At 29.3% G+C, this 288,358-nt stretch overlaps 1 protein-coding gene across 1 annotated transcript; it reads right to left on the reverse strand.

Annotated features, from left to right (window-relative positions):
- Window positions 1-56,581: 56,581 nt before the first annotated feature.
- On the reverse strand, window positions 56,582-197,697 carry LOC107442276 (5-hydroxytryptamine receptor). The gene is made up of 3 exons (XM_016055800.4): window positions 197,541-197,697; window positions 85,532-87,740; window positions 56,582-57,189 (listed from the first exon to the last, which is right to left on the reverse strand). Exon 2 carries the CDS (start codon window positions 87,280-87,282, stop codon window positions 86,026-86,028), a length of 1,257 nt encoding a protein of 418 aa, XP_015911286.1. The 5' UTR covers window positions 87,283-87,740; window positions 197,541-197,697; the 3' UTR covers window positions 56,582-57,189; window positions 85,532-86,025.
- Window positions 197,698-288,358: the final 90,661 nt, after the last annotated feature.

The raw sequence follows: 288,358 nt of genomic DNA on the forward strand, positions 1-288,358 counted from the left end.
ACCAACCACAGTGCTAATGTAAACTATCTTCAACAACAGACGAAACATTGCTTAGAGTCCCCTTGTTACTGAACTAGCCGTGGTAGATTTTCGTATTTCTGCTCTTCATGTAAGTCAAATGCGGCTTAATTTCACAATGTAGATGACTGATTTTTCAATACTTGATTCAGAGATTTTCCTGTCTTCTAGGTAATTCGTATATTGCACCTAACTCGCACCAACCACAGTGCTAATGTAAACTATCTTCAACAGCAGACGGAACATTGTTTAGAGTCCCCTTGTTACTGAACTAGCCGTGGTAGATTTTCGTATTTCTGCTCTTCATGTAAGTCAAATGCGGCTTAATTTCACAATGTAGATGACTGATTTTCCAATACTTGATTCAGAGATTTACCTGTCTTCTAGGTAATTCGTATATTGCACCTAACTCGCACCAACCACAGTGCTAATGTAAACTATCTTCAACAGCAGACGGAACATTGTTTAGAGTCCCCTTGTTACTGAACTAGCCGTGGTAGATTTTCGTATTTCTGCTCTTCATGTAAGTCAAATGCGGCTTAATTTCACAATGTAGATGACTGATTTTCCAATACTTGATTCAGAGATTTACCTGTCTTCTAGGTAATTCGTATATTGCACCTAACTCGCACCAACCACAGTGCTAATGTAAACTATCTTCAACAGCAGACGGAACATTGCTTAGAGTCCCCTTGTTACTGAACTAGCCGTGGTAGATTTTCGTATTTCTGCTCTTCATGTAAGTCAAATGCGGCTTAATTTCACAATGTAGATGACTGATTTTCCAATACTTGATTCAGAGATTTTCCTATCTTCTAGGTAATTCGTATATTGCACCTAACTCGCACCATCCACAGTGCTAATGTAAACTATCTTCAACAGCAGACGGAACATTGTTTAGAGTCCCCTTGTTACTGAACTAGCCGAGGTAGATTTTCGTATTTCTGCTCTTCATGTAAGTCAAATGCGGCTTAATTTCACAATGTAGATGACTGATTTTCCAATACTTGATTCAGAGATTTTCCTGTCTTCTAGGTAGTTCGTATATTGCACCTAACTCGCACCATCCACAGTGCTAATGTAAACTATCTTCAACAGCAGACGGAACATTGTTTAGAGTCCCCTTGTTACTGAACTAGCCGTGGTAGATTTTCGTATTTCTGCTCTTCATGTAAGTCAAATGCGGCTTAATTTCACAATGTAGATGACTGATTTTCCAATACTTGATTCAGAGATTTTCCTATCTTCTAGGTAATTCGTATATTGCACCTAACTCGCACCAACCACAGTGCTAATGTAAACTATCTTCAACAGCAGACGGAACATTGTTTAGAGTCCCCTTGTTACTGAACTAGCCGAGGTAGATTTTCGTATTTCTGCTCTTCATGTAAGTCAAATGCGGCTTAATTTCACAATGTAGATGACTGATTTTTCAATACTTGATTCAGAGATTTTCCTGTCTTCTAGGTAATTCGTATATTGCACCTAACTCGCACCAACCACAGTGCTAATGTAAACTATCTTCAACAGCAGACGGAACATTGCTTAGAGTCCCCTTGTTACTGAACTAGCCGTGGTAGATTTTCGTATTTCTGCTCTTCATGTAAGTCAAATGCGGCTTAATTTCACAATGTAGATGACTGATTTTCCAATACTTGATTCAGAGATTTTCCTATCTTCTAGGTAATTCGTATATTGCACCTAACTCGCACCAACCACAGTGCTAATGTAAACTATCTTCAACAGCAGACGGAACATTGTTTAGAGTCCCCTTGTTACTGAACTAGCCGAGGTAGATTTTCGTATTTCTGCTCTTCATGTAAGTCAAATGCGGCTTAATTTCACAATGTAGATGACTGATTTTTCAATACTTGATTCAGAGATTTTCCTGTCTTCTAGGTAATTCGTATATTGCACCTAACTCGCACCAACCACAGTGCTAATGTAAACTATCTTCAACAGCAGACGGAACATTGTTTAGAGTCCCCTTGTTACTGAACTAGCCGTGGTAGATTTTCGTATTTCTGCTCTTCATGTAAGTCAAATGCGGCTTAATTTCACAATGTAGATGACTGATTTTCCAATACTTGATTCAGAGATTTACCTGTCTTCTAGGTAATTCGTATATTGCACCTAACTCGCACCAACCACAGTGCTAATGTAAACTATCTTCAACAGCAGACGGAACATTGTTTAGAGTCCCCTTGTTACTGAACTAGCCGTGGTAGATTTTCGTATTTCTGCTCTTCATGTAAGTCAAATGCGGCTTAATTTCACAATGTAGATGACTGATTTTCCAATACTTGATTCAGAGATTTACCTGTCTTCTAGGTAATTCGTATATTGCACCTAACTCGCACCAACCACAGTGCTAATGTAAACTATCTTCAACAGCAGACGGAACATTGCTTAGAGTCCCCTTGTTACTGAACTAGCCGTGGTAGATTTTCGTATTTCTGCTCTTCATGTAAGTCAAATGCGGCTTAATTTCACAATGTAGATGACTGATTTTCCAATACTTGATTCAGAGATTTTCCTATCTTCTAGGTAATTCGTATATTGCACCTAACTCGCACCATCCACAGTGCTAATGTAAACTATCTTCAACAGCAGACGGAACATTGTTTAGAGTCCCCTTGTTACTGAACTAGCCGAGGTAGATTTTCGTATTTCTGCTCTTCATGTAAGTCAAATGCGGCTTAATTTCACAATGTAGATGACTGATTTTCCAATACTTGATTCAGAGATTTTCCTGCCTTCTAGGTAGTTCGTATATTGCACCTAACTCGCACCATCCACAGTGCTAATGTAAACTATCTTCAACAGCAGACGGAACATTGTTTAGAGTCCCCTTGTTACTGAACTAGCCGTGGTAGATTTTCGTATTTCTGCTCTTCATGTAAGTCAAATGCGGCTTAATTTCACAATGTAGATGACTGATTTTCCAATACTTGATTCAGAGATTTTCCTATCTTCTAGGTAATTCGTATATTGCACCTAACTCGCACCAACCACAGTGCTAATGTAAACTATCTTCAACAGCAGACGGAACATTGTTTAGAGTCCCCTTGTTACTGAACTAGCCGAGGTAGATTTTCGTATTTCTGCTCTTCATGTAAGTCAAATGCGGCTTAATTTCACAATGTAGATGACTGATTTTTCAATACTTGATTCAGAGATTTTCCTGTCTTCTAGGTAATTCGTATATTGCACCTAACTCGCACCAACCACAGTGCTAATGTAAACTATCTTCAACAGCAGACGGAACATTGTTTAGAGTCCCCTTGTTACTGAACTAGCCGTGGTAGATTTTCGTATTTCTGCTCTTCATGTAAGTCAAATGCGGCTTAATTTCACAATGTAGATGACTGATTTTTCAATACTTGATTCAGAGATTTTCCTGTCTTCTAGGTAATTCGTATATTGCACCTAACTCGCACCAACCACAGTGCTAATGTAAACTATCTTCAACAGCAGACGGAACATTGCTTAGAGTCCCCTTGTTACTGAACTAGCCGTGGTAGATTTTCGTATTTCTGCTCTTCATGTAAGTCAAATGCGGCTTAATTTCACAATGTAGATGACTGATTTTTCAATACTTGATTCAGAGATTTTCCTGTCTTCTAGGTAATTCGTATATTGCACCTAACTCGCACCATCCACAGTGCTAATGTAAACTATCTTCAACAGCAGACGGAACATTGCTTAGAGTCCCCTTGTTACTGAACTAGCCGTGGTAGATTTTCGTATTTCTGCTCTTCATGTAAGTCAAATGCGGCTTAATTTCACAATGTAGATGACTGATTTTTCAATACTTGATTCAGAGATTTTCCTGTCTTCTAGGTAATTCGTATATTGCACCTAACTCGCACCAACCACAGTGTTAATGTAAACTATCTTCAACAGCAGACGGAACATTGTTTAGAGTCCCCTTGTTACTGAACTAGCCGTGGTAGATTTTCGTATTTCTGCTCTTCATGTAAGTCAAATGCGGCTTAATTTCACAATGTAGATGACTGATTTTTCAATACTTGATTCAGAGATTTTCCTGTCTTCTAGGTAATTCGTATATTGCACCTAACTCGCACCAACCACAGTGCTAATGTAAACTATCTTCAACAGCAGACGGAACATTGCTTAGAGTCCCCTTGTTACTGAACTAGCCGTGGTAGATTTTCGTATTTCTGCTCTTCATGTAAGTCAAATGCGGCTTAATTTCACAATGTAGATGACTGATTTTTCAATACTTGATTCAGAGATTTTCCTGTCTTCTAGGTAATTCGTATATTGCACCTAACTCGCACCAACCACAGTGCTAATGTAAACTATCTTCAACAGCAGACGGAACATTGCTTAGAGTCCCCTTGTTACTGAACTAGCCGTGGTAGATTTTCGTATTTCTGCTCTTCATGTAAGTCAAATGCGGCTTAATTTCACAATGTAGATGACTGATTTTTCAATACTTGATTCAGAGATTTTCCTGTCTTCTAGGTAATTCGTATATTGCACCTAACTCGCACCATCCACAGTGCTAATGTAAACTATCTTCAACAGCAGACGGAACATTGCTTAGAGTCCCCATGTTACTGAACTAGCCGTGGTAGATTTTCGTATTTCTGCTCTTCATGTAAGTCAAATGCGGCTTAATTTCACAATGTAGATGACTGATTTTTCAATACTTGATTCAGATATTTACCTGTCTTCTAGGTAATTCGTATATTGCACCTAACTCGCACCAACCACAGTGCTAATGTAAACTATCTTCAACAGCAGACGGAACATTGTTTAGAGTCCCCTTGTTACAGAACTAGCCGTGGTAGATTTTCGTATTTCTGCTCTTCATGTAAGTCAAATGCGGCATAATTTCACAATGTAGATGACTGATTTTTCAATACTTGATTCAGAGATTTTCCTGTCTTCTAGGTAATTCGTATATTGCACCTAACTCGCACCAACCACAGTGCTAATGTAAACTATCTTCAACAGCAGACGGAACATTGCTTAGAGTCCCCTTGTTACTGAACTAGCCGTGGTAGATTTTCGTATTTCTGCTCTTCATGTAAGTCAAATGCGGCTTAATTTCACAATGTAGATGACTGATTTTTCAATACTTGATTCAGAGATTTTCCTGTCTTCTAGGTAATTCGTATATTGCACCTAACTCGCACCAACCACAGTGCTAATGTAAACTATCTTCAACAGCAGACGGAACATTGTTTAGAGTCCCCTTGTTACTGAACTAGCCGTGGTAGATTTTCGTATTTCTGCTCTTCATGTAAGTCAAATGCGGCTTAATTTCACAATGTAGATGACTGATTTTTCAATACTTGATTCAGAGATTTTCCTGTCTTCTAGGTAATTCGTATATTGCACCTAACTCGCACCAACCACAGTGCTAATGTAAACTATCTTCAACAGCAGACGAAACATTGCTTAGAGTCCCCTTGTTACTGAACTAGCCGTGGTAGATTTTCGTATTTCTGCTCTTCATGTAAGTCAAATGCGGCTTAATTTCACAATGTAGATGACTGATTTTTCAATACTTGATTCAGAGATTTTCCTGTCTTCTAGGTAATTCGTATATTGCACCTAACTCGCACCAACCACAGTGCTAATGTAAACTATCTTCAACAGCAGACGGAACATTGCTTAGAGTCCCCTTGTTACTGAACTAGCCGTGGTAGATTTTCGTATTTCTGCTCTTCATGTAAGTCAAATGCGGCTTAATTTCACAATGTAGATGACTGATTTTTCAATACTTGATTCAGAGATTTTCCTGTCTTCTAGGTAATTCGTATATTGCACCTAACTCGCACCATCCACAGTGCTAATGTAAACTATCTTCAACAGCAGACGGAACATTGCTTAGAGTCCCCTTGTTACTGAACTAGCCGTGGTAGATTTTCGTATTTCTGCTCTTCATGTAAGTCAAATGCGGCTTAATTTCACAATGTAGATGACTGATTTTTCAATACTTGATTCAGAGATTTTCCTGTCTTCTAGGTAATTCGTATATTGCACCTAACTCGCACCAACCACAGTGTTAATGTAAACTATCTTCAACAGCAGACGGAACATTGTTTAGAGTCCCCTTGTTACTGAACTAGCCGTGGTAGATTTTCTTATTTCTGCTCTTCATGTAAGTCAAATGCGGCTTAATTTCACAATGTAGATGACTGATTTTTCAATACTTGATTCAGAGATTTTCCTGTCTTCTAGGTAATTCGTATATTGCACCTAACTCGCACCAACCACAGTGCTAATGTAAACTATCTTCAACAGCAGACGGAACATTGCTTAGAGTCCCCTTGTTACTGAACTAGCCGTGGTAGATTTTCGTATTTCTGCTCTTCATGTAAGTCAAATGCGGCTTAATTTCACAATGTAGATGACTGATTTTTCAATACTTGATTCAGAGATTTTCCTGTCTTCTAGGCAATTCGTATATTGCACCTAACTCGCACCAACCACAGTGCTAATGTAAACTATCTTCAACAGCAGACGGAACATTGCTTAGAGTCCCCTTGTTACTGAACTAGCCGTGGTAGATTTTCGTATTTCTGCTCTTCATGTAAGTCAAATGCGGCTTAATTTCACAATGTAGATGACTGATTTTTCAATACTTGATTCAGAGATTTTCCTGTCTTCTAGGTAATTCGTATATTGCACCTAACTCGCACCATCCACAGTGCTAATGTAAACTATCTTCAACAGCAGACGGAACATTGCTTAGAGTCCCCTTGTTACTGAACTAGCCGTGGTAGATTTTCGTATTTCTGCTCTTCATGTAAGTCAAATGCGGCTTAATTTCACAATGTAGATGACTGATTTTTCAATACTTGATTCAGAGATTTACCTGTCTTCTAGGTAATTCGTATATTGCACCTAACTCGCACCAACCACAGTGCTAATGTAAACTATCTTCAACAGCAGACGGAACATTGTTTAGAGTCCCCTTGTTACAGAACTAGCCGTGGTAGATTTTCGTATTTCTGCTCTTCATGTAAGTCAAATGCGGCATAATTTCACAATGTAGATGACTGATTTTTCAATACTTGATTCAGAGATTTTCCTGTCTTCTAGGTAATTCGTATATTGCACCTAACTCGCACCAACCACAGTGCTAATGTAAACTATCTTCAACAGCAGACGGAACATTGCTTAGAGTCCCCTTGTTACTGAACTAGCCGTGGTAGATTTTCGTATTTCTGCTCTTCATGTAAGTCAAATGCGGCTTAATTTCACAATGTAGATGACTGATTTTTCAATACTTGATTCAGAGATTTTCCTGTCTTCTAGGTAATTCGTATATTGCACCTAACTCGCACCAACCACAGTGCTAATGTAAACTATCTTCAACAGCAGACGGAACATTGTTTAGAGTCCCCTTGTTACTGAACTAGCCGTGGTAGATTTTCGTATTTCTGCTCTTCATGTAAGTCAAATGCGGCTTAATTTCACAATGTAGATGACTGATTTTTCAATACTTGATTCAGAGATTTTCCTGTCTTCTAGGTAATTCGTATATTGCACCTAACTCGCACCAACCACAGTGCTAATGTAAACTATCTTCAACAGCAGACGAAACATTGCTTAGAGTCCCCTTGTTACTGAACTAGCCGTGGTAGATTTTCGTATTTCTGCTCTTCATGTAAGTCAAATGCGGCTTAATTTCACAATGTAGATGACTGATTTTTCAATACTTGATTCAGAGATTTTCCTGTCTTCTAGGTAATTCGTATATTGCACCTAACTCGCACCAACCACAGTGCTAATGTAAACTATCTTCAACAGCAGACGGAACATTGCTTAGAGTCCTCTTGTTACTGAACTAGCCGTGGTAGATTTTCGCATTTCTGCTCTTCATGTAAGTCAAATGCGGCTTAATTTCACAATGTAGATGACTGATTTTTCAATACTTGATTCAGAGATTTTCCTGTCTTCTAGGTAATTCGTATATTGCACCTAACTCGCACCATCCACAGTGCTAATGTAAACTATCTTCAACAGCAGACGGAACATTGCTTAGAGTCCCCTTGTTACTGAACTAGCCGTGGTAGATTTTCGTATTTCTGCTCTTCATGTAAGTCAAATGCGGCTTACTTTCACAATGTAGATGACTGATTTTTCAATACTTGATTCAGAGATTTACCTGTCTTCTAGGTAATTCGTATATTGCACCTAACTCGCACCAACCACAGTGCTAATGTAAACTATCTTCAACAGCAGACGGAACATTGCTTAGAGTCCCCTTGTTACTGAACTAGCCGTGGTAGATTTTCGTATTTCTGCTCTTCATGTAAGTCAAATGCGGCTTAATTTCACAATGTAGATGACTGATTTTTCAATACTTGATTCAGAGATTTTCCTGTCTTCTAGGTAATTCGTATATTGCACCTAACTCGCACCATCCACAGTGCTAATGTAAACTATCTTCAACAGCAGACGGAACATTGCTTAGAGTCCCCTTGTTACTGAACTAGCCGTGGTAGATTTTCGTATTTCTGCTCTTCATGTAAGTCAAATGCGGCTTAATTTCACAATGTAGATGACTGATTTTTCAATACTTGATTCAGAGATTTTCCTGTCTTCTAGGTAATTCGTATATTGCACCTAACTCGCACCAACCACAGTGTTAATGTAAACTATCTTCAACAGCAGACGGAACATTGTTTAGAGTCCCCTTGTTACTGAACTAGCCGTGGTAGATTTTCGTATTTCTGCTCTTCATGTAAGTCAAATGCGGCTTAATTTCACAATGTAGATGACTGATTTTTCAATACTTGATTCAGAGATTTTCCTGTCTTCTAGGTAATTCGTATATTGCACCTAACTCGCACCAACCACAGTGCTAATGTAAACTATCTTCAACAGCAGACGGAACATTGCTTAGAGTCCCCTTGTTACTGAACTAGCCGTGGTAGATTTTCGTATTTCTGCTCTTCATGTAAGTCAAATGCGGCTTAATTTCACAATGTAGATGACTGATTTTTCAATACTTGATTCAGAGATTTTCCTGTCTTCTAGGTAATTCGTATATTGCACCTAACTCGCACCAACCACAGTGCTAATGTAAACTATCTTCAACAGCAGACGGAACATTGCTTAGAGTCCCCTTGTTACTGAACTAGCCGTGGTAGATTTTCGTATTTCTGCTCTTCATGTAAGTCAAATGCGGCTTAATTTCACAATGTAGATGACTGATTTTTCAATACTTGATTCAGAGATTTTCCTGTCTTCTAGGTAATTCGTATATTGCACCTAACTCGCACCATCCACAGTGCTAATGTAAACTATCTTCAACAGCAGACGGAACATTGCTTAGAGTCCCCTTGTTACTGAACTAGCCGTGGTAGATTTTCGTATTTCTGCTCTTCATGTAAGTCAAATGCGGCTTAATTTCACAATGTAGATGACTGATTTTTCAATACTTGATTCAGAGATTTACCTGTCTTCTAGGTAATTCGTATATTGCACCTAACTCGCACCAACCACAGTGCTAATGTAAACTATCTTCAACAGCAGACGGAACATTGTTTAGAGTCCCCTTGTTACAGAACTAGCCGTGGTAGATTTTCGTATTTCTGCTCTTCATGTAAGTCAAATGCGGCATAATTTCACAATGTAGATGACTGATTTTTCAATACTTGATTCAGAGATTTTCCTGTCTTCTAGGTAATTCGTATATTGCACCTAACTCGCACCAACCACAGTGCTAATGTAAACTATCTTCAACAGCAGACGGAACATTGCTTAGAGTCCCCTTGTTACTGAACTAGCCGTGGTAGATTTTCGTATTTCTGCTCTTCATGTAAGTCAAATGCGGCTTAATTTCACAATGTAGATGACTGATTTTTCAATACTTGATTCAGAGATTTTCCTGTCTTCTAGGTAATTCGTATATTGCACCTAACTCGCACCAACCACAGTGCTAATGTAAACTATCTTCAACAGCAGACGGAACATTGTTTAGAGTCCCCTTGTTACTGAACTAGCCGTGGTAGATTTTCGTATTTCTGCTCTTCATGTAAGTCAAATGCGGCTTAATTTCACAATGTAGATGACTGATTTTTCAATACTTGATTCAGAGATTTTCCTGTCTTCTAGGTAATTCGTATATTGCACCTAACTCGCACCAACCACAGTGCTAATGTAAACTATCTTCAACAGCAGACGGAACATTGTTTAGAGTCCCCTTGTTACTGAACTAGCCGTGGTAGATTTTCGTATTTCTGCTCTTCATGTAAGTCAAATGCGGCTTAATTTCACAATGTAGATGACTGATTTTCCAATACTTGATTCAGAGATTTACCTGTCTTCTAGGTAATTCGTATATTGCACCTAACTCGCACCAACCACAGTGCTAATGTAAACTATCTTCAACAGCAGACGGAACATTGTTTAGAGTCCCCTTGTTACTGAACTAGCCGTGGTAGATTTTCGTATTTCTGCTCTTCATGTAAGTCAAATGCGGCTTAATTTCACAATGTAGATGACTGATTTTCCAATACTTGATTCAGAGATTTACCTGTCTTCTAGGTAATTCGTATATTGCACCTAACTCGCACCAACCACAGTGCTAATGTAAACTATCTTCAACAGCAGACGGAACATTGCTTAGAGTCCCCTTGTTACTGAACTTGCCGTGGTAGATTTTCGTATTTCTGCTCTTCATGTAAGTCAAATGCGGCTTAATTTCACAATGTAGATGACTGATTTTCCAATACTTGATTCAGAGATTTTCCTATCTTCTAGGTAATTCGTATATTGCACCTAACTCGCACCATCCACAGTGCTAATGTAAACTATCTTCAACAGCAGACGGAACATTGTTTAGAGTCCCCTTGTTACTGAACTAGCCGAGGTAGATTTTCGTATTTCTGCTCTTCATGTAAGTCAAATGCGGCTTAATTTCACAATGTAGATGACTGATTTTCCAATACTTGATTCAGAGATTTTCCTGTCTTCTAGGTAGTTCGTATATTGCACCTAACTCGCACCATCCACAGTGCTAATGTAAACTATCTTCAACAGCAGACGGAACATTGCTTAGAGTCCCCTTGTTACTGAACTAGCCGTGGTAGATTTTCGTATTTCTGCTCTTCATGTAAGTCAAATGCGGCTTAATTTCACAATGTAGATGACTGATTTTTCAATACTTGATTCAGAGATTTTCCTGTCTTCTAGGTAATTCGTATATTGCACCTAACTCGCACCAACCACAGTGTTAATGTAAACTATCTTCAACAGCAGACGGAACATTGTTTAGAGTCCCCTTGTTACTGAACTAGCCGTGGTAGATTTTCGTATTTCTGCTCTTCATGTAAGTCAAATGCGGCTTAATTTCACAATGTAGATGACTGATTTTTCAATACTTGATTCAGAGATTTTCCTGTCTTCTAGGTAATTCGTATATTGCACCTAACTCGCACCAACCACAGTGCTAATGTAAACTATCTTCAACAGCAGACGGAACATTGCTTAGAGTCCCCTTGTTACTGAACTAGCCGTGGTAGATTTTCGTATTTCTGCTCTTCATGTAAGTCAAATGCGGCTTAATTTCACAATGTAGATGACTGATTTTTCAATACTTGATTCAGAGATTTTCCTGTCTTCTAGGTAATTCGTATATTGCACCTAACTCGCACCAACCACAGTGCTAATGTAAACTATCTTCAACAGCAGACGGAACATTGCTTAGAGTCCCCTTGTTACTGAACTAGCCGTGGTAGATTTTCGTATTTCTGCTCTTCATGTAAGTCAAATGCGGCTTAATTTCACAATGTAGATGACTGATTTTTCAATACTTGATTCAGAGATTTTCCTGTCTTCTAGGTAATTCGTATATTGCACCTAACTCGCACCATCCACAGTGCTAATGTAAACTATCTTCAACAGCAGACGGAACATTGCTTAGAGTCCCCTTGTTACTGAACTAGCCGTGGTAGATTTTCGTATTTCTGCTCTTCATGTAAGTCAAATGCGGCTTAATTTCACAATGTAGATGACTGATTTTTCAATACTTGATTCAGAGATTTACCTGTCTTCTAGGTAATTCGTATATTGCACCTAACTCGCACCAACCACAGTGCTAATGTAAACTATCTTCAACAGCAGACGGAACATTGTTTAGAGTCCCCTTGTTACAGAACTAGCCGTGGTAGATTTTCGTATTTCTGCTCTTCATGTAAGTCAAATGCGGCATAATTTCACAATGTAGATGACTGATTTTTCAATACTTGATTCAGAGATTTTCCTGTCTTCTAGGTAATTCGTATATTGCACCTAACTCGCACCAACCACAGTGCTAATGTAAACTATCTTCAACAGCAGACGGAACATTGCTTAGAGTCCCCTTGTTACTGAACTAGCCGTGGTAGATTTTCGTATTTCTGCTCTTCATGTAAGTCAAATGCGGCTTAATTTCACAATGTAGATGACTGATTTTTCAATACTTGATTCAGAGATTTTCCTGTCTTCTAGGTAATTCGTATATTGCACCTAACTCGCACCAACCACAGTGCTAATGTAAACTATCTTCAACAGCAGACGGAACATTGTTTAGAGTCCCCTTGTTACTGAACTAGCCGTGGTAGATTTTCGTATTTCTGCTCTTCATGTAAGTCAAATGCGGCTTAATTTCACAATGTAGATGACTGATTTTTCAATACTTGATTCAGAGATTTTCCTGTCTTCTAGGTAATTCGTATATTGCACCTAACTCGCACCAACCACAGTGCTAATGTAAACTATCTTCAACAGCAGACGAAACATTGCTTAGAGTCCCCTTGTTACTGAACTAGCCGTGGTAGATTTTCGTATTTCTGCTCTTCATGTAAGTCAAATGCGGCTTAATTTCACAATGTAGATGACTGATTTTTCAATACTTGATTCAGAGATTTTCCTGTCTTCTAGGTAATTCGTATATTGCACCTAACTCGCACCAACCACAGTGCTAATGTAAACTATCTTCAACAGCAGACGGAACATTGCTTAGAGTCCCCTTGTTACTGAACTAGCCGTGGTAGATTTTCGTATTTCTGCTCTTCATGTAAGTCAAATGCGGCTTAATTTCACAATGTAGATGACTGATTTTTCAATACTTGATTCAGAGATTTTCCTGTCTTCTAGGTAATTCGTATATTGCACCTAACTCGCACCATCCACAGTGCTAATGTAAACTATCTTCAACAGCAGACGGAACATTGCTTAGAGTCCCCTTGTTACTGAACTAGCCGTGGTAGATTTTCGTATTTCTGCTCTTCATGTAAGTCAAATGCGGCTTAATTTCACAATGTAGATGACTGATTTTTCAATACTTGATTCAGAGATTTTCCTGTCTTCTAGGTAATTCGTATATTGCACCTAACTCGCACCAACCACAGTGTTAATGTAAACTATCTTCAACAGCAGACGGAACATTGTTTAGAGTCCCCTTGTTACTGAACTAGCCGTGGTAGATTTTCGTATTTCTGCTCTTCATGTAAGTCAAATGCGGCTTAATTTCACAATGTAGATGACTGATTTTTCAATACTTGATTCAGAGATTTTCCTGTCTTCTAGGTAATTCGTATATTGCACCTAACTCGCACCAACCACAGTGCTAATGTAAACTATCTTCAACAGCAGACGGAACATTGCTTAGAGTCCCCTTGTTACTGAACTAGCCGTGGTAGATTTTCGTATTTCTGCTCTTCATGTAAGTCAAATGCGGCTTAATTTCACAATGTAGATGACTGATTTTTCAATACTTGATTCAGAGATTTTCCTGTCTTCTAGGTAATTCGTATATTGCACCTAACTCGCACCAACCACAGTGCTAATGTAAACTATCTTCAACAGCAGACGGAACATTGCTTAGAGTCCCCTTGTTACTGAACTAGCCGTGGTAGATTTTCGTATTTCTGCTCTTCATGTAAGTCAAATGCGGCTTAATTTCACAATGTAGATGACTGATTTTTCAATACTTGATTCAGAGATTTTCCTGTCTTCTAGGTAATTCGTATATTGCACCTAACTCGCACCATCCACAGTGCTAATGTAAACTATCTTCAACAGCAGACGGAACATTGCTTAGAGTCCCCTTGTTACTGAACTAGCCGTGGTAGATTTTCGTATTTCTGCTCTTCATGTAAGTCAAATGCGGCTTAATTTCACAATGTAGATGACTGATTTTTCAATACTTGATTCAGAGATTTACCTGTCTTCTAGGTAATTCGTATATTGCACCTAACTCGCACCAACCACAGTGCTAATGTAAACTATCTTCAACAGCAGACGGAACATTGTTTAGAGTCCCCTTGTTACAGAACTAGCCGTGGTAGATTTTCGTATTTCTGCTCTTCATGTAAGTCAAATGCGGCATAATTTCACAATGTAGATGACTGATTTTTCAATACTTGATTCAGAGATTTTCCTGTCTTCTAGGTAATTCGTATATTGCACCTAACTCGCACCAACCACAGTGCTAATGTAAACTATCTTCAACAGCAGACGGAACATTGCTTAGAGTCCCCTTGTTACTGAACTAGCCGTGGTAGATTTTCGTATTTCTGCTCTTCATGTAAGTCAAATGCGGCTTAATTTCACAATGTAGATGACTGATTTTTCAATACTTGATTCAGAGATTTTCCTGTCTTCTAGGTAATTCGTATATTGCACCTAACTCGCACCAACCACAGTGCTAATGTAAACTATCTTCAACAGCAGACGGAACATTGTTTAGAGTCCCCTTGTTACTGAACTAGCCGTGGTAGATTTTCGTATTTCTGCTCTTCATGTAAGTCAAATGCGGCTTAATTTCACAATGTAGATGACTGATTTTTCAATACTTGATTCAGAGATTTTCCTGTCTTCTAGGTAATTCGTATATTGCACCTAACTCGCACCAACCACAGTGCTAATGTAAACTATCTTCAACAGCAGACGAAACATTGCTTAGAGTCCCCTTGTTACTGAACTAGCCGTGGTAGATTTTCGTATTTCTGCTCTTCATGTAAGTCAAATGCGGCTTAATTTCACAATGTAGATGACTGATTTTTCAATACTTGATTCAGAGATTTTCCTGTCTTCTAGGTAATTCGTATATTGCACCTAACTCGCACCAACCACAGTGCTAATGTAAACTATCTTCAACAGCAGACGGAACATTGTTTAGAGTCCCCTTGTTACTGAACTAGCCGTGGTAGATTTTCGTATTTCTGCTCTTCATGTAAGTCAAATGCGGCTTAATTTCACAATGTAGATGACTGATTTTTCAATACTTGATTCAGAGATTTTCCTGTCTTCTAGGTAATTCGTATATTGCACCTAACTCGCACCAACCACAGTGCTAATGTAAACTATCTTCAACAGCAGACGGAACATTGCTTCGAGTCCCCTTGTTACTGAACTAGCCGTGGTAGATTTTCGTATTTCTGCTCTTCATGTAAGTCAAATGCGGCTTAATTTCACAATGTAGATGACTGATTTTTCAATACTTGATTCAGAGATTTTCCTGTCTTCTAGGTAATTCGTATATTGCACCTAACTCGCACCAACCACAGTGCTAATGTAAACTATCTTCAACAGCAGACGGGACATTGCTTAGAGTCCCCTTGTTACTGAACTAGCCGTGGTAGATTTTCGTATTTCTGCTCTTCATGTAAGTCAAATGCGGCTTAATTTCACAATGTAGATGACTGATTTTTCAATACTTGATTCAGAGATTTTCCTGTCTTCTAGGTAATTCGTATATTGCACCTAACTCGCACCAACCACAGTGCTAATGTAAACTATCTTCAACAGCAGACGGAACATTGCTTAGAGTCCCCTTGTTACTGAACTAGCCGTGGTAGATTTTCGTATTTCTGCTCTTCATGTAAGTCAAATGCGGCTTAATTTCACAATGTAGATGACTGATTTTTCAATACTTGATTCAGAGATTTTCCTGTCTTCTAGGTAATTCGTATATTGCACCTAACTCGCACCAACCACAGTGCTAATGTAAACTATCTTCAACAGCAGACGGAACATTGTTTAGAGTCCCCTTGTTACTGAACTAGCCGTGGTAGATTTTCGTATTTCTGCTCTTCATGTAAGTCAAATGCGGCTTAATTTCACAATGTAGATGACTGATTTTTCAATACTTGATTCAGAGATTTTCCTGTCTTCTAGGTAATTCGTATATTGCACCTAACTCGCACCAACCACAGTGCTAATGTAAACTATCTTCAACAGCAGACGGAACATTGCTTAGAGTCCCCTTGTTACTGAACTAGCCGTGGAAGTAATACGTAATACGTAATAAGTAATACGCAATAAGTTGTAATAAGTTGTTCAAAGCGAAGTAATAAGTTGTTCAAAGCGAAGTAATAAGTTGTTCAAAGCGAAGTAATAAGTTTTTCAAAGCTAGCTATGGAATAAAAATAAGTGCAATTAAATAAATTCACTTGATTTTTTAAAGCAACTTACATAAAAAGATTTTTTTTCGTTAGTAAGCTTTTCCAATTTTTTTTAGAGATCGATGGAGATAAAGTAAATAAGCTAAATAAAGAAGTACATGTTTCATAAAGTTTGATATCGTATCATGTCTCTTTCAAAACGCAATTGCATCATTAAGCACAATCTAATTACGAAGTTCAAAAACATATTACACTAAATATAAAAATGTATCAGAAATTTATGTTTTTTTATGATAAATAGAAAGGATAAGTATGATTTACTTTTGAAATTAAACTTCTTTTTAACTTAATTTCTTTTTTAATTGTGACGTTTAAGAAAAACATATTTTTTTCAAGATTACTTAATTTAAACACATTTCCTATTTTTTAAAAAGTATATTAAATAATATATACATTCTATTTTTTAAGGTTTAATTTGAATATCTAATAAGTTGAACAAATAAAAAAAAGGTCAAACATTGAACAAAAACTTATTGTACAATTTTTCTTTAGATTTTCTATTTTAATTACTGTATATTAAGTAACAAAAATGTACAAAAAATAATTAAATAATAAATGGGGATGTTTAAGAATATTTTTCTAGAATAAAAAAAATGAGAAAGTTGAAAATAAAAGTTCGAAAGGTATTACAAAATGCATTTTTCTTTTAATAAATTTCACAGTTGAATTTTATGTTTCAAATAAGAAAACTCATAATGACATTTAAAATGATTTGTTTTGAATATCTGAACGTTTGCACAAAGTCAAAAAAATATTAAAAAAAAACTGCATCACTATTTTAGTTATTTTACACTTAATAATAAAATCAATGATGAACTGTTATTGTTTATAAATAATAAATAAATAAATAAGTAAAAATAATCACTAATATCATAACGAAATAAATCACTAATATGTGGAAAATAATTTCTAATATGTGAAAATGCAAAAAAGTCAAACATTTATAGAAAAGAAGGCACTAGCACTATTTTAATACTTTTTCATTTTAATCATTGCATAATATACTAATGGATAAAAATCATCACGAGTTTTGATGATTGATTTGGAATTTTTTCAAAAAATAAAAAATATGACAAACATAAAAATGAAAATCTTGAAGATTAATTTTACTTTTTAATCATTGAATACTAAATTAAAACACTCATGATAAAATTTAACGATTTATTTCCAGCTTCTAACTGCACGAACAAGCCTGAATTTTATAAGAGTTTGTGCCACTCTTTTGACTCTTAGACAGAATTTTTATTAAAACCCTTTTCATACTTTTTCAAGATTTTGTGTTTTTTTTAATAACCGTCGTTGAACAGCCGACCCAATTGGATGGGTTTACGACTACTAATGTTCAACTCCGTAGCCTTGTAATTTTGAACCCAATTCAGAAGACAAAAGAACTCCTGGATCGAGTATTGGGAGAAATTTGCCTTCGTGGAGGACTTTTTGATGGAGCTAACCCACATTTGCTTTACATGGAGAGGAACAGCACGAGAACCTCTCACTGTTAGCCTGACGGCAAGAGGACTCTAACCCATGATCCGTCTACCACCGAGGATAATTCACGTCAGCAGTGTGGTCGGTGCAAGCTGGATGCGGAATTCGTATCGACTGGGATTCGAACCCAGTTCGCCTAAATGGAAGGCGAACGCTCTATCCCCTGAGCCATTGCAGCTCTTGTATTAAGTTTAAAATAAGTGAAAAGTATTATGCGAATATATCGCATGAAAAATCGGTGCCTTTTTCTGGATTTAGAGTAAAATCGTCCAAACTCGTCTCTATCAAACAATAATTTTTCAAATTTGAAGTTATATAGAGCTATTAGAACTGTCATTCATCATCGAAATTTCTTTAATTTAATAAATCATTTATTGATAAAGTTTGGAAAATAATCAAAAACAATTTCTTTTTTTATAATTTATTTCAAAATTTAGTACGAATGTAATTCGGATATTCCAACAGATATTTTAGTAGCTATTAGACTGCTTTTATATAATTAAAAAATACTAAAATGCATTTTTATTTGTAATTAGAGCGTCAGAAAAAAAATATATAAAAGGTACACCGATGTCCCATTTGCTTCAAAGGGTAAATGAATTTCACATGTTAATCTTTGTATACTAAGTAATGTTATATAGCAATAAACTTAGATTTATTTGGAAAATCTAAGAACATCATCAGGTTAAAATAAATGTCATAATTTAAATACATTTTGTCTGTATCTAAATAAAACGGATCTTGAATTTTAATGATTTGTTACAAACTTCTAAAAATCTTAAGCAAAATATATTTGAAGAGCTATATCAGTTTTGCAATAAATTTTTTAAATTTTAATCTCGTACTAAACAATAAAGCTCATGATAATATTTAATGAGTAATTTAAAATTTTCAATCTAACTGTGATATTCTACATTCATTTGTTTCATTTCGAGATACAATTGAAAGTTTGTCGAGGAGTAGAAACTTCTCTACACATCAAGTAACATCGGCAATTCTTACAAAAGGTAGGACAAAATTAGACTCATTTCCGGTTCTACTTCCGAACTGTCGTTTGCCCGAAGATAGAACTTTTCTACCGACTTTGATGCGTGCCTTATTGGTTTCCGTTGCCATCCCCGTTGTCAAAACTCTTAATGGTCTTGAAGTCTTTTCATTTTTCTGGTATCGCTTAGAAACTGTGACGTCATCATTTCGAAACGTCTTTCTTTGAGCAATTTTCTGCACCGTTTTGGCACTGACATTAGGAAAAATAATTATACTTCAGAGCGGTCCCACGTCAGAAAGACAATCAGAAAAGATAATTTTATGCATGTTTTTATTTTCTGAATAGGAATAAAATTATTCTTCTTTATTCATGTTTGGCCATTAGATATTTCAGGTATAGATATACATTGAAAGATATTTTTCCGACAAAAACAAATACTTGTTTCAAAAATTATGTGCCAAATAAAGCCATGGATTCATGCTCCTGATAGCATATTAAATTTCTTAGATTTGTAAAATAATTTTTTTATTCAGCTTTATGTAGATTAAACTTTTTTAAAAGGTTTTGTTTTTTGTTTTGGTTGCTAACATTGCATTAGAGTTGCACTAATGGGCTATTGGTGACGGTTTTGGATTCATCTTTAAAGATAAATCGAGGACTTTAATAGAGCATACACACTTCACAGATGGTGGTAGTAGCCCTCCGATCTTCACGCCACGCTTCCCTACTGCCCAGTCCCGCAGTGGACTGATCGTTAAGACACGGATCCCTGCAGATCACCGAAGTCAAGTATCACAGGCTGCTATCAGTGTGCTAGCGGATGACCACTTGGATCAGTCTGCGTAGGGACCGAGGGTGTGCGGTATTGGTCCTTTTTAAACTGCTCTGCCGTAAAGTGCTCGACTTCGCTTGCGGGTCGTTGGGCTACCGAAGCGGGGTGCCATCCCCTCTGCAGGATCAAAATTGTGATGGTATGTCTTCGGATTATCCTCAGGGATGTTTCCCAGACCGTCGCCAATTGCCCATTGTGCAGTTCTAGGGCGACGTAAATGAACAACAACAACAATCAATCCCTACTGCCCAACCACCAGGAAAGTTTAGAGCCACAAAACTACCGTGAACATTACATTAGTCAAAACTACTGAAACATAATCTGAGGAGAAAGTGATCCAGAGTATAGCATTGAGAGGTCAGATATCCAGTCTATAGCATTGAAAATTGAACCCCTGCCCTTACCATGGTAAGCGAGAGCTAGACACACCTCACACTCTGGGCCAGACAGCTTGGGAAAGTACCATTAAAGTGGATTCCTAATCATCAACACATTAATCGGAGAAGGTGCAGTCTAAATAGATATCCCTCTTTTATTACACGGAGTCGAACGCTAGTCCAAGCTGTGGGTGTGTCGAATTGTAAACCTACCTCATCGACAGGGAGGTTACTTTTGAAAGGAATCGATAATCGGCTTCAAGTATTCTGAATTTAAATCTTAAGACAAATAATTGTTTTTATTAACACAGACGGTAGTAGAATCGTTGTTACATTTAACGTACTTATTATGCAATTTTAATTAATTTATATATTGGTACACATACGTGCAAGCTTGTAGGCTCAATTACATAAGTACGGCTAATGAGTCTGTCAAGTAGAAACACAGATAATATAATTCAGAGGACAGCATGAAGATACATTCAAGAAGGATTATGGCGGGATTTGAACCCTCTACATCCAAGTTACAGACCGTGTGGTGGGAAATACCACTCAGCCCGGGAAGTCCCACAATTTCAAATGCACTTTATGCAAAATATAAACGTCCCTCAGTGGACTGATAATTAAGACACGGCTCTCAGTAGATCACCGAAGTCAAACATCACTGGCTGCGGTCAGTGTGCGGGTGGGTGACCACTTGGATCAGTCTGCGAAGGATTCGACGGTGTGTGGTATTGGTCGTCGTTAAACTGTTCTACCGTAGAGTGCTCGACTTCACGTGCGGGTCGTCGGGCTACCGAAGCGGGGGTGCCATCGCCTCTGCAGAGGATTAAAATTGCGATGGTATGTCTTCGGATCATCCTCAGGGGTGTTTCCCAGACCGTCACCAATAGTCCATCGTGCAACTCTAGCGCGACGTAAATTAACTACAACAACAAACACAACAACAAAATATAAATGCCCCGCAGTAGACTGATCATTAAGACATGGTTCTCAGTAGATCATCGAAGTCAAAGATTACTGGCTGTGGCCAGTGTGAGGGTGGGTGAATACATGGATCAGTCTGCGAAGGGTCCGAGGTCGTGCGGTATTGGTCCTCGCTAAACTGCTCTACTGTAAAGTGCTCTATTTCGCACGCAGGACGTCGGGCTACCGAAGCGGTGGTGCCATCCCCTCTGAAAATGATCAAAATTGTGATGGCAGGTCTTCGGATCATCCTCGGGAATGTTTCCCAGGCCATCACCGATAGCTTATTGTGCTGCTCCAGTGTGCAGTAAATGAACTATAACAACAAAATATAAATATGTTAATTACTATCAAGTTTATGGGTAATCTCTACAACCTGCAATGAAATTTGGAGAATTAAGGGAATAAATAAAGAAAAACAATGAAGTTCACACTTCAGAAAATTAAAGTTTTGTAAACTAAAACATAGTAACCAAAAATCGAGTAATTTAAGCAACAAATATTCTGAGTGTTGTGATCCAAGCCCTAAATATGTTACAACGTTATACGAAGAACATATCTTGCCAAAGTTAACAAACATAATGAGTCTTAATCTGAAATGTTTTTAGGCATAGATTGATATAATTAAATATAAATTTAATCAAAAGTAGGGATAAGGAGTTGGTAATAGCTAGTGATTACATAGAGATTAAAAAAAAGCAAATTTAAAATTTGTCTCAAAGTATACAGCAGCGAGAGAATAAAGTTGCGGTTTGGTACGAAGGAAATCGCAGAAATCTCTGCATCGTGGAGATAGCGGGCTCGAATCCCACCATCACCCTGGTTGTATCTCTGAAAAGCCCTTTTCTAACTTGTGCTTTTCTTCTTATTATTATTGCCTTGGCTTTACAAGTCGTACTTCATAATGACAATCTTGCTTATGTAAGTGTAAAAATAGATAAACGAATAAGTGATTTCATGCTTTTCATATCGAAGTAATGATGTACTTTAATAATTCCAGGTCACGGTTTGCTGCCAGGACTTCAAACTCTCTGACACTTCTGTTTGAAACTGAAGCCGTAAAAATACGCACAGGGAATCTTTTAAACTTTTGAGTTGAAACCGTTCCTCCATATCCATTTGATTCCAAAACTTCCCGCCAATTTATTAAGACAACTAAAATAACCAGTTGAATTTTTTCAACATTTTATGTTGTTGTTGTTACTTTACGTCGCACTAGAGCTGCACAATGGGCTATTGGTGACGGTCTGGGAAACATCCCGGAAGATGATCCGAAGACATGCCATCACAATTTTGATCCTCTGCGGAAGGGATGGCACCCCCGCTTCGGTAGCCCGACGACCTGCGCGCGAAGTCGAGCACTTTACGGTAGCACAGTTTAACGAGGACCAATACCGCACACCCTCGGTCCCTACGCAGGCTGATCCAAGTGGTCACCCACCCGCACACTGACCGTAGCCAGTGATGCTTGACTTCGGTGATCTGCTGGGAACCGTGTCTTAACGATCAGTCCACTGCGGGACCAACATTTTATGAATCGCAACTTGTTTAATTTTTTTAGTGAGCTAAGTTTACCCTATGGATTTTTAAACACTCCAGAGAATGTTATGATAACAATGTTAGTGCATCAACTGAAAGTTTTTGTTTAGGTAAAAAGTTTGATAACTTTTCAAGACTATAAGCTATGAATTGCCATATAGTAAATGACTTAATTAAATATTTTCAACAATTGAACTAGAATGATGGTAATTAAAACTGACTGAAAAAATGTTTCTAAGTTCGAATGATTTAATTTCTTATTAGGAAAAAGATAAAGATGCGGTAAATCTCATACAGTCGAAAATAATTTTGTGTGCTTTGACGGAGAACTTAAGAAAAAAAAGATAAATGCATTTCCTATCCCCTTGAATAGAACTTCTTGCATGAACTGACAATATTTTTGAACTAAGTAAACTGATATTTAATTTCGGGAAAATCTAAATTTTTGATTTCTTTTCGACAGATCGGTAAGTTTTTATTTATATATTTTATTTCCCGTCAAAGAATTTTTTATTTATTTAGGATGTATGGTAGATAACACATAATCACAAGACAATTTAATAATTAGCTATGATGTAATAATGAATATTAATTTGATTCGACAGTCGATTTCTACGGTTCATATATTTCTGAGTTTTTGATAGTCAGAAGATAAACGCAATGAATTTTTTGATAATCACAATGCAAATTATTCATTAGTTGTGATGTAATAATTAGTAATAATTTGATCCGATGTTCGATTTCTACTGCTTAAATATTTCTGCATTTTTTGATAATCACAATGCAAATTAATCATCAATTTGTGATGTAATAATGAGTATTAAGTTGATCCCATGTTTGATTTCTACGGCTTATATATTTCTGCATTTTTTGATGATCATAAGATAATTACAGTGCATTTTGTGATAATCACAATGCAAGATAATTATTAGTTGTGATGTAACAATGGATATTAATTTCATTCGATGTTCGATTTTTACAGTTTATATATTTCTGCATTTCCTGATGATCACAATGCATTTTTTGATAGCCCCACAATAATCCCAATGCAAGATAATCACAATGCAAATTAATCATTAGTTGTGATGTAACAATAAATATTAATTTGATCCGATGTTCAATTTCTACGGTTTATATATTTTTGCATTTTTTTGGGTTTAAAAAGGATTTTCAGGAAATAACCGTTTGCATTGCAAGCATTAAATTTGACACACGAAATAGTAATTTGGGCTTTCTCCATTGATTAAAAGATATTTCTCTGCGCTCCGCTTTTATGTGTGAGACATCGTATCTTTTCTAATTATAAAGAAAGCAGGGAGCAGAAATGAATATTTTAATTATTCTTTGCATGAAACATAAATCAATAATGGAAAACTTATTCAAAAATGCATGCTACTATGATACAGTTTATTATTTTTTTCTTCCATCTATTGCAACCTACATACATTCAATGCCTAAAAGCAAAACATGCGAAAAAGTTTACATATCGAAGAATATCATTCTAAGTATATAAAACAAATGTATTCCATAATAGAGTATGAAGGCTGAAGTTTCTAGATGGTACTCTTTTATTCTTACTTAATTTTTAAAGTCGGTTTTATTTATAGCTCGAAGTTATTTCCATTCCTGGATCGAAGCATGCAAGCAAATAATTCACTCTATCAAACGTAAACATTAAGACGAAAACAGTGGAATTTTGTTTATTAAAACACGTCAAAAAACGTTGATAAAATCTTGCGTTCGTGATTCGTCTGAGTGCAACCGTTGGAATTACATCTCAGAAATTTCAAGGAAGTAAATAAGAAATGCCTGCTTGTTGCAAACAGCATCTTCCAATGTTGAATTTAAAACGAATAATGAAATTAACATCGATCGAAAAAAAATGAATTCCGGGAATAATTCCGATCGTTGCTTTCGGCGGAATTTGATTTTTCGGTGCAAAGTAAAGAGAAATTCCTTTGGGAATAAAAGTGCGTATTAATTAAATTTCGAAAACTTAATCTTTTCCATTTAAAGCATTTTTTGTAAGTACTCATTTCAAATAGATGCTTGTAAAAGATCTTTATTTAGAAGTATGTCAGATTAATACAGCTCATTTAAAATCAGATTAACAAAAGTTTTAATGTTTTATTGTCTTATTACAACTGTAGATTTTCAGCAACAACTCAGAACTTCACAAAAGAATTTCCAAAAATAACACACTGTTTTCTGCATCTGAAAATGATATTTAATTTGAACATCATTTTTTTTTTAATAGAAACTGCATTTAAATACGACTTTCTGAAACTTTAGAGTGATTGTGCACGTAGAAAAAATCCTGGTTAGTTTTTCGTATTGTATGGAAATGAAATTTCTATTATGACGTTTTTGGTTATTAAAACTAAAATATACATTATTTAAACTATTAATTCGGTAATTTTTTTGTTCATATGGTAACAAATAACTGGAAATTTTGTTTTTCCAAATTGTAGTTATAATTACAAAACATTTAGTAAAATATACAGAAAAGTATATTTAACCAAATAAATAGATTTTATACCACGCTCTATGTTGTTGTTGTTAATTTACGTCGCACTAGAGCTGCACAATGGGCTATTGGCGACGTATACCACGCTCTAAGATATCATAAAATTACCAAATAGTACTATTTTCCAGTGTATTTGCGGTCGTTATCTGGTGTTTTGACACCCAGTTGGCATAGCGGATAAACCAATTTTACCCACTTTACTTTACAACTTACTACTTTATAGCTTTACTACTTTTACAACTTACTTTCTTACTACTTTATAACTTTACCCAGTTGGCATAGTGGTTAGAATCAACGCCAGCCGGACTTTGGCAGTGGTTTGATTGCCTGCGGGGATTGCACTTTTCTCGATCCGTTTTAGTGGTTTGGCATCAGATCTAAAGCAATTTTTTAAAGGCTCGATAGCCGTAACGCAATTTTGCAAATATTATACTATTTGTATACCTGCTGTGAGTTTGATGTGTAGTGTATATTAAATTGAATTAAATGTATGGAAATCGAAGGTTTAACGGAATACACATGTTGCATATCTTAGAATTATTCTTTTTAAAGAAAAAGTTTTAACATACACACAAAGCTAGACTAATATACTTAAGTATTCAATGAAGCATGTTCGAATTGCGTAGCAATCTGATAGGAATTGCAGTAACAGTATCATGGTTAGGTGAGGACAGGAAGCAGGAATTTTAGTATTATCGTAACTATCCCTTAGTATTATCTAAACTAAAATAATTCTATAGAACGTTTAATTAATTAATTCTTATGAGCAAGTATTGAACAATATATAAAATCAGTGTTGATCAATAATAAAAAGTATCATACGATACTTTTTAGTTTGAAAAGCAGATTTCTTCTTTTTATTTCCTTTCAACACAATTACAGTGCGCAGGAAAAAAAACGGATCACCCTGAATAACTTTTAATCTAATGATCGGATCTTAATGTTCGGATGAACTCAAACAGGCTAATTAATTAGTGCAGAATATATTTTAAGTTACAGAATCAGACACAAAAACATATTTCCTCCGAATAAATATACAATTTTTTCCTCAACGGACTCGGATTTCTGATACCCAATATATAGGGGGGTAGCTTCAATTTAATAAATATGTTTCCCATAGTTTGGTCAGAAAGGCGATCCAAAGGTAGGATTCATTAAAATTTAATTTACTTTTTGCGTACTTCATCATATATCGAGAACGTTTTTAAGCTAATTAAGAAACTTTTTGTTCAAAATTATAAAATTCGTGTCTTCAAAAATAATTTCATGCAAAAAATTTAGTAAACATCGATTATTTTTTTATTATTTCATATGATACTAGCTGAAACAAATTTGAATTGTGAATTATACAAATTTTTCCATCATTTTAGAAAATGTAATTTTACATGACAAAAAACAAAATTTGAGCTAAATCAGTCTAATAGTTCCCAAGAAATAAAATTTTAAAATAGTTGCATACCTAAAAATTCCATTTCTAAGGATTAATTCGAAAGATTTCGCCCATAATCTTTTTGCTCATAATCAGTTTCTTTTCTTCATTTTTTTAATTCAACATTTTTTCGACTAATGTTAAATAAAATTATAAAAAATAATAAATTTTTTATAAAAGTTATTTTTTGTTTGAAATTATCTTTGGATAAGAGAATTTTATAATTTTGTTACAAAATTTTTTCAATTTACTTAAATTCTTGTGGTATGGTGAAAAGCAAACAGTAAAATTAACATTAAGGGAACCAAACTTTTGACCACTTTCCTAAAAAAATAAAATAAAAACTAGACCACATTTCTCTGATTGCTGCTACCCCCTATATCTTGGGGGTCAGAAATCCGATTCCGGCGATAAAAAAAGCATTTTGTTCAGAGAAAGTACGTTTTTGTGTCTGATTTTGTAACTTAAAATATTGTCTGCACTTATTAATTAGCATAATTACGGTCCCCCCTTCGAACCTTTAAGATTGAGTTAATATGAAGATCCGATCATCAAAGTTTTTCGAAGATCTGTTACCAAGGAAAATAAAAAGTCACAGTTTAAGTGCCTTGCACTTGAAGCAATGAGATGATTTTAAACTATATATACATCGAAGAGCCATTACATTATGACCATTCTGCTAATAACGTGTAGGACCACCTTTAGCCCTCAGAACTGCTAGCACCCGCCGTGGCGTTATTTCCACAAGGTGCTGATAGGTAGTCTGAGGTATCTGGTACCAAGCGCTCACCAACTGGTCCTGCAATTCCCTCACATTGCAAGGGGGTAGCGTGGCAGCACGAATGTGGTTTTCCAAGTAGAACCACAAATGGTTCATTGGATTAAGGTCAGGTGAATTTGGGGGCCAAGACATGACTTGAATGTCACTGGAATGTTCCTCGACGATACGACCCTTATGACATGGTGCATTATCCTGTTGGTAAACACCATCCCCCGCAGGAAAAACTGTTGCCATGAATGGGTGAACCTGGACTGCAACTACGTTCAAGTAACTTACAAAAATACATAGAAATTGTTCTATGAGGATTATGGGTCCTAATGTGCCCCATGAAAACATTGTTCCAGGGCGAGAAACCATGAAAACCTGGGAGAGCCCATTGTTATAGATGGAGGGTGGTCATAATGTAATGGCATTCGGTGTATATAATCTTCCCGTGAAGAATTATCTGTTCTCTAGAGCAGACAAATAAGAGTTTTAATAGTTATTAAAATTTTTTTTAAATTCCCCATTTTTACTAAGACAAGTTACAAATGTGTAAGTCATAAATTCTATCTTCTATAAATTAAATATAATACAAGACTTATATTTATACAGTAAACTAAGCAATTACTGCGAATGAAATGTTTTCTCTCTTAAATTTAAAAAAAAAATATACGAATTAAGGAACAGTTTCACTTATGGTCTGTTTAAAAATATATCAGTCATCATTAATGGCGCCATTAATATATCTTTTTACGCAAAATTCTTTCATCAAGTATTTTACCGATCCTCTTAATGGTAACTCAAATAGAAATTTTTAAAAAAAGTCCATTTTCTCCGAAATATCCTTCGGTAATTTTTTGAAATGAAGGAAGAAATATGCTTTTAACTCTCTAAAAATAACATAATGTTCTAAAAATGTGATAGTATGCAGAGAAACTTTTAATTCATCATACCTTAATGAATGGATAATGACAAATTTCGACAGAAAAGTACATTTGCTTTTCTTTTTAGGTTATGTCTAACGAGTATTTTTCAAAGATGTAGAAAACTTTTAGGTATTTTTTTTCTTCTTTGAAACAGTGAAATATTCGACTCTTTCTTTCTTTTGAAAACTCATACATATTGAGTTTGTGTTATTCTCTTGTGATTTTGTGTTGTTCTCTTGATTGCAAACTTATCTTTTTATAAAATGTAAATTAAACGCTTATTTCAACAATGATTTTTTGTAAGCATTTCGTCAGGTACTTAGTAATCTTTCGTTCGCATTTAATTCTGTTATTTTAAATTTAGGAACTTTATTTTAGAAAAAAAATATTTATAACGTATCTAATTCTGTAATGAACAGAGTATAGTATCAACATAGTTATTTTTAACTATATTTTATAGTCTTTATGCTAAGATTTCAACAGCTCTAATAATAGGTGAAACAATTGGTTATGGTTACTTTTCGGCATAATTACCACGAAGATTTGGGTATTTTTGCATATGGTCAGAAGGGCTATGGCACTTCGTCAAAACGCTGTCCAATTGATATTATGTGACTGATTTTTATTAATTTAAAAGTTTATTAGTGCTTAAGAGCTTTCATCTTTACATGAGACAATAATAAAAAAGGCTCTCCTTTGTATCTTGAACATTATTTTTGACTGGGATCAACTGTTACAGTAACAAATGACACTATAAAATTTAAACAGTTATAAGCTATGAGATTTATATATAATATTTATGGGAAGCAAGTTGTCACGATTACTTATTTATAAAATTGTTTCGAAAATCTAGGAAATTTTGGTTTAAGGAAAAAGGGGGCCTGGCCATTGTTTTCGTAAAAACTTAGCTCCACTAATATAAAATGGATATGATTCCTATTAGTCTTTAAGTTTTTTTTATTAGAATTTAAATTTTTGATTTCATTTCAGATCATCGGTGAAAAGTCACCCTTGCGTATTTTGAATATGATTTTAACAGCATTGTAAAACAAATGTATTGTAAATGTTTTTATTAAGTGGGTTTATTTAACGTTGATTTTAAGCTAATCGTTAATCAAAAAACGTTCAGACAGATTTCACATTGATAATCTTTACGACAAAGAATGATGATTTTTCATTGGTCTAGCATAGATATCAAAGCTTTGCAGACCAATAAGAAGTTCAATGCTCAAAATGATCATTTAACATCATTGACAGAAAAAGATCTTAATAACATTTTAAAGTTTCTTTATTCATATGTTGAAAGAGATCCATGAAGCTACGCGATACTTATGTCTCTAAAATAACTCATTTTGTTCTACTGTTTGGAGAAGAAAATAACTTAAAAACATAAAATCTAGATCAATTACGAGACGTCAATTTATACATTCATAGCAGTAAACGATATATATATCTTTAAATTCGCTAGTGACACGTAATACACAAATTGACAGGCATCTAGACATAAAATGAATGTTATATTTTTTAGAAATGTATATAAATCCCTCTCAGTAATTCTAAGTAAAACAATTTTCAGATTCAAATTTCACTAAAGTTAAAAAGGTAAATTTTCCATTATTTTGACTGCAGTTTATTTCTACATTTTAGAAACTAATGCTTAGAGGACATAATACAGTATGACACTAATACAAAGACAAATATTGCTTCCTGAAACAAACGCATTGTTAAAAATTTTAAGAATGTATGTAAATTTCCCAAGTGAGCACAGCACAGTAAATTCAGCGTTCCTTTATATTTGCAAACTTTGTAGAATATTCACCACTCACGAAGAAGTATTTTAATGGAAAAAGAAGGATGAAATTTCTCTTAGGAGTACGATTACATTTCCATGCTAACAGGCATATTTTACTTTGATCTATATATGTTGCCTTGAAGAAATAAGATTCTTATGAATACTGAATTGAGTGGGTTTATTTGCCTAAATTTTCTTAAACATTTCTACCAATAAAAAAATAATAGAGTTGAAATAGCTGCTGGATATTCTGCTTTGAAAACATTTAAATTAAAAGCGATTATTTTATAAAAAATCAATATTTTTTATCTAAAAACATATATTTATGTGTAAGGAAATGGAAGTGCTTCAAAGCTTTCGATCGTTTTTGTAATTTTTTTTACATTACTGTTTTTTGTGCTATTTAGGAAAAAAAAATATTATACGCCTTTTAAATCAGATTATTCTTAGGGAGGAAAGAATATAGATTTAAGTTATTATCATTTCATAGCAATTGTCGTTCAAGTGTCCACTTCAGGCTGCAAAAGGATTTTAATCCCTCCGTGTTAATCTATGGAAAATAATGCGTCTGGAATTTTCTTATTTATTCAGTAACTAATAAAAATGCAGGAGTAGTTCATTTTTTGATCCAAGCTTGCTTCTAATTTTTTTAAAAACAGTAATGCTTAAGAAGTATTATATAGTACGATATTTATACAAATATTTGTTGTATAGTCAATTCTGGCTCTGGATTATAAAACTCTACTTGTAATCCAAATAAATTCTTAAACTTTTTTTTTTGGTTTGAATATGTATTTTTTTAAAGTAGCATGGTAAAGTTGCTCAGTAGAATTGTGGCCTTATTTCTCACTTCCCGTTAGGGAAAATTCGTTTAAAAGTTTGACAATTACTTGAATTTACACTACTAACTGAAGAAAAATGCAATTTATTATTATTTTTTTAAATTTCGTTTATTCGAAATTATTTGTTAATCATAAAAACAAATGATTCTCATAAAAAATAATATGTTTTATTTTTGAAAAAAAAAAGCAATAAAAAGAGAATATATATATATATATATATATATATATATATATATATATATATATATATATATATATATATATATATATATATATATAAAATAATAATCCTTTAAATCTTTTAATTTCTTTTTTTATTTTTATTATTTGGGGCAAAATGCTATTAAAAATATTTCTAAATATATGAAGAACACAAATGAAGTTCTCTGTATAAACTAGCAAGAAAATTAAATACCTCTTATCAGTATGGAAGGATATTTTAATGTTTCAATTTAATATTCCATTGCTTGATTTTAATCAGCTATACAGTAAAATTGAAATTAAAAGATTTACTCTTCAACAAGCGAATTGTGTTATAGAAATTATTTCTTGATTTATTATTTTATTTTTTTAAATGAAGCTTAATAAAAGCTGTTTCCGTAAAAGTTCAAAAATACTAAAGTACCTGTAAGAGAAACTATAAAAGCAAAAATCTGTTGTTTAGTAACTGAATTAGAACAAACAGCTATTCAAAATACATGCAGAAATCGAACATATTCGCTGGAGAAAAACGAGAGAATTAAAACCTCCATTCAGCAATAGAATACTTTTATTAAATCGTAGGATTATAGCGTTAGATTTAGTTGCACTTGAACTAAATTAGACCATGTATGAGCAAAATCGAATATAGTCCTAATTCACTGAGACGTTAAGGAGATCGAATTTGCTTTGGGATGTTAATTTTTATTTTTAAACTCATGCTATCAATCAATCTTAAATTATATCAGGACAAACTACATCGTTTAAGTGGACTAATGGTCCACGTAATTCAAATAAATATGTATTTTCAACATCTAAATGAATCTAATATCAAGAAAAATGGCAATAAAGTGAAATGCTTAAAATAATACTTAATATACTTCTCAAAGCGTATTATTGACTTAATCGCTTCCCTGATTATCCCGAGTTAACTCGGCTATGTATGTATTGAAAATATTTATCATCCCGAGAAAACTCGGGCGTTCCAGAATTTGTCAGTACGTTTTGTATTATCACGTCTTTTCTCGGCCAGAAGCAAAAAGAAAAAAAAATCTTCTGTTATTGGAAGTTTGCTAAGTTTTGTTTGGGAGTTTTATTGTTGGTTTGTGGGACTGCACACGTGTTTGTGTGATTGTATCGATGGTTGCTGAATTTACATAGGAAAAAAAAGAGTAAAAAACGTAGCGTATCTTTTCACTGGTGTTTGGAAAGTTTCACTTTGTGTTATCCTTTGTTTTAAAAGTTATCATACTGTGGGTGGCGGAGTTATCGACAATGCCAACCTTCATCTACCAAAAGGTACCTCATGATTGAAACAAGTTAGCACGTCTTATATACCAGTGAATTGATGTTTAATTTTCGTAGTGGTAGTTACACACAATACTCCCCCACCAGAATTTTTTCAGGGATGAACGGATACCACTAGTTGCTGTATTTGTGAAAGACCAGGAGAGCTGATTTTAAGATCACCGGGTTTTTGAGTGCTGAATGTGAGAGGTGTATTAACTTCACAGTCGTAGTCGCTCCTGTGTTGCCATTTGCAGTCGAGTGTATGTAGGCAGATGTTGTGTTTAATCGAGACGAGACTGAGTAGCAACAGCGTTAGTAGGTGGATAATGTCGCAGTTACAAGTAGCAAGTGAACTGTTCATGTGGACCACCCAATGAAGTAGGCGTTACCAGATTGAAGTGGGCGTTACTGTGTGTTCAAATCTCGTCCGGAGGTCGCCAATGTGGGGGGCGGAGTTATCGACAGTGCCAAACTTCATCTACCAAAAGGTACCTCATAATTGAATCAAGTTAGCATGTCTTATATACCAGTGAATTGATGCTTAATTTTTGTAGTGGTAGTTACGCCACAATACAAAGACTAATATTTAACTTTTTTCATTTTTGCCCCTGAGATAAATTGGGATAGTAAACTTATGGCAAATTAAATGTTTTTTACACATAAAAAAATTAAAATTATGACTTAAAACTTGCGTATTACATTTTGTTTCAGTTTCTTGTATTTATTAGTAAAATAAAAAAATATTTTGATTTTTCGCATTTTTTTCCAAAACAAATTGGAAGGGATGCGGTTAATTTACAAACGGAATTTTTAACGCCTGAGCATCTTAGCATTTCTTAGAACTAAAATGAAATAAATTACCATAAAGAACTATATAAATTCAATGAAAAATAATAAAAGAAAACGATAAACTCGTAAATTCATCAATGTGACTGATAGTAAAGCTTTTTGCCGTAAGGTGACAATGAAACTTTCGGCTTGACTGCTGCCATTGCAGTGCCTATCGATGAAAAAAAAGAGTCTTCTTCTTCTATGCTCTAGCATTAGAGTGGAAACTCTTTATGTAATTCTTTGCACTTCAGATTAAAGACCAACTTCTGATATTCATGATACACCTAGACAAAATATCACTATTATTTCTAAACTGAGCTTCTCCTTAATGCAGGTTATTTTAATGCTATAATTTATTGTTAATTTTAGGGGTATTCTGTAACTCATGAAGCTAAGTCGAGTGCTGAAAGGTTGTTTTATAATCAACTTTTGCAATTGCTCCCTGGGGAAACCGTATTTTGCCAGAGAGCTTCTTTTACTCTGGACATAGCTCAAATTGCGTTTTTGAGATAGTAAACACATCCCAAAAAGCGTATTTAAGAAGATAGACATGGTTAAAAATGTGAGTTTAAGAGAAAAGAGAACTGCTCTGAAAGCATATTAAATAGAATAGTTAGAAATTTCATATGTTAGAAAATAAAATGCAGCCTAAAAATAGTCTATTTTCTTAAATTTGTATATTGAACTATGCTCATTTTCTCAAATAAATATTTTGAGCCATGACCCCTTTCTTAAATCGAGTTTAGAACTGTATCCATTTCCTTAAATACGAATTTAGAGCTATGTCCATTTTCTAAAATACGTATTTTCAACTATGTTTATTTTCTTAAACACGAATTTAAAGTCAAGTCCATTTCTTAAATTACATATTTTCAGCTATGTTTATTTTCTTAAGGAAGAATTTAGAGCTATGCCCTTTTTCTAAAATACATATTTTCAGCTAAGTTTATTTTCTTAAGTACGAATTCAAAGCTAAGACCATTTTCTGAAATACGCAATTTGAGCTATATTCAGAGTGAGAAATTAACCGACGATTTGCTTTTTCAAACAGCCTAAAAAAGCTGAATTGATTTGAGTTGACCATGAAAATTAAAATTTTCTAATCATGTTCACAATTTTCAGTAGGATTGAAAATAATAGCTTCTTGTGTTCTAACAAAACATAAAACGAAAAAGTGCTTTTTAAAACTTAAAAGAAATATCATATACAGCGAATTTTATTTATCGAAATATAAAGTTCGAAACAATAACTAAGAAAATAAATCAAGCACACAAAAGCTGTAAGAAAACCCTTCGACTTCAGTGATAAGAAGAGAAAAAACGTTCAAGGATATAATCTATCAAATGGATCCCTTTTCGTTATCATAACAATTCTTCCGCTTATCTTTTAGAATATTGTATCAAAAGAATATCTATATTTTCGAATATTAGCACATTCATCAATCTCTCTTTGGAACCTAATTTTTAGTTGTTTTCATCAGAATTATTTTTCCATGGAAGCTTATGACGAAAAAATGTAGTTTTAGGCAACTTTGATTTGTGGTTTTTAACATTGTATCTTTCCTGATATACATTTTTTAAAAATTTCTTTAACATTTCTAAACAGAAAAATTGTTTTTGTGATATTGTTTGCGTTTCGTGTAGTGAAAAAAAACTAGTTTTAATATCTGCAATACAACGCACCATTAGAAATAATCATAGTCAATTAATACAAATAAGTTATAATCTCATATTTATCTCTGATGACGATTATCTCATGTCCATCTCTAATTTCATTAACGTTTTTATTTTTAACATGGGAAGTATATCTTGTGATTGGGTGGTTAATTTTAAGAGATTTTTGTTGTTTCTCGTCTTTTCATCCGGCAAGCATGTTTTATCTTGCAACTTAATTTAAATAAATTATACTAGGTAAATGCAAACTTTCTTAATCGTAATTAGAAACAGAAATGATTGTTAGCGTTTATATTTTTAACATGGGAAGTATATCTTGTGATTGGGTGGTAAATTTTAAGAGATTTTTGTTGTTTCTCGTGTTTTCATCCGGCAAGCATGTTTTATCGTACAACTTAATTCAAATAAATTATACTAGGTAAATGCAAACTTTCTTAATCGTAATTAGAAACAGAAATGATTGTTAACGTTTTTATTTTTAACATGGGAAGTATATCTTGTGATTGGGTGGTTAATTTTAAGAGATTTTTGTTGTTTCTCGTCTTTTCATCCGGCAAGCATGTTTTATCTTGCAACTTAATTTAAATAAATTATACTAGGTAAATGCAAACTTTCTTAATCGTAATTAGAAACAGAAATGATTGTTAGCGTTTATATTTTTAACATGGGAAGTATATCTTGTGATTGGGTGGTAAATTTTAAGAGATTTTTGTTGTTTCTCGTGTTTTCATCCGGCAAGCATGTTTTATCGTACAACTTAATTCAAATAAATTATACTAGGTAAATGCAAACTTTCTTAATCGTAATTAGAAACAGAAATGATTGTTAACGTTTTTATTTTTAACATGGGAAGTATATCTTGTGATTGGGTGGTTAATTTTAAGAGATTTTTGTTGTTTCTCGTCTTTTCATCCGGCAAGCATGTTTTATCTTGCAACTTAATTTAAATAAATTATACTAGGTAAATGCAAACTTTCTTAATCGTAATTAGAAACAGAAATGATTGTTAGCGTTTATATTTTTAACATGGGAAGTATATCTTGTGATTGGGTGGTAAATTTTAAGAGATTTTTGTTGTTTCTCGTGTTTTCATCCGGCAAGCATGTTTTATCGTACAACTTAATTCAAATAAATTATACTAGGTAAATGCAAACTTTCTTAATCGTAATTAGAAACAGAAATGATTGTTAACGTTTTTATTTTTAACATGGGAAGTATATCTTGTGATTGGGTGGTTAATTTTAAGAGATTTTTGTTGTTTCTCGTCTTTTCATCCGGCAAGCATGTTTTATCTTGCAACTTAATTTAAATAAATTATACTAGGTAAATGCAAACTTTCTTAATCGTAATTAGAAACAGAAATGATTGTTTTATAAACATAATGCATATTATTAAGAGATTTGCTTTTAAAAAATTGTTAATAAAGGAAATGTATTTCCCTGAAAGCTGCCAATATCAGGAATTTATTACGATCACTTATTGAACATCAAAATACGTATCATATTTAGTAGGCTCAGAATATGTTTTAGAGAATATTCTGAAAAAAAAATTGACCGTTACGGAAAGGGATTGTGACAGAAATTAGTCTTAAATTAAGTTGATAGACAATGCTGATCAAAGGTTGGTTAAATTACTCACGCTACAGCTCAGTAGCATGATACAGAAGCTGCTCATGCTATTGATTCAGACAACTATATAGGCCGAGACTTAATGTCAAAATGCGTTAATATGTAATCATAGCAATAAAATAAAACAACAGACAATGTAAAACGATGTAAAACATTTCCAGAAAAAGGAGAAAAGGGCACAAATATTTGGCAGGATCATTTAAACTATATTTTTGTAAAAGTAAATCGTTTTGAATGGCTGAATTGCAAAGTGAGCAACATTTGAATGAAAAAAGAACTTGAACGTTGAAGAACCAATGTCAAAATATGCCTTTTAAAGCTGCTTCATTTTATTACTGGTAACGAAATACGAATAATTTTTAAGGATCTTAAGCATCACCTTCTAAAGATGAGCCCAGAGGAAGTGGACTCTAGTGAAAAAGAACCATAATTTATAGGTATTTATCTATGCAATTAAATAACTGGTTTGTAATAGTAAATAAATATTCCAATCAAATCTGAAATATCGAAAAAGAATGGAAAAGTTTTATCTATTAAAATCATCCACCTCTACAACAGGAATTTAACTGGAGCATTTTTTTAAAGAACCTTTTAACTGAAAATTTCCTGACTGAGAGAATTGAGACATCAAGCTAATCTTACAACATGGGAAAGCTTCCACACCTTGCTCGATCATAAAAAATATTACCTGGATGGATCATATTATAGAATAACACCACATGTCGTATTTAGACAAATTACCAACTGTTCTAAAAGATGTAATTAGCCATTTTGCAAAAACAGCTCAATTCATTCGAAGGCTTGATGATTGGATCACATCAAGACGACAATTGAATCACTAAACGTTCTTTCTTTGAAGAATGTAGTTACTGAATTTGAAATGGGAGAATGGTATAGCTGCAATACTTTGAATACAAAATAATATATACCTCAAATAAATTCTTGTAAAATAAATTTAGACTGCTAATGAATTTCAACTTATAGTGCACTTATACTTATTTGTACATAAGAAAATTAAAATAAACATTAACTGATCATTTAATTACTAATTGTTTTAATAACAATTCATCAGGGATTGTTGGCAATTTTAAAAAAATCATAATATGAAATTTCATAATGCATTTTGAAGAAGCATAGCCTACTTTCCAAGAAACAATTTTATTTCAATAAAAATATACTTTTGGTAGAAGTGGCGAATAAGGTTAAAAATATTTAGAATAGAATATAAATCTTTTGGCTTATGGAGAAAATCCATCAGTTTAGAAAGCAGTCGTTCAATGAAAATAATTTTGAGCGCCGTTGAAAAGAAATTTTTCATTTTGATCCCTTTTACATATGTATAAGCAAAATTTATGATTGAATTCGAAATGCGAAAGAGACAAAACAGTCATTATTCACCATTTTATACACAATTTTGGCATCATTTGATTTATGTGGATTTTTATGGCTATTTAATATTAATGTCAAAACAGGATTTTATAGCATTGCTTGCACAAAAAACGTTGTGTTGTATATTTATAAATACAATTGCGTCCATTTTTATTACGCTATTCCAATAATAAAAACGGATGAATGATCTGTATCAAGTTTTTCATGTTACAAGAGAAAAAATAGAAAGATTCTATAAAAATCTTTTTATCCCAATAAATAACAGTAAACGTCTACATTGCTCTTTCATCTTTATAGATCATTGTAATTTATTTTTTGGATAAGCTTATGAAATCAACGAATTCTGTGTATTAAAAGCTTCAAAGTGCATTTACGCTTTTGGAAGAAAAAGCATCATTAAGAATTTAAAACCATAGTTTTAGGAAGTTCAGTCGTCTCTTTAACCTACTAACGGTTCTGCGCGTAAAAAGTCACATTTTTACTTGCAGTCTTCACGTCTTAGAAAACCGGTTATATTCATGTTATTAGATATTTAATTAGATTGATAAATATTCTTTCAATTTTGCCAATTTGCTAAACCATCAGTATGTTAAATTATATTCTCTTCCGAATAATATGCTATTTTCACAACTGCAGTAAGTTTGCAGCTAATAGATTTATCACTAACAGATTATCACTATCTCTAACAGGTATATCAGTAACAGTTCACTCTATCTATAGTCAGCTCTCTCTATGATAATTCTGAAAAAGGCCCAAAACTTGAATATACATTAAAAAATCACACGGGTTTGCTAAAAGTAAAAGTGTTTGATATCTAATTTTTTAATATTTCATTAATTCTTCCTAACGCTGCTTTATCTGGGTTCATATAAAATTGAGATGAATCGATTGATTGAAATCGAGGTGATAAAATCTCGCCACGTTGGTGATATTATTTTTTCAAAATTTTTTAATGAATTATAAAATATTTAAATTTGTTTGCTCTAAATCTAGGATAATCTTCACAGAAAAATGGTATAAATATCTTAAAGTTATAGCTTACAGTACCTTCCTTTAATTTTCTTGACAAAATGACTTCTAACATTACTGTTAATGTAATAACATAGTAATTTTAAAGAAGAAAAATCTAATCAATTTACTACCATTTTCCCTTGGTCAGTTTGCTAGTAAGATCATTTAAAAAGTTTATATTTGAACCATCAATACAGGTTAACATTAACTACTTTGGTTAACTCAACATATTATATACAAAAAATACGAGAACTTCAAAATGTCATTCGCATTGCGCAACGCTGACTTTTGAATGCCTATATAACATCAAACCACTGTTCGTTTCCCCTTCTTTTATCCGTATGTATCATGTTGTTTTAATGTTCTGTAAAATATTAGTTTAATAATGTACTTGCTTAAAAAAAATATTGTTTATTTTTTGTACTTTATCAAACGTACTCATAATTTTAATTATTGTTGAATAAAATTAATAATACAGCTAATTTTTTTTTAAAGTTAGTTTTTTGCAAAATTAATTTGTGAGGACGTTGATTGTGTTAAGCCTTATTTATGTACAAACTATTAATCTTTTCACGAATATTAAAGTAATCAATAAATTAGATGAAACAAATCATGTTTTTATTATAGTATAGTATAGTAGTATGCATACATTTCTATTAGCATTTAAAGGTTAAATTTCTACTTAACATCTAAGAGTTAAATTCCTTTTTGACATCCAATAGTTAACTGTATTTAGTGCGTGATATTTAAGTTTCTGTTTATTTTTTGATAGTTTCCTTCTAAACTTCGAAAACTTTTTTTAAATTCTCGTTATACTTCAGCAAAATCCATCCTAATATTTAAATTTCCAAGAAGTATAATGTAAAATTATGCTACTCTACTAAACATAGGAAAGACGCATTTTTTAAAGATTAAAAGAAACACCTTTAAAAACTTCGAAAATTTAAGTCAACTGCAACCTATGTAGTGGTTATAAAGAAACATCTGACGTTATATCTTTTCTTGATAAATGATAATATCTGGTGGATTTTTTTTTCGATGTTACATCGAGTTTTTGTATAAAAATCTTCAAACGATCCATATATTTTATTCATGAGTTTAGAATTTATATTTCTATTCAAATGATGGAGTTCTTCCACATACGTCTAGAAAAAACCCATAGGCAGTTTAATTTTATTTTTACAATAACTGTTTGCTTTACAAATTGATTTCTTCTCTTATAAATGATAAAAAAAATGTATTACACAAAAAGTATGCTGTGTAAGTATGTGTAAAAAAAGTGTAATAGTAATATATATGAAAAGTGTAATAGTAAAATATATATTACACATATATTAAAAAATGCACTACACAAATAATATAAACATATAGAAGCCTTAAGGTACTAAACAGATATCAGCAATTCGTGAAATAGTATGTAGCTAAATTCTAATGAAATTTTAACTATTTCAAAGCTTACAAAATACTGTCTCATTGCTAAAGAGTATAAACTACGTTAGAGCCTATAGTCTCTAGATGTCTTTACTTTTTATAACCAAAGAAGATAAGTATTAAATAAATTTTGCTGCACATTGTTGGAATTTTGGGCATAAATTCAACTTCGTACATGCCAAAATTATTTTTACCCCATTCATCTTGATATCCAGAAACCTTATTTTATTCATATAAATGTTGAAACGCTTGTTAACACCATACGTTCCTCCCTACTTCTCCATATTGCTTGGAAATGCATTTTACCGTGATTTGTTATTCAACCACGTTGAATTATTTTATATTCTGTTTTTTAATTGTTTTTCTATCTCGGCTACAGTGGTTTCGCTAGTTTTGATTTTCGCTTTTATTTCCATTTTTTGATGGCAACCTAACGTTTTATACTTTCAATAATTTTTATTTCTTCTCATTCATGCCTAGAAAATAGGCACCTGATTTTGAACACTTGAAACATGTCAATTGATATTGTATATATTTGAAATGAATGAAGTTATTAACCAAGATAATCAGAAGTTTTTTTGAGACCTAATTTTAGAGCGAATATTTAAGTTAGTGTTGAGTAAATCTTTCAGTCATCAAAAAATAAATAAATGAATAAAAATGGCAATTTAAGAATTAAATGAGAATAAAAAGTAGTTAATTCATCAAGTTTTGCATGCCCTTTTAAACTATTTTGCGGAATTTTTATTTTTTTTTACATTCATAAAAAAATAGGCTGCCGAATTGGTAACACAAGATTTTTGTAAAGTAAGTGAGAAGAAAGTCATCATTTTCAAGATCCTCCGTCATCTTTTTTTTTTTTTTTTTTTTTTTTTAACGGCTGGCACTGAACTTTCGTTCTTCGCCTAGGAAGGTGCCGGAGTTATGCCAACAGGAAGATGCCAACATTACTCACGCCACACTGCCACATACCCGTTTATAGGGTGGGCCACATTCACATATCACACAATAGAGAACACACACAGAGAGAAACATCCATGCCCTGAGCGGGATTCGAGCCCGCAACCATTGGCCTCACAGTCAGGCACGCTGACCGCTCGGCCACCTGGCCGGCTCTTATTAGGAAATCAGACCTAATAAATAATGTAGGCAATCATTCAGTCGATAAGAAATAATTGAATTGTTTAACACTAATGAGATAGATGTTTGGCCCCTCTCGTTTTTCGTTCCTCAAAAATAACTTAAAAATAAGTGTTGAGTATTTCAGACTTTTCTCAAGTTGATCCAATTTAAGTGCTTATTTAATGATTCATATGTTAGCTTAATAGAAACGTAAATATAAAACCCTTATACTCAGAATAACGAGAGGTATTATGTACTTACATCTTCTAGTATGTATTTCTTTACTCAAGGTAATTTTGGGTCTAAAATACCCTTTGGAATAAAAATATTGCTGACCTTCCGATCTATTTCAAAAGTCTATGGTGGCTCTGCACTCTGTTTAGTGTAATTTTGTGCTTAAGTTAGCCTTTTAAAATATGTTGTTTCTGAATTTTTAAACAATGCTTTAATGGTTTTAACTATTTTCTGCCTTTTTGCTTGTCCTCTGATTACCCATGGGCACTGCAATGGGCACCTATGGACAATTAAAAAAATATCCCCCAATCGATTATTGTCTTTGTCAATAGATCTAACATCTTCCCATATATTTGTTCCAAAAAGCTTAAAGTTCAACAAGAATCATGCGTTGAGTATAACAATTTCTTACGTGGATACACATAAATTTTCCGTTACCTTACCGTATGGTACTGTACATTGCGTCACGGTAACACTTTAATTTTCCCGTAAAGGAGTCTCCACAATACTTCTGGAAATTAACTCTTGAACTGTTGTAAAAATGTCATATTTGCGAAACTTCCAATAGAGTCTCACGTATCTCTCTCGGCTCTGCACTTATTTTGTTTTGCAGTTAGCCTTTAATTTATGTTGTTTGTGATTTTTTTATAAGATACTTTAATGCTTGTAACTATTTTCTGCATATTTGCTTACCTTCTGATTACCTCTGGACGCTGCAGGCTTCAAAAATATATCTCCATTGACTCCTGTTCTTGTGAATAGACCTTTACTCTTTCCCCTACATTTGTGCCAAAAAAGCTGAAGCAACTATTCCTACCAAATATTTTTAATATTATTATTAAGTATTATTAATTATTAAGTACAGCAGGGCTAGATAACACAAAACTGCACAATTCTGAGGCAATGATCAGGTGTTAAATTAAAAATGAAAGTTACAGTTAGAAAATTGAGTTGTGAAAGAGTTAAACAATAGGAACAGCGAACAGATGACGAGGGAAGAAATAATGGATTAAAACAAAGAAGTAACTTAATAGGGGGAATAAAAGAGAAAAAGAAAGAGGAAAATGTAATGAAAAAAAACAGAACAAGCATAAAATGAAAATAAAATAAATTTAACAAATCTTTCCGAACAGCTAAAAAAATTAGATCTTTTTTTTCATTTTTATGATTTATGTTATCGAATGTGAGTTATTACAATAGAATTGTCTGGTATATTTCGATAATCTATTTTTGTTAAACCAATCGCCAATAAACGAAAATTGATTCTAACAATTGTAGTTGTTTGCGGATACATTAGCATAAATTTATATTTTTTCTACAATTTTTTAAAAACAAATTTTCTGAGGCAACATGAATCTGATAACTTAATGATATAATTTATTTCTTTTTGATTGAAGTAAAAATAAAATTTAGGTGCTGCAAATTTTGCTTCTTAAAAAAACAATTGATAAATTATACGCTTCTTTTCATTTTTTATTTGCTCGACAAAATTTAACTTTATCTAAAATTTTCTGAGGTTCATAGTTTTCTCTTCTGTGTTTTTACAGATTTAAAATTTTATTAAAATAGAATGTTCTTAAATTTAAAAAAAATATTATTTTGAGTTTTATTTTGTTTTAAGAAAAATATTTAGAATTTAAACTTTTTTACTGTTTCATACTCTTCCTATAAAAGAACAAACTTTTAATGATACAGAACGTCCTGAAAAATAGTTTTTAAAGAAATTATTTTGAGTTTGACTTACCCTTAAAAAATATTTCGATATTTCCTAAACCATTTTCTCAAGAAAGTAATTATATAGCGAGTTAATAAATGTATATGATAAGACACATTAATATTAATTAAATGTCAGAAAGTCCGAGGTAACATTTCCTTAAAAAGTATTATTTTACATCCTGCTTGCCATAGCCTGTGATTTACGTAGAATTTTAATTGGCCATAGCGTGTTCTGGAACACGGCTAAAAATACTGCAAAAAGATTTTTATCATTAGAATCTTTTAGAGATTTTAGTGTGGTCACTAAGTAATGTTTTAGTCTCTCCTTATAGGTTCCGCTCTTCTTGCTTTAGTTTCTCTAATGCTTACTAATTTTTTGCTTTGCTTCACGCACGTTACATTAATGGTTCATACTTTTCGAGGTCGGGAAATTAAAAGTTGCGCTAAGCTCTTGAATTATGAGATGAGTTTTAGAAGTGTCGAGATAAAAAATGATGTGTTAAAATAAACTAGCAGCTAACATTTCATTTTATGGAAAAAAGTTCCATTCACAAAACTTTTAAGAGTATTATGAACTAGTTTTAATAGCTTTACATCTTTTTAGAAAAAAAAGTATGTTCAAAACTACCAGAATGTGGTAAAATGTATGGTATTTTTTGCTCTATGAAAACATCAGAGTGATGTTGAAAAGGATGGATTTTTTGATGGATGATTTTTGTAAAATTAAGAATTAAATATTGATTTGTCTGTCCTCTTGTTATGATACTATCATGCAACATGATAGTTAATGAGGAGTATTAATAAAGCCTGCATAGCTTTGGAGCTTGATCATGGTGCTTTAATTTACACACATCATGATTATGGAGGAACTAAATTTCTGAAACTTATTTTAAAGTTTGCCTAAAATGCTTGGACTCAATAGATTTAATTTTTTATTTTTATTTATCTTAATAATTGCTAATATTTACTAGCAGGTAGTGGTTTTGAAATACTCAAAAATTATTCTTCCGAAATTAATCAAATTATTCTTTCAAAATTACAATGCGGAATACAATGGACTGCTTTAAAAAAATTTTATCTAATGATCGGATCTTTATGTTCTAGGACTCAATCTTAATGATTCCAGGGAGCGACTTCAAACATGCTAATTAGTTAGTGCAGACGATACGCCAAATCATACTTCTGTGAAATTCGATTTTTCAGAAACTATTTAACCGATATAGCTATTAATTTTGTATTTTGCCATGTAAAATTGCTTACTTTGAAATGATGTATTAAATGCGTACTTTACAATTCAAAATTTATTCGACTATTATTTAATAAAGTAATCAAAAATAATAAATATTTACAAACATTTATTTTTTGCGTGGAATTATCTTTGGATAAACGAATTTTATGACTGTGAGCAAAGTTTTTTCAATTCACCTTAAAAATTCTCGAGATATGACAAAATACGCATAAATTATCATTAAAAAATACAAACTTTTGATCACCCTCCTGTCCAAACTATGGGGGCCAAATTTCCCAGATTGCTACTGCTCCCTATATTTTGGGAGTGTAAAATCTGAATTCGTTGGAAAAAAAGCATGTTTATTCAGAGAATGTACGTTTTTTTTTGTCTGATTTCGTAACTTAAAACATCGTTTGCACTAATTAATTAGCATATTTGAGGTCATCATCTTGAATCATTAAGAATGAATCCTAGAACGTGAAGATCTGATCATTAGATCAAAAGTTATTCAGGGTGGTCCATTTTTTGGGGGAGGGGCAATGTGCATGTCACAAGAGTGCATCCCATTGTTTATGTTTTAGGATGAATTGCATATCATTAACAAAATTTGAAATTTTAATTTTCATTGCTAATTTTCTTATTTTACTCACGTTTCAAATTTTAAAAATATATTTAAAATAAACTGCGGTTGGTCAGATTCTTGGCGTATCTTCTTTGTTCTCGTAGGGCATATTGGTAAAAATGACGGGTCAAAGTTTGGATATTTACTCACGTTTCAAATTTAAAAATCCCCCTCGACACCCCTGGTTTAAGGCTACGCAATTTATTTTCTATGCTGTCATCTACACAAGTATTTATGTAATTTGAACACAACTACAGATGAAACTTCGGAGTTTAGGAATGCGTCTTTGTGCAAAGTAAATAAAAATATATCTAAAGAATAAAATAACTTTGGATTTCCATAGGATGTGGCTAGACACCTAAAAGAAAATTTATTGAAGTTTCGTATCAAAAATAGTGCTTACAGAATATTTAATATAATATTTAACATATTGTAAACAGATATACTATATTTTTATATTACTCACTATTTAGTGTTATTATTCCAATATAAAATAACATTATTTCTTAAATTAATGTATAAATCTGATTTACATGTGACAAAAATAATATGTTTAACGCAGTCTTGAGAAATTTTCAAATAGTGTAAATACGTTTTTTTAGTAATCTTATCATGTCTGGTGTCTTTAAATACCTATATTATTAATTTGGTATCTGTAAATTTCAAAATTCATGTGCTATCAACTTTTTAATTTAAATTTTCGAAACTACGAAATTTTTGACGAAAGTTAATTTAGCAATTAATTTTCCTATCACTTATATTAAGTTTATTCGTCTAAACACAGATATGTATAAACAAGAGCACTTACAGTTATTTTAACCATCACGCTATGAAACGTATAATTATCCGTTCCTTTAAATCTATCCAGAGAGCCCTTCGGTTATCCTCTATTCAAATTGATATTTGAGATGGCACGCAAAATCGATAATGCGTAATATATATCTCAGAAATCAGAGTTGGCCAAAAATGTAATCGATTACATTTTTTGATTACAGTAATCAATTACTTGTAATCATGATTACAATTTTCAAAAATTTTGATTACAGCTGTAATCATGATTACAATATTGATTACAGTAATCAATTACTTGTAATCGTGATTACAAAGTTTGATTACAGCTGTAATCATGATTACATAGTCGATTACAGTAATCAATTACTTGTAATCATGATTACAATTTTCAAAAAATTTTGATTACAGCTGTAATCATGATTACAATTTTGATTACAGTAATCAATTACTTGTAATCATGATTCCAAGTAATTGCGATTACAAGTAATCACAAGAAAAATGATTACAAGTAATTATGATTACAAGTAATCAAAATATATGATTACATGTAATTTGATTACATGTAATTTGATTACATGTAATCATGATTACATGTAATCTAATTACACGATTACAAGACTATTGTATTCTTATAAATGATTATATTTTACAGTAGATAGTAGAATGCATTTTATAATGATACATTTTGCACGTATTAACATGTACTGCATTTTGTACGTATTTGTATACGTACAAATGAATGTAACTGAAATGTATGTACATATGATTTTATCTAGTGCATATGTTCAGACATTTTAGTATCACACACATGTACATACACTGTACATGTATACATGTACATTTATAAACAATGAATATATGCATTTTATGCAAATATTTGTGTATGTAAAATGTATATCTATGTTCATGTACGCATGTATATACAAGTACTTGTGTTTGTACGAACATACATACATTGTCTGTACAATGCATGTCCCATGCATGTATGTGCAATTTATTTATGAACAGTACAATATATGTATGCATGTACAATATAGGTATATCTGTAGGATGTACAATATATGTATGTATACATGTACATGATATGCATGTCCAGTGTATTTATGTACATGTGCATAATATGTTCATGCTCAATGTAAGTATCCAAATATGCATAATACATTTGTGAACTATTGTACGTACATTGGGCGTATTTATACTTCACATATATTCATACATGCATTCGACATGCATAACGTACGTACACACATTTGAGATGCATATATTGTACAGATGTATATACATATAGCGTACAGATGTATATACATATAGCGTACAGATGTATATTCATATAATGTACATATGATGAAATGAACATATAATGTTCATATAATGTACATATGTGTGTACATATACAGTACGTATGTGCATAAATATATTGGGCATAATTCTTTCGTACAAATTTTACATGTGTACATGCATGCTATCCCTATCTATGCATATGGTGCAATGTATATATGTACAATGAATGTATCCACACATGTACAATACACGTATGTTTCATGTATGCATATCCATATGTACTATATATGCACGTACAATACATGAATGTATGTACATACATTGTACATGCGTACATACATTACACGTATACATATGCACATTACATTTATGTCTAAATATGTGTACAATGCAATAAATAAAATGCATGTAAGTTAACTTTTAATGACTCAAGCAAGTTAAATGACAAAATCAAACGATATTTAAATTTAGTTTTCAGCTTTAATTGTTCTATATCATTTTGAAATTCTCTGAATAAAAAATTATTTTCAGGTATTTTCATGAAATGTTTGACAATACAGATCTATTTTTTTTATAACATAATGCATGATTCATAGAAATTTTTTAAATGGTAAGAAAAACGGTAAATTTTATGTGTGGAATTAATATTTAGAAATTCCAAATAAAATTATCGTTTGCTTTCTAAAAAATATGAGGTCGAGTTTCATATGCCTTAGAATAAATTTTAAAACAAATTTTGATAACTTTACTCACATAAATTTTTTTAATGTATGCACAATGTATGTGTATATTGTAATTACATATATTTAAATGTACGCATGTATTTGTACATAACTTGTAATTATGTACATGTATACGTTGTATGCACATGCATACATTGTGCATATAACTATTTTTTTGTACATCCATGCATTACATGCGCATAAGTATTAACAAAGTATGTAGTTATACAAGTACATACGTAAGTTGTACATAAGTACATACTTTGCGTGCACATATATCGATGTACATATAAATATGCATGTATACATGTACGCCTTTTTTTTACGCAACTATGTGCATATATTGTACCTTTAAATAACATTTTTACATATTGTACGCAAATACGTAGAATTTTATATACAAACGTACATTGTATATACGTGCTATTATCGTAAATTTATACAATATATGCACTTAAGTGCATAAAAGCATGCAAACGCATAAACATTATTTTCATATACGTTCATACATACATTGTCTATGTATACAAAGATACAAAACATTGCCTTTTTGTACAAACTAACATACATGCGTACATGTATCATAAATGCATAATTATATGTACTAAGCATATGCGCATTGCATTAAGTATATTACAATATAATTATGAATATTGTACGTACAAACAACGTTTGTGCATACATTGTATGTATAGGAATCGCAAATTGTACGTTCATGCGTGCGTACATTCTATGTACATAAAAATATGTAAACACATGAATACTTACATAAAAAATTTGACTATAGTATACAATCGTAATAACTTGTAATCGTATAGTTTGATTACAAGTAATCAAAATTACATGTAATCAAATTACATGTAATCATGATTACATGTAATCATATATTTTGATTACTTGTAATCATAATTACTTGTAATCGTTTATGTTGTGATTACTTGTAATCGCAATTACTTGTAATCATGATTACAAGTAATTGATTACTGTAATCAAAATTGTAATCATGATTACAGCTGTAATCAAAATTTTTTGAAAGTTGTAATCACGATTACAAGTAATTGATTACTTGTAATCGTGATTACAAGTAATTGATTACTGTAATCAAAATTGTAATCATGATTACAGCTGTAATCAAAATTTTTTGAAAGTTGTAATCACGATTACAAGTAATTGATTACTTGTAATCGTGATTACAAGTAATTGATTACATAGCTGTAATTATCTGTAATCAATTACAGTTGTAATCGATTACTGTAATCAACGGCCAACTCTGTCAGAAATGAGTCTAATGTATACTGCACATTATTGTTTTGCGTAATAAGTCCATTTTAGACGCATAATGATAAATTTGAAAATAATTTAAGCAGTAAAATGGAAGCTGTTCTAAAATAGCGAATTTTCACTGGCATTTTTAAAAATTATTTATCTAAAAACATTTAATGATGCAGTTTTGCTATTGATTGTTAATTATTAATGGTCTTTTAATAAAGTTTCTTTCAATCAAATTTATTTTGAATAAATATCTATCACTGACTTTGTATTCTAATCTTCTTCACTAATTTATGAGTTTTTATTCGATTTAAAAAAATCGGACTAATGCTGAAATATTTTTTTCTTAATTTTTGTTTTCAAATAATTTCAACTCCTTAAATTTAGTACAGGTTCCACTGCTCTGAGGTTGCCTAGCATATATTTCTCAATTTTATTTTTGACATTGTTTGTAAATTTGATTTTTAACTGTTTGTGAACTTTGCTACTTTGAAATTAGTGGATTATTTTGTTGAAAGTTCTGTACATTAAACACAGAAATAATTAATTCAGTCAGTAAAAAAAATAAGTGAAAAAACTTATAAAGATGTATACGTGCCCCCAAAATCTTTTTTCCAAATGCAAATCGATAACAGAATTTTATTTATACTTAGAAACAAAATTATGTATAGCTATGTCTAACATATAATTCTTCTGTACATAGTACAAAATGTAAAATTGATCACCTTGAAAAACTTTTAATGTTATGATTGGATTTTCACGTTCTAGGTCTCAATCTTAAAGGTTCAAAGCGATGGCCTCAAATTTGCTAATTAATTAGTACAGACTATATTTCAAGCAATGAAATCAGACACGTACTTTGTCTGAGTAAGAATTCAATATTTCGACATATCCGGACTTCTGGGGTATTGGAGGTAGTAGTAATCAGGGAAATATGCTCAGAATAGTTTGGTCAGGAGAGGGATACCAACGTTATGGCCCCTTAATTTTAATTTTACTTTTTGTGCAATTTACCATATATCGAAAACTTTTTACTCGAATTGAAAAATTTTTTGCACAAAATTATAAAATTGGATTATCTAAAGATAATTTCATGCAAAATGTAACTTTCAGTAAAAATGTATTATGTTTTTTTATTTTATTTAATAATAGTCGAAAAATTTTTCACTTATAAGGTATAAAATTTTTACTTCATTTTAAAAAAATACAATTTTAAATGGCAGAATATAAAATTTTAGCGAAATTGTTCGAATAGTTTCTGAGAAATCGAATTTAAAACATATGACGATTTCAGAAAGGGGATCCAAAATAAAGGTATGTTTATTTAAAGAAAGTATAGGTATTTGTGTCTGCTCTCGTAACTTAAATTATCTTCTGTACTTATTAATTTGCATATTTGTGATCACCCCTTCGAATCATAAAGTTTGAGTTCTAGAACGCAGCGATCCAATCATTAGATCAAAAGTTATTCAGGGTGTTTCGTTCATTTTTTGCACACGGTGCATGGCGTTGAATTTTACTTGTAATAAATTTTGTTTTTTGAGCAAAATAGTCATTTATAGCTATTATGTTATTAAAATCAACATTTAATCAATAACTATCTAAATAAAAATACGACTCAAAATAAATATTTATTTCTTAACTACATTAATTGAAAGCAGGTCTCATTAAATTAAATGAATTTTATGAATTATTATTACGTTTCGCTTCTAAAATTCTCTCAGTGACATTTGAATTTCAATAGTTTTTTCAAACAATTGAATCATTGTTAGTTTCTTCTTAATTTAATTTTGTTAAATTTGCTTTGAGTTTTCATGGATTTCATGTTATAAAAATTGGCTTTTATTATGAATAATAAAATGTTTTTGCTAAGAATATACAAATATATATATTTCTTTGAATTTGAAAAGAATTGCATGAAAAAAATACACACCTTGAATGAATTTAAACCAATTTTATTTAAAAGCTAACAACAATAGATAAGTAGAATACAATAAGCCAAAAAAAAGACAAAATTTTACAAACAGATTTTTCCACCAATAAACTGAACAAACATTATCTTATTAAAATATATGTATTCAGAAACAGAATAGAATTTTTCTATTATGATATGCCATGTACTGCACTTCTGATATATGTATTCAAGTAGTTACAGCTAACAGTCTTATTTATTTTCTCAAGCATAGAAAAGCTTGAAAATTATTTACATGTTTCGAGGAAGCTGTATTTGGAAGTTGTCAAGACGATGTTTAGTGAAATAAGAAATATATATGTTACGAGAGCTGTGTAAGCAAATTTAATTTATAAAACACATGACCACATATAATATTGATAAATGATCTAATATGAAAAGTAATGTTTTTTTTAAAAAAAAATGTGCAAATGACCAATTAGCTTGAGCCCCACAGCTTATAGGCCATTTTTAAAAGAAGTTTATAGGGAAAAAAAGAAAGAAAGATTTTGACTCAGTGTTCCTGGAAAGTAATTTATGAAGTTTGACACCCAGTAAAGAATTTTAAGTTAATATAAAGAAAGCAATAATGAATTTTCTTAGAATGACTATAAAAAAAATAAAGCAATTCTCATTAGCGTTAATTAGACAAAGAAATTAATTTACATAATTAGATTAACAAAGAAATTATTTAGTAAATAATTTTGGCAACGGATTTACCCGAAATGGATTTGCCCATGGGAAAATTATGTAAATTAACTAAGAAAATTTTTAGTAAATATATCCACAAAAATACACTATTAATTCAATGATTTTATATAGAATTTTATTACTTTATTTGGGTATTCATTGTTTTTTTTATCAAATTTTGAAACAGTTTTCTTTTTATAATATATATATATATATATATATATATACTATATATATATATATATATATATATATATATATATATATATATATATATATATATATATATATATATATATATATATATATATATATATATATATACATATATATAGATATATATATATATATATATATATATATATATATATATAGATAGATATATATATAGATATATATAATAGATAGCATACATAATAATTTTAAATACATGACGCAACTGCGAGATTATTTTTAAGAAAACAGTCATTTTGTAAGAATAGATGCAACAGTATTTGTTCATCGCAAGTTTATTATTCAAGCATTGCTATGCTTACCCTGAGGCAGATGTTGGACACTGAGCTTGGTGATTTATGTTTACAACCACGATCAGGAAAAGTCACACTATTTTGCTTGTCACGCTGTTACTTATCAGGGACTTTTGTTGGTAATTGATTGCAACTTTTTTTTTTCATTATGTAACTGAACGCAACGAAAAGGAAAAATTTAAATATTTTGATTGGTTTGCTAAGTGGATCTATATTTCTCAAATGTAACTTTTTTTAAGATTACTACTTGCAAGAAAGGTTACCCATTAACTTTAAAAATAGTATTTTTATTAGAAACTGAATTCTGACCTTTATTTAAAATCAAAGCATGTCTTCACTTTGGAATATTTAAAAACTGCCTATTTTTAACTATGACTGTTTATATAAAGACTCGCATGAAACAAATTTATATTGCAGACATAAAAAGAACAGAAAAAAGAAAAAGAAAAGGAAATTATCCTCGCAACGGCCAATTTGTCGACACTGAGGTTCATTGGTATAAGCCCTCAATTTTGAGACCAATGAGAATTGGGAGAATTTTGCCAGCATTGTGCATCAGCCATTTTTACTTCACAACTGGTATCCATCTATTTGAAGTTAGTCAAGTAGACTTCAAGCTGTCTTCAGAGACCTTCGAAAAGGACATCTGAGTGACTTTGCAATTGCGTGTCAATTTACTTGAAGTGGTTTCCTTTAGATAAAAATGGATATTTTGAAAAGTATGACTACTTAACAATTGCAGTTGTTATAAACAGTTACAGTTAAGGGATTTGAACATAATTAATGTGAAAATTTTCTAACAAAATAACGATATTTTTGCAATTTAGCAAAATATAATTGCATTCAATAAAAAAAGATACAATGCAATAACTTGTATCGTTTTTTTTTAAAGGTCATCAAATTATGCATATGAAAAGAAATCCTTATTCGATTTAATAAATAATTTCTTTTGTTCAGTAAATAAAGAATAAAATATCTAAATTAACTAAAAGAACATGGAAATTGCCAACTGAAGAGCAGTAATTTGCCAATTTTTGAAACAATTAGAAATGCTAACGATCATTTCAAAAATTGGCATATTTTAGTAAAAAATTTATCAAATACCTGTTTATTAAATTTATCAATCGTTATTTGAATCGAATAAAAAAAAACATTGGGTTTCAAGTTTCACACTAAGAGCAGAACGTGAAGAAAATGAAATGTTTTTGTAATTGATTTATAGCCTGGACACAAACCATTTTCGATTCTACATTTCTTTAACATTATAAACTGAATCAAAATGATCTCACTACTTATTTCATGATATAATTGTACTTAGCAGAGTTAACACTATGCATTTAGGTTTAAATGTTTAACTAAACCTTTCAACGGAAAGGGATGCTGCTAAACGAAAAATATTTATTTGAAAAACCGAATAGAAATTTGATTATTCAAGTGATGCTCGATTCGGGTTCCGAAATCTAAAGTACACCCGTATTTAAATTAAGAATTTAATAGTTAAAATATGCAATAAAATATTTGTTTAATATATCGGCTTTGTTTGTAATTTATTACTGATATGATATTTGTAATTTTTTGTTGACTTGAATTGAAAAAGTGCAAGTTTTACAAAGCGTTTTACAGGATTTAATAAAGCGGATTGTCATCGACAAAAAGTGACGTTTCATTTGTATATTACTTGCAATAAATATTATCTCCATTAATTTAAGAGCATTAAATTAATTGTATTCGTTAATTAAATCAATAACCTCACATGAACTTGAATGTTTTCTGAATAAACTATTTAAAAAACTTTCATACTTAAAACTAACTTTTATACTTAATTAAATTCTTAACTTTTGTATTAAAAATTCTTATTTAAAAATGAAAATAAAGTAAAAAATGAAAAAAAGTCTCAGTTAAGTATCTTTTTTTTAAAAATGACTTAAAACAAATTAAATTTTAAACAAAATATGTTTATGCCTCTGGATATAAAAATATCAATTCTTAAATGGCTTCGTTAACAGTGGAGGGTAAAAGACAAACTTGATAAATGTCTTAGAAACCTAAGCAATGTTTACAAGGAATGGAGTATTTAATATTTGAAAACTATTTGATTTCATTTAATTTTTCAAGCAGAGCTATTACCCATGTTGTAAAATTACTAGTTAAAGTTTTGATTAAGTGTAATTTTTCTGTGAAAGTTGCACAGACACATGAAAGAATGAGATTTTATATGAATATTTATTAATGTGTAAGTATCGATGCAACTTTTACGTATATGAATAAACATGAAAGTTGGGTAGTTTTTTATTTAATAAAATTATTAAAGTTGTTAAATAAGCATCATTCCTCAACTATTCGTATACGTAAAAGAATTTTCACTCTATGAGTAAAAAAATGGGGTTAAAAGGTTTATAAAAAATTATGATGCAAAAAAAAAACACTTTTAATATTTTAATAAGTGGTAGATGGACTTTAAATAAGTAATATTTTCAAGATTGTTTAACTATTTGTTTAGAAGAAATCATTAAAAAAAAAAAAAATTTAAGTATCAATTTAATATGTATTTAATTAATATTATTTAAGCTTACCTAACTTCTTTCTACACTATTTAGAAAGAAGTTTAAAATGTAAAATAGTTTTTTACTGTGTCAACTTTATTATAGAGTAGTCCTCTTTAAACCAGAGTTATCTGAATAGTTTGAATATGAAAAATCAATAAAGGGAAATAAGCATCATTCCTTAACAAATTTATATTTGTCCACAAGCCATATATTGTCTTATTTATTTATTTACTTTTGTGTACTAAAATAGGTATATCAATTGTGAATGCTAAGGTCTATTATATTGCCTTATTCACCTAGGTTTGAAAAATATTTGCAAAAAATTACGCTGTTTGTTTACAAATAGCGACGCGTAGACAGGTTGTGTCACAATTTTCTCCGGGGTATGGAGAGTTCATAACAAACAAAATACTACCAGTACACCAACAAATTTTATTTTATCCGATAAGGAAATATTAAAATTTTTTCCTCACAAATGGTCAATGTGTTAACTTTTGGTGATACGACCAACTTCAAGTAAATTTTTTGCCGTACTTGTTGCAACATACCGCGATCAATGAAAGCGAATGCTGAACTGTTCCTTCGACAATATGTTGCACCTGTAGTTACTTTCCTAAATAAAGAACTTGTTGATGGATTGCACGCGGGTTGCACGACGACAAGCGACATCTACCATAATGGACACTTCACTCTCCAGACTAATCTCTATGTGATGCTTTTAGCATCTTTCATGAAGATGGGACCCCCCCCCCTTCAGACACATGCTCATGATTTCCTATATAACAAATTCTTGTTGTTGGATATGGCGAGGGTCCGACAACGGCAATCGACTTCTTTTGTGATTGATACCTCGCTCTCCACACGCAAATTCCATGTTATTCTTTTATGGCGTTACAAAGATAATATGTTCGTGTCCCTTGTGCCTAGTGGTTTAATAGAATTACGACGAAGAATCTCCACGGCATTTGTTACCATTAACTGAAACGTGCAACAACGAGTACGGCAAGAATTTGACTCTGGACGCGTAGTCTTCCGCAGTACCATATTCAGCATTTGTGGAAAAAAACTGTAATATATCTTGATCAGGTGAAATAAAATTTGTTAATGCATTGGCAATATTTTATTTCCTCTAGGGCTTTCAAACCTCGGAGGGAAATGTGACAGCCACACTCCATGAGGTTATGTGGTGAGTAAAGGCGCAATTTTTAGATTTACATTTAAAAAAAAAAAAGAAAATAAACGTTTTGGGTCAGTTCTTATGAGTATGAAATCTGATTACAAGGTAAATAATGTATGACCATAGTTTGGAACTCCTAAGCCGTTTGTAGCCGTTAATATACGGAATTTCTCAGCCATTTCTGAGTTTTAATGCTCCAAATAATTGAAGTAATTGATGTTCATATTAATAACTAAATATATTTGCGATATATTGGTAAACGTATTGAAGTTTTTTTAAAAAAAAGTTTATTGTTTTTAAGCATTCACCTGAGAAATTCTATTTTTTTTTTATTTACTGTTCATATTTAAAGTGAGGGAGGTAAACTCTTTTTTAGTTGAACTGTACATCAAAAAACAACAAGAAATAAATAAAAATATATTCTGATCATTATTTGTTCAAAAATAGTATTTATATCTTTTTTAAGATAATGTAAAAATTTAGTATCTAGTTTTAGTCAAAAATGCAATTTAATTTAATTAAAAAAATATATGTATTTTAAAAAATAATAAAGAATATTCAAGAGTTCGAAAGAGAAATAAATAAAACCTAGATGACTATTAACAATACTATATTCGTTTCTTAAAAAGCTGATTTTAATTTAAATATTCATTAGTAGGACCAAAAATACTTCATTTATTAAATTCTATCAATACCCACTTCTTCTAGATACACTGAGTCATAAAACCAATAAAAAAAACAATATGTTATCAGCATAGAAATCGTATAACTAACACTGTCAACAACCACATAAAAGTCAATCACTGAATTGCTTTGATATTTATAGCGACATCTGATTTGATGATATTTACTTTCATTGTCTGCATCGTTTTTCAAGGTTCATATCTGTGATGTTTCTGCCAAATCCTTGTTTTTCTCCAGTTTCCAGCCTATAAAATAAAAGACCAGACATATATTAGAAAACTGAAAAATAATCATGAAATTAATTTATGTCTATTAATAATTTGTGCAGTTGTGTCAATTTATTTCCCTTCAAAAACGATGTGGCTTTGTTTGTGAATTGTTTTAAATAATTATATAATATTGAATTAATTATCAAGTATATTAAACCAATTCTGATAATTTCGCAAAATTGCGATTGATTTTTACAGTAAAGCATAATTACGCATTAAAGTCATCTGATAAATTCTGTCAAAGTAGCTCGAGACAATATTCATATTTTTATTTACAAAAATAAGTTAAATAAATATGAATTTAAAAAAAAAGTGCTTTCATTGTTAGCGAAAATAAATTGAGATTTTATCTATAGCAATTCAAACAATGAATCGAATGATGCTGAATTAATTACGTTCTTCGAAAGGGGGATTTCATGTATTATGACAAGGACAGTTTTCTTTAAAATGCATAAAATACGACAAAGGCGTTTAATCTAGGCTTGGAAAAGCAATTGATTACGTCTTCTTTCCATTCAAAGGGAAAAAAATCATAGGAGTCAAGACCGCTGTTTAGTGCGTTCAACTTTACGATGTTAAATTTTGTTTAACAGAGCAATAACGATATGAACGTCTAGAACTCTAGAAACGTCTAGCAATAACGATATGAACGTCTAGAATTCTAGAAACGTTCAACAATAACGTCTAGAAACGTGAAAAAATATACAGGAATTACGAAAGAATTAAAAAAATTCCCATGTAGCTATCAATTTGATAATTAATAATGACTATTATATAATAACTATTATAAAATAATATAATAATAACTGTTAAAATTATTCTAAAAAATATACCACACTTGTTTCTTTATACACTGTAATAAATTTCATATCAAATTACTGTAAAATTCATTTTTATTGGAACATACCATAATTTATTTTTTCTATAATAATTATCAAAAAATCACTGCATCACTCTAATTAAATAAATATTGCTGTAAAAATTATGGTACATTGCAAAACTGAATTTTACGGATGATGCATCCAAAGTGCCGGTACTTTATACCGTAATTTGATTCGTTTTTTTTTTTAATGTGGCCCAGAAAATATGGTTACAGAATTAGAAGCAAGCATGTCGAATGAACTATATTCGCTAGTCAATTTTATATTAAAGATTTTTTTAATGTCCAGTTTGTTCTTTCTTTTCCGTTAAATTCTTCTTATGCTTTTAAAAAAATACCATTTTATAATTGTTAGAATTTTAAGGAAAATGTAAGTGCCACAAATTTACTTTTAGAATAAATTGTTTATGAAACCACTGAGCATGTTACATATTATAAAAACTACTAAGTAAGATTTGTTTTCGACAGAAAAATTTGATTTGCGACGAAAGACAAAAATTGTTGCAAAGCAAAGCCTTAAAAACTGTGGCAAGTACTAACACTATGTTTCTCTGTGTATATCCCAATGCTGGCTAGAATTATCGTCAGGGATAATTGGATCAAAGATTAGAGTCCTGTCGTTTTTGGGAGAAATTAAGAGGTTCTTTTTCCTACATAATTAACTTAAAGGCTTGTCAATATCACTCGAAAAGTGCTCTTCGAAGACGAGTTTGTTTCTCTGCCATTTGTTGTTATCAAAGGCAAGTTATAAATTGCATATTATAAGGAATTGAACGTTAATTTGCCATGGACAAAAATAGAATAAATTGTAGAAAAGGAATAAGGTTGCCCAATAAGAAATAAAGATAACTGCAAAGCCATCATAGAGCTTGTAAAAGTGAGAAAAAAAAGCGCAAGTAAAATACACCATTAAGAGACAGTGCAGAATGAAAGAAAATTAAAAAAAAAAAAAAAGAAAGTAAAATAGAAAAATTAAAAATTTATGTTTTTTAAGTTTTATTAACTGTCAATGAGCTGCAAGTACATAGGACCCATAAGAAGAAACTAGAAAAAAGCACAAAGTTAGAAATAGAAAAAAAGTATTTTTTTAGAGAAGAAGAAAAAGTTAAAGTTAGAAAATAAAACAGCGAAAAATATAATGCCGATTACATTCTTAAAAGCAGTGCATTCTAATATTGTATTAATATAGCGAAAGCAAAATATATCGATTTAATAGTGTTAGGAGCACAAAAAAGAACGAAAGAAAAAGATTCAAAAATATAAAAAAAAATCATAAAAAAGCAAGAAATATGCAAAATAAGATGCAAATAGAAACATATAAAGCGAGAAATGAAAATGGACATCATGTACTTAATAACTTTCAGGAATGATTTAAAACTATTTTCGTAACTAGGTTGTTAGATTGCAAGATATGAAATTAGGGAAGAAATCGAGTACAGAGAAATATATTAAGGCGCATTTTTACTGAAATCCAGAACTACATTCTATTTTCCCGCTACCTTGAATTGGCCCAAAATCTGGATTTGCGCAAAGTTAAAACGCATTATGTTGAATAATTCAAAATTTATAATTAATGAAAGGGATTAATTTGATGATTTTTTTAGAGAAATTATAAGAAAAAAATATTGGGGTGACCGGAAAGTAATGTCGTTTTGGCACATTAAATATTCGTTAGTCTTAAAAACCAATTTTTTTCCGATTTATTTCGATTCATTTTCGATCCGGCATTGAAAAATTGTTGCTTACGAGGTTGAATACATTATTAATTAAAAATAAAATCTTGATAACAAATATCAAATGCACTGGAACGACATTACTTTCCGGTCCCCCTCTAATATTACTAGCCAACAACCTCCTCCAATATTCAATTGATTTTTTTCAATAAATGTTAAAATCTCTAAAAATCATCAGATTAAAATACTGTATTTTAGTAATCGCATTTTCTAATCTGTTAATTTTAAGCACTTCGGCCAAAACAAATCAGACAACATTTACGGCACTTCGATGCAATGTATATCAAAAAAAACAAATAAATAAATACTTGAAATCGCAAAACACAAACCGAAAACAATAAAAATATAGTATTTTATTACTATTTTCCCCCAAAGCGACCCAAACGTCCATTCTGCGGTCTCCTATGCCGTTTTTCAAAGGACTATTATCTCAGTACACAAACACTTTATAGAGCCAACAATGCTATCATTTTCCTTAAAGACCCAAACAGATACTGCCTAGAAACCATGAATCTTGAAAAAGCGTCGAAGGAAAGGAAATTCCATACTAAATATATTATGAATGAGATGTGGTTGCCTTGACAACACTTCCTCTGGAACTGGTCTTATCTCAAAGACTGGACTACTGGTCTTCCGCCTCTAGAATCCCTATTACTCTTTACCTTTAACGATAGAGCTCTCTTGAAAAAGTGATTGATGAAACACTATCAATATATTCTGGCACTGATGCTGCAGCTTCAAGTAGAGTTTAAGGAAATGTTGCATTTGAACTTTAGTAAGTCTAGGTTTCGAGACGTTTTATTTAAACTTCTCTACTGGGTTTTAGGCATTTTGTTTCTAGTGCCGAGCCCGTAAGTAGAGGCGGATTTTGAGAGTCAAGTTTAAGTTTTGAATTTTGATAGAACTTTTTTTATATAAAACGTTCTTTTGATTTGAAGAGGGAATTCTCCTTTAAATTTAGTCAGTTGAATTTTGATACCAGTATAGATTGAACATTATTTTAATACTACTAAAATATAAACTATAATAGTGATGTCTAGATGTTGAGCTAAGTTATATAAATATGGAATATTCTGCTAAAAAACAGAGAAAACTATAAAATCTCCAGTTCCTTGCCCCAGTCTGTTGGAGTTGCTTATTTTCGTTTACTTACTGGACATGACTACTCGCAAAAGCACTTATTTTGAATTGGAGGGAAGGATTCTCTTTATTTCCCTCTGTCAACAGGGTGATATGAATACTGACCACCTCAAGAACTGTCCATTAGTTTTTGAATTTTTGAATGACAACTATACGGTAACTTTCCTGACTTGTATTCTTTCTCGTCATTTTACTGGGCTGTTCGTCAACTAGTCTCACAGACGCCGAAGACGGGTATAGCATAAAAAAATATTTAAAATTTATATTGTTAAAAAAATGGATTTACTTAATTATTTTGTTAAAAAAGACACAACTGTATGATTACTACAGTACTAATAAACTTTTTTTAGGTATGTGAGTAGCAATTTCTGTTTTTAAATTTATTTCTATTTATTGTCTAAATAGTTTTTTTTTAACGTAACTGCTCTAAAACGTAAACCGGAGATGTTATTTTCTTAGAGAAAAATGTCTGAGGGGGACATTAAGCAAACATTTTTTGTTTGGCGCCATAAAATACATGGTTGTGTTTAATGATGCTCTACATTATTGCGAGAATATTCTAAGATCAAGGTAAATGTAAGAAATTATAAGTTTCTGTAATTTATCCAAGAAAGTATAAAATGTGATCAAAATGGATAGGCAACTACCGCCTTGGAGAATTTGTATCGATTTTCAATCAAATTTTTTTTTAAAGATTATCAGGATGATGAGTTTTTTCGTTATTTTTTTCTGATGCTTCTATTTTATGTGGGAAGAAAGAAAAAAAAAGTGCTGTTAGAGACAGAATCACTCTTAAACATCGATTTTAAAAACACATTATTAACTTTTTCTTAAATCTGAAATCAGTTCTTTTTGTCTATTAACTGTTTTATTGAGATATTAGAAATTGTAATACATTCCCAAATGTTTTTGTAATTGTTTTTATCGATTTAAACATTATTCACAATAATTTAATTTAGATTCGAAATAAGTCATGCTGAAGCTGTTTTAGTTAATTTCCTAGAATTTTTTTTAAATAGGAGTAAAATAGGTAATATTATGGATAAGCTCCTTATTTCACTTTTTGTAACAAATGTGTGCTTTAATAGAAATTGAGTGCTACATTTAATGCATATGAAAAAAATAAGTAGGTACTTAAAACATTTGGTTCAATTAATTGGAGTTTCACTTCCGCAACCATTTTTTTCAGAAACTATTGAATCGTGGCTTATACATTATGGTAATAAACCCTATCATATAGGTTGTTTTAATGAAATGATTAGCATAAAACTAAAATGGAAAAAAAAACTGCCAAAAATATCGTGATGAATGAATGTTTTTTTTTTTAAAAATATTGTAATATTTCACATGTTAAGAAATTCACATCCTGAATGATACACTATTGTGTTATCTAAAGCAGGGGTCTCCTAAAATTCCGGCCTCATGGCCGTTCTGATCACTCAAATAGGTTCAAAGGCCCAAAACCGTTTTAATTTTCTGAACATTTGGAGGTCAAAAGCGGAAATAGGTAGTACCATCTATATGCTTTCAGCACTCTCGTAGTAGTCCGCTTCGTAGTAGTCCTTGCATAAGTCATTTAAGGATTCTAGGAAAGGAGAAGGAAGCGAAACTGTTTATTGTGAATTTAAGTAGTGCGCAATCCCATTCAAAAGACATATTCGAACCACCATTGCTGTTTTTTTGTCGGGGTTCACTAATAGGGAATAGAAGCGAAAAATAGGCAGTAAGTGCAGATCAATTGAACTCTCAATAATACGTGATTCAGGTTAGAAATAAGGCGCTATTTTTGATTAAGTAACAACATTTGCCAAAGAATCTGACATTAAACGTCATTATAAAATAAGACATTTTCAAAATCACACAATATATACTGGAATTTACCGTACCGAAAAATTTGAAGCATTGAAAAGCGGATTGCATTCGTAGCAGTATTTGTTTACGAAAGTCGATACTGAACAAAAGGTTACAACTCCTTCCAGCTTTCGTGTGGCTCTTGAAATCGCAAAACCATACACCAATGTCGAAACGATCACAGAATGCGTAATTGCAATACCTGAAGAAAGGGGATATTTCAGTATCGTGATCTGTCGTGCCAACTGCAATCTCCAAGGTGCCAAATTGATTTTAAGCTTGCAATTTTTTTAAAAAAAAGCATGTAGATGTTTTCCTGGGGGTGGCTACGAGTTATACCTTTCGAGTATGTCCCTTTCTGTGGTGTTTTTTTTTTAGTTTCTCGCGGGCCTCTAGCCGGAAGTTTCCAAAACTTGGCGATTATTCCGCCACAGATCACGATACGGAAATCTCCTCCGAAGAAATGTGCCCCTAACAAAACTGTCAGTTAGTCAGCAAGTACCGTGACTCACCGGATAAAAGTAATCGCAGAAAATGTATCTCAAATGTCTGATAAAAATAGCATCTTGAGTAGTTTTCTGGCTATGGATGGCTTTAGCCAACTGATGTGTCAGGTACAGCTCAACTATTGATTTTAGATTCGAGAAGTTGACAAAGCTATGAAGAAGTTTGTGATACTGATAGTATTCAAGGCTCAACTACCCAAGTTAAAATTCCTGATGGTTCCATCAAAAAGTTTTGATGGTTTATTTTGGTGCAATTCATGATGGTTCAACATCATTCGAGGGTCACCATCCAACTTTTTCCATCACGTGTTCATGGTTTTTGATATGCCAACAAACTTCCATCATTCCATGACGGAAAATACTACTTTAATACTATGATGGTTAATTATCAAGACAAGTTTCACTCTCATGGACCAACAATCTGAGATGGTTCATGATGGATTTAACTATACATTTCCATAATGGTTAAATGAATGGGAATTCTTGTTTGTTCTCAGGAATATACCATCAAAACAATTTGGTTTTTTTATGTTGTACCATCATAAATCAGTCAAAATTCCTACATTGGGATGATGGTTGTTCATAATTGTTCCAACATTTATTTTTAAGATACTAAGATGGAAATTCGTGATGGTTCAACGTGAACTAACTATTAAAAGAAGTTGCTATTCTTATTTTGGACCATCATAAATCAGTCTGAATTCCTACATTGAAGTGATGGCAACTTATGTTGGTTACTATCAAATATAATGGTTTATGAGGGGATTATTGATAATTACCATCTAGATTATGTTGGTCCATCAATGGAAAACCATCAGAAACGTTGACATTTTTAAAGGATTTGGAAATTCAATTGATAAAAAAAATTCGATGGAAGAACTTGAAATCTATTACAACTGATGGAAGCTGAAACTTGTGTGGTAAAAATAAAGGAGTGGCTGCTCTTGCTTCAGAGGCTATAGAAAAAAGCTGGCTTAAAGCATTAGTCTTACAATATATCTTTCCTCAGCAATCCTTGAGCGGGAAATGTTTAGATACGTCTGAAGTCCTAAATCCAGTCATATGTGTTATTGATTTCCTCAGATCCAATGGGCTGAATCACCGACAATTCTGCGAGTCTTTTTAAAGAGATTTGTGAAAATGACTTTCCATATCATACTGTCGTTTGGTGACATAGTTTTAAAAATGTCGTTCAGTGATTTTTTGAACTTCGAGTATTGATCGAAATTTTTTTTGGAAAAAAAGCATCACTTTCTTACCGAATTAGAAAATATCGAATGACTTAAGTTAGCCTTCTATGCCGATTCCATAAAATATATGAATGAAAAAATTTTTAATATTGCAAGGGGAAAGAACCAGCTTGTTCTTTATTTATACTCTAATATCAAAACTGTCCAGCAGAAAATAATATTGTTTCAATTGCAGTTAGGTGGAAAAAAAAATGTTTCATACAATTTAAACATGTGAAATATTCCGTCATATTGCTGAGACTGAATTTCATGTCGATTTTGCAATTACAGCTTTGAATGCTTTGAATATAAATTTTGATGCTCTTTTCTGTGACATTGGGAATGAAATTAAGATTTTTCACAATCCGTTACATTGAATGCCTAGCCTCGGAATTTCAATGGAAATTACTGATTTAAAGTATAATGATTTAATTAAGAAAAAAATATCTAAATTCATCATTGTTAGATATTTATATGAGTCTTCAACTGGTACGATTTGATAATGTGCATAAATTTGCATCTTAGCTGTTTTATGTTTTTGATACTACTTACTTGCTCGAGTAAACTCTCTCCAAAATGAAGAACACAAAGAATGTTTGCAGATCTAAGTTACCTGATGAGCATCTTTAATCTCTTTTAATAATTATAACGAGTAAAATTAATCCAAAAATACAAACTAGTGTCAGTGGAAAATCACAAGTATATAAATCCCATTGGTATTTCTTTTTGAAATGGGCACTTATCATTAAGCTTTACCTAGCATGTAAATAAAACCGAATTATTTTTTTAATATGATGTCACACACAAAATTTGCATTTATGTAGAGCGCCTACTTTAACACAATGCAGGCTCGGGCCAAAATAGCTGACAAAAATACAACAACACAAAAATTATCAAAAATTACAAATAGCAACACAAAAATTATCGACAGAATAATCTTTCTCTCTCTCTCTTTTTTTTTTAAGTTTAAGTTCTTTTTTCATTAAACAGAGTAGCAATTCTGCTACAGATTCTGTTAAGTTAAAAGTGATGCAAACATTATCCTGCATTCCCGGAAACATGCTGGACAGTAAAATATATCTGTCTGGAATATTTTAGAAGTATTTGAAATATTTAAGAAACATTATATAAATAGAAATATTTCGAGAGTGTGGTCGCGGAAAAAGACATTTCTACGGTTTAAAAACGAAGGAAAGAAACGTTTTAGTTACGTTTTGCAACATTAAATAATATGTATAAAGAAAAATATGTGTTTTTACTGTTTTGTTACTGTATTATTTCTACTATCTTCTTTTTCGATAAAACACTGGTACCAAATAATTAGTGACAAATGGTTTAAAAGTACTTCTTATTACTTGAATAGTAGGTTTGCGAAACAAAGTTGATGATTTAAAGTCACATTTATGGTATTTTATTTGTGAATAGTAGCCCTTTTTAGGTCAAGCATCGAAATTTTATAAAATATAAAATAAGGAATTATTTTCGTTGAAATATACATTCATTAAGGCATGAAAAAATCATGCACAAAAAATATTTTATTTAAGAAAATAAAATGATGCCTATATGCAACATTGGAAAAATCAGTGGACAAACTATATAGTAGAACTCAAGATCATTATGAAATTTGTTTTATTTTTTTCATTGAAAGAACTTGAAATTTTAATCCATCATATAAATATATGATTAATCTCAAATGGAATAATTATACGTTTTCCAAAGGCAGAATATGTCAATAACCATATTAAGTTAAGAAACTGGCGTTGTTCAAAAAGTTCCTAACTTAAAGTGTTTACTCCAATTGAATTGTCTCCTATTGCTATACTCCAATTGAATACTTTAGAGATATCTTCAGAACCATTTACAATAGCAGAAAAATTAATGAAAAATGTTTGTCACAGCGTAAATAAAACGATATTTATTGAAATGAAGCGTTTACTCACTTATGGCTGAAAACGCGTTAAAGACTGCAATAAAATAAAGAAATGATTGGTTGGTTGGTTCTAATGTCACTTGCCACACGGGCAAGCCTGCTTGGTGAAACTGAACAAATTTAATGCAGAGTGTGCGATTCTTGTTTTTCAGTGGCGCCATCTATGGCCACGAATTCGACTTCTGCCTCATCATACGTCATACCCGTTTATAAATAAAGAAATTGTTTCGTTAACATCAATTTCCCTTATTTTGCGTCTACGCACAATTTTATATGTTATTTATACTGTCAATTTGTTTTCGCAAAATATAAAGTTCCTTTTGTAAAATTTTATTACTTTAAATACTCATCAAATGGATTTCTATTTGCCATTCTTTGTCCAAATCAAAATTCCAAAACATAATTCTATAATTACTAAAAACGTTTTTAAAACTTCTATTTTACATTAAAAAATAGTTTAAAATTTAAACAACTAAGCTTAATCCCCAGAGTATTGTTCCGAAATACTTGAAAAGAGGCATTTTGCATAAATTTAAATAACAATACTAATTAAGCTTGTGTATAGCAAACTCAACTGACTAGGCACTAAGTATTTGACTGGAAGTGTGAAAAAAAATGAAAATTGGTTCACTAATTGATTCTCATTATTTTGAAATAAGAACCGAAGAGAAATTCTGTAATAGTTGTCCTTCAAATTGAATTACAAATAACTTCATTTAAGGGATGAGAAAGTAAATTTTTTAAAACGGAATTGAGACCTAATGGAAATTTACTTAATGTATTTATTTAAGTTATGTTTTCTAGAGACCTATTACTTTTGCTTATTTACTGATTATATTTCCTTAACATTTTTTGTGAGCTTATTCCAAAACTACCATTTGCTGATTTAAAAACGCTTAAAAGGCATTAGTCTTAGCCATGAGCGTTATTTCTCTGATTTCATGACCGTTTCTGAATAGCTGATCTGTTTTGAATTTGATGAGCAATCATCAACTCCGTAGCGCATTAATTTGAAACCAAACTTGACTGACAAAGGCAATTATCTGGTTTCAGCTTAAGGCTTAAACTAAATTTCCTTGAGAACTTAGTCATGGAGTTAACCTGTTTTTTCACCTATGACTCCGCTATGAATGGAAAATTTCATGTCAGTATTGTGAATTCGTTAAAAAGTAGACTGTTTAATTAATTTGTTAATTAATTAATTTGTAGACTGTTTGGTTAATTATTGGGGTAATTAGGGGTAACTAGCCTTATTGATAGTAGTTAAATAACGGCTGTTTACCAAGATGGCAGTCTCAAATTTGGATCGTGTGTTTTGTTATGAGAAAATGAAAAATGCATTTATTCATTTCGATGTTTTTTACTTATCGGGGTAGTTGGGATAACTAACCCGATAAGTAAATAACGTGTCTTTACCAAGATAGTCTCGAATGTAGACCGTGTATTTTTTATGGGCAAAAGAAAAAAATAAATATGTAATTATTTCAGCGTGTTGTAATTATTGGGGTAATTAGGGGTAACTAGTTAGGGGTAACTTATTGATGGTAGTTAAATAACGGCTGTTTACCAAGAGAAAAGTCTTACATTTGGATCGTGTGTGTTTTTATGAGAAAACGAAAAATGCATTTATTTATTTCGATGTTTCTTACTTATCGGGGTAGTTGGGGTAACTAGCCTAATTAAAATTAATACTAAATACCGCTTCTTTACTAAGAAATAAGTCTTAAATTTTGACAGTAGTTCTTTATTGGATAAATAAATAAACAAAGTAAGATTCATTTCAATGTTTTGCAATTGTTGGGGGGTAATTAGCTTAATTGACAGTAATGCTAAACAACTCGTCGTCGAGCCTATGTTTTTATGAGATAGATCAAAACACTGAAAAAATCTTTTTTTCAATATTTTGCAGTTATCAGTATAACTAGGGGTTAATTATAGGAAACTATATAGAACCGGGAGGCAGGTGAACTGAATACCATGTGAGTTAGTTTGAATTGGTCAACTGGATCTCGCAGGTGATTCCGAGAAAGTTTTCTATATTTTCCCAAGTTATATTTAAAATACAATCCAGTCACTTTAGAATAATGCTGTCGAAGGCATTATAAAGTAGTGGGGAGCCGCGAAGCGCTGAGTTCGTGCATTTGAATGGCATTGAGGAATCCGAGGCGATGAGTTCACATAGGCATTCAGTTGGTCACCTCAAGTGGCTAGTTAATGCACAAAAAATAACTAATAATTTTAACTATTAAAATGTATATAATGGATTTAAATAATGTTATTTTGAAGAAAAGGAAAACAAAAAGTTTCAATCATAATTTATGAACATGAAAAGAGAGCGCCATATTATGATAATTATGAAATCTTGGGAATTTTTCATTGACTTTTCTAAGTCAAAAGAATACATCTCGTATCCAGGCCATTTCTTTAAGGCCTATTCTTTGAGAAAAAAAAAGTTTTAAAGTTTTTTGTTTGTACAATATTGCTAACTCTGCAAAAATCATGCGAATTAAAATCAGAGTTTAGAAACATTCTCGATGTTTATTGCTCTTTAAGTACTATTACTTTTCAGTGACGCACTAATTAATAATTTTTTTATTTTTCATTTGCATTAAGAAAGGTGAAAGCTTATTTTATCTTTACAGTAATTTTAATTTCAAGACACTTATTTCAAAGTTTCTAAGATTCATAACTTCTTTGTAACAATTTTTATCTAAATGTTTGTAAAATAGCTAATGAATTGAAAAGTAATTCAGTGATATCAATTTACCTTAGCTCATCTTGAATGTAAAACAATACATGTAATGTTACTGTTCTTACCAAGTGTGTTCATTAAACTTTAAAAGATTACAATTTAAAATAAATTTTGATATAAAAATCTATACTACTTAAAGATATGATATTGGTTGTAATCACATTGGAGAATTCGAATATCAGTAGCAATGGCTCATAAACAGGAGTTGTTAAATAGTTTTCATATTGATTTGTTTTCTGGCACGTTGCTTCGCAGTTTAAGTCAATGCAAATGACTAGATCTAAAAATTATTGAATAACTAAAAATTATTAATTTTAAAAATAATAAACTAAAAATTGTAAAAATTATTTCAGAACATTGCGCAAAAGTGTATCAACAAGTATATTGCTCAAATGACATAGATTTATCAGACAATTTTCAATCCAGACTCCTGCGGCATTCATTTGCATTGAAACGCGTAGGTGTCAAAATACAACTTTCGAACGATGTAAACTATATACAAAATGGCAGTAGAATTAGTGTTAAAATCATACACAAACTCTTACTATTCTGAAAAAATAAGACAACAGAAGAGTTTAAAGATTCTGCAACTTACAGATTGATTGATTAGGTCACTTTATCATACTGCCAATTATGGCTGCATAACCTACTAATAGAAATAAAAAAATCCCTAAAATTTGAATTAAGAAGCACACTATTTTTACGTTCTTTTAATATTAAACTTTTGTTTTTGAATAAAAAATATACATAAATTGCACATGATTTGAAAATTACACTTTTCCTATAGATGTAGTTATTATCCATATTTGATAAAATTATCAATCATGGGAAATTTAAAGCATCTCGATTTCATAAGTTTTGATACCGAACAAAAACACTGAAAAATTGCTTGCATCAAATAACTGATTGTTTAGAGACGAAACTCGCACTTAATATTAATTCAAAAGAAAATTCTCTTAAAAAATTACTGTTAAATTAAGAAGAACACGATTTCTACTGCCTGCACATTAATTTTAAAAATAAATTAGCTTTGAAATAAATTTTTAGTTTTTAATTTGAAACTTGTTTTTGAATAAAGAAGAAAGTACTTCAAGTTGTTGATGGCTTGAAAAACTAACTTTTATTACTTATTATTATTACTTTTATTAACTAACTTACTAACTATTACCGATATTTGAGAACATTACGAATGTCATAAGTTTTAAAACAGAAAAATAACGCAAAAAAAACTTTTCAGCAAATAACTGATTATTTCTAAGAAACTTGCAATTAAAATTATTTTCCGAATTTATTTTCTATAAAATTGCTGTCAAATTAAGAAGAACCCAATTTCATTAGCAAATAAAACTAAAAATAAATTGACTTATAATACCGTTTTCAGATTTTAATTTAAATAAAGAAGTAATTTAAAGCATAGTGTATTGTTCGAAAACTATATACTATCGGAACTTTTATTCTAAAATTACGGTAAAATGGCCGGCAGCAGTCTGTCCATCCAATTAGCTACCAATTAAATGTTCCTACCAGTAAACTTAATTGGTTTAATGCCAGGAACATTTCCTACCTTTACGGTTTTTAAACCATTAGCAACTGGTATAGTTAAAAAACTGTATGAATGAAATTTGATTAGACATTAAAGTTAAGTTATGTCAGACTTTTCGTTAGGTAATAAACATTAGAGTTAAGTTGTGGATGAGTTGTGTTTCATTAAATGATCCGTGGAATGTGGCTTAATTAGTTTTTCTGGTGGTGTCCTCTATCATGAGAGTTATGAAATGATAGACTTTGCGTTAAGCAATTCTGCAGTGCTGCCAAGAATGCGTAAATGTGAGTTTCCTTTTCAAATGGTTCAGCTCCAGGGTCACCAATTGGGAAAACAAGACATTTGAAACTCTTTATAACTTGAAGGAATGAAAGTGATGACAACGTTGGGATTTGGATCCCTGTACAGTTAGTAATGAGATTGACAGATTTGTGCTCTCGGCTGCTGTAAGTACCAGATGCAAGGCATCAAGTAGCTTCATATATAGTGGGATTAGTTAGCGCTACTGAAATTCTGGTTGTTTAACCATGTTAGATGAAAACAATCAATAAATTATTTTTCTAGTTTGAATACTATCTTTTTTAACAGTTATTTTACTGATTTGGTTTAATATGGTTAAATAAAAATTGAATAAATTGTTAATTTACCATTTTTTCCAAACAAATTTCTAGCAGTGTATTTTAAACATTTCCTATGTGTATAATGTTTACCGATATTTGATAATATTATCGACCGCGTGAAATTAAAACGCAGCAAAAAAGCTGTAAAATTACTTACGCAAATAAATTTCTCTTTGAAAAAAACTCGTAGTTAATGTTATTTTTAAAGAAATATATTTTCTAAAGCTATGGTTTAATTATAGTTATAATTTCTTTTCCAAATAAACTTAAAAATGAATAATATTTTTTTAGTTTTCAATTTTAACCTTTTGCTTTTTTTAAAACTAAGAATGACCTATAAGTTTTGTATGTTCTGAGATTTTACTTTTTAATATTCTTTTATGTATAGCGTTTACTGGTATTTGATAATATTATGGATCGCATGAGTTTTAAAGCACAATAATAACGTAAAATTATTCTTCGTATCAAATAATTGGTCATTTCGAAGAAACTCGAAATTATTAATAGTATGTTTAAAGAAAATTCTTTACCGAAGTTACTATTAAATTGCACAATGTCTCCTGGAAATAAATTAAAAAAATAAATTGACTTTAAATTTTGTTTTTAATTTTAAACTTTTGCTTTAGAATAATGTATTTTAAATTGCGCCAAATTTGAAAACCTAATTTTGAAAAATTTACTATGATAAACACATCAATAGGGTTTAAAAAGCGCTTTCAAATAACTGAATATTTTAAAGGGACTCGTAACTTTGGAAAGTATTATTTTCAAAGAAAATTCTTCAATAGTCAAATGAAGAATCGAAACTTTTTTCCAAGTTAATTTAAATGCAAATCGTCTTCGAATTTCATTTTTAGTTTTTAAATTTTAAAATTTTGTTTTAAAATTGGAGAATGAAGAAAAATTTCCTTCAATTTGCGTATTATTTGAAAACTAATGTATTTACCGATGTTTGATACCGTAGATCTCTTGAGTTTTAAAACACAGCAATGATGCTTGAATAATTAATTTTATTAATTTATTGATTACTTCAAAGAAACTCGTAAGCATCATTATTCTCAAAGAAAATTATTTTCTAAGGCTGCTTTTAAATTAAGAAGAACACAATTTCTTCTACAAATAAATCTAAAAATAAATTGGCATTGAGTTTCATTGTTAGTTTTTAATTTTAAACTTTTGTTTTTGGATAACAAAGAATGTCCTATAAATTGAGCATGATTTTTAAATATTTCTTGTATTCATAGTGTCTACCAATATTTGATAATTTGTCATAATAAACACATGACTTTTAAAACAACAAAAACACAAAAAAATTGTTTGCTTCAAACAACTGGTTGCTTATGTTATTTTCAAACCAAATTCTTTTTAGAAATACTGTTAAGTTCAGAAAAGAAATTTTCTCAAAATAAATTAAAAAATAAATCGACACCAAAGTTCGTTCGTAATTTTTTTTTAAACTTTTGCTTCTGAATAAACAAGAATAATATTTACGTTGCTATAATGTAAAACCACATTTTTAAATATTTCCTATATGCCTAGTGTGAAAATATTTGGTATTATTATGAACCATTTCAAAACACAACCATACAGCTAAGAAATTGCTTGAATCAAACATATGATATTTTTTTAAGAAACTCGTAATTAATATTATGTTCAAAAAGAAAATTCTTTTCGAAAGTTACTGCCAGAAAGATTTGCTGACCAACCGCCACTTATCTGACTTCGATAACTAATCACGGTTAGCACCAGAAAAAGGGAAAGAATTCCTCAATGAGGTGCTTTGTGGGGAAAAGTAATAAAAAAGGGGAAAATGATGTATTCGTTATAGTTCTTTTTGCAAGTAAAAAATGATTGATGGGGAAAACGTGCAATTTCCCAAATCGAAACTTTCCCAACAATCTCCGGTTCTTTCTTATTGGTCCTTACAACTACCTTCTTCAAGGAAATATCTCGTTTCCTACTTCTTTTCATATTTCCAAGTATATATCATGTCGACAGTGAATGTATGTCGGCCTATTTTGTTACCCCAGATGGAATGAGAGCCAACAAAATATTCCATTACGCGAAATCATGCACTTGAATGCCGGCTTCGTGGATATTAATTGGACTAGTACGCTGTCGATAGAATATTGGATAAAATTTTAATTTTTCATTAACCAATTAAATATTCCATTACGCGAAATCATGCAATTGAATGTCGGCTCCGTGGATATTAATTGGACTAGTACGCTGTCGATTGAATATTGGATAAAATTTTAATTTTTCATTAACCAATTAAATATTCCATTACGCGAAATCGTGTACTTGAATGTCAGTTCCGTGGATAGTAATTGGACTAGTACGCTGTCAATAGAATATTGGATAAAATTTTAATTTTTCAGTAACTAATTAAATATTCCATTGCACGAAATCATGCACTTGAATGTCGGCTCCGTGGATATTAATTGGACTAGTACGCTGTCGATAGAATATTGGATAAAATTTTAATTTTTCATTAACCAATTAAATTATTTAATAAGCAGTTGCAGTTTTAGAAGTAATTGAAATAAAATCATTTTGAGGTTGAATGATTTTAAAATTTATAACATTGTTTGAAGAAATGGCAGAAAGAAAAGCTACGGCAAACTATTATTAGATATAAAATTGCAGAAGAACTCATATTGATTTAAAATTATTTATTTAAAAAATGCTATCATTTAGAGAAACTAGAGATTCCGCTCATGATCCCAACTGGGATGACGGTAAAAGAGACAGCAGCCCTAGATATTCACACATAGGGTAGACAGTAATAACCCATTCCACAACTAAGGACTCAAAATCTTTAAAACTATTCCTATTATTTTGATTTAAAAATTAATTTTTTAACAAATAAATTGAGAAAATAAATCGTGATCTTTAAACAAATTCAATATTCACGGAAAAAATCTGGTAAAATTACAGTAATGACATTTCTGGTGAAAGAAAAATAACAATTCTGGTTAATAATACCAAAGTATACGGTATTTAAATTATTCACTAGGAAATTTTTCGTTTGTATGGAAATGGTTTACTGGAAATTTTAGTTTTTAAAATTATAGTTATAATTACCATTCATTTAGCAAAAATACCTAACTTGAAAGTAAATTTAACCATACAAACGGTTTTTTATGCCTTTTCTCTCGGGTATGAAAAAATTACCGAATTCTACAATGTTTATCAAATATCACATTTTATTACATATTAAAACACTATATTTAATTGTTAATTTTGCAAAAATCATTAACTAAGCACTTCGGTAAAAATTACCAAGCATTTTATTGTTTGCAAGCATTGTTGGCCCGAATCGTGGTAAATTTAACCATATCATGGTAAATTTGATCATATTTTTTCTCAGTGTTGAAGTTTCCACTCCTTAAAATTTAATTGTTCTTTTTAAAAAAACCAAACCATTTTTAAAAAATCTTACATTTTTCGAAAAAAATAAAATTTTTTACTCGAGATTAAACTTTGTACACATTTATGTAAAAATTAATTTGAGCATTGGAATTAGATTTATTTAAATATGTACTTTCCATTGTTTCTTTTTTTCTTTTAAAAGTTTATTTAAGTTTTCTTCATTATGTCGTCTCTAGTGTCGTCTCTTTTTAGAGGTATCTATTTGAAAATTTAGCTTAATTTATTTAGATAACACCTTACACCTTTACACTTAACACTTACTCTTAGCACCTTTAAGTCACCCATTACCTTCTGATCAAGCCTTGGTAATTGATTCATAATTCTACTCCTTTAGTTAATCTTCTAGTGTTATTATCTCTTTCATACATTCAGAATGCAATATAATATAAGTATACACCGAATAAGGAGTGCCATACTCTACGGTATCATGATAAATTTACTAAAATTTATCATATTGACCAAATTTTATAGCTTATTATAAAACTGTATTTCATTGTTAATTTTACCAAAATCACTACCAAAGCGCTTGGTAAAAATTACCGAACTTTTTGGTGTTCCCATACACCTTATATTTTATCATATTCTGCTAGTTTGGCCATACATGCGATAATTTTTTTTCTATGGAAACTTTGGACTTATTGACATGTTTAAAAATGTTAACAGATTAAAAATAAATAAATAAATAACAAAGTAAGAAGTCGTACATCCACTTGTGCAAATCTAAAATTATATTAAAGAAATGTCATCATAATAATCAAGTAAATATGTCAAATCCATAGGTGACTTGTCTAATTCCACTTGCGCACTTCTAGAAGTACTATCTAAGTAAAGTTCATAATTCTTTAATTTTTATTTATTTATTTTTTTTGTATTTGCATATGTTAAAAATTTACATGCATTCCGTATGAAGTTCTTTTCATATTTAAATATAAAATTTATCTTGCTGTCATATTTTGCTTATTTATTTCTATTTTGTGCTGCAAATTTGAATAATTTTTTATCAGAATACCATTCACGAATAGTTTATTACTTCTTAGCTGGAGCTATTTTCTTGACCTAATGGAACGGTGAATGTAATCTTAAAGTTGAATACAAACTTTAATTATCTGTTGTCCAATGATCAAGTTCTTTTTTTTTAAAATAAAGTTTTCAAAATAAGTTCAAAATGCTAATGTTATTTATGCAGCATAAATAAGATATTTATTAAAAAATGCCTTTCTCCATCATGATGCAAATATCGAAACTCTCGAATGTGTTTGCTTTCGATAAAATCTGACATTTATAGATATGTTTCTGTTACTTTTCTAATTGGCGGTCTATGGGTTCTTCTCGATGTAAACATTAAACTTATGTCAAATACCGTAATAAACCCTTCAATGTTCTTATGAGGAGCTTCGAAGGGTAGACTAATGACTAAATTTTTTTAAATGGAAAAATTTTACAAGAAGCTTAACCTTAATATTTTTTCTAGGTAGATAGTTTAAAAGTTCCTGAATTTCCACTAGATTCTCATGAACTAGATTCTCACTCATGAACTGTGATTCGTAAGCCCCTAGGAATCAGTTTTGTTTTTACCGAATTTAATTATTTAGTTTTGACATAAACTATCATAAAAAGGCGGCAATCGCTATTGCATTGGATTTTTGTGTAATTCTGCGTGTATAACTGAAGAATTAGAATAAAACAGATGTAAAAGTGAAACCCAGAATAAAAAATTCCAACACAAAGTTCATCATTACAGTTTTAGATTAATTAATAAAAAGTAGACCCATAAAATCGTTTACAAAAAAAATTATCACAAGATTTAGTTAGACACTATCTAAGAATAAAAAAACTAAACTATCTAAAGAATAAAAATAAAATAAAACTAAGCTAGCTAAATAAAAATAAAAGGAATGTAGAAGGGAACCACAGAACAAAGAAATCAATCATAGTATTTGGCATCACAATTCTGGTTCCTTTAAAAATAGCTTGACCTATAAAAAGATACTATTTTAACTTTTAAAACTGTTCATTACATTTTTTTAATAGCGATACTCTTTTTACCAATATTTAACATAAGGTCTCTAACGCATTGATCTAGAAAGTAGGATTCAAAAAACCATATTAACAATATTAATCTTATAAAATTAAAACTATTTTCTGATGTACTTTAAAAAACATTTCAACATATAAAATTTCAACTAAATTACGTAAATTAAATTTTAACTTGCCTAAGTGTTAAATTCATCTTTAACATAAAAATTGAATTAAAACAGAAACTTTAAAAAAGAAAATACTCATGCAAATTTTATTTAACCTTTATCTAGATAAGTGGGCAATTGAATTATATAATTCTACCTTAAAGCAATACCTCCTTTTAACTAGTAATAATAACATTCATTGGAATATTTCTTACCGAAGATTATAAACCTGATATTTTGAAAAAAAATCTAACATAACTACATTTTCTTTATTAAATATAAAACACAAAATAATGTGTATAAATGATATCTCATAAAATTGAAAATAGCTATAATTTGTTACCATGCACTGGTATTATCCCAAATCAGCCTTGAAGTAAGTGACAAAAAATTGTTCTAAAAGTAATACTGGTTTGGACGCAAGCCATTTATCGAAGAGAAGAGTTCCATTAAAAAAGCTTAAGATTTTGAGTTATTTCGATTTCAATAATGTATTTGGATGTCCATTAATGAATGGAAATGGAAATTTACTGAAAAAAAAATGCATTTTCGTTTCATTTTGGATTACTGATAAATTCGAAGTAATTCAAAGAGATGAGTTATGCTACTGCTAGAATCGATTTTAAATAATCAGAAACAATAATGATATGTCAGATTTTTCAGGTTTTTAATATGATGCATAATATATGCTTGAAATAGAGAGAGTTCTGTACCTAATGGAATGTGAAATCTTAACAATTCTAATTATTCTCTTTTCTTATTTGTATTTCCAATTTTTCCAGACTTTATAAAAGAAGAGTGAGAAGGATATTTTTCATTCGAAGTCTATCTTTTACTAAAGCAGATAAAAAGAAGAAAAAAAGAAAAACGAAGAAAATTAAGACAATTAATAAGTTTTATTCACTGCGCATAGGCTGCAAGTATATAGAACTCATAAAATAAGTTCAAAAAATAGTGAAAACATGGAATAAATTACAGAATAATGAAAAGAGGAGAAGAAAATTATTGAAATAAAATAAAATAACACAATAAAAAAATTCAATAAAAATCCTAGAAAAAAAAGAAATAATCTCTTCTTTAACTCACACGATTATATTCACGAGAGGAAGTGCATTCTAAGAGTGCACTCTTTTTTGCGGATATAATCGTGTAAGCTGATGAAGAAATTATATCTCTTTTCCATTGGATTTTTATTGAAATTTATTTTACACTTTTTTATTATGTTATTTTATTTTATTTTAATAATGTTATTCTTTTCTTTTCTAAAGCAAACATGAATATTTATTTTATTAATAGTAGCACATTATTAATAGGATTCAGTTAACAAGTATGCAAAACCTGAACTTATTTGTTTAAATAGTATTTTAACTAAATACTATTATTATAAACAAATATATTTACCCAATTCTTACTTTGATGTATGAAAGGTACTTAACTCTAAAATATACTAATCATTTAATACCTAACAGATATAAAAATTGCTTTTGATTTAAAAAGACTTTTTAAAGCTCTAAATTAGGTTTCTTGTTAATAAATATGCTGAGCAAGTTTCGAAATAGAATTATACATTATTTTACTACATTTTGCATCAACAATCTATAGTATTGAGCTCGATCAAAGACTTTTGCACGCTAATGTAGTTAAAAGTAATATTTTTTATTTCGACGTAAGTAACGACGTAACACGACAAAAATCACCGTAGCTATTGATGTTGCAAGTCGGCCATTAAGGCAGAGAGGGTGTGGTTGCTTATGTTTTCTAGTGGCGCCATCTATAAACAGGAATTCGACTTCCGCGGTGCACCCATACGTCACACCAGTTTATAGCGGGACCCATTCATACACCTATTCATTCGTCCACAGATCGCAATTTTGATCCGAACCAGAGAACTATCATATGGCGGAGGTTTGGTCTCCGTCAGTAGTCGCCAATATTCGTATAGTGGAAAATAACTTTATACAGTCTCCAGGAAAGAATATAAAAATTGTTCAGTGAAATTTAGATTTTATTAAGCATAATTGGTGATATAGAGAATGGCCATTTCTTCATCCGAAAAAAGGAAATCCCTTAAAGGGATGAAATCAGAATACCCTCTTATTATTGAGAGATCATGCAGCCAGAATATCATTTCTGACTGTCGGAAATTGAGACTGGGGAGGCCCATAAGGGCACTCCCAGTCTCCACAAATTTGAAATTAAAAGTGGATATATTTATTCCTAACGGACATAGAAAGTATGGGTAGGAGATCCAAAATTGGCGATTTATCATAATATATCATAGCCAAAACAAAGTCAAACAGCATATCAATATTCGGTTTAAAAGAATACCTTGGCGATCACGAGTCGCCAACAAATTTATGAGAATTATTACAACCATGCAACCGAAACATTTAGCAGTTAGAAATTTAGAAAAAAAAAGTTACAAATAGATTTTTGTTTTCGATTAGAGGCGACAGTGAATTAATAAGTCTGCCTAGTAATGAAATAAAAAGTATCCTTTACATTGATGTATAAGTGAAGAATAAATATTTTCTGTTCGTTTTAAAAGGTTAAGTCTTTGATTTATTTTAAATGTAATTCTATTAATAAAAAAGACTTAAGTAATGAAAGATATTTTAAAAGGATAAAAAATAAATATGTAATGCCAATTGTGGCATCACGCATCAATCTCCAATTCAGTACCCTCAGAGGTATTGATTTGCTATGGGAACATGGAGGACTTTCTGACCCGACATATTTAACGTGCACCAGCAACTATTTACTACACGGGGAGTCTTCGGCCGACAGGATTCGATCTCCTGTTCTCGCAAACGTGAGTCCAGCGCCCTACCAACCAGGCTATCCCGGCCAGTCACTAATAATAAAAATATTAAATGACACACCTTACGTCATAATGGTTTAAAAAGCATATTTAAAAAAAAACGAAAAGGAAAACTATCAACAGAAAACCTAAAGGTTTCCCACAGTAATCCTCTTTAAATAAATTAATTCTTATATTAAAATATAGATACAAGCTATTTAACCAGAGCAATGAAAAACACCAAAGTTCATTCAGCAACTTTTGTTGTAACGAATATCTTATTCTAAATTGTGGTTATTTAAGGAAAACTTACTTAAATTGGATCTAAAGAGTGAATGGGGAATAAGTTTTGGAGTTAAGAAGAGTGGAGTTAGTAATTTGGATGAAGGAAGAATTCCACTAAATCCTGGAAGCAAAAGGGAAAGAAGAAGGCTGTATCCATGGTAGCAGATTGACTGACATAGAATTAGAAGCATAACAACCGTACTTTGACTCTGGAATCTCGGAATGTTAGGCTGTCAAGACTTTTCCAAATCTGACTTTTCGTCTCTTGCAGGAAATAAGAGGGACAAATATTTCCCCGTCAAGTATAAGAGTTGAAAATAAAATGACAATAATGTCAAAAAATAATAGGCAACAATTAGACAAATGGGAAGGAGTTTCGGTTTTTGGTTATAAATTCAAAGTAAATTTGTTTTTTATTTTATTTATTTTTTAAAAATTAAATATTTGATTAAATAAAAAATATAGGTTTTTGAGGTAAGTTATAAACGGTTGCTGTGGAATAACTGGTTATTTATAACGCAGTTTAATGCACCGTGTTTTAACAAATGTATACCTTATTTTAACAAGGGTATGTTTTATGATATGCCTTATTTTAACAAGAATATGTCCTATGATATGCCTTATTTTAACAAGAATATGCCCTATGATATGCCGTTTTTTAACAGGCGTATGTCTGATGATATGTCTAAATAAAAAAAAATCTAAAGGCTCTTGAAGGACGTCAAAAAGAAGCGTATATGAAATTATGGCTTAATATTTTTATAAATAAGTACACCGTATTTCAATAAACGTATGACTTGTTTTAACTAGAGTATGCTTTATGATATGCCTTTTTTTTAAACAAGAATATGTCTTATGACATGTCTTTCTTTAACAAGCGTATATCTGATGATACGGCTTATTTTAAAAAGATTATGTTTCGTGATATTCCGTATTTTAACAAGCGTATGCTTTTTGGTATATTTTATTTTCACAAGATACGACTTATATGCCTCAGTTTAAAAATAGTATGGCTTATATGCTTTATTTTAACATTAAAGGTACAGAGAGAGAAAGAGCGATTGTTCGATGAAATTACTCTATAAATTGTCATTTGCTTATGAAATGAATTTTTAATTTTCAAGAGCAGTTATTTTTTTTTATTTTTTTAACAAGTTAAAAGAATTATCTAACATGTTATTCTTCTCAGTTATTCTAACCAGTTATTCTTTGTTCTAACTTGTAACGCAATCGCCTTGAAAAATATTTCAAAAGGATCTTTGAAATTGAATTTGAATTATTTTCGAAACTAAATATATCTTTGAACATTTTAAATTATAGATATTTCAGTATAACAAACATTATAACTGAAGATATACATGGTTGATACTCATTATTGTCCAATATAACGGGTTTCAAAAATAAATTAATACATAAATCAATAAGCTAATAAATTTATAATATTCTATAGATAATGTTAAAATTTTCTGAAAGGTATTTAATTCAGAATGGAAACCAAATTTCATTCCATATAAAAATTGGCAGCAACACGAATTCATATAATTACTATGGAAACATTTAATTAAAAACTAAATGTATCTTTGACACATATAAAATTACCAATCTTAAATTTTAATTTTATTTAATCTGAAATAAGATTATAAGAGAGTGAACAGTGATGTCTACTCTTAAATCGAATTCCATCTCTGATACATAAAATAAAAATTAATTATCAAAAGTAATTATCATTTACTGTTGTTTAAAATGTAACTATTATGCTAGAAAGGGTTAAATTTGAGAATATTATTTGCGAATTTGACTTAATCTAATTATTTGAAAAATGATACTATTTAGAACTCGTTTTATTTTTAAAAATTCTTACAATCCACATTAATCCCTTCAATTCCAGCGGAGTATAGTTTAATATCCCCTTTCTTTTTGGTATATTTAAGTCATTAGCATATTTAAGTGTAAATGTTGGATACTTGTGCGCGGAATGTAGTCAAGAATTTAAAAATAAAATCTAAGCATAATATTAAATTAGCGTAAACTCAACTAGCATTAACACAAATTTGTATTCGAATTAGGAGTTTCCAATATTTATTCATTTGTCTGTCTTTAGTTTGGTTCAAAATTAAAAGGTTATAGTGTTTAAGGTTATAGGCACCTATCAGTTATTTGAACAAATGGCTGATGACAATTTTAGATTGTTTACTTTTGAGCACGAGAAGATGTAAGTTCGATGTTATCTTGCACATTTCATGAAATTCACGGTTAGAAAAGCCATATATGGCTTTAGATGTTTCAAACAATATCCTATTCTCATGTGGTAATTTACATATGGGAATCAATTATATAAAACAATTTCATAATATTACAATTGTATTCACTTTTGTTGTATTAGGCCCATTTCGAATCTGTTTATATTTCTTCTTGGTGCAGCGTGTATGGTTGATTACAACAACCTAATATGCAACGAACATGCTTCGATTAATGTGAAAAATTAATCTACAAACTAATTTTACTTCCAGAGTAGTGATTTGTTATCGTCCTCAATTTTTTTTCCTTTAAATTGTATCATTAAAATAACTTTACTAACTCGTGTGTATTTTAAATCTTATTATCTTTACAATTTTGACGATACTGAACACTAAAACTGGTGGACAATCTTCACACTTAAAGAAATGTAATGGAACATTCTAGTTGTTTGGTGTATGATTACACCAAGAACTATCGCTGGTGTTTCATTACACCATTTTTGAGATAAAGTAGTTGCCAGTATTTTTTCATTTTCAGAAACTTAATACTTTTTATGTGGTGTAGTGCATCAGATAAGTTTAAGAACTAATTATATTAAATTTTTTTAGTAATTATATTAAATTTATTTGATAGAGATAATTAAGTGTGAAATTGTAAAAAATGAAACAAAATAAAGAATGGTAAAAAAATACTTTTAATAAATATGTTTTATTCTCCAAACAATATCCACTACCGGTTTTATTATCGTAAATGCTTAAAATACATAGGGACTATTTATAATATATAAGGACTTTACCGATTCAACAAATTTTGAGGATAAAAACATAGAGTATTCTGTTTTATAAATATATATGCACTATCAAAACTCGCAAAATTAATGAAACAAAAATAAAAAAAATGTATAAATAGCTTTAAAAAAAGGTGATAAGAATTGTATATGAATTTTGTAAAAAAGAACAAACAATTTTCAGTGTACTTACGTTTGTTTACATTTTAAATACGATGCCTCTTTTAAAGGAAAAATGTTTCTTGCAAAACTAAAATAAGTACCATCCAAAAGCTATCATATGCTATCAACACGAATACAGTAAATGTTTTTCTAGTGATAAAAAATATTAATGTTTAAAATGCATCAGCGTTTTTCGGTTTAACATTTTTATGCCAAGGGATCACTAACAAAAGGCAATTTTATTTTTTTTCATCTCAAAAGAGCTCCATTTTATATGAAGAAATATATAATCATGCTACAACCTTTCCAAAAATATATATTTACTTCTGTTCCTTTCATTTCGCAAAAATATCTTATTCAAGCAATTTATTTAAAAAAAACAATATTTAGGAAAATCGATTGTTTTATTTTTGATAACAAATATCAGTAGTTCATCAATAAATTAATTATCATAAACTAACACCCAATATAATAAATATTTGGCCTTACAAATAATTAATAATAATCGATAATCTAAAAGTGTTCTAATAAATCATGGTAATAGTTAAAAACTCTTTTCAGTTCTGTTCTGAGCGGTTTCAAATCTTATATTTACAAGTGTTTTTCATCATCTAGTTATTAATCAACCAACACACGTTGATTGTTTTATGTAGATAATTTTTACATGCTCATAAAAATTCTCTATTCTTGTATCACTGTCAACTTTAAGGTTAATTTGAATAAAATATATAAGAGTAATAGATAAAAAGTTTTTGGTATTTCGCCGTGTAAGAATGCTGAATTGTCAATTAACATATAGTTTGGAAAATACTTATGTATTTATTGAAGTTATTGAATTGCAAATGTCTGATAATTTATTTCCTTAAACTAAATTTTTTCCCTCATATTTATTGAAATTTATCACAGATGAGTTTGCTCCTTTAGATAAAAAGGATTTATTATATTTTAATGTCTATTCAAAACATTTCTTTTGCATTTCTGGTTATTTGAATAAAAATAACATGTACGATATTATTAAACATGTGCGATCATTGCTTATTAAAATTTCCTTACATATTAAAAATTTCCAAAAAATTTTCCGTTCGAAAATAGATATAAACTCGTTATTTAAAGCAAAAAAGTGAAAACAAAAGAGAATTTTTGAGAAAAACAGAATAAATTTCAAATATGTTTAAAAGACCAGTTAATTTCCTGCAAAATTGGAAAATAAAAGTAAAGCAATATATACTTTTTTCATCAAATTTATAATAATATTTATTTTATTGGTTCGAGAAAGTGATGTTATGTAAGCTTGGTGTAGTTTAGCCGCTTCAGGATTTTTGACAATAAACTTTCAATTTGACCAATAAGTGCTATAACTAGCTTTGTTAGATGTAGCATTACTTACTTAAATATTTAAATTGAAACATCTCAAAACATTGTTTTCTGTTTATTGGACTTCAAAATGCTGGAAAAATCTCCTTTCAAACTTGGTTTTGATTTTACGGCTTATTAAAAGATTTAAATTAGATTAGATTATTAAGACCTGTAAGAACAAAAAGAGTTTTTATGCTAAATGTTAATAACTGACTTAGGTTGGCGTTTTTTTTTAATTATCTTGTCTTAAAATAGATATTATTCATTGATAGGTTTTGTTCACTTTTATGTTGTCTTATTTTGGTAAAATATAGTAAAATGTTTTTTTTCCTACTAGAAATTTTTAGTTTCCTCGAAAAACATTTTAAAAAAACTTTTGAAATCCAAAACAAATTGAGTAACATTCAAACTGACGTTTTAATAAAAAATAGCAATTAAACATTATTTAATATTATTTTGAAGTTAGTTGTTGTCTATTTAATTAAAAAAATCAGTCAATTATTATTGTTATATACATTAGTTGGCTTGAAAACGAAAAGAATAATCGCTAGGGTGAATGATTAATTTAAGGATTTAAGGACTAAATATTTTTAAATGTTCCCCACTTATTACAATTTAGAAATTATTTTACTATTTATCAACAAAATAGAAAGAAATAAGCTATTTTGTACTATTCACGTTTCTGTGAGTTTTACGATTTTATGGATTTAAAGGCCTTTTCCTTTCTTTTTTTCGTTAATTTGTTATATTCACTATTTGTTCTTGCTGTTTCTATAGGCCACATCACTTCTTGGTGTTTCTGGACACGCAACTTCTGATTTTTTAGGTATAAATAAAAAGCATCAAATCAAAAAATAGAATAAAAAATATATTATACTCTATACTTACCAATTCTTTACTCTTCTGGGATTAAAATGAAGTAGAAGTAATATTCTTGACGACAATCTTCATATGTATGAAAAAATAAGATTATCCAAATAAGTTTTCGTTGGGATATTGAAAGTTTACATACTTTTTTCAACAATCATCATGCATACATATGTTTTTTTTTTTTTTGCACTTTGAATTATAGTTTAGTAATTCAACTAAAAATAGAGATTATTGTTTCTTAATCATGTCCCACCGGTAGAGTAAGATTTTTCAAACTATTGTTTCATTAAACACGCTAAATATCAAATTAAAAACTGTACATGCTTCTTATCACAGCATTTGTGACGCTTTCCATGCAAACACAGAAGAAACTGTAGAGCAAGCATAGAATTAGAGCAAACAACAAGCACTTTACTTAGTAATATGGATTGAATAATTTGGTACATTTATGAAACATTCAAAACACTGTGCGATAACATCGTGTGCAGTTAGAGGAAACAACAAGAGTTAAGTCACAGTGGTCGCTGACTGGTGTGGATTGTACACAACAGCTTTCGAAACGCACTTCGAAAGTCTGGGCTGAATATTGTATAAATGATAGGATTGAGCATAGAATTCGCATAACCCAGCCATAGGAAGACACTAAAAATTGGAAAAGAAGGCTCACATTCGTTGCACAGAGGTAGTAGTAGGGCCATGACGAAGAAAGGCATCCAGCACATTACAAAAACTCCAGTGATTATAGCTAGGGTTTTAGCAGCTTTCTTTTCGCGTTTAGCTAAATTGTTCTCTGACTTCTTTTCACCGCGTTTTCCTATGTGCAGTAACCTACCGACAGCCCCACCACTTCCGGAAGAAGAGTTTTGTGGAGTTAGAATCGATTGCTTAGAGTTCTGTACGCCATTTGCATTTTGAGATGGAGTTCCGCTTGCATTCATGATATTGCAAGAAAGAGTTGTATCTACAACGGAAGATGGTGGATCGAAGCTTGATGACGGCGAACTGCTGCTTCGCTTGGAGTCTGTAAAAGCCGGTGGGGGACGCTGAACTAGCAGCATAGCCTGACTGGCGGCTCCTGGTCTACGTCGGATTCTTCTTCGAGCCTCTTGGAATATTCGTGAATACAGAATTAGAATCATTACCAATGGAACATAAAAACTTGAGCAAGTAGCAAACACTTGGTAGCCTAAATCTTGGCTCACTAAGCAGCGTTTTTCGATTTCGATACGTGTGGTAAAATCTGGATCTTTCCATCCAAATATTGGGGCAATTGATATGATAAATGATATGCCCCAAACTAAAAATATAGCTGTGTAAATACGCTTTTTGCATCGGTTTCTAGCGTAGTCAACATTAGTAACGGCCCAATAGCGATCTACGGCTATGGCTAGTAGATGAAGTATTGAAGCCGTGCAGCAAAGCACGTCACAAGAAGTCCATAAATCACATAAAACTGGACCCATCGTCCATTCTTTTCGAACTTCATAAACTGCGCCAATTGGCATGACTAGTAAAGCTACTAGCAAATCGGCAAGCGCCAATGAGAACACTAAATAGTTGCTTAAATTATTAAGATTTCTGTCCTTGACGATGGCAATCATGACAAAAATATTCCCCACAATGGTCGCAATAATCAGTATGCTTAAGAATATGCAAATAAATATCAACCATATTATTTCCGAAGTGATAGCTAGATCTGCTTCTTCCACTGTAAAATTATCATGAGATGCCACAAAATTAATGCGAGATTCCAGAGAATTATTCTTCATGCTTCTCAGTTTCTCAGCTTGTGTCTAGTGCTTGGAAATCGTTGAGAAAGTAACATTGAAACAATGTCATCGTATATAGTTATACTTTAATAAACGTGCATGTCAATAAAAGTTTGAATTTTAGAAATTTGATTTTTTACACTGTGGTTAAAATAATTTTGTTCCTAACAATTCACGACACCATTTGTCTTTTTTTGATAACTTTCAAAAATTAAAAACTGTTTATATCATTCTTTTTTTCTTCAAATTCTTAATTATTTTTTTAACTCCGGATAAATTAAATAAGCGTATTGCGGAATCTTATTTTTAGAGCAGTGTTTTCCATCATTTCATCTTTAAGTAGCAGGATTCCACTTAATAAGAACATCGATCTTCAAAATTTGAAAAATAGTATCATTTTATCAGAGATGAAGTGCTGTTGTATACTTTGCTCCATCTGCAGATCTTGGTACATTATTCTGGAAGACAATAAAATTAAAAATTAATTAAAATAATTTCAATCTGAAAAATAATATCAAAAACATTTACCAAAAATCTAACGAAAAATATATTTTATAGCTTACAAAATAATGTAATAAAAATCAATGCAATATTAATGATAACTAAATAATTTCAGCACCCTGTCTAGTTACCCGACTCACTAAATAAACTGAGAAAATACTAAACTCATCTTTTCCTTCAGGCAATTCTGCACATTAACAAAATTATCTTTTAATCAGAGTTTCATCATTGTTATTCAACAATGACAATGAATGCTGATTTTCTTAAATTTCTCCATTTAAATTATCTCATTTTGAATTTTTCAGTAGTTTAATATTGTCACTCAAAGGAACGGTGATATTTTTATTGTTATTAGTAGTAGCTATTTTAAAAGATGAAAAATTTCCTTAATTGAAACATTTTGTTCCATTTTTGACAATTTATTAAACGTTTTTTTAAAAGTTTTCATAAAATATTCTATTTCATGTCACTAACATGTCGTCGTTGTATCTATATTGAGTTCAAACGCAAATTAAACTTAAAAATTTATTTTTTTTCTGAAATGAGATTTCAAACTGAAAATATTTTAAATATTATTAAAACTAGTTAAAAATATACAAAAATGTTCTGTATTGAAAAATGCTCTTGACAATATAAATTTAACATTACAAGCTTAGACCTTTTTTGCATGATTCATATAATTATTAATCATACAATTATATCGATATTTTCCTATAACGACGAAATAAAGAAGATTCTTCTCTTAAAAGTAGTCGCTTAAAATATTTTCAGTATTGACTACATCTTGCTCAAGATATGTATCGTTTTAAACACAGATATGGCTTACAACTTCAACGTAAAGCATTATACTATATCCACTTTGGTTTAAACTTTTCATTGCATGATTTATGTAATTATAAATTATGCAATTATATAGATGTACAGTTATCTGCCAAATTATTAGGGACACTTAAAATTTCCAAACAATTGTCCTTTTTCAAAGAATCATAACTTTTTCAAAAATGAATCAATTTTCTTAAAGATTTCAGGATATCATGTACAGGTCTTCTACTTTTACCTAAAAATTACTAATTTTAATTTATCTCAATGTTTTGCAAAAATTTGCGCATTTGAACCAAGCAATTTTTTTTTTGAAAAAAAATGTCAAGTCTGACAAGTTGCTACTTTGTGACAAAATTTTTTGCATAAAAATTATTATTTACACATTAAAGTACAAGTCGTTAACTTTAAAACGCGCTAAAGTAAATGACTTTACGAAATTTTTTTGACCGAGATATTAAATTTTGAAACTTTTTTGTCATTTATAGTGAAAAGTGAGTTGTGGCAGTATTTTTGGTGAAAATGAGATTTCAAGTGGATTGAATGAAATCGATATCAAAATTTTATAATAAATTTGAATTGTTTATTCAAATTATATAATAAATTACATATACAATAAAATGTTTATATTTATACTCGAAAGTATAAATAATTGGTTTTATTTATAAACATCTACATTTTCACTATTTAATGTTGTGAATTCGAAAATTATTTAGTATTTAGTATTATTTTTTTGCAACTTTCTTAGTCGGATTAATTAATTTTTTTATTTAAAACATTATTACAAAAAAGAACATTATTTGTAAATTTGCAATAGCAATTTTAAAAAACGACTCAAGAAATTGTAGATGTTCATAAATAAAACCAATTATTTATTCTTTCGAGTATAAATATATAATTTTATTATATATGTAATTTATTATATAATTTGAAAAAACAATTCTAATTTATTCTAAAATTTTGATACCGATTTCATTTAATTCAATTGAAATATCATTTTCACCAAAAATACTGCCGCAACTCACTATAAATGACAAAAATTTTTCAAAATCTCATACCTAAGTCAAAAAGAATCGTTAAGTCATTTACTTTAGCACGTTTTAAAGTTAACGACTTGTACTTTAAAGTGTAAATAATAATTTTTATGCAAAAACATTTATACCACAAACTTGACATTTTTAAAAACAAAAAAAAAATATATTTGTTCAAATGTGCAAATGTTTGCAAAAAATTGAGATTAGTAAATTAAATTAGTAATTTTTAGGAGAAAGTAGAAGACCTGAACATGACATCCTGAAACTTTTATGAAAATTGATTCATTTTTGAAAAAGTTATGACACTTTGAAAACTGACAATTTTTTAGAAATTTCAAGTGTCCCTAATAATTTGGCAGGGTACTTTATTCCTATTTCAGGGCGAAAAACAATAATATTTCTTAAAAGCAGTCGCTTAGAAACATTTCCATTATTGTCAATAACTTGCTCAGTATCAATATCGCTTTAAATACAGATAAGGTATACAACTTCAATGTAAAGCTTTAGACTTTATCCATGTACCTTTTAGGTTTAAATTCCAGATTGTAAAATGCAATTTTAATTTTTTTTGAAAAACGTGTAATGCAAAACTTCAAAGCAATCACTTTCTATTTCGAGCTTTCTCGAAAAACAGCATTGAATTGTACGTGCAACTAGTTTTCTTACAAGATAGGGTTTATTTAATATGTTTAAATCACAGCTTTTGTTATTGAAATTCTTTCGGATATATAACTCCTACGAAGCGGATTCTTTTGCTGTAAGAGAATGTTACATTCCATTCAGTGAATAGGGAATGAAAGATGTGTTTTTATTTGAATAATGTTTCCTTATAAATAAAAAAAATAGAGCTATATAAGTTCTTTTGTAAAATCGCAAAGGGACGTTTTTCAATTTTTGCATGTTTAGATGAAAAAAATATATAAATAATATATAAGAATTTTTCTAGTTTCAAAACAGTGTCCTATAAAAATGTTTAAGAAAAAGAAATTTTTTTTTCAACAGACTATTTTTCACTTAAGCCACACATGACAATCAAGTTTACAGAGAAAACTAATAGCAATGATATTAAAAGTAACTACAAATTATAGCGTATATAAATATCTTAATAATCCATTCTACTACGACAGTTTCACTTTCACAACAATACTTACTTAGCAAAGTTGAAATAAAGTAATTATTAAATATTTATCATATCTGTGCTTCATTTATTGACAATGAAATTATAACAATGATATTAAAAGTAACTACAAATTATAGCGTATATAAATATCTTAATAATCCATTCTACTACTACAGTTTTACTTCCACAACAATACTTACTTAGCAAAGTTGAAATAAAGTAATTATAAAATATTTATCATATCTATAATTTATTTATTCATACCGCATTTTCATGAATAATTAAAGATATATTTTACTTAATTAAATACTTCAGTATAGTGCTTTGCATGTAATGACTCAAAGAAAGCATCTTTTCAATTTAAAGAAATTGGATTTATTTATTTGCAGAAACTGGAAATGAAATAATGGCTGTAAGCAAAAATATTAAAATATCATAAATATCTATAGCTAAAGTGAGTAGCAAAAAGTTAAACATATCTTAGTGGTGGTACTTAAATAATTTCTGAGCATCGGTTAAAGTTACAAAAGTGTTATTGCAATAAAATTAAAGTGTTTGCTTACAAAAATGTAACTAAAATTTGCTTTAGTAAGAATATATTATTATATATTAATTGAGGAGTAAAGATTACAACATTGAGATTAAAAGATTATAATCGTTGGGAACATCAATTACACACTGTGCAATTTTTCTCTAAGTTTTGCCCTCAAATAGAAAGTTTTGAATGAAAAAATCACATAATTAAAAGTTTCCCTAATTTTAACTTATCGTTTAATAAAGATCATATATAAAAAATAATTAAATTGAACGAAGATCATGTATTAATTAAGAATATATTGAGGATTCTGATCGCATTACAGATCGCAAATCAACTTTAAACTTAGGCGCTGAAAAAAAACAAAAAAAAGTATCAAAAACTATGAAGTAACTTGTGAGGTGCGTGGAATAAAAAACTTTGAAACCAGTTTTGTTGTCTGATAAAACTTGAGGTGTTCTTATCAACTTCCATTAAAATCATCGGTCGCCAATCAAAATTATTTTTTATTCTTAGCTCCACTTTCCTAAGTGTTCTAACAAATAGCTATAGAATAATAGTTTAAAGGAACCCCGAACGATTACTCAATTTACTTCAATTTTGACAGAAATTCTGAAAATAAATAGTAATGGCGGTCATTGCAAGGAATATAAACAATCCCCCATCAGCTTGTTCATTAGAATAATAATTCTAGTTACATAAGTTTCAAGCATTCAAGACCATGATGCCCAAGTCAGCAGGTCCCGCAGTGGACTAATATCTAAATAATATCTAATAATTAATATCTAAAATTTTCAGAACTTTCATTAGCTTAATACATAAAACATCTGGTTTACAAAATAAATAAATAAATGATTACTAACATTAAAAAGAGCTAATTTCTAAGATTCATTGTCCCGCAGTAGACTGATCGTAAAGACACGGTTCCCAGCAGATCTCCGAAGTCAAGCATCACTGGATGCGGTCTGTGTGCGGGTGGGTGACCACTTGGATCAGTTTGCGCAGGGACCGAGGGTATGCGGTATTGATCCTCCTAAAACTGTTCTACCGTAATAGGTCGTTGGGCTACCGAAGCTGGGGTGCCATCCCCTCTGCAGATGATCAAAATTGTGATGGCTTGTCTTTGGATCATCCTCAGGGATGCTTCCCAGACCGTCGCCAATAGCCCATTGTGCAGCTCTAGTGCGACGTAAAGTAACTACAACAACAACCCAAGTCAGCAGATTTCCCTTTAGTTAAAAATTGCTAAGAGTTACAGTTTTAACATAACGTATGTCTTAAAATTTAAACTTATTGAATATTAAAAAAACACTCAGTCCCATTATTTTAAAACATATTCTGATAAGTTTGCACTTTTAAGTGTTAGAGATTGTAAGGGGCTATTTTCATTACTACAAAATCATTAATAATTTGTTTCCATAGTTACCAAAAGCTTTCGACTTTCAATTGACACGAAAGACCATTGAAATATTAAAAAAATAAATAAAAAAGTGGTCATGTTTAACAAGCGTGACAGTATCCATAATCATTTTTCAAGCTAACTGAAAATGAGCCATTACACCACACCTTACTAAATTTCTTAATTTGGGTTTGGCCATTGTTCAAAAGTTGAGAATTAAAAAAAGTTGCTACAAAGGTCATTAACTAAATATATTTTTCTTTCTCAATGACTGCATATACATCAGGTTCTGTTGATTTCGAAAAAGAAAAGTACAGAAGGAAAGGAACTAAAAAACTTTATAAAAAGAGAAACTGTGATGAAGCAAAATGAAAAAGTTAACTTTTTTGCTGGAAAAGCCATATGTATACAATTTCGCTGAATTTTATGAATTGTTGAGAAATGTATTCTTTTATTCTTGATTTTTAATAATTTAATCAAAATGTCAAAATTCAGATAAAATAATGAGATTTTTTTTTCGAATATTTTGATACTCTGTTAAAGATTTTTGTTCAATTTTGGAAGAAGGAATTTTTAGTTAGGCCATTTGGTTCTGGTCATGGAATCTTCTTAACAAAGTCCCAATTTTTTTTTATTGAAATCTTGAATATTTTTCTTGCCTAACAGGTATTAAAATAAATAGTGATTTTGATTATTTTTGATCTTTAATAGTTTAATCAAAATGTCAAAATTCAGACAAAATAATGAGATTTTGGCTTTTTTCCATATATTTTCATACTCTGTTAAGGATTTTTGTTTAATTTTGAAAGATCTCCATCTTTCAAGATTAAACAAAATCCTTAGGTCATTTGGTTCTTGTCTAGCTAGGTCATTTGGTTCTTGTCAAGGAATCTTCTTAACAAGGTCCCAATTTTTTTTAATTGAAATCTTGAATATTTTTCTTGTTTAAGAGGTACTAAAATAAGTAATGATTTTGATTATCATTTACATTGCTATTTACTTAAATTAGATTTACCTCCCTAGAAAAATCGGTTCCACTTTGGAACATAATATCTCTAACTTGCACCATTACCGTAAACTACAATTATCTGGCACTGGATTTAGGGCACAACTCACTCAAAAGTGAAGTGCTTTTTAGAGGGAATTATTTAAACAGTAACAGAAGTAAAGATAAGTGTTGCTGATTTTTTTAATCATTCTGAGGGATATTATTAGGTTGTGAAACAGTTGTAATATCTGTTGCAACTAATATGTGTTGATTTATAAAATAAAAAAATGTTGGATTGTTTTTCTTGTGTCTCTTTTTTGTATACATATTTTTTTGTATGCATACTCATCAAATGTATACATATTTTGGGTATTATTATCGATAAGTCTATAAGTTATAGCAACGTTCTCACTCCTAGTTTAATGAATAAATTTTATTTATAACGATATTTTTATATATATTTTATTTTATTTTATATGCTATGGTAATCAAAATTAAAGCTATCTGAGTGGTGACTTTGAAACAAATTTTGGTTATGCTATTAGAGATAATACGAGGAAAAATCATGAATGGATAGTGTTTGTTCTGACGTCACAATACCTGCCCCAAAGTAAACCCAATTAACAGTATATTTTGCACGCTTGAAAATGTGTTGTAACCTTAATAAAGTTTCTAATTGAATAATATTTCCGTTCTAGTTATTATCTTGTAAATTAATTTGAAAGGTCTTAAATGGCTTTATGAATACAGTCGCCGACAATATTATTACACGCACTATAAGATTCTATGTAAAATTATGATATTCAGGTGATGTACAGCTGTATTGTTTTTACTCGGATGAAACCGGTTTGCATTTGTTTACACTCCTGTATCAATTGGTTAACATTGTAATGCAATACGTTAAAAATAAATACAAATAGGAAGTATATAAGTATATAAAAAAACTCCTGAATATAAACCCATTACATGTATTAAGTATTGCATATAAACTCGTGCAAATCATGATTTTAGTAAAAAACTACAGTGCGTCTAATAATTTGATATAATTATCATAATATACAAATATAATGTTTGATATAATAAATATTCTATATTTATATAATATATCATCTAATTTATCCTATCCTCAAATTTATATTACATATCGTCTAATTTAACCAATTGATACACTAATGTAAACAAGTGCAAACCGGTTTCAGTCACATAAAAACAATAAAGCTGTATAGTATCACCTGATATTAAAGATTTTACATAGAATCTTATAGTGCGTCTAATAATTTGATCTGATTATTATACTTTACTAATATAATAAATATTCTATATTATATAATATATCATCTAATTTAACCAAATGATACACGGACGTAAACAAGTACAAACCGGTTGCAGTAGCTTAAAACTAATAAAGCAGTATAGTTTTGTAAACTAGAAATTGTGAATGAAAGCACGATTGGCGATAATTATTCTAATCATAAACAGAATTAGCATTTTATATTCAGCAGAGGTGTTATAGCTGAGGTATTGAGAATAAAAGCCTTACAGATGACGGTTAGTCTAATTATTACGCTGTTAAATTAATATCTTTGGTAGGCGTTGTTGAATAATTGTACGGGAAATTTCAATTGTAATCTCGATTTATGACACAAGCTCGTAACTAATTTTTTTTTGGAAACTAATCTCCGATTCTGATCGATTTCCCGATGATGAGTTTTGGAAAAATAGTGAAACTTTTCTATATTGTACAGTTTTTCTAAGTTTTATTTTTGCAGCCACAAATCCTTTAAATTTCAATCCGAAGTTCGAGACAAATGTTTCATGCCAGAAATCGTCATTATTGCGTATTTAGGCAAGCTTGGGATGCGAATCAACGAAAAAAAATTTAATAATTATGTGTACCTTTTTTTGAGTTGGCAAGATTCATTACAGTTCAAATTGACTCTTCTTCAACTGAAAAAATTTTAATATATTTATCTGGACAAATATATTGTTTTTAGCGTATTTTTTTCGTTAATTTGAATGCCTCCAATGCCAAGTCGATGGAAGGATTTTTAGAAATTACTAGTGTTTTATGTATTGAAATTACAAGTTTGTAGTCTTTTTATAGCTGGATTAAGTTTAATAGCCGAAATCTTTTGGAATCTTTGAAAATGCTCTATGTATTTTAATTGAAAAGTCGAGAAAAATGAGATTAAATCATTCTGTTGTCATCTAACCTTCATCGAAATTCTTGGGGTGATTGGTGAAAATATAACGCATTTAATTAAAATGGGAAATTTTTGTTTGTGTTAATTTTTAAAATTTGTATGGTTGATAACTCTAACAAGTATTTAACACTTATATTTTTTTTCTGAATTAATTAGAGGTTTAATCGTAATTTGAAATTAACTGTAATTATATTTGTATAAAATTCATCGTTTCAAAAGATTTTTTTCTTCTCGAACTTCTGTAAAAAAAAAAAGCACAATTGAAATTATGTTCATAAATAGTTTTGATATTTATGAACATAGGAAAATTTTGGCTAATTTAGAATAGGTAGGATCCAAAGTTACCCATCTACCCGAAACCCATCATACTTTAACCCAATCCTGACTCCTTTGTCCTCATTTTTGACCTAGATCTATTACACGTCCAACATTTGGACCTTGTTTTCATGTACATAAAATAGTTTTAAGTATTTTTATAAAAGTTAATAAAACAAATCTAACTCAATAGGGCTAATAGTCTTGAAGAAATGAGGGCTTTATATATAAAAATTATGATTTATGCCCGACTGCACATAATATCCTTTAAGCTTCAAGACTACTATTTCCATGAAATTAACTTGGATTTTTTTTTAAACATATCATGAAAAAATACATAAGAAATAATTCTTTATTTGTCTCAGTGGCAAACGTATTGTTAAGATAAGTACAAAAGTGAACTTATGATACATTTAAACTTTTTTTCTTATTATTAGTTTCAATGACTTTATTTTTGTGACATTTTATTTAGAGCAATAAATTCGTTGAAAACTTTTCCTTCACTTCTCTAGAATTAGAGAACAACATCGGAATAAACATAAATATAAAACTGTATTTTTTAATACTTATAACTATAATTCTTCTAAACTATTAATCCGATTGACTGGTATTTCATCTCATTCAGTTCCGCGAAACTATTCAGCGGAACTATGCATCCCTTGTCAATACATCAACAATTTAGTGACTCCTCCATAATATGTAAAATAGTAGAATTAGAATTATGCCCATGCTTTATGAAAATTCCATTGTGAATGAAAAATATAGATGATATACACAGAGAAACGAATTCAGGTACGATTATCGCAATCTATGGCTATGTGATTTCTGGCTAAAATAACAATAGCAACAACAACATAATTCTTGTACTAAAGGGACAAAATATACGATATTTGGACAATTCAATTGGAGTATTTTCCGTTAATATGATAACGATTTATAAGAAATTATTGTTTTTAAAATTATTGTTCTTATTGTCACACATCTTGTAAAAAATACAAATCAGAAAAATAAACTGAGTCGAATAAATGGTTTTCATGACGTGCTCTAAGGTATCACGAAAAAATTACTGCAATTACCAAATTTTATCACATATTATAAAACGGTGTTATTATTACGTACGGTATTATTATTTTGTGTAATACGATGTTATAATTTGTGTTATTATTAAGCAGTTGTTGCAGTGCAAATAATTTTTCATCGCTCAAACTGCGCAGCTCTGTGTAATAGTTAATATAACCACTAATTAAATAAATCACATTGATATTTTATGCATGGGAAATTTTAGATACGGAAAAAAAACTGATAGTTTAGTTGTTTAGTTATTCTGTTCGTTTCATTAAATGAACGAGATTGGTAATTTGTGTACGAAATAAATTGGATAAGACGCCAATTGATAACAATTATTCTGATCATTGCACTGTTGTATGGCAATGGTATTTAATGTATGAAAAATTTCGTATGAAACTCTATTGCTAACAACTATTCTAATAATGAATATTATTTGCACTTTATGTACGAGATATTATGAATAAATTATAGATTGATGCCAATTGTTATGATTAGGAACATTATTGTATTTTATGCACGAGATATTGTGGATGAAATCTAGATTATTACCAATTATTTTGATCATGATATTGTACGAAGGAAATTTTTACTTTATGTACGCATTATTATGAATGAAAATTTGATTGATAGTATATATTCTAATGAAATTCGTAATAAATTCTGGTAAAATAAATAATTAAATTATTTTACTCAGAATATCCAACTTGAATAAGGTAAATCGATTCATTAAAATCGTTAGACATTTCCATAAAAATATAGGTAAGGAATAGTGCATATTATGATAGATCCCAAATGATTTAATTTTTGTTTATATTTATATTCAGATATACTAATTAATTACTTAAGATAAGGAAACTGCATATTTCCCTGCATTATGTTTTGTTCATGTATTGCATATGGGTAAAAGCAAATTAAGTATAATATTTTATTTTAAGACATCAAATAAATATGTTTTTTTTCTTCTCAAAAAGGCCTGGAAAAAGTATTCGCACTCTATTTTTATTCAATTAATTAAGCGTTATGACAACGGTAATTACGTTGAGTTTAATTTGATTAATAATTGCAATTAAGAATAAGCTAACAATTTGATTATTTCTTTGACTTCTTGATCAATCGTATGCATAATTAATTTATTAGCATTGCGCATTCATTTGGGAATCCAAAATTCGATTTATTTAAAATCGAAATTTTCCCATGGCTATAATCTTGATCTATTAATTTTTAAATCTCATCTTAATTGCAATTTAAGAATCTTCTGAAAATCTTCTAATTCCAAGTATGGATATCATATATTTTAATTAGATACCTGTTAGGGAATTGACGTTGAATACTCTTCACTTATTGCCATTATGAATAATCCTTTTATTTAAATATAGAAAATTTTCGAAAATTAGAATGCTTAATTTTAGTAGTTCGTTCTGTATTAAATAAATATAAAGTTATATGTGGGAAGTTTTCCAATAAATATTCATGGTGAAAAGTGTATTGAATAAATTATAATTAAGTGTAAATAAATATTGATCAATCAATTTGCATATTTTGAAAACTAAAGTGGCAAATTTTGACATATGTTTGTGAAATTTTGGCGTCATGGGTATTAGCTTTGTAAACGATATTCAAATGTTATTGATGCATTAATCATTTTAAGTTATTAAAATATGTGAAAACATATGTTTGATGCCATGGGTCTAAATACAAAAAGAAGTAGAATTGCGGCACATGCTTCAGAAAATATCATAGAGGCCTTTATCAACGATACCCTATATACGAGTTGAAATGCAATTATGTACATTTCCATGTCTGTTAATAGTGAAATTAAAAAAAAGCAATAAAAGCAGAGTGTCATGTAAATGTTGCGACAAACTTCTGACAGAAATCTGAAACGTCATAATGATTACGAATTGCATTGCAACCCATGATACAAAATATTAACGATTCCCTATGATGAGTATACATATCATGTGTTTTTGAACTCTTACTTTTATTTATCTAAAATATATTAATTTCATGTTAATCTTACCAATCTCGCTTTCAAATGGGCTTGGAAATTGTTGTAATTTGTGATTTAATGATTTAGCAGCTGATTTGGCAAGCTCACCAAATCATTAAATTACAATAAAGCAATTATTAAAAGTTATGAGCTCATTTGAATGCAAATTTCAAAAAAAATTATCAGAAAACATTAAATTAACTTTAAATTCAGATGTTTAAGATAGAAACTGGTGTGATATCTTTCTGAATATGATATCGGACAATCCAAACAATTGTGGACAATTTGGAATAATTTTGCGAAGGTTTATTGCTATTTTTAACGTTGTTATTTATCAACAGGAACAATAATTTGACGTTAAATATAAATGGATGTTTTTAATTTTGTAATTAGGCTAATTTTATTTTAATTTTGAAATCTCTGAGAACTGTTTTAAATAATTTAAAATATTTTATTTTCATCCGATTCCGTTCTGTTAAGCCTAGTTCGAATACTTTTTACTATTCCTTCTGTGCTACGTGCATGTTTTATTAAGAAACGAATTTCTTTTTAAGAATTGGTGTAGAAATACATTCTTATGTTTATCGTATCTTTCTGTCATTAGAAAATTTAGTGATATAATATAGCAAAGACTACTTTACATAAAGAAAACAACATTGGTACTAGATCCCAGAGATATGCATGGGGGTGCACAACATCAATTTGGTATGAAGTAGTTTCCACCATTTTTGGTACTGAGACGCATTAAAAATTTTTACAGTATTAAAAAGCGTACCTAGCGGCATGTGATGGCATTTACTATTATAGTTTAGCATGAAATTCATAATCCTTATGATGTAATCTACTGCCCCTAGGAATTTGTAAACAAAATTTACGTCAAGCACATTCCATACATTCTATTCGCTTAAAAATATCACATCCCTTTTTTTTCTAAAAATCGATACACCCACGTCTATTTTCTAATTCTTAATTTTTTTCCCTATATTTTAATGTATTTTTTTTCAAACATTGCCAAAAGTATAATTCGTGATATAAATAAAAAATCATCAAATAAACTCGTAATATATAAATTCGTGAAAAAAAAGAGCTTTCGACAAAATACTAAAATAGAGATCTATCGTCAAAGACTACTCACTTCTGCCTAGCTTAATAGTATGAGATTGCCGCAGCTGACGCTCTCTAGTTATTTCAGTTTCCGTTTTTAAAAGCGCTATATGTTAAGCCACCTCAGCTAGATTTGCCATGTGACATTTTAGCGGCAATCATTGGTCGATTTTCTAGCGCTGCCATTCGGGGAGTTGTAATGAGGTCACCGTGAAAGAGAAATAGTAACATAAACAAAACAAGGCAAGCGTTGCCACCGGCGGAAAAGAAATACAGCCAAAATTTGGGAGGCACGTAAGGGAATTGTGCATATTGGATGTTTCTTAGAAATACCCATTGCAATGTAGATTTTTTTTAAAATACACTTGCTTTTTCAAACTTATTTTTTTAGAGGTAAAGAACATTCGATCCCAGAGATTTAAAACATCTATTGATTTTTTTCTACTTTATTTAATCAATTTGCTTGAAATAAAGTGGCCTATTCCAAAACTCTAAATTTTATTTTAAAATTCAAATGTTATCTCAAATTTCATTTGTTTTAATTATTGCACGAAGTGTAGATAGTAAGATCAGTAATAGTAGTAATAGAAGTAAGAACAATAGTGGCAACTATAATAATAGCAAGAGCAATGGTAGCAATAGTTATATAAGCAAGAGTAACTGTACTAATAGTACACTGAGAAAAAAAATGGTAAAAACTATCAGAAAATGTTGAAATTTATAACATTATCTGGCTCTATACTATACAGCAAAAAGCTCAGTAATTTTTATCAAAGCACTTTCGTCATGATTCTGGTAAAATTAACAATAAAATATGGTTAATTACCATGCTGTTTAGTAGTAAACACGGCAAAATTTCTTATCATGATACATTAGAGACTGGCACAAAAACCATTAATTCGGTTAAATTTGTTTCTTAGTGAATGATCTGCGAATTATTTAAATGAGTGGTTATAGGAACTATAATTCTGAAAACCAAAATTTCCACTGATGAACGAATTTTATATGAATGGAAAAATCACCAAATGAATTGCGTGAATGCCGTATATTTTGGTTTTATATACTAGGGTTACTTTTTTCTACCAAAAATAGCATTACCATACTCTATGGTAATTTTACAAAATTTTTTCTTCGTTTATTAATAGTAATAATAGTAATTGTACTAATAATAGCAGTACCAACAATAGTAGTACAAATAATAATAGTAGTGGTATTAATAATAGAGGCAGTAGTAATAATAATAATAGTAGAAGTAATTATAGTAATAAAATCACTAAATTAACATTTATTTATCCCGATTTAAAATTGTGAATAAAAAGATAAAATAATTTATTTACAAATTCTCATCTGTTTTAACGTATATTTGAAGAAAACACAACAAAGATGCAAAGTATTAATTGATATGGGTATATTATTTACCATTTCCAATAGCCTTTTTGCTTCAAATTAAACAATCGCAATCTTTTTTCGATAAAGTAACATCTTTCGTCCTTTATTTAGTTAATGGCGTTCATAAAAATATTTTCTCTATAATCTCAAGCAAAATAAAATGAACTGCGACAATTCCAGGAAGTAACCATCTAAAGAATACAGAACTTATACCACAGGCTTTGTATTGTTTTAATTAGTCCGTGGGCCTTGATGCGGGTTATTCTTTTGTTCTAGAGCACAAGATTAGACTGTTGGAACTGAGAACGTACATTCCTTCATTAGGAAAAGTTTGGTTTCCATCCTTATTCCAAGAACAAAAGACATAGATAATCAAAAGACGGCGCTGGAATAATTCCAGATGCTTTTATGTAGCTCTGGAGATTAAAGCTCTTAAAAGTAATGCTCCATTACATTGATAAGCAAACAGATATCAAAGCACTATCAATTAAGGAATGTTGATAGCATTTTATGTAATAGAAGCACGATTGAGATAGGAAATATTTTTTTAATTAACTTTTGAGTAAAATCTACAAGAGAGTTTTTATTTAACCTCTTCTTACCTAATTGAAAAAACAAATCTTGTTAATTTTTAATTAACTTTACATGTTTTTCAAACTTCCATAATTACAAAAAGATCGATATTATATTTAGAGATTGATCGTTGGATATGGAGTTTCTTGGGCTGGGATAATCCACCCGCATTCCACTGTAAGATCTCAAGTTTCATAGCAAGTGATTGCCGAAGGTTGTAGATCATTTAGCCGCAGAGTGTTGCCCGAAGTGCACCACGACCTCTTGAGGTCTTTATTTTTGAGGGGAAAGCAAATAGTCCTCCAGTGGGCGTCAGCCCATTGTGGTGTTTGGGGCAATTATCAGGCAGATTTACTTGCCAAAAAAGGCGCCAATTTGCTACAACAACCAAATACGGCAACTTCCTTTTGGAACTGTTCCTTAAAAATTTATGTAAAACCAACTCATTGCGATGCTTTCAGACTCGCACAGCTTTGAATAGTTGGAGACATGTAAGCTCTTCTTTAATTCCCGACAAACCAAGACGTGATGCAGTTGCGACTCTCCGCTTATATACAGGCCACGATTGTCCTTCTGCTCCCTTATACGGCATAGGCCTTTCCACCACGCCTTTTTGTCCACTTTGTAAATCTGGAGAGAAATTGGACAGGGATCACCTGCTTCTATGTGGGGCCCTTCATGGACACACTGAGTCCTCAAGATATTAGGAAGCAAGAGAACTTTTAAGGCAATGACTTCGGTCTTCTTTCTTTGTTATCCTACGTACATTTGTATTCGTTATTTGTTTCATCTTTCTATTTGTACCTTTTTGTCTTGCCGTTGGAAATTTAAAAAAAAGAAATTTTCAGATTTTTTTTGCACTTTTTGGTATTTAACAATTCTTTGAGAAAATTTTAATTATTTTAGTCCATTTTCTTGAATTGGAATAAGTATTAAGTTAAATTTAGAAAAGTAACTGGCATTAAAATGAAAATTATTTTTAAGCTTGATCAAATGAGCGTGATACCCTCGTGCGAAAATATCAAAACTAAGAAGCGAATCTGAATAACGCGTAGTAACTCTGACGCAGAAATTTCATTAAACATATTTACATTATTTTGTATTAATTTACGTCAAAATAAGTGAAAAATATTATATTTAGCCTAGAAATAGTTTATGGTTATGAATTAAAGAATGAAACATCGGTGCCTTTTTTTAAATGTTTAAAGGTAAAATCTTTCAAACACGGCTCACTTCCAAACCATAATTGTTCACATTTGTAGTTATTTAGATCCAAGAAAAAAAAAGTTATTCATTATTGAAATTTCTTTAATTGACAAAACTAATAATGAATAAATTTCTGAATATGAATAAAAAGAAAATGTCAAACTACTTTTTTTTTGAATTTTATATTTTAGTACAAATATAACTCCGATAATGAGACAGATTTTTTTTGTGGAACTATTAGACTGATTTTTATCATTAAAAGTATCAGAATATATCCTAGCTTGTAATTAGAGAGTTAGAAAAAATGTACAAATGAGCCACCTGTAATAACTATCTCAGTTATTAATAATTATCCAAATTATTAGTCTTAGAAAAATGTCGTAAGGCATTTATTACTAGAAAGATCAAACTATTGTTGTCAGAGTGAAATGTATACATATAGGGATTTTATCTATAATATTAAAAAAATGTATTTAAATTGCTATAAAAATATAATAACTGTAAAATTATGCAATATGTACTCTTCACTCTTAAAAGTTAGGAAAGTTACAATAACATTCTTGTAAAAGAAAAGCAAAATATTTATAATAATAAAAAAGTAGTGCATTTTAAATTAGTATTCTTATGTAAGGTATCTTATTCAAATTTAAAATATTTTTCTTCTTAAAATATTGCATAAAACTATTTCATTTAGAATATTACTTAGTTATTAAGTACCTTTTCCTTCCTTTGTTTCTATTCCGAAAAGTTTACACAATATAAACAACGCATAATCATTTTCATTTGCAAAACTCCCATTTATTGCTTCATTTTCATAAATAGAATATGTTTTCTAAATTTTAATAACTTAACAACAGCTTTCTAGGTTTGTTTTAGCAATTTCGTATCTTGATTTCAAGTCAACGTATATGGTACTTAATTAGCACTACATTTACAAAACAAATTCTAAAATGTTTGAAAGTCCCTTTTTTTAAAAGAAGCATTAATTTATATTTTAAACTAAAAGAGCAGCTATTTAATATTTATGTATACACTTGGAGAATGAAAGAAAATATGTTTATGTTTAGAAGTTAACAGAAAACGTAGAAACTATATATCATAGATATTTTCTATGCGTAGAGTCAAATGGAATATTTTAGTGAATATATATTAATCTAGTTTTGGCATTTTCCTGAAAAGTTTTTACTTTTTCTTTTCTACCGATTTTTCTCCTTCTAATTCAAAAATCAGAGAGTTTATTATGCTTGAAATCGCAAAAAAGGTATCCAAATATGGAAATTTACCTCAGCAAAATTATTCCCCTTGCATAAAACATTTTATTCTATAAATGAATTAAAAGATACTCGCTGGAATAATAGAAATTATTTGAGTTAGATAATTGTCATCATTTTCACTTGTCGAGTTTGTTGATTAAAAGATACTCTCTGGAATAATAGAAATTATTTGAGTTAGATAATTGTCATCATTTTCACTTGTCAAATTTGTTTTTGGAAAAATACTCTAAATTTTAATGTAATGAATGTCAGGATAATTTGTTAAAGAAACTAATATTTCAGGCAATGTACGTACACTTTTAGAATTTTCATTCTGGAATTACGGAAAAACTAAGTAAATTTGTCCCTCCAATTAACCGAAAAGATTACGGTTAGAAACATGTGTTACTTTTACTGTTTTGAAACCGTTTACAACTAGTATGGTTTTGTAACCTTAAATACAAAACCATACGATGTTTTAAACATTTACAACTAGCATGGTTTCAAAGAATAAAATTTAAAAAGAATATTCATTTAGTTAGGTAATGGTCATTGGATTTAAGTTTTGGTTGAGTTGTGTTTTAACAAATAAATAGTAGAGTATGGTTTAATTAGTTTATCCGGCTAATTTACCATCGTGAAAAATAAGAAATATTTGGCTTTTTTGTGTTAAGCAGTTCTAAAGTGCTGCCATATATACGTGAATGAGAATATCGTATTTCAATTTTCTTGGCTCACAAATTGGGGAATGCGGGATACTGGAAACATTTCATTTGTTGAAGAAGATGGATGAAATATTGTGGCGTCAAAGCTGGGACTCGAATCTCCGTTCGTATTGTCGTTCATGAGAATGACAGATTAACCTTCTCGTCTACAATATGTACCCAGCAGCAAGGAACTAAGTGGCTTCATTCGGTGAACCTAGTTTGTGTGATAAAATTCTGGTTGCTTAACCGTAATTTTCCATGATGCCGCCATCTCATTTATATTAATGTTTTGTTTGAATATTGTAAAATAACAGTTAAATAAAATGTTATTTAACTATTTTTCCGAGAAATTTATAACAGTGCAATTCACTTCGTAAACAACAAAAAATGCAATTTAAAAATATAGTTTATAATTCAGTTAAAATATAATTTTTGGAATTTTTTTAATCCTTTTTAGGATCAATCAGTGGTATTAGCGAAGCACCTTTAAAAATTGTATTTTGTTTATTTAATACTTTTGAAAAGTGCTAATGTATATTTAAAGTTGAAATGTCTTGAAAAAAAGTTTGTTGTTTCAATTCTTAATGAGGTTATAAATCATGAAAAAATAATATTTGCATCATAAAAGATAATACCTGCACAGAAACATAAAAAAAACTGTTTTATGCAAAAATTATACATCTTCAATACTGAAAATTCTTGTATTTTTTAAAAGCGAACAATTATTTTCTATAATTATATTGTTATAGGTTCAAAATATTCAGTAAAATACCGTTATAAAAATAACAATATTTGCAAAATGATTTTATAAGTGCAGGCAGATAAAAAAAACGAATTGGTATTAGTGATTATAGATTAAAAAAAGCATTCAATGTACTTTGCAATTTTACTTTGAAAAGATTTTGATAGTTAAGCGTTAATTGTCTATGAAACTTATTTAATTTATATCATCATATTATATTATATCACATATAGTTTTTGCTTTCTGAAATGAATATTTTTACTAAATTTAATTGATTTTTATCAAAATTTCGGATACTATGACAACAAACATAGTTTCCAATTTTTCTTTATTGATTTTAAAAACAAAATACTTATGTATTAAAATATTTCTTGCTTGCAAAAATAATTCAAGAAAGATTTACGTAATAAAATGTTATTAACTCGTAACAGTAACAATTGTATTGAACCATACAATAGAAAATATGTTACCAAACGATTCTTAATTAAATTTATTGGTTGACTGCGTTTGGAAAGTATGTGGTTCTTGCCCTTCTATTTATTTTGATTATCGTTCCTAAATTGAATTCAGTGAGCGTAAATTAATAAACTAAGGAAGATAACTTGCGGGTTTTATTTCTTTTTTAAAGAAGTATAAAACGAATATCATAAGCCTGTGGAATAAAAGATTTAAACATAGGCACAATCATCGTTAATTTTTTTACTTCAATAATACTTCAAAAAAATAAAAGATTTTGGAGGTTATTTTTATGCTTTATGTACTTGTAGGAAATCTTGAGGCAAGATAATTATTTGTGTTTAAGTTAAGTTAGAGTAAGTTAAGCTTGAAAGTTTGTTTCTTATCATAACTTGCTCATATTCATTGATGATGTATTAGAAATTCTGGTACTTTGCCTGCGCAATATTCCTTTATTTGATTTATTTATCTAGCTTTTAGGTAATAGACATTACCAAAAATTAAGACTTAAGATAAAAAAAGTTCAGTTTACATGCTTTCGGTGAGTTTTTAGTAAAAGCGTAGGTGTAATGGAAAAGTACCGAAACTCCATACAAATGCAATTTTCAGTTTTGAGAATGAAACTTTTAGTTTAGAATCTGATTTAGTAAGGTTTTAAAATGTATATGGTTAATGCATGTGACCTTCTGACACTTAAACTCTGTTTATTACACATTGAAAAAATTCTGTTAAAATTACTGTACAGTATGGTACTGACATTAATGGTTAAAAAAACCTCTGGTTAATAAAACCAAAAGATACAGTATTCAAACCATTTATATGGCAATTGTGCCGTTCATGATTTAAGAAACGGAAATTATTGTTTTCAAAATTATAATCCTCATTACCACACATTTAATAAAAAAATACAAAACTAAGAAGTACATTTAGCAAATAAATGGTTTTTATGTCTTTCTCGAAGATATCATGATAAAATTACCAAATTTTACAACATTTACCAAATTTTATTACTTATTATGAAGTCATATCTTATTGTTAATTTTAGTTTATCTTAGTTTATATATAATTAGACAAAGCTATAGTATAATTAGCTATAGTATAATTAGACCAAATTATTAACTATTAACGCACTGTAAGATTCTACTTCTTGCACTTGCTTATGTGAGTGTATCAATTGGTTGACATTCTTATGCAATACGTTAATAATGAATACAAATAGGAAGTATATAAATAATAAAAATCCCATTACATGTATGTTTAAATATAAAAGTATTGTATATAAACTCGTGCAAAACATATAGTTATTAAAATGAGTCTAATAATTTGATTTAATTATTATAATATACTAATATAATAAATATTCTATGTTTACATAATATATTTATATAATATATTTATATAATATATTAATATTATATATCGTCTGATTTAACCAATTGATACACGAACGTAAACAAGTGCAAACTGGTTTCAGTCGCGTGAAAACAATAAAGCTGTACAGTATCACCTGATAATTAAGATTTTACATAGAATCTTATAGTGCGTCTAAAAATTTGTTCTAATTATTATACTACTAGGGGGCTCCGCCCCCTGCTCGCTACGCTCACCAACCCCCAGAACTGCTTCGCAGTTCCATTGCATATTGCTTCGCAATCTTATAAAAACATTTTAACAAATTTAAATTTTAAAATAAAAATGCCAGATATTGAAATCAATTACTTAATGAAATTTATACACTTCTCTGCCCCCTTCACAATTTGATTATCTTTTCTTCATGTAGCTGAGAAATTTGGAGCTGTAGCAGAGAATATATCTCAATAAGAAATGCTTTCCCGTTTAAAATTCCGCCATTCATTTCTCTGACGTCTGCCAGAGATATTTCGACGCCTGATAGCAGGCATTTTATTTAGGCAGCAGGCACTAAATAAATAAAAATAGAACTAAATAACTAAGATATCGTTTTAAATCTCAAATCAAAATAATTGTTTGCAGAAAGTTTGTTTTGGTTTGAATATTCGCACATTTGTTTTGGTTTGAATATTCGCACGATGCCATTGCCATTCTATTGTAACGAAACAAAAAAATTTATCATGAAACTAAAAATTTATCAAAGGAACTAAAGATATTGAATTCTTTTTTTAAGAAATTCATCTATTATTTTAAGAAATCAATCTATTAATTCAGAAATGCTTTAAATCAAACGATGCTTACGGAAACAATGCTTATGCGAACCACCCGAAAAATGATTTGCTGAATTCTTATTGGTTGAAACTAAATTATTAATTTTATTAATTAATTAAAGGAAATTTTCATAATTTAAGACCTTATTGCACATCTACATAACAATACCTTTAAAACGACACCTTATTTGTTTAATTCCGTTGCGTAGTTTGGGAGTTTTTAGCGAGACAAAATATTGCTAGCCTATTAATATATAGATACTAATATAATAAATATTCTATATTATATAATATATCATCTAATTTAACCAGATGATACACGAACGTAAGCAAGTGCAAACCGGTTTCTGTAGCTTAAAACTAATAAAGCAGTATAATGTCACTTGGTAGTTGAGATTTTGCATAGAATTTTTCAATGCGTCTAATAATTCGCCAGGGACGGTATATTATAATTATTGAATGTATATTTTACTTGTATTGTACCAATTTTTGTTCAAACTAAATTTCATTTAAGTGTGCCCAGTAGTTTTGGAGATAGTAAACCAATGCCAAAAAAATTTCCTAGTTTAAAGCACCAGTTTATACCGAACATAAAGTTTCTTTCCTTTGTTTAAAAATAAAATCATCATAAAATATAAATATGCTTTTAGAAAACCATTTTCATTACATTCATCCTCCTCAAAAACGGCTTCAAAACTATGAAAACATTTCACATTTAATAGATTTTTATGAAACACAAATGGTTTCCTTAAAACATAGAGCACTTTTTAAGAAAAAAAAGTTCTTACCATTAGACTAAAACTTAGGAAGCAGTAAATTAATCCAGCTCGCTTCCAGTCCCAAGTGGTCAGAATTATATGGCATCAGAATGATAAATATGCAAATATCTCCCTTGGCGGAAAAGAGCCACAAAATGGGTTTTTCTGAAGTATATTCGTGTGACCTTGCACGGTTTTCTTTAAGGGGCTCATATGAATGCTAATACAGTTGATTATAATTCAAAAGGGGGTATCGTGTGAAGAAAAAGTAGCGTCATTTACGAACCCTATCGATTCCTTTTCCGCGTTGAAATATTCTAGGTGAAGTTTTAACGTTTTTCATTCATTAATCCTGGCTTTCAACTACTCTCAGACTTATAATCCAACGTTGAAAGGAACGCAGAGAACTAAATTTGCTTTCCTTTTATGTCGGGAATACTAAACGACATAGCTCGTTTAATTGAATTATAATGCGTAGCGAGGCTTTTAATATATTTTCTGTCCTGATATGGGTTATTTTTAATGTTGTGTTGTTGTATTAAAAAGTGTTTTCATAATATATTGCAAGCAATTTAACGACACCAGTCTAGAGTTTTCGAAAACAATTCTTCTAATATTAATTTACTTGATCTTTGTTACTTTTATTTTGCTTTATAACTGCGATAACTTGTTTTGTAACTTGTTTTACAACATAGTCTGCGATTTTGAATTTAAGCCAGAAAACAAAAGAGCTCCGGGATCAAGCTTTGGCGGTAAACTAGACTTCGCAGAGGACTTTCTGATGGAACTAATCCGTATTTGCGTTACATGGAGAGGGAAACCACGAAAACCTCCCAAGGTTAAACGAATGGCAAGGAGATTTAACCTATGATCCGTATACCACAGAAGATATTTCACGTCAGCACTATATTTGGTCTAAGACCGGAATCGCAGAGCAGAAATCGCATCAACCAGTTACATCTGGGATTCGAACCTGGTTCAACTCATTAGAAGGCAAACGCCCCGTCCTCTGAATAATCACGGCTCTGGCATTAATATCTACAACTAATTTACGAAGTTTATTGCTTAAAAATCCAGAGTTTCAGATCAGTATTTGGTTCTTATAGGGAGATTTACTTACCTTAAATGCCTAAATTAAATTTCTTTTTTTATTTAAAAAAATTTGTACATTAATATTATATTTTGGAAAATTATTTGACGATTTCTAGCATTATTTCATTTTGAATTCTTTGTTTAATTTTCGGAATGAAATTAAAAATCTGTGTTATTTATGGGAGCATCCCAAAATGTGAGCAAATTATATCTGTGTTTAAAAATCACTAGTCAAACTAAAACGTTTTCCAAGAAAATTTGCAGGAATAAAAAAATAAAAAAAATAAATGAATATGCATAGATCTACAAAATCAATCAAACGCTTGATACGTGCTATAATTTATGAACTGGGAAAAAATACATGTGAATTCTTAAAACTAATTAATGTTGGAATGTACGTCCTGTCTACTTTTGGCGCATTTTTATGCCAAAATCTTTAAAAATATTGAACTTTAATGAATCAGAATTAAAATATTTCCTTGCAATATTTCATCATTAAGAGAAAAAAAGTACGGTCAAAACGACCAGATCATGATAAAATTTGCCGTGTTTCTGACTCTATGGGAACACCAAAGGCTTGACAAATTTCTCGAAGTGCTTTGGTAAAATTTACAGTAAAATATGGCTTTTATAATACACGATAAAATTTAGTAAATGCTGCGAAATTTGGTAATTTTATAATGATATTTCAGAGCATGGCAAGAGAAACTTATTTTTCAGAATTATGTTTTTTACCAAAAGTGTGGTAATAAGAACTATAATTTTGAAAACGAAAATTTTTGGTAAACCGTTATAAGATTAAAGGAAAAATTACCAAATGAATGGTTAAATACCTTATATTTAGGTTTCATTAACCATAAATTGCCGGAAACGGGGAATTGAGAGAAGTTGAAAGCTAATATTTTGACTATTTCTGCGTATGAAGTATTTGATTTGATGATATATAACTAAATCAGTGCTTTCATATAGTTAGATTACAGTTCCGTTTTTTATAGCAATTTTGCTTGATTAAAACCATCTGCAAACTTCTTGTAGTAACTTGTGGTTTTATTGTCATAGAAAAATGTTAATATTGCAGCTTTTTCTACTATTATATGACCAAAGTACAGCTAAGATAGTAAAATTTTAAGAATTGTCATGAGTTTGAATTTCTAAATATCATAATAGAAAAGAGAGACACGTGGCACTAGCTGATTACATTTTAAGATGATATAGCAAATGCTTTGATATATAATATTTTACAACCAACGTAAAAATAAATGAGATGAAAATTCGAAAAATTAATATATTTAAAAGTTAAAATTTTACGCAAAAGAAAAATTTTTAGAATTATCTTTTTCTTATTATCTTATTGTATTTGGTTTATCTTATTGTATTTGCTTATTGAAATGTATTTGCTTTACTATTGAATACATAACATTTGAAACAAAATTCATACTAAGCACAAGAAATAACGTTACACTAAGCAGCTAAAAATATTTAGTAAAAAAATGCTCGTAGAGTAGAAAAATAAAATATTGAATTGTTTGAGAATATTTTTTTAAAGCTTAGACTAAGTTAAGGTGACCATTACTTGCTATTTACTTTGACTTAAGAGTCACACACATTATTTGACACCTACCGACATTATTTGGGCTATTATTTTAACAATAACACACATTATTTAACACCAAACAAAACATTGTTTGCACAATTATTTCAACAGCAACACGCATTATTTGACCCCGTTTGACATTATTTGTATAATTACTTCAACAGAAATACATTATTTGACACCATCGACATTATTGGCTCCCTCATTGACTAAATGCTGGTATTTTTCACAATGACAAATTTTCGACATTTCGTCATACGTTAAGAAAATTTAACAAAGCAAAAATAATTTCGATATACATCAGGTCTATAATTTGAATTGATTCAAATATTTAATATCATAAAAGAATATGAAAATAAGTGCAATAAATTTATATATTCCGAAGATCTGTAATGGCAGCCTTTATTCGCATTTTTAGAGTTATAAACAAAAATGGAAAAAAAAATAGTTAAACCAATTAACATAACTGGAAAAAAAGCAAAAACGCTCTTGAAATCTCACAAACTACAGTACAGTAAGGTGAACAATTGGACAGGTTTAATTCGGTATGTAGAAAGATGACTGCACTTAGGGAACAAATTTTTTGTTGCATTAACATATACTTGATCTTACCAAACTCGGGTGTAAGGATTTCAAATCTGAAATTAGTTTTGCTACTACAGCTGTAGATTTTTTTTAAGAAATGACAATTTCGGTCTATTTTTTGTCAAAATGTACAAGTCAACAAAAGTTAAATATACCAGGTGGTCACGTAAATGTTGGGCCAGAGATTGTATTCATTCATGCAAAATTATTAATAGCATAGTTATTTTGTTTATTTTATAACTTCAGTTTGTGAGAGTACTAAACGTTATAGTTATCGAGTAACAAAGCACTTACATTGATAGTGCCTCTAAATGTTTTCCCAATGTTTAGCAGAAACACTTTCATGGAAATGACTTGCTACTAGAAACAATGTTATTAACAATGTTATTAATAAGCACAATGTTATTCGAAACACTTTTTCATTTTTGATAAGGAGAGTTTTAAAAATACATATAATGGGGGGTGCTTATGGAACAAACTGTATGGCGTATATTTTTCGATTGAATTTCATTCCATAACTCAGAATAACTATATAGCCTTATTTTCATCACATCTATACCATACTAACTCACCAGAGATTATATTCTTTCATGAAAAATTATTTATTGTATAGTTAGTTTGTTTATTTTGTAACTTCAGTTTGTGAGAGTACTAAATATTATAGTTACAGAGAAACAAAGCACTTATTATCATTGCTTTTAGTGGAAAGTATTTAGAAGCATAGTGCTTCTAAATGCTTTCCACTAAAAGCAATGATAAGAAGATAAAAATGGACATGTCGTGAAAGTATCGAAATTAGAAATATCCCATTCCCAGAAATGGAGAAATAAAAACGTTCTTTCACGATATTCCCTAGTTAACAATTTTGTGATAAGAATCTCTCATAATTTCCCGAGTGTTCCAAAAATGCACGCCATACCCAATTATGATTCTGTACGTGTGGTAAGAGAGTTTTCGAGGCAAAACTTTTGGATGAAACGAGAAAAGTTGTTGTTTTTAAGAACACTTTCAAGGAATAAATCATATCCTGAATATTTCCATTCTCAAACTAAGTATAAACTAAATAATCAACTTTATTTCAAACTTATATGTAATGAAGTGTTGAATGTATAGTTAGTTTAAATTATACTGTCAGAATGATTTTGTTTGGAGTGCATTTTTCTCTTTGCGAAACACCTTATGCCACAAAATTTAGCAATATACACTGGTTATCATAAATTAAGGAAAAATCACAAAAATAGCGATAACTCTTTCAAAAGTAAGCCAAACCGTGCAAAATTTGCATATGTTGTCCACTAAGAGTAGCTGAGTAAAATTGCAATATGCAAATTAGTGGCGCTGCACTCGGCTTACGTCATCTGCCTGGAGCATAAAAGTCCAAGTTTGAGAGAAAGCACACAAATTTTACTGTGATTGCGACATTGAAAATCTGAGATAGCCAATTCGTAATAATGACCTCTAGGCATCATTTGCCTGAAGAACTACGATGGAGAGCCATCGGGAGACTAGAGGCAGGGCAGAGTCAATCAGAAGTGGCCAGATGGCTAAATGTGAGTCCATCTGTGGTTCATAGACTTTGGAGGCAATTTCAAACCACAGATTCGGCATCTAGGAGGTTCAGTCAAGGACGGCCAACTGTTACGACCAGTGCCGATGACCGATATTTGACATTAAGTGCACGCAGGAATAGAACCGCTACTCCGACACATCTTAGATCCTCTCTTGCTGCAGCCACCGGAAGGTTGGTGTCAACGTCAACTGTGCGCAGAAGGCTCCACGAAGGTGGTCTGTATGCGAGACGACCAGCCATTTGCGTGCCGCTCACATCACGCCATAGGAGAGACCGTTTGCAGTGGGCCCGACAACATGTCCACTGGACGTCAGATCAATGGAGGCCTGTTCTCTTTACGGATGAGTCCAGGTTTAGTCTAGAAAGTGACAGTAGACGTTATTTGATATGGAGAGAACCTGGGACCCGTTATCATCCATCAAACATCCGTGAAAGAGATGCATACGGAAGAGGCAGTGTCTGTGTTTGGGGAGGCATATCCTTAGGAGGGCGCACATACCTCCATGTCTTTCCAAGGGGAACCGTGAATGCTCAGGTTTATCGAGACAACATCCTTGATGCTTATGTGCGCCCATATGCCGGGGCAATCGGTGATTGCTTCCTGTTACAGGACGATAATGCAAGACCACACAGAGCTCGCATTGTTGATGATTATCTTCAACAGGAAACAATTACTCGCATGGAGTGGCCAGCTCGATCCCCGGACTTGAATCCTATCGAGCACGTTTGGGATGCTCTAGGGAGGCGTGTATCTGCCATCAATCCGCCCCCTCAGACCCTTGCCACGCTTGCAACTGCTTTACAAGAGCAATGGCTCTCACTTCCTATTGAACTGATAGACCGCATAATTGAAAGCATCACACATCGCTGTTTGTGCTGTATTGCTTCTAGAGGCAATCATATTCCATATTAAAGGTACTTTTTCTATTGCAAACCGATACTTCCAATTTGTTTATTTTATACATGTGCTAATTTCTATACTACTATTAATGTCTGATAATTTCTTTTTATGTTGTTTAATACCTTACTATGTGTTGTATATTGTGGGTAAGTTTCATAAAATTCCATGTGTAATTTCTTGAGTTATCGCGATTTTTGTGAATTTTCCTTAATTTATGATAACCAGTGTATTTGTAACTTGTAGCATTTATTTTGGTTATTGTGCGCAATAATTGCGCAAAATTTGGTAAGCCTAGTTTAAATATTTATGGAGATATGGAAATTTTTATAAAAAAAATTTATTTTTTCTTCTCCTACGTTTTTTGCTACAATTTTAAAATTATTCAAAAAAGGAAACGAAATTGTTAGATGAATTTGTAATTAAATATAAAATCTATGCTTTAAACTTTCAGTAAAATTCGTTAACAATGCGCAAGAAATGAGTAATTAAAGCAGTTCCTTAATATTGCGAATGCGCGGGAACAACTTGAATTTATTTTCCTCATTTTGAAGAGAATCGTATTTGGCATCTTATAAAAAAGTCCGATTTGAATATCTTAAAAATTTAAAAAAGTTTAAGCAAATTTTCTAAGTTGTTATTGTACTATTTAAAAAATACTCAAAATGATAAGGGGTTTTCTTCAAATATGATTTTGTATCATGAAACGAAATTAAATAACAAATGATAAATGCCTTACAATAAACGTTTATACGAGGAAATATGATCGCATAAGGAAAGAAAACATCTTAAATAAAAGATACTTTTATGAGGATTGATCCCCAAGAATGTTGGTGTCATTTTTAAAGAAACTTATTTAATAGTAGAAAATAGGCCGGGATACCCAGGTTGGAAGGACTCTGAACTCGCTTTCGTGAGAACGCGAGTTCGAATCCAGTCAGCCAAAGACTCCCTGTGTAGTAAATGGTGACTGGTGCGCTTTAAATCCGTCGGGTCATAGAGTCCTCCATGGTCCCATAACAAATTATACCTCTAGAGATGCTGAATTGGAGATAGATCGTTCTCTGGTTCAGATCAAAATTACGATCTGCGTATGAATGAATGACTGTGTGAATGAGTTTGCCCTATAAGCGGGTGTGACGTATAGTTGTGACAGATGTCGAATTCTTGGACATAGATAGGGCCACTGGAAAACAAGAGCTATCGCATCTTTTACCTTAATGGCCAACGACAACAGACAACAGCAGACGATAATAGAAAATAAAATTTGTGGATAACTCCTAATTTTGAGTTTCTTTTAAACAATACAAAAACTACTTTAAAAAAATAAGTGGAAAAAAAATATAAAACTTTCTGAAAAAATTCTTGTAGTTACTGCAAAATGACGATACTTTTATCGTCATTTTGTTTGAAGATTATGTTTTCTTGTCAAACGGATTAAAGTTTCAAGGTTACTAAATGGATTAAAATGCGCTCAAGCAGAAGTAACTGAATTAGGAAAAGAGCTAAGCTTTTTAAATTTACTCAATTTACTCCAAATTCGGTATCCTGATTTTTTTTAAGCTTAAATGAAGAGTTGGCTTCAAATTAAATGTTATATATTGAGTAGATCTTATAAAATTAAATTTTTAGTATTTAATTCCTGATTTTTAGCTTAAACTTGATTTATTAGACATGAAAAGTTATTTTTGATAGTGTATAAAAAATTTGCTTTTTTCTTTGTTAATGAGCTTTTTGACGTATAATATATTCCTTAAATGGCGAAAAATAACTATTAAAGGAAATGAACAGAAGCCAAACTCTTAAAATATTAAAGAATTAAATGCGGGAAAAAATTATTTCTTTATTTTATAATATTACTAAACTTGTGAATTATTTTAAAAGCGTTGGTGAAAAGTATAATTAATTAACACATTCATTAATCCTTTTCCTTAATTAATAAGACACCTCTTAAGCGACACAATAACTACAGATAAAATAGACATTCTACGCAATTTATGTGGATGATTTTGAATACATTTATGCAACTCATAATTTATTTTCGCAGCTTTGGTCCTAAATTTAAAATTTATGATTTAAGCGTTAAGAAAATTAGCTGTGGACAGATAAATACTTAACTTGTTTAAATACAGAAAAATATATTATATAAACAAAATTATAAATATCCCTAATATTTTGTATTCTGCGCAGTATTTATTTGTTAGCATTAGGAACGAAGTCTACTTCGTATATGCAAAATTTCGTTGTCATTTTGAAATTATGAGCAGAAAAGACCGTAATTAGAGAAATGAAACGATTTATAAATGCTCTTTTGTAATTTGGCTCAAGAATGAGCAATTTATTGCTATAAAATTAGAGTAGAAATTATTTCATTCACTAAATTTCTGAACAGTTAAGTTAATGTTTTCATTATTTATCAAAAAAGCAAATATAATTGGAAAATTAGATTTTATTTGATTTTCAAACAATTTTCAATAGCTTTTCAGATCATTTCAATCATTTCTTAGATCATCATCATTGTCAAAACTCCTTGATAAAAAGTAAAGAGCTTATTTGATGTTCCCATAGAGTCAGAAACACGGTAAATTTTACCATATTCTGGCAGTTTTAATCATACTTTTTTATCAGTACACTACCCACACGCTACTCAACGTTTTGCAAAACAGCAAGACTGCTTTAGTGAACAGAGAAGATTCTAAATGATTCCACAGTGACTTCCTTATTTCGTGTTGAAAATACTGTTCCAACATCATTATATATTTTTTTCCTACGAGGACCATCTTTGGAAGAAATGATAGATTGATTGATAATAGTTGAAATGACTGTTGCCATCGAAAGTTTCAAACTTTGTTTGTTGTAATCGTGTGAGCTCATATTATCATAATTCAACACGATTTTGAGCTTATACCTAAACATAACTCAATCTAAAATTCTACTTCAATTAGGAAATCAGTTTGGTAGCGAGGTGTTCTTCTTTATTGAACATCCTTATTTAAAATTAACACCCTCAATTAAAATAGCACACTTAATTTTATTTTTCTTTAAATGAAAAGAGAGAATATAACTAATAAATTCAAAAAAATGTCTAGCAAATAATTTAGAAAATAACCACATAAAACTGAAAATCACGTTTCATTTTAAAATTGCGTATATTTGTGAAATATTTAATATAAACGTTTGAAGAATAAATTGACTATAATTTTTTTGTTGTTAAAGGGCTATACTAAATAGTAGGTAAAATTAATGCTTTCCATTTCATCGTCATTTGAAAACACAAAAATGTAATTGACTAAATTTCCTTATGAGTATTAAAAATAATGTTCGAACACCATTTTGAGGATTAAGTTTCGAGGTAAAAATGAATTGCCATTCGAAAATTTCTTACTTTGTTCACTGTAACCAATAAAGCTTTATTGTTATAAATCAACAAAGTATTTTGAGTCAATACCTTCAAATAACTCAATCTAAAATTTTATTTTAATTGGTATAGAAGGTTGCCCGCCATGGGCTCTTATTTATTGAACACCCTCAGTCAAAAAGCGAGAAAAAAAATTAAAGAACTCAGAGAATGTTCAGCAAATATTTTCGAAAAAACCACATAAAACTAAAAATCACGTTTCTTTATAAAATTTTTTATTATTTTTGTGAAATATTTATTAGAAGTGTTTAGAAAATAAGTTGTCTATAATTCTCTTTCGGTAAAAGTCCAGACTAGGTACTAGGTTAAATTACTGCTTTCAATTTTACAGTTGACAAAAAAACACAGAAATGTAGTTTGCTAAATATTTACATCTCATGACTGCGTGAAGGTCAGTAGGTACATATGCACGGGAGATTTATAAACGTATTTTCGAAAAAGTAATAGCAGAATAATTTGCTAAGCATTTAAACAACGCACGCAATGGTCAGTTATAATTATCTTGACATAATTATCTAGACATAAAATAAAAACATTCTGTCAAGACATGTAAAACGAAAGGAACTGACAGTCATTTACGTAACTATATAGTTAAAATAAGGGTTTGTTTTATGCTATTCTATTTTGGGCTTCATTTAAATGATCAGTTCTTATTTTTATCACTCTCTTATTATTTTTAATTATAGCGTGATTCAATTACATATATGGGTCGTAATAACTTAATAAAAATGCCTTATAAAAACTCTTTTATATTTGCTCAAAATTAACATTTGTAGAAGAATAACTCGCTCCGAATAATTTGGTGATAATAATTTAACTATTCTAAATGCTTTTTTTTCACCTATCCAGGATGATCTAGAATAAAAATAGGGAAGAGTTTGTGTGTATGTGCATGGTTTAGTAGAGTTTAATTAAACAGTTTTTTCTTGATTATTTATAAACGTTTACCTTTTATGTAAACGGATATTCACTGTATTAGTGAAAAAAGGTAGTGCGTGTCGCTTTTATAACTTCAGAATCGTTTGTGTTTGTAACTTGGAATTTGAGCAGCGGATTTATGGGACAATTTTAGTTCACATTCTTAAAAAATCGTTAAAATTTTTTTATTAGTTTATTCGAGAGGAATGTGAGGGAAAAAAATGAATTTACGATTCTCATAAGTTAAAGACTAACGCTTTGTTGCATAGCAACTGCAGACGATTACGTTTCATATCAACTGCAGAAGATTACGTTTCATATCAACTGCAGACGATTTCTTTTTTCAGATAGTTAATCTATTAAAAAAAGATTTTTGATAACGCATAGTTCTGTTTAATTAAAAACGAGTTTCTTGTACGCTCTTAAAAAAATTTATTATTTTTTATTCATTACTATTGACACGCAAAAGAAAAATCAACATGAAGATAAAATTCTCTTTGAATTTGATCAGAAACCACGTGTTCATTTTGTCTATTGTCACGTTTTTGAAACACGTGCGAGTTGACTTGAATGATGTAAAACAACGGAAATCATAGCAAAAACTAAATTACGCAGTAAAAAAAATCTGCTAAAAATTTCTGTAAAAATAAAGCTGTTAAAATGTTTGTTAATTTTCACAAGTTCTTGTTCAAGCTCATATAATTGAGTTTCTTTCTCATGGAGCTACGTGAAATGTTGGTTTTTTTACTACGTGCATTTCTATTAAGGGAATTTTTTCAGGAACGTCAATTGTTATTTATTTCATTAGTAAAGAGCCACCCATTTAATAGAGCTGATTGATTCTTCTGGTCTTCCTTGGGTTCATTTCTAAAACCAGAGTTTTATGAACTGGGGAGAATATTAGATTCGAAAGAGCTATTCTATTTGGAGAATAATTTTGGAAGAATTGAAAAAGAATTTTAAATAGTATAGAAAACTAAGATTTCTGATAAATAACAAATGAAAAATTGCTTTATTGTAAGACTAGGTACTAGATATAATTCCTTTTTTGCAACCTAACTTCTAAGCTACTCTCTCCTCCAAAAAAAAAAAAAAAAAAAGAAAGAAAAAAGATGTAAGTTTCTGAGTATTCTTGTGGTAAGGCTCTCATGGTTTTCCTTGTTAATTTATTATTCCTCGTAGAATAAGTGAAATAATGTTAGACATTTGTACAAAATTTGCTCATATAAACCTTGTTTCAGTTATGGTCTTAAAATCTGAATTAGATATTTTGAGAAAGTGAATTTGTCCTCAGTTTAAGAACGTTTTCTACTCTTAATATTCGAATGACAATTCCTCCTTAATTTCAAAAACTTAGCCCTATTTTGCAAAGACATGTTCAATTTCAAAATAAAAAGGATGTTTTTATGCTAGCTTATTGCGAACCTCTCCTAGCGCTTAAACTAGCATAGTTAAGTTTAACACTGATTCAAACTTGCATGGTATTTACTAATCAGCTATAAATCGTGTTGAGCTCAATGATAAAGGTTGTTGCTGATATTAAAATAAACCTTACACTGCCATCTCGCTTATTTGCCCAAAAGTGAGGAATATAATGCATTTGCACCGTAATTTGAATTCAAACTGTTATGCACTGTTACTGTGAGCCAAACTATCAATATATTTGTATTATTAAAAAAAATATGATGCTTAAAATATTAAATCATAGTTGTCTAATATCTATCGTAAACCATGTTTCAACATGTCTATCACATAATAAAAATAATACTGATATAAATTAATAATTTACTTAAATACATAAAATATCACATAACTACTATATAATAATTTGTTTTTGTTCTATTCTATGATTTCTAACGTAATATACGATAATTTTGCTACTTAAACATTGTAATTATATTCTATCCCTTGACAGTAATATATAATCATTAAAAATAATAAAATTTTGCTCTCACTGGTCTTAATAGAGAGGAGTAAAGATGGCAGATCGAGTAAAATTGGGAAGAAAAAAGAAACAATATAGCTATTTAGACAGATGAGGTATTGCGCAGAATAATATTTTTTTAAGCCCAGTAATATTGTTTTTACGCTCAGTCAACTTGGGATATAAGACATATCCCAAGATGATTAGTTAAGTACTCAAGTTTTTTTTCTTTCTTTTTCATTTCATTTTATGTTTTTTTTATTTATACCTCTTAACGCTTTTGAATGTGCTTTTGTAAAAGTTAATTGCTGTTTTACTCCTGAATTGATCATTAGATTAATATCCAAGATTAAGATTAAGACAATTAACTATCGTTAAATATTAAATTGTAGTTATTATACGTTAGGAAATAATACACCTAAGAAAACCAGTATTCTAAAAACTTAAAATCTCAAAGAAAAAAGTCATTTAAAAAAGTCATTAAAAGTCATTTAAGTCATCAATTAAAATAAATTAGTAATTAGTAAAATTAGTATTCCTCAGCATTATTTCAGGAAAATTTCTAGAAGTTTTATGATGCCAAAAACTACAACAGTGTGTGTGATCAATTCAATTTTGTTCAATAACTGAATAGGTCGGTATATATATTGATTAATGTCTGAGATAAATCTTCGATAAATCAATTAACAGTTAACTTTATGATATTAAATCGTTTTTGTTATTCTTTAAAGTATAATAAATGTTCTTTGAATACTAAAGCTCCAAACAGAACCAAACAAAATCATTAACTCTGACTTAATATCATTAAAATGAATTTAACTATTAATTAGCATTCCGAAAGAATTTTTTGAACAATTTCAAGAAGTTTCATGACGTCGACAGCTTAAAAGGTCTGTGTGGCCAATTCAATTTACTTCGATAACTAAATTGGTCATATTCGATTTATCGATTAATATCTTAGTTAAATCTTCCATAAATCTATTAACAATTAACCCTATGTTGTCGTAATCGTTGTTGTTATTTTTAATCGTAAATCGTTGTTGTTATTCTTAAAAGAAATAATATAGCCAAGAAAACAAATATTCTAAAAACACTAATTCTCAAAACAAATCTAAATATAAATTATTAATCATCCCATAATGTCATCAAAATACATCTAGCCATTAATTTGTACTCCATAAAATTTATTTGTAAAATTTTTAAAAGTCTTACGAAGGCAAAATATAAAAAAAAATCTTTGTGTGACCAATTCAATTCAACTACATTGGTTATTAGATAAATCGATTAATATCTTAGATATATCTTAGATAAATCAAACCATCAACTGAATAATATTAAACCTTAGTTTTTATTCTTAAAAGAAATAAAAAACTCAGGAAAACAAAAACTCTGAAAACACCAAATATCAAAAAATAAATTTAACCATTAATAATCATTCAACAAAATTTTTTTGAAAATTTCTGGAAGTTTTAGGATGGCAAAAGACAAAGAAATTGTGTCTTAAGAATTCATTTAACTTAGATAACTAAATTGGTCATTAGATAAATTGATTAATATCTTAGATATATCTTGGATAAATAAGATTAAAAATTAACTAAAAGATGTTAAAACATGGCTTTTATTCTTAAAAGAAAAAAAATCCAAGAAATTAAATATTCAAGTTAAATGCACCGAATATCAAACAAAAAAAGAACAGAATCATCAACCCTGATATAATATAATCAAAATAACTCTAACCATAAATTAGTATTCCGCAACAATTGTTACAATGGCAAGAAATAGAAAAACTGTGAGCGAACAATTCAATTGACTTAGATAATTAGATTGAACCTTAGATAAATTATTTAATATCTTATATACAGGGCAAATCATTATGATGACCACACTCTCAATACACTGTTGGACCCCTTTTAGGACGTAACACTGCTCGAATTCTCTGCCCGTAATACTCTATGAGATTTTGGTAGGCCTTAGGAGGAATTTGAAACCATAGGCGATGAACTGCACCTTTCAGCTCCGTCAAATTGGAGGATACTGGATACGTCTGTCTGATGCTTTGTTTGATCTTATCTCACAAATTCTCAATCGGATAGAGATCTGGCGATTGTTCTGACCACTGAAGCAAGGTAAAAACACCGTCCTGCTATTCGAACCACCTGACAACGAAATAAGCTGTATGACAAGGAGCATTGTCTTGATGAAAGTATCCATCCCCGTCAGGGTACATCATTAACATAACACGATGTACTTAATCTTCGATGACACTTAAATACCCTTGGACATTTAGACGTTGTTCCACAGGAATCAAAAGACCCATACACTGCCAAGAAAACATCCCCCAAACCATAACATTGCCTCCACCAGCTTGAAGTGTTGTGGCAATGTAGTTGGGATTCATGCTTTCGTGTTGTCTTCGCCTCATCTGAACCCTGCCATCTACATGATGTAATTGAAAATGCGATTCATCAGACCACATGACTCTTTTCCAGTTATCTACTGTCCAATCCTTATGCTTCCTTTACAAGCTGGAAATGTCTGCTCTGGTTCAAGGCTGACAGCAGGGGCTTTCGACGAGGTCGTTGGTTCCCATAGCCTAGACGGCGTAATGCACGGCACACAGTTCATTCAAAGACTTTCGCAGTTGCACCTTCATTAAGATTCCACGCTGTTTGACGCACTGTTACTCTTCTGTTGAACTGTACAACTCTGGCAAGTCTCCTTTCAAATCGAGCATTCTGTAGCCTGTGACGACCAAAAACCTGACGTTGAGGCCCGGTTTTCTGCTTGGTAGTATAGTTTGTCTGAAATAAGAACTCCTCCAAACATTCGTCTGGATCTGTGGCGGTGACTATAGTAACGAGGTATGACTATTTCAAGTAGGAGTGCAGGGTCACTGTTTTAGAGTGGTTTCGGATCGGATCGGAGGGAGAAAGGGAAAATTTTTCTTCGGTCTATTGTGTTAGTCCTAGAGTGAAGCTATCCTCCCTTAAATGAGCCATTCTTGTTTCCATAGCACCAGGCGGCGTCAGACTCTGCAGCGGGAGGAGTTCTTAGCCAAGACAGACTATAACTGCTGCTCTCAAACACTTCATAAGAGCAGCCGTTTTGCTTATACTGGTTCTGACAATTCTAGCACCAACAGTCATCCTGCATTCAAACTCAGTTAGGTCACGTTTCTTCCTTTTTGTTGCTATCTCGCCTCCTAGCGGCAACACTGTGACGTAATAGTTCATTTTGCATAAAACTGCCAGGTGGTCAGAATAACTTTGCCAATCAGTGCATTATATATATATATATATATATATCCTAGATAAATCAAATTAATAATAAACTTTATGGTCTTAAACCATGGTTGTTATTCTTAAAAAAAAACTAAGAAAACAAATATTTAAGTTAAAAACCCCAAATCTCAAGTCAGAAAAAAAAAATCATTACCCATGACATAATATCATCAAAATAAATCTAACCATTAATTACTATTCCACAACAATATTTTTTTCTGAAAATTTTTACAAGTTTTACGATGAAATAAATGTCAAAAGCTAATGAAGAAAAAGTGATGCTGCATTATTTTAGTAAGTAACAAACCCAGCTTATGTAATTATACTTTTTTTCTATAACATCATCAATATATTGCGTTCACTGCCCGATGACTTAATGACCTACATCTCTTCCCTTCTCTTACACTTGACTTAGGAGTGATGATAAATGTTGTAGATGGGGACCATTAAGACACTTGAGTCATCGATTATCTCACTTCAAATTATTTCTTTTCTTCTATTTTAGAAGGAATGATCGCAAAAAGATTATTTTATTCCAAAAAAAAGAGTTTCTCAACTTCAAAGAAATGTTGCGAGAGGATTTCTTTATATTTAATTATAAGCTTTTTGGACAGTTAAAACTTAAGTCTCCACTTTTAAAAAGCGTTTTTGTCACTTTAGTTCAAGTTAAATGATTTTCTTACACTGTCTTAAAGCTTTATTATTGGAAAGAGATAAATTGAAATGAACATTTGTTCTTACTGAATAGAAAATAATTGCGTACAATGCTTAGCTGTATAGATCATGTGAATACAATGCGGTATTTATTGCAAAATATGGAACATATAACATTTTTGGAACACATTGAACAGTAATGTTACTAAAATTCGACTTGATGAACCACATTAATATTCAAATTACTATTTTTTGAGATTTATCACGCAATATTAGTTGAACTAAATTTACACTATAAAAAATTTCTGCTAAAAAACATAGTAATTCTATAGTAATTCTTTAATTTCCCTAAAGAAAATTTCTGCTTTCTAAAATTACAGAAATTTATAATTAAATTGCATCGTGATTTGTCGAAAGAGAAATTTTTTCTCTTAGCGTATAAAAATTTGTAGGCATTGATACAAATTGTATCTGAGTTCAAATATGACAGTTTCAAATGCGAAAAACTTTGGGATCAAAACGGAAACAAATAATTTGACGAATTGAAACGTATGCCGACCAGTTTCTCTGATGGTCATGGATTTGACCTCATACCGAGAAGGTCCCAGGTTCGGATCCCACTTCTGGACGTCTGAACTTAATTCTGAAAAGGAAAAATTTTGCGAAGGTTCATTGTTTCAAATTTGATGGTTTTCGATACCTGGAAAATCTTGAAAAAGTAGCACAAAAAGTGGTATAGTTAATAAAGTAATCAAAATTTTAAAAATATGGTTCACCATGCAAGCCAGAGGGTATACAGCTACTTTCATGACAAATTTCTCTGCCATAGCTTGAGAGAAAATATTTGGTGCGTGCAGATATTTTTCATAAGATTTTGTTACAGGAAATTACTGTCAACGTGTTTCTTCCGTAGCATTCAAATAATCTCTGACAACTTTGCTGCCAGGAATTTTCCGTAAAATAACAGAATTCCTTTGTAGTAGTGCTGAAATAACGGAAATTTTCATGAAGTTACGATAAAAGGGTATTACAGTTATTTTGTATCACGAAATTATATTCTTTTTACACGTTTTATTTTTTAGTCCTTTGTATATAACAAATTTATTTTAACCTATCTGTTAAATACTTTTGTCATTTTTTCTTTCTGCTCTTCAGTTTGATCATCGTTTGAATATTGGAATAAAATGTTTACAACAAACGGTTATTTAATATGATAAACAACTAAATGACTCGATTGGCTTTTTTTTTTAATACAGCTGTTTGCCGTTTGAAATATGTTGATAAGTAGTTGGTGGTCTGTTTAAATACTTTTCGATATACCAGTACCTTGAAACTCAAAACGGTGCAAATCTGCTGTAACCTTAATAAGGTGTTAAATTCTACCATCGTCATCGTCAAGTACCCTGAGGTCAAGTTTAGGAAAAAGATAATAATATGGTTTAAATTAGAACCATTGAGGATGTAGCAAATTCTAGCGATATCATTATTCCACATGTTCCAAAATTTATAACATGGAATAGGTATGGATATCGATAGCTTGACTCTTACAATTTGACTTCAGCATGTTCTGAAATCAATCTTTTACAATATTGGCAGGAGATCTTATCTTGGTAAGAGTACTCTTTTACTTTGAAGCAAATCATCAGCATCATAGTATATACTAGGCTAACAACAAAGTTTAGGCAACACGTCTTGTTCAAACTATCGTCCATACGAAATAAAGGTCCTAAAGAATGCTACACTTTATTTGCCATCTAATGGCGATATTGTAGAAGCAAAACTGTTTTACATAAGACTGTTGGGTTGTTACGATAAAGTGGTCGCTTGGAGTATTTATAATTTTTACTCTATAATTGTAACTCCTACTCACTCCTACTTTGCTCATTTATTTTAAAAATAATGATTTTTTAAAATTCATAAAATTTTTTAATATTTTTTTTTACTTTTTAAAAATATGAAATGATTTTTTTTAAAACTATGCAAACAAAACTGATGAAAAGGTTTTAAGACATAATAACGGTCAAAAAAGTGTTATTTTATATTATTCAAATTTGTCCAAAAATGAACTTTTAGGTTGAAACTGTAACATGATGTGTACACTTAAGAACTTTTGTGTAATTGTGTAAAAAAAGTCGAGGGAAATCCAAAAGAAAGAACGATGTGCACTTTTTCGGGGCATAAACCAATAATAATTCTAAAGGCAAAAAAAAAAAAAAAAAAAAAAAAAAAAAAGCGAGATGAAATAAATAAATTTCTTATTTCCTTCCAGTCAAAAAGAAATTGACAAGTTGAAGTTGGTTCAAAATATACAATTTACCAATAAACACTTGGTTCCCAACCTTGGCATCAATAACAGCTTAGCACCAACGAAACATAGAATCGAGAAGAATTTTTATGAAAAAGAGAAGAAACTTTTTCTATTCTTCAAGTTCCGCCATCTTTTCATCAGCACCCCTCGCATTTCTATCAATAAAACGATACTCCCCCTCACCCCCCAAAATGGCAGTTTAGTTCCATTTTTGGCATTAAATCAACGATTAATCAGAAAGTGTTTTCCACAAGCATATCGACTTGATTTTTTTAAAGCAAACTTATTTTAAATATCAAACACTTTACTAAATAACGCTATAATACAAAAAGTGTATTATAGTTTAGAAAAAGTACGGGGAAATTAAATCAATGTTTTTAATGTTCTTGTCCCGCAATAACTAAAATTTGTCGTCATTTTTCAATTGACTCTATAGACTAACTTAAATTTCTCAGGGAAATGTTAGAATATCTTCTATAAATTATTTTATTTGCTATATTTTTAACACATTTTGAACAAAAAATCTCGAAGAAAATTGTCGAGTTCGTAATATTTGTTTTGCTGTCACACTATGCATAAAATAATTGATTAGTATTTTTTCATATATATATATATATATATATATATATATATATATATATATATATATATATATATATATATATATATATATATATATAAACTGCTGTTTGTAGAAAATGCAACACCATGAAAGAATCATCAGAATCAAATGAAATTTAATGCAGAAACGACTTGTACTGATACAAATAAATGATGAAATTTTCAAAACAAAAGAAACAAATTAAGCGTCCGAAATCAGTATTTGGTGCAGCCACCACGCGCTGCAATAAGTGCTGCTATACGACGTGGCATGGAGTCAAACAGATGTTGAATATCTGCTTGAGGAAGAGAATTCCATATCGCTTGTATGCGCAACCAAAGTTCGTCTTTGGAAACTGCAGGACGCGGATCACGAGTGAGACGCCGACCAACCATATCCCACACGTGCTCAATAGGCGACATATCCGGCGAATAAGCAGGCCAAGGAAGAAGTTGCATGCGTTGTGCTGAACAGAAGTCTCTAACAGTCCGCGCAACATGTGGGCGTGCATTATCCTGCTGAAAGATAGCTCCAGGGATGCCTTGAAGGAAAGGAACGACTTCGGGCTGTAGCACTTCACGGACGTATCTGTTGCTATTGAGATTACCCTCAATTCGTATCAAATTGGATCGTCCATGATACGAAATCGCACCCCAGACCATAACTCCGGGTGTTCGACCACTATGTCGTTCAATAATACACTCAGGAAGGCAGCGTTGACCGGCATAACGTCTAACACGAACACGGCCATCATGGGTCCACAAATTGAAGCGTGATTCATCTGAAAAGACAACTTGGTGCCAATCAGCTCGCCAGTCTCTGTGCTCAAGAGCCCACTGCCGACGCAGCCGTCGATGATCCGCCGTGAGGGGAATCCTGTATAATGGCACCCTTGCACGCAATCCACGGCGCAGCAGACGACGACGAATTGACGAAGCCGACAATTGTACACCTGTAGCAGTAGACCAATGTGCTGCCAGCTGCCTGGAGGAAGCTGTGCGATCATTCACCGCCATGCGGAGCAGGTGTCGATCATCGCGCTCTGACGTCACCTTCTGTCGTCCAGTGCCTGTTTTTCGAGTTGTTCGGTGCTCGTCGGTCCACTGCTTCCAAACTCGCATCACTGTGGAACTGTTCCGCTGCATGCGAGCTGCTATTGCGCGATAGGAAAATCCTCCTTCTCGAAGGCCGATTATCCTCCCTCGTTCAAACTCCGTAAGTTGCTTGAATTTCTTATTCTTCCGTCGTGGAGGCATACTCAGGTCTCACTAAACGTTTGCCACTAACAAATAATCATAGACTATTTTCAACGTCCCGCTACAGCACTTTATTTATACGCTTTCAGCATCAATTCAGAGGGCGCTGCGCGCGCCACACACGCGCGATGGCTCTGAAACTTTATTAATTTGCATAATATCCTATAATTGACATTTGCTGCGAATTTCATTTGATTCTGATGATTCCTTCATGGTGTTGCATTTTCTACAAACAGCAGTTTATATATATACACAGTCCAGTCACATTAATGTGACCACCTGTCAAAAGCCAGAATAACCACCTTTGACAGAGTGGACCGCTGTGAGACGTGCAGGAAGAGAGTCAGCTAGGTTTCTGAAGGTGTTCACTGAGATGTTGAGCCATGCCGACTTCAGTGCCATGGCCAGCTGCGCTAAATTACGTTGTTGAGGATATGCGGCGCGAGCAACCCGATAGAGGTGGTCCCACAGATTCTCGATTGGGTTTAAATCCGGAGAGTTTGCTGGCCAGGGAAGTACGGTAAACTCATCCTTGTGCTCTTCGTACCACGCACATACACTGTGAGCTGTATGACACCTCGCATTATCCCGCTGGTAGATGCCATCATTCTGAGGAAAAATCATTCGCATGTAGGAGTGGACATGGTCCGCAAGGGCAGATGCGCACTTGTGCTGATCCATCGCTCCTTCCACAATGATGAGTGCACCCAGTGAATGCCAGTAAAACATTCCCCAAACCATAATGCTCCCTCCTCCAGCCTGGATCCTTTCGGCAATTGTTGCAGGGTGTTTGCTTTCAGACGTTTCATGCTGTATACGCCAGCTTTCATCCGTCCGATGGAGCATAAAAAGTGATTCATCGAATAAAACCACCTGTCGCCACTCTGTGGACATCCAGTTGCGGTACTGGCATGCAAATTCCAGCATTCGTCGCCGATGAACAGCAGTCAGCATAGATGCATTAACCAGGCTTCTGCTACGGAGGCCCATGCGCAGCAACATTCGCTGAACCGTTGTTGAGGATACACACTTGGTAGCCTTTTGGTTCATCTGGGCGGTCAGTTGCTCAACAGTTGAACGTCAATTCACCCGAACGCGTCTCTGTAGCTTTCCTTCGCCTCTGCCATCTATAGCCCGTGGTGCACCGCATGTGGCACGGCGCTGATTTTGGATAGTGCCATTTTACCATGCACGGTATACTTTCAACATGGTGGTACGAAAACAGTTCACAAAATTGGCCGTTTCCGAAATGCTTCCACACTTGGCCGGAAAGCCAATAATCATACCCTTTTGGACGTCGGATAAATCGCTACGTTTTTGCATTACGCCAACGCTTGAAATGCTCTCCGATGCCCTAGGACATCCTTTACATGCACTCTACTGTAATATGCTGCCACCTGCCTTCTGTGATTGGTTATTTCACGTTGACGTCGAAGATAGGGGGTGGTCACATTAATGTGACTGGACTGTGTATATATATATATATATATATATATATATATATATATATATATATATATATATATATATATATATATATATATATATATATATATATATTAAAATATAATTTTTTATAATTAATATTCATTTTTTTATAAACTGTTGTTTGTTATTTTTTTTACTTATTACTACCCCCCCCCTTTTTCATATGTCTATATTTTTTCTTTGTTTTATCTTCATATATACATATATATATATATATATATATATATATATATATATATATATATATATATTTCAAGAAATTTATGACGTATAAAGCTGGTTTTGACCAGGGTTTGAAATTACTGAATGGGGTGACTGATATTTTGCAGGGTTTGACCAAAATTATTTAATGCTACTGAGTCGATTAAGTGAATAGATTCGTCGTATCGTTTAGATCGTTAAAAAGCATAAAAATGGATTTTTCCTTTTTTGATACATTGCTGCCAGCCGAATTTCCAAAATGAAAGACATCAAGTTTTTTTCCCTCAGAATATAGGTCAATTGTCCCAAAGCGATGTTTCTTCATAAGTTTTTATTAACGGGATAAAAAGAAATCCACGTTGGCACTATAGAATGCCTCAAGAAACAGTAGGTAACTTTGGATCTGACTAATACATGAATCCGCTTCACCATATCAACAACATTACTTTTCGAATGAGCTCGTTAAATAGACAAAATATGTAAATGATCTTTTTCTTTACTAATGACTTTTTAAATTAAAACTTAGTCGCAAAAATCAAATTGAATCGAACGAAATTCTAGAGAATATATCAAACAAAACTGCAATTGACTTAGTATTTTAGAACAGTTAGCGCATTTATCGAATTTTTTTCTCTAAAATTAAATATTAGATCATTACAGAGCAAACTGTCTTGAAGTCTCAATGGTACAATAGAGCTCAGTTTTTTTTCAAAAAAAAAATTCCATTACTAATGATTTTTAAAAGTAATCCAAACTTACTGCCGAAGATCAAAGTGAATAGAACAAGTTTCGAATAACAGTAAACGTAGGCTGCCTTTTGCTTTGGGCCCCTCCCTAAAGCGTGATAACTAAATCGCTAATGATTCGATAACGAGCGAAATTTCCTATCTTTTGTCAGCATTTAATCACAAATAATGTACTAGAGTCATTAATGCTGGTAAATAATTTACTGTTTTTCATTAGTGTGTGAGCTGAATTATGGGGTGTATATCGCAATATAGGTAATGGAATGCTCTAAAGGAAGGGGGAGGGCCTGAGCTTGAAAATCATGAACAAAAATAGCATCGAGTTTATTGGAGTGACTTGATCGATGAACTTCCTCATTGAAAACTTGTGTTGCTATTTCGAAAATTGCCTCACCGAAATGAAAATAGCTCGAGGACAATGGAATAGTTAAAAGGAAATGAGATTGTTTTAAAGTTTTGATTCTTAGAAATTGCGCGACGAATTCCGAAATAAAGAATACTTTCTTCGGAGAGTGGAATTTTATTTCGATTTTCTCGTTTGTTTGAAAATGATTTAGTATTATTTCATCCAATAAGATATCGAAAATCACTGAAAGGCGTTTGAAGCTTAATGTCAGGGAAGCAGCAATTAAGGAAACAAATAAATATTTGGTAAGATATGCTTGTTATTTGAAATCAAGTAATTCTACTTGCTCGAGTTTTAGAAACTATCAATATTTATTTTTATTAGCACTTAAAATGAAGAAAAATAATTATAGAATAGTTAGAAAAATGTAATATCAGGTATTTAATTAACCATATTTATTACTGTATTTAATATTTTATCGAGTGAAAAAATTGGCTAATTTTGAAATAATTAATATATTATAGGCTGAACGTGACCACTACTTTTAAACTATTTTTCTGTTTCATGCAGGATTTGTCGAAATTTTTGTGCGGATCGTGTGCGTCAAAAAATTGAGGACTGGAAGTATAATAATAGTTACTTGTTTTTTTCATAACCATCGTTGAACAGCCAACCTAATTTTGGGTTAACGGCAACTTATGTTCAATTCTGTAGCCTTATAGTTTTGAACCCAATCCGGAAGGCAAGGGAACTCCTGGATTAAGTATTGGGAGAAATTTTTCTTCATGGAGGACTTTTTTCATGGAACTAACCCGCATTTGCGTTACACGGAAAGGAAAACCATGAAAACTTCCCACGTTTTGCCTAACGGCAAGGGGACTTTAACCAGTGATCTGTCTACCACTGTTCGCGAGCTACCGAAGCCGGGGTGCCATCCCTTCAGCAGAGGATCAAAATTGCGATGGCATGTCTTCAGATCATCCTCAGGGATGTTTCCGAGACCGTCACCAATAGCCCATTGTGCAGCGCTATTGCGACGTAAATTAACAACAACAACTGTCTACCATTGAGGATATTTTACGTCAGCACTGTGATCGGTGCGAGTAGGGTGGAGAATTCGTATCTACCAGCCATCGCTGAAACTCGAATCCAGTTCATCTCATTGGAAGGCGAACACTCCATCCCTTGAGCCACCGCGGCTCTAATGGTACACTATATGTATGCACTTTGTATATGTATGATATCACAATTGGTGCTTGAAGATTACGCCATTAGAGGTTACGTAGTTCTGGCATCGATGAAGCATTGGTAGGCAAAGTGTGACTTTTTTGTGATGTAGCAAAAAGTTAATTGCATACAATTACAGTAGAAGCATATTTTGCACAATTTTATTTCAAGTCTAAACAAGCATGATTTTGAAGAATGGTTATTTCTCTCACAAAAAAAGCAACAACCAGAGTTTACTTTATATCTGAACTAGGCTGATATGTCTTCTCCCTTTGAGGACTAAAAATTTAGGCGGTTACTGCATAATAAACGAATGAGCTAAGAATCTCCCCCTATCACCCGACCTGATCACACCAGGACTTTTTCCAACAATAGCAGTAACACAGGTGAGTTTCTAATTCGCGAATCTCCATTCAGCGAAATTCCTTTGGGACTCCACAGATATGGCTTTGAAAGCCCCCATGGAGAGAAATCAGGTGATCGTGGATCAGTGACGCACAGTGACATTTCTGCTCAATGCTTAATCGATAATTCTCAATACTTATTTTGTGATCTTTGGTGGCTTGTGACCCGGGTACTATCCCAGCGGTAGCTGGTCGATTCGAATTTAGCACCCGGCTCGCGCAGACCACAGTGCTGACAAAAAATATCCTCAGTGGTAGACGGACCATGGGTTAGAGTCCTCTTGCCGTCAGGCTAACAGTGGAAGTTTTCGTGGTTTCCCTCTCCGTTTAACGCAAATGCGGGTTAGTTCCATAAAAATGTCCTCCACGAAAGCAAATTTCTCCCAATGATTGCTCCAGGAGTTTGTAATTTTGAACCCAATCCAAAAGACAAGTCTTTTGGATTGGATTCAAAATTACAAGGCTACGGAGTTGAACATTAGTAGCCGTAATATATATATATATATATATATATATATATATATATATATATATATATATATATATATATATATATATATATATATATATATATATATATATATATATATATATATATATATATATATATATATATATATATATATATATATATATATATATATATATATATATATATATATATATATATATATATATATATATATCTTTTTATTTTAAAAATTCCTGGAATTTGATGCCTTAAGTACTGTTGTGCCAGCTGTAATTACATTCTGAGTAACAAACATCTTATATTTAACCATGTGAAATTGTTTCCTTTTATTAACTGGGCTCCCCTACTGAAGATGCGACATCAATATCTCTTCTGATTGATACTGTTTATTTTCTTCGTAATGTTTGCTTGTATTTAGTTCATTTCTAAGTAACGTTGTTTTCTGGATTTCGTATCTAATATTCTACCTATTTGTTAAAACTCTAATTTGAAAATTTTGAATATGTTTGCTTATGGGATTGAACTGTTGCGCGCACTTCGAACTTTCGGAGTGTCCCCGGATGACCCCTTACGGGGACGGGACGGGATTAAGCTGGTTATTATTTGTAGCCGTGAACTCTAAATCGGGTCGGCTGTTCAACGACGGTTATAAAATAAAGTAAAAAAATACTTATGTGATAAACTTGGTTTCCAAGTTTTTTTGTAACATTTTTGAGACACCCTGTATCGATATTTCACTAACAGGTGGTACTCTTTTAGTTTAAAAAATGTCTTCAATCTATTTAAATATTTACTTTTAATTACATTCTGTCTATCAAATGGATGAATTGTTTAAATGTTGTAAAATATATAATATTGAAGAATTCATACTTCGTAATAATATCACAGGAAAATGCTTACGCGACACCCTCTCATAAAAAGAAATAGAATTACTCGTACTCCTCTAAATTTTGCAATCTTTTTTAAAGAAACTAAATTCAACAGAAGAACTGAGGAATTCATTAAATGAGTGTCAAAAAGAAACATGGAAGCATTAAATAAAAAGTGTGAAAAGTTCTAAAAACGCTCTAGCAGTAAACGTCATTTAGAAGGAAACATTCCAAAAATGTTTAAGTCTACGATTTATTTCGTACAGATTTATAAAAATTCTAAATTATTAAGTGCAAACCCGTCGCAAAACTTTATAGTTCTGATTTACTAGTCAATAACTATTAATAATAATTAGTAAAAGTCGGTAATGTGATTCGTAAAAACCTAAAGTAAAACTGTATTCCTTAGTCTACGAGTATGTTTTATAATTAAATTTTAAAAAAGAAAAAAAATAAGAAAAGTTTTTACGATTAAATTTAATTTGAATATGTTTTACATATTCGAATTAACAGTTACAATTTTAATTGGTACAGCTTAGAGTGTCTCCTCCTCAGACCAGAAAAGAAGTAAATAAATAAAAAGAGTTATAAAAATTAAAAAAATATATACAATTACATAAATTTAAAAATAATACAATTTTATATTAAGCTTTTGTCTCATTGTTTATGAATAATATTACCAACATTTGTCTCAGACTTAATTTCATTGTTATTCTGTTGTTATGCTTTACTTTAATACAACTATAATATATTCGAGAAAGCTAAATTAGTGCTTTCAGGGATTCGTAAAGGCAATATCATTGTTTATTGTAACAAGAGAAAGATATGTAAAACGTATCTTTTACTGAGATAGTGCTTTAATTCTCGAAAAATCGACTGACTTTCAGCCAGTTTTATTTCTCTATTCAGATCATTGCGTAATTCTTCCTAACAAAGGAAACCATACCATTTCTCCGTTGCATCAAACGCACAATATCAGTTTGAAAGAGTGATTGCGCAGCCTTTTATTTAAGCTTAGTTGCTTAAAGAACTGTTAGCGTAAGAAACAGTGGTAAAGACTGGTAGCTAATTAAAAGTCGTTTAAATGTACGATATTTATTCTACAGCCCCATCAATTTAAATTCAGAGGAAGAGTCATAAAAATTCAAGCAATTGCAAATTCAAAACAAGATGACTATGTTTTTATCCTATGCTTTAAATTTTTATTATTGACGCTCGTACAACAAACTTGATCGTTAAAGAACACACTGTAAAATATTTTTGTATATCTCAACACCAAAAATGGTGATAGCTACTTTACACCAAAGTGGTGCAGGGAAACTGCATATAAAAATCTTATGAATCTAGGTTTTTCTCTATGTTAATGTATAAAATATCTAATGTGTAATGTAAATGTGTAATGTAAATGTGTAATGTAAATGTATAATGTAAAAATGTAATATAAATGTATAATGTAAATGTATAATGTAAATGTATAATGTAAATGTATAATGTAAATGTATAATGTAAATGTATAATGTAAATGTATAATGTAAATGTATAATGTAAATGTATAATGTAAATGTATAATGTAAATGTATAATGTAAATGTATAATGTAAATGTATAATGTAAATGTATAATGTAAATGTATAATGTATATGTATAATGTAAATGTATAATGTTTTTTTACACATCTTTTGTTATTCAGTCACACTAAAATGTATAACTACAGTAACCTACAATGCACATAAAAAATTTTTATGATATAATATGAAACAAGAATCATTAATTTAGGATAAATGTTTACAATAGTTTTTAAAATTAAATTTAGTTTGCTAATCAAACACACACAGCAGCGCAAAGAAAATATAAATACGAATTCGAACAAGACTTGACAAAACCGGATGTGTGGAAAGTGGAAACCGGAAAGTGAATAGCAATTAAATATTATAAAATGATTCATTATAATCGACAGATTTATGTATATATTCCTTTCAGAACATAATTTTTTTTCTTATACACTTACAAACATAAATACATTTTCTTTATACGAATTAACTTCTGTTTCTGTGGAATATTCAGAATCGGTACGACGAAATCAAACTTTCCCTTTAAAGAATCAAAATTTAGCGATCGTTTCACAATTAAAAAACTTTCGCCAAAGTAGACAAAAATCATTTATCAATGTTAAGCTACGTTCTCTAAAGTAAGTATGAAGGCTCAATTTGATATTAACCTGAAATTATACATAATTTTTAGATTTTTTTCAACACTGAATTTTGGTAGGTATTACACCACAGATTTTATAGTGCTGTACTGTTGCTGAGAAACTACCAGGAATTTCAGTGAGCTTTCTGTATTAATTTATCTTGACTTTTTTTGTATGGAATTTCTCCAATCTTGCAATTATCCTTAACTTTGCTTAATATTTTTAATTTGTATGAGAATAAAAACTTTGAATTAATCATCAATTACAAGTTTTTTTTATAATTTGAAGTTAGTTCTTAATTGGACAATAATAACTCCTGTAAGAGTATAAAGTACAATTTGCAAAAACAATTGTGCTTGCTTAATGCTGCTTATCCTGCGAATGATTCGTACAAAAAATACTTATCTTGATTTGATTTTCTTTTCTTATATGCGTAGTTTTAAATCCGTATAATTTATCAAGAATTTTAAAATTAACGTACAAACAGTATATTTTAAACTTAAACAGAAAACCTACACACGTTTATTCAAAAATACCTTTAAAGAATATTAACTAACTTAGGTGGATATCTGTAATTCTAAAACAGCAATAATTAATCAATAAAATGCATTCCAAAAAGCAAACGTGCATTTGGCGTTTATGTGTTTCTCCGTTTGGCATTTAATTAATTTGAAAAGAATCATAAATAACAAAACTCTATCTTTAAAACTTCTCAAAGTTTTATTAAACAACTATTCAAATGTTTTGGGCGATAAAAAACTTAGCATGGTTAAATATTTGTTTAATTGCATTTCGGAAAACTCTTTGTTTAAATAATATGTTTTGCCATTTTGATCCATGGTATTGAATTAAAAGAGGAATATTTGGTCCGATATATTTTGAATTAAATAGCTAGTACTTTGTTTAGAAAGAATATAATTATTCAGTTTTTGAACAATTCGAAAAATGTGTCAGGCATTTAAAAACTTTCCAATAAATGATATGCCGCATTAGATATATCCGATAGACTTCGAAACTTGCAATTAGTGTTCTTTAAAGAATAAAATGTACAAATAAGCACATACAATATGCGATAAATTTGAATTCATTTCTGTTTTGTTTGAAAGAATAAATTCAACATTTTATCATTCTAAGAAATTTTTTTTAATGTAGTTCTTTTAAAATTGCAGAATTTTTACTGAACTTTAATAAATGTTTGCATTAATAAATGAAATAATTCATACTTTGTTGTAGTTTAAAGTAAAGAAAAGTATTTTGCTGTTAATAAATTTACTTCAGTTGCAACAAAAGTTTTTTTTTAAATATTATATTCCGGTTATCTTATAGTGACTTTTAATATTTTGCATTCATGAATAAATAGTTATTTTTCTTTTTTAATAAAGTAATTAATATCTAATTATTAAAGAATAAAATTTACGAATAAGTAAAGACAACGTACGAAAAATTTAAATGTAATTCTGATTTGTTTGAAAGAATAAATTCACCATTCTATCATTCCAAAAAATTCCCTTTGTTTCATAACGTGCTTTTAAAACTGTAGAATTTTTACTAAAACTTAATTTTGGAATTAATGAATGAAATTATTTTGTTATAGTTTAAAGTAAAGGAAAATATTTTGTTGTTCTAAATTTATTTTAGCTGATAATAATAGTTAATTAATAAGTTTAATAGCAATAAATAATGCATGTGGTGATTTAAATTTTTCCAACATACTAAAAGATGTTAAGAGTTCAAATAAATATTTCTGTGTTGATTTTGGAGCTTTAAACAAATAGCAATTTTTGAAAAAAAAATATGTTAAGCAGATACTAAAAATACTAAAATAAGTAGATACTTTAAAATTTATGTACTAAATGAAACAAAAGTGTTATCAAAGGTTTCTTATTAATTTTAAATTAATTAAAAAGTAAAAAAATAATTAACATTGTATGAAAACATTTTTAAAGATTCAGTAAGTTCGGCTAGGTACTCTACTCTAACTCAGCGGCGCGACAGCTCTTGAGGCCGAGGCCTACTGTGCCCATCTCAGTTTTCTTGACCTTGGGCTCTGGGATGCAGGAGCAGACGTTCCGGTCGTCAGCCGAACGCGGAACACCCAGTGTTTAGTTCCCAAGAATGATTGGTACTCATTTATCGACCCACTGAAGGGATGAAAGGCTGAGTCAGTCTTGCCCGGCCGGAGGATCGAATCAGAGACCTGTAGCACGACAGCGCGAAGCGCTACCGCTCAGCCACAGGACGTCAGTTCGGCTAGGTAAGGAATTAAACTAATTAACTTGAAGCATAAAAGATACATTTGATTCTAAATAAGTATTAAGTTGTCAGTATTTTCTGATGCTTTTAAATTTCTAGAATTTTTTTAACCCTAATAGGGTTAGTTCAGATGATGCTAATGAAATTAGCTTCAATAGATCATATCAGCTACAGTTGAATGACATTTTGTTTTCATAATGTTTGTAATATAACTTTTTTTCCATTCATTAAAATAGCCTCAAGAAGTGTTGCTTGATCAGTGAGTGAGAGTAAAATGCAAGGTTTCTGTTTTTTAAAAATTTTAGTAAAGTTTCTAGTGATTAGAGTTGGTATTTTGTCTGGCAGGAATTTGGGAAAAAACTAGGAGACTCTGGAAAAAAGTGGGATTAATCCCGTTTTGTGACCTGTCGCGCAAACTACAAACGCCAATATGCCAAAAATAAAAAAATAAGAAATTCAAATACAAAAGACAAAATTGAAGATCAAATTAAAAAATTCAACAAATTATATTTAACTATTAAAATTTTTCTGGCAGAAATTACACTTCGAACTAAAAGCGTTTAAATTATCAAACTTAGCCTAAAAATATTTTAGTTAATATACATACGTTAAAATTTTGAATTTCAAATATTCAAACTGTAAAATAATTTCCTTTGGAATGAAAATAAAATTTCGGAAGGAAGAGAGGATAATACTGATGACACAAGCACACATCACTTAGGCTTGAGTCGGAGAGAAGCGATTTTTGTCAAAACAGACGAAGAATGGAAGAACTTATCATAATTAATTAATATAAAAATTAACTTCCAATGCCTTAAGTAATCAAATAAACATTTTTTTAGGGAAAGAATAACATTTAAAATTGGTTTCGTTTAAGAGATGGAAAAAATACGCAATTTTTGTTATCCTTTCGGGAATATATGAAAAACTCCAACAGTTTAAAAGTTAATTGCTACAATATTGATTCGAAGCATTTAAAAATGGTCAAAAACTTTCTTTTTAACCTCTAATTATAAAAGTTTACGTGGTTACCATAATTATGATTTGTTTGCAGCAATTAGTTTGTCTTTTATTCCAAGTTTGCAAACTATTTTAACGATATTAATCGCAGTATATAAGATATTTAAATTCAACGCAACTCAAAATTTCTAAAAGGGCAGATTCCTAAAAATAAGATTAAATGTCCTGTGATATTAAATTAACTTATCTACTTAAATTATCTACTTATTCTATTTTTTTTAGCCGAATTCCAACAAAAATACCTATGTTTAAATTAAATAATTTTTTCTTTTTCAAATGTCATAAAATGTTTTCGATGCGCTCTCAGAAACAAAATTCTCACTTTTGACGATTCAGCAATACTTTCGTTAAATTTGACAATCATTCCGTCAAGGAATAATTTGAATTGCGACGATACGCAAACTCTCAAATATATGACGAATATTTTCATTAACTTGGAACCTCATTGCAATGCATTGTGGAAGATTGTTAACTAAAATGAAGAATAGGCAATCGAAAATAGAATGACGAAATAAGCCGACCGAAATGCACAGGTCAAGGAGATAACCTCATACCAGGAAGATCCCGGGTTCGAGTTCCACTTCGGGCATAGATGCAATTTATCTTTTTGTTCTGTCTGTCCTTCTTGCATTGATGGGGTGACGTTGATCTACCTATTAAGTGCCCAACGTTGATCTACCTATAGAGTGCCCACGACAAGGCTACCAACACTACCACCCATTAGATACCATGAGGTACTGCAAGTGCCTCATATTTTTTTTCTTCGAGATGTAAAATGACGAAATATTTCTTGACTTTTAAAGAAATTCGTTTCCTTGAAGAAGTGACGATAGTTATTTTTGTTGGAGCCAATACCAGGAAACGGTTTCATTAAAAGCGAGGAAATTTATATTTATGACATTTAAGTATCTGTTTTTCACAAGCGTATAGTAAATAATTATTCAAAATCTTATTAAGTGATATCCAACAAATAATGATTTATGTTTCCGTTAGAAATACAATTCGAGAAATATGAATATTTCATTAAATGTTTATACTTTGGTGCATGACGTTAAAGTAATGTAAATTTAAAAACCTTGGAGGGAAAAATAATGAGACTGCTAAAGGCGTGTAACATCTTACACCGACTAAACTCCATTTCGCTATTCAAACAGCGGCTTTAAGGTTTAGAATAAACTACCCTGTGTTTCCACGGATGTTTAAGCTGTCGTATTTTCTCAAGTTTTAAGTTATTCATTGCCCAAAAGGCATTTCAACATGGTATTTCTAAGTAAAATCCATTATTTAAAGTTTAACAGGATTTTTAAAGCATTGTGTGCTGATCCAACTTTGAAAATATTAACTTTGCATCTGCAATTCTTTTTAGAACTTTCTATACTTAATTCGAGATAAAAAAAAAACCTATGAAAAAGTAAATTCACCATGAATATCGTTTGAGATAATAATCAGTTTCTTTCGAGGCTCCAGGTTAAGCAATCGACATCCAAACAAACATAGTTTTGTAATTAATAATTAGATAATTTAAAATGTTTAAATATTGATTTTAACGGATAGATATTTTTGACCCGTTTGTTATGAGTACGAATCTACAACAGTTCGAAACTTTTAATTCAGCAGAGTACAGTTTTTTTAGTGAGCATTGTTTTAACAAAATAAAAAGTTAAGTAGCTTGCTTTAGTTTTCATTTAATTACATAAAGACAAATATTAAGACATTATTAGTTAATGAAAAATGTGGATGAAATTTTAATGAATTAGTAGTTACAAGCTAAAATTACATTACGAACTTGTATAATATTTAGAATGAAGATATATTTAGAAAGTTGAATTTTTCTAAAACGTTGAGAACTTGTAAGGACTTTTTAAAATTTGGGACAACCTTAATTTCTTGATCCCTCTTTATGAGGGTAACCTCAAATTAAAATACACCGAAGAGCCATTACACTATGACCACCCTGCTAATAACATGTAGGACCACCTTTAGCCCTCAAAACTGCTAGCATCCGCTTTGGTATTGATTCTACAAGGTGAAGATAGGTAGTCTGAGGTATCTGGTATCAAGCGCTCACCAACTGGTCCTGCAATTCGGAATCGGAGAAGAAAGAAGAAGATGAAGTCCTAGAATCGGATTTATTCGAACGAATGTGAGATACTCTGTGAAGTGAAGCATTTGTTAAATTTGGTGAAAAGGAGATATTTCTTAAACACAGGAATACTGTTCTGTTTTCTGATTTTCTACTTCGAATTCAAAGCCATTGACATGGCTCTGGATTGTGTTTCAGAGCGATATTTGGCTGAAGAAATCTGGAGATATTCATACAACCGTAGTGCTATTTAATATCTTCAAAATAGGATATTTATCAGGTACTAAAAGGGAATGATAATTATAGAGAAAGTCGGAGCCACGAAAAATTATCAGAGACTGAAAATGTACCGTCCACTCAGTAACGCTGTAAAGCTAAGAGTTTAACAATCTTCTGTGGAATTGAATTCTTTTTAGGGCAATCGCATCTCCATTAGACTCACATTTCCCGTAGTATACTTTCAAACTGAATTATTTATTCTTAATTCATAAGTAATAAGTACACTCAATACCTGATTACTTAAGACAATCCTCTTTAGAGCAGATTAATAGTATTCCTAAGGAGGGAAGCTTTTGTAAATTTAGTAAAAAGAAGATATTTCTTAAACGCAGGGATACTGATTATTGTTCCATTTTCTGTTATGAATTAATCGCCATTGACATCACACTAGATCATGTTTCTGAGAAACATTTAACTTAAGAAATCTGGATTCGTTCAGACAGCCAAAATGCAATTCAATGTCTGCAAAATTAGAGATTCATCAGAGACTAAAAGCGAAAAGGAATTCTAAATCCTGTCTGGTTCTTCTATGCTCCATCCGCAATGTATACGGTCCAATGTGAGTTTAAAATATAACAATATTGCTGATGGCCTAACGAAAATTGGAACTTCCCTGATTCACGTGACCTTTGACATAGCTTGAGGTATACTTGAGGGAAGACTTCGATAAACACCTCTTGGAAACTCCCACATCTGTGGTATCATAGTAGGAGTCCTGGTTCATTTATGGTGACAGGAGAGATCAACCGCTATAACTCAACTGTTCACACTGTCCGCTGTAAATCGACGGGAATTTAAAAATCCCTCAGATTTTCCTATGGTGCTAAGATATTTCCAGTTTGCACCAACTGTGTTGAAACAGTTGTAACTAAGCAAAATCTGATTAACTGTGCTAACTTGGTACGCGAGGACCTTCTAAAGAAATTCTATGCATGTTCTGAAAGTATTTAAGCGGAATGAACTCTTTGCACTGGTCAGATTCAGATTCAGAGTATAGAGATAAGTATCATCACAGTTTGTTTTCGTAAGAAAAAATTACCTCTCTGGGACGATTTTACTTCCAGAAGGATTGATATTTTGAGATGTGCATTTTTTGAAGTTCGAACGCGGGGGCATAGCAGAGTAAACAACACATAATCTTTTTCTCTCATCTCACCCCTATTGTGATTAAATCGAAGCTGACATGCACAGATGCAGCGAAGGGCTTCGGATATGAAAACATACAATATTGAATACAGCAAAACGTTCAATGTTTCATTTTTCTTACATGAGGTATAAATCAATTATTTCGAAAAATTCTAACCCCATTACTTCATGATATTCTAAGTGATTAACACTAAATTTAATGACACTGACATGAGTGATGCCAGATGACCTATGTATGACAGAGAGTGACACTGTTATACGTCCCAGTGAATTTCGCTATTCAGAGGCATTTAACTGACATTTTAACTTGTGAGCGTAATTACGTATGGCAATGACACTGCAACTATAAATTAATTCATTCAGTTGTATTTTAAAATTCCAATTTCATTAAAGTATTAAATAGTAAACATATTATGTATCATTCTTATGATAATTTCCTTATCTATTTTTGTAAAAAAACATTTCCTGTAAACACATAATTCCATGTTGAATTAACTTAGTCAGTGAAATATATTTTTTTGTGATGCAATTAATCTGAGACTAAAATGCAAATATTTACCAATGACTTTTTTTTCATCATACCTAACCGTCAATGCAAAGCTGATTGTATCTTATTACAAAAGTCTTTGAGATGGTAAACAGTGAATTCATTAACAGGCTTAATTCCTCGAAAATAGTAAATCAGAAATAAGTTTATTTAGTTATTTATTAGTTGTGACGAACAATATATAAGAAACGAATTCCCTCTTGTATAAAATTTGCATAACTCAAAAGCTACTATGTTGATTTATCAACATATTTGTTTTCCCAAACCGAATACAATTTGCGAGGTTCGCTGTCATTTGTTTCTGTGAGAGAGATTTTTTTTTGTTCCCACTGAGAGTTGAAATGGAGCTTTATTCAAATTCACGTAATTTTGTAACCAAAAAAAATTGAGCACGCAATCCAGCTCTCAGCTCATGGAACTCGTCACGAATATTTAAAAGATGGCAATTAGGAGGGTTTCAAATCTTTGTCGTAAACAATTGGAAAAGCAGATACATTTTGTCTGATTTTTCGAGGCTGATGTTTACTTAAAAAGCTATTGATATGAAATGACGGTTTCAAACGTGACTTCTTAACAAAATTTACTTAAACGGAATTGATGTTTTATTTCCAAATTTATATTTAGTAGTATTATTTACTTATATAAAAGTAATTTTTCATTAAAATTTTAAAAAATTAACTCTTTTATCCACTTTTTTGTTAAAAAGTACACGAGGTGCCTGTAAATTTAAATACAAATTCAATATTTATTATAAAAATTTATAGTTTAAAAATTAAAACGTATGAACGAAGAACCATTCATTCATTACCAGGATTAGACCGTAACAACTGCACCGCAAAAAAAATCTGGATAAAATTTTAGTACAAAAAATACCAGCATTCAGGGTGTCGGTACTTTTTACTGTGAAATCCATTTTTACCGGAGCTTCTTACAAAATTAAGAAAATTGATATACCGTATATTTTGGAGTAATAATTACCAAAAAATCACTGAATCACTTTAGTTAAATGAATATTACTGTAAGAGTTACTGCATTACATTTTACTGTAAAATGACTTATGAGGATGATGCCTTAAAAGTGCAGTACTCAGGGTGTCGGCACTTTTTATCGTAAAATCCATTTTTACCGGAGCTTCTTACAAAATTTAAAAATTTGATATACCGTATATTTTAGAGTAATAATTACCAAAAAATCACTGAATCACTTTAGTTAAATAAGTATTACTGTAAGAATTACGGCATAACATTTTACGTTAAAATAAATTAGGAGGATGATGCCCTCAAAGTGCAGTACTCAGAATGTCGGTACTTTTTACCGTAAAATCCATTTTTACCGGAGCTTCTTACATAATTTGAAAATTTGATATACCGTATATTTTAGAGTAATAATTACCAAAAAATCACTGAATCACTTTAGTTAAATGAATATTACTGTAAGAATTACGGCATAACATTTTACGGTAAAATGAATTACGAGGATCATGCCCTCAAAGTGCCGGTACTCTTTACAGTAATTTGATCTGGAATTATTTACAGTGTAAATACATCAGTACAGTGTAAATGCACCACTGTTAACTTTTCAAAAGGCGAATAAAATATGTAAAATATGCCCATACTGCCGTATAAAAAGAAAAATATCATGGCTATATATTGACATTAATTTGGATTCCTTTTCCGGTATAATTAACCGGACAAAAGTGTCGTAGTAACTTCAATTTGCAATCATATTTTCTTCAAACTTTACTGAATTTTCAAAAGCATATATTTATTGATGAAACTACATTTATTTAGGGTTAAAGTTCGCGTCTTCAATTTAATCGTAACAGAGCAAGATGTAGTTGCTTTTATATGTCTTAATAAATACATAAGTTCTTCTTATAAAGCTTTAAATAGTAAATATGGGAGGGGAAAAATCTCATATTTAATAATAACTGAAAAAAAAAAGATTTCTTAAAATGACACCGAAATGTGTTTTTATAGCAAATGTCTTAAAAAGATTGATAAACTTAATTATTGATATTTTTAAGGTCTATGATCCTTAAGACCAGTGAGAGCAAAACTTTTCCTCTAATAGTTATCTATTGCTGTTAAAGTTTAAGTAGCAAAAATATATTACGCTAGAAAATACAAATTAAAATAAAAATAAATTATTATGAAGTGAAGGGATAGATTATGTATTTGTTTACGGTATTATTTCAGTATTATTTTTTATTTCAGTTTTATTTTTATTTTAGTATTATTTTTATTTTAGTATTATTTTTATTTCAGTATTATTTAATTTCAGTATTTAGTGCATGACAGATTTGTAGTGTCTATTTTTTATTTTGTTTCTGGACACTTTGAAAAAATAGTTTGCGATAGTTATTAGAATTTATTATCGGCAATTTAAAGCTTTCTGCATACTCGTAATTTTTCAATATTACAAATGTATAGCAATTTGGATTCAAATTTCGGCAAAAATAAATTAATGTTTCTCATTTTCGTATAGTAATATATAGTAATAACCCATATAGTAAGGAAGGTTGATTTTAAAGTCAACAACAACTTTTAAAGACCAATATTGTTTATAAATTACTGGCAAATAAACAATGCACACTTGAAACAATGCTAAATTTAACTATTCTATTTAAGGCACCACTATGAAGATATCATTTAGCTTGCTTAAACAATTCTGTGAGTTTGACTCTGCCCTTACAAAATAACAACTAACAAAAGCTTATTTAATTGTTATTTTACCATATTCAAGCAAAACAGCTAAGCAACAATAAATAAGATAGTATTCAACTGTGAGATTTAACACGGTTAAAGAACCAGACATGGTTGAATAAGCAGAATTGGTCACACCAACTAGGCTCACTTAAGGTAGCCCTTTAGTTTTTTGCAGCTGGGTACATACCATAGCCAAAAGGGCTATAATCTTTTAATCTCATGATCGACAGATCGAGATTCAGTTCGAGTTCAAGCATTGACACTACTCTATTTCATAATTTTCCTTCACCACATGAAGATTTTACAGAATCCCGTACTTCGCAATTTGTGACATTGGACAATTCGAATACTATACTCGCATTCACGCATAGATGACAACATCATAAATTTGCTTTACACAAAATAGTCTAGTATTTCTTATATCTTATGCGTGGTGAATAAAAAACAGAGCTAAGATAATTAAACCAAATTCCACGGTTCATTTGATAAAACACAACTCAAACAAAACCTAACTCTAATGTCTATTACCAAACTAAACGTCTAGTTCTAATGCCCAGTTAAAGTTCGTTTGTATGGTTTTGAAGCCATGCTAGTAGTAAGTGGCAAAGAATCCTTTACTGTTTTGTATTCATGGTTTCTTGACTATACTAACTTTAAACAGTTTCAAAGCCGGAAAGGTGAAAAATGTTTTTTTACCGCAATTATTACGATCAATTGGATGGACAAACTACTACCGGTTATTTTGCCGCAATTTTAGAATGAAAATTCCAACAGTGTGAAAAAAACTTCTGAAATCGAGAATGGATTATTATTAGCAAATCAAGATTAGAAAGAATTTTCTAACCGATATTAAATTCACCTTCTCAAGGTTTATTTTAGATTTGAAGACCATCAATGTAACAAGGTTTATCTGAGCTTGCTTTTTTGTACTTTTGTTATTACTTTAAAAGTGAAGGTTTGCCTGATCACTAAGATTTTAATGTAAACAAAATGAAATGTTGCATTTGCGAGCCTAGGCAAAACCTACAATGAAAATACGACGAAAAACAAGGCTCACAGTAAAGGTTACGAAAATTAAGATTTTTTTTTGTAAAGGTTTTTGCATGCCTTTATTCAATATTTAAAGAAATAAGCTTTGTATGCTAATATTTCAACTAGAAATGAATCAATTAGTCAGGATAAAAATGAATTAATTAGTCAGCCTTTTTATGCCAACCAAATAAAAACAGCAATACGAAGTTTCTTTAAGATTGTCTGCTATCTGAGAAAAATAATCAACATAGCTGTATTTTATCTTTCACAAGCATGCATCATAGTGTGTGAAATTCATTTACCGAAAATTTAGATCGAGTAAATCCAATTATTAACTCTGTTATTCAAAGATTTATTTTCTTCATGAAATGCTAATTTGTATAAAACTACTTCAGTTATACGACTATTTAAAAATAAACATTCGTAATTTATTTCAAAACTTTTTACTACCATTCACCACCAAAACGTATTTTAATAGAAACTTATTTCATTAATTAGTCACAATACTTAGGCAATACAAACAGGTTAAATCATATCAATAAATATATTGTAAATCAAAAAATGCAATTTTAGTTGGCTTACGTAAATGTAATATGAATTATAAACTTTGATTTTCGAAAGAAAACAAGTAAAACATCATCCATTAAATATAACGCATGATAAAAGCAAGGCAATATCTAATCTTGTTTTGAAAGCAATTTTTCTTTCATAAAAGTCCCTGTCAAAAGTAATTCAATTAATTGGTGAACTTAAAAAAAAATCTCCATCTATAGTGCTTGCTACGAATAAAGGTAAAAGTTAATTTATTTTAATAAAAGCACTTTTAAACCCTGACATACTAAATGAAAATTTCTTTTTTCTTTGGTTTTTCGCTTTAGGGGATACTAAGCAAAGAGATTTATTTATTTTATTTTGACACTACTTAAATACAATATTTGAGTTTCTGTTTGTTTTACTCGGTTCACTTTCCAAGTCTTTTGAACTTGAGTGAAGTTTTCTTAGATTTTTAATGAATATCATTTATTCTTTAAAAAAAAAGATTTTTAATTTATATTATGTAATGCATGTCAGATTTAAAGGAATAAAAATAGTGTTTAATTAGGGTTTGCATAATTAATTTTTTTCTGATTTCTGATGATTCACTTAATCAATTAAATTTTTAAAAAGATGACAGCCACTTACTTTTAATGAATTACATGCAAAAAAAGAAAAAAAATCCATATTTAAAAAAAATATTTTTCATTGTTAAAAATTTTAAAGATCGGTAACAATTGACTCGAATTTAAACTATGATTACATCTACTGTAACTATTTGGTTGATTTACTAAAATTTATGTTACTAGGAGGCTCGTCCCGTCATAATTTTGTCAATCAACTCAATTTTATGGTGTAGTTACATTAAATATCGTAAGTTTGTTGATTTACACAAAACTAAGGAAAAGCTACATCTACGGCTGCTATCTCGTTGATTTACTGTAAGTATGTCCTTATTACATCTGCACCTAGAATGCAGAGCTTGCGGCAAACGCTCTATGTTCATTTTTATTTGGTTGACCTAAAATTGTTAACTAAATAATACTTTTTGTAAACTTAGTATAAACATTAGTATACAATGCTTGTTTCTTTAAAGATTGAATAAACGCATTCCAAAACTTTTAACAAAAATCTCATTTTTTAGTTTTTTCAGTTTATCAGGCTCTCAAATGCAAGATTTTGTTTGTATTGAAAACTTAATGCTCATGCCAACATTTATTTTTTAAATGCTAAAGAAAGTATATAAAAGCCTACGCAAATAAATCTTGTTTCAGTGATGGTCATAAAATAGACATCCTAAATACAGGTGAATTTATCCTCGGTTTGAGAAATACTTTCTACTCTTAATATTCAAATGATAATTTATCCTCGATTTCAGAAAGTTTTTGTAGCCTTGTTTTGTAAAGGCAAATTCATTCTCGATGCAAAAGAATTTCTTATAGAAGTTTAACCCCTTCCTTCTCGCTCCTATGAAAATGACTGGGTGAGGTTTCGCCCTCTATTTCTCGCTCCCGTGAAATGGAGTGTTCAGTAGTAACGTAAAAATAAGAAAAAAGCTAATTAATTTCTTTTTCTCGGAAAACATTTTATTTCTCACTTTACACACCAGATGGCAGCACCAGGATATTTTAAAGGTAATTGTAGATAGTTAGTTTATTTTAAACTAGATGTCAGCATTAATCAAATACGTGTATTTGGCAAAATAGACACTTTTATGACCGTTTTCTTGAAAATTAACCGATCGTTAAGGGGTTGATGCGAACCTCATATAGCGTAAACTAGAATAGCTAAATTTTACATTGCTTTAAGCTTGCGTGATTTATTTGCTAATCATTCATAAACCTGGTTGGGGTTTCATGATAAAGCTTGTTAAGTTATATTAAAATTAACCTTACTCTTAGCTGTAGTATTTTTGTTGATTTACTATAAATTAACTGAAAAATAGTTAATCAAATGAAATTTAAAAAAAACTATACAAAATATTATCTACTATATGTAAAATAACTGGTTCACCTTTAAAATATTACTGCTTTTTGGAGCTCAGCCTAAGTTAGAAGCATTACTGCAAATACTTTCTAAATACGTATGATCTGAATATATAAGATATAAAATTGAAAAAAAGAGAATAATTTTTTAAAGGTTTTCTGATATTATTCTTAGTATTCGCTATTTTTATATAATAATTTTTGAATCTGTTCAACCAATCTGTATCTTAACTCCAATAATATTTATAATATGTGCTATTCAGTTATTATCATAGTGTTAAATGCTTAAACATTCACTATTCAAGAATTCCAATTTTTAACAATACAAAATATAGTTATATTGATGGAATCTTCAATGATCTTAATGTTGATACCTTGAGAGTATTTTAAAAAAAAATATTGTAAAAGAATTCGATAAACGCGCCAAAACATTGCTCCGTTCTACAGTTTGAAAGAAAAATCACCCTGAATAATTTTCGTTCTAATGATCGGATTTTTTTGTACCAGATGTCAATCGTAATAGTTTCTTCGGTTGACCTCAAATATGCTAATTATTTTGTTCTGATATTAACTAAATTACGAAATTAGACGGAAAAACGTAGAACATTGAATAACGCTGTATAAACATATTTTTTTAGAGATACAGATATTCTTAACCTTCAAAATATAGATAGGAAATTGTGGCTCTAATAGTTAAGTCAGGAGAGCGGATGAAGTTTAGGAGCCCTTAATGTTAATTTCTTTTTTTGCACTTTTAGTCACATTTATAAAACAAATCGAGCTATTAAAAAGAATTGTTCACACAGAAAAAAAAACCTTTACCCAAAGATAATTATATGCAAACAATAATTTTTAGTAATTATTTTTTTATTATTTAAGTCTATTGTGGATGAAGAGATTTTGAATTACGATTTATAAATTTTTTTATCAAACGTATTAACCTTCACATTTTTCTGTTAAAAATATCTCAAGTTTAAATTGTTTATATTTAGTTGAAGCCGAGAAAAATTAACATTAATTATTTTAAAAAATATAATTTTGCGACATTGAAGAAATATTTAAATTGGGAGAAAAATATTTAAATTTGATAATCCTACAAGGAACTTGACTTACGCATGCGTAGCATAAAATTTCATTCATATTTTGTTCGCCAATAACTGATTGTTAATCTTTATCTATTTTTTTAAAAAATACAAAATGCGACGTTTCTTCTTAAGTTGTCAAAAATCTATCAGCAATTTAATAAAGAGATTTGAATAAAATATTTTATTGAATAAATAATATTTTATTCAGCTAATGTCGAGTCTTATAAAAACATGTTTCATATAGAATATGATTATACATCAGTTTTTTTAATTTTATTTTTTAGTTCATTTTTTCAATAATTGATATAAATTCAATAATTGATATAATTTCAATAATATACATGTGTATGCATAAATTTTGAATAATATATTTATCAATTCCTTCAATAGATATTTTATAATTATTAGAACAAATACGTAGTCAATATTTTTAAGCATTTTAAAAATTTTCAACATCTTACATATCGTCTTTATCTTAAAATAAATGTTTTAATTACCTGTTCGCGAGTTTTTCGCCGAACTATTTTACCAACTATTTAATTAATTTTAAACATTTCTTAAAGTCTTACGCTACCACGTATATTATTTTTTCATTAATATACATATCATATTTTTATTACTTTAATTTAGGTTTTCCTTTTGAAGTAAAAGTTCATTTTGAAATTATTGTCAAACATTAATAAAAGAAAGCTTAGAATTATTTCCTTCTAACTGAGAATTGAATCTTGTACAGAAAATAAAAATATTTTGGTAATTAAAATTATTCGAAGCAGAACAGATGATTATTTACTAAGCATATTAATTTTTAGAAAAATGAAGAAAAAATATTGATTATCCGTTTTATTGTTTCTTATTTATTTGAGTAATGAAAAATAAATGCATATATAAACAAAACAAAAAAATAAATGCATATATTTAAATGAACAAAAATATTTTGGACATACAATTTTATTTTGACGTCTAAACTTATTCTCACCAACTTAAAGAAAAATGCCCTTTTAAGAAAGATAATGTTGAAAAAATTTGCTTAAAAAAGTCGTTAATATTATTTTACATTATTAGCACATTTGATAAAATCTTCGTTTATCAGGAAAATGCTCGGAATGCCTTATTTTGTTAAACAGCAAATATCTTAAATAGAAAAAAAGATGATGATTTCAAAACCATGCTATTTTTAAAATCATCATCTCAAAAAATTGTTATTTTCTTAACTTTAGATAGTACACAAGCTTTAGTTAATACAAAAAGAAGATATATTAGGACATCTTTGGATATCGAATTATTTTATAACTGTAATAAGTATGTTCAGCAAATAGTTTAATATATTTTGTTTAGAAATTATAAATAGAAATTGTTCTTATATTTCCTTGAAAAAAGACAAAAATGTTAATGTTTCATTTATTCTCAATTGAAGCGTGTTAATGTTTTTTCTAAACCACAGAATTGAAATCTGGTTGGATGTAACATTTAATTGATTGAAATAGTTAGAAGCAATTAAACTTATTAAAATCATTATAAATTAAACTTCCTTTATTTTGCTTAGAGTGACCGGAAAGCTGAATAGTCCATTTTGCCATCATATTATTCATATATTTAATCATATAACTTATGAGTAATTTGAGCGAAAAATAAATAAGGAAAAGTAAGGAGTGTAAAATATAAACTCTATAGAAATATGTACTTAACACGTTGAATGTCACGCTAATTTTACACGGCTTCCTCGTCAGGCCACACGGTAAATAACTACGAACTAAATTTGCAAATGTAGACAGATTTTGCTAGTTTATAAAAGGATTACCATGACATATCTGAAAAAAGTGGTGAATTATATATGCCTATGAATTCTTTAATAATTAAGTAAATTTTGGAAAAATTTTCTGAAATTCCGTAAAAGAGTGTAAATTTTATAGTTCTATATCATGTTATAAGCTGTCAGTCAGCTGTTTTTCGCTGCCTATGTGACAGATCACTGTCAGCAAGCGGTGGCAGAAGCAGCCTAAATGCAATTTCAGTGTCAGCCACCGGTGGTTGACGCAGCCTAAATGTAATTTCAGTGTCAGCCACCGGTGGTTAAAGCGGCCTAAATGTAATTACAGTGTCAGCCACCGGTGGTTGACGCGGCGCTCAACGTGTTAAGTGTACCCTGAAACATATCTAAAATAGATTTTGGATCAATAAATAAAAAAATATATTTGTAAAAAATTTCGAAATGGGCGGAGGCGTTAGTTGTACGAAATGATTGACCTTGTAACCATTTAACCCTCGTTCGACTGTTGATTCGATTTCATTCCATTGTTCCATTCGACTTCTGAAATTTCCATTGCAGACGAAATATTTTAACATTTAAAAATATATTTTTCAGAATAGCAGTAAAAAAAAACAATATAAAATAAAAATAATGAATAAATAAAATAAATAAATAATAAAAAATGCACAGCTTTAATTTTTTCGAACGTTTTGACGAATTATATATTATTTTTTCAATCTTAGAGCCATAATAATTTAGCAATCTTATTTTTGCTTTCACTTCAAATCTAACACATCTTATTAATGTTAGTTCAAAGTGTAATAGTATAATTTTTTATTTTGAATTAAGTAGTGATATATTAAGAAAATCAAAACTATTATGAATTCCTCCTCTGAATAAACTGCAATAGAAAGATTTTGTCCACCAGTTTTATTTTTTTTGCCGTGATTGTCGCCACCCTGAGAATGCATACATGACTCGCCAGTCTCGAAGAGGTTGAAGACCTTACGAATTCTGTTTCAAAGGAGGCTATCGAATCAAATATGTGTATATAGTGTATTGCTAAAAATCGTAAAATAAGTTTTGGATAAAAGGAATAAAGCAGAAGAACTATAGTAGCAATATTTGATGATAAATATAGCTGATCCTAATTGACGAACATGTTGAGCGACATCTTATGGCGAATTTATGAAGATCAGTTTTAGAAGGTATAAAAATATCAGGATGTTATTTGCAAATTATATTTATTTAAATTAGGCAACTTAACTTACATATTTGGTAAAAGGAAACGATTTTTTACCACGCTTATATCAACTTGCCTTCGTGTATGTCTGTTCGGGTGGAATTTTGTAATCGATTTTAAACTAACTTCCCGACTAGATACAGACTTCAAATATGCCACATAGTTCAGAATTGAATGACAATGCATGAAAATGAAGAGAACGAAGACATACAAAGTAAAATAAAATTAAAACTAAAGAAAAATTAATATTTTCGCGATTGTCTTTTCTTGTCGATTCGATTATTTCAAATTAGTGTCTCATGCCAGTTGAAAAGTTTCGGGTACAGTGAGTGAAAAAATTGAGATTTTAGAAGTGAGTACAAAAAAAAATCAAAATAAAAAGTACTTTTTTTAAAAACAACGTTGCAGTGGAGAATAATAATTAAAAAACAAAAATTTGAAAAACGAAAAACGTGGTGCGCATGAAATACATATAACAGTACATATACACATACATATACACTTTTTCTTACTCATACACATGCACAACCACATACACATATACATCCTCATACACATGCATATATATAAACATGTTCCACATTCAGATGCAATTACAATTACAGATATACATACACATATTCTCATAAGCACACATACACACACTAATGTAACATTACTGTTATGTATTTCATGCACCCCACGTTTTTCGTTTTTGAAATTTTTGTTTTATTTATTATTCTCCACTACAAAAACGTGGTTTTTAAAAATATTACTTTTTATTTTGATTTAAAAGAAAATAAATGAATACATTCGACTCGCTTTGATATCACTGTTAAAATTTGATAGCTTGAGTAATTTTTTCTTAAAAAGTTTAAGAGATATGCTTTCAAAATCTCCCAAAGAAAAACGGTGAACAATATATGTTAGACATTCCTTTTTCCGTATCAAACACAAGATTTATATATTTTTTTAAAAAAAGTAAACAGTCTTCCACTGCAGACATTACTTTTCTTGTAGAGTCAGAAAAAGATTGAATCTCCTTCACTTTTGCGCGTGTATCTTGTTTCGGATTGAACTCAAAACAATGTTAGCAATAGAGACGTGAGAAGCTTACAATGCAATAAAGATATCACGGATTACTTACTCTTGAACTATTGTATGTATTTATTTTCCACTTTTCTACTTGTACGTCTTCTGAGATTTTGTACGTCTCAGCAATATCGAGGAGAACAGAAATCAAGTAAAATTTATTATTTCTTAGCAATAGATATGTTTTCAACATTGAACATATAGTTATGATTTTTGATTTTTATTTGTTGAAATCAGTTTGTTTCTGAGATAAAAATGTCGTAATTAAAGAAAGGAGCGTTTTTGGCAAGCCATTTTCTTAGTTGCAGTTTTATTGTCACGTATTGTAAAACTTTCCGAATATTATTACGGTATAAATAACGACACTTAGGGTGATGTATCATCATCAAATTCCTTTTCTTATCGTAAAATATTATACCACAATTTTTACAGTAACATTCAATTTTATTAATGATTCAATGATCAGCAATAATCATTGAATCATTAATAAAGTTGAAAGATTCAATGATTTTACTGTAATTATTACAGTAAAATTTACTGTTTATCAGATTTTTTTGTTTCGTAACATGATCCGATAGAAAATGGATTTTACAGTAAAAACAGGCACCTTGAGTGATGGATCTTTTTACCGTAATTTGATCCGTAATTTTGTAATGTACTAAACGTACTATAATAAAGTTCAACTTTAATGTGTGAATGCGATTTGTTGGCCACTCTCTCAGGTGCACCATATTTTGAACAAACGTTGCTCTCACAGTAAGAGGGACGGATAGTACAGAGAAGAGAAGAAAAAAACATATAAGCCTTCACTGAGATTCGAATCCGGATCCTTTCTGACTTGAGGTCAGCTCCATTTCCCCCCTGGGGATACCCTGAATATATATATATATATATATTCAGTAGGGGGGATAACTTAAAATGTAAGTAAAAAATTTATTTTTTTCAGAAATTTATACTTACGGGATGAACTACTTGAAAAAATGTGTAATATTTATATCTTATCTGCTTTTAGATACAATTTCGACAATATCCCTCTCAATATTTTCAAATTTGCTTTAAGGTTAACATTGGCAAACAGAGTTTTTGTGATTTCAAGTTCTTGATAAGTTGTGGATATATTCCCCAAAATGTTCACTCATCTTCATCGTTATCATCACAATCACCGGGAGATGGCATTAAATTAGATACTGTAGAAATTGAAAGGTAATGAGATGCATGTTGAAACTCGATATATGCGTCATCATACGTAATCGGAAGATCTGATTCTGCAAGCATGCAATTTCATTCCGATGAGCAACTAACCCCGAGAAGCTTATTTATTAAACCCATTTGTAATGTAATTTTAGTCGACACTGTCTAACGCAGTGGAAATAAAATTCGGAACTTTCAGATCAGCTACTTTTGTTTTAGACGCATCTTGATGGTCACTGGAATCAAGAAAAAGAAATTATTGCTAGCCAATCGTTTAACTTAACGTAATTTAAATATATATATATATATATATATATATATATATATATATATCCCAGCAAACACAACATTTAAGGCGGGATAACGGGCCAATATACAGTGACCGATATCACCGTCATCGGCCCAACATAGTTGGCCGAATCGGCTGCGGCAAAAAAGTGTCCGGCCGGCCGGCAGCTGGAGCCGATACTGTCAATGATGTCGGGTCGATGTCGGCCATTTGACACATTTTTATCGGGCCATTTTCGGCAAGTGCATATCGGAATTGTATTGGCTGTTTTCAGTTGTCCAGAAACATTAAAATTTCCCCGATAGAGACCCAATATTAAAATGACGCTGGTTTATAATGGACCAATATCGGCTGGTTTCAGCTTGCCGATAATGACCCATCATTAAAAAGGATATTATTTTATATTGCGCCAACAAGTAGCCAATAAATTTCCATAATGGACCAATATCGGCTGTTTTCAGCTTTCCGATAGTGACCCATCATGAAAAAAGGATATTAATTTATATTGCGCCTACAAGTAGCCAATAAATTTCCATTAATGGTTATATTTTCTTCTTTAACTTTTCTCAGTGTTAATACTTTTTACTTAGGACTCTCGTTGTAGAAGCTATGTTATTCTGATAGCTACTTTTTTCCTTAGTGCCTGATAGAGCCAGTATATATGAAGGTGCATTTTTATTTAATTATAATTAAAACTTTTACTTTTTTTTAAAGTACTTTTATTTATTTCTTTTCTGGGGCACTTATAGGAAACATTTTAACAAAAACAAATTGCTTTGAAAAAGGGCTGTATTGAATGTAACAACAAAAATTTCTTTAAAATGTAACTTATAGTATCAAATTTTAGTAGAAATAAAAGCAAACTCTCCTTCTTTTTCTTATATTTATAAGCATAATAACCCTTTTGTGTTTTATGATAGAAGATTGTAATATAGTAAATTATAGTTTGATCGATTCATCTAACAAAAATATTATAAAAGAGTTAATTTTTTTATATATTCTTTTTTTGTAATTTAAATTAGAACTTTATATTTAATCTATAATTTTTTATATCAACTATATTTATAAAAAGTTGAGATATTAACTTTCCTAATCTTATTTAAAAACAATTTTAAAAAAATGTAAAATGAGAGTTATAAATTATCTTTTAAGTATTAAGTAAAATTCCATTGTGTTATTGTAAAGTATATAGCTAAGTTATATCATTTATTTTTTGTTTAATAATTAATATCAGTTTTAAAAAATTTAAATTGCTGTAAACAATTTTATTTTAGGTTTTGTTTCTCCTTAAGTAATTTTTAATTTTAAGTGGTGATCACATGTTTATTGAAAATACACATTATTTTCAATATAATTGCATGGTTAATGTAAGTATATTTATTTAATGTTAGTGTTTATAATTATCAATTAAATAAGAAGTAAACAAATCAAAGTTGAAGGAAATTTATTTCATGAATATATGAAGGATTTTGCAAAGAAATGCTTTCAGAAATTTGTATCATTCATAGTATTATAAATAATATAAGTATAATACAGTTTATGTCAGCAAAAATTAATCAAATTTCAGAAATGATCTCCAGGATTTTTCTTCTTTTATTTCTCCCACCTTCTCGATCTCCAGCATATCGAAGCCACCTTTTAACAGCATCTTCTTCTGATGCCTGCGTGACGTCCTGGAATTTACTTCGCACTGCACCTATAAATCAATTAAAGTGTTTAATATGTTTTCCATATAAGATAAACAGTGAAAAAAAATTTAGAGAAATTATCATTTACATTTTAAAATATTAATCAACACTTATTGAAATACTAATATATTATTAATTAATACTTATAACCCGATCCAACCTTAAACTACACTAAACTTATTTAAAAATTATTCCAAAAAAACATTTTAAAAAGTAAATTTTTATAAAAATTTTGGTATAGTAATGGTACGGTTTTAAATTATAGTATTATATACAAGTCATATTAGGTATAATTTGAAAAAGAACCAAGCTCAGAATAAGCCTAAGATTTGCATTTTAAATTATCAACGAAACCAATCAAATTTTTTGTAAAAAAGGAATTTAAAAATGCGACTTTAAGAGTTCCTTAGTTGATATCCTTTTAACGAAATAGAAAAAAGGTAAATTATCTATAAGCACAGGTAGGTATTAAAGGTATTAGTCAGCACTGCGAAAACTATTCAGAAACTGACCGAATTACTTCACCGATAATGACCAAATTAATAAAACTGAAAATTTATTTGACTTGATATTTTTTGTTAGATTTAATGGCAACGTTACAATATTAGTATCTATTAGTTTACAGACAGAATAACAGGCAGAAAAACAGAGTGTCCAGTTTAATTTAAAATAATGGTTAATGATAAACCAATCAGAAAATTATGTTACTATTCTATTACTCATTTTATGAAGTTAATCCATTTCTAATATCTAAATTGTTAATTCTATTATCGTAAATTCTAATTTTATTATCTTCAATCAAAGAATAAGTACTCGTGAGAAATTTCATCATTTATCCCAATGTATTATTAGTCATAGCTTGATCAAAATTACGATCTAAACTGTAACATTTAGAGGAGCTTTTTCTGGATCCTCAGATCAAAAAATCGCATGCAATAATACATGATGCTTCCCAAGATATCTGTTTCAGATCCTCATATTTTCATTAAAAAGGAAAAAGTTGATACATTTCATATTTTTTTAAAAATAATTAGTTATTTTACACTTAAGACTTGACTACAAATCAAATTAATTTTTGTACAGAAATATTTTAAAAGAAACTCTTACGAATTAGAAAATTATCCAGCTGTTTTAAATAAAGCACTATTGAAGAATTTTCATTCTTTTTTACTCATAGTTATAGTTTTTACAGAACAGCAAAAGATGAGAACAAGTAAGTGTATAATAATTAAATAAAAGTTCTCAGTCAAACAAGTTAACCATAATTTTTTTATAAATATTGTCAATAATTTTTTCCAAGTACTTCTCAGCTACTTAGCTTAAATATTCAAGCTTAAGCTAAATATAAATTTTCTAGTTTACAAAATAAATAAATAAAAAATTAAAAAATAGATGGTTTGTGTTGTATTTAGGAGAAACAAGATGGGCATTTCAATTTATATAATGTAAATAATAATAAAGTTATGTTATGCAAATACAACACTGATACTAATTGCATATTTAATCAATTGTATACTGATGCAAACAATCTATTCAGCACTTATTGTGACTGACAAATGTTAGACAAAAGCATGAAGTTCTGATTATGTTTCTGATATTCTGAGTTCTGATTAACATTGCTGATCTTACTAATTATAATAGTAAACAAAACTTAATAAAATAAGTAATAAATACAACTTGGTAAATGAAACTTAATTTTAAAAAATAGATTAGTGCCTGCGTATTTAATATAAAATAATTTCATTGAACAAAGAAAAATGTGAAACAGTTTTAGAATAACAGACCTCATTATTTGGAGTAAATATAGATGCAAACAATTGTGATTTCATTGACTTAAAAAATAAGCAATAAATCTAGTCACTTTCATCCCCCACCCCCAATAGTAGCTAAAATAATTTTTAAATTTGATTTTAATTTGATACAATCCTGACTCATTCTAATATTTTAAAATTATAGATAAGTTCTTAAACTTTACACACTAAAAAATGACAGATTTCGTTTACAAAATTCTTCCTGTATTGACAATGCATATATTATTTTATTTAAAAACGTATTACAAATTTACGTAAATTTGACATTTCAAAATGAAAAGTGATGCTTCATTTTAGTTTTAAAAAAATTACTAAGACTGAAAAAGTTTCTAATTAGTAATTCTAGTTGATTTCTAATTCTAGTTGATTAATTTCTAATTGCTATTTTTGCTATCTAATTGCTATTAATTTCTATTGCTTGCTATTTTTTTGTTGTATTTAATTGCAACTTTACATTATTAGTATTTATTAGTTTCAAAGCACATTTTTGAAAGTTATATTGCTAATGACTGATAGTCAAAATTTACCATAATAAAAACTGATTTTAAAAGCATAACAGTAAGCAAAATAATCTCGTGTTTTCAGATACCGTCAGAAATATTAGTTTAGTGATTTTCTTCAAATATGCTACCACCTTCATGTTGATCATTAAGCTCATCTGACTTAATGAATAGAGAATATATTGTAAGAAAAAAAGTTCAATGAAGTACTTTTTTACTTAAATAGTAAATAAGTAAGCAAACATAAGTAATGTTGCCCTTAGAATATTTCAAAAACAGATTGTTCAGCTTAAAATAAAACAATACCTAATGATAAACCAATCTGAAAATTCCATTCTTTAAATCTCTCAGCGAATTTAAATTTTAGAACAACTCTTAAGATTGATTTTTAAAATTTTGCCCCCATCCGTGATAGAAGAAACAAAGGAACAAACATTTCCGTTTAAAATATAGCTAATTTTAAATTTATATATAATTGAGTTAAGTTTTTACAATTTTTATGATTTAAGCTTTCTTTATGATAAAATTCTTGTCTATTATTTTATTTTTATTTATTTATTTTTTTTAAATGAAAAGCAAAATTGTTTTAAAATTTCAATTTATTACATGGATGTATATACTGCATATCAAGAATTTGCATTTTTTTTTCGGTTATTTATTTTGTTATCTTTCGAAGACAAACTCAATAGTTTCCTTTACTATTACTAGATCACCAGGGAAGAAAAAAACATCTATCTAACCAGCTCAATATTCAAAAATAAAATAAAAAACACCATACCATAAGGCTCTTAAATGGTTATTGAGTAGTTGCATCTGAGCTCATTGTTTCCCCCGGTAACGTAGGTGGCTCCTCTGTTCTTTGTGTGAAAAAAGCAAATAAGACCTCTTTTACTCAAATATTTAAATTTTTACAATATCTGTCTACGAGATGGCGCTGCCATAGACATGATTTTTTGTTCTTTTTTTTTTAAGCATAGCAAAAATAAGCAAAAAATTTTAATGCCTCAGATTTGAAGAAAATCTTCAATTTCAATTTATGATCACTATTTTATCTTATTATTTGGGCGTTAGATCGTACACATAACTTAAACATTAAATAGTTAATAAACTTTTTTGAAAAAGAATATCAATTTGCTGAGATTTTTTTCTTTTAAATAAAAATTATCAAAATTAAAGAATAATTCTTAAAACTTTTCAATTTTTATGAACATACATAATGATAACATGCACTCGAGTAATATTACAGAAATTAAAAAACTAAATCACAAAAACTTTTATTTCACTCAACTTTCATATTGGTATACATTTCCCTTTGCAAATTATTTTATGACAGTCAAATTATTTAACAACTTTCCAAATAATGAGATTTCATTTCATTTCCCCAAATTAAGAGCGTTAAACAAAAAATATTAATTTTTTAATCTAGTAATAGAAAAATGTTAAGATAATAGGTAAGATAAAATAGGATGTTTGCTGAGCTTAACTACTTAAATTTATAACATAACATGCACTACATCTGTAAAATTTATAACTTCAATCATCTTAGTTAAAAAAAATTACCAAAACTGCAAAAAGTTAAAAATCTGTTTAGTTTCTATATAAAATAAGTAAACCACCTCTGTGTACAGTACCGTCTTTACGCATGGGCACACCCGGGCAGTCCCCGAGGGCCGTAAGCACTCAAGGGGCCCTTGAGAATCTTAATTTTTATAAATTGTATTTAAAAAAAAAACTAAGAATAAACAAAATTGCCGGATATATTTTTAAAAATAAATATATTCTATGGTATAAAGTGTGCATTTTGTTTTTCTTTCTACAAATAGTGATTGATTATCATGCAAAAAAACAATAATTTTAATAGTTTATCACCAGGGAAACTGAAAAAGACAACCGAAATCTATTTTTCTACGTTCCAATGAAGTTTTTATGTGGATTCAGTTTTTTGAGGAATCAAAATGTATTTAAATTTGCTCAAATTATTGCATATGTTAAAAATGCTTTATTTTGTGTATGTGACGTTTTTGTTAGTTCGATTTTAAGCAGTATGACCTGTTATAAGGGCCTAAAACATTTCTCTGCCCGAGGGCCCTGCATGCTATTAAGACGGCCCTGTCTGTGTAGAGACCTCTTCTATTTACGACCACTTTTGGACGGCACAGAATTTTTTCTACAGACTTTACAATAAAGAAAACCTTTAAGCGAGACCATCAAAACCTACCTCAAACCTCTGTAATAAGGTCAAAGAGGGGAACACGAAAAAAACTATCAAAAGAAAATTCTTGACAAAACAAATAAGTAAATTTAAATGCATTCAAATTATTTGTAAGTGGCTCTTATTTAGAGCGATCTACAACATCATGTTGCAGTAATAGTGCTCTAAAGACGATGCTATTAATTATTTATTTTTAGAGCTGAGACTTAAATTTAAAAAAAAAAAAAAATTCTAAAAAACTAAGAATCTCAAACAAACAAACCTCTTTTTCATATTTGAAGTGGTTTGTTTGTTTGAGATAACTAATTTTTATGATATAAAGTTAAATGCAAACTCAAACAAAGAATTCAATCGCTTAGTTATTTAAAATAGTTCCATTATTCATAATTAGTAAAATTATTTTTAGACATAATCATATCAATAAAAGTGATTCTTATTAAAGCTAAATTTTATTCATCTATCCAGTTTTCTTTACACTCACACAAATGACATTTCCGTATCAAGAAAATAACACTGAATAAAATTAAAATCTCTTGCAGAAAGTCATCTACGTTCCATAATATTTTCTCAATCATACTCAATAGAGGTAAGCTCAAGAACGACCTATCTCCATTAATAACCATTTTACAAAGACTGTTCACTCCAGAGAGGTTTCACTGTATAATCAAGTACTAATGCTAAACCGTAAGACTAAAATAGTAAGGAAAATAAATAATCTTAAAAATATTTTTCTCAATTAGCATTCATTTCAGAAATTTCTAAAAAAATTTTAATTCCGAAGCATTTGAAATTACTTACCCGAAATAAACGTTCTTCTTTGACGAGAATTTTTCCGGGCATCTCACTCCTTCTTTTTAGACCTTGGCAACTACTCAGACTGAATAACGCCAGCTCATAAATGGACCACACATTTGAATGTCTTCCGATTGGGTATATCTTTAGGAGGAGGGGTCTCCTTCTAAAGGGTTTTTCTTTTTTGAACACTATTTTACATTCTTTCCAACATTAAACTCATAATTTAAAATTTTTTTAATATTTTCCTTTTTGATATGTAATTAGTAAATTCATTAGAATAAATTTGTAAGTTCCCCACTAAATTTTTAGAGGAAAATTTTGCTAGCCGCTTTCGAGAAATATCAATAGCCTTTTCTCGCTTTTATTAAATACCTAAAATATTTATCTTTTCGCAATGAAAGGATTATTTATATATATATATATATATATATATATATATATATATATATATATATATATATATATATATATATATATATATATATATATATATATATATAAGTTCAAAATGAGGAATAAAACAAAGAAAAATTATAGACATATGAAAAAAAGGGGGTGGGAAATAATAAGTAAAAAAACAACAAACATTTTATTTAAAAAAAAAAAAAAAAAAAAAAAGGTGAAATGTTAATTAAAAAACCGGAAAAAAAGCCGGAAAAAAAAGATATAATCTTTTCTTCAGCCCACACGATTATATCCGCAAACTTATTGTTTTCTTAACTTTCTTAGTGTTTTCTTGTATTTATTTATTTATATATATATATATATATATATATTTCAGATACACCTCTTAGCAAATATTTATTAAAGTTTTAATAAAAACCAATAATAAGTAAAAGTTTACTTGCTCAGAATTATTTTTGGCATCAAAGAAGAGTAATTGGTTTATTCATATTTATAAAAAAGAAAAGTGTAAGGTGCATAACAAATTCAAGGTGAGATTATAATGTCCAAATGTCCGGCATGTAACAATGTAGCAATTTAATTATCCATTCTAAAAAAAATATTTTTCCCGCTCAAACTGAAAGAATTTATTTAATAATTGAAAAACCAATCATTATCATTCGTTAATTATAAGGGATTTTAAACAGAGAAAATATAAAATAGTTTATGAATACGTTAATTACGTTAGAGGAAAGGGGGCTAGTATGGACATTTTATACAAATTTGTCAAAAGCGCTTATTAAATATTTTTAAGTCATGGAGCATTTTTTAAAACATGACTTGGTCGCATTACTACATTCTGGTTGATATCTGGAGATAAAAAGGTATCAAGTTTTTTTTTTCTATCTCCAAAAAAAATTTTTTTTTAATGTTGTTTTCGCACACACTAGCCCCATTACACAGGGCTAGAGTGGATAATCTTGGTATATCTTGTTAAGTAGGCATTTATTTTAATTCAGATAGGCATATCTAAAACCAAAATGAAATTATTTATATTACAAGCTATATTAGGGAATAAGTATTGACATATATAACTCAAAATACTAATTCGTAAGACAACTTTTCACTATACTAAGAAAGAAATTTTGAATACACATCAATATGTTTGAAAATTATTATTTAATTTGGTTGATTTGATAAATATTTTAAATTAATTTAACTTCTTTTAAAAAAATTAAGTGTCAACTTTAAATGTATATTGAGACACACTCCTGGTAGTTCTGCATATCGCTGGAGATTGAAGTATGATAGCTATTTTTTTTCGTTAAAAAATTTAAGAAAAATAGCTATATTTAAAGATTTAACATCATAGTCTTGAAATGTATAAACAACTCTATCATCATAATGCCCCCATTTTTAATTCCTAAAAAGCGAAGAAAACCTGACAACCACTTAGTTGTATACTATTATTAAGTATTTGTAGTTATTGATTTCCTGTTATCAAGTTTTTGATGGAATCAACCCGCATATGCATGGAGAGGAAAATCACAAAAACCTTCGTTTTCCAGAAAAATAAAATTCAAAATTTCCCGAGAATTAAAATATCAAGACCAGATTTAAAATTTTACAACTGCATACATCGGCCTTTTTTTATTTGCGGTACAATTTCTTTTGTTAATTGCAACCCAAGTGTTAAACTCTATTATGCAGGGATGCTGCATTTACACAAAGTCTAAATATTTCATTAAGTGCCTCTGTCTTCTAAGAGTTTCCGTATACTGTCTTTAGGCAACTGTTACATTCTTATTTATAGAGCTAAATTTTTTAGGAAATTTACAGAATTTTGGACGGAAGGAACAAATATCATTCCACAGCAATATTCTGATAATTGTTTATTCTTTGACAGCTTTATCGGTAACTAACCTCACAGAGGTAGAAAATATTACTGGGGTTTGGTGAGTGTTAGCGGGCACAAAGTCCAATAAGAAAGAGTTTTTTTTCTTCTTTTTTTTTCCCTGTAACTTTTTTTTTCCCTGTAACTTTTTTTCCGAGCTTTTGCTTCCGTTACCTTTTTAATTATTTATTAATAATTCTCACCAAATTATGTGTTTATTGAGCAATATTGATAACAAATGCCAGGAGTTCAAGATAAAAAGTTTGTAAAATAAAATAATTTTAAAAAATATTGAACTGAAAATAAAGAAATTATCTATCGCATCTTCCGAATAAAATGAAAGTAATTTCTTTAAATAGTTGGGTGTAAAAATTATTTAAAAATAGCAAATAGAAAATGGAGGAATTCTTTATCCAATTTTTTCAATAAAATAAAAGTTATTTCTTGAAGTGGTTATATGTAAAAAAAATGGCTCGAAATCGCAACTAACTTTTATATTTTTTGGGTGATTAAAAATTGATGTGATGCATAGTAATAGTAATAATAATAATAATGATTGTTTTTGATATCATTCCTATTTAAAGCATGTGTAATACCAAAGCCTCCTAGAGTAGGCTACTCTAGGAGGCTTTGGTAATACGCAGCTCTCTTTTCACCGTGACCTTCAGAAATGTTTCTGTGTCCTTCGGCAAGACATCTACGTCTACATCAACTAAACCATAATGTTCCCCCCTTGGGCACAGGACCCCCCTTGTCTTGTTCCCAGTCTTCAAATAAGGTAGAACCCTTTTCTCAGAATCAGCAATCGAACCTTGTTGTTAGCACATCTGGTCATTTGAAAGGAGGAGTCTGTGCATCGTTTACAAATAGTTTAAAAAATTTTTATTTTTTTTTTTTTTTTTTACTTGATTAAAGGAGCAATAAGAGGAAAATGCATTCATCCTAAATTTTCTGTTTTTTCTTCTTTTTCTTAAAGCATTACTGATATAATATTCACTAGTGTATGCAAATTTCGTAATGCAAAATATATTACTTGATAAAAAATTAAGCATTAACCTCATTTAATTTTAAAATATTTTTTTAAAGATACGCTTATTATTTAGCGCGATATGTCATTCTTTTTTCTTTTTTTTTTCGTTCTTAAACACTATTTAATTCAATCCAATCAACCAAAATTATCTTATCAAAAATACGTCATTCGCTCACCATTAACAGTTGAACAAAAAATAGATAAAGAAGCAATAAATAAAGAAAGAAATAAAACGTCATAACAAATGTCTTAATCCCAATATATTGAAATGCAAATTTTTCAGGAAACCGCTGCCATAATATATCTACTGAAGTAAATGAAAAAAAAAGAACTACCTTTTCAAGCTATATTACAATATTAACAACTTTCAGTACAGCTGCAAAACTGTTACTGTTTTGTAACATTTTAATCATTTAAAGACAGTTAGAAAAAACTTTTTTCTAGTTAAGAATTATATCTATTATCTAAATTATGGAGTAGTTTTTCGGTCTGACCCTGTCATATGCAACGACTAACTGATTTTAAATTACATTCGAAAACGATGGCTCCTCATAGTAATGTTATACATTTTATAAGGCGTGCTGTTATCAAACGCTTGGGATAATTTTGTAGAGGGGAGAAAGGGTTAGGTTACGGGAGTTTAGAGTTAATGAGAACTTTTTTTCTTGATACGCACTCTTCATAGAACTTTTATTTGTTATCTTATTTTTTATCAAAATTTAACGGAACGAAAAAAAACTACTATACATTTTAAGTCTTTCAGAAAGAATTAATGCTAAAAATTAATAAAAAACTGCAAACTAGGATAAATGGGAGTTGGGGGAAAATTTGCCCACATACCCCCTCCTCTACACTCATGATTATTATTTTTATTTTATGACCGCCGTTGAACAGTCGACCTAATTTTTGGGTTTACAACTACTAATGTTCAACGCCGTAGCCTTGTAATTTTGAACCAATCCAGAAGACAAGGAAACTCCTAGATCGGTACCCCCAGAGGTATTGATTTGTTACGGGAACATGGAGGACTTAGAGACTCGACAGATTTAACGTGCATCAGTCACCATTTACTACACTTTTCGACCAGCTGGGACTGAACCCACGACCTCTTGGACATGGGTCTGGCACCCCACTGACCACATGATTATTATTATAATTTTCATTTGAAGAGACATATTACGGTTTCTAAAATATCTCATTTGATGTTTCAAAAATTTCTGACTATACGGTCATAACGGTCCCCTTTTTTTAAAAAAAAAAGAAAAGACAAATATGATAGCGCATATTTACAAAGACGGACAAAAATTTTGAAAACTTAGTTTACTCCAAAAGAGATAAGTACTGTTTTGTGGCACGGACATTTCTTCTGTTGAGGCGCCAGCCGTTGTATTATTGTATTATTTATACTTTGGAATAAAGTATGGTTTAGTGTCTTGTTTCTTAATTTTAAAAATCTTCTACAATAATTAATTAATACAAATGTTTCAAATCAATACAAATGAGAAACAAAAAATAAGCAAATAAATCATGTCTTCATTCTTAAAAAAGTTAAGGCATGCTAAATTAATACGATCAATCCCCCTTTATATATTGCGTAATTTTTCGAAGATTAAAGCAATTTCTAATCTTAATTAATGATAAAGTAATACAATATCAAAATGATTATTGGGCCAAATTGTCTTAGTGTAATCGAGTTTAGTATTTGAGTAATAACATTTTTTGATTCCCACAATTATATTCAGAAAGAGTATTAAAAATTCATATGTGAAAATAACATTAAGGGATGAAAAGTTTCTACCTTTCTCTTTACTGATCTATGAAGGTCACATATTCCAAATTATTTCTACCATTCTGACAACATTATTTTAAAAAAATATTTTTTTATTCTGAGGAATCACTTTCGTATTTAATTTTGCATAAAAATCAATAGTCTATATCAGGGGTTTCCAACTTACATGAGGCCGCTGGCCACAATTAAAAACACAAATCATATGGCGGTCCACAACTTTATCAAAATTTTATCAAGGACTTTTTTATGTTTGAACGAACATTAAATACTACTGTCAGATTTTTAATAACTTTAATGTGCACCTAACAAATAATGTGTAACAGATATCTAATTGTAAAGATATAAAACTTTAAAAAGGTTGGTATTAAAACTTACATAGTAGCACACAAAATATTCAATGAGAAAATTGAGATTTATCTGCTACAACAACCAGAGAATAGATATTTACATTTAAAATTTACAAATGTGTGTATAAATATTTTCGTCCAAAATGAGTGAGTGGTTTCAAAAAGTTAAATCGGATAATTTCTTCGAGAAAATTTCTGATACATGCTGAAGATTTCTGACGCACATGCTGAATTATATTCACAAAATACAAAAAATGAAATAAAATAGAGCTACATGCACGATTATTTTTGTTTTTGAATAAATATTTTCCTGATTGCAAAACCTGAGAAATAAATTTTTTTGCACCGTTGGTATGCTAAATTTCACAGATACGAAGAAATTAGGTTTTTATTAACGAGAAAAGCATTGAAAACCCATAGTGATTCTTTACGAAAATTGTTCGCTAAAAATGACAACTGATATAGTTTAGTTCGCGGGCCACAAAATATGGCTCTGCGGGCCGGATGCGGCCCCGGGCCACCAGTTGGAAACCCCTGGTCTATATGCATATTCTTAAGTGAGCTTCTTAGAATAAAAATATAATCTGCATCACCTGGCCATAAGTTCTCACATTTTACTGGAGAGATTTAATTTATCATTATTTGAGGAGAGAATTGTAAGAGATATATGGTTAGTTTATGATTTAAAAATAAGAATCATAGATTTAGTATTTTCTTTCTTTCTTTTTAGTTTAAAAAAATCAGTGGTAAAAATAGAATATACTGCCATTTTAGTTAATCTGTACATAATTATCAGGTATAATTTACTTTTAACCTTATAAGTGTAATATTTTAAAGTAATTTTTTGATATTTTTATTAGAAGAATTATAAAACTGTTAAAATTCTCTTATTTCATTTTTTCAGTAAAATAAGATTTTTTTTTTCGTGATTTGAAAGTATATAAATTTGCTTAAGTGTTTATTCATTCTCTTTTTTTTTTTTTTTCTTAATCCATTTTGCCAACAAATCGAAATTTGTTTCATCTGCCACACTAAAGTTCTAACAATAAATTTAAGAATATGGTTAGTTCATGGTTAGATGAAGCCCAGCAGCTATTTTTTAGAAAATGTGTTTAGCTGGTGTTACAGCAAGGGTGGTCAAAAGAAAATAAATTGTAGCTTTTAGTATAATGTTAAAGAAGTGTTTTGTTCTGTATATCATTATTTTCTCAGTTAGGCAGTAAGTTTTTCAAATTCGTCTTACAGCTCTCAGTCAATTCGCTTTGTATGAAAGCTAGAAAAAATTTGGTTCTGGCCAGTTTCATTCGAAATAGATGCCGGAAACTCTTTCCCTATTGTAAGGTGAATGAGGTTTACCTGCTTTCTCCCGATAATAATAATAATAATAATCTTAAAAAAAAAAAAAAAAAAAAAACTGTATGCCTTCTTTCTACATCTATTTTTTGAAACATTTGTCTTAGATAAAATTATCTAATACAAATTTTAATAAAATAATTTTTGAAAAAAATAAATAGTTGGTGCCGTTTTTCAAATGTTATTAATTAATCTGCTTTTATTATCACTTTTTTATCTATTTTTCACGTTAGAATGTATGTAAAAGTCGTATAGGTGCTACGAAATATTTATGGTCACGAAAACAAAAGTTTAGATAAAACAAAATGAAACAAATTCAGTTGTATTTAAATGTTGCTTTTAGAAAAAGCACATAAACGATAAAGAAATTAATTCATATTTTAAAGATATTATTTTATTGATAATTAATTTTTATATATTGGATGATTTTTACTAAATTACAATTTTTTTTTTAAAATCTCAATTGTCAAAAAAATTAAAAACAAAAATATCAAAGTAAACAGAACATCGGAGTAGGGAGCGTGGCAGTGATATAACCATCAATCCTGTGAAATTTAAAAATCTTTTGGATAAAACCTTTTGATACTTTAGTTTTCTTGAAACTAAAATTTTATCTAATGATATAAAATGTCCTATATTATCGAGAATAATTTTAATAGATAAAATTAATATGTTGCAAGCCTAGTAACAGTGAAATAACTAAAATCTTAAAAATAATGATAAAAATTTTCACAAAATGAATAAAATATATTAGAAAAAATTTAAACAATGAATGAAGTAAAAACATTTTTTATTTTCTAAAATTAAAGGAAGAAGATAAGCATATGATGTCAGAAACATCAGTAGAAAATTTATTAGAAGAATTTTAGTATTTATCAGTAGAATTTTATATTCAATTCTAACCATAGCATCGAGCAATTCAAAATTTCTACTATGATATGGCTTAATTTGGCCCCTTATCACGGTTTAAAGAAATTTCAAACAGTATTTTTAACCTTGAAGAGCGTATGTTTCTTAATCGAAATCGAACAGGCGGGAGCCATTGAGTTTTACAAAAGGAAATTAATTATGCGCTGCGAAAAAACGTTGTAATTGATATTAGAAATAGAACACCTTTGAGGCTTAGACGTTGAATAATTATTGCTTAATTATTTGAAATGTTTACCATTTTTTGCAATAAAATTTTAAACAAAATGTTTACTTCGATGATAATTAGCATAAAAATTATCATATTATACTTGACATGATTGTTTTAATACAGGCAGACATGTTTATATATAAATATTTTATTTATATTTTATTTTATTGGAGTCAATAGTTAATTATATGTTTTAGAGGGCAAAAAAGAAATAGGACACAAGACGTTAGTTAAAGTACCTAACGAACAAAATTTAAAAGAAAAACTTGCAATCTTATATTTAGCTCCTTTTTAAAGAGTCAAAAGTCAAATTGCCTCTAATATATATATGTTATTGTGACATGATGTTTAAAAGAATAATTTCGATTCGAAATTTATCGGGTTTATGGGAAGAAAAATGCTTAAACAAAATAAATTAATAGGTAGTCTATAATTATTCAAAAAATGTAAGCTGAAACATGAGAAACCGGTGCGGCCATGAAAAAAAGCAAATGAAGTATAGTAATTCTTAGTAATTCTACAAAAAAACATGGTGTTTTATTTTTAATCCTAATTTGAAATAATTATAAATTCGCATTGATTTAATAACTACTAGTTTAACACCAATTTTGAAAATCATTTTTATACGAAAAAAAAAAAGAGCGTTTAGCATTTTATTATAGCACAGGATACGTTGATCTAAAACAGAGTTTTTCAATTAAATTTGAGAAGAGGTGGCATTTGGTGCTTTCTCTAAGAGCTCTATCTGCGAACTTCAGAGTTAAGAATAGCTATCTTGATAGAAGACTTTTCGACAATGAATAGGGAGTAAACTAATTGATGTTAACTGTCAATCCTGTGTTCCTCCCCTCCCCAACGAACCCCAACAACCGCACACCTAGAGAGTCACAAAAGAACACCTCGCAAGAGTTTGAATGTAGGTGTTTTTTCGTGATGCTTCGGAAAGGGGTTAAATTTGAAAATAAATCTTAATCTCAATACTATTAAGTCTAATATTGATACTTTCCCCTTTGAAAACACTAAATCAAAGGACAGTTTTCATTAATTATCAGAACAAATGACGCGAAACGTTTATCGTGTAAAAAGATTATCTATTGAAGTAAAAATATACATTTCTTATCTAACATAATGGTGAAAAATAATTCACATTATTGTTGATGCATCTTCCTTGGGTAAAAAAATCATGCGATGATCTTAGTTAAAAGAGAAGCGGTAAATCTCTTTTGTTATCATCAGCATTAAATTAGTAAATGTTAGAGAAGTATTTTTTATGCGTAAAATATTTCTCTATGCCTTATTTAACAGTATCTACCAGCAAAATATTCCTTTATTCTTTATATATCATTCTTTCTTTGTAATATTCTCTGCAATTTTTACTTTTTTGATTTTGATAATAAATCTAAATTAAAGGCTTAAAACTAAGCGTGGTCTTTTAAAACGTAATACTATGAAGCTCTTACACAACATTTTAGAATAAGCATTTTCAAAACTGCATGTAAGTTTTTAATCAATTTAGAATTATTAAATAGTAATTTTTAATAAGTTACAATGAGCATTATTCACAAATCTGCGCAGTCAACTTAAATATTTATTATAACGTATCAAATCTGCGTTACTAAAATACAATATTTCAGTATTTTTTAGATGACTAACTTTTAATTTAACTTTGATCGCTTTATCTTAAAAAATTAGAACACTCGCACGAAGCAATCATGGGTAAATGTAAGCAAAGTGAGCTGAGGGTGTAGTCCTTGACTATTTTTTATTATTTTCAATTCCATATTTGATTTTCAATAAATTTATCTTATTTATAAAGAAAATTATCTTTTTTTAATGTCTCTTTCTAAAAGTTTATGCTATTTTAACACAAAAAAAAAAAATAATTTTTTAACACAAAATGTAACAAAAGTTTGCTTTTCACTGTAAAATATTAAATAAATTTTGTAAAATATTCGTAAAATATGTGTTCAGGTATGGCATTTGAATTAGCGCGATTATGTATATGCTTCAAAAATGTATATATAAGTATATATTTGGATTTGTTTTATATTTCTAATGAGATTTGTGACTAATTTATTAAGCTATTTAATTTAAATAAATGTAGGTAATTATGAAAATCCTTTAAATAACTAAATAAATCCTTAAATAATAATATTTTTCTAACATCTTTGCCCTTGCTTTTTAAATTTCTAAGACATACATTTATTCCTTTAAATTTTTATTCATGTTTTCTTTGAATTTATAATGCGGAAAGTACTTGATTGGAAAATAAGTTATTAGGAATAATTTGGTGAATGTCTTCCACCCCTAGAAAATAATTATTCAATGCGCTAGTTATCCTCTCCTGAGGAAAAAAGGAAATTGGAAATTAGAAACTGTTACCATATTCATTTAAACAGATACAGTGGTAGCGTAGCGGCCCGAATGGTAATGAAATTGCTTTTATGATAAAAAAACAATATTAACTAGGATTTTTTTTTTTTAAAAAATAAGTCTATAGTTACAAATATCATGATATTTGTAATGAATATTAATTTATTATTATAATATATACTATTTTTTTATTTTAATTTATACTGTATTATATAACTTAATTTATATAATTTATAATATATCTTCATTTATTTATTATACTTAATATATGCATATATATTAAGGTTTTTGAAAATTTTATATTATTATTTTTATTATTTTTGTTCTTAGCATTTATTTTTATTTATTATTTTTAATTGTTTTTAAATTATTGTACCCTGCTTTTAAACGATTAATAAATTATTGTAATATAGATAAGGTAAAATTTAATAGATAAACGTGTAATGATAATACCTAAAATAAAATTACTTAATTATCATTAGTTATTAAACAAATTTTTTTAATCCAATTAACCAACTACTATCAATGAGAATCGCACTACAAGAGTACGTTCCTGCCTAGGTTGAATCCCTGATTGAAGAGAAAAATGCGTAAATTGCATCTACATTTTCAAAAGCCGTTTTTACCAAATGGGTGACTATTCTAAAGAAGTACTTCAATAAAAATTCCTGATCGTCATTCTAAAGTAAATTAAATCGCACCCTCTTTTGCAAAATGTTTGGTTAGAGCTTGGCGAAAGAATACCTAAAGAAGCTTTTTCATTTCAATTCTAACCTTCAGTAAGGATAGGTTCGAAAAGGGACGAAATATATTGCACCTCCAAAACCCGTTCCACTGTCTCCCCTACATTTTTTGTGGGGGTGCGTGTGTTAAGTAACCCGAAACTAATCGACTAACCACTGTCGCAGAAGGGGGATTGCAACCTGCGGGGGTCAACTAGCTTTCAAAAGATATCAGAAGAAACTCACTCTTCATCTTATATTATGCTTTTTCTCTTTCTAAGAAAGACTTAAAAAATATTTTTTTTAACTCTAAAACGACTTTATTTATTTTCAAAATAGTTTTATCATTTTATTTAACATGCACTTTTTCTAATTATATCTTGAATTGTTTATTATTTTGATTTGTTTATTTAGAGAACTAATAATAACCAGAGTATTTAAATTTATAAAATTTTACTATGTAGTCATATGAAAGTAATTCATATAAAGTAACTACATTAAAAATAAATTTATATTTTCTCTATAGATCAAATAAAGTTTGTTAATTTTTTTAAAATTGATTTGCTAATTTGTAAAACTTTTTATGTTAAAGTAAAACCTTGAGTTCAAGATTTTATTTTTTTATTACGTATTTAATTTTCTTCTTTCAATTACAATTCAAATACAAATATTTTTCACAATCTTTTTTTAATTTTAATTAATTTTTTTTAAAGATTGTTACACCGTTTTGAAACTAATTAAATTCTACCACTTTAAAAAACTATTTTAACATTTAATCTATTGTTTAAGCAAATATGGTTGCTTACTATGTAAATTTGATTTAGACTAAAATATTTGAATTTCGCAATTTGAATGAACTAAATTTACCTTCACTAAAAACTCACTTCATTTTAATTATTACTTTTGCTAACTACAATTATTATTGTATAAATAACTCCGAACTGGAATTATGATTCGATCTTAAAAAATAAACACCGGGGTTATTTGTCACAAACAAATTGAAACATCAAAATTGAAAATTATTCGATTTAATTATCACAAAATTTTAAATCATATTAAGACAGATCTAGTTTCCGATTATATCACTTAACTTATTCAAATAATTTAGCTCGGATACATTTAAAACTTCACCCACAAACTCACATTCATCATTTTTACTTACATTATTTCTTCTCAGTTATAGTTACTTTAAAAACTTATCGCCAGAGATATTATTTAACAATAATACAAAAGAAATTCCTTATTGATCTAAAGCAGTTATTTAGTATAAATTTATTAAACTGCATATTTTGAGAGCGCAGTTTTATATGAAGTTTATTTTAAAGGAATAAAGGAAAATATAACTTATTAAAAAGTGAATATATTTTATTTATCAGATTTTGCTTGTTAAAAGGTATTTATATTTTATCAAATAATTTTTATCAAGTAATATCTTGTGATTACTTTATATAATAAAGGAACTTCATTTTTAATTAAATTATTATAACCCTAATAACAAAGAATAATGGTAAAAGTGGGTAATGAACGCATTTTATTTGTAAATGTCGTAAATAAAAGGACAAATAAATAACTTACAAAAGTATAACTTATTTCTAAGAAATTCCTTAAAAACTATCTTTGATAAGCTTTATAATTTTCTAAACGTAGAAGTAATATTATAAGAAAATTGATGTAACTCTTTCATTTCAGTTATGAGGATTCATAAAAAAATACCATTATTTTTGTCGTGAAAATAAATTATAACATTTTCGACTAATAAGCTGAAGTGACAGTTTAAATTTATTTTTCTAATAGATCATTTCGATGGATCATTAAAAACAACAAAATAAAACAATTCTATGTTATTTTACATTTTAGTGCATAGATTTGTGAGACTGCTCACTGTAATTAATATAAAGATTTATCAAAATAATCGAAATTAATTTATAAAAAGTACGATAACGAAATTTTTGAAAGAAAAGGCATTTATTGGTTTTGATTAAAACTTACAACATAACGACAGATTGAGACAAGTTTACTTTACAAAATTTTATCAAATACAAAAATACAGAAAATTATGGTTATCTAGGAGATATATTCATATAGATGGCATGCTGGCTAACCCTGGGAGGTTTTCGTGTTTCTCCTCTTTATGTAATGCTAATGACGGTTAGTTTTCTTATATTTTAATTAACTATAATTACACTAATTAAAGTTTGCAGTATAGAAATTTCTACTAAAACTCTTCTCCATGAATGGCAAAAGAGGGTCAGGGAAGAGAAATTAAAATAACACATTGATTACATACTTTGTTCTAGCAAAAAGTTATGAATAAAAATTACATTATATACTTTTAATATGAATTCGAAAAATTTCTCGTTATTAAATACATAAGATATTGCATAATTACTACTCTTAATATATATTTTTAGAATATTGCGAAAAAAAGTTTTAAAAAGTGTATTAATTAGGAACTAGAGATCAGGGAATCAACTAAGGAATCAGGTCTGTAAACATCAAAACCAGTTTGACTGTCTGAAGTAACAAAGAGTAGCTTAACTATAAGTATTACAGCTTATTTTTATTTTTTAATTTATCGTGATGAAATTTGGTGGTGTTTATAATAATCACATTTCTCATTCTTTCTATTTCATCTGGCAATCAAACTGATTTCAATATTTTCAGTGTTGCGTTCCTAAGCATCGATTCATTATATTTTGATACCGTTTGTATTTTTCTCTCGTGAATATTAATTATGACCACTAATGTTCTTTTACTTCCTTTTTTTTTAAAGAATTTTACAATACATGCGTGTATTTTCATATTTTTCTTCATTTGCTGATTAAAATGAAAATTTCATAATATTTTAGTGTTCTTGCGTATTTACATTAAAGCACTAAAAACAGGGTTAAGTGCTTGTTCATGTTTGGATGATGCGTGGTCTTGTGTACTAGCTATTTTTTTCCTTACCGTGAAAAAACATACTATCCCAGCTATTGGAGTAATTAAAACTATTTACGGAATGAAAAAATTGGAACCTTTTAAATTTTTTTAATGTAAATGTTTTTTTAAACCTACAAATGAGTGTACGATATATTTTTTTTAAAAAAAAAAGGAAAACTGCAGTTTTGTGATGCTTTATAGTATATTGGAAGATCTTTACGTCATTTATTCGATTTTAATTAATCTCACTTTATTCAGCAGCTAATTTTTTTAATTCTGAAACATCTCTAAAAAACAAGAAACAAAATTTAAAAAAAGGGGAATCATGTATTTAAAAAATAAATTCCATTTTCAAAATGAATAAAAACAAGAAAATTATTACTACTAAATAAATAAAATGTATATAGAATGAACGAATTATCAGCAAATATAATTTTCATAATAAATTACAAGCTTATAACTAAAAAGAAAGCTATCGGTTTTTAAAGCGTTCCCCATATCAGTTCTTCAGGAGGACAGAGAGAGAAAAAGATTTTCAAAAGGGAGCAAGACCTCCCACCGAGAAGATTAGTGAACTTGGGGGTGGAAGTTGCCTTCCTCCCTTACTCAAAGGTAGAAAGGGACTTGTGTTTCAAAGGCAATATTACAAAAAGTAATAAAGATTAAAAAAAATTAACCTACATTTTCGTGGATAGGAAAGATTGAAAAAATTATTAGTATTTTTTTTTAATTGATCACTCCGATTCTTGAACAAGAAAAATCGATTCAAAGTATGACAAGCCCGCCATAGACTTTACATGTTAAAAGCAGAATTGAGGAGTCTGCTTGGTGCAACACTTTTCTCCCGGCAACCACGATTGTGGACCCGACTTTCTTGCTTTTGCGCCATCTGTTAAACGTTCTTTTTTTTTTTTTTTGGAACTAAAATAGTCAAATAAGGAAAGGTCTCTATCGTCAGTAAAGCAAAGGATTTTTTGTACCGACTGATTTCAATACTAGAAAATAATATGTAGACATTTTGACTGTTTTCAAACTATCAGCAAAATTATGAGTTGCTTTTAAGCAATAGTTTTCACCCGGAATATGTCACAAAAATTTGTAATCGGCAAGCAGTAAGAGCTGCTTTAATTTAAGTATAATTTTCTTTCACGCTGCAATATAAGATACATGCATAGACGCCAATGCAGAAGTTATGGCACTGTTTAAAACTTATGATGGTAGCGGAATAACTATTAAAATAATTTCAATTTGTTTCATTTTGCCAGCACTTGAAAACTTTATAGTTTGAGTAGCAGGTCTTATATTTATTCGATTGATTACATATATGACGGTAGTCAAAATCATTGTAAACTAAATTTTTTAAACCAAAATTAATATAGAGAATTGTAAGACTGACGAGAATCCTATATATTAAAAACTAATCTTTCATTTAAATGGGAGAAATCGGCAAGTATATATTTTGCTTCCAAAGTTTATACAATTTGAAACATAATTTAAATTATCACTGAAAATTTTTAAATTTGCTAAAAAGTTTCTTATTATGCTCTATATTTTAGTCAAAAGTACAAAAATTAATAATAAAAAAATGCTCATGTGAAAAAAAAGAAGAGGAAGAAAAGAAAGAAACAAAATATATAGTTCTGCCATCTACATGTAGTGTTGTTAACTAAAAAGTGTTAATTATTATTATTTATTTATTTCATTATTTCTTTCACCAAAAAGGATAGGGCATGAATTGAAAAATTTATTTTGGAATGAAACTTAATAATAAAATGAAATAGTCAGGTAATTTTAAGAAAAACGCGTTTGATAATTTAAGCATACTTTACAGATACGTTAAATCTCAAAATCATTAACGATAAAAAGGACTGGTGATGCCTGCGTAGCAGCGATGCTCTTGGAGTTCTTGGTTAAAGAGAGTTTTTACTACTTTTTTTTAAAAAAACAATTGGAAATAGAACATAAATTTAAATAATTTCACTTATTTTATTGCATTTTTTAACTTATTTGATATTTTTTTGTTATTGAAATTACATAATAAAATAAATAATTCAATCCTCAATAAGTTAATAATACTTAAAATAATATATTTAATCAGAGCTTTAAATTGTTACAAAAAGAAGAAAAGGATTTTTATTAATTTAATAGATTTAATAAGTATAATGCAAAATTTGGAAACAAAAATTAGTAATTACCTTTAAAAATTAACAGCACATAAATATTAACAACAACCTTTTTTAAAGTTGGTTTGCTGAAAAACTTATTTCATGAACATTCAAAATGATTTTGTTGATTTTATTTACTAATTCTTCACCAAAATTAATTTCTTGATTTCGTTCTATTAAAGATATTTTATTCTATTAACTGTAAACGCTTTATTAGAATTTTTTTTTTCGATTTTTTCGACCAAGCTTGTCGAACCACAAGCTTGTCACACCACAAGCTCGTTCGAAACCAATGCATTTTAAAGAAATCATTTGAAAATATAATTTTGAAATCTTTATAACCACTGTTTATAAAAATTGCAAATTAAACTAATGTCATTTTAGTGAAAGATTAAATTATTACTGTAATTTCAATATCAGGTAATATGTAATAAGTGAAAAAATATAATAAATAAAAGGAATTAATTTATTTTTAAACTAACATTATATTAAGGCAGAATCTTAATTAAAAAGAGTTAAGAAAATTGCTCTAAATTATTGTCAACTACTATTTTTCATTTATTTAAATATTGTTAATAAATTAGAATTGAACGTAAAATAATCCGTAAAATAATGCTGTTTATGAATAAAAATAATAAATAATTCGAAAATATCTAAAATACCTAAAACAATTAGCTCCTGCATTCGAACCCGGGACGACCTATCATTATTCTGGTTCTTTACCACTGAGCCACGGAACGACATGTACGCTTAAATTTAACACCTGAATAAAGCGCTCTTGAATTTTCAAGTATGATGTTTTCGTAACTTGTCCGGCTTGCATACGTAGTTAATTTTAAGAGTTAATATTCTTAAAATTTTCTACTATTATATAAAGCTTCATTTCAAAGTAAAATTTACCACTCCATGCTCTCCTTTTGTTATTAATTATTGAAAATTCGATACGCATAAATACCCAGGATTTTCCATAATTAAATTCGTTGTTTTTTTGTTTATGAGAAAGAGCAGCCTCACGCAGCCTCTTTGGGTGCAATTAAAGATTATAAACTTGTTCTGTAGTAATAACTGGCAGTTTTAATTTAAATTTTTTACTGAAATAAACTAATTTTTCTACTAAATTTCTACTAAATTCAGTGAAATAAACTAACCATCACATAAAAGCAAAATTCTGTGATGAAAATTCATAAAACAATAAATTATTAAGCATAATAGTTAATAACTTTTGTGCTAGAAAATTAGCCTAATTTACCTGAGTTTTATCGAAAAACTTTGTTTTATAAAAAAATAAAAAATGAGAGGCAATTTGGCATAAATATATATCTAATTCAATAATATTTATTTTTAATACTAAAGTGTTTTAAATTTTTGCTCTGATTTCATGTATCCCATCATATATATTTTAAATATCGGTCACCAGTAAAATCACCGATTCCGTTAGCATGGATACAAATAAGATATCGTTATTTGATATCGGCCCAATTATATTAACTCCGTTGAAATATTGTTATCTGAAATACGTTATCGGCACTTTATAAGAAATCTTGCATTGAACCGACTCTGATACAACCAATACCATGCCAATAAAATGCCGATATAAGACGGTCCGATGGCCGACAGTTGCCGATATCACCGACAACGGGCCGCAAAGTTACCGACCTAATGTGTTTGCTGGGATATATATATATATATATATATATATATATATATATATATATATATATATATATATTGTAAGAGTTAAATAATAATATTATTTGGTGCGTATAAGATAAAGTAAATTTGTTTATGTATTGTAATTGATAGATTGGAATATTTGGTATATGTACTAGTAATTGGATATAGTCATGATTAAAAAATTAGTTAAATGATTGAAACGTCGTGATAAATATAATTAAGGCCGAAATATATGAAAGGGTAATTAAATTGAATTAAGGGGGGAATGTGATCGTTAAGGAAAGTGGTAGTACAATGCTAATGTGGGATAACAATAACCCAATAGGTCCAAAGGGTCACAAAGTGTGAGGTTTGAACAAATTGGATGATTTGGTATCACCAAATTTAGAATAAGGGTGAAAACTAAGACAATTAAAGATTAATGGTAAATACGATAAAGTCATACTATATCCAAACAATATATGATTTAATACAGTAAGCTGATGTTTCCAATAAGAAAAACTAATGAATTCACATACATGCATGCCCATAACAATAATTGAAAGGTACTCACCCTGTACACACAGGACATGATAAATCATGAAAATAGAGGCAAATAAATTCTCCAGCACAAGATTAAATTATTAACATATCATTTTATTTAGAACATACATCTTTCACCACATCTACCAACACAAGAAAGGCATTTTATTGAAATGGGTGACGGGAGAATTAAAACACAGAAGGCGTTATAGATAAATGTTAATTATAAAAGAACGAGTAATTTAGAGGTTAAAATAAATATGGAAAGAAAGCTTCAATTCGAGAAGGTTTTTTTTTAATGTTATAGAAAATTAAAGGTATAAAATTTTGATTTTAAATTTACAGAATTTGATTAGAGATATGGATTTAATTTAAGATAAAGGTTAAGAAAAAAAATAAAAAGAAATCCCTCGATACGGACCGAAGTCCGCATCTCGGAAAAAAAAGGAACCAGCAAGAAGGAAAAACCAACAGAGAAAATGAAAATCAAAGTCACTTAAAAATTCCTTAACTGGTATAAGACCAGACAAATTGCGGCCAATTAAAATTAAAGAGGCGGAGAGTTTGAAATTTAAAGGAAAGAGATTGGTTAGTTAGCCCCCCTAAAATTAAAAAAGAAAAAGAAAGGCGTGAATAGAGGGGTTGGTTGACTTTCCCCACAGGAAGTGCGATGACCGCGCTGACCATGAGAAAGGTCACCAAGAAAGTTAAAAAGATTGCTGAAATAAAAAAAAAGAGGAATAACGTTTAAAGAAAAAATTAAAGACTTAGATAAATCAGATAATTAAATTGTCACATTACATTAAGTGTAAATGTGACATATATATATATATATATATATATATATATATATATATATATATATATATATATATAAAACGTAAAAACAGAAAATAAAATAAAATAAAATAAAAAGAATGAAACATGAACGTTCATGCAAGTACATTTGAATTCGCTACTCGCTTTATAGATTTTGTTTTATTCTGTTTTTTCTTTTTATTTTATTTTATTTTCTGTTTTTACGTGTTATTTTTACTTATTGTGTTCTATTTTATTTGTTGTAATTTTTGTAAAAATCTGTTTTGAGTACTCCTCACACTATTGTATTGATATATTTTGCTTTGGCTATATTGATACAATATCAGAAAGCACTCTTTTCTGCGGATATAATCGTGTGGGCTGATGAAAAGATTGTATCTTTTATTTTCCTGATTTTTTGAAAAAAATTTTATCCTCCCCCCCCCCAGTTGTTTGTTATTTTTTTATCATTATTTTCCCCCCCCCCCCTTTTTCATATGTCTGTAATTTTCCTTTGTCTTACCTTCATTTTGAACTTATCTAATGAGTTCTGTTTACTTGCAGCTTATGCGCAATAAATGAAACTTATTGTTTTTCTTAATTTTCTTCGTGTTTTTTTTTTTTTTTGTATTTATTATTTATATCAAATTTCTCGTTTTATGTATTTATTCATAAAGAGACGGGAAACATTTTTAGTTCATAGCCTATTTTTTTCAATTTCCTATGAAAATGGAAATGTATAAGTATATCAAAAATTTCTTTCTAATTTAGCTATGAATAATTAGTCTAGTTAGGCTTAATGCAACTATTCTAAGTTAATAGCATTTAAAAAAAAAGTATTACAGTAATAGTTGCGATGATTTTTTGCAAACAACAACGTAATTTTTAATGATAAATATATCTGAATAATTAGAGCATTTAATTACGGTTCTCAACAAAATTTTGGGGTTTTAAAGCTTAATTACTGTCGGTATTTTAATCTCATCGAAGCTCTTCTTTTTAGTTTCTTTAACATTTAAAAGAGAAGGGAAGAACTTTGTTCTAAATAGTTAAGACAAAAGGAAATGAACATATAGACAACAGCAACGCTGTTCAGAAGGCAGATCTTCGATTAACTGAAAAAACTTCTTTTTATTACATTTATAAAAAATTCCCATTCCATTTAATTAAAGAATAAAAAAAGCAAATTGCAGCGATCCCTGATGCAATGGCATTGAGAAAATTTTCCGTAAAAAATTAACATGCAAAAAATGCAGTTAAAAAAAAAGAAGTTAAATCGAATAGTATTTGATAAAACGTTTACTTTGAAATAAAGGGAATTTTTTTTGAAGATTTAAAGAAACATTTAGAAAAACCATTGAAGAAATAACTGCAACTACTTCAAAAGATATTAAATCTTATTTTTTTTTCTGCAAATAAATAATACTCATTGTGGTATTTATTTCGAAAATAAATTCCCCAAACTATAATTACTTATGGACGATACAATTTTTGAAGTTATATATGCTTAAGTTAATTGACATTTTTGAATCATGAAAATACTATAGTTTATTTTTAATAATAAAATGGGTTTTAAGACTTTTTATATGGAGTTTAGACTCTTTTTTTTAAAATGAGTGTTATAATATTTTGATATGATCTAAACTTTAAAATAGTTAGTGAATAGTGCTGTGCTAGAATCATTGTATTATATTTTATATCCTGTGGTGAACAGCAAACTAATTCGGAGTTTACGACTACCAATGTTCAACTCCGTATCCTTGTAATTTTGAACCCAACCAAAAGGACAAGGGAACTCCTGGATCAAGCATTGGAAGAAACTAGCCATCGTGGAGGACTTTTTGATGGAATTAACCAGCATTTGTGTTATACGGTGAGGAAATCCACGAAAAGCTCTGACTGTAAGCCAGATGGCAAGGGGATTCTAACCTATGATCCGTCTGCAACTAATGATACTTCATGTCAGCACGGTGTTCGCTGCGAGATAGGGGCAGAATTCGTATCAACTAGCCACAGCTCGGCTTCGAACCTAGATCACTTTATATGAGAACGTACTAATCCCTGAGTGACTGCGGCTCTACCAGGATTATTGTCAGCATTAAAGATGGGATGCGATTTCTAATTGCTACCTTCTTTTTAGTTTAAATCTAAATTCGACCGATCGCTGTGACAGGTAATTGTGTTTAAATAATTTTGTTTGAAGCATTTTTTAAAATTGTTTTGAATATGCTCATCAGAAAATTAAACAAATAGTTTTAATAATTTAATTACGATATACACTGAGAAAAAAAAGCATAGACAAAACTACCAGAATATGGTATAATTCACCGAGTTTCTGGCTCTATGGGAGCACCAAAAAGCATAGTAATTTTAATCATTTGGTAATGATTTTTGGTGAAATTTACAATAGAATATGGTTTTATTACCATGCTGTTTAGTATTCAAAGCGGTAAAATTAAAATTAAATGTTCCCCAACCTTTTCATCACCACGGACCAGTAAACGTTTAATAATTTTAACGCGGCCCGCTGGGGGGGGGGGGCGACGTTGATTGTTTATATTTTCGATTATTTTAATTTATTAGTTTTAATTTAATTGTATTTAAACATGCCTACAAAATTAAATACAGTTACACCAAAAAATAAATATAAAGTGATTTAACATTTTAACTTGCTAGAACGTTAAATCAATGAGAACCCTGAGCTTCTTTCTTTGCAATGAGACGGTTCCATCTGGGGGTAATCGGGTGACAATGACACCCGAAGTGTGTTGCTTATGTCCAGTTTATTCCGTTGATTTGTTTTGGTTGCTATTACTGTTCTTCATTAGTTCCAATGTTAATTTTGCGCTGCGCTTTCGTGTTTTATTTATGATATTTACAGTTAAGATGATTGATTTTCTTTAATTAAAAGTAATTGAAAGAGAAAATAGTTGCGGTGGTTTTCTTTTTCCTTTTTTTACCTTTTAAAACATTAAAATATTTATGTCACTACCTTCCGGGGCCCCCTTTTTTAAATTAATAAAATTTTAATGAAACACATATATTTTTAATTTGGGGTATAAACCTGAGAATTTAAATTCAGTTTCAATGCGCGCCCGGTACCATTTGATCCACGGACCGGTACAGGTCCGCGGACCGGGGGTTGGGGAACACTGCTGGAGCAATGCTTAAATACTATTTATTAGGTTAAATTTACTTTTCAGTTTTGTATGTATTCTAAGTTTGTGGTAATGAGAACTATAATTTTGGAAACCGAAATTTCTGGTAAACCATTACCAAACAAATGGAAAAATTACCAAATGAATAGAATACCGTATATTTTGGTTCTATTCTTCTTCTCATTGGCATGACAGCCCAGGATGGGCCTTGGCCTTCTCAACAAGCCTTTGCCAAGCTATTCTTCCCTTAGCAAAGGTTCTCTAGTTTATTAACTTTGTTTCATTACCAGAATTATATATATTTTTTATTAGAAACGCAATTCAATGCAAGTATGGTAGTTCTCCGTGTACTAAAACCAACACATTTTGACAAAAAATTAAATTCTTATAAACATCTATTAAATTTCAAAGTATCAAAATTAAAAATAAATAATATTTTTGCTAGATTGTGAATTGGAATAAATTAAACTGGGCATGCGGTGTGCATAACTTGTATTTCTTTAAGGGAACAAAAACGCAATGTTATATTATTTAAAAAATCTAACGTGCAATTTATTAGATTTACTAGGGGGTGTAAATACGGTTTCTTGATCTCTTTTGATAACGTTGATCATACCTTGTTTTTTTAATACTTTAATCCAAACAATTTATTTAAAATTCAATAACTTAGATAAAACAAAAGTAAAAAACATTTAAGTACAACCATGTTATAAACAATAGATAAACAATTTATGGTACAAACAAGGACGTTGGAATTGAATAAAGTTTGAATATGGTTTGAGTAATCTTAAATTTCTCTATTATAATATTTTTAACCTATGGAAAAGAAATTAAAAATTTACTTAATTAGTTTCCACTCTTCTTCCATGCAATTTTACATGCAATGTTCTTTCCATTGTGAAGAGTAACAGTATCGGTGTATATATTCAATAAATGTATATGCGGCTAAAGCAAATAACGAAAATAACATTTAAGTGCGAAAATAATATGTAAGGAAAAAAAATAGCGCAATTTCTGCATGAGTTTCTGAAATTTGTTGATTTCTTTAATTAAAAAAATCGCAATACGTCTGTAGTTGGCATGTAAATGTCAATACCTTTCTATAACGCACTAAATCTAAAAATTAGGAGATCAAATATCAAAAAATATTGAAAAGAAATGCAATTGTTGTAATAATAGATAACTTCAATACATCAGATTTTCATGAAAAGCAAACAACTTCACTAATTAGAAGGAAATGAAATTTAATGAAAACAAATTTACAAACTCAAAATAAATATTTATTCAACATTTCTGAGTAAACGGACCAGTATGAATGTTCAACAGAAATGTGAGAGAGTTCAGCAGAAAAAATATTTCACATAGGGAATAAAATAAATTAAACAAACAACGGTTATCTCATAATAAATGCATTTATAAATTTTAAAGTTAATTTAAATAAATAAGTATCCCCAAAACAACACACTTTTTGTTGGACAAAATTTCTGAATAAAATGAAAGCCCGTATTGTCTCTTTTATTTTATTATGACATCCAATTTTTTTAAAAAGGGTAATCAAAAGATATTCTACTTAGATAGTTTTTCAAAAAAGGAATATTAAATAGAAACAACTTTAGCATTTAAATTTAAAAACTATTAACAATATTTTTAAGAAAATAAATTTTTTGTAGATAAATAAGATAATTTTTGTTTTCTAAACGAGTTTAATTTTACAAAAATAAAGGATTGCCCTTAATTACATATTTTTCCTTTTGAGTAATTTGATATTAAGAGTAATTTAATGCATTAAATCTTACTGATAGATTTTCATATCAATGTTTTCGAACAAAAGTTAATTGTTTGTATACCTCCTTTTTGATAAAATGTTGCCTTATAATGCTTAGATTGAAGTCAGGAATAATTTCTTATGATAGATCATGTTTTTATTGAATTTCTTAAGGTGATACTACAGTTTAATGTATCCGATTTACAGAAATGAAATTTTTTTGAGCTGAGGGTTATAAAGAATCATGTAAATATCTTTTATTTTGAATTTTCCTTTTTTATACCAAAAAACTACTGAGCTTATAATTTAGACAGAAAATAAATTCAAAATTGTATTACTGAAAAAGAGGAAGATTTGGTTTTTGTAGAAACACCTTTTTGTTTTAGGAGTCATAAAAAATTTTTAAGTAAAAAAGGTTAGTGAAGTTTATAAAAATGTGTTCTATTATTTAAGATCAAGGCTGACATGAAAATATCAACATCAGAATGTTCATTGGATAAAACTGAAAGAGATGCTGAATCCTACTCTGTTCGATAATCATTCGTCAGAAATTGATAATTTATTATTTTTTTCAGTTAAATATAACTTTCCCATCTTTAATTTTTCCATTTGATCTTATTTTTAGACAGAAGTTCTAAAAAAATTTACTTTAAAAACAGAACACTTTATAGAAAAACAATAATTCAAGTCCTTATCAGGGATACTCTTTTCAACAAAATAGTTTAAAAAATGATTTCGTACATACGACCAGTTCATATATATATATCCGCCGTAATGTAATGAAGTTTTTAGCACAACTATGTGCAAATATTCTGAGAAAAAAATAACATAATTCGGAAATTATTCTATAGCAATATTTATAAATTTTTCTTCTGCTGAAAAAAAATGAATAAACAAAAGAGAATTCTGATTTTTTTGCAGATTTAGCAATCATTTTTTTGAAGGTGATAGTTTTGCATATTTAATTTTTCGATTAAAAAGTTCGAGAAAGTTAGATTCTATTTTACAAATCTTGCTTTTTCGGAAAGTGAAGTCGTTTATCTGAAGTTAGTTTTCAGTAAGCCGCAATACAGATTTTTCTATTTCGACTATGTCGAAAACAGGATTGGATTTCATTTTTCTCTTGCTCTAATAATTTATTTTTGAACAGACGAAAAACTAAAATGGGTGCACGATCTAAAAATCCAATAAAGATGTCATAAAGTTTTCCTTCTAATAAGATTACTTCAATTTTTTTGTTGAAGTGGATATAAAAGGAAATATATATTTATTTATATACCTATATCTAAATGAAGCATTAGATTTTAACATGTTTAAATTACTCTATTAAAAAATCAATTTTTAAAATTATGTCTGTGAATGAGATTTTTATTTAGATTTTTTTTTATTTAATATTAACCCTCCCTTTGCGCCTGCCGGAATTTCCAATATGCATTTCTCAATCTATTTATCTCATGCAACACGCTCTTTCACCATTCATGGTTTCTGTTCGGCTTTTCTGTGACGTTTCATTGCTTATTTAAATCTGCGTTAACCTAAAGCGTTGGTTTTTTTAAATTTCTGCGAAATAAGTAAGCATTTTTTGCGAGCTTTTTTCAAAGTGTGGTATTTGTAACTAAAAGAAACTAAACAAACTTTGCGCATGCCGTAATTTCTACTGGAATGCATTTCTCAATCTATTTATCTCATGCAACACGCTCTTTTACCATTCATGGTTTCTGTTCGGCTTTTCTGTGACGTTTTATTGTTTATTTAAATCTGTGTTAACCTAAAGCGTTGGTTTTTTTAAATTTCTACGAAATAAGTAAGCATTTTTTGCGTGCTTTTTTCAAAGTGTGGTGTTTGTATCTAAAAGAAACTAAACAAACTTTGCGCATGCCGTAATTTTCACTGGAATGCATTTTTCAGTCTATTTATCCCATGCAACACGCTCTTTCACCATTCATGGTTTCTGTTCGGCTTTTCTGTGATGCTTTATTGTTTATTTAAATCTGTGTTAACCTAAAGCGTTGGTTTTTTTAAATTTCTGCGAAATAAGTAAGCATTTTTCGCGTGCTCTTCTCTAAGTGTGGTGTTTGTAACACAAAAAAAACTAAACAAATTTGCAATAAAGGATAATTTAGTGCCAAGATTGTGAGGAAGGAATTTACCTCAAGCCTTTTTTTGCTTATCATACTAAACTTGATTCATAATAATTTTTTAAAAAGTATTTAGCACAATTTTATTAGTATATACACTTTACTTTTGTATTTTCTTAAAATAAATCTTAAAATAACCGAGATTAAATATACAAATTTTGCTTTCTTATAAATTACTCATCGATTTCACTTTTTCGTCGACCTTTGCTTAATGGTTTCATTTTATTTTGAATATAACTCTCGTACAAAAGAAAGTTTGTGCTTTTTAACTCAATTTAATCTCTTGGGTCGAAATATATAATACAAAATATGAAATTTTTGAACCTATTTTGGTTGAAAAATTGAAGAAAAAAAATTACGCAGTGAGAGGGTATAGAGAAATTTATAAATTTATATTTTCAAAGTATACGACATCTTATTTTTGTACAAAGTGTAACGGCTGTTCTAACAGAAAGTGCGTGAGAATGGAAAAAAATAAATAAAAATAAAATAATAAAAGAAAAACTGCAATGATAGCAGTTTCATTTTTAGGAAGATGAAAAAAGGTAAATGGGATTGTACTGCAGATTGCGTGTAACTGATTAATACTCTCAAAGGAAAGTTTTTAAAGTCAATTTAAGTCATGCTAAGAAAAAAGCGAAACAATATTTTCCAGAAAGCAATATTAAAAAGCGAACTAGCGAAACCTTATTTTCCAGATTGTGGTTACCCCTTCGGCATATTTTGACTGCTAAGAATCAATATTCATCAGAAAAGAAGACGTAGTTATTCAGAAAGAGTAATTTTTCGTATCTGATTTTGTAACTTAAAATGCACATCCTTTTAGCAAATTTCAGATTAGTACTTCGAATCTTTGATATCACATCTTTGCACGTAAGAATCTAAACATTGGATCAAAAGTTATTTAGGTGTTCCTATATTATGTTTAGCGCACTGTAACAAGCAGCCATTTAATCTAAACAGTTTACAGTACCCATTTAACGATAAATGTCCACAATTCACTCACCGTTTAGAACTAAAAATCGTACAGTGACAATTAAGTCTTTTACTGTATTAATCTTAGTACAATGTATTCACCTTTACATTATTTTTAAATGTTTTCATGAGAAGTGTTTAATTAGTTATACGAAATCTGAGGCACAATAATCTAATTTAATTAATCGTGGTATCTCGAACTTGAATTAGAATGAACTTTATTTTAAATTATAAACACAAATGGTATAACATAATATAAAAATAAAAATTTAAAATAAAATCTGAATTTAGTACTATTAATAAGTTTCAATTATTAGAACGTAGCTAATTTTTTTAAAATTATAAAATTATAGTTTTTATTTATTTTCTTCTTATTATTTTTTAAATGCAGTATTTTTAGATAAAAATTTCGTTAAAAATCATTAATGCAAAAGTTATTTAGTACCTGACAAATTTTTATAAAGTGCTAACATAAGTATACCTTTCTGAAATCACTTAAACCGGGGGAAAAGGTAGAATAATTTATTTTTAACTAGATTCACAAGAATATATATATATATATATATATATATATATATATATATATATATATATATATATATATATATATATATATATATATATATATATATATATATATATATATATATATATATATATATATATATATAAATACAAGAAAACACGAAGAAAGTTAGGAAAAACAATAAGTATTACTTAAGTATACTTATTATTCCCCCCCTTTTTTCATATGTCTATAATTTTTCTTTGTTTTATCTTCATTTTGAACTTTAAAAAATAGGAAAAATAGTAATAATAAAAATAATGGCAATCCAAAAAAAGGGAAAAATTAATAAAAATCCGGAAAATAAAAGATATAATCTTTTCATCAGCTCACACGATTATATCCACAAAAAAGAATGCTTTCTAATATTGTATCAATATAGCCAAAGCAAAATATATCAATACAATAGTGTGAGGAGCCCTAAAAAATTTACAAAAATTTACAACAAATAAAATAGATCACATTAAGTAAAAATATCATGTAAAAACAGAAAATAAAATGTAAAGAAAAAAACAGAATAAAGCTTAATACGATGTCCATAAAGCGAGTAGAGAATTCAAATGAACTTACGTGAATGGGAATTAATTCCTCCCCCCTTTTTTTTGGGTTTTTATTATTTTTACTATTATTATTTTTCTCATTTATATATATATATATATATATATATATATATATATATATATATATATATATATATATATATATATATATATATATATAAATATATAATCATAATGAATAACATAAAACAGCTACGCGTGGTATGCAAATACAAATAATGATTTAAATATTACGTTACCTTATAAAAATAGGCATTGAGAAATAGACAAATTGGAAGGTAGGTATGATTAATACGGATCGATATGAGCAGAAACACAAAATCAATTATTGTAATCAAGCTGCTTACATTATTTATCTTGCAGGGTAATAAGGTTTAAGAAAACACTTCAGTATGTTTGCAAAAAATGTAAATGCAACAAAAATAATATCGATGTACGTATAGTTAAAAATTTGTTCATTTCTCATTCGGAAAACGAAATGAAGCGTTTGTGGAAAAAATATTTAGAGGCAATACAGTTCGTAAAGTATTAAATGTATCGTTATAACTGCTCAAATACGTAATTAATAAATAATTTTAAAAGAAAATACTTAATTTCAAACATTAGACATAATAGTAAAGATTTTAGCTTTTACAAGAATTGTCAAATCCTGTGAGAAGAGTAAATCAATAGAATATTAATTAAGAATATTCGATGATACTTTATGAGCTCATTTTAAAATGATCTTCCTAGGAGGCTTATAAATTTTACAATTAGGAATATCCGTGAATTTATGCATTGCAATCTCTCATGACTTGTTTAATATACTTATCTATTTTTATTCATTTACTTTTAAACAAATTTACGCTTTGTTTAAATAAATTCTTCTTAAAGCATGTATTACGCACTGAAAAAAATATGATAAAAAATACCGGAATGCCATGTTTCTGGCTTTATAGGAACATCAAAAATCTCATGAATTTTTTTCCGAAGCACTTTGGTAATATTTCTGGTCAAATTAACAATAAAATATGGTTTTATAATATGTGATGAAATTCGGTAAAATTGGTAAAATTTAATACTATTAAGTGATACTTTAGAACACGGCATAAAAACCATTTATTTGGTTAATTCTACTTTTCAATTTATTATATTGTTTTCAAAATGTGTTTCAAAAAGAACAATAATTTTAAAAACAAGAGTTTCCCGTAAACTGTTACCATAAGAACGGAAAAGTTACTTGATGACTAAGGCTTAGGTACGATATATTTTGGTTTTTATAACCAGATTTTTTTTTTGAGACTAGAAATGTCATTATTGTACAGTTTTTTTTAATACAAGGTGTAGAGTATACGTTTGATATATTTAACCATAATATTATGAACTAATCTTAATCATCATTAGTTAAAATAAATGAATTAGGCAGTTTCTATAAAATATTATTATGAAAATTAAAATACATTTGTTACTTCAATTTTTCTTTTTGTGAAACCGCTCCTTATATTATTTTTTTTCTGTCAAAAAAAATGCATGCCATCTCTTCAATTCTTTGAATCTGTATATAATAAAACTCGTAACTTTCTTTAAAAATTCACTTTCTTTAAAAACTCATTTCTTTAAAAATTGATGTTATTTTTCCATGAGCTTAGATACTTAAGTTTTAAACCAAAAATTAACGCTTAAGTATTTTTTTAAAAAGTGAGAAACAGCTCATTGCTTCATGTTATGATGTACTATTCCATGTTACAAATAATTTATATTAATTATTAAAATAAAATACATGGTCACGCAAAAAATGTTTCCGAGTAGAAGTACTGTACATTTTCCAATCAGAAGACCCTTCGAGACCAAATTTGATTCCAATTCATCAAAATAGGGGTAGAACTCGAGAGTTACGGGATATTTAATATGAACTGCTTCAAGCGTACGCATGTTAGAACTTTAGAAAGTGCACATCTCAACGCCATCTGGTGTCCATCTCGAAGTATAAGAGCTGTATTTTTTGCTTTTGAAAATGAACAGTTTGGTTAAGTCATTAACCTACATTGGCTTAAAAATTCTTTGACAAATATGATGAAATCACATGAACTATTTTGTCCAAATTTATTGAGAAAAAAAAACTAAACGCTAATACTACACAGTAACTTAAAGTGGTAAGCGACTAACGTGCAATTTTCTAGTATATTAGGTTTCATTTCATGTTTATAAAATCGCATTCACGTTGCAATATTTAGCAGTGTATTGCAGATACACGTTTCATGTTTATAAAATCGCATTCACGTTGCAATATTTAGCAGTGTATTGCAGATACACGTTTCATGTTTATAAAATCGCATTCACGTTGCAATATTTAGCAGTGTATTGCAGATACACGTTTCATGTTTATAAAATTGCATTCACGTTGCAATATTCAGCAGTATATATTGCAGATACACGCTTCATGTTTATAAAATTGCATTCACGTTGCAATATTTAGCAGTATATATATTGCAGATACACGTTTCATGTTTATAAAATTGCATTCACTTTGCAATATTTAGCAGTATATATTGCAGATACACTTATTTTGTGAAGTTCATTTCTTAACATAATAATATAATTAATTCTTAATATAATTAAGAAGTAAGATACTTTACCTCATCATCTCCGCAGAAGTTATTTTTATGTCTATTCAAATTAACTTTAGCAATGTTTGATTAGTGAAAATCATCAAGAAAATCATTTATAAAGTCAGTTTAAATGAAAAAAATTTCAGAATTATTTATAAAATTATTTAAATTCAATGCGTTAGAACTTGAAAAAACTTGAAAACGTAACGTAATTAAAGTATTCGAAATAATTTAAATGAGTTTGTTAATAAAATTGACAAAAATTACTATGATTTTGTTCATTTATTTATTGAATTACAGGTGAAAATTGTTTTGCTAGCGGATCACTCGTTTCAAAGCTACTCGCAAATCAACAAGTGGTTAAATTCGCTTAGAAACTTTAAAACAGAACACAATTTTTAAATACATTATGCATACGGTTATAAATACACAAAGTTAACTGAGGAATTACTTTAAATTAATAAACATAATATCCCCAATAGTACTTAGAGCATTACTACATACTTTCCTTTTTATCCCATTATTAAATTTTTTGTCAGTAAAAATGTACATTTCTACTTACTTTCCGTTTTATCCCATTATTAAATTTTTTTGTCAGTAGAAAGGTACATTTCTACATACTATCCGTTTTACCCCATTATAAAATTTCTTTTGTCAGTAGAAAGGTACATTTCTACATACTTTCCTTTTTACCCCATTATTAAAATTTTTTTTGTCTGTAGAAAGGTACATTTTAATAATTTTTTTTCAAAGCTCTTATTTCAATGTTTTTATGCTCAATTCATTTTGTGCTTGTTCGATCTTTAAAGTTCTTTGATAAGAACTAAATAAATTGAAATTTGTTATTTTTTTTGTGTATTCTTTCATAATTCAAAACGTAACTATTAATAGTACCTTTACGCTTGTAATTTTTACATATTTTTCAAATGAAAGTTTAAATTTTTAAAAAAAAATAGTAAAAGTGAACATCTAAAATCATATTAGCACAGTTAAAAATAAATATTGAAAAATGAGTATTAAACATTTCGTGCTTTTTACTGCCCGATAAAAAATAAAAAACAATGTATACTACTAATAGATATCTTTAATTAAAATGCTTGAAATTTATTTGAAAGTGGATTTTCCAATGTATCTATGCAAAATAATGTATGTAATCAGCTTTTCGTATCAAATTAAAGAAAAATAACTGAGCATTTTTGAAAATGGTAAAATAGTATCATATAAGAAATATATATTTTAAGAAGATATTAACTTTTATGTAAATGAAACAATAAAACTAACATTTTCAAGTATAATTCTAATTATTCATTAATAATAATTATAAATATAAGTGATAATTATTTATTATATGTAAATCCGGGATTAAAGGATTTTTTTTAATATTATCCTCAATATAGTATTTAATTAAATTGTATGTAAATGAAATATTGAAAAGGAAAAAAAATCAAGAACACACATTTTTTATCGAATTAAGTATATAATTTCAAAAATGAAATTATATATTTAAGAGCGAATAATATTTATTTGTGTCCTTTAAACAATCATCCATTATTTCTGATATAGTTTTTCATTTTCGTGTTATTCGTTAGCGGATGATATTTCATAGAAAAGTCATATCAAATGACTTAAATATCTTTAATTATAATATTTAGCATCATCTCACATTCCCCCTCCCCCCAATTTAAAAATAGCTAACATACACACACTTTTTAAATTTATTATAACAAAATAAAAATGTCAAAATATAAGAAATTATATAGTGATTTATTATATGATTATGAATAAATGAAACTTACCGAAAGAAGTCGAAAGCCTCACCTAAATATTGGAAAGGATTTCATTGGCCGGGCAAAGTTTCCCGTCATCCATTTCGAACCAACCATATCTTTGGGTAAGCTTTTCCGCAAGTGTTCTGTAAGCGACTCTTGCCCGTCATTTTACCCAGCGAAAAATAAATAAAAAAGAAGTGTGAGCCAAGGCATACGATCTGAGCGCTCTCTGGCGCTTAAGTTACCTGGCGAAAACATTTATTTTACCTGTCTAATTGAAGATGAGGTCCCAGATTCTTGTGTTTGCAAATTCATATGTGTTTGAGAATGCAGAATGCATTTTCTCTTTTCTCTTTTATTCCTTTCCGCACAATTTGATTCCTTTTATTTCTTTTTTGTTACTTTGAATCTGGAAAGTATCTGTATTGTGCTATTTTTTAAATAACAGTACATTTTGTAAAATAACTCAAACTATGCTTTTTTTTTTAAACGGAACGTTTGTTATTTTTTAGCTGTTTTGAATTTCTTAATAATATGAAAAGCTAGTTATGAGTATTTTATTATTTTGTTAATTTTACATATTATTAGTATTTTCTTGTACATTATACATATTATTAACATTTTCTCATACATTATACACATTATTATTGTTTTGAATACTTGAGTAATAATACATTTGTACATTCTATGTATACTATTCATTAGTACGTTGTTTTAATCCCAATAAAGCTGCTATTATTATTATAAAAGCCTTTATGTTAACCCTAATTAAGAAAAATATAAATGGCATTGATGCAAATATTTAATTTAAGACTGCATATATTTGATTTCAAACTTGCTACAGGAAACTTAAAAGCTGTAAAATTACTTTCAGGAAAAGATTCCTTGAAGCATTTGCTTGAAAATATTTTAAACATTTGTGCTCGATCTGAAAAAAAAAATATTGTCAATTTCCCCTTGAAAAAGTTGATCCAGCATTTGACCCATGTTTACTTCAAAGCACCGTTCTTAAGTAAAAAATGTGAATTAATAAACATGTGTCTAGTATAAGAAAAATAACAAGTAATTTTTTCTACTGTTCTCAATCATTTGATTTTTGTTCAGTAAAAAGGTAACACTTCTAAGAAGTTTATTGTAGGAAATTTATTGTAGACGTTTATTGTTTATTTCAATGGAAAATATATGGTGGGCTAGGTCTTGCCGGTTGTCGGATAGCGTTTTTCAGCAGGTTCATTAACCATTACTGAAAGAAACGGCGGTGAAAATATATATAAGCTCTGTATAAAAAAAAGGTAGAGAGGCTTGGTGGCTCAGGTAATAGAGCATTCGCCTCTCAATGCTCAATGATGTGAACCGGCCGGGATAGCCTGGTCGGTAGGGAGCTGGGCCCATATCCAAGAGGTCGTGGGTTCGATCCTCGACGGCCGAAGACTCCCCGTGTAGTAAATGGTGACTGATGCACGTTAAATCTGTCGAGTCTCAAAGCCCTCCATGTTCCCACAACAAACCAATACCTCTGGGGGTACTGATCCAGGAGTTTCCTTGTCTTCTGGATTGGTTCAAAATTACAAGGCTACGGAGTTGAACGTAAGTAGTCGTAAACCCATGAAATTGGGTCGGCTGTTCAACGACGGTTATAAAATAAAAATAAAATGATGTGAACCGGGTTCGAATCCCAGTCATGTCTGGTCGATACGAATTCCGCACCCGGCTTTCACCGACCGCTGCTCTGACGTGAAATATCCTCAGCGGTAGACGGATCATGGCGTCCCCTTGCCGTCAGGCTTACCGTGGGAGATTTTCTTTATTTTCCTCTCCGTCCAACCCAAATGCAGGTTAATTCCATCAGAAAATCGTCCAACGAAGCAAATTTCTCCCAATACTTGATCTAGGAATCCCCTTGCCGTCTGGATTAGGTTCAAAATTATTTGATTTCTGAGTTGAATATTGGTAGTCGTGAACTTAAAAATTGGGTCGGCTGTTCAACGACAATTACAAAACAAAATCTAGAAATTGTTTTCATCTCTTCAACTGGTAGAGGAAATATACGAATTTTTTACTAGACATTTAAAGGTTAAAACTAGCCCAAGTAACCCTAGCTGATGATAGCCTCAAAACTAACAACTTAAACAACAACGGCATAAATATAATTTTGTGCAGTTTTATTTTTTTAAAAAAAATGGTAAAGGAGGTGGTTAATTAAATAACGTCGATATAAAGGTGCATATATCCCCTACCTTTACCATGATTTTTATTCATATAACAACTTGTGTCAAGAGAAAAAAAAATTACGGAATAGTTTATTCCATTTCTTTTCCGTAAAAATGTGAAAGAAGATATTAACCCTAAATGGCAGTAAGTTAATCAATCATTATTATTAAAGAAAAAACTATCATATTAAAGCACCGGAGTAGTAAATAGCGCAAACATTTGTTGAGTTACGATTCATCATTTATCAATAAATAAACAGTTGTTCTAAATACATCGTTTCTGAAAAGTGTCGTTCACGAAAGCCTTTATTTATTTAACCAATTAAACACTTGAGTAGGGTACTTTTATTGAAAGATTTTTGTGCTGAAACGGTCAATGAAAAATACAGATCTCTCGTGACATCACCAATTGCTACTCTTTTAGTTGAATTGTAAGAAGAAAATTTATGCTAGTTGTCACGCAATGTTCTCTTCCATCATTGCTAATTGGTACAACTTACAAAATTAACTATTTCATAATTCTTTTTACCAGTGTCTCACAAAATTAAAAAAAAATGCTTGCTCGCAGTTAAAGGAAAGGAAGAAAAGAAGTAAAAAAAAATAAAATCACCATTTTATGAGTTATTTTTTAACATGTAGTATAATAGTTAAAGAAGGGTCCAGCTACTATGATTTTAACATGTAATGCATTAAACTATAAAACTATTAACATTAATCTATAAAATCTTGAACTTATTCCTGACATTAATTTTCCAACTTAGTCGATTTTTGAATTTAAAAAAATACAATTTTGAACTGTGTAATAAAGAATTATAAATTCTTTCCTAAACGAAAATATTATTTAAAACGTATTTTTTGTTCGAGTAAATAATATACTTAATAAATAAAAACTATTATAAAGGCGTTAATTCTTTATTTTCCATTTTTCTCTTGCTTACCATTTTAAGTTTTGATTTATGACGATAATATTCAACCAAAACTTTTTGATTAACTAGTAAACTATGATAAAATTATCTGATTTATAAAAAAACACAATATTTTAAACAGTAAGAATGAACACTTAACACGGAAAAACGTGGCTATTTTAAACAAATGTAATAAATAAATTAGTCGTCCAATTTACCCTATTGAATATCAAATAATTAAAAAAAAAGTGTAATATAATCTCTTAATAATAAACTCAGGTTTACTTATTTAAATGACAATTTGTGTTGACTATCGTACTTTAACTTTATACTTTCCAAAATTAGTTAAAGTCTACTAAATTCTTGTAGAAGGATAGCTTTTATATTGTATTTAATATATTATTATTATTATATAGCATTTTATATATGCAATAAATATTTAAATATTTTCATACGAAATGTTTTTATTGACATTTAGTAACATGCTAATTAATATGCTAATTAATTAGTGCAGAATGTTGAAATTTAGTAACATTTATAATATCGCAGTTTTCTTTTTCCATGAATATCTTGGAATAAATTAATAAAGCATAAAAATAATTCATTACTCTCTTTAATTATTCATCTTAAAAATATATAATGAAGTCCTTCATTTATGAATTGAAAGGAAATATATTTTAAAAAGCTGAATGAAGTTAAATTAACCTAATAATTTTTAATTAAAATTAAAATAAATAAAATTTTGAGCTCATGATCTATAAATAAGAATTATGTTAGCATTTTAATTATATATTAAAAAATCCTTTGCTCCTCATAACTGTTAATTATTTTAACTTATATATTTTGAAGCAATTTCAAAAATCCCTCTTTTTTAGCATTAAAATAAGAAAAAAGTTAGTAACAATAAATATTTCTTCTATGTACTTTTAAAACTCTAAATAATATGGCTTCTCAATGCGTCTAACTTATTCGGGAAAACAAAGAGAGTAATTGCTACACTTAAAACTTATTAAACATTCCATCATAACAACTAATAACATATTTAGATAACAGGTGGGTTATCTAGCCATTTCCTTATCTAATTTAAATGTCAGCATCGAATTTGGCAGTTTGCCTTCATTTTAAGTTATTCAATTACGTTGGTTGCAATATTAGTTGCCAGCGCTATCATGATGTTGTTTAATTCCCCTTCATTTATCGAATCTGAAAGGTAGAATTTTAGAGAGGGGTTTAATATTAAAACGAACCTGTTTTCTCAAATCAAATTTATATTAAGAGTAGCAAAAATAAACTTATTCCGTACTTATTTGAAATTCTGTAAAAATGTTTTTCAAAAAATAAAATTCAGCCTCAACTTAATTTATTTCAGAAACAATATGAAGTATTTAGTTTGAACTATATTTTAAATAGGAAGAGTCTGATTTTGTTAAGTTAATTGTAGAGAAAAAATCACCCCAGATAGCTGGAACTTTACGACAAGCGTTATATAATAATTTTTTCTTTATTTGGTTGGCACATAGAGGTTGAATTAATTCTTTCTTAATTAGTCGAAATATTAATATGCAAAGGTTGTTTTCTCAGATCATGTATGATGGCTTGCAGAAACCTTTACAAAGAAATCTCCTTTTTTTGCTACCTCTTACTGTTAGCCTTGTTTTTTTTTTTTTTTTTTTTTTTTTTTTTTTTTTTTTTTTTTTTTTTTGCTCTTTTTATTTCTACTTTTGTCCACACTCTCAGAGCCATTTGGTTTGTGTTGAAAACTTAATGTTTTGGCCAGTTATTATATAGTCACTATATAGTTGATTTCTGTTACAAGCAATGACCTAGTTTTCATTAATACATAATAAATACTCAGTTGCTAGAGCACCAAATACGCCTAGTCATGCTTTGGGATTCATATCCTTGTTTAATTAACACTAACGATTACTAGCAATAGATTTAAATACATTATTAATCTATAATTACGTGATTCGCAGTGTTTTAGTACTACGTAAGAACCTAAAAATTCATAATTGAGCAAATTTACAACCGTTCCTTTTTTTCAGTAATATTAATTTAAACAAAATGTTGTTAATATTTTTAAAGCTCACTATAATTTCTTTAAGATGTCTCTTATTATTTGACGTATCCAACTTACAAGCTCTGAACTTAAACACTAAATCCTTATCCTTCTAACATACCAAATATTATTATAACTATACTCAAAATATTGTAAAAGAATATAATATAAATAATTTTTTTAGTTTTTTTTTCTGAAATTTGAAAAAAAAAATGTGCATCAATCTTAGTGTAAATATTAAAAAGGTTCTATAAATGGACATTATATTTGATGCAACACTAAATTGAGAAAAACATTATGATCAAAACTACCAAAATATGATAAATTTCACTGTGTTTCTGGATCTATGGGAACACCAAAAATCTCAACAATTTGCAACGAAGTTCCTTGCTAAAATTAATAATATGTTTTTATAGTCTGTGATAAAAGTTGGTAAAAGTGGATAAATTTAGTCACTTTAACGTGATATCTTAGAACATATGGCATAAAAAAATATTTATTTGATAAAATTTGCTTCTCAGTCTTGTAATTTTGACTTAATGTGTGGTAATAAAAACTATGATTTAGAAAACCAGAATTTCCAGTAAATCGTTAACATATTGACAAAAAATTACCAAATGAATGGTTTAAAATTCCATATATTATGGCTTTATAATTCAGAATAATTTTTTTTTTTTACAAAATATATCATTACCTCATAGTACGGTGACTTTAGCACCGTGTGTATTTTAAAATAAATACTTTTACTTTAAAAAAAAATGAAGTAAATGACAGAATTCGATCACAAAAAATTTTACTAATAGAAAAATTTATAATGTATATCACACAAAACTTTCCCCGTTTTTAAAATAATTACTTTTCCATAAAAAAGAGAAAAAATTAAAATTTGTCGAAGGTACAATACTATTCCCTACAATTTAAATGCTTTCTTTTAAACTGCGAAATGTCGAAAATTCTTTACTGCAATTAACTGAAGTGTCGTAATAGAGAATCATTAAAATAAATGAGACACATTTATTTTACGAATAAGTGTTGGTTTTCAAATTAACACAATGACTAAAGTTTTAAAGTAATGAAAATGTGTACTTTTTTTTCCGTATTAACGTTCGATTTTTAGAATATAGAACGGTTGAGCAGATGTTGCTTAAAAACAGCTGCAGATGTTATTATAAGAATTGATCATAAAATAACGAGTTTATATTTTTACTTATTTTTATTGTTAATGATTATTATCTAATGATAAAAAGTAACAGCTTATTTTTTGCTGTCAAGATTTAACAGAATATACGGAAAAGAAGTCTAGTAAAATTACCGCACAATGCCATTATCTCGTAATTAATTAGTCAAAGTCATTAATTGATTAATAATTGTCATTAATGTCATTACTTAATAAATGTTATTGCCAATAATTACTGTGACATTATTGCGTCATTACCGTGTCAATAAATATTATAACCATGTAATGTCATTTATAGTTGAGACGAAATTTAATTTTCATAATAAAACTGAAATATACGGTATTTAAACTATTTATTTGGTAACGGCTTACCAGAAACTTTGGTATTCACTATTATAATTCTCATCACCGCACATTTCATAAAAAAAAGTACAAAACTTAAAATTATTAATCAAATAAATGGTTTTTACGTCATGCTCTAATGTATCATGACCAAATCAAGGAAATTTAGTAAAATTATCATATTTTACTAAATTTACTGAATTTTGTCACAAATTATACAACCAAATTTTATTGTTAATTTTTCTAAAATATATACCAGAGCTCTTTGAGAAAAGCTACCATGTTTTTTGTTGCTCACATAAAGCAAGAAACACGTTAAATTTTACCATATCCCGGTGTTGTTTACCATACTTTTTTTTCTTTACGTGGATTTTCAAAATAAATTTTATGTAATTATAAACTAATTATTTTGAGATTAAAAACATGACATTTAAATTTAGTTGAGATTTTCCCATATATTTAGACGATAAGCAATTTGGTGAACCACCCCATCCCCTTAAAAAAGAGTTGTCATTAAATTTAAAGACTCGTCACGACAAGTCTTTAAATTTAATGACAACTCACCCAAGAAAGGGGTGAAATATTTCGATGATAAAGAATTTTCCATAAAGACCACCCGTAATGTGTATTTTTAGAATCTCTTTCAAAAATAAAAACGAAAGGAATGCACATCGAGGATCGCAAATTAATATTTATAAAAAGCATAGAAATATTGAAAGAAACAAAACAAAAACGCTATAGAAATCTGACCAAGTACTGTAGAAGAAGGCTTACGTAATAAACATCAAGATGGGTTGAAACTTGAAGGTGTTTGTAATAATTGTTTTTCAATCCTGACTGTTTCCTTTCGCAATGAATCTGTTTTACTGTTTATTGATAACGCCTTTCTGTACCATGACTTGTCAGACTTAGAAAAAGGTTTTAGTTTTTTCCTCAATTCGATATTCATTTAAGACATCCAACGTGCTTTAATTTTTTTTTATATGATTTTAAAAATATATAAAGAGGGAAGCACTCTGTTTTATTTAAGGAATTATACTTTTTAAAACAAAGAGACTATTGAAATTTAATTCAAAACATTTATAGATATAATATTTATTAAGTAAAAAACATTTTTTGAATATGCAAAGTTTTTCTTTTTCACGCGACTTAATAATTTTCTAAGTGGATCATATTCATGACCGATGCCACGTTCTAATATAAATATATTTTTTTTAAAGAGTTATAGTCTCTACGGGATTTCTTTTATCTAAAAATATGTAATTATGAAAAATTATGCAGTAAAAAATGAATTATAAAGAAATTAACGGATGTAAAGCAGAAAATATAACAATCCTAAAAACGAAGCCCAACATATTTTTTTAGAATTGCTTTCAAGACGTAAACTTGTCATATTTCGTAATTGTGTTAAGTACTCTAAATTATATTCGAATAATATTATAAAACAATTATTAAAAATATATATTTTTGCATAAATAAATACTGCAAAGTCTGGGGCAATAAGTCCCTTTTTTTCAAAGTTGAATTTTGACATCGAACTGCTTTTTAGTAATGTTTCTTGGTAAATACTTAACAAGTGTCTAGAATTTCTTATAAGCAGCAGCACAAAACTATGAATCCTCTTTTCTGTCATAATGCAAATGATAGTATTTTCAGCCAAAATGCTCTCCTCAGAAAAGTAAGTTATCATTAACTGGCTCCAGCTTTTAAATTAAATAAAATGCTATGTTTCAAGAATTTCTAATACTTATTGTGCTCGAATCATTGGAAAAGTAACTTATTTTACCAAAGTTATTTTAGAATTTTTTTTCGCCGAAACTATTTGCTAATAAACTTACAGAAATATTTTATTAGATTAAATAATAGAAAAATTACAATCTCAACATACGTAGGAAAAATTCTGGTAAAATTCCCTTACCGTACTGTAATGATATTTTTAGTAAAAATAACATAATTGTGGTGAAGAAAACCTAAACCTTTCTTTAAACCTTTCATTTGGTCGTTTTTTCATTTTTATGATAACGGTTTATCAGAAATTCTGGTTTTTAAAATTACAGTTCTTATTGCCACTCATTTAATACTAAATTCAAACCTGGAAAGTAAATTTAACAAAATAAATGTGTTTTATGCCAGGCCCTAAAGTACCATGATAACATTACCAAATTTTACCGTCCTAGCCAAATTTTATCACATATTATAAAACTATATTTCATCGTTAATTTTACGAATATAATTACCAAGGTACTTCGGTAATAATAATCATTATTTTTGGTACTGTTTTGACTGTACTTTTTGTCTTAATGCATTATTAGAATGAATTAAAATATTTTAAAAATAAACAATCTGTAAGTTTCACTGATTGTTTATGCGCAACCGTTGTCTCGCAATTATATTATTAAATTATGTAAACATGAGAAAGTTGAACTCAATTTAATTGAAGCTCTTTTTCTTTAACATTATTGAATTCACAAATCAGAATTAATCCTAACAAACGAATTTTACGTGGAATATTATTTTAATCATTTAATTGAAAATTTAATTGAAGCTCTTTTTCTTTCACATTACATAATTCACAAATCAGAATTTATCCTAACAACCGAATTTTACGTGGAATATTATTTTAATCATTTAAAGGAATGTTCCCTTCATTTTATCATTGTTCTTATAATCACAATCTCTTATGCTATATAAAACTAAATAGATCGATTGAACAGTATATTGGATAAATTTCATTCTCCCGTGTCTACTCAACCTCGCTTAATACAAATGGTTTTAATGCTTGACTTACTAGAGAACAGTTTTATTTACTTACACAAGAGATGGAGTTGTTATAAGGTTAAGACAATCATGTTGGTTTTATGCCGTATTTGACTAGTTAATAGTTTCCATCAGAAACTTTGTTTGTTCTCATTATTTTTGGAAAACAGTGGAAGTTTTTGAAAGCAATCAATGATGGATAAATAAGAAAAATGAAAATATACTAATTTAAAGAATCTAAAAGTGGAGTTCAAACCAGAAGTCATAATTTTTCTAAAATTTCAGTTAATTTTAAGTCACTTTTCTATGTTAGATATACGCCAATTCAAGAATATGTATGCCGATTTATTAATCTGCAAATTAATAACTTGTGGTAAAATTTATGGATACAGTTGCTGAATGTTTTACCTGCACAAGAAGTATTTAAAACATACACCGAAGAGCCATTGCATTATGACCATCCTGCTAATAACATGTAGGACCACCTTAAGCCCTCAAAACTGCTAGCACTCGCTGTGGCATTGATTCCACAAGGTGCTGATAGGTAGTCTGAGATATCTGGTACCAAGCGCTCACCAACTGGTCCTGCAATTCGCTCACATTGCGAGGGGGTAGCGTGGCAGCACGAATTTGGTTTTCCAAGTAGGACCACAAATGCTCTATTGGATTAAGGTCAGGTGAATTTGGGGGCCAAACACATGACTTGAAAGTCACTGGAATGTTCCTCGACGATTCGACCCTTATGACATGGTGCATTATCCTGCTGGTAAACACCATCCCCCGCAGGAAAAACTGTTGCCATGAATGGGTGAACCTGGTTTGCAACTATGGTCAAATAGCCTACAGACGTCAGGAATTGTTCTATGAGGATTATGGGTCTTAATGTGCCCCATGAAAACATTGTTCCTGGGCGAGAAACCATGAAAGCCAGGGGGAGCCCCTTGTTATAGATTGAAGGTGGTTATAATGCAATGGCTCTTCGGTGTATATGTTAAGGACGAAAAAAAAATTAAATTTTGGGAACTTTGAATTACTGATATTTGTGGGTTTACTGATAAAATTAACGACATTTAATATAAGGTTTATATTAGTATGTTAGTGACTATGGTTCGGTAGTTAAAGTACTGAACTGCCATTATGATGGTCTGGGATTTAATTCCTACTTGTGGCTTGAAGCTCACCCAGTTCATTCTGTGAGCAATGAAGACCACATTGCCGCAATCATGCCGTTGGTCACGAAATTGTGGAGCTTTTGTGTGGTTTCTTTACTTTATTTAATGCCAGCATTTTGAGGTGAATCGGTTGAATAGTTACAAGGAAATGGAATTTTAAATAAATGACTTCTTTAAAACTCAATTTCTCAGGAACTATTCGACCAATTTCACTCAACATTTGTATTTTGCATGTACATTTGCGTACTTTAAAATGATGTAAAAAATTACATACCTTATAATTTAAAAATTTTTCGACTAATGGCAAATGAAATAATAAAAAAAATAATAATTATTCACTGGAATTTATTTTTTATATGAAATTATCTTTGGATAAACGAATTTAATAATTGTGTGCAAAAATATTTCCTTCCGCTTAAAAAGTTTTTGAAATATGGCGGAATACTCAGAAAGTAAAATTAACGTTAAGAGGCCCAAACTTTGGACAGCTCTACTTATCACACTATTGGAACATTATTTCCCTGATTGCTGCTACCCCCTATATTTTTGGTATCAGAAATCTAAATCCGATGAAAAAAAAGAAGATATGTATATTCAGAGAAAGTACGTTTTCGTGTCTGATTTCATAACTTAAAATATCGTCTGCACTAATTAATTAGCATATTTGAAGCCACCCCATTGAACCATTAAAATTGAGTCAAATTGAGTTCCAGAGTGTGAAGATTCGATCATTACTTCAAAAGTTATTCAGAGTGATTCTTTTTTTTTTTGGAGCACTGTACAGTTTGGAAAATGAAAAAAAAAAAAAAAAAAAAAAAAAAAAAAAGAAAAAAAAACACCATGAATAGCTTTTGATCTAATTTTTGGAATTTTGCATGTTAAGTCTCTATCTTAATATTTTGATGATCCTACCTTAAATATGCAAATAAAATGCCATAAACGTACTTTGAATTTCTAAATCAGGCAGAAAACTAATTTTTCTGTGAATAAACGTTCATTTCATCAACGTATTTGGATTTTTAATCTTCCATATGTGTAGGGGATTTAGACACGAGTGCGATCAAAGTTTAAATCCCTTAACTCCTTCTTTCTCGCTCCCGTGTAAATGACGGAGTGAGGTTTCGCCCTCTATTTCTCGCTCTCGTGATATTGACGGGCTGGAGTGTTCAGTAGTGAAGCGCCAATAAGAATAAAGCTAATTAATTTCTTTTGCCCGGAAAATATTTTATTTCTCATTTTACACACCAAATGGCAGTCCCAGGATATTTTTTAAGGTTTTCGTAGATAGTTAGTTTATTTTAAACTAGATTTCAGCACTAATCAAATACGTAATACAAATGCAAAAGACAAAAAAATCGACACTTTTATGACCGTTTACTTGAAAAGTAACCGATCGTTAAGGGGTTAATTCAAATTTCCCTTTTTACTTATTCCTTTATATCTAAGCTGATGAGAGACTAAAAACTTCTGTGCACAGAATTATATTTCTTGTTTATCGAAAGATAATACCGTGAAAAAATGATTTTTTTTTAAAATTATTTATGATTCTTGATAATTTAATTTACGAAAAATTATTAATTGTAAGCTACACAAATTTTTTAAACAGTTTAATCCGCATTATTTTAAATAACAAAATTCAATATTCGAGAGAAATTAGCGAAAAATTAAAGAGAAGTAAAAGTGTAAAAATACGACCTCTTTGAGATATTGAAATACTTGAAGAATGAAATTAACGTTAAGGGGAATAAAATTTTACTCCTTCTCTTGGCCATGGAAATCGAAATATTTTTTTCTTCTTCCAAATTGCGGCTAACCTACTCTGAGGGTCAAAAATCCAGATGAATCGAACAAATGTATGTCAATTAAGAGAAATTGCATTTTGAGTTCGATTTTGCAACTGCAGGAATAATCTTTTTGAAATAATTAGCATATTTAAAGCTAGATCTTTGAACCATTAAAATTGAGTCTTTGTACGTGAGAATTTAATCATTAGATAATAATTATTGAAGGTGTTCGCTTACTTAATTTTGCGGAGAAGAAATTAAAAAAAAAAAAAGAAAAAACTGTAAGAATTTTTTATTTATTTTTAAATATGTAGATAGTTAACGCTAAAACTCTCAGGTTTAATTTAATGATTCGAACTATGCCTATACTGTAAATTATTATGAATCTCAAAGTACCGGTACTCAGGGTGTCGATACATTTTACCATAAAATCCATTTTTACTTAAAATGGTTGCGAAACGAAAAAAATGACTTACCGTAATTTTAACAGAAATTATTACTTTAAAATCGCTGAAACACTCTAATAAAATATATAATACAGTAAAAATTACAGTATAATAATTTTACGGTAAAAATGGATTTTACGGATGATGTACCCAAAGTTCCGGAACTTATTTCCATGATTTGATCTGGAGTTTTTTACAGTGTATTCATATGTATTGTTTCGTAGACATATAAAATCACAGTTTAATAGTTATGTTTAAAACTGTTCATTGGGAGTTCAGCTTAAAACTGCGAGTTAAGTGATTAACCTCTTAACGATCAGTTAATTTTCAAGAAAATGGTCATGAAAATGTCTATTTTTTTATACACGTGTATTATACACGTATTTGATTAGGGCTGACATCTAGCTTAAAATAAACTAACTATTTGCAATTACCTTAAAAATATCCTGGTACTGCCATCTGGTGTGTAAAATGAGAAATAAAATGTTTTCCGGGCGAAAGAAATGAATTAGCATTATTCTTATTGGCACGTTACTACTGAACACCCCAGCCCGGGAATATCACGGGAGCGAGAAATAGAGGGCGAAATCTCGACCCGTCATTTTCACGGGGGCGAGAGGGAAGGGGTTAATGTTACGAAACGTATAAATTTATATCGAAATTTATCTTTCAGAGAGATACTCAAAATTCAAGTAAGTAAAACATGATCCAAAACTTCACCAAAACATGCAACTGATGGAAATGGAAGTTAACAATTTACTCAAATCATATTGCTTATAACAGAGTTCGAAATTTACGAATTAAAATGTAAGCTTACGTAACCTTGACAGTATATTTATTTATTTTAAATATTGAATACAGTAACAACTAAAAGGCGTTCGCATTAAAATTGCTACTTTTTTATTTTAAAGATAGACTTGGAACTGTTTTTTAATAAGAGAAGGGTTACTTAATTAAAATATTCGTTAATGAATATTCATTAATGGATATAAGTGTGTTTAACTAACAGTTAAGTAAAAACATTTGTAAAAAAAAATCTCATTTGGAATTGTATAAAATTTTAGGTTTTGCTACCTTTTTCTACATTTAGAGACGTTTCATCGGTTTAAATTGAGACAAATTTTTTTGTCAGACATTTTATTTATTTATTCCTTTGTGTAATTTGATAGTTGGTTTTAAAGAAAATAGTGAATAGGATTGGTTTTGAAAAGTCACAAATCAGGTGAAAGTGATAATATTTTGTCCTTTTTTTGTGAAACATTTTTAAATTATAATTTGTATCATCTAAAGTATCATCTAAGTTGTATCATCTAAACATTTCTGAGTACGTAAATGATTCATGTATACGAAATCTTACTATATCTTAGAAAATATATTTAAATATTGTAGTTAATGAATTGTTATTAAAGAAGTAATCCATTCATATGTATCTTCTCTCATTTTAAGAACATTCGAAGGGATTTGCGAAAAATTCCTGAATCATTTTTAAACGTAAAAATAATTATTACATTCTCTGTCCCTTAATAATTTCCCTTCCCAAGTTTTGTTACGCGTCACAAGTAATTTAAATGAAAATAAATTGTGGAAGGCAAATGGGTAATGAAAAATTTCAATTCTTTAATACTTTTTGCAACTTTAAAACTAATTAACTAAAATATTAGAATAAAAGTTGCAAATAGCTCAATTTAGGTACCACTTATGATCTTATCTGACCAATACAAACAGGGCTTAGTCAAGCACTAAGCCCTGTTTTTCGAGATCTATCTTTTAAAACTATGGAGGAAATGTCACTTAATTTTCAACTTGGTCAAATGACGAGGATATTGTCTGAGCTGGTACCCGTCTCTCCATACTTTCACACCACTAGCAACGCGAAGAACTTTTAGCCGCGACATTTTTAACGCTCTTCTTGCTACGTATGCATGCCATTTTTTTGCTGTTTTCCAGGATCGAACCCACGAAGCTCAGCTCTCAACCAATGATTTAAGCATGCCTGACCAAGTGCTCCTATGGAGCGATTTGTAGGCACGACAGAAACAGCACAAAATCACAATATGTAGGATGCTTTAAAAAACGCTGAAAGCAGCTGCAAAGCTTCCTGACTTATTTATTCTTAACATTAGTTTATTTTAAACGATACTGTAGTTTAAATTGACGTAGTCATTATTTGATTTCAGTCTTAGTTTTCATTATTAGTCTTAGTCAATATTATATCACAAATTTCTTTTTTCGAATTTCAAAATTTCAGTGCATATATAACAATCAAAATTTTTTTCATAAAAATGAACATTTCTTCCCTCCTTAGATTTTCTTCTAATTTGAGGAAGTGACCTCATAAAGGTGGTCTGTGATCTATCTAATGGTGTGATTTATCCATGTGGTTCTGAGCCAAGATGCACTTTTATCCTTGCGGTGTTCTCTTGTCAAACAAAAGGCGCGCATTCCTGACTTAATTCGCAAAACCTATGGCTGGCGAACTTGGTTTATCCAAGTAACATTAAAAACAACAAATAATATTCTTATTTTTCACTTTTAATTAAAAACAACAAACGGAGGCAAAAATGATACTATTTGAAATTTTTACAATTTCTTAATCAAGCAATGTCTGCCAACAAGATTTAAAACTAAAGAAACTCAATTCAAAATTTAGAAGTTATCAAACATATTATGTTAAATAACATTACATAAAAATAATTTTGACTTTTGATTATCAACGGTATAGTTGCATCGGCTGTTGAAATATATTAAACTAAAAATAAATTATCTATATAATAAGAGTTTTACGGAAACACTGGCGTTGAAAATTTCCGGATCTAAACTTAGAAACAAAATTTGATGAAAATGAATAATAAAGCATTAAATGCATTTAAACTGAAAACTAAAAAGGACATGAGAGAGGTGATTTTTGAAAGCTATCGTAGCATCAGTATATCTTTTCGGTATTCAGAAGCAGGTTTTATTCATAAATTCAAGAAGTCGAAGAAAAAAAAGAAACAAAAGTTTTCTTTACCACCCCAAAAATGAAAGGCTTGGTGAAAAATGGCTTAAAACTAGCGGAGGTTTCTTGAACCGTCAGAATCTTAACGGATTTTCTTTTATACCTGGCAATATTTTTACTTCGTTTTATTTCCTTCCCAAAAATTACATTTATCCCGAAAAAAGGAACACAGAATCTTCTGGGAATTATGACTAGGAGAACTTTCCTTTGTAGGTATGGAGAGTCCATTCTGATCGAATTTTAGAATTTTTATTTATTTTTTTTAGATTATATATGTTCATACGAACTATGGAACTGAGTAGTTTTTTTCTTGGGGGATTATACCTAACTGTAACGTCGATAATAAAAGGATTTTCGGCTGGAAAATTAAACAAATTATGAGAAATTTTTTGTTTTGTTTTTCTATTTAACTTAGTTCTTACGCATATTTTTTCCATAAAAAGCATTAGTTTCTTGTCATATGTATTTGATTTGAAGAAATGGTGTTCAAATAGTCATACTTGTTCAATTTTTATGCACCTCGATGATATTGAAATGCCTATGAGTCTTTATTGTTATTGACATTATTAATAATATTATTTAAGTAAATCTTAATTAAATTAAGCAGAAATTAATTTAGAATTAATTAGATAGTTGTCTGAGATTGTTAGAAAAATCATAAATAAGAAAATATCAATAAAATTCGCACATTTCATTGACTATGGAATGCTACAGTTGTGAAAATGAAAATAAATAAGACGCAAAATTATTTATGCAATTTTATACACATGTTTCTACGTAACAAAATTTCCACGTGTTAGAAAATTCTGTTTTGAGGAAAAATATATCTATGGATTATAAAAATATAATGCCTCTTAGGAAAATTTATTCAAAGAAATTTAAAAATAAATAAATATTAGGCTTACGAAAAATTTTTGTTTGAAAACAATTTTAACTGTTTCAGTTAAAAAAAAAAAACTATTTCAAGCTTTGGTTTTTACTACAGGTAGTGCAAGTTTTCATGAAAATAATTTGGCTTTGTTCAAATCCTCATAATAAATTATTATATAACTATCAAGTCGTCAGGATTTTTTTATTCTATTATATTTCGATATTATCGTTCCAATATGCCTATCTCACACCGTCCCATCTTTGATTATTTCTTTCGTTTAAAGTTTTTAAGAGGTACCAGTTATCCAATTAATATATATATACGTCATTTAAATTATTTTTTACTACTATTATCCGATTACTTTTATTTGTGCAACAGTTATTTCTGCATTCTTTCAAATACAGAAATTATCTTGCTCTATCTTCTTTCCTAAGCAAATGATTGTATTTTTCAATACTTTGAAATACACATGTCAAAATGTTAAAATGTTAATTATGAATAAATTTTATTTATTTTTTAAAGTAATTTTTTGAAATACTTAGATGCTTATTACCTTATCCTTTTGACACAGATGAGACACCGGTGTCCGCTTTATATATTTTTTCTGACGGTCTGATTACAAGCCAAAATAAATTTTGGTATATTTTAATTTTAAAAAGCAGTCTAAAAGTTTTTGAAAAATCTGTCGGACTATTGAATTATATTTGTACTAAAATATGAAATCCAAGAAAAGTTAATTGAATTTTTTTCCCATTCATATTCCAAAAATTATAAATAAATGAATTTGTGAGTTTAAAAAAAAATCTATGTTGAATTACCGCTTTTTTTGGATTCAAATAATTGTTAATAGGGGCAAATCTGAAACATTATTGTTTGAAAGTTGGTCGAGCTCGGAAATTTTACTTTTAACGCAGAAGGAATCATCGAGCTTTCATGCTATATTTCATATCTATAAACTATTAAAATGCTATACATTAAATGTTTCACTCTTTTTAACCAAAAATAATTCAAAATAATGAAGAAAAAAAATATGAAAAATAGGTTTAATAAAAATTCTGCGCTAAAGGTTTAGTGAAATAATATTATGTAGAATATTAACTTTAATTAACAATCTTATTCTATTCTTGAAAACCTTATGTTGACTTAATATTTATTCTATCAGAAGAGAAAAAAAAAGTTCGGAGGGATAATTCAGGAAGGATAATACTATCTGAAACAAAATATAAAAAATACAGGTTGTTATTATTGAGTTCAATATACTAACGTTATTATCATCGAAGAAAAATCATCACTTCACCAAATAAAGAACTTTATTGATTATGTAAGATATAAAATGAGACTTTTTATGTCTTTCATGAAAAATAATGAAAACATCGTTTTTCTTCTGCATGTAAGAGTGTTGTCATTTGTATATACACTGGTTATCATAAATTAAGGAAAAATCACAAAAATAGCGATAACTCTTTCAAAAGTAAGCCAAACCGTGCAAAATTTGCATATGTTGTCCACTAAGAGTAGCTGAGTAAAATTGCAATATGCAAATTAGTGGCGCTGCACTCGGCTTACGTCATCTGCCTGGAGCATAAAAGTCCAAGTTTGAGAGAAAGCACACAAATTTTACTGTGATTGCGACATTGAAAATCTGAGATAGCCAATTCGTAATAATGACCTCTAGGCATCATTTGCCTGAAGAACTACGATGGAGAGCCATCGGGAGACTAGAGGCAGGGCAGAGTCAATCAGAAGTGGCCAGATGGCTAAATGTGAGTCCATCTGTGGTTCATAGACTTTGGAGGCAATTTCAAACCACAGATTCGGCATCTAGGAGGTTCAGTCAAGGACGGCCAACTGTTACGACCAGTGCCGATGACCGATATTTGACATTAAGTGCACGCAGGAATAGAACCGCTACTCCGACACATCTTAGATCCTCTCTTGCTGCAGCCACCGGAAGGTTGGTGTCAACGTCAACTGTGCGCAGAAGGCTCCACGAAGGTGGTCTGTATGCGAGACGACCAGCCATTTGCGTGCCGCTCACATCACGCCATAGGAGAGACCGTTTGCAGTGGGCCCGACAACATGTCCACTGGACGTCAGATCAATGGAGGCCTGTTCTCTTTACGGATGAGTCCAGGTTTAGTCTAGAAAGTGACAGTAGACGTTATTTGATATGGAGAGAACCTGGGACCCGTTATCATCCATCAAACATCCGTGAAAGAGATGCATACGGAAGAGGCAGTGTCTGTGTTTGGGGAGGCATATCCTTAGGAGGGCGCACATACCTCCATGTCTTTCCAAGGGGAACCGTGAATGCTCAGGTTTATCGAGACAACATCCTTGATGCTTATGTGTGCCCATATGCCGGGGCAATTGGTGATTGCTTCCTGTTACAGGACGATAATGCAAGACCACACAGAGCTCGCATTGTTGATGATTATCTTCAACAGGAAACAATTACTCGCATGGAGTGGCCAGCTCGATCCCCGGACTTGAATCCTATCGAGCACGTTTGGGATGCTCTAGGGAGGCGTGTATCTGCCATCAATCCGCCCCCTCAGACCCTTGCCACGCTTGCAACTGCTTTACAAGAGCAATGGCTCTCACTTCCTATTGAACTGATAGACCGCATAATTGAAAGCATCACACATCGCTGTTTGTGCTGTATTGCTTCTAGAGGCAATCATATTCCATATTAAAGGTACTTTTTCTATTGCAAACCGATACTTCCAATTTGTTTATTTTATACATGTGCTAATTTCTATACTACTATTAATGTCTGATAATTTCTTTTTATGTTGTTTAATACCTTACTATGTGTTGTATATTGTGGGTAAGTTTCATAAAATTCCATGTGTAATTTCTTGAGTTATCGCGATTTTTGTGAATTTTCCTTAATTTATGATAACCAGTGTAGTAACCCTTTAGGATGAAAAATTTTTTTCCTAAACAAGTATTTTATTTGGTCTTTTCAAAACATCTTTTTACAGAATTTGATAGTATTGATGTTAATTATATTCTATATAAACCTTTTTTACTTACTACACACTTAGAATAATCAGAGAAAGATAAACCATAATATCAGTCAAGTTATGTAAAATAAACACAACATAATTTTCTAACATTTAAAAATAATCCTCATAACAATTATCATCCATGATAGAAAAATGAAAATCAATATATTTCTAAAGATTCCCACTACTTGATACTTATTGAATTCGTCAACCGTTGCATGGCTTCTAAAAAGTTTTGTCTTTCAAAATAAGTCGTTATTACTCTTGGTTTCGTTATCTTTAACACATTTAAATGCGTACGGCTAATTAAAATGGACGTCGGCAATAAGTGAAACACTTAATAATTAATTACATTTTAATGGATACTTTACTATTTTAGAGAAAGGTTTTAGTGCCAATGTTTAACTTTCTTTTTTATTTTAAAACGATAAGGATATGCACTATGTGGTTCATCATTGCAGTTGTGGTTCATATCTTTCTGTCACTCCAAATTGCCTTAGAAATCTTTGCTTTTAACTATAAGCGTTAGGGGTACATTAGAGTTTACTTCATCGTTTCAAAGTCTAGTCAAAGCCTTAAAATGGCTATTATTTGTAATGGCTGGATTAAATATTAGTAATACGTAATTCTTATCAACCCTCGATCACTGAGGTATTCTCATTGCGTCCATTGATGGATCCGAGAAGATTTGTAGAAATCACATTCGAAAAATTATTTGCAGATGAACCTTATATTTTCTACTAAACTAGCATTAAAAGTAGTTGTCAGCCAACTGTTTTTTTATCATGTATCACACTACTCACTGCAGTATTTCTTTTTATAAAAAAAGCACTACAATACAAACTGCAAAAAAAGTAGGTTTTTACTTAGTATGGCACTACTCACTACAGTATTTCTTTCAATAAAAATAGTAGCATCCTACAATACTAACTACGAAGAAAGTGGGTTTTTATTTTGTATCGCACTACTAACTACAGTATTTTTAATAAGAAAAAAGTAGCGCACTACAATACAAACTACGAAAAAAAGTAGGTTTTTATTTTGTATCGCACTACTCTCTACACAATTTTTTTTATTAAGAAAAGTAGAACACTACAATACTGACTACGGAATTAGTAGGTTTTTATTTTGAATTGCATTACTCACTACAGTATTTTTTTTATAAAAAAAACGTAGCGTGCTACAAAACAAACTACGCAAAAAAGTATGTTTATATTTTGTATCGCACTACTCTCTCAACAGCCTTTTTTTTCAAGAAAAAGAAAAGTAGCACACTACAATACAAACTACGAAAAAAATAGGTTTTTATTTTGTATCGCGCTACTCTCTACACTATTTTGTTTATTAAAAAAAGTAGAACACTACAATACTAACTACGGAATTAGTAGGTTTTTATTTTGAATTGCACTACTCCCTACAGTATTTTTCTTATAAAAAAAGTAGCACGCTACAAAACAAACTGCGTAAAAAAGTATGTTTATATTTTGTAGCGCACTACTCTCATCAGCCTTTTTTTTTAAGAAAAGGAAAAGTAGCACACTACAATACAAACTACGAAAAAAAGTAGACTTTTATTTTGTATCGCACTACCCTCTACACAATTTTTTTTATAAAAAAAAAGTAGAACACTACAATACTAACTACGGAATTAGTAGGTTTTTATTTTGAATTACACTACTCACTACAGTATTTTTCTTATAAAGAAAGTAGCACGCTACAAAACAAACTGCGTAAAAAAGTATGTTTATATTTTGTATCGCACTACTAACTACACTATTTTTAATAAGAAAAAAGTAGCGCACTACAATACAAACTACGAAAAAAAGTAGGTTTTTATTTTGTATCGCACTACTCTCTACACAATTTTTTTTATTAAGAAAAGTAGAACACTACAATACTGACTACGGAATTAGTAGGTTTTTATTTTGAATTGCATTACTCACTACAGTATTTTTTTTATAAAAAAAACGTAGCGTGCTACAAAACAAACTACGCAAAAAAGTATGTTTATATTTTGTATCGCACTACTCTCTCAACAGCCTTTTTTTTCAAGAAAAAGAAAAGTAGCACACTACAATACAAACTACGAAAAAAAATAGGTTTTTATTTTGTATCGCGCTACTCTCTACACTATTTTGTTTATTAAAAAAAGTAGAACACTACAATACTAACTACGGAATTAGTAGGTTTTTATTTTGAATTACACTACTCACTACAGTATTTTTCTTATAAAGAAAGTAGCACGCTACAAAACAAACTGCGTAAAAAAGTATGTTTATATTTCGTAGCGCACTACTCTCATCAGCCTTTTTTTTCAAGAAAAGGAAAAGTAGCACACTACAATACAAACTACGAAAAAAAGTAGACTTTTATTTTGTATCGCACTACTCTCTACACAATTTTTTTTATGAAAAAAAAGTAAAACACTACAATACTAACTACGGAATTAGTAGGTTTTTATTTTGAATTTCACTACTCACTACAGTATTTTTTTATAAAAAAAAGTAGCATGCTACAAAACAAGCTACGCAAAAAAGTATGTTTATATTTCGTATCGCACTTCTCTCTCAACAGCCTTTTTTTTTCAAGAAAAAGAAAAGTAGCACACTACAATACAAACTACGAAAAAAAGTAGGTTTTTATTTTGTATCGCGCTACTCTCTACACTATTTTGTTTATTAAAAAAAGTAGAACACTACAATACTAACTACGGAATTAGTAGGTTTTTATTTTGAATTGCACTACTCCCTACAGTATTTTTCTTATTAAAAAAGTAGCACGCTACAAAACAAACTGTGTAAAAAAGTATGTTTATATTTTGTAGCGCACTACTCTCATCAGCCTTTTTTTTCAAGAAAAGGAAAAGTAGAACACTACAATACAAACTACGAAAAAAAGTAGACTTTTATTTTGTATCGCACTATTCTCTACACAATTTTTTTCATAAAAAAAAAGTAGAACACTACAATACTAACTACGGAATTAGTAGGTTTTTATTTTGAATTGCACTACTCACTACAGTATTTTTCTAATAAAAATACTGTACTTAATACTGTTAAAAATACTGCTAAAATACTCAAAGCTCGCTATAATGGTCCTTTTTGACGCAAAAAACGTAACAAATTGGTAATTCTTATTTCATCTGAGGAGGATAATAACATGATTTGAAATGTATAATTACTCAATTTATTGCTTTCGGTCCAAAATCTCGGAATCTTATTATCTATAGTTCCAGATATCACTTTAACCTGAAGTATCTAAATTATACTTTGCCTTCCGGAGAATTACAGAAGAGTTACATATTTTATTCCTGTTCATCTTCGAATATTTTTTCCCGTGCTTCATGCATAGTTAATCAGAAACTAAAAATGTTTGATTTCTTTAAAAATTCAGCTCGGTTACAATGTTCCAATTTATTACTATCAGTAAATACGTTCGCTTTTAAAAATTGACGTACTTTGAATCATTAAATCACAGCTTCATTATATCAAGTAGTTCATGTATTCCTTTTCCTGAATTCTAAGATTTCAACAACCCTGTTCCTGATGTAGATATGCTACTAATTATATCTTCCCGAGAGAGCATTTCTCCTACAAACTATGCATTTTGACATCTTAAGAATAATAGACTAGGTTTGTATTTAACTGGAGTTATCATTATTGAGAGTGTTATAGTTCGTTTGCGACTCATAACTAACTATGCTGTTCTTCGTAACTATTGAATTCTTTGTACACGTTTTAAACTGATTTTTTTTTAAATATTCGATTAATTATTTTTGGTTTAAAATGAAAATATACATAGTTGGCATTTCCTAGCTTTATATTATATAAATAGGAAAATAAGTTAAGATTTATGAAAATGTATTAGGCTTTTAGAAAATTAGGAAGCAAATATTTTGGTAAATAATTATTTTGAAATAATCGCTATACGCTATCTTTTAAGGCATGTCAGAAAGTTAAAATTTAAAGTACCCGAATACCTTCGGAGACAAAATTTGAAATATTTAGATTTAGATTTATATTTAGATTTACGTCGGCATTGCAGACTAAAATGTGGTATGAATGCAATGAAATACGAAGAAAAAAAATAACGAAATGGAAGAAAAATAGCTTTAAAAAAAACACACTAAAAATTGACCTTTTTTCGTTATTCTATATTTCTAATACTCATATATATTTAACTTCACAAATGGACTAAGCATTAGGTATAATATTAATTTTTAGGTACTTACTGCAAATACAGAGATTTATATGGCTAAGAAATCAAAAAATTGCAATTATTTTTATTTTGACTGAAAAATACAGAATGATAATTGAATACCATAGTCTGTAATCAATACATTAGACATATGTATCAATACATTAGTCAATCAATACATTAGACATATGTATCAATACGTTAGTCAATCAATACATTAGACATATGTATCAATACATTAGTCAATCAATACATTAGTAATCAATGCATTAGACAAAATCATCAGAACTTCTGGTCTGTTGGTCGTAGGAAGCATTAGGTATAATATTAATTTTTAGGTATTTACTGCAAATACAGAGATTTATATGGCTAAGAAATCAAACAATTGCAATTATTTTTATTTCGACTGAAAAATACAGAATGATAATTGAATCCCATAGTCTGTAATCAATACATTAGACATATGCATCAATACATTAGTCAATCAATACATTAGTAATCAATACATTAGTAATCAATGCATTAGACAAAATCATCAGAACTTCTGGTCTGTTGGTCGCAGGAAAAAAAACTCAACGGGATTTAAACAGGGAAAGAGACACAGTTTTATTTTATATAAAAAGCAGAAAAATGATATTTTGTTCAAATTAATTCAAAAGAGATAGTCGGGTATTTTAGTTCATTAGGTTGAAATAATTTTTATTTAATTGATGACTACGTCAAAAAATAAGTTTTTCAGTAAATTTCCTATATAGTTTCAGATATACATTATTACTATGCTGCAATTCCAAATATTCACTCATATATTAAAAATTTAGCTAAGTGTCCATACAGGGTTTTTCACTTTAACTGCTAATGCGAAAATTTACTTTACATAGAATTCTGATTTTATTTTACTAAGGCAACTTAGGAAATAATATTTACGAATTCATTTTACTGAATACTTCATGTTTATCGGAAGTTTATTTAATCATAACCTTCAGAAAAATTTCACATGACATAATTAATTTTCGAAATTGTTTGAAAATGAAGTACCATTTTCAATGATTGGAACAATTACTTTATCTTTGCAAATGGCAAAAGCGACACCGTGTATCAAATATGATATTTTTTTGGCCTTTTTTGTATTCATCGTACTTATTCATTATTTATTTCTTTACTCATTTAAATTTAAGGAAAGCATTTGTTTATTTAATCATAACCTTTATAAAAATATCGTAGAATATAATTAATTTTCGAAATTGTTCGAAAATGAAGTGCCATTTTCAATGCTTGGAACAACTATTTTATTTTTCCAGATGGCGAAGCGACACCGTGTATCAAATATAATATTTTTCAAGTCTTTTTTAAATTTCTTGTTACTACTACTGTAATAACTACGTTATTTTTGCAAATGGCATAAGTGACACCGTGTATCAAATATGATATTTTTTTGGCCTTTTTTGAATTCATCGTACTTATTCATTATTTATTTCTTTACTCATTTATTTTTAAGGAAGACATTTGTTTATTTAATCATAACCTTTTTAAAAATATCATAGAATATAATTAATTTTCGAAATTGTTCGAAAATGAAGTGCCATTTTCAATGCTTGGAACAACTATTTTATTTTTCCAGATGGCGAAGCGACACCGTGTATCAAATATAATATTTTTCAATTTTTTTTTTTAAATTTCTTGTAACTATTCGTTATTTTTTTTACTCATTTATACTTAAGAAAGATATTTGTTTATCGCAAAATAACTGAAGTCCTTATTAGGTGTATTGTATTAATTTTCTCATTATTTCAATTCCAAAAAAGTACGTAACTGAAAAATAAATACTTTTATTAATTTTTCAGAATTTTGTAAAAATTCTATACTAAATATTAACATTGGCAGAATACTTGATGAATCATTAGCAATACTAATTTAAGCAATAAAATTTTATACTATATGATTTACATAAACATTACTTCAAAACATATTAGTCCATTAAAATTTTCGAAAAGAAAAATAAATACAACAACAGATAAGTTTAGAAATTTAGTTTATTTCTAAATTGATTCATCTGTTTAGTAATAAGTTCAATTCCCAATGATTCACTAATACTATTTTTAGTTGATTCACTAATATGCTGTTGAATCAAGTTAGTTATTAACTTCCTTTCTTCCTTCACTCTTTTTTCCCTTTATTTACTCACTATATTAAGAAATCTACTGAATTTTATGTGATGTTTTAATTTAACAAACATGTGAAAAATAATTGAATAATATATAATACATTGAAAAATGAATTTTAATACAGAAAAAATTAAATGAAATACTTACAAAGCAATAGTGAAGCTTTTCTGATTATGTTTATAAACATGGCATTTCAATAAATATATGGTGTCTGAAAATCACGAAAACAAGGAGATGTTTTACGAAATACACATGAAATCACTTTGCTGGTATTTTTGGCAATAACTTTAAGAATTAAAATAGAAACAGAGATTTTAGTGAAATTAACAATAAAATATGACATTATAATCCGTGATAAAATGTTGTAAATTTCGTAATTTTCTCATTATACCTTAGAGCGAGGCGTAAAAACTAATTATTCAGTTAAATATGCTTTTAAGTTTCATATTCTTTTACTAAATATGTGATAATACTAACTATTCTTTTTAAAACCATAATTTTCCATGAACCTTTACCATATGAACAAAAATTTACCAAATAGCTGGTTTAAATACCCTATAATTAGTATGCCTATGTGAAATAAAGTGTTCTGAGAAGCTTAAAATGAAGAAATAAGCCTTCTAAAATGCTTTAAAAATTTAAAGACATCTTTCAATGGTTAACTAACGCAAGGCGCGATATCAGACCTTAATATTGACCCATAATATTTTAGTTGGACCAGGTATTATATTACAGGGTAATAGTGTACCCTACCACAGGATTAATCAGAATTATTTTTTTTTACCGGAAATGGTATTACCATACATTATTGTAATTTTATCAGATTTTTTTCTCTGTGCACGAAGTTAAATTAACTCCGATTCATATTGTCTAAATTAAAATAGTTTATTCAAAATATGGAAAATTATTTAAATTCAAAGATGCATAATATGTCGTCGCTGCTAGAAATTCTTCAGGATAATACTAGCATTCTAGTGAAAATCCTTTTAGTTCAAATATAAATTTTGAAAATATGAAGCTTTTTTTTTATGGATATTTGAATTTAAAATAAAACTTGTGCTCCTTACTTCCAATCCCATGTTTTATTCATCCCTTCTTGTTTGACTTTATCACAGATAATCCCCTATACACTTTAAAACTTTTTGAAAGAAATTCAAGAAAATATTTTGTGTAAAAATTTAAAAATCATTTGAGGTTTGTGCGCTTTGTAAAGCTGAATTTTTTTCTTAAGTCAATATTGAAAAAGTTTGTGAAAAAGAAACAAATGGCTTGAGATAGCAATTTCATTGTTTATATGTATAATGGTTAATTGTAAATAAATTCTATGAAATAAATTGAATATAGATGCTGATAAAAAAAACTTAGTTTTGTTTGATTAACTTAAGATTTTTTGATTAACTTGTGTTTTTGTTTGATTTTATTTGATTTTGTCTGATTAACAAGTTCGATTAACTTATGAATTCTCATAAATTCAAGTATTATATTGAATTAAAGCGTTGCATAGTTTTTCAAAATATGACATTATTCTCAGAAATCAAGGTCACTTGATGCAGAACGGTGCTGAATGATTTCAACTGAAAAAACTCTAACATATGAGTAGAATTCCATCTATGCAAACAGATGGAATTTCATATAATGTCTTCCATATCTGTCATGCTCATTAAATTAAATTTTTTATTGTACGTTTAGTTTGTCTAACATAACCTAGAGAACCGCTGTAGTTGAAAAGCACACTGTTCGCCTCCCAATGAAGTGATCGAGATTCAAATCACAGTGGTGACTGATTGATATGAATTCTGCTCCCGGTTAGTACTGACCACTGTTCTGTTGTAGAATGTCTCCGGTGGTACGCGGATCATATAATCCTCTTGTCGTCAGGCTAACCATGAGAGGGTTTCGTAGTTTCCTCTTCATGTCATATAATAAGTTTATAACGTCAAAAAGTCCTTCATGACGGATAGTTTGTCCCAATTCTTGATTCAGGTGTTCCCTTGTCTTCTGGGTTAGGTTCAAAATTTCAAGGCCACGAAGACGAATATTGATAGTCATAAACTCAGGCTGTTCAACGCCGGTTATTAAATAAAATAAAACGCATCCAAGATTAAATTGATAAGAATATTTTTGAAGATCTCAGTTATTTATATCAAGAACATGGTTGTTTGAACATCCTAATTGGTCAAACAAATAGGCTATACCAGCTCTAGCAGTCCGTATACGTTCAGAAAATTCAAAACATGAAGGAATCTTTGTTTGAAATCTTCCCTCTGAAGTCTCAGGCAGAAGAAATGATCGTGTGAGAAATTCTAAGTATTTCATTTTCGAGAAATGGAGATCATTTTACCCTAGTTTTATCTTAGGCTCTTTATGGAACAACTTGATAGCCTTGATACGGCAGTCTGAAGAGCGCAGTCATCCTCGAAATTCAGAGAACCTCCAGGTTGTTTACCAGATTAGAGAAATTTAGTAAGATTATAATGGGGGGAAATATATGCAATACTTTACTCAACATTTTAGCTATTCGGACACTAATTAAGAGATAACTTTATCTTGCCATCGTAATTTCTCCTGTGTTTGTTGTAAGAAAAAAACTCAAAAAGATTTTAAAAGGGAAAGGGGCATAGTTTTATTTTATACATAAAAAAAACAGAAAAATTATATTTCGTTCAAATTGATGAGGGATAATGAGGCAAATTTTGAACTATGCATTATTCAACAGCTATTCGGGAACTGATTATTAGATAATGAGGTAAAAAAATCAAATTATCAACATCAGAATTAGAGTGTTTGATATATGGAATTAATAGACTATAATTGTCTTGAAATTCATATCTTTAAATTACAATTTAACTTCTCACATCAAAATTGATAAATTTCGTTTTCATTGCAAATTTTAATTTTTAAAACTTGTTATTTAAAAAAAAACACGTCAAAACGTTAGCTTCTATGGAGCTCAAGTTATATGAATTACTAATAATAATAAATTCAGGTAATTGATAATTGGTTTTAATGTAAAACTGACTTATTCAACTCTAAACACAAACTAATCTTCGAGAGCAAATTGAGTACGTTGTTACAATCTATTTATATTCTTAAATCTATTTCTTTACCACCTGTTAAGCAAAGTACGGGTTAAAGCAACTACATTTTAATTTTATTTATGGTAGCACGCGTTTCTGATGTAACTTTAAAACAAAAATTACGGATGCGCATTTGAATGCAGTTACTTGCGATAATTGGATTACATATTTCATGCAAATTTATTATGATTACTTGTAATCCCGACTACAACCGCAATCGTGAAATTGAAATCGTGCACTGTTAGAATATTCGTACTGAATTTTCATTAAAAAAATAACCGGCTGCAGTTTGCCTATCCAATTAACCGCAAAGTTTACGACAAAGAACATTTTTTTACCTTGACGGTTTCGAAACCTCTGTCAACTAGTATTATTAACCATTTACAACCATAATGGTTTCAAAACCACAAAAAAGAAATTCATAAGACAGTGGAACTAGGCTGAGGTTGAGTTGTATTTTATCAAATGGACCGTTTAATGTGGTTTAATTAGGTGCTGTCATCTATATGTGAATGAGAATATCGCATTATAATATTCCAGACTTACAAATTAAGGGATTGCAGAACACTGGAAACTCTTTATGAGTTGAAAAGAATATTGTGTCATCAGCGCTCTGTTGTCGTCTTCCTCTGTCGACGGATTTGTCCTCTTTGCTTTAATCTGTAGCCAGCTGCAAGGAACCAAATGGCATTATTATTACGTGGGTATAGCTGGTGCTATACAATTCTGGTTGTGTAACCACATTAGGGGAAAACAGTTATAATAAACGGATTTTCTTACGGTTAACAGTTTGAATACCATCTTATTTATGGTTATTTGACTGCTTTGTGTGAATATTGAAAAATTGAATTTGAATAAACTGTTAACGATTTTTTCTGAGACATTTCTAACAGTGTAAGACTTCAGCACGAGCAATCATACTCCTCAAACATTTACATGGCATATGGAGTGATAAATATGAAATGATTGTTTGAGTCAAAATTATTCTACATAAAAATTGGTGTCTAATACAAATGAAAAGATGTGAACATTTAAGTTAATTTTACGATCGAACTCAAAACATTTTTCAAGCAGCATTGGATTGACGTGTGTGTCACCGAAATTAATGTTTTTAATTTTTTTAAAGAACCCGTTTGAATAACGTTTAAATGAGAAATGCTCTTCATTTTTTGTCTTCTTACCCTTGCCGCTTAACTTATCTCAATAGATTTTGACGGAAATCAGTTGAGCCTCAACTAAAGGGAAAAAAATTTTTTCTCCTGAAATAGCTGAGTAGTTTTTGACATAGGAATTCATTTAAATCATTCAAATACGCTTTCTGCATTTAAACATCGCTCCCTGATTTAATGGATTTAAAATTGAATTCGACAAGCATTTTCCGTTACTTGAACGATTTTGATGGCAAAAGATAGTCATTTAGTTTCTTCTCCATTTTTGCATTTTTTTCCAATTTTTTTGACTCAGAATAAATTGTCAGAATTTTGAGTCAAAAAACATATGTTAACGATATTTTAAGTAATATTTGTATGACTGGAGAAAATGCAAATTAATATCATAATTTTTTGTGTTTTGAACAATTATTATTAACAAGCAATTAATAATAATTATTATCATAATTATTAAATAATTATTATAATAATCATCGTAATAAATAATTATTAATAATGAATAATAATAGTAAATAATAATAAAATAATTATTAATAATAAATAATAATAATAAATAATAATAAAATAATTATTATAATAATCATAATAATAAATAATTATTATTAATAAATAATAAATAATAATAAAATAATTATGATAGTAATCATAATAATAAATGATTATTATTAATAAATAATAATAAAATAATTATTATAATAATCATAATATTAAATGATTATTATTAATAAAAAATAAATAATAATAAAATAATTATGATAATAATCATAATAATAAATGATTATTATTAATAAATAATAAATAATAATAAAATAATTACGATAATAATCCTAATATCATAATAATAATTTTAATAATTATTAAATTTAATTATTATTAACAAGCAGCTATAATTTTAATATAAAAAACGCATTATACTCGTTTATTTTTATAACAACAGCTAAAATGAACATAATTCTTATCAGGAAGAATAAAAACTGTTTATCGATTTTCCTTTTTTGTCTCCATCACCATGATAATGAAGAAAACAGCTATGTCTGACACAAATCGATTAGAAATATGTAAATATTGAAATCATTTATCATTGCTTTAATCATTTATGCATCCCGTACCGTTTTCTGTTACCGTTTTGAATGTATATATAACGAATCTTCCGTCCAAGCGAAAACAAATTTTATATCTAAGGTCAATATCAATGATGTACAGTAAAAAAAAAAGATCTATACTCTTAACTAATAAATGTTGGAGTAGTTTTGACAATGCATTGCAAAAAAAAAAAAAAAAGGAGACAAAACAACTTATAATAATGCAACAAATAGTATGAAACTACTTTTGTAATTTTTTTTCTATTAAAATGTCCATATTTTCATGAATATTTAATTAATTTGTAAAATAATAATAAATGTACAAAAGTTTATGCAATTATTGCGTGTAATAATAAAAGCAGTTGACAGAAGTTGCAAGTGTATTGCTGTAATTTCTTAGCATAGGTAGTTCAGAAACGTTCTTATACTTTCGTAATTGATTTCCGGTCTTTCAAACCTCTTAAAATTTTAAACTTTACTGATATGTGTGAGAAATTGCATGACTTAAACAGTTATATAGTTATAAAACAATTATCTAAATATTTCTTGAGGAATTTGAAAAATGTCATAAACTGAAAGTGTCTTTCCTATTATTGTAAGTTAGTATATATCCATACGTTTGATATATTCCATGATTTGCTATGCTCCTCAACTAAAATTTCAGTGGTGAATTAAATCTTATTAAACAATTAAAAAGTATAACCTTTTCCAAGATATCGAAATTACATCAAAAATTATAATTTACTGATTATAATCAAAATACATAAAACGAATTTAAATTTAAGCCTTTCACACACAGACACTAAATTCATTTCAAAACTTCTAATTCGTTTTCTCATTAATACCCTAACTTAATGAAGTACCATCATATTGTAAATATCTCAAAATATTTTAATAATTTTCTACACGTGAGCGGGTTTGGTCTCGTGTTACTCTAATAAAGTAATTAGTTTTAAACTGCATGCGTCATCTAAGAAGTATAGAAGGAAAGACAGTTCTATGTGCGAATTTCACGGAAATTTCTCCAGAGCACATAATTGAATTGAATCTCCTAGCTTCAGAATATCCTGATTCCTATCGGAGGAAAATACGGGGAATATTCTTGATAGATCAAAGGAAATTTTAAATGTGATACAGTAGATCAAAATAATAAGGTTTGTTCATATAGTTGGGGATTTGTATTCATTTGTAAATTATTTATAATTTAAATTGTAGTATGTTTTATATGTACTTTTGAATAAAAACTTTATTTAAAAACTTAATTGATAACTGACGCAAAATACTATTAATATTTATTTTTTACTTTTCACTATTTTTTCAGTTTAATGCTTCTAGTTTATAGTATTTTCTGCTTGAAAATAGCCTATTTTATAATAGAATAATGCAAAATTTAGTCTTAGAAAGAAATTTTAACAGTTAAGCGTTAACTTGTATCCAGCGCAAAATACTTTTAATATTGTTTTATTACTATCCACTATATTTTTAATTGAATGTTTCCAGTTTATTGTATTTTCTGCTTGTAAATAGTTTATTTTATAATGGAATAGAGCAAAATTTAGTTATAGAAAGAAATTTTAGCAGTTAAGCGTAAACCTTTAGCTAGCGCAAAATACTATTAATATTTTTTCATTACTATTCACTTTTTTTAGTTTAATGTTTCTAGTTTATTGTATTTTCTGCTTTCAAATAGGTCTATTTTATAATATAATAGTGGAAAATTGAGTTTTTGAAAGAAATTTTTACAGTTTAAAGTTAACTTTTAGCTAGCGCAAAATACTATTAATATTTTTTCATTACTATTCACTTTTTTTTTAGTTTAATGTTTCTAGTTCTTCGTATTTTCTGCTTGCAAATAGTCTGTTTTATACTACAATAGTGCAAAATTGAGTTTCTGAAAGAAATTTTTGCAGTTTAAAGTTAACTTTTAGCTAACGCAAAATACTATTAATATTTTTTTGCTATTCACTATATTTTTAATATAATGTTTCATATTTGTTGTATTTTCTGCTTGCATAGGGTCTACTTCATAATAAACAAGTGCGAAAAATTAGTTGAAAAAAGTTTAACAATTTAAGCAGTTTAAAGTATTTTTAACTAATCCAAAATGCTATTAACTTTAATTTTCATTATTCACTATTTTTTCTACCTTAACATTGCTAGTTTACTATATTTTCTTCTTACATATCGTCTATTTTATAATAAAATAGTGCAAAATTAAGGTTTAGATTAAAATTTTAACAGTTAAAACTTTTTATTATTCTTTTTATTTATCTAATAATATAAAAGCGACGATCATATTATCGGTGTACTCTTTATTTTCAGCATATTTCTCATTTTTTTTAAAGAAAATAAACATGTCTTGATATGTGTGTTTGTGAAAATAGACAAAGTTCGAAATACGTAATAAATATAAGAAAGATAAGTTTTCTTATATACGTGTAATATAAGAAAAGTGTTTCTTACATACGTGTCTTATATGCATGAGCTTAAAAAAAGGCAGAGCAAAATATGCGTATGTTACATAATGGTGGAGATACTGTGGATGTATTTGATGAAATAAAGCTTCAGAAAATAGGCAAGCCTTTGATTCGGTAGTTTAACGTTATGATTTTTGCGTTTTGAAATATTAAGACGAGGTACAATGCCACAGTGGATAAAGTCAACGATTCTTAGGAGAGAGAAGGCCTCATCATGGATCAGTTTAGTAGTGCGACGTTATGAAAATAAACTGCGCGGTTGAGGAAAAATAAGAAAGATGTCACCACATTCAGGCTTCTACGCTGCGTAGTAGGGGAGGGTACTAAGGTTTTCGTTACGCTTGAACTACTAAAGGAATCTTGGAATCAAGGAATTTCACGTTTATGGTTCAATTCTTCAATTCAAGGAATTTCTTGTTTTTGGTAACATGTGCTTAGGCCTTCTTTCGTTTAGAAGGTGAGGATAAAGCACTTATGTGCCGTTTTATAGGACCAGCGTTCTATTTCTGATACTGGTTTGAAGTCTATTTACCTTAAAACTGACTTGTGTAGGGAGTAAAGGTAGACGGATCGAAGAGCTGACCCCATTGCCACCATGCTGCCATTAATCTTAAAATTGTTGATTTTTAATCTCAAAAGAATGGTAACAAATTCATGCTTTAGGTTTTAAGGTATTTATTTCGTTTTGTAATATGCCCTTAGTCTTGAGAGCTTTGAGTTTTAGGTATACAAATCATTTTCTCAACCAGAAACCATTTTTTCCTTGCATTTAAACCCTCGAGGAATAATTTAAAATAACTCTTTTTTTGGACTTTCTGTAGCTTTTAGAGTTAGATTACCCCCATAAGACCCTTAAAAAGGAACAAATAAAGAACTCAAAACCTGCTTCACTTTTTCGACATTCGTAATCCTTCGTCGTGGATGTATTTCAATGTTGTGAATACATTTAAATGTTGTGAATGCATTTCAATGTCGTGGATGTATTTCAATGTTGTGAATGTATTTCAATGCTGTAAATATGTTTTTCAATGCTGTGAAAGTACTTCAATGCTGTGAATGTATTTCAATGTTGTGAATGTATGTTAATGATGTGGATGCATTTCAACGTCGGGGATGTATTTCAATGCCATGGATATATTTCAATGCTGTGAATGTATTTCAATGATGTGGATGCATTTCAATGTCGTTAATGTACTTAAATGCTGTGAATGTATTTCAATGTTGTGGATGTATTTCAATGTTGTGAATGTATTTCAATGCTGTAAATATGTTTTTCAATGCTGTGAAAGTACTTCAATGCTGTGAATGTATTTCAATGTTGTGAATGTATGTTAATGATGTGGATGCATTTCAACGTCGGGGATGTATTTCAATGCCATGGATATATTTCAATCTTGTGAATACATTTAAATGTTGTGAATGAATTTCAATGTCGTTAATGTACTTAAATGCTGTAAATGCATTTCAGTGCTGTGAATGTATTTGAATGTTGTGGGTGTATTTCAATGTTGTGAATGTATTTCAATGCTGTAAATGCATTTCAATGCTGTGAATGTATTTCAATATTGTGGATGTATTTCAATGTTGTGAATTTATTTCAATGCTGTAAATATGTTTTTCAATGCTGTGAATGTACTTCAATGTTGTGAATGTATTTCAATGCTGTGAATATGTTTTTCAATGCTGTGAATGAATTTCGATGTTCTATTTTTAAAGTAGTCTGCATATAGGTAATGAAATTTGAAATCTGGTTTAATGAAACTGTGATAGAAAACTGGTTCATGTACTGTATTGAAGAATGTCCCAATAAAAGCATAAAACTTGCATTCCAAATAGCATTTGTTTTAGTTAAATCCTATTTTTTTTAAATCATGAAATAGAGTAGCGGAATTTCTTTAAAAATAAAAGTTCGACTGCAATATAATCGGTGATTAGCTTACTCTGTAGAACATTCCTTATCAAATTACAGTAAAAAGCACTGGCACCCTAGATCCTTCATCTGAAAAATCTATTTTATCGCAAAATTTTGTACCATAACTTTCACAGTAATATTTACTTCATTTATTTACAGTGATTCAGCTATTTTATTTCTTATATTATTGTAAAAAATTACCGTGAATCAGTCTTTTTGTTCCGGAAAATTTTACGGCAAAAATGGATTTTATGTTAAAATGAGTGGCTCCCTGAGTTCTAATAAATTTTAACATTATTCAATCCGGAATTCTTTACAGTGTACGGATTCTTGGCTCCATGGTAGAGGTAATGAAGTCCATATCATGCATCGGCCGTCTTTCTAGAAAAGCTAGTTTCCATTGATATGGAGCTATGCGGATTTAATGTTGTTTCGAGATGCCTTAATGCGAGTCTTTTGCGATTTTTAATAAGTAGGGATGAAAGCGACTGTTTTTGGCTTTACTTTTATACATTCGTCCAATATTTAAATTAGGATTAGAAATATTGAAGCAGCATCTAAAGTAAAAGACTCCTTGTCTATGTATATTCTTTCTAATTCTCATACAGAATTAATCACTGTTTCATGTTAACCTAGCATTGATAGTCCGCAGTTAGTTTAAGCTTCATAAATTCTTCGATTTCTTTTGAATTTCAATGTCCATTAACATCATATTAATCATAATAATCCAAAATACATCGTATTAATATTAGTCTTAAAATATCCATTATTTTTACAATGTACTACTGTATTATAAAATATCTGTATTATAAAATCATCACTGTATTATAAAATATCTATCCTGTTTTACCGTAATAATTCATGTTCGACAGTACGCAAGTTTTTTTTTGTCACTCGATGATCTTTCTAATGCTTTGAGCTTGTTTGCAATGGGTATATATTCACTTAAATATTTAAAGTAGCCTCTGACTTAATTTCAAAAGCTGTAAAAATTAGTATAATTTTTCAAATATATTTTATTATTTATCTTTAATGCTTTATATTAAGGTTAAATAGTTATAATTCACTTCATATTTTTGAAAGATGACATTAAAAACCTGGGAATGCCACCCATTTTAGCATACCACCTAATACTACCTATACCTATTAAGTGGAAATATCACCTATTAATTAATACTTTACTTATTTACTTATCATTTTCGTTCCTATAGTGGTCAGCAGAGCTCTGTTAGCAGTATAGGTTCTCCCCTCATACCACCTCGTCCATCCCGCTTGCCTTTGTTCTTTTATTTGTGCCCTCTATGTCAGTTTAAGTCGTCCTCTTTTTCACTTTCCTTCTGGTACCCACGTTAAAGCTACTGATAATATTCTTGTGGGAGGCATTTTCAAAATGTAACCTATCCATTTCGATCTTTTTCTTTTTATATTAAGAGTGATTGATTCTCGTATGATTTTACTGCAGAATATCTTTAGAATATTTCTTAAACATCTGTTTTGCTTACTGTTTCGTTTTTGATTATGCAGTTTTGTTAGTTTCCATGTTTCTGACCTATATTATAATTCACTGTATTAAACAAAAGTCTTTAGCATTAAATTATTTGATCTCCAAACCATTGCCAACTCTTCGATGTAATAATGTGCAATCGAAATATTTTCATATTTAATTATTTTTATTCTATTTTGATAAATATGATATGACGGTTTGTTAAAAACTTCATACTATCCAGGAATATTTTAAAAAACAAATTTTCTTCAACACTGTTATTCTGAATATAAGAATTTCTTTGGGGTGTCTTGGCCCTATAATAATTCCTTATTCATTTGTAACATTACCTAGTAAGCTCTCGGAAAAACTTTAATGGCCATCAGCTCTTTTATCAGTATCTTGAAACTTGATATCGTAAAGCTTTACTGGTATCATGAAGTCGATAAATTGAACCAAGTTTACCTGGAAATCACAATATCATGTAATTAAAATTAAAATTGTTAATCTGCAGAATAATATAGATCAGCTTCCAGACTATGTCAGCGTTCTATTTCACTTAATACGTCCATAAGCTCCAAATTTTCAAACTGTATATGAATATTTCAAACAATCCGGGGAAAAGTTTTTAGTGTAAAATAGAGTTTGATATTAATGCTCATATAACAGAAACAATTTTTAGTAACTAACTAAATGATGATTTATGAATAAATTGATAATTAAATTGTAAGAAATTAATTGAATTGTTAAGTTATTAATTTTCCTATGCGCTCTTGTTTAGTAAAGAATTATTGAAGTTAAGCTTACGGGTTAGTTCTATTGATCAATTCCAGTTTTTTTTTTCGCTTTCTTTTTCTTTCTAACGTAACCCTTAATCAGTAGTTGGGGATTGAAAGAAGCTATTTTTATCATATCTGGTCAAGTCAGCATTCAGCTTTTTATCCTAGGGCAAATTGACCATCTTAAGTAACCATTGGTTTCGTAAACCTGGAAATCAGGCTTCTTTCAGGAAAAAAACGGAAGTTTTTTTTCCTTCCTTTTTCAAGAATAAATGCGGATCGAAGAAAATCCTTTGATATAAATGATGTGGTTTAGATATTGAAGGAAAAGGTTCTTTGACTGAAATGTTTGATTTTACTTTTAAGAGAATAGGTTTAATTTTTAAACGCGTTTTCTTTTTAGTTTCAAAGTAATACAAAAAGTATGATTATTCTTAGATTTAAAATAAAATTGTAGAACAATTGAGGATTGGGATTTAATAAATAAGTAATAGAAAAATAGCATTTTAGTAGATTTATCGTAAATTATTGTATTATTATCGTAGATTATATTTATATAGTGTTAAATAGCATTGAATATGAAATTAAATTAAATTTAATGGAATTTGAAAGAATCCCAACCCCAGTCAAAGGTATTCTACCCAATCAAAGCTGTAGTTCAGTTATTAGTTTCGTCCGACAGTTAAACTCGTTTATAAAATATTTTATTTTTGCTCTTATTGACTTCGATATATATATTTCACATTATGAAATCATCTTGATTTTGTGACTCTTAGTTTAGTAATTTGTGATGTGACTTTGAAAATAATGTTTTGATTTATTTATTTCGGTATGAATTATGTTAAATCTCAAAATCAAATATCAAAATTGTGTATGTTAAAAATAAAGAGAAAAAGAATTTCCCACTAATTTTATATTTTATTCATGCATATGTGTTTGGACATACATACGTATGCTTTTGTAGGGTTGCCTTAAAATAATATCCTTCCTATATGCACATGCATTTGTATTTGTAAAATAATTATCGACTTTTTTTATAAAAATGAATAATAGTTTCAAAAGGATCTGTTATTGTTACCTGCAATGCGTATACTTGACTGACTATATAAAATACAAAGCTACCTAGCATAAATAATATTTTGTTAACTATATGATTTAACTATAAAGTATTAGAACTTAAATTTGGAAATATAAACGGTATCAATAAATATGATTTAGGAATAATAAACTTAATAGTATATGATTAAATGATGCAATAGTTTATAATAAATGCAATAGTAATAAATGCAATAGTTTATAATAAATAGTTCAATAAATTAAGAGCTTAATTGCAATAGTTTTAATAATAATTATGTATATAAATTAGAGGCATTAAATTATTTTGAAATATATAGATTATGAAAGAAAAATTATATTTGCAAGTATTTAATTGGATATTTTTTTTTCCATTTCGACCAGACTATATGGAATACGCAGTTTGAATTTTAAAACTGATTACAATATTCAAAGTAAATCACTGCTTTTTATTTATCAGTAAAAATATGCAATTTCAATGGCCCAATATTGATTTCTATAACATATATGCCCAGAAACTGCGATTTCTTAAAAATAGAGTTATGAAATGAATTACACATGGGTAATTAATATTTTATATTTACTGTTAGTAATAGTTGTTTTACTGCTGCCTATTTTAAAACTGATGGTTGGCCGATATTTTAACCACTATATTTAATACATTCATTTTATCAATTTCGGTTACTAAATTTCATTAAAATATGTTTGATGTCGCAATTATTAAAATGTCTTTCAAAATTCAAATAGAAATTGTAGAATATGTTCAAACTATTACAAAAGTTAAATTGCTATCTATTAGTTTAAATGATTTAAAATATTAGTCTCGTTCATATTATCAATACTAAAAATTTAATTTTGTTTGTAAATTCTTATTGCAAATGCATTAGGGCATCTTAACTATACATTTAATTCAAACATTTCAATTCGAGTTGAATTCTATAAAACTTAACATATGCTTTCATTAAATGTCTAACTATTAATTTTAAATTTAATTTGGTTATAATAATGTCACAATAAATATATTTCTAAGATAATGAACGCTGTCCTCATAGAAATTTTCTTAATTTAGAAAATGCCATTTCCTTTAACGCTTCCGTTAGCGTCATCTATACTGCTTTGGAAACCAGTTTAAGTCTTGTAATTATGATTTGATCTAATATTCAACATATATTTAATGAAATAAATTATTGATGCATAATGGGAATGTGAAACCCATACCAGTTTGGCAACATATTTTGCAATTGGTGGAATAACTTATTGAACTACAAATTATTAAACTTATTAACGAAAACATTTTCGTAAGCAAGTTTTCACATACATTTCCTTTATAAAGGTAATTTTTAAATTAAATTATTTTGTAGAGTAGGAATTATAGCGGTATTATATTTATTTTCTTTTTTCAAAGTTATAAAACTTTTCAATATTTTCTTTCATTTAATCTATTTTTTTGTAATAATAAAAATAAATAAAACCAGAAATAAGCCCATAAAAACAATCTTAGGTGCCTATAACAATAAGTGAATTCACATAATTAGAAATGGACGTCATATTTTTGGTAAAATTCGTAATATAAAACAGTATAAATTATGAAATTTCCTTAGAACAGTAAGAAAATAGATCCATAGTTTGGTCATAAAAAATTTTTAAAACTGAATAAATCATTTTTATTCTTCCAAGTAAGTTAAAATTGAGGTCAATTTTAAGTTGAAATATGCATTTTATAGCATACTTAAGTAACTTTTGAACAATTAGAAATTGGTGTCGTATTTAGGGTGCAAAAGATTGCTTAAGTTTAAATTAATCTATATTATTAAACACCAATATATTACTTACGATCAATTAGAAAATTGCATAATATTTAGGGTGTAAGATGTAACTTAAATCCTAAGAAAACATTATGATACTTCCAACGCGTAGAAACTGAAGTTATTTTTGGTTCAAAATACGTATTAAAAAATAATTATTTTACTTTCGAATAAACAGAAATGCGATGTCATATTTAGAATACAAAATGTACTTTAAGAGTGAATAAAAAAATTATACCATCCGGTACGTCATGCATGTATGAGTTTCTCTAAAAAAAGATTAAAACTATTAAAACGGAGGATGCCTGTTTGGCCCTTCATATTGTTTGTAGCTTTGTAATTCAAAAAAATATTTTTTGTCTCTATAAAAGGAAATGAGCGTGCTAATGCAGTTGCAAAAAGTACTCATAATATAAGCAGAAATGTTTTAGCATCATTGGACATCAAGCGAATTTGTAAATCATCAGCATATAAGCCTGGAAAGAGCACTGAAATTCACAAAATGATAACAAATTACACGAAATTGTCCCTTCGATTGATGAACATAAAATGATATCCGTTAACCGTAAAGCTGTTTCAATAAATAGACTGAGCATTGGCCACTTTCGTATACCCATATGTATTTAAAGAAAAACGAACCTGCACCTATTCGTTCCTTACGTCAATTTGTTATCACCATTAAGCATATTTTTACCGACTGTAGACGATTCAAATACCTGAGAAACAAACTTAATGGTCATTTTTATCCTGATCTTCAATCTTTATTTGGTGACCCTATACATCACAATCTTTTAAAATTTATCAAGATCATAGGACTTAATTCTCTGCTTTAAAAAGAACACAATAGTTTGACCTAGAGACCAATTTAGAACCTAGTGCCCGGAACAGTATAGCGATTTCTGGCTCTTGTGCCAATGAAATCAAACCAACCAAAAAATAATTTACTGAAGGTATTGTGTATTTCTGACTTGTAATAATTTCATTCAATTTGAGTTCCTATTTTATCATTCTTGTGTTAGCCTTATACGAAGGTATACATAGAACCTTATACCTTGAATGACTGAAGGAGCCAAAGTGGATTCTAAGGTATTTTCGTAAGTAACTTCTAGCCACAAGTAAGTTTGTGTATAAAGTACCCTTCCGTAGTTATAAGGTATCCCAGTGTTATTGAAAAATAAGAATATTCAACAGATCTTTATTTATTATGGATAAGGAAACTCAATCTAAGAAACTAATGTATTAGTATAATTGTAAAGTCCAAGTTCCGTTTAATCAAATATTTACATGAAGCAAATTGATTTAAATGCCATAAAGTTTTGATGATAGAATATTTTTTGCTAAATTAATTATGAATATATTTTAAAATTTAAGACGTCTAATTAATCTACTCGCAAACAATCTGGGTAGGGTCACATGGGACCCTTCAGACAATCAAGATATACAGCATGTTTCTAGTCTATCTAGTGTTGACTTACAAAATATCATTAGAACCGGGGAATGGCGCTTTGAATACATTACTCATTAATCGTTTTTAAAATTTAGTTTTCAAAAGAAATGAAATTCCCTACATTACTCTTAGCCTTAAAGTATCATTTGCTAATTGTCTCATAACCGTTATTCAACATTAATTAAATTTATCTACTGGATTTCAGTGTCAGACGATAAAGCAAGCTTTAATGGTTCACTGTAAATATTTATATCTGAAACTGTAAGAAATTATCTTAAGAATAAAAGAACAAAAATAGTGTTAACTACTATTTTACACCAAACTGATGTTTCACTAAGTGTTCCACCACACCATACCCCATGGATATTTTCCTGGTGCTCTAAAGCGCCAAGAATATTTTTTGCAATACTTGGTGTCATTATTATACAATTAAAAGAACATACTTGCACTTTACAACATTTTATATGAATAGTTTGCCAAATCAATCTGACAAGAAGATAGATAATAATCACTTGGCAAGTAATTTACCTCAATTCATATTCCTAAAAATTAGCAAAAAGGATTATATTTTTTATTTTACAACAGTCACTGGACAGCCGACCCGATTTTGGGTTTACGACTACTAATGTTAATTTCCGTAGTTTTGTAATTTTGAACCCAATCCAGAAGGGAACTCCTGGGTCGTGAATTGGGAGAAATTTGTCTTCGTGGAGAACTTTTTGATGGAGCTAACCCACATTTGCGTTACATTCAGAGGAAGACCACAAGAACCTATCACGGTTAGCCTGATAACAAGGGGACTCTAACCCATGATCCGTCTACCACTGAGGATATTTCACGTCAGCACTGTGGTCGGTGTAAGCCGGATGCGGAATTCATATCGACTGAGATTCGAACCCAGTTCACTTCATTGGAAGGCGAATACTCTATCCCCTGAGCCACAACGACTCTAGTAAAGGGGATTGAAACTTGCTACAACTAGTTTGTTAATGTTAATTCAATGAGACAAGAAGAAATTTGCCAATAAACTTCATGTAAACCAACCTCCATTTTGTCCTCCATATAGTCAATATCTTAAAATTTCACAATTATCCATCTTTAAACTAATAATAACGGTCCAAAAACATTTCATTTAAGTATAAAACAAGCCTTACCATCATTTCTAAGAAGAATTTAATTAAAAAGTATTAATATACAATAATTATATACAAAGCTATGCATCATACTCCATTGCTCCACATTACTACACAGTTTTTACAATTACGTATTCTGTGCATTTGATTAATATTATTTCAAATTAAAATTTATTTTTTTGAAGTTAAAATTTATTTATTAATAATAAATGTATTTGTACTTTTATTAAAATACTTATAATATTTAAAATTTTAATTTGCATAATAACACAAATGACTTTATAAAATCGAAAAAAAATATTTTAGTAAAAGTATCAGTTATTTATTATAACAATTTCGTAATAAAAAAAGGAAGAAAATAAACATTTTTTTAAATAAAGACAGAAAAAGCTACCTCAGTTCTTTGAATCTTTTTCATTGTTTCGGCAGTTTTGGTAAAATCAATCCGGGTTATATTTCAGTGCTTTCAAAACTTCAACAAATATAAAAAAAAGCTAATTTTGCTCTTTACGAACCATTAGTTCTCGAAAACTATGCAGTTTTGCTTCCACTAAAGTCGTTATAGTTTTTGTTTTGGAAGATGTATGAGAAAATTCGCTTCCAGTTTTTTTTTATGCTTTTAGTATCTAGTAGTTTTAAACTTTATTGATATATTTTTGCAACATTCAAATAGTAGCTATTCAAATAAACTATCTTTTTTATCGTTTTGAAAAGGAAAAAAAATTGAAATAAATTCTAGTTGTATAAAAGTTTGTCTGGCATTAACGAAAACTAAATTATTTTGATCATTACTCTTCCTAAAACAGTTTTTTTATTTCTGACCAGCTTTGGTTAGTATCAGTTTCTTTTTTCCTTTTTTAGTTTCGTTACATTTACTTACATTTTATAAGCGCCATAATATATTTTTATTTATTGAAAAACACTTAACCCATTATTATAAAATGCATTTTCCTGAGGAAAGTTCCAAAATTTCAGTATGAGCTTATGTAATTTAAATGAAATCACGATATTGACATAAATGTTTTTTTAATATTAAATTTATTTTAAATTTTATTGATGTCTACTAGCATAATTTATTTTTTCATTCAAAAATCAGGAAAATACTAAATAAAATTAAATATAATGCACAATTCTTTAACGCACTATGCCAAAATTATGTCTGTAAGTATACGCAAGTATGGTTAAAACTACCAGAATATGGTGAAATTTACCGTCTTTCTAGGTCTTTTATACCCAATTTTTACCCAAGCGGTATGGTAATGGTTTTGGTAAAATAACAATAATACACGGTTTTATATTATCTGATAGCATTTTATCAACTTTATTCCTTTTATTATAATACCTTATAACGTAGCATACAAACCAGTTATTCATTTGATTAAGTTTTCTCTTCAACTTCGTATTTTTTACTAAATGTGTGGTAATAAGAAGTATAATTTAAAAAACCAGAATTTCTGTCAAATCGTTATCATATAAATGGGGAAGTTATATATCTTATACCTTACCGAATGGTTAAAGTATCTTATATTTTGGTTCTTAATAACAGAATCATAAATATCATTTTTTGCTAAAAATGTCATAACCAATGTCATACTGTACGGCAATTTTATCAGATTTTTTTTTCTCCATGCGCGATGCATGATTTCCAGCAACATTATGGATTTTCAAGGATTCTATCAGATTCCAGCAAAAAAAACAAGTTTTATGTGAAAAATTCCAAAATTCAGTGATTTTTAGCTTTTTATATGAATAATGAAAAGTGTGTCAACAGTGCCGAGCAGGTAAAATCACTGCATTGAGGAACTGAGACCCCAGATTCTGTTCTCATAAGAGCTCGAAAGTTTTAATAATTAATTTATATATTATTTAATTATCATTTAGAGTCTCTTAAAACATTTATTACATTCCTTTTTTAACGGAATTAAATAAATAAATGGAGTTCTTGTTTTTTAAGTAGAAAGGTAATTTCTCCATTACACTGCATCAATAAACCTGCTCTATTATAGCTGGATCAATGTCGATTTTCCTTACTCGATAACATTTGTAATGTAAATTTCAATGACTCGAATTTTAATTACCGTTTTCAAACTTAATTATCAAACCATGATTATCAAGGTTAGTTCGTTCATAAATTTGAAAATTTTTGTGGCGAATCCTCATAAAGCTATTAAATTATTAGCCAAAAAGATCTATTTGTCATTATTAAATTTCTAATACACTCGTGAATTAATTAAATTTGTTTTATTATATTATTTGGTTAATGTGTTTATTTCTTTAATTACATACACTACAAAAACACGCAGCATTCTCAAGCAGATATAGATGGCAGCACTACGACTCCGCTCATCGCCATTTAAATCACTGAACGAGAAACTCTTGTAGCATTCATCTGTCACGACAAATGGCATCTTTAAGCTACATCCCACTGTCGGATTTGACATGAAAAAATATAATTCAACTGTATGATTGGAATTATAGATTCGGACAGAGTTTAAAAAAAATTTAAAACGTAATTTGGAGCAGCATATATTATTGTTGTAAAATAAATTTTGCAACAAAAATTATTGTAAATTTTAATAAAAATAAAAGGATTAAAAAAAAGTTTTTAAAGTGATGTCAAGAACATTCAATTAATAATTATTGATCGTAAATATTGATTTTGAATGGTAAATTTACAACAGTTTTTCAAATTGCAAACTTTTCAAATTGCAAACACAAATAGCTTGTTACCCGGAAAAAATGCAAAAACTAAAACAATTAGTTTTTGGGAAAAACTATTCTATATGTACTTTTATGATAGAAGAAAATAAACACAAATCATTTAAATTAAATAAAGCATGTACAGAAAATTGAATAAAGCATCATTTATGCCTGTGATGCTAGAATTAATGTGGTCTTATCAACCAGTATATCCAAAGGATATATGCAATGCAAATAAGTGTGAAAGAGATAATAGGAAAACCATTCCATTCGGAATTTAACAAACGCAAATAGTGTTTGATGAGACGTATGATTTAAAATTAATTACTACATCCCTTTCCCTCATATAAATTGTTCTGTTACCTTTGGATGCGTTTTTAATTCAATTATAATCATACATAACTTTGAACAACATTATTATTTTGATAGCTTTCACAAGCTTGTTTGAAATATAAACACTATTTCGCAATTAATATATATATATATATAATATATATATATATATATATATATATATATATATATATATATATATATATATATATATATATATATATATATATATATATATATATATATATATATATATATATATATATATATATATATATATATATATATATATATATATAATAGTGTTTATATCTAAAATTTCTGAATTAATTAATTTGATTTTGTACTTAACACTAGAAAGACGGAAAATTAGCATATACCCAAAAGCAGACAAAATGACTGCATTGCGAATGCGTAAATAAATTTGTTTAAAATTAATTTTTAAAATTTTTTTTTGTATTATTTACAGTTTTACAACAAGTTATTAGTAAATATTAACAATAAAAAAAATTACATGTTGAACAAGAAGTCACAAAATTCTAAGAAATTGTGTCATTATATACATCATTGTTTATCTAATTGAAATTAAAAGCAGTCAAAATGACTTTCTTAGGCAATCTAGTGTTAAAAATTGTTTAAAGTTCATTTGTTTTCTGGCAATTTTCATTCGTTATATTTTATAATATCAGCCGCATATAAGTGAAAATACAAAACTGTTATAAATATTCTGTTATGCTATGCATTTTTAAATGCCAATCATTTTAAGCAAGTAAAGATTGCTTTTAATGATGATTTAAAAAAAAAACTGAAACTGATTTAAAAATACTGACAAAAGCTAAATTTGTATTTTTTTATCAATCTAATAGGGAAGTTTATGAAGCTTAAAGACTGCTTTCAATTGCATAATTTACATATGTTTTTTATTGTTAATGAACAGTGTTTGCATTCTTTTGCATTTCACTCTCTTAACTCAAATAACACTGAATAACATTTATTTATTAATTTTTTGTGTTTCCTGTTGCATAAGCTTGTTTAAGATCATGGATACTTTCGTATCACTGATTTCAAATTTGCAATCGATTTCACTCTCCAAGCTGCATCCCCTCTTTTTTTTAAAAAAAATGGCAGTTTTTTGTCGTAATGTACAAGCCGTTAATGTTAAAAACGTTACATAGTACAGGGAGTCGCATCAATGTTGCGACAAACTTTTAGAGTAATTGAGGCACAACATCAGGAAAAAAAATCGCGTAGATACACATACACATAAATACCTCCATACGCAAATAGGGTTTCTTTCCTATTATGAGCTACTTCATTGAGTGCTTCTGAACAAGTCATTATAAAGAAGCGCTCCAAACAGTGTGTGACGACATTTTCAGGCATGGGTTCCTATTTAATGCCATTTTGTTTTTAATGGTATTTTAATTTTAATGATGTTCTCTAACTTTTCTAGAAGTTTACATCAATATTTACACCTTATATACATAAAATTTTTAAACTTGCATATTTCGACAAAAAATAGACTAAAGATGTCCTTTGAAAAAATCTGCAACTTTAGGAGCAAAACTAATTTCAGATTTGAAATCCTGACACCCCATTTGGGCAAGTATTTGGATAAATGCAACAAAAGATTTGTACCTCAGTGCAATTTAGTTACTAAAATAGGCTATTGAAAGGTTATGCCACAACATTTGCCATTAAGAACTTCAAACGAACAGATAAGCTTTATAAGCTTATTAGCAATTTATAAGCTTTTATTAATCTCAAATGATATTAAAAACATCTTGAAATAACATATGTTATTTTCCCATGGATGTACTTCCAGATCTCCACTAGCGGGTACATTTGATGGGTGAACTAGCTAATTGCCGAATGCAGCTAATGAACACCGAAATTAATTTAAAAAGTCGACTATAAGACCAACTGAACTTAAATAGTCCGATTTCTTTGCCTAATTCTGTTCACAATTTTATGGTATTTCATGAAACTAACTACCTCTACAAAAATTTCATAACTTATAGAAAACTATGATATCTTTTGCTTTTTTTTCACGTAACAGTCTTCATCAAAATCCTATACTATTTCACTCAAATCTAATGAAACGGAGAACGACAAACTTTTTTATTAGAATTGTATCTCTTCTATGCTTTATCCTTCACGCCGAGAAACTTCTGGGAAAGTTTTAAAATTTATAGAAGTTTGTCTCGGAACTTCCAAGTGATATGACAGAATGTTACTCTTTCATTTTATTTCTTCCTTAAAAAAAAAGAAGTTATTCTTTGGCAGTGAGAAAATGACTCGCTTCAGTTTTTTTCTCCTTTAGAAAACGACCAAATTCAAAATAAAGTGTTGATATTGGATATGATGTATTACTTTTTAAGACGGCGTATTCTAATAAAAAAGTTTAGCCAAGTCAGCTACTTGGTAAAAATAAATTTCTGAGAATTTATTTTTTTACTGCTATGTATTGTTGAAATTAAGAAATTAGTTAATAAAGCATTGAAGAATTTGCTTTTGATTTTTGGCATAGAGGCGAGGAATTTTGTTTTGTATTATATTCAATTTTAAGCGTATTAAAAAATAATTTTATTTACGAATTTCACGTACATATATGTGTATCCTAAATTACTCATTCTTACTTTATATTGTATCATAAAAATTGTTTTACTGACTGTGTATCATATCTTATTATAATTATAAATTTTCACCATTTTTGATATTTATATGAATACTGAAAATTGTGGTATCTACTTTACACCCAGTAGTGTTAAAGAGTTATTAATACTGTTTCACTACATCCTTTTGGTGAAAAGTAGTTGCCTAATTATAGGTGCTGAGATACACTAAAAGTTTTACAGTTTATTCATTTTCAGCTTATCTGTTAGACTATGAATTTCAATGAACAAGGTTCGAGTAAGAGTCAGAGATCACGAGTTCGAAAAACCTCTAAAAGAGGGAGTTCGAGCATTTAAAAATAGTTTAAAGACAGAATTTCCATAGTATTAATATTGAGTGTGTAAGTACCCTCATTATGCAACTGTTATTTTGTATATATATATAACAAATCAAGATAGGATTTGGAGTTTTGTTTCTTTTGATTTTCATGACTGTATGTATTGAATTCGTTACCTCATGTTATGGAGAGGATTGTTTTTCTTTTATGATGCTCAAGTAAAGTTATGATTTTTCCTGCTTAATAAAATTTCTTGTTAGTTCAAAGATGACTTCTTCATTATGCTTGCTAAGCATTTTCCCCAACGCACTAAGCTCTGCCAGCATTATCCATCATCAAACTCAAATTCAGAAATGACTAAATGTCAATTCAAGGCTGCAAATTCAATTGGGTGGCCTTAAACCTAAGTTTAAGACTATTATTGAAGAAACAAAAGAAATTTCGTTCGTCATATTAAACATTTTCAAAATAATTAATAATAGCTATTATATGTTTGATATATTCACAGTTATTAATGAACTTTAACTGTGAAGTCGGGGTTCCACCGAACGATAACCGGATATTTAAACTGCCGCATCCGAAAAGAAATTGACATCAACTGTAATATATTTTACATAATACTAACATAATAATTACATAATACATTTACATAATAATTACATATTTTACATATTACATAATACTAACACGAAATAATTTTACACATAAAGTTTACATTTATATTCATTTGAAAAATGAAAAAGTTTTAAATACTCACAGGAGAGAGTTTGGTTTTAACAGCTGACACTCCTCGGTCATCTGCAAAACACGTTTTTATGCAGGGTGCTCCGTAATGACTACCCTAATTATTAAGTTAAAAATCCTTGATAAAAACGGAAATAAAAGTAAATGAAAATTCAGGCTATGTAATAAATATTCGGATGATGGAAAAACTTTAATATTTTCTCTTAAATTTTAACTAGAAATGTGGAATTGAAAATGCTTATTTAGTTTACCCTATTTAACCCTATAATACACATATTTTATTACATACCTATTTAATTACCCATAGAAACTGACAGGGATATATAAAGATTTTCATAAACATTTACACATTTCCGTCAGTAATAAAACTGACTTTTATCTTTTTAATCCCAACATCCTGATAAGTAAATGCGAAAGATTTTAAAAATTTTATGTTTGCATATTTTTCTTACTTCATTCTTATAAGATTATAAATATTATATTTAGGATAGTAATTTTTAAAAACTATCTTCTTGCAAAGTAGTCAAAAATTTTAAAACAACGTAATGATAAAAATTATGATAAAAAACATCAGTAGACTTTATTTTAAAGTAATGTTTTTAAAAAAAGCGAGAGAGTTATATTTTTGAACTATTCGAATCTCAGAATTTACTTGCTTTAAATGAGATTAGAGTTTACACATTAAAAGTTCTTACCTCTTTATTTGTACTTGCTTTACTAAAAATAAAAAACTTATTCCTTTTTCTTCTTTAAGAGTGAATAAAGATTAATAAAAATTTTCCCAAAAATGACATATAAAAACTTAACTTAGCACTTTTGGAAGAAAATGTGTTAAGTTAATTATTTCATAACCAATGAAAATGGGGTTTTTTTTCAGTCCGCGCACTTAGTTCTTTTTTGATAGCCCAGATTCAAAGCTTGAAAGAAAATGCATGGTTTTACTACGAACGAAAAAAATACAAAACTTCAGCTTTCATTAAGTGTTGTTTGTTTAAATGGAAAGCCAAAAGCTTAGAAACAACGGAAAGTTTAAAATATGCTTTCTTTCTCTAAGTTTTCTACAGAGTTTTAAGGAAGGAATGAAAAAAGTATAAGAGAATAAAAACGATGGAATTTCTCTTGAAACGCCTTAATTAAAATTCTTTGTTCTTGTATTATTGTTTTTGTTCTTGTATTATTGTTTGTTTGTGTTACTGTTTCAGGTTTTTAAATAAAGCAACTGCTTTTTTTTCGCTTTATATTTTGAAATTCCTCAAAAAATTTTACAGCATTCTTTATGTTGTTATGTGTTACCTACTTTTTCAGAAACTTAATGCTTGACTTAAATTTTTAATGAAAATATTTTAGGAGTTTGCATTAAATACTAGACTTTAAATTGATTTTATTTAAACAATTGCATATTTCTAAATGATGTTTATGTTTAAGAATGTCACAAAAAAGAAATTTATTTCTTATTTAAATTCCTGTTTTTACTATATATTATATTAAATAAACGTTTATATATCCATATGTTATAAAAATATACTATTATTTCAGATGTAAACAAAAGGCTTGGAGCACTATATGGTAAGCCATACTTTTTTAAAGGTAACAGTCTTACGTCAAAATCTCTCTTATTATTGTGTTTAAATAGTTCCATCAAAAAGTTTTGAAATTTTTCCAGAAAATAGCACAATACACTGTAAAAAATATTCACTCAAATATTACGAAACTTTGTTTGTTTTTGTCGAAAGCTTTTCCTGTACATGCTCCAAGCAAAAATTTCCGTAATGACGAAATGACAATCGTCACTTTTTTTTGTAAACGATAATTCGTCAAAATTAAATATATACTCGTCAAAATTAAATATATATTGTCTCAGGAAAATCATAGTGTCTAATGTATTTAACTCTTCTAATGTAATAACCTAACATTTCAGTGAAAATTAGTGCTCTTTCAAATTTTAATTTTAATGTATTTTTTACTGTTTTTTTTTGGTGTTGTAAAAAATAAAATACGTTTGATTAAATGTCATATTTTCCCTCCAAATTATTTTTTTAACAAAAATAAGTGAAATCTTAAATTATTTTAAATATTATCTGTAAATAAAATAAAATAAAATGTCAGAAATTAATCTAACACGCTGCTTTCTGTTATCCTACATTGGTTTTGAAATCTTTTTAATATTGTTAAAAGTATAACAAGGAAAAAATTTCATGAAGAAAAAAGTCTTCTAAGTTTCAACATTATTTAAGGTTAAATATAGGGGATTATTGTAAGGTAAAATAAATAGCGGAAGCTTGCGTTTAAATTTTTATAAACTATTTTGAACTCTTTTAAAGGAAATTAATCCCAATATTTATATGTAACTTGTACCCCATTATTTGTCTCATTTTTCTGTATTTATGTACCACTTTAACAAAATATTTATGCGATTATTATTATTATTCAAAAGATTTTAATTCTTTGGCTGATAAACATAACTTTAACAAATTTTCTTTTTCTGTATTCTGAACAAAATATTTATTCACAGACAGCAAAAGTTTTTATTATTAATTAAATTTCATTACTAAAATCAATATTTTTTAAATATTTTGTAATTAAAAATAAGCGCAAAAAAAATTTAAATATGTGAAGTACGTCTATTAGTGTATCTTATTCTCTACGCAGGGGAGTTAAACTCGCGGCCCGAGATGAAAATTTTTGTGGCCCAGTCAATATATCCGACGCAAAGTAAAAATAAGTTAGAAATGTGAATTAGAAAGGAAACTAGCATGTGAAATTATAATATACTTTATTCAAAAACTATACGGATCATTTTAAATTTTACGTGAGAAAATGTAAAATTCTAATTGGCTTGCGGCACCTGCCATTCCAGGGATACTGCATCGTATCAAAAATACGCAGAAAAAATTTAAAATATTAGAACGGAATTTGAAACAAGGTTTGAAATTTTAATTCCTCGGAAAACAAATTTTGTTTGTTTTCGTCAATTTTCTCAATAAATATAGACTCAGTACCCAGTAGTATGCAAATGGAAGTGATTGAGATTCAGTGCGACTCAAATTTTAAGGCAAAATTCATTGAAGTGGTTATGCCTGAATATTACAAATATTTACCGGCATGGTTAGAAAATACTCGAAAATTCGCATATGAAATTATTTCCATGTTTGGAAGTACTTATCAGTGCAAGCAATTATTTTCTGTTATGAATGGAAATAAATCTCCTTCCCGAAACCGTATTAATAACCAGGGCTAAAGAGAATAGAAGGGCTAGTTCACTCCGCTCTTAGAGCTGAAGCTACGGTTTCCCTCCTCATGACGCCACTGTGTCCACACATCTCGGAGATCACAAGCAAAGATATTATGATAACTTTGCATCTTTCTCTTTGTAAAAATAAGTTAGACTTTTTCTGGTTATTAGCCTTCAAACTTTGCGTAATTAACACATTATTTCCGTTCATAAACATAGTTCAAAAGAAACTTTCTTGGTTATTATATTAAAAAAAATACCATTTTAAACTTATAAAAATGTTTTGCTAGTTGGTGAAAATGACACGATAAATACTTTATTTCAGAAAGTTCAGTTTTAACTTTAACTATTAAGAAAAATGAAGGCATATATCGACACTTTTTTTATCTACATATTCTTTATTAACGATAAGTTAAGTTAAATTTAGAATCCCTGATTTTAAAATATGTCGTTAATAGCAATTTGTTCATACTTAATCATTAGGAAACATCAACCTTAAACGCTAATTACTGAAACAAAATAATAATTTAGGTTCATAATGACATTAGAAATTTTACAATTGTTTATAGACATTTAAATTTACGATGATATAATTTATAGATATTTAAATTGAAGAGAATATAATTTTTAAAAAAATCATGAATATTTAGAATAACTACATTAAAAAATATGTTATGAAATTAGGAGAATTTCAACTATATACTATATATTTTATTTATACTTTTTATTTACATTTTAATTTTCTTTGACTTTATCCATTTTTTAATTCTTTTCACCTGCCTTTCTTTATGAAGTAACGAGGCGGTTTCTATTTAGATAATGAATTTTTATAAAAGTTCTTTACGACAGAATAAACGTATTGCTGTTTTATATTAACTGTGTCATTTCGGAATCCATTCTTTACATAGTTTTTCATTTACTTTAGGGAACACGCGAAAAATTATACTTTTTCCTTTTGTTTTTGTATCAGAATTTTTTGCAAGTTGCAATCGCGCAAACTGGCATTTCGATAATAGTTTTAAATTCTTGTAAATTCACTACAAAAACTGAGGAAAGTCATTATAGAAAATAACAAATGTCTTAGAATATCTCGCAAAAAGAAATGATCCAATATTAGTTAGAGCTAGTAAGGCCAAACGCTCCGTTCTTGAAGTAAAAGTGCGAGCTTTGTGCCAAAGTGACGTCACTAGAGTGACGTGGGAGGATCGGCGCGGCGAGAGATACTTCAAAGGAGTGAACCAGCCCTTCTATTCTCTTTAGCCCTGATTAATAACGCTCATGTTGGGTCAATTTTGAAAGTAGTCTCGGACAATGAAATTTCTCCCGAAATCGGAAAAATAGAAGAGATGTCAAGTATCAAACAATAATTTAACTTTACATATGTTTATTACAGTGTGCTATTCAAAATAAAAATATTTGTTTCTATGGACATTGATTTTTTTTTTTGTTTTCGATTTTTTTTTTTGCTTCCCACCATTTTTTTTGTTTTTGCTTCCCACCATTTTTTTTTTTTGCTTCCCAAGTTAGGCATTGTTTATTTGGCCCAAGTTAGCTTTTGAGTTTGACACCCCTGCTCTACGATATTTAAAAGTTATTCTTCCCAAGTTACCCAAGTTACTCTTCCCGTTACTTTATACGGCCGGCTTATACGCTTCAAGAGAATTAGCAGAATTCTTTGTTGTCATTCAAAGCTATCTAACTTAGTTCTGAGGTTAACACTCTTTTCAATCGTGGTAAAAACACAGTCTGCGGTTACAAAGATGCCAAAATCGAACCCAGCCGGTGCTAAATAACACCTTTCTCGCAATTCTCTATATATTTCTGAATTCGCAGCTCTCTCATTTCTCGACGTTTAGCACTTCACTATTTCGTTTCATTTCACGGTTTTCCTTGATTTGACAAGCAAATTGCTCGAGTTGGAAACAACGTCAAGGCTCGAACTGATGAAAAGTTTCACGCGCATATAGTTAAAATTTCAGTAAGTGGCTACGTATTTCACGAGATCCTCTAAGGTCATGATTGATTTATGGGCATAAATTGATTTTCACAGTCAGTCAGTGGCAAACTTTTTACCGGTCACACACTTTAAACTACCGATGACAATTTTTTAAAAGTATTATTGATTGGATTTAATTGCCCCAAAAAAATTCTAAATAACGTAATGCTTCATTTCCTTTTGAATTCACAGTCAATAAAACTAAACTGGTACAAGAAATACTTGTAGTTTAAAGCTTTGGATTTAACAAGCAAGTCATTTTAATTGTTACAATTTAATTGCCATCATTTAATATTAATTAGTACACTGACAGTGATATTTATTTTTTACATTATGCAGTAGAATGAAAATTAATGAATAATTAACAAAATTAAATTAAATTCTAATATTTTTTTACAAAGCGAAAAATGTGAACTTTTAAAATTTAAAAAAATTTTAAAGTAACATTTTTTAAATATTGTGGAAATGTATAGAATTAATAATTCAGTAAGTAGTATCAGATAAATAAAAACACTCACGCCTCGCTTCCCACTATTCTGTTAGATTATACTATAGAAAAGAGGTTTATATTTAAAATGTGTCATAAAGCTTAATTTTGCTCGGGTCTCGAAATGTTCACGTATTCAAGAGCACTTTTTACATCCAAAATGTCGAATTTAATTCTCTAAAGTGCAAAAAGCTTTTAGGGTAACATGAAAGAAGAATTCAAACTTTTTAAATTTAAATTTACGCAACGCTTAAGAAAAAGTTAAAAATCACATTATTTGGAAAAAGAATTCATTCCCTTATGCAATGATTGTTTTCCCGGCTAAAATTGAATTAAACAATTTGTAAAAAAAAGAAAGAAAAAATAAATTATAATTTTTTTTAAAAATAGCATATGCTGTTTCTCACGAAACGTATGAATTTTATTTTTGTATGCTATTTTTAATACAAAAAAATAGCTAGGAAAGTTATATTAATAAAAAGAATGTGAATAAGAAGCAAATAGCGCTATCTTTAACATGAAGTGCGTATTAAAAGTTTATATGAGATTGTTAGTTTTATTAATATGAAATACGTGGTAAAAGGAGCTCCAAATTTTTAATGTTATGTGTTTTATAGCTCAACGTTAATGAGGCTATTTGGAATGTTATATGATTATTTTTTAATGTTAAATTAGTAATCTTAAAAAAATATTTCTAAAAATTAAGCGGTTTTTTACATAGTAACGAAATTTCTTTTAAAATATTATTTGATTCTTTTTTTGTTTCGTTTTGTTGTAATTTTAAAGGTGGATAAATAAATTTGGATAATTTCAAAACAATATTTAAAAGTATTTTTATTTCTTAACATAAAAGGACATCTTAATTTTCAAAATTTGCTATGAAAACAGAGAATTTTGTAAAAAACTATGTACAATTAGAGATCAGGTTAAAAAAAAAAAAAGCATTTAACGTATCAAATAACCAAGCAAAGTAGGATGATAAAAAAATTGCTTGCCTTTCTGTATTTCAACTGTCATTTAGGTTAGAATACGAGAAAATTATAAGAAAATGCTATAGAAATAAGTTCCAAAAAAAATTTGCACATGAAACAAATTTCATAAACTTGCCCCTCTAAATCTATTGTTTTAGGACATATCTTCTGAGTCTTCATACTTTTTTTTATCGTGTCCATGGACAATTAAATGGCCTCGTGTGCCTTCAAAACTGCATCCTCAAGCTCCAATACATCATTACTGTAGAGGATCTCACGAAGTTCTGAAGCCAGTGGCACCATAACCAGTTGTAAAACAAATGGAGTAAAGGCTGAGCACTCGAGAATGTGATCCGGGGTAAGTTGGATATCGGTGCAGTTCTTGCAGGATATATAAGTTCTTATTTTGTCGGGAAGAATTTTCATCCCTTTAAAGTGGTTTGTTCTTAGTCTTGTAATTCTTGATGTTAAGATTCTGGAACAATCAAAGTCAGTAATGAGGAGTTTCCTGAAAGAATGGGGCAGAAGTCTGTGTCTTGCAACTGCATTTGCGTCTGCAAGCGTGAGTCTTTATCCTTAGAACGATGATGTGCACTGGAGTGGGATCGTTTTCAAAAGCATATTTCTATCGTGAAATCATCGTTGAACATTAAAATTAACAAGGAATATTTTAAAAATTAATTTCACAAACTTTCACCTCTTAAATTAGTCTCAAGAAGTGAATATGATCCTACGAGTGTTTATAATTAATGCATTGGAGTACACTTTTCAGAAACTAGGGCTTGTTTCAAAAATGGCAGCGAAATGTAGATATTTATGAAGAAAAATATGGCTGGATATTTTTTTACCGTTACAAGAGACACGCGAACCTATACGTCTATGTGAAGAATGTTTTCTATTCTTTAGGCGAAACCAATTGTTCTATGATATAAATATGCTTTAAAAATGCTAATCTTGAAAATAGGGCCATCAACTTCGCTTCGAAGCTGGGAATTTTTCCAAAAATGACATTCCGAAAATGACGTTTTTCAAAAATGACGTAAACTTTTATAAAGTAAAACGTATCAATGATCACTCCAAGCAGTTTTCAATACTTTCTTAATTTAAAGAGCTCTTTGGCATGCAAAGTGTTTGCATATGGAAAAAAAAATAGCGTGTTGATTTTTCAGATATCAAAAAACTAATTGAATAGAATCATAAATAATAATAAATTTGAATAGAATCTTTTATGGCAATATAAATAATAAATTCTTAATTTAATATTTTTTCTTTTGTTTTAGTGTAGTTTCCGGAAAATTCAATTAAATGATTGTCATTGTACCACATTACACATGAGGACAAGAAGTGAATTCTCTAGTACATTTATTAATAGATCAGAATTCCTTGGTTTATTACGGTCTGTGAGTTTATTATGTCATGGTCTTAGTTTATTATGGTCTATTTGAGATGGTCGTTAAAACTTTAAAATACAAATTTAGAAAAAGAAGGGCATTGTTTGTTTTTAGCAACAATCCGGAAATACTTCCTTAAATAACTTCACCATGAAGTTAAACAATGAAAGATTTTGGTAAAGAATTGAAAAATGTAAGATTTTTTTCACTCTCTCAAAAAAATTTTCAGCATTAATTCAGATTCGTGCTTACAAAATGTTACAGTTAATTCATATTTCGTCCAATAAATTTTTAAAAAAACCATGGAAAAGATCTTTCGTAACATCTGTGGAAAGATGTAGGTAATATTTTGTATATTTCATGATTATTATTTTTAATTTTAAATTTATATGATTTTCATGCTCAATGGCAACACTCAGGTTGATACCATATTAAGATCAATCTCTGAGCAACTTTTTTGTTGTAGAACATTTTTGTACTTTAAAGGTGAGCTCGGTAGCAGAATTTATGAAGTGAGTCTGCAGTATTGTTCTCATACATCTAAATTAGCCTGTCGCAATCAACAATGATTATTATTGAAAAAATTCAGCGTAATATAACATATAGCAAATTATGAAAACTTAAGGTCCTCAAAAAGTATGCATGAAAATCTAAGTAGTTTAAATTTAAATTAAATTTCATACAAGGATACTTAAAAAATGGAATGCAGTTTACATACAGTCCTCCATACAATTACGCCTGTAATCAAGTCACAGAAAGGTAAATTGCTTTCGTGGTGTTCTCTTATTTCAGCTTGTTAACGACATATTGGAAGCTCATAGTATGAGTATTTCGCCACTTTCGGGAGAGCTCAGTAGCAGGTAATTGTTTTTGTTTTTCATTGTATTTACCAATTCTTCAGATGCACGTATAAAACAATATTTGACATATTCACCATCTGCTTACCTCGTTTCGTAATTTCCAATGATACTGCAAAGCTTTCCAGATTTACATTATTGGAAGATTGCGCCCAGTTACTTAGCATGGAACTTGATTGTTGTTGGTTTTTTTCTGAACTCTTCAACAGTTTTTTTTCGTGCGTCACCGGTTGGATATTTACTAGCAAACGGAGTATGTTTTGTAGTGAAGTGTCTCTCCAAATTTTTCTTCTTATTCTGAGCTAGTTTTTCGTGGCAAATGAAACAAGTCGGAAGGCCATCTGTATTGCATATGAATGTAAACAACTCTGTCTAATTCTCATTGAACTCTCGGTATTTTATATATATATATATATATATATATATATATATATATATATATATATATATATATATATATATATATATATATATATATATATATATATATATATATATATATATATATATATAATATGCGGTGTATCCACACCGATATTTTTTAGTATAGTAGTAGTGAGAGAAGCATGATTGAAGAGTCCAGATTGTGCATAAACTTCTTTTATTAAGTTGCGATGGCGAAATAGCAGTTTAACCCCTCTCCAAAGCGGGAGAGGGGGAACAGATATCCCGTCTAAGCTGACGGATTTTATTTTAGCAAGATAAACAACAAAAAGCCACGCAAAATCTTGCGCTCTGCATTTTATAGGATGATTAAAAAGAGTAAAAAGGCTCCAGTCATATATCTTTTTGTATTCTTACGCCTCATCAAATTTATTAATTACTCAAAGCAAATCGTTTAATCTTTCCTTATATGGAAGTGAAAGATCTTAAAATAACTTCTCTTTTGAAGTATTAATCTAATTATTATTCATTGGCATGTTTTTAGCCTTGAAGTCCCAAAATAGAATTTCTACCCTTATCTTTTACTAAAGATATTTAATGAAAAGGAATGAAGTTTTAATGCTTTTATTAATACAAAAGTATTTAATTTTTGTATTACATCTCGCGCACATTTTTCTTTTCTTCTTTTTTTTTTTTATTTTTTTTTTCACTCGGTGCCGACTCACTTCACTTTTTTCACAACATCATAATTAGGACTTTTCTGAAACACAAATCCGCACACTTCCATTGTTTCTTGGGCACTAACAGGCATTGTAGACACAAACGTTTTCATGGCTGTCACAGTTTCTTTCAACATTCAGGCAAAAGCGAACGGTCTGTCTCCAGTAGGTACCGGAACTGGTACCGTAAAATCACCGATGAAGCAATATTTCTCCCGGGTGATAGAACGGCGTTAGGCGATTTCTTCCGGTTGGGAAGTCTTTTCATTTTTCCCCCACAATCGAGAATTTTTAATCTCAGGAGTCCAATGAATTTTTTTCTTTTCAAAACAAAGGGGGTGAAAAAGGGAGTTCCAAGGCGCTGAAGTAGCAGTCAGTTTAGGCCTAGTTCACAATATTAGTATTGCACAAAAATTTTCCTTTTAAGGGGTTTCCTGCACAAAGCAAAATTCCTGCCGTCTTATAATATGCGGTGTATCCACACCGATATTTTTTAGTATTTAAGTTAAAAAGCAGAATTAAAAAGTCCAGTTGAGCATTATCTGTTTATTTATAAGCTATGGTGAAAGCATACACATTTTTACCTCCTCCCGCTGGCGATGGGTGGAGACCCATGTCCCGTCTAAGCAGACGGATTTTAGTTAAAGCATGATAAACAACAAAAAGCCACGCAAAAACTTGCGCTCTGCGTTATATAGGATGATTAAAAAGAGTAAAAAGTCCAGCCATATGCTTTTTCTGTATTCTTACCCCTCATCAAATTTATTTATTACTCAAAGCAAATCGTTTAATCTTTCCTTATATGGAAGTGAAAGATCTTAAAATAACTTCTCTTTTGAAGTATTAATCTAATTATTATTCATTGGCATGTTTTTAGCCTTGAAGTCCCAAAATAGAATTTCTACCCTTATCCTTTACTAAAGATATTTAATGAAAAGGAATGAAGTTTTAATGCTTTTATTAATACAAAAGTATTTAATTTTTGTATTACATATATATATATATATATATAATACACGGAACAACACTAAAAGTAACTACTTTTTTCCTATTATAAATTTTCTTACTAACTCTTGTCAAATTTTCAACAGAAAACGCAATTTTTTATTAAATGTGCAACGGAACACAATCTTACCAGATAGATTTCATAATAATTCTCTTTAATTTTTCATAGCAATTCCACAGTAATATTCATTTATATTACATGGTTATTATTCATTATATATCATATCAGAATTTTATTACAATTTTCTTTCTTTAAGAAATATGTACCGTCTATTCTTGTTATTATTAAAAAGATTTTTTAAGCAATTATGAAACGCTTAAATAAATTTTAAATTTTTTTGGCAAAGCAAACATTAAATCTACTCATGATGAAGTGCTAGAAATTATGGTCACACACTTTTTATACCTATTTATTGTAAACAATTTCAAAATTTATAGAGCCTCGAGCTTTCCAAGCATTTTCCAAATCCATATTCTTAAATTCAAAGTAAGAATAATTTACATTAAATTTTTCAAATAACTCAACTTTTTTATAATTAAGTTAGTAAAAGTCACTGAAAGCAACGATCTTCTATTATTTTAAGTATCTTTTATACGCAAAATTACAACATTAATGTATTTGATAGTATAATTTAATAATATGCAGGCTGTTCGGAATGACCGCTCTTAATATGCATTTAAAGAAATTTTGTTCCAAATGAACGACGAAAAAAAGAACGCATAGAGGTCGCAAGTTAGAATTTAACAATCCAAGAACGTTCGAAAACAAACAAATCACTGTTGAGGAAGGCGAGTGTAAAAATGCATCAAAGCATGCATGATTTGCGATTTTTTACCTAATTAAATATTTCTATAAATTAAAAACTTTAAAATTCACCTGGCAATCAAACAGGCCCATTATTATTATTATAAAAATTATTAGCAATATTTTGTATTAAATATTTTTTAAATTCATATTCTTGTTTTTTCCCTTTTAAATTTTAATTTACTACATCCACTGAAGTAGATTATTATCTTTATTTTTGACCTTATTTTAAATATTATTTTTATCATATTTATTATCTTTTATTATATTAAAAGGTGGTCTTTTCATTACATCATGTTTTGCATAATAAGTGCATGTGATACACATCAAAGGCTATTTAAAAAATGTAGATCAAAATTAAATAAGTATTTATCCATTAAACTTAAACATTAAACTGAGAAATTTTCAGACATCAATTATGCCCGTCGTGCTTTTTTTAAAAGAAATCTTAATCTAAGTATGATTGTTTTTGATGCATTTCAATTATTATATGCATATTTATTTAATTTTAATAATTTATTTGCAAATAATTATTTATTTTTAATGCTTATTTATTACTAAAATTTGATTTTTCATTTTAATTAATAATTTTATTCAGTTTCATTATTCGTGCTATAATTTACATTGCCATTACTATAAGAACTGTGAATAAAATCTTAAATGGGGATACAGAAATATTTTTTTTTTGGAAAAAATGAACAATGATTAAATCATTAGTGAAATGCTAAAATTTTTATCCGAATATTTTTTATATGAAAATAACACAATATAAATAATAAATAAAACTTTAAAAAAAATTAATTATGTATTCAAACCTAGCATGATAAATCATAAATAAATATTTGTAAAAATTATATTTTGTTAATACCTAAAAATGCTTTACCAAAGAATGTTTAAGTCTGTTTTTAAAATATTAAGAAAAAGAACGTTACTATAAATATTAAAAAATGAAGCAAATAAATAAGGCGTCATATCTTTTGTATATCACTTTTATAGATTTTTGAAAGAAATACCCTTAAATCACGAAATAATTTTTTTAAAATTAAGGCAGTTAAAATACAATTTTGTTTATTACTTCTTATCCATATATTATTAAATTTTGCTATTCATTTTAACATAATTTATTTATTTATATTGTTTTAACATCCTGTCGCTGTAGTGTGATATATGGCTAATAAAGAAGTCTCACAGGCATGACTTAAATAATTTGCAAATTTCTAAAATCTTTGTTAGAATATATATATTTTTTAACACGCAAAATACAATAAATATACACAGAAAAATTTAACAATCACCAAAAATTTAAAAAAAAGCTGAATAAAATTTTAAATACTGTAGCATAATAAGTTATGTATGAATTTTTATAAAAATAACTTTTTTTATGGATGACAATACTGTTTTACTAAAATATGTTTATTATATTTTTGAAAAAAAATTAAAAAAGCAATAAATATAAATAGTAAAAACAGAATTTAAATAAGAAATTGTCGTAAATATTTTTGAAATTTCTTAAATTTTTTTTACAGTGCACTTATTTTTCTAATTTTGTAAAATACATTAAATATAAACAATTAACCAGACTTTAAAAAAAAGTTAAATAAACTATTAAACATTATTAAATGATAAATTATGTATAAATATGTATAAAAATATCTTATAGATGGCTATATTGTTTTGTCCTAAATATGTTTATTATTGTTAAAAAAAAAAATTTAAAAAATTCAATTATGTGAATAGGAAACAAAGAATTTAAATGACAATTGCAATAAATGAATTCATACTTTTTTATCGTATTTCCTTCAGTATCTTGAAGAAATACAGTTAAAATACATTTTTAGGTATAAAAGTTTTTTTTAAATCCTCAATCAATTGTAATGAAAAGAAAACATTGCTTCTTTTTGAACTAAAAAAAGGTATTAAAAAATTAAAAAAAAGAGACATTTTTAAAATCCAAAAATCTTAACTTTGACTGTTTATCGGAAGAAAAACTGAAAAATCCTCACAATTAACATAACTGAATTAAACTTAAATTAATAATAGAAAAACATTCACTTTAATTCATATGCCTACATGAAAATGTTTTGTTATTTTTCTTTTTTTTTGTCTCCTTGTAAATTTTAAAAATTTATGGTGTTAGTTTGGGAAAGAAAATAGTTGAATTATTTACTTATTTAGGTAATCATTTGTTTTTTCCGGAATTTATTTGAATCTCATAATTATGCTAGGTTTTAGACTTTTTTTAATTTTCAAAATTTCGAATGTTACTAGGTTATAGATTTAACAATTAAAAACATTGCTAAAATTATTATTCTGCCTTTTTAATACAAAACTGTGAATTGAACTTTTGCATAATTGCAAAATATTAAGTTTCTTTTTACTAATAATTAACTTAAACAAATGGAAAATTGTTAACTTAAGTCTAAAAGATAATATAAAAAGCATTTAATACATAAGAAATACTTCAACATAGTAACAAAAAAAAGCTAAAAATGAATTATTTAACAAAAAAAAAACACATCACATTTCAAATAAAATAAGCATTAGTACAGTTTTGTTCACAAAGGATTGCAGTTTGAACTTATCATAAAAACAAATACTACAAACAAATATAAAATTTGATTTTTGAAATTTCAACTAAATAAGATCTATAAAAAATAATTTCAACTGAAAAAATTTAATAATAAATTACTATTTCAAACACAAAATTAAAAAGCTTAGTAAACGCATTTTTTAATCATGGGTTGAGTGTTTTTCAATAAAAAATATATTCTGGCTCGTATAAAATGTAAATAAATTTAGCAAAACAAAAAAAAAGAAACTGATACCTACCAAAGCTGGTCCAAAATAAAACTAAAAACAGTCTTAAGAAGAGTAATAATCAAAATAATTTAGTTTTCGCTAATGCCTGACAGACTTTTATACAACTCGTATTTATTTCGAGCTTTTTCGTGTTCCCACACAGCCAGAAACGTGGTAAATTTTACCATTTCTGGTAGTTTTGACCATGCTTCTTTCGTCTGTGTAGTTAAAAACTAAGCTCAATATATATAAAAGTCTAATTGAAAAATTTTGATTCTTTTCCAAAATACACAAGTTACAAACTTAATGAATTTTAGAAATTGTTTGTCGGAATTGGAAAGTTGTAAATTTTACCATAGTCTGGTAGTTTTGAATATACTTCTTCCCTCTGTGTAGTTAAAAACTAAGCTCAATATATATTAAAGGCTAATTGAAAATTCTGATCCTATTCTGAAATACACAAGTTACAAACTTAATGAATTTTGGAATTGTTTGTTGGAATTGGAAAGTTGCTTGTCAAAATAAACAAAGACGCCGAAGGAAAAAAAATCATTAAAACATTATTTAGCCTAAACTGAGTTCAAAGAACTTTTATAGATAGGAAATCAAATGAATTGAAATAGCATTTGATAATATTTAATCTAAGGTGTTTGCAGTTGATGTTTTACACGATTTTTGGAAGATAAGATCAATATTTAAAGTGCTCTTAAAGTAAATGGATTATTTCTCTATTTATATAGAAAACCAAACTTGAAGAAAATAAAACTCAATAAAGTAGATTCCACTATCCAAAGTCTTTTTATATTATAATGATTTTATCAAGATTTTTTCATTTAATTTTAATTTTGTTGTTACTTTCTTTGTACTTGCTCTTTACTTTTTATGTACAGTTTAAATGCCCGAAAAAAATAAATTCCTTCCCCTTTTTTATAGAATTCTACAGTTTTCTTTCGATTAAATTTTAAAACGCGCAAGATTTTTTTAACTTTTCGAATAAAACTTAACTTTTTTTTATATTTATTCATTTCAATAACAGTTACTAAAGATAACTTTTAGTTTCAATGCCTTTGTGTCACCTACATGTCCGTTATTGCTTATAAATTATGATTTTTTACAAAATTTTGAATTCTCGGGAAATTCTTCGACCGATTTCAATCAAATTTTGTATTTTACCTTACACAATTAAATTCATAAATATTATATTTTTCCTTACTTGGAATTGTCTTTGAATAAACGAAATTAAATGTTGAATGCAAAAAATGCAAAGTTTTTTTTTTCAAACTTTGTACCGTTCTCCTGACCAAACTATCAGAACCATATTTCCCAGATTGCGGCTACCCCTAACATTTCGAGGATCAGAAATCAAAATCCGTCGAAAAAAAAAGGCATGTTTATTCTATAACGTTTGGGGAAAATCCGATTGGGTTTCAGGGAGTACATATTTACTATAAGAACGTATTTATTTTTATTATATAACTTAAAACATGAATATATATTTTTACAGCAACTTATATCCGTTTGTTTGGAATGTTCAACATCATGATTCGCAAAATGAAATTTTAGCTTTTTTGTAAACAAAAAATATGGATCATCTGACCAATAAAAAATGTACGACAAGATTGGAGAAAATAATTTATGGAGTTTGATTTGTATAAAATTTATCATTTATCGGAGTTCAAATTTAACAAAAGCCTTTAAAGTGTGTATGAACCTGCGATTTGCTTTTAACTTGACGCGCAATTTTGGAATTTTCAGTGAATTCGGATAGGTATAGCATCTCAGTTTTTACAGCGAAACCAATCTTTAGAACGAAATTTTTTTTTCCTTAAGTAAAACAGCTTGACCCAATCCATTTTTAGATAATCTAAATAATGTCATTGAAATTGAATATCATATATGCATTAGATATACAGCTTTGCGGTCATATATTTATCAAGATGCTAAACTTTTACTTCAATAAAACAATTCACGTGTTTCTGAACAGTTCCTAATATGGAAGCGCCCCTAACAGCGTATGACGATATTTCCAGACATGAGAGCCTACGCACTTTTAATCTTGATCATCTGCCCTTACTCATATTTACGTGACCTCCTGTTATATATTAAACATTTCGTCACAAAATAGACTAAAATGTCATTTAAAAAACAATCAGTAGCTTTAGGAGTAAATCTTATTTATGATTTATTTGATATCACTATACCCGAATTAAACAAGATCAAGTATTTATATAAATGCAACTAAAAATTTGGTCCACTTTGAAATTTAAGTAATACGGTAATTGGAAATGTATATAGGGAAAGATGCCAAGCACAACTTCGCGTCAAATAATAATCAGTTTATCAGACAAAATTTCCTTTTTAATTCTTCGATACAAACATTTAACCAAGTTCAAATAGGTAATAAATAGTTTTAATAATATAGTAAAAAATGATCCATCAACTAAAAAATTGGTTGTGTAAATAATAAAACACTTAAGTGTAGTTTTATGAATTTCTCATTCATTAATTGAGTATTACAGAAGCGAAATATCACATTAACTTCATTACTTTTTAGAAGATCAAATAATGCACTGCATATCTTATAAAATAAAAAAATTTATGATCAAATTCATTTATGAACAATTATTATCATTTATTTTTATCAATTATTATCAATTATTATCATTTATTATTATCAATTATTATCAATTATTATCATTTATTAATGATCATTTGTGATCAAATTAACGTTTCAATCTAATTTATTTGAAAATTGACATTTCACTAGACTGTGATACCATGATGCAACTGTGATACCATTATTACATATTTCTTAGCTTTTAAAATTCCTTTAATTTCGAAAATTAATTTTTTTAATGATTCTTAATCCAATTTTAATTAAACTAAACCAATTATTTATTTTATCAAAAACAAGTATATATATTTCATTCACTTCTTAACAATCGATGTAAGGGCTGACTTTTTAATTCATCAAATTATCTAATTCACTAATTCACTTTCGCCATTAAATTGAACATCAGAACATAATAACTCTTTATTCATTAAGTAACTTAAATTCTCCAACCCAAAAAATTTTTCAAACATAGGATAATATTAATTCTCACGGTTTTTTGGTGATTAAGCTATGGCTAAAATATTTTAGATTTAATATTTATAACTCGGGGTTGGCTTTATTTTTGGCTATTTCATCTTTCGATAAATTACCAACTATGGATCTCTTCCCATACTCCTACGGAACCGTTGGGAACAATTCAGTCACTGCTGATCTTAAGTGTCCCGCAGTGGACTGATCGTTAAGACACGGTTCCCAGCAGATCACCGAAGTCAAGCATCTTAGGCTGCAGTCAGTGTGCGGGTGGGTGACCACTTGGATCAGTCTGCGTAAGGACCGAGAGTGTGCGGTATATGTCCTCGTTAAATTATCCTACCGTAAAGTGCTCGAAATCACGTGCAGGTCGTCGGGCTACCGAAGCGGGGGTGCCATCCCCTCTGCAGAGGATCAAAATTGTGATGGTATGTCTTCGGATCATCCTCAGGGATGTTTCCCAGACCGTCGCCAATAGCCCATTGTGCAGCTCTATTGCGACTTAAATAAGCCACTACTTCTACTATTACTGCTAAGTTCTTTGCGTTCGTCATGTTAATACTATAATGCATTTCTTCGTCTCTACAAAGGGAGCAGCCTATTATTTTATGATTTTTCATTCATGGCCATAGATGCAAACTTCAAAATTCTTTCGAGACAAAACAATCTTTGATTTATATATGCATTAAGGCCTCTTCACAAAATCCTACAACAGAACATTACCACTACTAGGATAATTATTCTTCTGTAAGAACTGGACTCAATGTCATTATGAAACCGCAACAATAGTCATCATAGCAGCACATTGAGATATAATGCAGCTAAAACCTATAAATGATAATAATCTTTCGCTAAAAGAAAAAAAATCTTTCCATGCAAGATTGAATTTATACTGGTTTAGCGCAAAATGTTAATTAATATAATTTTACATAGAAAATTAGTTTTTGTAATTCAAAATAAGCGAAAAATAAAATTTGTAGCATTTATTAAAAGGCAAATATTTCAATATTTTTGACACAATTGCAAATTTTCAGTAATACTTAGTTTGAGGTCGTAGCGTTTTCCAATAAAATATGTGCATATTTGCAGTAGACAGGTGGCGTACAAACACAATTTCATGGAAGAAATTTTCAAGTTCCATTTTCAATTGTTTGCACAATTGATCTCAAGTAAAAATAAAAGTTTTCAGGCAGGCATTTCAGATTCCAGTCTTGTTCACAGACACTTTACATGACTTTAAACTATTGATTTTTTTTTACATATCAAATATTAAACCTAATTTTAAAATTTTTCGCAATTTAAACTGAATTTTGAGTAACAAATCAAAATCTAATACAATACAAGATATTTGTATTATGTAACAGTTTTTTTAACAGCAGTGCAAAGAATAAAAAATTTCAAGTATTTATTAAAATTATGAAGCAGTACATTTTAAAAACTAAATAAAAGTAATACTGAAAAGTTAATGTTAAAAAATTATATATTAAAAAACTTTGAGCTTTATTATTAAAATTTTCAAAATTTGTGCACATTTTTTTAAATAGTCATTTTCTTTTTTAAAATTATTTTTTATTTCTCAATCATTATCTCCTAAAACTCCGTATTGACTCATCCTAGTTGTTTTTATGAATGGTTACTTGAACCTTAAAAAAACGAAAAATATGATTTTGTTTTATTTGTACATTTAAATACAGTAATGCAGTATGATATAATTGGATATTTTGCAGATGTCATTAGGCAATAAGTAATATAAGAAAATACTTCAATAAGTGAGCGTTTTCTTGAAGTAAACTAAACTTTATGCAACGTATATTTGTCATACGCTGAAAAAGTGTGGTAAAAGCTATCAAACTATGTTAAAATTTACCGTGTTTTCTGGCTCTATGGGAGTTTCAAAGAGCTTAACAGTTCTTACCAAGAAGTTTAAGTAATTATTTTGTTTATCAAATAGTTCTAAATAAAGCGATAAGGTTAAATTGGGCTCTCTCTTTTACAATCAATTGAAATATGTTTTTGTTGATATGTTCTAAACTTCATAACCTTTTCTGGATCACCAAAAATCTATTTCATAACCATCGTTGAACAGCAGACCCAATTTTGGGTTCACTGCTACTAATATTCAACTCCGCAGCTTTGTAATTTCGAACCCAATCTAGAAGACAATCGAACTCTTGGATCAAGTATTGGGAAAAATTTTGCTTTTGCTGAGGACCTTTTGATGGAACTTAACAGCATTTGTGTTAAATCGAAAAGAAAACCACGAAAGCCTTCTAAAATTAGTCTGGTGGCAAGGGGACTCAAACCCATGATACATCTTCCGCTGAGGATATTTTTAGCCAATGAGGTCGGTGCAGAATCGGTTTCGACCAGCCATCGCTGGAATTCGAACCCGGGTCACGTCATTGGGATCTGAGAGCTACATCCCCTAAGCCTATTGCTGACCTAATATCTATTTTTTAATAATAATAATTTTAATCATCCAGGACAGTAGCAAGCTCATACATACTAAGTGAACTTTGATAGGACATACTAATTAAAATGAGAGACTAAGAAGAGTGAGTGAGATGGTTAGCTTAAAATCCGTGGGCGTTTAAAAGCAATCAGCTTTACAATTCCAGTGCTCTGAAACATTTATTGAATTAGTGATAGCAGTCTGGCCACGCTGCACCGGCAAGGGTTAAAAAACGGCACATGCTACAGAAAATAAACTTCACCATTTTGTAATAGTTATTACACAAATGATTTCCAAAATTTTTTTATAAGCTTTTACTAGTATTTAAGTATTTACAAAAAAAAAATATATAAGTTTACTACATTATAAAAAAAATAATACTTTTAAAAACCACGTTCTTGTAGTGGAGAATAATAATTAAAAAATAAAAGTTTGAAAAACGAAAAACGTTGCGAGCATGAAATACATAACTGTAATGTTATATTAGTGTGTGTATGTGTGCTCATGAGAATATGTGTATGGATATCTATAATTGTAATTGTGTCTGAATGTGGTTGTATGTAGATGTGACTGTGCATGTGTATGAGTAAGAAAATGTGTATATGTAGTGTTATGTATTTCATGCATCCCACGTTTTTCGCTTTTCAAATTTTTATTTTTTAATTATTATTCTCCACTACAAAAACGTGATTTTTAGAAATATTACTTTTATTTTGATTTTTTTTTGTACTCACTTCCAAATTCTAAATTTTTTCACTCACTGTACACAAAACTTTTCAACTGACTTGTGACACTAATTTGAAATAATCGAATCGACAACAAAAGGCAATCTCGAAAATACAAATTTTTCTCTAATTTTAATTTTATTTTACTTTGTATGTAATCTTTCTCCTCATTTTCATGCATTGTCATCCAATTCTGAACTATGTGTCAAATTTGAAGTCTGTAGCTAGTCAGGAAGTTAGTTTAAAAATGATTACAAAATTCCACCCGAACAGACATACACGAAGGCAAGTTGATATAAGCGTGGTAAAAAATATATATCCCATTATCGAAACTATATTCTATTATACTGTATATACAAAAAACTTTCTACACTCTTACTGTTAAAAAAAATATTTTTAACCTAAATTTTTATTTTCTCTGCATGTTTATTCACCTGAACTCAGAACTTGACGGAACTTTTCGTGAGTTAAAATTAAGTAGCTCTCATGTAAGTTAAATTAGACAGACTAAAAATTTATGGATATCAAATACTATCAATCATGAATGCAATTTTTCAAACTTTGCCAAGCGCAGGTGTCATCTTAATGAAGTTTGTCAAAAGAATATTTCTAAACCATTATTTAAAACAAGCGATGAAAATTAACAAGCAGTAATAAATGAAAAATGCTGTATCCAGAATGCTCAACCTTATTGATTTTTCCACAAAATCAATGTAAGGAGTATTTTAATGATGACCATTGCCTATGTCTTTACATAATATAAAGCGATTATTGACCGAAATAGTTGTCTGAGTGTTGAACGTGAATTCTAATTGCACAATAAAATGTATGTTATGGTCTCTAATTAACAAAAGGAAAGTTCGGACAGTTTTGGTTGTCAAAATTGTGATGGTATTTGCGAGTAAATTGTCTTTACTTATGTTATTACAGTACTTATTTTTCATTCCGTCTTAATATTTAGTATTATTACTACGTTTTATAAATATATTTTGATTGAAAATTTTGGTTCTAAATCAAAGGGTAGCGTTTTTTTGTTATAAAGTAATGGCATATGGAGAAAAAAGTTTGGTACATTTTCCTTACTGTATAATAGTAGTGACAAGTCTGGTAAAATAAAATAATAATTCTTGTTATTAAAACCGAAATTTTCGGAATTTAAACCATTCAGACGGTGTTACTTCATTCACTTCAAAAAATGCGAAATGGAAATAACAGTCGACATGTTTCTAGTTCTCAAAAAATGGAACTTATTTTCAAAACTTGTCAGGGGTTAATGAAAGAAAAAAAACAAAAATGATATGAAATATGAAACGTAAAGTTGCTAGCGAAAATTGGAAATACCCAGGGTGAGAAACAAAACTTAAAAAATCACAGTAGCCGAGAGAGAAAAAGAAAAACCACAGTCGCCGAGAGGGACAAATCAGAGTAAAATCCATTTCCAAGCGCTATGGAGAGTTGGTGGGGAAGTAAGGTCGTTAACAAAGAAATCAGCATTCATATAATGAAACAAGATTCAAGTACATCAAGATGATCTGCTGTGATTGGTGTTGTAATAGTTTTGGCATTGTCGAATTCGAATTTATTCTAAGAATGCGCAGCAATTGACGATTTCACGTATTTCAGATGTAGCTATCTTGTTCCTTCAAATCCTAATTTTAAAACTCGTATAGTTTGTTCCATGTTGCCAAGGTTGCACTGACAAAGAATGTGATAAATACCCAGTTGTGATTTTTAAATTCATATGGTAACTTTTTTGCTAGATATTCCAGTTTTCGAAATTATAGTTCTTAACACCTTATGTTTGATAAAAAATACAAAGCTAAAAACTAAATTTAACCATGTAAACAGTTTCTACACCATGCTCTGAAGTATCATGATAAAATTACCAAATTTTAATAAATTAATTGAATTTCATCACATATTATAAGATTATATTTTATTGTTAAATTTACTATGATCATTACTAAATCGCTTCTGTAAAAATTACCGATCTCCTAAAGAAGTTCTCATACAGCCGGGAACACTGTAAATTTTACCATATTATGGCAGTTATAACCATACTCCTTTCTCAGTGATTCATATCATCACATCAAGAAACATTTTATGATGAGCAAACTTGTTACAGACTATCAAATGCTTAACTGTAAATAAGTTACATTTACAGTCGTTGTAAATTTTATGTAAAACTGGTTCCGCAGTAGACTGATCATTAAAGCTCGCTTCCCAGCAGATCACAGGAAGTCAAGCATCACTGGCTGTGGTCAGTGTGTGTAGGTAACCAGTCTGATCAGCCTGAGAAGGGACCAAGTGTGTGCGGTATTGATCCTCTCTAAACTGTTCTACCGTGAAGTGTGCAGGTCATCGCAGGTTTTCGCGTAGGTCATCGGGCTACCGAAGCGGCAGTGCCATCCACTCTGTAGGGGAGCAAAATTGTGGTAGCATGTCTTCGGATCATCCTCAAAGATGCTTCCCAGACCGTCGCCAATAGTCAATTGTGCGAAGGCATATTTCATCCGATACTTCATCTAGGAGTTTCTCTTGGTGGAGGATCTCTTGTCTTCTGGGTTTAAAATTCCTTGGCTACGGTGTTGAATATTACTAGTCGTGAACCAAAAAAATTGGGTCCGCTATTGGTCATAAAATAAAATAAAACTGCAACAACTTATGTAAAACTGCAACAACTTATGTAAAAGTGTCCAATCGACATATGCAATTTAAATGATGAATACGGAATAGCAAAGCATTGTTAGTAATTAACTTTTCCCAATTTTGTTAAATACTGTGTTTGTTAATTAACATTCAGCGAGTTCAATGTTCATAAACAAAAAATGCTCATGAACAAACTTTGTTTATGAACATTATCCTTTGATTCAAATCAGTAAATAGCAAAGTATTCTGTAAAGTATTCTCTCAATAGTCAACCAATAGTTCGCAGTTTTCATTATTATTTTATTATTATTTAACCTAATCACATATTTTGTATTAAACTGCTTAAATTCATTTGTCATAAATTGTAATGCATTTTTATTATTACATTATATATATATATATATATATATATATATATATATATATATATATATATATATATATATATATATATATATATATATATATATATATATATATATATATATATATATATATATATATATATATATATATATATATATATATATATATAAATTTCACAGACATGGCAAGAAGCTTTAGTTACATTCAAGTAAATATAGAAAAGACAAAATTTCACAAAATTCTTAATACTACAAAAAGAGAAAAAAAAAAAAAGAAAAGTTGCTCTGCAGAAAACAATTTATTCTTACAAAACTATTTAAATTTAAGTATGTTTGCAATGGTAATGCAATATCTTAAATCACGCGTGCAAAATCCTATAAAATTTTCACAAATATAAAATAAGATGAAGGCTTGAGTTAATATATAATCCTTAAAATCGGCACATTGAAATTAACATAATTAAATATTTAATCACATCAGCATCCAATTAAATATTTCAGCAAAAGAAAAACTGAAAAATATATAAAGCACTTCATGGTTCAGACAAGAATCAGACATTTCTAGACAGAAAGAGGAGGAAAAATGCTGACGCATATTTTATTCAGTCTCTTAAAATGCAATATCTCTTATTGATTGCGAAAATTGAAATATTTTTCCACTACTAAACTACGAATGACATTTTCTAATACTTTCATATTTCATATATTTTTTCCTACATCGCAATATGTTTTCCTTTTGTAGCAGATTATCTGTATTTATTATATAATAAAGTAAAACTGTATATAGAATTTATAAAATAAAACTTTAAAGAAAGGCATCAGGGACAAGATATTTTTTAGATTTGCTGTGTTTATGCGTTACATTTTGTTCTATAACAAACATATAAACATATTTTTTATACAGAATATTTGCATAGCTTGTCAAATAGCAAATTACAGCCTTCTTTCAGATGTGAATTTTTTAAAACTTCGATCGTAAAAAATAGAAATAATAAACGTCAGAATTTTTTTATTTAGCCTTTCAAAGATTTTATTTTAATGACATTTAAATTATTATACATTTTTAGAGAGAAAAAAATGTCAGAACAATTTTTCATCGTTGAAAAATTTAAACTTTTACGTTATGTCTGAGACAGCTGTCTTAAATCAAATTATTTCTTTTTCCACTTTTCCAATTTTAATCTCTCTTTTATTTTTAACTTCAATGAAAAAATAACTTTTTATGTGTATAAAGAGAAATTATTGTGTTTTCATTTTGAGATTATTTCAATATGTTGAATTTTTTAAAGGATTTTTTTATTCATTTATATTATTCATGAAATATTTTTAAGCGTTTTTAAATTCGCATTTATCATTGATTCAACGTCTTACCATACTAGTTAGTTTGAACCATAACAAAAGCAAGCATTCTGCTACCTTTTTAAATTTAAAGCATAAAATATAGATTAAATAAGCTTTAAAAATATATTAATATGCAATGAGAAAAAAATTATGGTCAAATCTGCCATAATATGGCATAAAAACCATTTACTTGGTTAAAATTTACTTTTTAGTTTCGTATTTTCTACTACATGTGAAGTGATTAGAACCATAATTTTAAAAGTTAAATGTTCAGGTAGACCGCTACAGGAAATTTATCAAATAAATGTTTTAAATACCGTATATTTTGGTTTAATTAATCAGAATTACGGTTTCTTTTACCAGAAATTTCACTTTCAAACTACACGGTCATTTTACCAGAATTATTTTCTCTGTTTGATGCTCTGTTTAAAGCAAGAAATTTATCAAATGAATGTTTTAAATACCGTATATTTTGGTTTAATTAATCAGAATTATTGTTTCTTTTACCAGAAATTTCATTTTTATACTATTTGATGATTTTACCAGAAATATTTTCTCTGTTTGATGCTCTGTTTGAAGCAGGAAATTTATCAAATGAATGTATTAAATACCGTATATTTTGGTTTAATTAACCAGAATTATGGTTTCTTTTACCAGAAATTTCATTTTTATACAACACGGTAATTTTACCAGAATTATTTTCTCGTTTGGTGCAACTTACTACCATATTAAAGCTATAGTGCAAAATTTCAAAGTTCAAAAATTATTCGTTTAATTTAGTACTGGGTAAGAGAAATGAGGTAATTTCCTACATAATCACGAAACGTTGTTTCTATGAATATATATATATATATATATATCAAATATATCAAATATGCAAATCCATTTCGGGCAAATCCGTGGTTAAAATTATCTGCTAAAAATTTTTTTCTTTGTTAATTTTTCCATGTGCAAATCCATTTCGGGCAAATCCGTGTTAAAATTATCTATTAAAATTTTTTCTTTGATAATTTAAATAATTTTTCTATGTGCTAATCCATATCGTGCAAATCCGCGGCTAAAATTATTTGCAAAGCAGGCAATTTATGTTTCTCTTTTCTATTTTATATTTTTTCTTAAATAAACATCTATCTTCTGAAACTATTTATGATCAATTTTTAAAATTATCCAGTATAATATTACCTTGCGCACATCCATTTCGGGCCCATCCTTGGTAGCTAACAAATCAAAACTCAGAATAACAAATCACTTCAGCAGTGCAGTAAGAACGACACTTTAAAACCCTCTTGTTACACTCAATTTGAGCTTTTGTTTTCATCTTTTGTTTTTATATTTTGTAATCTGGCAATCTCTCTGCGAAAACATTTTTAAATCATTCTTGAAAAATATCCGTCCATGTAAGTTGTTATGATTTTGCTACTCGCTTTATAGTCCCCCCCTTTTTAATGTTTTTTCTTTTTATTTTATTTTATGATCTGTTTTTACATGTTATTTTTACTTTTTATGATCTATTTTTATGTAGTTATTTTATAAAAAATTTTTTTGAGTGCTCCTCACACTATTGTATTAATAAATTTTGCTTTGGCTTTATTGATACAATATCAGAAAGCACTCTGTTTTGCGGATATAATCGTGTGGGCTGAAGAAAAGATTATATCTTTTTTTTTCGGTTTTTTTTATTAACAATTTTTTTTTTTTTTTTAAATAAAATGTTGTTTGTTATTTTTTTTACTTATTATTTCCCACCCCCTTTTTTCATATGTCTATTATTTTTCTTTGTTTTATTCTTCATTTTGAACTTATATATATATATATATATATATATATATATATATATATATATATATATATAATTCTCTTACGTGGCTCCCAAATTTTGGCTGTCTTTCTTTTCCACCGGTGGCAACGTTTACTTTGTTTTGCTTACGTTACTATTTCTCTTACACGGCGAATCGACCAATGATTGCCGCTAAAAATGTCACATGCCAAATCTTGCTGTGGTGACACAACATATAGCGCTGTTAAAAATGGAAACTGAAATAACCAGAGAGCATCAGCTGCGGCAATCTCATGCTATTAAGCTAGGCAGAAGTGAGTAGTCTTTGTCGATAGATCTCTATTTTAGTATTTTGTCGAAAGCGCTTTTTTTCACGAATTTATATATTACGAATTTATTTGACGATTTTTGATTTATATCACAAATTATACCATAGCACATTTCTAATAGTTTTAACGAATTACATGTCATTTATTTGAATTCAAATTTATTTTAATGACTTAGTATTTACTAAAAAGATGTAATTTTAAACGGATTTGAATGATTGTTTCGAATTCTTAGAATTTTGTGCATTTGCAATGTACCTAAGTTAGTAGCGAGCGAAGCGAGTATATATATATATATATATATATATATATATATATATATATATATATATATATATATATATATATATATATATATATATATATATATATATATATATATATATATATATATATATATTGTTAATAAATATAGTTTAAATTATAAATATTGTTTGCAATTAAAATAATAGAAAGTGTCAATTAAAATAACCGAAGCATGAGATTCGATTTGGTTTGCAGTTGTTCGAGTAACATTTATCACATACGTAACATAATCTGTTCTCCTAATATTCCAACCAATCCTCAAGCAGTGAGAGTCTACGCTTAATTTACATTTGTATGACCGTCACAATTGGTTACGTCAACCGCAACAGTGCTATTTACTGCAACGGGCAGCAATCCGTAAGTTCAATTTACATGTGAGAGTATTTGCTCTTCAATTCCGATGCTTATGAAATGCAAAACTGGAACAGTAAATTAGAGATAGTGCAAAGTTTACAGAACTTTGTAAATGCGTTGTTATAATAGTTAGTAGCACACTTCCTGGTGAGGTTGTATACGGGAAAATATTTAGAATTCTTTAAATTAGATTAAGTTTTGAAATATTCGAAAAAGTTTTTGGAAGAAGGGATAAGCAAATTTTCTTAAAAGAGCAGTAATTAGATCATCTCGCAGTTCTGATCGAAAATCCTCCATCCAATTAAGGTATTCAGAGTTTTTAAATAGTTTATTTAATTTTTAAGTTCAAAATAAATATGAACGCTTGGGAACTAATCTGAAAAGGAGCTGAGCTCACGGTAGAGTATGAGAAAAATTCCTAAAATCTTTTTGATTCCTTTTACGGAGTTTTAAGCTCAAAATTGCGTCAGCTGCTCAACGACGGTTATAAAAAAATATGACGGTTATAAAATTGTGAGCATTTAGCACGAGTGAGGTAGAAACATCCAGCGAATTCATAGGAAATGAACTACATAAGACGTATATTATTGTAGTATATTTTCACCCCGTAAACTGTGGCAACTTATTTAAAGTGTGGTAATGAAACAACACAGGTAATTTTTGATTCTGGGTGTTTCATTACACCAAGAATGATTTTTACACTACTTGGCATACAATAGTTGCCCTCATTTATAATACTCGATAATACCAAAATTTATAATTACAATAAGCTATGATATACATTAGAGTTAATAGAGTTATTTTTACGCAACAATATAAAATAACAATCATTAATTTAAAATGCACATACACTGTTAAATATTTCTTTTTAAAAATTATTAAATAGCATTTTTTTCAATTATTATTACTGTATTCAACTAAAATAGTAATAAAAAATATGATCTTCAAACTGTTAAGGCGACAAAGGACTCTAAAGGATTATTTTTTAGATGTTCTCAGTATTCATTTAGATTGTTAAAAACAGCTTACATAAAAAATTTCAAAAAAATATTTCAAAATTTAAGAAATTAAAAAAATTAAATTTCGAATTTTTAATGTTTTTTTTTATATTATTCCTCGCGTCTGAAATTTTGTTAAAATGACGAAATTCTTTTAAAAAATTACATATTAGGTAATATTAAAAAAAACTATTGGGAGTACTTTTTTTTATTATTGAAACGAATAACAGTAAACAAGCAGTAACATACCAGCATTTTCGGAAAAAAATTATCATACCGCTGTAAAATAGCGCGCATAAAAATAATACCATTTACTTAATTCAAAAAACTTTTCCAACAAAATGTTAATAATATTCATAAATATATAGCATCAAACTCTCAGGTCATTAGAATGAAAATTGATTTCTCTGGATCAGTTTGAAATTTGTAAATCTGTCTAAAAAGACACTTTGAGAAAAATGACTTTAACTAATTTTTCATTTCAGGGAATCAAAGGGGCGTGGTCAAAACAGAAATGACCATAACTTCGTCAATTTTGCTCTAATTCAAAAATTTTTTTAAAAAATATTCAGTTAAATGCCCAGATTTCAAAAATATAAAAAGTAAAAAAATCGATTTTCTGGCAAATTTTAGCTTATTTGAAAGTTCCTTGTCAACTTAAGCCTGAAAAAAGACTTATTGATTGTTTTTACTTAATAAAGTTTAACAACTAGAATTCTATCAGTGCCAACTTGACTCATCTCAAGAAGTTAGTTCATCTTTGTCATCTTGTATATACTGTAGCTGAGAGGGCTAAACGCTCAAGTTCGGTTGAAGCATTGATGCCACAATATTTCTTCCATTTCCTCGATACATGAAGAGTTTCTAGCTTCCTGCACACTTCAATAAAACTGTCATTCACGCATGAACTACGTAACACCCACAAAACTCCAATGTCTGTTTAAGTTTTATTTTTCTGATTTAGAAACTATGCTAGTTGTAAATGGTCATAAAATCGTAAATTTTTGTAATCACGGACTTTTAATCGTACCAGTTGTAAAAAAGTTTATAACCGTAGAAGTAAAGAAATGATTCCAACCATGAACTTTATGGTTAATCAGATGGATATTAGTTATTTTACCGTAATATCAGAACGAAAACTCTAACTCTATACGCTAATTTTAAAAACAAAATTAACTTGTTAATCAAGCATATACAACAGAACAAAAAGAAAACTACTTAAGGCCTAACTTTTCCTAAGATAAAAGAAGGGAATAGAAATTAATATTATAGAATTCTTTAATACTATTGACAGACTATAATTTAATAGTTAACAAATTCACACCATTTCGCACACGATTGCGAACAATCAACTGGTGAGATCCAAGCTTGCCAAAATTGCTGTTTTCGGAATTGAAAATATTCCCCAAATGGTGTGAATGAGAGCAACTTTGTTTACGATTTCTATATTATTTGTGTTTATATTTAACTACTCTCAGTAAAGTGCATATGTATATATTTAAAGTGCTCCTTAACACTAATTTTAGAATTTTTGAGCTCCAAATTCGATGAGATACTGTACATTTTTTACCATGGAGTCATTACAAAATATTTCAAAACAATATGCTTATTTAATTCTCTGAGGGCAATTTTTCGACATATACGAATGAGAATTTATAAAATGAAAATCTATATGAAGTAGTGGCCCCACTATCAATGCAACCACACATTATCTCTCATAATTTAAAGCACCTGTGGGTGCGGTTGACATACGAGTCCATTAATCACACGTAGTTAAACAACCGTTGCCATTTACAGTGATGCTTCAATTCAATCTTTCTCTGAAAACTCAGCTTTTAAGTTACAAAGTGCTTTATAAAACGTAAACACCACGTGTTCAGAGTGAAGTTTTTGGGCCGATTCCAAAACTCTCAGACGATATTCGAGCTGCTGATAGCAAGATAAGTTTATTCAAAAGTCGTTTGAAGCTTGATTGTTGTCGAGAAAGAAATATATATAGAGATCATAAATTATGCATAGATGCTGGCAACGGAAGGATAAAATGCAGTTTGATACTTTAATGTATCATTTCTTTAAAAGAGATACTAGAGACACATTGTTGATGCAAAGACTAGAGAACAGATTGTTGATACAAATGAATTGAATCTGCATTTTGTAAAGGAATTCATTTTAAAGGAAATTTTGTTGAAGTTGTTTAAAGTGTTCAAAAAAAAAGAATAATCCACTTTTTTAAAAAATAATAAATTTTAAATAGCAAAAAACAGTTTTGTTTTATTATGTAATTTGGAACCTTTAAAAGAGTTACAAAAGTAACCTTAAAAAGAAAGTCAATCTGGTTTATTATTACATAATAACAATAATTTATATCAATACCGATTCCTTTAATGAGGAAAGAATTTCCATTTGCCCTTCCGTTCCTTTTAGGAATGTATTTTTCGCCGATTCTCTCATTTGGCCTCCATCACTCTCCTTGCCTTCCACGGTTTTTTCATAGTTTGATTTACACATTTTTTTTTCCATATTCCCATTGTAGCGTTTATTGATTCAAATCTGTTTTGTTTTTATTATCCGCATGTTGATGGTATTGATAATGGTCACCAGTTTTTCAGTGATAGAAGCGTATAAATAACTTTTAAAGGTAGGTTAACTATACTTTTAAAGATTGAATTTTGACGAATGAAGTTTGATTAATACATCTTTTCGTTTCAGGTTGTAGAGATTATTTGATTCACAGTAACAGTAATATTTAACTATTAAATAAGTCAGCGGAAAATTTGAGGTTATTTTTTTTCTTTTTGCATATGATTTTAAATACCGGATTACCTTAAATAATTCATTCAGTTTCAAAAGGCTTTATATTTGCAAGTAAACGACGTGCAAAGATAGTGAATGGAGAAATGCACTCACTACTCTCCATGTCTGATAATCCAGTTCCGGCTATTTGCTCAACTGCACGTTTCTATCAATGTGACTAAAATATATATTTAGTCATAATGTTTATTTCTTCGAACTTTTTGGTGCTAGCGTAATCAATAAACCTTTTGTGGACTTTGTCTGAATTAATAATGAATGATAAACTTTGTCTGATGAACCATATTTATCAAAGTTAAAAATTAAGAAACTTTTGTCATAAAATATATCTTAAGGAATCATACAGTAACTGTTTCACTCAAAGCAATTTTTCTAAGATAATTGTGAGGAGAATTATTTTTTTTTCTCCTCCAAGAAAGTTTTTTTAATTTGAAAGCTTTCGATTTTATAGATTTTAGATTCGATACTGCTTACAGTGCAACATATTAAATAATCACAATTTTGTGCTTACCATATTATAAAAATTATAATACTTTTGTTACTTAATGTGTACACAGAGGAAAAAGTCTTGTCAAAACTAACAAGCTATGATAAATGTACACCAAAAAGCTCAGAATTTGCACCGCAGAGTTTCGGCAATGATTTTTGTAAAATGAATAATAAAGTACGGTTTTATAATAGCGGATGATAAAATATGGCAAATGTGGTAAATTTTGGTGCTTATTATAATATTAATTTATTTTATCATAATATCTTAGAGCATGGCATAAAACCCTTTTATTCGGGTAAATATAATTTTGAGTCCTGAATTTTTACTGAGTGTGGGGAAATAAGTATATTTTTGAAAACCAAAATTTCCGGCAAGTCGTAATCATATGAAAGGATAAAATAACTAAATGAATGATTTAAATACCGTGTATTCTGATTCATTAACCAGAAATATGTTTTTGTTTTTTATCGGATTTGTAATTACCATATTGTACGTTAATTGTTCGAACTATTTTTTCTTAGTGTAAGCATACAGTAGACTGCTATAAAAATCAACAAATAACCCACTTTAAATGAATGCCACCGCTGTTAAGAATGCTGCTTAGTTTCTCTAGTCAAAACACGCTGGATTATAACAAAAGTGCATCAAATAGGACAATTGGGTTGTAATAACCGTAATGTAAAACATTCTCACGTCTCTTTGTTGCAATTCAAGACCCTCGTTTACTTGTAAACCGGACATTTATTTGCTGCATAGCTGTTTTTACCACCCTAATAAAATATTATAGCCCATAAAATGTGAAGAGGATTCTTAGCCTCTCCCATAACATCGTAAATAAAACCTTTCAGATTCTTTTGTTGATAACTTATTATTTCCTTAATGAAATGAATTTTCGAAAATTGTTAAAATTCAAATTTTTTTAATCTAAATGCTTTGTTTAAAAACATCTCTAGTCAGAATGTTTATTTCTGGAAAATTAAAAATAAATAAATAAATATCAGTTAGAAAAACTATTATTTACTTTGACTATTTACTGTTAACTATTTGTTGAAATAAATAATAAAAACAAATAAATATTTTTGTTTGATTATTGTTAATAATTTAGATTTTCTGACTTTAAAAGCGCATGGATGCGTGTAAGTCATCATTTTAGAAAAGGGTAGTCCATAGTCAGTTTTTTAAAAAATTTGAGATTTTCAATCCTAAAAAAATTGAATCCGAATAATTGACATCTCATAAATTTATTTCATGGTCATTCACTTATTTAGAATAATACTGTCTTTAACAAAACATGTTTAATATTTTTACAACGTTTCTACTAATTTTGCTTTTATGTTCGTAAAGATTCATTTTTGAAGTCAAAATTCCGAGATCTTTCTGACTTGCACTCAATTTATAAATGCTCTGGGATGAATGACGATAACATTCCGATAAAAGTTATCGTAAATGGGATTTTCTAGTCAGAAACTTTTAATACCTCATAATTAATTCCTCATAACTTTATTTTAGTGCCATTCACTGTTTTAGAAGATTATTGTCACTAAAAAAACATGCTTAATATTTTTACGAATTTTCTATTTGTAATGATTGAGTTTTGAAATCAAAATTTCGGCTTCTTTCAGACTAGTAGTCAGTCGATAAGTAATCAGTGCTGAATATGGATAACATCAGGATAAAAGTTATCGTGATAGCAAATAGGATATTCATCATATATATATATATATATATATATATATATATATATATATATATATATATGGTATTCATGCGGCACTATAACTCCGCTATGTTTAAAATTTCTAGGATCAAAACAAGTCTAAATATTTACTTCCTAACTAAGTTTTTATTTCTGCAAAATTATTCAAAATAAATAGTTAACGTATAACTAACTAATCAACGCTACTTAATGTATTACTTAAGGTAATCCAAAAAAATGAATAATAACAATTGTGTTACCAATATATAGAGAAATGCTCGAATTTATGCTGCTAATTAGAGAAAGATGTATATAATAGATTCACCGACATTTTGGATTAACTACTTTGAGTTTTGTCTAACTGAGTTCATACTCGCTATCAGTGATTCTAAAAAACTCTTAGAAATTCGTAATATACAATTTGTCTAAACGCTAAGGTCAGCTCTTTTTTTATTCTGACCGTATAATTAGTGACTATTATAATTTGATACGAAACATTTTTATTTGTTATTTTTTTATGTAAATAAATAAAAAAAGTTGTATAGATACGTAAACTTATGTGAATATATATTAATTAAATAAATAATCAAACATCTTAAGTATAGTTGTTTGACTGTGATTTAAATGAAAGAAAATGTTAAAAAAAATAAGTAAAAAGAATGTAAGTGTAAAATGTGCACAAGAATGCAAGTAATTTAGTTTTCCTCTGCTGTTAAAATTAAACATTCGATGATAAAAGCAAAAAAGCATATTTTTGTTTATTGATCAATTTTTATATTTTAGAAAGCACCTTAACTATTCTTATAATTAAATATATTTTAAGCTAAGTATCATTACTTCTAAACTTAAACTATTTCCTAATAAATACAAATATTGTTACAGTAATGCTTATAAACAATAAAGAACAAATATATTCTTTTCCAATGAAAACAGCGACGGGTGCGGTTGACTATTCTTTTCATTAATCTTCTGATCTTAAATAGGCGTTGCCATTTTCAATTCAAATTTATCTGGGAAATTAGTTTTTGCGTCATAAGTACGCAAGTAAACAAATTTGTAAAGCGAAAGTTTTGGAACATGCCCAAAACATTATAATGAAACCTCCAGTGAGTCATGACAATAAAGTTAAATTTATTTGGTATTTATATAATGATCCCCACATTGTCTCATAAGAACCATTTAGAATTTAAAGAGCGAAGCTTTTTCAAATAAAAATAACGCAAAAATATCTTTTAGGATATTGCCTTATAGCATTTTGTAGGGATAAAAGTTTTTTATAAAGAAAATCATTGGAGTTTTGTTATTATTTTGCATCTGTTTAAATTTTTTGAATTCGTAACGACAACAATAAAATACATAACTGGAGCTTTTTTTTAAGGCACATGTTCGGAAGCTCTTTTATACTGAATAATACGTCTAATTTCTAATCTTAATTAAGAATTTGCCCTAATTAATTAGTCTATTTGAAGTTGTTGTTGTTGTTTATCATGCCACTTGCCAATAACAGCAAGCCTACTTGAGAAATCAAACGAATTTTTGACGCAGAGGGTGCGTTTCTTGCTTTTTAGTGACGCCATTTATGGCCAAAAAAATTGCCTTCTGCCCCATACAGCCCGTCACTAGATCACAGCCAGTTTTAAAGGGGTGGCACATTCACACACCATCCATCAGCTGATCGTAATTTTGACCTGAACCAGAGCGCGATCAATCTCCGACTCAGTATCCCCAGAGGTATTGATTTGTTATGGGAACTTGGAGGACTGTGATTCCGATAAATTAAGCGTGCATCAGTCACCATTTTGTTTGTCTTCAGGCAGCGGTGATCGAACTCACTACCTCTAGGACATGGGCCCAATGCCCTCCCAACCTGGCTATCTCGGCCCTTTTGTACCATTATGATTGGGTAATAGTTTGAGAAGATTCAATAATTTGCTCAGTAGTTGGTGGTAATAAGGTGGTTGTAATTTTTTTTTGTTTCGTCTTACTATGCACCAATCAGAAGGTATTCTAGTTTACTGCGAGGTCCATTTTCCGACAAATTTGAAAATTGAAAAATTAAGTTAAATACACTCATGGACAAAAAAATTAGCGTGCCAAGAAGGAGTCGTCAAAATGAAACGAAATTTTTCATTCGTAATGACTATACTTTGATGTAAGTAAATGATTAGAAAATCAAAGATTATCGTTTTACTTTGATTTTCTAATCACTTACTCATATCAAAGTAATCATTACGTATGTCAAATTTCGTTTCATTTTGACGACTCCTTCTTCTCGCTCTAATTTTTTTGTTCATGAATGTATGAGGCATTCTATGAAAAAATAAATTACAGCATCTTTGAATGTAATAAAACACACCATAACCGAAAACTATTCAAGTTAGACACACATTTGCTAGACGTGTATGAGGAAAATAAGAGTTATTGGAAATAGAAAGTGTTAAGTTCCCTACAAAAAATTTAAAATTTGAGGGGAAAAAGAGCTAGAAAAAAGAAACCAAGGTAGGCAAGAGTGAAACAGAAAAGAAAAAACAAATAAAGGGGAATAAACAAAATTATGTGAATATGATTTGAATTAACAAAAATATAAGGGGAAAGGACAGTCTGGTTGGTAGGGCGCTAGATCCACGTTCGTGAGAACGGAAGTTCGAATCTAGCCGGGGTTGAATACCATGAAGCAAATGTTGATTGATGCACGTTAATTCTGTTGGGTCACAAAGTCCTGTATGTCCTGTATAACAAATTATACATCTGGGGGTAATGAATTGGAAATTAATCGTTATCTGCTTTAGGTCAAAATTACGTTCTGTGAGTGAATGAATGGCTGTCTGAATAGGTTTGCCCTATAAGCGGATGTGACGTACGGGTGTGGTAGAAGTTTAATTCTTGGCTATAGATGGTGCCAACTGGAAAACAAGAACAATCGCTCTCCGTTTCTTAATAGCCCACAAAAACAAAATTATAAAACCGCAGCAGCCAAGAAAGGCAAATCAGGGAAAATGCATTTCTACGTGTTATGGAGAGGTAATAAGGAACACATGTCGTTAACAAGAGAGTCAATGAAACACGATTCTAGGACATCAAAATGAGCTGATGTTAAAATAATGGGGATGGAAAGATTCTTATTTTGTGACGTTTATTCTTGTTTTATCGTTTATTTGATTCTTGTTTTGTGCAATTAACGTTTTATTACATCAAGTATATATTTCCTCTTTAATTTCTTGGTAGTATTTATTTAACATCAAACTGACGTGTGTTTTAACAGTTAATTAGTATTTACAACCCATTAACGCCTGGTTTCTTATGTACCGTGACGCAAAAGACAGCCTTCATTTAAAAAGTGATTTTTTTTTTAACTAAATGAATATTTTTTTCTGTTAGCCACTGCTTGATTTTGAAAAGAATGAAAAAAACATTTACTTGATGTAAAAACCGTCCTTCTTTCAAATAAGACTAATTCTCGTTATTCGTGTGCTATGTACGTCCAGCAAGATCAACATAGGCTAGTAATAATTATTATTTACGATTTTGCATCTATACCGATGTGAAAAACCATGCATTTCATTTAATGTATTAAAATTATGCGAAAAGCGTCCAAGTTAATCAAGGCAAATATATAAGTAAAATGCAAATTTAAAAAAATGCGTACGTTTGATGTAATAAATGTGTGCAGAATTTCTTATTTGCAAAATCAATTTGAAAATATACAGTCTAACTCAAAAGAGCATTTACTTTAAATGATAAAAGATAAAAAAAAAAATACTTTTTTCGGTGTTTACATAAATATTGTTCCACGCGTTACCTAATACTTCAAAAAATATGATCCGTTTTTTTAAACTTTAGAAAGAGTTTTTGCATACAAAAGATTTCTCCTCTTCTGACAAAAAATAAATATCCCGCGGAAACGTTTTCAAGATGTTTCCTACAACATTGTATACAATACTGTCTTCAGATAAGAGTTTCAAGCAATTTCATAAATATCTTTCTCATATCTTGGATAGAAGAACATTTTTAAGCCTCTTTTTAAACATATACACAGATATATTTGGAATGAAATACCGAACTTCTTAAAATCATACCTTTGATAAAGCAAGCTTAAATTAAATAAAAATACATTCAAATATTGCGTGATGAAGTGTAAAAAACAATTATAATAATTCAATTACACCAACAATGAACAGCTAAAAAATATATTTACAATATTCTGATTGTCTTAGACGTAAACGTTTTATTAAAAATATTTGTCATACTTTTTTCATTCTTTTGTATTAATTTAGATCAAAATGAGGGGGAAATATTGTATTTATAATTTTATTAATTTGTGGTTATTAAAAATATCATGAAAGACCAGCGTCTTTTTCTGAGTTAAAGGTAAAATTTTCCTAACACGGCTGGCTCATTTCCAGTTTTCCCTTTCATTCTGTTATTTAGATATAAGAGAAACAGTTATTCTTCATTGAAATTACTTTAATTTCCGAAATCAATTATTAATAAATTTTTGAATATAAATGAGAGAAAAAATCACGACATTTTTTTGAGGATTTTGTACTAATATAATTTCTATAATCTAAAAGATTTGCTTAGGAAACTACGTTTTTTATAATTTAAAGCTACCAAAATGTATTTTTGCTTGTAATTCGAGCGTCAGAGAAAAAAAACCTTAATAAACGATTCTATATTTTATTCACGATGAAAAAAAGCAAAGAATTTTTGTAGAAAATAATTTTTTAATGATTAAAAAAAACACAATCTAGGAAAAAATAGTATTTTCAACTTTTCCCTAAACTTGATACATTGTTGCAATCATAAGTATTCATCTTACCTACAAAACTTTTCAACATTTTGATCTAAATACCTGGATAATATCCTCTTAAATAGCACGAAATATTAAAAGAAAAATGTTTATTCCATGGAATTCAGGGTAGCTTTGAATTTTGTCTTTCTTCTTCGAAGTTGAAAAGTCACGTAATGTTTTATTTTTGAGTGGTTTGGGTTATCATGCAGGAAAAATGCTTTTTAAACTATTTCTAATGTAGAAAAATAAAATATTATGGTTAAAACTACAAAAAAATTATAACTTAATGTTTATCCGCTTATTTTGGAGGTGTTTAAGCGTATAAAAAATAAAATACTTATTTGAAATAAATAATAATTTTCATCAAATAATAGTTAAAAAATATTAAAGAAAACTACTTTTTTTAAATTTTAAAATTAATTCATGTTGAGGAATTAAAAAGAAGCTTTTGAGGAAGCTTATCAAAACTGCTAAATTTAATTTTTGAAATTTGATTTTTAAGCCTAAAAATATTGATCTATAAAATAATTTTAAGAATAAACGAATCCTATACAACATTATCTAAAAAATTAAAAATAAATAAATTTAATTAAAGAACTGTGCCGAAATTTTGAATTCATATAAGCTTACTCAAGTATTCAATTTTTTTAAATTTATTTTTTATTTTGAAAACGTTTCATCAATAGCAATCCAACATTTTATTTTTGAAAGTTTAGTTTTATCAATAGTTTTCAGACCTTACTTGAAACTAAAATTAAATTATAAAAACGGCTAATTTAACGATCCTGGATCAAATTAAGTATTAAACATAACAGTAAAAATTTGCTCTGCTCATGATATTCAGTAGGAGATATCCCATAGTGCTAGAAAGACAGATGGTGTTTTTTTTATATGTTCTCTTATTCATAATTTTTTCTTGCTCTTTATTTTTTTTAAAAAAAAACTTACTGAAGATATATACACAAGCTTTTAATTTTAACCAATTTAAGTACTTAATTAAACATTCAAATGCGAGTCTTGTAAGAACGCATATACTGAATCCTACACCTAGAATGACGTGTTGCGCTTGAATAATCCCTAAGATAGTTTATTAGGTATCCTATAATCACTGGTAGGTTCAATGGGTATAAGGTTTCCCAGTTTCATTAAAATATAAGAGTATTTAATCATATCAATAAATATTATTCATAGAGAAAAAAATCAATCTTAGAAATCTAAGAAACTATCGAAGAAGTAAATTCATTAACTAAAGTATAAGAACTAAGGTAAAATTTAAAAATACTAAAGTATAGTATGCAGAAACTAAAGTATTGGTATATGTTCGAAAAGTTGCCGACTGGTCTGTATAGGGGACAGGGAACTGGCTTTGCACTACAAAGGTTCTGCGTTTGAATCCCGGACAAGGCATGGATGTTCTTTCATTCCCTGTACTATCTGTCCTTACTGCGGAAGCAACTTTGGCGCACCTAACAATAATGGGAGCAACTTTGGCCCCTGGAAAAGTGGCCAACAAATCTGCCCTTCAGATGCCTATATGACGGAAGATCATTCCCCAGGCGGGCATTGGAAGAAAAATTTTTTTGAAAAGTTAGTGGCGCGTTGAGTCAAATATTTTCGTTAAGCAAACTGAAACTTCAAGACCTTATATACTACATCGAATGACGAGAGGGGTCACAGTAGCTCCTTGGGTATTTTAGTATGAATCCCATAACCCCAGGTTTGCTTGAGTATAAGGTGCCCCAGCTTTAATAAAAAAACAAGAACATTTCAAAT

Source organism: Parasteatoda tepidariorum, chromosome 2 (assembly GCF_982258835.1).
Source record: "Parasteatoda tepidariorum strain Cologne lab strain chromosome 2, Ptep-v5.0, whole genome shotgun sequence".
NCBI lineage: Eukaryota > Metazoa > Arthropoda > Arachnida > Araneae > Theridiidae > Parasteatoda > Parasteatoda tepidariorum.

Coding starts and splice junctions, on each gene's coding strand:
- LOC107442276 (XM_016055800.4), bottom strand. CDS start 87,282: ATGAAGAATAATTCTCTGGAATCTCGCATTAATTTTGTGGCATCTCAT.